The sequence below is a fragment of the Venturia canescens genome, chromosome 2, assembly GCF_019457755.1.
Source record: "Venturia canescens isolate UGA chromosome 2, ASM1945775v1, whole genome shotgun sequence".
In the NCBI taxonomy this organism is placed as follows: domain Eukaryota; kingdom Metazoa; phylum Arthropoda; class Insecta; order Hymenoptera; family Ichneumonidae; genus Venturia; species Venturia canescens.
Genome location: NC_057422.1, coordinates 11,524,844 through 11,739,070, shown reverse-complemented (window position 1 = coordinate 11,739,070; position 214,227 = coordinate 11,524,844). Strand labels below are relative to the sequence as shown.

The following is a 214,227-nucleotide window of genomic DNA, read 5'->3' as shown; positions in this document are numbered from 1 at the left end:
GCAAAAGAGAACTCGGCTGGGTATTTTTTTTCAAAATTATTAGTATTCTAACTTTTGTAATGGTTTTTTCTGACTGAAGGGAATATAAACTTTGCCTGAGCAAATGCACTAACGAAAAAAATTAAAGAGTCAAAAAAAATTTTCCTGATTTTTAGAGACGTTTCAGAATGCTGTATCGCAAGCAAATCGAAGCTGAAGAAACAAGCTATCCGATCCGTACCATGGCTTAGTTGAAAACAAAAATTCCAAGCCCGTGGACTTGAAAAAAAAGCATAAAAATTGTCCATTTTTTTTGTCACACTTCTTCTCGAAATTGCGCAGAACGAGTAGCTCCACGTCATTTATTACGACAAGATCTTTAAACTAGAAACATTAAGCTTTAAAATCCTTTTTTTTAAATCTCGATACGACCATTTTTCACTGCGATACAGCATTCTGAAAAATCACTAAAAATTATGAAAATTTTCTGACCCTTTTATTTTTTCGTTAATCTAAAATATCTAAATGAAGTCGAAGTTGCGGTAAATGATAAACAATGTAGCTTTCGATGCTTCAGCAAATTGTCATTCAACAACAAAAAACTGGCGGTGCTTCCATTTTTCCTCTTACAAAATCATATTTAATTACGAAGCAATTATTTATTCCGCGTGGCCCATCGAGGTTTCATGCAAATGTGGGTGTTTGCGAATGTTGCAATTGAAAGTAATAATATATTTAACATACAACATAAGTGCGTGTATATGTTTAAACGCACCCGTAAATGATATCTGACAGGTGAAACCGTTCTCGGCGGATCTCGGCTGCATTTCACCTCCTGGTGGGGAAATATAGCGAATGGTTGAAATCGCAGTTTGTCTTGTTGCTGCATGACCACTTCCAATCCAGAGACTGGAAAGATACAGTTGGACTCCCCTTATTTTTTATTTTTTCTGTCTCCATATTTCTCGAAAATTCTTTTGTGTCCCATCCATTTTCGAATCGTTTCGCGCGTTTATTTTTCAAACAATTAACTCAAAGTAGCTACGCTTTGCCGAGAAAGTGAGATTCGCAGGTGACGAACGACGCTCCTCTCGAGCCTGTAAATGCTCGGGGCTCAAACTGTATGGAAGGCGAGCCGGCAAGCCCCCTCTTTCAAATTTTTAAACGGAAGATTCCAAAACCTTCGGGAAAGAGTCCGCGGTAATTAATACGAGGGTGGGGGTCAGGGGATCAGGATTGAGTGGGGTTGGGTTGAGTGGAGTGCGACTGTAATGACCAAACGCACAAACGCTGAAAGTAGTGTCTTGATCGACATCGACGAGCGCCGAGTCTCGGGCACCAATTTGTGACAGTCTTCCGCGCGTCTATGTCTTCGCCCTGGATCATATTTGTTATTTTTTATTGTTTGAACCAGTGATTTTGGATTCGTGAAGTTTGGAACGACGAAGTTTCGGGATTTCCGAAGATACGTGAGTCGTGTCAGCCTTTTTCTTTTCGTTTCTCTCTCTCGATACTATTTTCGCCGTCCAAATATCGGGGGCGATTGCTCTTCCAAGGTAAATTTGTATACTTTATCTGGAGAAGTTGCATAACATTAAATGAACGATGAACCGTGGCACGATGAATGATCTTACTCCACTCACAACCAGTTTTTTCTCGAGACACGGAAATCAGGTAGCAAAATTGCTCAGCGAAAGGATCGTGTCGAGTACTATAATCTCGCTCCACGCGTAATACGTCGAACTCTGTGATACATTTTTCACGATATTTATCGGTAAAAGGCGCGCAAATCGTCGAAATAATCACACGTTTCAACGCAGCTCTTAAGCACTCTGGCTGTTCGAAGTCTTTCTCTCGCGATCAACTCGTAATTCGAACTTCCCAGAGGAAAATTGTTACGAATTTTCGTGGCCTCTTATGCGTTCGACATTCCATCGGATGAGAAAAGTTCAATGAATCGGCATCAAAAGTTTGATCGCGTATGCTCTCAAATTCCGGGTTTTCAGGCTTTCCTTATTGGACTATTTTCTTTTATGTGGCCATTGGGAAAAGCGAGGATCGATCGACTAAACGATCGATCGGTACTTTCCGTTCGAAAAAATCGCAATTGCCCATTATCACGAAATTGGGCGTTTCTCAATACGTGGGGACTGCTGGCTTTCTAATCGAAAGACAGAAACGTTGTGGAATTACGTTGAATTGCAGCGGTCCCGGCTCTCGAATTTTCATTCTGCGTGAAAGGGCTTCGGATTCTCGAACGAAAAGGGTGCTTTTGGAGCCTAGTCACGAACTCTCTTATCGCCGAGTTGTATGGATGAAACTCTTTCAACTTTAGAGAAACAATGGCAAAAAATTGCTCCCGCATAGTGAAACGGACAAAAATGTGAATGAAATTGTAAAATTTCGATAAATTTTGATTTCGTTGTTTAGAAAATTTTGAATGAAATTATAGAAAAAAAGGTGTGAAACGAAGCAAAATATTGTCTGGGCCGATGTTAGATCAAGTGAGAACCGAATGATTTTTTCAACCTTTGCAAATCGAGAAGAGAATCAGTATGTTGAATTTTCCACATTCACGCAGTTTTCGAAGTCGTTACATAAACTAAATGAACTATTTAAATGTGACTGAGAGGTCTGAAAAGATTATTCGGAGGATGTTTGCATAGCGCAAAACCATCGAATCATTAGCTCTAAAATGTTGCTAAATATCCGTCAGCGATAACGAGTCTCCATCGAAAAAAGCGATGCTCGCAAATAATGCAATGGGTCAATATTTGAGCCGTGAACGAGTGTTTGCGTGCGCTCGCAATTTTCAGGCTCTCGGATGAAGGCAAACTTGGCAGGGAAAGGGAAAAGAGTAAATTGAAAAAGTGGAGATAAGATTTGCGATTTCTTTAAGTTCAATAGTTGCTGGGAGAAAATTTGCTAAAAATTGCACTGCGGATGAAGAGCTCATGGCAAAATGGAGGTCCAGTTGCTCGTTTTTAGTGTAAAAGAGCAAGAAAATTTTGTTACTTTCATTGAACGAATTGCGTCTATTTCTGGATTTTTTTATTCGTTATATTTTTTCACACATCGCTCCGACCGCTTTTTCTTCTGTTTTTGTTCAAGTATAACAACATTTATCGAAGAAAATAAACGAAGAAATGACTCTGCTGCCACCGACGTTGAAGCAACAGATGAGAATCGACGAGGAGTTGCCACCGAATCCGGAAATGAGGAAACGAGACATTCAAGCACTACGCGAATGGATGGCGAAACAGCCTCATTTACCCAAGCACATGGGTGAGTAATGAAAATAATAAAATCAATAATTCAAATAAGAAAATTCAAAAAATAAAATAATAGTGACATAAAATTTTAAATAATTATGCGTAAAGCGCTTATTTGATCTGTAATAGCAAATAAACTCGTTAAAAAATGTTGTACGACATTTGAAAGTCCGAATTTATTGAGCACACAGAACCAGTGAAAAATGCTGTCGGTCGAAGTGCCGAGTGTTTAATGAACTTTAAATCTATTACGCACCCTTCAGAGATCGTTTAATGCGCAAAAATCTAGTGATGTACAACAGAGTACAGGCCGAGCACCGGCCAAACCTGAATCAAGACCATCCGAAGTATCTCCACAGACACGCCCTCTCACAAAATCTCATTCGATCGTTTTTTTCCACCTTGAGAGCTCAATTTTTGACGAAAAAAACGCTGAACATAATTGCACACCTTTTTCCGCATGAGCATACTTACGATTGATTGCTCAATCATTTACAGACGACGGAAGATTGGAGAAGTTTCTGTTCGGCTGTAAAAACAGCGTGGAAAGATGCAAACAAGTGTTGGAAAGATACTTCAGTGCGCGATCAGCTCTGCCCGAATTTTTTGCGAATCGAGATCCACTTTTACCGGACATACAAACCTGCTGCGAATCGATGTAAGCCTCAACAAATGAATATGCCCGTTTTTATTCCAAGATAAGTGTCCGATCGCGCGACAAAACTTTCACATTTTTATGATTTATGATCGAACCCGACATTAACGATCACGCAGCCAGCTCATAAACATCGAGGCTCTCTTTTTTCAACATTTTTTCAATGAGATTGAGGCATGCATTATTCTTGACACTAAAAAGTAGCGAGCTTTGTTCTCGGTTGCGAAACTTTATGAAAATTGGACTCTCATTACCATGGAGCCGCTCCAACGGACTGTTTTCCACGAATCTTTTTCATTCGATGAATATAATCATTGGATTTCAACCTTCAAAGAGGTTGAAAAGCTGCTTTATCAATTTATGATAATCTTAAAATTGGAAGATTCTGTTGAAAGAGTTGCTCAATGGTCGATATAAGTTCAGAGGAGAAACGCGTTAAGGGCCCCGCGTAGGCAGCCGCATTTCTTGAGATTTTTTCGCAATTTTTTTGCGACGAGGAAAAAAATATATAGATTTTTGAAATTTGAAGGGTTTATTGATTGGTATTTCCACTCCGGAAGATTGGTTTGGCTGAGATCAAAAAATCAAGGAGTGTTTTGATTTGGAAAGCAGTGGCTATGGCCTGAACTAAAATCACACAGAAATGTGAAAAATTAAAGGATTTTCGCCCTTCGGAACACAAAATTCCAATTTAAAAAAATGTTTCGAAGCCCGAAAATCCTTCAATTTTTAATATTTCTGTGTGATTCTGGTTCAGGCGATAGTCACTGTTTTCCAAATCAAAACGTTCTTCGGTTTTTTGATCCCAGATTAACCGATCCCTCAGAATCGTGCGGAAATCATGGAAAAACCTACGAGTTGCTGTGAAATAGTTTTACACCGAATCTACCAGTTAAAAATTCTATCATGGAGTTGAAATACCAATAAATAAACTCTCCAAATTAAAAAAGTTTATGTCTTGTTTTCTCACCGCAAAAAAACCGCGAGAAAAACCCAAAAAATCCGGCTGTCAGGCGGGATGACCCCCTTAATATCATCCGATTGAAGGCAAAGTTCGAAACGATTAATTACCGATGGAAGTAGGACTCGCTGGAATCCGCTTTTGCAAAATTTTGCCAAACCTGTTGTGACGCAGCGACGCTTTTCGTTAATGTTGGATCGTCTTATTTCGTGCAGCAAATTCTGGGCGATTCGCGGTCGTACCCACGTGTCGAATGATTTCTGCAAAGTTCCGCGCAATCGGTAGAAACGAATATTTGATTGGTGGGAATTCCAACGCTGTCAAAATCCACGAAATGAAATTCTGGAAAATCCCAGTTTTGGCAATCCCACGAAAGGGATAAATAACGAGGAACCAAAACATTTCTATGACCTCTCATGCTTTTTTAGACAGTACTTCGTGCTACCATCTCTGACTGAGGAAGGCAATCGGGTCACGGTATTCAGACTCGTTGACAAGACAGTTGACAAGTTTTCTGTTCAGGCCATAACCAGACGCATGTTGATGGTAATGGACACGAGACTTGTCGAGGAAGCAGGATTGTCGAACGTAATGATCATCGATCTCCAGGTGAACAAGATTTTTCATCCAGACATCCAACAACAATTATTATCGTTATCTGAGATCGCGATATGATTTTTTCCAATGATTCGAAAATCGTTCCAGCATCGCCTCGAAACGTGTACCATCGATCGGTTTATATTTCATCGAATTTTCTTCGAATAGCAGTAACAAGTCCGGGAATCGAGAACCCGAAAATAGACAGTTAAGGGGTCTACCCTAATCAGAATAACCAAAAAATCGATTTTTTTTGCATTTTTCGAAAGTATACAGACCGAGTGCGATACTGAGTTTTTTGGATCTGTCTTCTCATCCATTTTTCTTTACGAAAACTGAGTAAAATGAATATAAAAAAAAATTTTGTGTATTTTGAGAGTGCATTTTTCAGGCCTGACACTTTTTATGTCCATATTTATAATTTATACCGCTCAAAAAATTAATTAGGGCAGACTCCTCAACGAAATTTCGTGCAGGATAAAATGTGGAGAAAAAACATTGAAAATAATTTTCAAACTAATATTGATTAAAAAAGAGCAAACAATGACAATAATTTGGTGAAGTTTTCATTAACGAATGGATGGGCAAATGGGGAATGTTGAAATTGTATATAATTCAATCCGATATGGAATCAAATTTCATCATCTTTTCGTCTTGAATTTCAGGGTTTCACAGCAGCACATTTTGCTAAATGTAGCCCGACCCAATCCTTCGTACGACGGGCCATGCTGGCAACACAAGACAGCATGCCAATGCGTTTGTATCGCGTTCACTATATTCACGTGCCACCTTTCATCAACAACGTTCTCAATGTATTTTATCCTCTTTTGAAGGAGAAATTGATACAGAAGGTTCGTTGCATTCTCCAATAATAATTAATTGTTTCTTTTGAACACAAAGTCCGTTCCAATCCAAGGTGACCCACATTCAACTCTTACGCATGTTCGCATGCAAAAAAAAGTTTCGAATCATCCAAATATTGTTAACGGGGACTCGCCATAATTGCTTTCGCCTGGGGGAACCAAGCTCAAAATGCTTTCAGCAACCCAAAAGTCCTTTATTCAGTGACGCTTCGTAGCGGAAGGTCCCGACAATAATTTATTATTTTTCTCACCTCCGAGTTTCGTCGCGTTGGCCTACATTTCGTTTTATAGAGCCACAAGCCTAGTTTCTCGGAAATTGAATAATTAGTCAGCATTTTCGGGCATTTTTTACCAACGAATATCCTTTACGGGGAATATGCTCGTCTGGAAACGTGATAAGATTTCTTTCCGTCTAAAGCTAATGCAAAATTGTGAAAAAGCGTTTGGATAATCCTGTCGAGAGGATTAGGAATGAAAGAAATCAGAATTGATAAGAAAGTGCAAAAGTGAGCTGACTCGTGTGTCTCCGCATGCAGTAAGATTCGCATATGATTTAGGATAAATGGACTAAAAGAATGAAAAAATGTGTGACTTTCACTTCACAATGCAGTTTAGATTACACACTGGTGGAGGCGAGGAATTACATGCTTACATGGACAAGGACATTTTGCCGAAGGAGTGGGGCGGCAAGGCTGGCACGTTCGAAGAACTCAACGGTGAGTGTCCGCTTTGACATTTTTATTAAAAATGTTTTCCCCGTTGGAATAACCAAAACGAAGGTGGCTCAAGGAGTTGAGTAAAAGATCCTCGTCGTTGAATAACAGCGCTGCGATCATTAAATAGAACGGGACGGTTTTAAACGATTGCATAATTTCATCGAATTTATTTGTCGAATAATCGCAGACGCATGGAAGAAAAAAATCGAGAAGAATCGCGATTGGTATCTTCGCGAGGAGAAGCTGAGTCGGACCGACGAGAAAGTGCGACTGCCAACTTCGGCTTCGGCTCTGGCAAAAGAGCTCAGCGGGCTGCAAGGATCGTTTCGTAAGCTCAATATCGATTAGATGTATTGAGCGAAAAACGTACTGGCCGAAAAAAAAGTTATGTAATTATATTGTAAGAGCTGCAGAGCTCGAGTTGCACATGTGGTTGGGCTCAAATCTCATTAAGCACGTGGTTACGCAAGCCAATCGTAATCCTGTAAAAAATAGTACTCAAGTCCTTTTTTATCTTGTGTCTATAAGTATATTTCAAGCGTATATGCCGCCTCTGTGTATCCACGAGTCGTTTTTTATTAAAGCCAGAACTCGGGAGGTATCGAGATTTTTACCGAATGAGTTCTCCTCGAGACGGTCTACCATCTGACGAGGAAATCTCGAACCACGCAAACGTTCTCAACGAGAGCACGTGCTTCGATCGATTACTCCGATACCCATTTTTTAATTACACGAAACAGCGTTTATTAACGTTTATTCAGTAGCCAAAAACACGGGGGGGTCAGTGACCAAGAGTCGCATTGAAAATTCAAGCTACCATCGAGTGAATGAAGTTCTGGCAACGCTTTTGACATTAGACTAATTAATTTAAACTTCAATTAGGAATATATATAAACTGAAATTATTACCTGGGTTGCAGGACGAGAACAACAAAACGAACGTGTACGATTAGATTTCGATATTAAATAAAAATGAAATTTTTATTTCTTACGATAACTTACGATAACTCGAGATCAATAAAAGGACAAAACGATTGGGTGGTGAATCGAAAACTTGTGTACCAACATTAAGTGACGGGCAAAGGGGCTTATGAGGGAGGTTTGCCTGACGGTGGCTTCGTTTGGATCCAATAACTCGATGCATCGACAAAGAGGATGAGAAATAAAGCCAACGCAGAGAGAGAGGGGGGGGGGGGAAATAAGGGTTGCTCTGGTGCACACGCACGCACACAGTTGCCATTGCTGCTGCTGCCCTACCGCACTATACCTGGCAGGCTGGATTGATTTTTCGTTCGCCGACGTCACGCTGAACTTAGCATGCGCGAGCTGCGTCGAGGATGTGCAAGCATCAAACCGATGGCCCTAAATCTTCCTCAAAATAGATTTTATCATTTTTTTATTCGACGACCACAAGCAACGAGACAATGCCCACGAATCTTCAACGTCTCATCATTAGTCGGATTGTACAAAAACGTTTTCCAATCACGGTGCTTCTCATTTTTAATACTTATTAAATCAACGAGGAATTCGACCATGATATTCTGGAAAAAATAATGGGATTCGAAGGAGAAAAAACTATCGATTGTGATTCGAATGATGATAAAAAAAATGGATAAAAGTCTGCACATTTTGAACAGAAGGTTTTTGCAGCTTTGTCAAAAGTTTGTTACAATCGAATGGATTTAATTTTCTTTCAGCTCCTCATTCGTGGCACGACTATAATTTTTTTCTGTTCCATTTATATTGCAGTATAGAAAACTTCACATTTTTTCCGTCCGAAATGTTTCTTGGCTGAACCAGCAGGAACGGAGCGTCGTGGAAAAATGTAGCCGGAAATTGGAGTAAATATTGTTAGCTTGTATAAAAATCTCAACGGGGTCATAATGATAGATTCCGTTTGTCAAATCCGACTGACTTTGGCTCATCTCCATTCAGCCTTTCCCAACCCTGTCAGACTTCCGGTCAACACTTGAAGAACTTCCAATTCGCACGGAGAGTCCCTTTCCGCAGAAAATTCCGCAAGTGCATTGCGCATTCGGAGACTTCGGAGTGCACTGTAGGAAATGCTCTCGGGGACAATGGAGGTCAACAAACGGAAAAATTGAACATGCAGAGTTCGCTCCTGATGATCATTTTCCTTTCATTAAAACTTTTGCTAAAACTTTGTTTCACATTTCCGTCAACTAGATTCCGGGAAAAATGCTCGTTCGAACTCGGAATCATTTTCTGCTTGCCCAAACGTCAGTGCGGCCGTGAAATTCTCCGAGATAAGAAAAAGTGAAAATGCATCTCGTATTCATAGCGGTTCAAATTGTCCTCCCCCCCCCCCCCCCCCAATGATCAATTTTAGCTCTCCGAGTTGCTGTCCCGAAATAATTGGCCCTAAAAGCGACGATGGATATTCATGAACTCATGACCTACAAAAGCCCTCTCGTTGGAATTGCTAATGAAAAAAGTCGTGTTCGACGGTGAAAAAATGTTGAACGATTTAATAAATTTGTAATGAGAATTGTTCAATCAACTCGAGTATTTTAAATTGAAATTTTGTTCTCAGAGTAAACGCGACATGCCAGGCAGTACCTGCTTCAGGATTGCCTCTAATCTCCTTCCCCCCGCTCAAACGTTGAATGACTATTTTGATTTTTTCGAGCCCATTGGAAAAGTGAGATTTCGTTGAGGCGACAGATATGAGAATGAGTGGGAAAGAAAACGCGGAACGAGAAATCTCGTCGGATATTTCGGAGAGGCAAAAGCGAGGGTACTTTTGGCATGAAAATTTGTATTTTGGCGGTGGAGGAACGTCCGCTGGTGGTACGTGGTTGGGGGTGTTGGAACGGCTGGTTGCGGGGTCACAACGGGTTCATTCAGCGGGCTGTGTGCTTCGCCGGGAACCTGCTCGAGAGCTTTCGCTCTCTTTCTCTATCTCGTTCTCTCTCCGTTGAGCAAAACGTTTTCTACAAGCTCAACACCGCGGCGGCGGCAGTAGGAGGAAAACGGCAGAGCGAGCAACAGCAGCGGAGCAAACCAGTAGCGAGAAGACGCTAGTGGTATCTACGAGCACAGACAGGCAAGCGTAGAGGCAAGCACGGTAGCACCGCCAAGAAAATAAATGTTCGTGTACCTTTATACGCGTGCATGTACCCGGATCAAATAGAGGCTTCCATTGTAAATCATTTATCCGACCCTCAGTTTGCTCTACTTTGAATTTTTAATAGCCCTAAACGGCCCGTGGAAAAAATACCGGGAGCTGCCGCTTTAAGCTCTCATTCGAATTGCGAAGGGTCTCTCAATCTCAATACACTGCGCGTGAACTGTTGGGAAGATTATTTTTTCGACAGAAATAAAACGTGGCCGGAGCCACTTGCGTGCCCTTAACGAATATTTGCTGTGCAAAATGTTTATTATGCTGAAAATTGTAGTTCGGAAAACCGCATTTGTGAATTTTCGGGCGAGTACGATCGTCGCACGGTCGGATATTTTGGGATGAAATATTATTTATCCGAAGGGTTTGAATTTAAAAAATGTTTTGACTGGCAAAGAAAATTATTGCCAATCGGTTCAAGAGGAGCTCGGCAAGTGTGAGCAGTTAAAGTGCAGCTCCTGATTCTTTTTTCACGTTTCATCGAAAGCTTGATTCTCTGCCTGATCTAAAAACTTTGGTTTTGGATAAACGAGCATCGAAGAAGCACGCAATGGGTGTGCATGGAATAGGAGCGTATGAGAAAGAGAGGAGGCAACGAGAAGAGTGATGACGACAACGAGTGACGATGCGAACCCACAGAGACGAAAGCTAACCAGTCTGCGTTCGTCCGCGATCCCGTTGAAACCGCGACATCGCCGGTGTGTTCCGTCGAACGTTTTCCGTCTCTCTCTCCCCTCTCTCTTTCTCTTTTCCTCTAATTCTTCTTTCTTTTCTCTCGCTTTTTTGAATTCTCTTTTTTTCATTAAATGAGCATTTGACACGTACGTGCGTAGCGAGCCAATACACTGACACAGTAAATGAGCGAAGCCCGAACGTTTTTATCGGCGCACTATTTTCTGGCATTTTCAATAATTACAGAATCGGGAAAACTGCATTTGAGATCGAATCGCATAGTGTCGTGTGGATTTTCGAACATTTCTCACTGCAATTTCTACTCTGTCGCAATCGATCGATCGGGCTCGAATAAAACTCGGTGTTTTTTCCATTTCACTGCCGAGCCACACGCTCGTTTAATCGACCTCACAAACATGCTTGATCTCGGGCGTTGATTATTCGCTCGTTTGAATTTATGAAAAATTTCTTGCGACCTCGATGCCTGTCATTATCGACGCGAATTTACAGTATTTCTTGTCCCACACGACGCGAGGACACCACTCGCGACACAACAGAGTGCGCAGAGAGAGACTGCTTTTGTAAACGATGAGAGCTTTTCTATCGGCCTCGTGTCTTAGACGCAGAGATTTCGATGATCTTAGAGACAAGAGGACGCAACGAAACTTCGACATTTCGTTAAAGTTACGCCCCCTTTTTTCTCACGTCGCATCGATTCATTTGTGTAGCTGCAGTTCCTTCGCATGTGCCGATAAACAGTCACTCTGTGCGCGGTCCGCATTGGATATTATTAAGGGAAACCGTTCACGTGTGTGTTTTAACATGACAACGCGATCTGTCGCTCCGAAACCGTGACAGCGCGCTTCCCGGCTTCGTTTCGACAGCTGTAACAAGGTGGGTAGCAAATTTCCGCTTTCCCTTACCGAACTCGTCTCCCTATGGCCACGAAACATCCATGCTTTTGATAAAACACTTTCGCAACTTCCATTAACGGCAGCAAGCTCGAATTCGATCGGTACTCCGTTGTAGCCTGTCACGCGGATATTTTTCTTGAGAATTTTCCTAATCGCGGCATCCGATTTGACGAGTTTTCTCGTCTGTCGGAACGATACTTCGTCTTCAATTAATTGAAGATCTTCCAAGCAAAGTCACGCTCTCTCTCGCTCTCGCGTGGTTCGATAAACGATTGTCTCTCCAGCTGATTATCGGTTCCAGCATTTTGGTCCATTGTTGTTGAACGCATAGCTGTGAATAGTTAACGCGAGTTTAGCGAAAGCGTCAGGGGTGCGGTTTCGATGGAGGTGTCCCTGGTGCACGGCCACGTCACGGGACGTCACCCTCTGAAAACCTCACGCGCGCGCGCGCGCGCCTCCTCTGAGGCTGTAAAGAATCTTGGAAAATTCTTGAGAAAGCATAAGAGAGAAAGTCCTTGACAACGGACAGGCGAGGCTTCATGCTTCGCGCGTGAGATTTCTCATCCTTCCGGTAGCCAAAAAATCTTGGAATTTCGAAGCACGAAAACGTTTTTTTCAACTCGTGACGTTTCGACATTTGAGTTTATAATTTTAAGGTCCTTTCATTTTCGTTTATTCGCGAATTCCCTTGGCTCGCAGGGGAAAAAACTTTTCTTCAAAGCCCTCAGGGGATGATGGCGCGTGCATAATTTGTTTCGAGCTCATTTTATCTCCAGGAAGCACCGAGGAAATTTAAGCAAATAGAGAAAACGACGTTCATTCCGGTCTGCAGACTCGTTTTTTGTCCGGAGACAGCGGCAGGAGCGTTATGTTGTTAGATCCGACGAGAGATGATTCCCTCGGATGGTCCATTTTTTTCCTGATTACGAGGAATCTCCGGTCCCTTGGGGTAATGAATTTTTTATTTTTTATCCCCACCTCTCTTGACAGGGGTCGTTTGTAAAATAAATGAAAATGTGTTCTCCCCGAGCTCGGGGAAGGGCGAGGACACCGCGAGTCACCGACGAATCGTGCAGGAGGAATATGAAGTTTTTTTTCACTCCACTCCGTTTGCAAAACTGAGAAGAATTTTCTATCACGCGAGTTAAGAATTTTTTGCATCGTCCTAAGAAGATTGAACGAATATCATGAATCACTTTTACCTAAAGAATAAAAAGTATTAGCTATGAAGCAAGAGCCTTCGCGGGGCTTATCTGATTCATCGGTTTTTTGCCCCCAACTGAAGAATCCGCGGAAAAAGTAATGGCAAATACATAAAAAGCTCTTTCTCCCTTCACAAAATACTTCGCCGAACTGAAATATTCTTTGAGACAGAAAAGTTCGTGTTTCATAGCTGAAAATACTCCCCCGATGTTTCTTATATTCTCTCTTTTTTTACAATCAATTTGCAAGCTTTCTGCCCGATTCTACATGCAACTACGTCTATGTTAGATACAAGCATTACTTCAGCGACCCCAACATCGTCTTATTGGCGAATGGATCAAATAAATGTGTACCTCAAAGCCCTTCTGCTCGAGTCTCCAAATTTTTTTACCTCGATCTGGCAAATATTTGAGGAAAACAATCACCGGGAACTCGCATTTTCCGATGATTTATCCACGAAATTCAAAAACAGTGGAATAAAATAAAACCATCCATTCGCAACCCTCAATCAAACAAATGACAAACCGATTATCCTCATTCGACGAAAACATCTGCTCGTCAAGTCATCAATCATTCTTACCACACGAGCCTAAAAAGTCTACGGTTCTGAGCGAAATATCGTAAATATTTAAACCATTCGCCCAATCTCCAAATCACCATGAATCCATCGAGCGTTCTAACCATTCGAAACCGTGGTTCATCAATGTGTCCATTAGCTCTAGAGTTTAAGGTAGCTCATGCGCGAAACGATTTTGTTAAGAAAGTCTTTGAATTACACAGAGTTTAGATGGATACTCGACTCGCACGCATTTCAAATTTTAAAGGGCTCGTCTTATTGGTTATTGAGATAAACGTGCTTAAATATGAAGAAATATACACGGGGTTGCAGGGACTACGCGTTAAAAAGTCGTTTATCCTTCCACATAACGAATGAACGCTTCTTACGAAGTTTATGAAAAACGTACACAATAACAATGAAGTATGTAACGAAGGTCTGTTAAAAAATTCAAGACGATTGTCTTACCGCTAATAAAGCTATATTAAGTTGAAGATTTAACGAAATTGGTACAATCTCACATTTGCTTATTTCGGCATTTTGTTTCTTCTTGGCTTGGCCCATTTCCGTCACAGCCTTCTGTCTTTTTATTAATACTTTTTTCTCTCGATGCGTTTCCCGTTGTATTTTCCCTTCGCCTTCTCTAATGCGATTTCTCACAAAAAAATAATAATTTCAATCGCCAGAGGATAAGTTGAAAAAGTGCATTTACTATTTCGAATAAACAACTCTGACGTTAATTTATAGTGATTATATCTTCAATGAAGAAGTATAAATCGATCGAATTTGGACACCCATAAAATACGCTCCTATCTACCTTAAGGTCAATGAGAAAGGAGAATAAGTCGTTTTAATCGGCGGCAAGTGCGTCAGGTTTCTTTGGCAATGATGGCAAGCTTTGCTCGTTTTATTAGAACGAGCTAGTGAGTTTACAATAGTATACTCGACTCGAGTCACACGATATACTTTGAAGCAACACAATAGATATACACATAGAAAACGCGGATGGTGTCGTGTGGCCCGTGGACTCGGTATGCCAGTCGACGCCGAGATATTCGTTCGCTCGCATCATTCAACCGCGCGCTGACTATTATTATGTAAGAGTGAGGCGACCTACCGTGTGCCCATCTGCACTTACGTATTTAAGCTCGTAACGTAACGGTAATTACGCCCGCGCAAACTCAGGTGCAATGTAACATTATTGAGGGCTCAAGGGCCACGAACCATGAGAAAAAACGCGCTGAATTCGTCGCAAAATTATGTCGGAGGCATGAATTTATGTTGAGACAGAAAAAATATCATTGTCGAGTACAAAATACTCGAAAAGTTCGATGTAAAGTTCGAGATAAGAGGCCGTAGGACAAACGATATAAATTTACAAAATGAGTTATTGAGTCAATCGAATCGGATTCGTCTGTCGAGTAAAGTAACGAGAATTCAAAAACCCGCTAATTCGCGAGGACGATCCCAGTCGCCCTAATCATTTTTTAATCACCTCCATTCGCCGACTCACAATTCCCACTCGCGACGTCCTTCCTTCGATTAACGGTTTTACAATGACTCGGAACGGAACGAGTGGAACCGGAATTTTAAAGAGGAAAAAGCCTCGCCTCGTACGAACATGAAATGGAATGAATAATTTTAACCCCTCTGATATATCAGGGCTACGAGAAAATGCCACATTGAAATTGGCGATTCAATCTCTCCCTACGCGAGCGTTTAGAAGCTCGATCACGGGAATCGACGAACGCTGCTTTTTTGCTGAGCTTCCGAACCGCAGAGGCTAAGGGCATCGCCGGCTCAGGGGGAAATCGATGCTCCGAATGACGCGTCCTATACACCGAGACCCCAGGTCATTTGCACTAAAATTCATAAACCCATATCTGTACATACACGCACATATAAATATACGTACTCAGAGACACAACGAAACAAATGAATTTTAGACGAATCGTTCAATTGCAGTTTTTATAGAATTGAATTTATAGAATTATTGATTCGATTGAGACGCGACGGATTCAAAACTGACAAATTTACTGTTCCAGGTGCCTGGGGATTTGTAAAAATTCCAAAAACTTTTGCACTCGTGCTCAAAAATGCAATAAAACATTAACAATATTTATTTGCTCAATCGATAATGAGTAGAATCGAAATCGCTTGTATCTACCATCGTAAATATGTCGATCCTCAGTTTTTCGTTCAAGGGGATGTACCAAGATGCTCGACGATGTGTGCGAGCGCTATTCATGGGCCTCAATTTTAATGAAACTCTTCAAAATTGCCTCAAGGAGTTTCGGTACGGAAGTTTAAATATTAAGAAATTCATCAAATTTGGTGATAATGTTCTGCAACATCGAGTGCGAAGACACCAATTTTTTCAACATTTTCTTCTGCTCAGTTATCGAGCAATTACGCATTAAGGAGTTTCGGTACAGGCGATACAATGTTGCCATGCTAAACCATGCTAAAAACATAAAAAATTTCAAAAAGTTTAGAATTTTATAAAATTTGGTGAACATATTCTTTAGTGCCAAATTTGACTATACAAATTTTTTAAGATTTTTCTTCTACACAGTTATCGAGTAATTGATCACTAAAGTTCACGTGTATAAGCATAGCGTTTCCACATATATAAGTATACATTCCGGGCATAAGAAATCTGCTTTAATGCGTAATTACTCGATAACTAGGTAGAAGAAAATTTTGAAAAAATTTGTGTTTTCGCACTTGATGTTGAAGAACATTATCACCAAATTTGATCAATTTCTTAATATTTAGACTTCTGTACCGAAACTCCTTAAAGCACATTTCTTATGCCCGGAACGTATACCTATGGAAACGCTATGCTTATACACGTGAACTTTAGTGATAAATTACTCGATAACTGTGTAGGAGAGAAATCTTAAAAAATGTGTATTGTCAAATTTGGCACTAAAGAATATGTTGACCAAATTTCATAAAGTTCAGAACTTTTTGAAATTTTTTATGTCTTTAGCGTGGTTTAGCATGGCAAGATTGTATCGCCTGTACCGAAACTCCTTAATCTGGATGAATTTTCTGTTTTTTCGTATGCGAGAATTGAGGGAAGAGGTTTTTGATGACTTTTGGGTTTCGTACGGTTTCGTGATCGTTTTTCACAACGTAACGAATTCTGGACACTCTGCGTTATCTCTAGAGATTTAGAGGTGTTCAGAGATTTTGTTTCACTGCTTTGGATCACTTTGGAATCGCGCTCCCTTGGATGGTCCGTTGACTCTCGTTTCATTTTTGCGTCCTCGCAAAATGAACATTACCGCAAAAGCGGGTTGCGCATCAGCGGCAAATAATTAGACGAGAATTTTCGTCTCGCCTACACCGGAGACCCTTGAATTTTTGTCGGTTTTAACCATCAGCTTATTCATTATTTGCCTGACGCGTAACCCGAATCGAGAAGTTTCGAAAAAAGCTGCGCGTAGGCTGAGGAAAAATGGATAAAATGAAGTTCGTGAACGAAACTAAAATAGACTTGATTGGATCGTCGTCTGATTTGCCGACCCAAGTGAACATTGCTAACCGAGACGATGATTAAACGAACAAAAGTTTTATCGAACAAACAAACTTTATTTCGCTTTTCACTATTTCCTGATTCAACATTCATTTGGTCGAACGACTTTTCTTTAATTAAAAATTGCAAAAACTGTTAAATTCCCGTTCACCTATTCCTTGTATAGAAAAAAAGTATCGAAAATTCGCACGAATCGGAAACCGCGAAAGTTTCGGAATGTAAAAGTCACGTGAAATGCTCCATTCGATGGGTACGTAGACGGAAAGAATGTCATGCGCGGAACAGCGCTTTCGTCCCTTCCGGCCCCCGCATCCGACAAGCATCTCTCATAACACAAGAGCAAATCTCCGCTGAAAAATGCTTTAATTTCGCTCAGTTCATTACCGAAAGACGTACAGAGATTTTAAAACGATTTACGTGCGCGCGCGCAAGTCCCCACGTAACGCGGCACCGGTGCCGCCTTAGTCGGGACAATGATAAAGCTCGTTAATTAGCCTCGCAACTAATCCACATATATCTATAGGCTACGGAGAAATTAACAGGTGAGAATGCGCGTGCAGGTCTCATGGGGCCGTTCGTTTTTTCAAGTTCTGCTGAAATCCGTTGAAAATATTTCGGTTAATTACAGTTTTTAAATATCTCGATATTCTCACTTTTTTATAGAACTCCGCGCCCTTAATTCGTTTGGTGACGACTGAAAACGGAATTTCTGAGACAAAGACTCGAAAAGGACGTTCGGAAAAAAATGTTGATTGTCAAAAACAAGATTTTTCAAATTACAATCGTTTTTTAATAAATTCTGGAATTTTGGGATGGTTATGAATATTCAGGAGCTCGAACGATTTATCGTAATTTCTCTCGTTTTATCGTAATATTTGCAATGTGTGAAGTTACACGTTTCCTGGAAAATAATGATCGAGTGAGACAAAATTGATTAGTTATATAGAAACATTGTGGTAATTTGGTCGTATGACATCTAATGGAATATTATTCCTGATTTATTCAGTACCTGATAATGAACATTGCAATATTAATAATTTACAATGCTATTCACACGAATAAAGGCCAGAGACGAAAATGACGTATCTGGCTTGAGTGTGCTCAGGTAAATCGTGAAAGGTCGAACGTTTTATAACGGTGTGTTATAGTAATGCTATAAATTATGAAATCCTCGAACTTGTGGGATTATTTCCTGATTACTTTTTCTTCTTGACGAGTTCGCACGTTTAGTGACACTCGTACCAAAGTTCCATTCGACACGTGGACGCCGTTAATCCACCCAGAAGCTTCTCTTTTACTGGATGACAGTTTCACACGAGCATTCTCTGACTCGGTGCTATTGTATCCTCGCTTCTATACGAGATGAGTGGTGCTAATGCACGTCATTTCCTCAGAATTAGAACAAAAGCTCATCAATTTTATTTATCTTTGTGAATCGATGACGAAATAATATTCAATTTAAGGTAGATCGGGCCCGTATGATCGTACTTTATGGGTGTCTAAATTTGATCGGTTTTTACTTCCTAATTAAAGATATAATTACTTTAAATTAACGACAGAGTTATTAATTCGAAATAGTAAATACATTTTTCCAACTTATCTTTTAGCGAATGAAATTAGTTTTTGTGTGAAAAATCGCATTAGAGAGCGCAAAGGGAAAACACAACGGGAAACGCATCGAGAGAAAAAAGTATTAATAAAAAGGCTGTGACAGAAATGGGCCAAGCCAAGAAGAAACAAAACGCCGAAATAAGCAAATGTGTTGTGAATGAATTTTTTCACAGACCTTCGTTATATACGTTATTGTGTACGTTTTTCATAAACTTCGTAAGAAGCGTTCATTCGTTATACGGAAAGATAAACGATTTTTTACGCATAGTTCCTGTAACCCTGTGTATTTTTCGTCATATTTAAGCACGTTTATCTCAATAATCAATAAGACGAACCCTTTAAAATTTGATGTGCGTGTCAGTCGACTGCTCATTTAAACTCTGAGTAAATTTCAAGACTTTCTTAAGAAAATCCTTTTGCGCGTGAACTACCTTAAGTTGTGAGGGAATAAAATCCCGTAAGGGATCATTGCTTTTTTGAGATGGAGGGAATACTGACAAGTACTTTTGTCCATTTTATCAGTCATTAATTAAAGCCTCACGAACCAATGGGAAGCATTCACCTGAGCTTTTTTATTGTTAGAAGCATTATTTTGTGGCGAACATTTTGGATATCGATCCGCACACTTTTCAGGTTTCTCAGATAATCCCCTTTCAATTCGGACCTACTTTTCATATGAAAAGGATTTTGAAAAATGGCGACTAAGAAGGCGACGGAAAAAAATCCATTTCATGTATGTCCGTGTGCGGCCGTTTATAATATATGGAACATTCAACGATTCTGCTCAGTTTATTGCGCCACGAGAACCGCCGCGGAGAGGTCTGAATATTTTTCATCGTCGCTCCGCGCTCGGTTGATCGATATCTGCCTGGCGTGAGCATTTTTTTTCCACGTCGATCCATAATACCCAGCCAAAAGCCTCCCCGGGCTATCGAACTGAAAAGTCTGATCGTATATGGAAGCGTGTACATAGAAAAATCCAAGCTCGGATGGACCAGAGTATTGCTGTGGAGCGTGAGCTGCAGAGTTTTTGCTGTTCGGGCCTCGCCAACATACGATCGAGAAAAAGGGGCTCTTTCAACTCCCCGTAACGTTGACCCCAACGGCGTTCTGCAATGCGCCAGCGTCGAGGTACATCTCGTGGCTACACCATGCTACGAAATGTTGCATACGAGAAGAATCCCCGCGAGACCAATATTTCTAGCTTTTTTTCTATTCTCCTTAAATTTTAACAAAAATTTACATTCCCGAGGGCCACAGAAAAAATAAGCTCTTGAATTTATCTTTTTTCCCCGGTGGAACAACGAATTCAACTTAGGAAAATACTGCAGAAGAGGAAAGTTCGGTCGACTGCTCGAAGCTTGTGGAGACTTTTCTTGTAGATTTCGAAGCTCGCGTTGCTCTAAAGAAGTCATGGTGACTTCAGAGCCGGCGAAACATTCTATCAAGTCGATCGAACTTTTTAATTCTCCTTGATCGAAGGCAGTACTGATTTTCTGCGCAGAAAAATTCGAGAATTTGCCACATTTTTATCACGAAAATCGCCAATTTGATAGGGAAAAAAAAACTTTACTTTTCCGCATGCTCGTGATCGAGCAAATTATTCGGATCTCAAGTTCGACTCGGCTTCGCGCTGCAAAGCTTTCCCTCATGCAAAACGTACTTTTAGTGTCCACTCGGCGACAAAAATCACTCGCTCCATACTAAAATGCTTGTCGTCATTTCGCGACGATAAAAGCGGCAGAAAAACGTTTCCGTTTTATATTTAGGGCTTCTTTATAGCCCGTTGAGAATCTTCGGAACCGAGTTCGATCTAGTTTCAGTGCTAAAGCTATTCAGCCGCGGGTGCAAAAGTTTTTCTGTGCAAAAATAAAGTTTTATCATCGAGAAAACCTGCCTAAGTACATGTCATTTTTGTACTTAGCGGTATTGTTCGTAACAGAGCTTTTTTCTCGGTGAAAAAACTTCAATATTTGTATTTACCGTACTTATAATATGAGCACGGCGAAAGATTATTTTCATAATGTAAAGAATCCTTTTATACGTTACACCTCGAAGCGATATATATGTATTTTTGTCCAGGGTGGAGGCCGCGGTTGCACGAACCCAACGAAGCTTATCGACCCCTTTGACTCACCACCGCGATAACACGACTGTCCAGTCTTTGCGCGCACTCAAACACGGCGACTCATTTACTGCGGCAAAGTCTTTGTCGTTTACACCCATATCGCATGTCGTTTTCTTTACTTATCGACATTAATATTTATTTATACGCATGTATGTACTAATAATTCCGCTCCAGCTTGACTCACGTTCTGCTTCTACACTTTTTTCCCTTGAACGCAGCTTTTTTCAGGCTTCATTGAGAAAATAGGGGTTTTCTCAGACTCCAAAAATCCATAAATCATTGTCGAAACTAATCGAAAATCGGGACGATCCGATGCGAGTCCTGAAAATAGGAAAATTATGAAAATTACAGTGTTTGTCTTGAGGTATCGAAATTCGAAAATTGAAGAATGAGATAAATGGGGAGTAATAAATCGTGGACCGAGGGGCCCTTGCGTATTAGAGCAGTGGGGACGATCGGAACACGAAATTCGTTGGATTCGCGGCGGAGCAGCTAACTATTAAAAGAATTGTATGGATACAGAAAATAGTGCACTTATTACAACGTGTCGCGTGTCCGACGACCTTGAACCTCGCAATTTTCAACGAGTTGTTCCACGAGCATAATTTATTTCACACGCACGTGTACCCCGCAGCGCTTTCGTCAATGCGGTAAAACGAAGTGGAACTTTGTTTTTTCCAAGTTTCACCGTATTTTATCGGTGAATTATTCAGCACTCTTGCATCGACGGGGGCATTTTAGGCTAACATGGAAGCTCGTGAGGATAACTAAAACTCATCAATTACGACGCTTTTGACATCTCACTTTTAGAATAATTATTTCGCTTCAAATTGCAGTCGTTAGAATAAAAGTAGTCAATGTTGTTTCATGAATTTTGAAAAAACATCTTTCAAGAAATTTTCAGAGGAAAATGTCGACCTTTGAATGGCTGAGTTCAATGTCGAAATACTTTTGGACCCAAAAATGGCCTTTTTCGTGCCCAACTCACGCGCTGTAAAATCAAGTTGTAGTTATAGTCTGCCGAACCGAATTTTTGAAATTCGGAAAATTCAGCAATTTACGACAGTTTAAAAAAAAGTGTGCATTTCGTGTCATAAACGTCACACTTTAATTATGTTTATAAAATTTTTTAATCGCAATATCAAAAATCCGACTCGACCGACGATAGGGAAAACAATTTCGAATATTTAAAAAAAAGCATCAAAAAATGCTTTTGACCGTGCATTTTAAGTTTCAAGTGCGCATCAGACCCTCTCTCGTTGGGCAGTCACGTTTCCTATAACAACTTTCGATCTATCGGGAATTTTCACAATCGACTTTCACAGAAATACGCCTAAAACTATGGAGAATAATAATCTGTAAAAAAAGGAAAATTAATTTTTTGAAAATTCGGGACGTACCGTAAGGCCTTAATAACGTTCGTGAGCGATGTTCGATGCCTTATCAATTATCGTGAGCAATTATGCAAACACTACAGTCGAGAGAGAAAAAGGGCAAACAACCGAACTGTTTATTCTCCTGGAAACGCGTCGAGCTGCTCTGAAGCTTCGCGATGGTCAAAGGGTTATCGATCACTTCCATGGCACGGTGTTACTCGATGAAAGTGAGATATTAATCGGGCGTTACAACTCGAGAATTTTCCTCCGTGGTAAAACGATCTGAAAAAACGTTATTCTTTCTGTAATCTTCGGGAATTCATTGATTCGTTTGATTCATATAGTACATAGAAATATTGATTTCGTCCTGATTTATATGAGTTGTGTTCAGGGTTAAGATGAAATGGTTGAGGTTGCGAAAGTTCGATTCTAAATATAGAGAGGACGAGGAAAGCCCTGGGTCAAATCAATAGTCACGTTTTATATATGTATTTTATGTATATACTCTGTGATAAATCTGTACCATTATATCCCAAGTAAATTGTGTTTATATAATCGTGTATATACGTTTTGCATGTAGCTCCGAATAGTTGATAGCCTCAAACGCTACGAATCACGCCCACTTAACTTCTTTCCAAGTATCTCATGAGTCTGTCGATCACCAAAGTTTGATTAATGTTAGATTTTTACCGAATTCTTTTACCTCGTAGATTTTCTGCCTATTCAAATTCGATCAGGAACAGTATATTTGATCGAGCCTGAATAACCGAGTGCTCGGGAACTAACCGGGTATGGCCGACTCACACAATTGCATTGCGCACTCCGAGATGTGATGAAATTTATTTTCAGGGACCCCCAACTTCTTTTTTCACGATATTTTCTCGTCTCGATGGTTTTGATGCTCATCTCGACACTCGGGACAGTTTGGAATCCGTTAAGATTATTTTGCTCGTTACCTAGCAACAGCTGGGGAATTCGCCCAGAGCTCCTCTGTTTGTCGAAATCCAAGTGGAAAAAATAGTCCTCGTAATTGAATTTCCGAGTCCACCTTAATTTCGTCGGGATGGGAAGATTCGTATCACCCACGTCCGCAACTTTTGTTACATTTTCGGATGCTATCGATTTCTCATAATTCACAATTCGAAATTACCGCAAGTTCCATTTGCTGTAAAAGTTATATTTGAAAGCTTGATTTTGAGATGATCCTCGTGCAATTATATTTATTAATGTTCGAATTTCTTGATGGGACGAAATTTTGGAGCGTGCGATACTCTTTTTGTTGATAGATCGAATGTGGTGGTCGAGTATACCGATAGACCGAGAAGCTGAAGAAGAAGAAGAAGAAGAAGAAGAAGAAGAGAAGACGGAGAAGGAGAAAAGAGAGAGAGGAAAAAGGTCAGCATCGAAAGTTCACACTGAGGCGAGAGTGCACAACAAAGATTTGTTTAAATCGTCCAGACTGGCACGAGAAAGAAAATATTTGACAAAAAGGGGTGATTGTCGGTGATGGACAATGAGCAACCCCATCAGGAGCTGGTCAAGTGCGTCGTTGTGGGGGACACCGCAGTCGGCAAGACCAGGCTGATTTGCGCAAGAGCCTGCAACAAACACGTGTCACTGTCTCAATTGCTCACCACCCACGTGCCCACCGTCTGGGCCATCGACCAGTACCGAATTTACAAGGACGTAAGGCGCCAACACGATTCCTTCAACGGCCTCTATACATAACATTTCGTTTCATTGATAAAATTTCTACTCCTTGCATTCGTACCTTCGAACGTCTCGATCATTTAACGATTCACCACCAACATTCATTCCAATTCTTACTTCCAACCTTAAAGAATTATAGATTTTCGGTGGTGAGAAACTACGATGTTGGAACTTCAACTTTTCTGGATGAATTATGAGGACAGAATAGTATATTACACACCTAGGGAGGGAAAATAGACTACTTCAAACCGCGGGCAGAATTGTCACCCGAGCCGAAGGCGAGGGTGATAAGCACGCGGTTTGAGGTGGTCTAATTTCACTCCCGTGGAGTGTATACGATTTTTCTGTCCGACGCAGGCGGAATGCGGCAACTTCGGCACGCGCAGCGGGCCGAAAGTTGCCACTTTCCGCCCGGAGGGCTGAAAAAGAATTTTTTCAGTTTATGAAAACACGAAACTCTTATATTTTGGACAACTCATTGATCAGTTATTCTTTTCATATCAAATTCTTCGATCCTGAAAGATTTTAGCAACACTTTCACTACTTTACATATCAAATTCATTGATCCCTGAAGGGTTCATGACGAATTAATTTCAACCCAGGAACTGTTTTCAGGTGTTGGAAAGATCGTGGGAAGTGGTCGACAATGTAAACGTCTCGCTACGTCTGTGGGACACTTTTGGCGATCATGAAAAAGATCGGAGATTTGCTTACGGCAGGTAATTCGTAGATGAAGAAAATAAATCCAAGGAGTTACTGATAATACGATAGGGTATTTTACACCATGTAAAAAAATATATAAAAATGCATGATTATGATAGATTTCGTAAAAAGTAAACGAGAAACGTCAATATTTATTCATAAAAATGCAATCTAAATTTTATAATTCAATTTTAAAAATCGTCTTTTTTCAACTGTTTTTCAAATGTCGAAAACGCCATCCGCCATATTGGATTCCAACGTGACGTCACTCCGATAGTAAACGATCTAGATTCTTATTGTGCGCTCTGTGTTATTTTGAAATTTTACAAGTTATTATGCACGTTTGGGGACTTTTATCATTCGTTTGATTAAAATCGCATTATGGAAAACAGTTTTGTGAAAGCAGATAGTACAAATCTACCAATGATAAATATCGATGAATCCACAATTTTTGTGGCATTTTTACGCTTGTATTATTGCATTCAGGCACGAGACACCAATGATATACCACTATAACTCATTATTTTTACAAATCTTATTACTTGGTCTTTCGCAATTGTATTGTTTACTAACGGAGTGACGTCACAAACCGAAAAAAACATGGCGGCTAGCGTTTCCGCGCGAAAATTGAAAATCATAAATAAAAAATAGTTTTCAAGACAGTTTTCGGTCTTATAAAATTGAAATAAAAATTCTACTGGTTTATTACGATCACAGGATTATTTTAAAACAGTTTTCAAAAAAGGTGTAATACCCTATTCCTAGTCGGTTTTGTTCATCGGTGGGTTATGAAAAGAGGAAAAAATAAATCAATAAAGTCTGTGGACCTTTTGTAGTCCTTGGAGGATTCTTCGACTTGCCATTAAGGCTTGAACTTTTCGTGTCCCCATCTTTTCAACGTTTAACTGCTTTCACTGTTCCATATGATAATTTTGCACTTTTGACGCAAGCTATATTACCATTGTAATGTGTGTAGATCGGACGTGGTGCTCTTGTGCTTCTCAATAACGAATCCAGTGTCTCTGAGGAATTGCAAGGCCATGTGGTATCCGGAAATCCGACGGTTTTGTCCACAAACTCCGATTCTTCTCGTCGGATGTAAAAACGATCTTCGTTACATGTACAGAGACGAGACGTATCTCAGCTACTTTCGAGATCGCAGCCCTTTCGTGAGGCAAGTATTTTCAGCGATTCACCAATTTGTTGGACTTTTTCAACAAGCCTACGACAAAAAAACGTTTAAAAATCGTCGAATGGGAAAAAAATTCGGTAAAATTTTCATCTTTCACAAATCATTCGAACATTCCGTTAAAAATTTATAACGTTCGAATATAATTTTCACTTCGTAATCACTCGTACAAGCACGACTATTCCATCGATTTCAAATAGTAAAAACGATTGAATGAGTTTGTAAGGATGTTAAAAATATTGCAGGGCGACTCGTAAAAGTGATCTCGTGATGCCGGATCAGGCGAGAGCAGTTGCTCGAGAACTCGGTGTTTCTTACTACGAGGCAAGTGTATTTACTTATTACGGTGTCAATGAGGTATTCGAAAACTCGATTCGTGCAGCGCTCATCGCACGACGACAGCAAAGGTTTTGGATGACGAACCTCAAGAGAGTGCAAAGGCCTCTTCTTCAGGTATGATATTCTCTGAATCAAAATATTACGGAATGAAGCATTCGTCGAACTTGGTAATGGCTCGACTTCGACAATTGACCATTTGCACAAATCTCAAACAAAAGTTCAAAGGCATTGAATGGAAAATAAAAATGTTGCTGCTGTTTCGTAAAAACGTTTGTTCGATTCTTTCTGCCTACTTGTTGTTCAAGGCGCCATTCTGTCCGCCAAAACCAATACCACCGGAAGTGTGTCTCGCCCCGAGCTCCTACGAGGAAAACATGAAAACTCTTTGGATGCGACCGGTCCACACGGACGTGAATCTCATCGCTGGTAACTGTTCTTTCTCGGCCCATCGCTGTCTTCTCGCTGCAGCATCTCCCGCGTTTCATCGTCTCTTTTCAATGGAACTCGTGCAGGAATTAACACCTCGAAGTTCTAGCGAATCGAGCATGGTAAACATTCTTTTCCTCCGCATCCTAATTTTTATGTGCTCGTTGTATCTGTTGCGTGACTTTATCGAGGATTTATCCATTTTTCCAGGTCAGCACTTTCGGAGAAGCCACGGTCGGCGATTTTAATGACGACACCGAGTGCCTCATACGAAATGATCAATCCAAACCTGCAAAGTAAGTTTATCCACATTTAAAAAACTTGCAAAAATAAAATCCGATCGAGAACTCGTTTGGTGGATTTACTGAAAGACGAAAAGTTTTAGTTACGAATTATTCCATCAGAAAAAAATATCGAAAGTTATGAAGCCTCATCCCCGAGGACGGATTCATTGTGACGACGTGTCATTGAAAATTTCTGTTTGATCTTTCAATATCCAGAGTCTGGGAACAGCTGAAACGAAGATCGAGCTTTCAAGTATTGCCAACATTGGACAACCAGAGAAAATCAGCTGGTGCAACGCGAGAACTCAGTCATCCGGCGTTTCAAAATATCCGTGTAACTCTTGTGAGTATGTGCTTGATTTGAATATTCATACAGAATATTTCAAATCGCAGATGGAAGATTATAAACTTGAATAAATATTGGACATTCGATCGGAACTTTACGGTCGATATTGTTCAATAAAATTTACAATTCGATGGAGGAATAGTGAGAGTTACAAAAAGTGAGAGAACATTTTCAGAAACTGTTAATATCGACGAGATCGTGGTCAAGCTTCGTTAGAATGAAAAATGAACTTCATTTATTCAGAATGTCTAGATTTTTTTTATACGCTATTGCATACTGATTCGCGTAACTTTAGCACTGGTACTTCTGGATTTAAGAGCTTTTGACTAAATTCTAAAAGATTGCAGTTTACAAATTACTTGGCTTTGAGCGTCTTCGATCTATTCAATAAATCCTCGTACACGCAACGAGTATTTTGTACAAGGTAACGTACTACATAGATTACGTTTTCAATTGAACGAGGCCAATTGGAAGCTCGTAGGTTCAATAACAGATTGATTATAGCTTAATAAAACATCTACTGGCGTGCCTAGCTTCTCTTTCGTTTGAACTTGTGCTGCACTTTGTAATTCTTCCATTTAGCTGCAGACTTGAGTCTCTGTAAGAGAAACACGTTTGTCGCGTGCTACTTCGTTTCAACGCTGCACACTGTACTCTAATTTCTTGCATTTCTGTCATAAGCTCTTTCTCTCTTGCCTTTTCTCTCTCTCTCTCTCTCTTTCGGTTTTACTTTTCAACAGAATCATTCAATGCGTGTTGAACCGAACTAAGGTGCCACTTAACTAAATTAGTTTTAACCATGAACGCATCAAGTGCTTCTTGACCGTGTGGCACTCTCGCAAATAGCCACTTCGAACACGAGATCATTTATTTCACTTCTCATCCAACGCCTTGGATCTACGCGACGTAAATATTGGCTTGATGCGTCTATGAATTCTTTGACAAAACAAAAGTTTCAACAAAAACGAATTGCCTTTACTTCGGTCAGCCATGGACGAATATTTGGCCACACGTGCTTGAAGTTTTCATTTCGCAGCATGAATTATTTGGCGTTTAATCTAATTCACTTATGTTGGCCGGATTATTTGGATACTTTTCGAGACATAAATTGCGATTCAACTTCACTCCAAAATTCGAAATACTTTGAATTTATAAAAAAAACGCTCAAAACAATTATTGTGTCTTCGATTTGACTATCCCGAACCGTGGCGAAGTGAGAAACGAATTTGGGTGGTAAAAGATTTTGATGTTGTATCCAAAGACTGATTATTTCTCGAAATCGAGACGAATAAACCCAAATGAAGAATGCAAAATCCATTGACAATTCCAGGCCGAAAATTCGAACGGAGTTCAGCAGCCAACGACGCTGGTGACGCTGTCGAAATTGATAACGCCACAAGCTCTCCAACAATGTCTGCAATTCATATACACCGGAAGTTTAGATAAAAGATACCACGATTTGCAGGTACGTTTGATAAGTCGGTTGGGAATGATCGAGCAGGAAAATGAAACGGGACAAAATGAGACGAGTGGACGTGGATAGAGTTCCAGTAGATTGTTTTTTCTAACGGGAAATTATGAAATTGCGAGACTACGAATTGTTGCTGTTTTTTTTGTAGCTATTCTGACGTGGGATAAATTGACTAACGCGGTTCTATTCTTTCAGACAGCTCATATCGGTCTTCTGCTGGTTAGTATTACATTTCATTTCGTGATAAACGATGCGTCCTGGTACGTAAAGAAAAAAAATAGTTTCGGTGTCACCATAACGAAAAATGTCTTCATCGAATGAATAGTAATGACGATAATAGTTACCAGAGACCGTAATTAAACGAATCGCAAACTTCGGGGCCTTCATATATTGGATCAATTAGTATCGCAGTCTCGCATCTCGCGTTCATCATCGAGCATGATCTCCCCGACATCAAATATCGCTGAATGGTTTATCAATTTGTATCAAACTCTTCCATGTCGTCGTTTCGCATCGTACGTCATTATTGGATCACGTTGTTTTTCGTCTCTCCTTCCAAATAATTGATACGTCGAGTTATGATCTGAGCACAATTCATGCCTGGGCACACGAATAGATCGACGTTGCGATTAAATCCCACTATCAGAATAATGCATCATTGGTAACGACCATTTTACAGCTTGCAATCATTCCAGGAGTTGACGTCCATCGTTTTTTTTTCATTTTTACTCTTAATCGATTCATTCTAGGTGTTTCTTCCGCTCGTTAATTAACCAGTTGACTTTCCCGTAGCCTGACATTCAGCATACGATCGAAATGTACATTTTTCCATTGTTCATTCGTGCAAGCTTTGGAAATAATTGAAATCTCTGAAAAATCAGTATCTCATTTTTAACGACTGAAAATATTCGTACGTCATTGCACCAACCCGTTTCGTCATTATGCGGAAGAATATAATGGCGAGAAATAACTCACAAACGGTTGTTTACACTCACAGGAAATTAGACAGGCTGCGGAATTCCTTGAACTGCCACAACTGATGATGGTTCTTGAGAGTATACCGACGAGAGCACAGTTCATGAATAGCGATCTCAATAATCAATATAAACAGGTGGTGAGGCAAAGACTCGAAGACATTTGTCTGGAGCAAGGTATACAGAAAAATCAATTTTCTTCGTTTCCAAATTGCTCAATCGCCGTGTTCTTTGTGATGGTTTTTATTCGTTTGACAAACGAATGAACTATCGAGATTAATCGCTGATTGATCGTGCTGATCCAGAAGAATTTCTCGCCTTGGAAAAAAAATGTTCTTCATCGACCAAAATCCTATTGAGTTAAGCACCAGAGTGGAATCAACTAAATTTTTTTTTGAAATTGCAAATTGAACAGCAAAGCTGTTCGTTCGACAACAATATAAACCGATGATTTTGTTCGATGAACGTTTTTCTTTTCAGGGCGTTTTTCCTTCATGAATAGGCGAGAAAATCAATCCTGTAACCAAACACCCGTGATTTTCCAGGTCTATTTGCTGACGTTATGTTCGAGCTCGATGATGGGAATATGCCAGCTCACAGAGCTATACTGACTGCCAGATGCGACATGATGAAGGCAATGTTCTCCGGAGATTTTCGTGAAAGCAGTGCCAAAGTTGTAAGTTTTCAAAGGCCTGAAAAAAACAGAAATTTACAGTTTCTGTTTCTATTATTTATTTTCTATTTTCTGTAAATATTATTCATCATTATTAAAAGAATAAGAGGAAAGATGTCAAATCATGAAAAAGACAAAGTTGTTGTAAGGAGACAAATTTTCATGTTTTATGGACAAAAATATATTTTCAATGAATAACGAATGTACTTGTTCGCTATCATTGCAGATAGTTTTTCCTGGTGTACGAGAGTACACGTTTCACAAGTTACTATGTTACTTGTACACCGACGAGGTTCCAGCGATATCTTCAGCCAGATGTCTGAATCTGCTGGAACTTGCAAACAGGCTGTGTCTTCCTCGTCTCGTTAATCTTGTTGAGAATCGAGTCATTGAGGATCTCGACAGGTTGTCACAAAGCGACGGTAACGAGGCTGTGGAAAATTGTTTAAGGCTGTTGGAACCGTGCAAGGTAAACGAATGATTTGTCATTAATGTTTGTTTGTTTTTCAAATCCCACCAAGTCAATACCCAATTGATTATTTGCGAAATGTGCTCACTGTTTTCAATATTAGTGAATTTTGTTTCAATCCGTTTGAATGATTTTAAAATGCAAGTGAATTTCTTACCTTTCTCTTTCAGCTGCACAACGCTGATCAATTAGCCGACTGGTGCATGAATCATCTATCCGTTAATTATAACAAGCTTTGCAAAATGTCACCGCGAAGCGTTAGGCTACTTCATCCAGAGAATCAAGAATATCTCAGTGAACATCGGTGGCCACCGGTTTGGTAATTAACACACAAATATACTCGTATCTTGAGTTTTTCCATTTTCCTTCTAAAAACAACAATGGAGAGACAACTATGACCTCAATTCGACTGGAAAGAATTTGATGTTGCACTTGAGTCTCGATAATGCTTTGCATTAATTATTTTTGAGTTGTGAAAAAGTTCAGGAATGCTTTCCGGAGTATTACATATCAAGCTTTTGCTCTTCGGGTATAATGAGATTCTAGTTGAAAGGAAAATGTCACTGACTGAGAATAACGTTGCTTAAAAAAAGGCTGCAGAATAACGAAGATTAAAAGAAAATTGAGCAATGCGAGTCTCTGAATTTTTCACATTTTAAAATTATCTTTGAAATTTGTCCATCCGAATATATAAAAATTCTAAAGTAAAAATTCGAATGTTTGTCAGGTACCTCAAGGATTACGATTATTATCAAAAATGTCTGGCAGAGCAAGACAAAGAAAACAAACCAACGTTGAAGAGGAACCGCAATCAATCGGGATGTTTGTGTTTTTCGGGTTCGACGAAAACTCGTCGAGAAACAGTTGGTACGAGCTCGTCGAGCGAAACGCCAGCCGATCGTCCGCTCTTCGACCCGACGAACGAAAGCATCGAGGCTGTATGACAAGAGCCAAGCGGCATAAGCCGCTCTTTCAGATTCATTCTGATCTTACCCGTGCTAATAATATTCATCTGCACTATTTTTACTATTTTGATACTGCTACAGATTTATACTTAAGAGTTCCGTGAAAAAGGAGAAGAAAAAGACCGGAAAATAATAGCCTACGACTTCGCAGTCGATAAGTCAATATACACATAATTAGCAGTGTATACGTGTGGAGAAAAAAAGAAAAGTCGCCGGAAAACGACGCGTCCAGTTAAAAGAAAAAAAGGAGAGAAAATCCCGAGTATTACGTTGTACAGAATTTTTTGTGAAATGAAACGATAAATAATATGAGAGGAAAGGAAAGTAGAACATTTTGAGATTGTGACAGGCGACGAAAATCGTCAAGGGTGATCATACCATGTGATTGCTGGGTATCGGGAACTCAAATAATCGTTGTTTCGACGACCCGAATTGGCGTCTTCGTGGAAAAACCAAGTTTAGCCTGGAACGTTCCGCTTCGTTCGATTCCGATCACCTCTTTCTCTGAGACACTCGCACCTTTTTGGGCGAATACGAACATTTGTTTTGAGTCCTTAACGTTCCGCAATCGACATATAATGACGGTATTCATCGAAATAATCGACAAGTGCAAAAAATAATCTGATTTCACTCTATACAAGCGTTCGCTGAGACGTGTACTTAATATTTCATTGTACGGTCATCTTTAAAAAAGACAATTTTTGGAAAAAAAAAACCAACAGACGGTTCCATATCGTTAAAATTTTATACTCGCAGTGATAGATGGTATTTTAATAACTTTATTCAAAGTGAATAAAAAACATTGTGAGAATGAATATGTGTTAAAGATAAAATCTCAAAATTTTCAACATTTGTGTAAATATTATGACCGATAGGTGGCCCCGCGTTGAGTTCCCGAAATCCTCCCGTTGCCTCTGTGACACAAAGGTTTTCACACGTATACAAGCGCGACCTTCTACGGTCAAGGACCGACAAAATAACCCAGTAACCAGTAACGTTCCACATTAATGGAGATTGGGTTTGTTTGAGGCGATGTATTAGGCGTATCAGCCGTCTTGTGAAACTTAAAACTGTGAGATTTCAGAAAAGTTTTCAGAAAAGATCTAAAAAGTTTCTTGTGTTTCTTTCAGGGCGTATAAACGGTTGTAACACGTCTAGAGATTATTTTCTAGACAGCCATTAAACCGACAGAAGTGTCTTTGGAGCCGTCATTGCGGTTTTTCTTTAGACACAGTGAATTCAAAATAACGTTTGCGTGTCATTTCAAATTCCAAATTGTACTTATGCATTCGTAAAGATGCACAGCTTCAAATAATCCAAAAGTTATTTACATTATTTGATAATTTTCTGGAAATTGCTTACTGGGTCAATTGTTTGAAACAAGGCAACTAATTTTGTTTAAAAACAAGACAAATAGTATATCGAATGGAATGACAGTTGTTTTGAAATGAGGTTAAATCAATAGTCTTTTTCGATAATGTGTTTAAATAAACATAATGTGGAAACGAGGTAAAATGAACAAACTCGGTTTCTTTGTGGTGTCATTTTTTATTCTCTTCGACAATATTGAAGTTTTCAATTAACTCTCGCGATCCTGACATGAAAATAGCAAAATTAAGCTGAGTTTCGATTCTCGTCGATTGAGTCGTTCCGAAATATTCAGGTTTTCGAATTCGTAAATATCCTTCACCTCTGGCGGCTCGATCGGAATAATACATTGCCTTAAAATCATCGAAAATACGGTCACGTGATACTGAACAATCTTAGCGCCCACAATTAGGTTAAAATGTACACGAATACGTGATAGAAAAATCGCTTGCGATCCTCGAATCGGGGAAGCCATTTTGAGCATAAAAATAAATAAAAAATAAAAAAAAGAAAAGAAACGTAAACAAAAAAGATAACGAAACATGTCCTAACGCCAACACTCATTTACATCAATTACGAACAATGACACGAGTAAGTTGCGTCTATGACGATATAAAGACGCAACGATTTTATTAAAATACAAAATTTTTTCAACTCTGATGAATATTCGCATCGCACAATTTCTCATTGAGAACGCTGTTTTTAAGATTTTCGCGATTGTTCCCCCGCGAGTCTTTTTGTTGAAGGATTTTATTGTTGAATTATGATGCATTTTTTGAGGTTGTCTCGTGCATATATTTCCTGACGAATGTCTCGGTTCGTGGAAATCAATAAAATATCCGGTGTACGGAGAAAAAAAAATTCTCGAATCTGTATCAGTAAGTATTCTGCAGTCATCGATTGTTTCGTTTTCAAAGTGTCACAAAGGTATTGACAGATTGAGGATTCCGTCAGAAATGCATACACGAAACATCCTTGAAAAACCAATATTCTGTGTTGTTATGACGCGTGATCGAAAAAAAGTTCAGGCCTTTTGCGAAAGTTTATAATACGAGAGAAAGCAGAAGCTTCGCTAAAATCATTTGTAGCCATTTTTGCAACAAAAGAAAGAACAAAAATACCCAAAATATTTCGTACGAAATCTAGTCAAAAGCAGTTGCAAATTTTATCCCGCAACTATGAATTTGTACTGATCCTCGAGACAGAGATTTACGAAAAAACGATAGCGATTCGCTTTCAGCAGCATTTTTTGGCTACATGCCAAAGAGACATACAAACCTAATGAGAAAATGAGAGAAAAAAAATAGCGACGACTAAAAGGCATATCATTCATTGATCAATTATATTATTAACGAGTCCAAATATTTCCCACCGAATGAACATTAGTGTTAACAGTGTTGCTGAACGAATCTCATATACTTCCCACGAAATAATAAAGGAAAAGTATTCCCGAACTTGTAAACGTACATTTGTCGACAGATTCACAATTACTATTGTTATTATTATTATGTACGACAAATCTGATTCTCTCCTATTTTCCTCATAACTCGTGTGTCAAGGTGATCTAGCAGTGGCGTGATAGACCATCTTAAAAACCGTGTACAAAATGTATTTTTGAACGACGCTTCGTGTCAAAGAACTCGGACGCCCAAGTTCTCTTTCGAGGTTATGGTAACGAGTGGGCGAAGTCTTTTCGTTCTCTATTTCTCTTTTTGCGCGATCCGTTCAAATACAGTGAAAAGTAAGTTACGGAAAATAATTTGAGATCAGATAAAAATGTTTAAATTTGATGAGCAGCATTTCGAAGGGGAAATGATGAATTTATCTTGAATTCTTTAACCTCAATTTATGACGATGAAAATTTCGATCTGGAATACGAAAACAAGAACTTTGTGGCCCGGAGTTTATTTTAATAAGATCGATAGTTTCAGGTGTTTATTCAACGAACGTCGAGTCAAAATTGCATTGTCCTCTGAAATTGGTTAATCTAACGATCTTGATTTCAATGATTATAAACCACTTTCTTACGAATTTTCGTTATACGAATGTGATTCCATCAAAGGCTTGCCCCACAGGCAATGTAGAGCCCTCAGGTATTGAAAAAGCATCGGTCTTCTAAGTGACAGTATTATATAATTCGATAGAAAACTAATGGGATTTGCATGGTGGACCAAGCAAAAGGAAAAAAAAAAAAAAATAGAAAATTTAGACACGAAATTTAATTATCTTCAAAGTTCGGGTCTCGGAAGAGTGTTTGTGGAAATGAGCAAATGAAGCGCCTCTGGCGTCGACTCATGAAGAATTCATCGCTGCATGCTTTTCAATTTTGTTATCTTTTCGTTTTTTACGTTAAAAATTCGTAAAGATTTGTCGAACATTTGGAAGCTTTAGAATCTTTTTCCCAATCGTCGTTGGCTTAAAATTGTATTCCGGCATTTCAGTCGTATACTTTGAATGCATATGTCATGAGTTTCGTTAGTTATAATTTTTCCCCAACGGCAATTTATCAGTTGTGAAAATAGGCGGTCAATACTGATAGATCACCTCAATCCTTCATCCCAAAATCGAAAGCAATAAACAATTCTAGGCATAATAAATTTGTACGAACAAAAACGTTTAAAATTAGGAGATGTTAGGGGAAAAATCAATTGTGTAAGATGGAAGTGAGAAGAGACTTGGAGTAACTCGAGTCCGGTGGGTGAAAGAAGAAAATTTTTGTTTTTTGCGCATCGAGATAATTTTCAACGACATAAACCAACGCATACATAGATGCGCGTGCGCACACACATACACATTTACGTTATCTTTCACCCAGAAAATATATTGCTGAAGGAAAAGGAGGTTTGCAGGAGAGTTATAAGATGATGAATTATATGATAATAAAAAATAATAGAATTAATAATAAATTATAATATTGATAAAATATGAATAAGCGCGAAGTGAATGAGAAACGATAACATGGCGTCTGTGTAACTAGTCCGAAGGGAAGGAAAGAAGGAAAAAATGTTGCATATATGCGACGAATGGTGCGCGATATAGATATAAATGAAAAAAAAAGTATATAAAAATCTGATTAGTTCGGCTACGTCAATTTCGATGTCAATGTAAACGTTTATAAATCAAACACGTGGACATTTTCTACTGATATATTGTTAGTGATGCGATGAATCGATATATCTTCCTTGCCTCACCACGCGTTCACACCACAAAAGTGAAAGAAAAACTTACAACATAATATAACGATAGGAACGGCAGCGGCGCAAACAAAAAAAAACATCGATGCATTTCAAAGAGTCATATCATCGGATTCGAAATGTGTATCCTAAAACTTCGTGCATTTTTTTGTGATAAAATTCCCTGAATCATATTTGCGCGTGAAAGAAAAAGCGAGTAAAATAAAAACGAAATCATTGAATTTGAATAAACTAGGGTTTGAAGCAATAATATAATTGAAGTGCTACACGATGAGCACATATTAGATCGTAAATTCCATAAGATCATTTTTCTCTTGTTTTTTAAAAGGAAGGAAAAACAATGTTTTTCCTGTCATTTCCATATATTATATAGATGTGTGTATGTGAAGATAATTCGACGCTGTAGAGGCTTTAGTGAGGTTAGAAATGTTTTACAAGTACGTTCCCATAAACACTAGAAACTTTGGTCGATCGGAATTTGGAATGGCTGCCTATTGAAAATCTGTACAAATAAAAAATTTTCTTGGGAATTTATGTGTAAAGCATTTTTATGAGAGAAAGAAAAGAAAAACTCAGAATTCGGATACATATAATTATTGGAATTCCAGAGCAGGAAACGAAGAGAGCTAGAGAACAAAGAAAAAGAGAAATTGAACTGCAGCCACATTTTTTGCCCCTTATCCACCAATCGACAATCTGAGAATTATCTTCTACGATCGTTTTTTCTACAGATGAAAAAGTAACTATCATAAAAATAATTAAAAATATTAATGAATTAAGAAAGTGATGGGTTGGTTGTTCCTGAGGTGAGCGTGACGACGCTCTTAGTAGTCACAGTGTCTCAGAAATGACGTCACACGTGCATCGAGCATGCTGTGAAAGATTTACTGAAATCATTAACAGTTGCGAATGAAAAATTTAGCAAAAATAAGAGAAGCGATGAACTTTTTACAAGCTACGGGTTTAGGGAAGGCCCTAACATATAAATGATATGTGAGAATCGTAACACTCAATGTCTGGTATTCAATTAAGTATGAGGAAAGAACGAGCGACAACAAAAAGGAACATCCGAAGCCAACACGATAAAAAAATGTTCTCAAATGTATATACGATTATTGCGACGTCCCATAAAACCATGGTAAAAACAGAGCGATACGTCCAATTTTTGTTTGCCTCTTCGATATTGTAACAACATGAAAATCACTACGAAAAATAAAAACAAAACAAAAGTAAACAGATAAATTTAACATAAACGAATCGTGTAAAACAAGCAGAATAATAATGCTCAAAAGAATTACTGACATCAATTTAAATTTAAGCGCAAGACCCCTCTATTAATGAGACACGAAGATCGATGATTCAGGAGAATCTAACAAATGTGACACCAGCGTATTATTCAAAAATAAAAAAATTGAAGAAAAAAATTACTAAAGAGAAGGACGATTAATGAATAAAGCATGACTTCATCGAATTATAAAGCAATCTCTTTTGTTTTTTTTTATAACTATAAAGGAAATTAAGTTTTATTCTTATATACCTTATTAAAAAATATCTTTATTTAGAATGTTACGAAGTACTTGTTAAATTAAAGGGGTGAAGCAAGGTGTGTCATTGCTTCGCTGATCTCGTCGTAAAGTTCTTTGTAGTCTGGATGCTCTTTTATCAGAACCATCAAACTGCCTCGTTTCACTCCCATTGCTGTGCCGATGTCTTGTCTCGAAGGTGTGTAACAGTATGGTAAATTTTTGTCCTCGCAAACTATTGGTAAATGACACATTATTTCCACAGGAAATACATCGCCAGCGAATACCACCAATCTAAGGGATTGAAACGATAATTGAAGTGATTCAATGAGTACTTGACGAAAACTCAAATCCATCCTCTATTACGATGTCTTCCAAACTACTCACCCTTTTTCACCTTTACGCAGATGTTTCTGTACATCCTTTAATCCGTTTCTGAGGTAAGTTTTCTGTTTTGATGCTAAAATTTAAAATTGAACTTCTTTAAAGAAAAATCGATTTTCAATTGAATTATAAATACTTTAATTCAGGATCTTCAATTTAATACAACTTTAAACGCTAATTCATCACAGATCAAAGGAGATTTGGGAAAAATTATTCATATTATTCCATAATAATATTCAATATTTCATGAAATTGTGATCACGTTCCAAAAAACCACTGCGAGGTTAGAGGCGGTTGGCGTAATAAGAAAAAACGTGATGTCGTGAGACCAGATTGTAAACGTCTCGTAGAAAAATTGGAAGATTGAACAAAATAATCAATGAGTTATGAAAACTCGTAACATTCTTAATTACTGCATTTTTCAAAGGTTAAAAAATTTCATCCTGCTTGGGCACTTGATTAGCTTCACATGGTACAAAACTGCAATATTTTTATGAAGTTACCCAAAATTTATAAGAGCATACCTTTTTTGATACATTTGTAAATTTTTTTGGTTAGTTTTTTCGGAGCCATGGGTTTCGCTATAGTATTGACATTCGTCAATTTCTCCTCGTAGCTCATTTCTTTACTGGCATCAGCCTCGGAGACGTCCTCATCCTCTTCCATCCTGGTTGGTTTAGTTTCACCCATTTCGATCACAATTTCAACAAAAAGTACAATTTAAAACCCGCGATTGAATACCGCACGGCGAGTAAGAACTGTAAGGACGCACACGTGTTTTGGACTGGGACTGGGACTGGACTCCTGCCGCTTGTCGCGTACCGGCGTACCGCGTGTGACCCACGACCCAGCGTAAAGTTTTGTCTACAGAGTGGTAGATCGCGCCACTAGGACGTTCTGTCAACAAAAGTGAGTTTTACCGTCCACCGGTAACTTTTTGGATACTTGCTTGTGTATATTTGAATAAAATAACAACTTCTCGCTGCTGGTTAAAACAATAATTATGAACGAGAGCAATAATATCACCGACAAGATCAAGCTATAATAACTGTGAATATAATTTTTTTATGTAACCATAAATGTTGTTACGACAATTATCTGTTCCGAAATTTTTAATCATTTTCGGTTCTAGAACTGCCGTTTGGTTAATTTAGATGCCCATATTAAAAGAATTTGCTGTGGTTTGTCCAATTTGATGATGTTATGAAAAAACCAGAAAGTAGGAACTATTTTTAAAAATTTATATAAAATATTGGCTCGAAAAAAAATATTTTCAACATTTTTGTGAAAGTACTTAGAACTATTAATTTAAAAAAAACCTGATCCAGAGCACAAAAAATTGAACACGAGGGTTTAAGACAGCGAATTTGAATTTTCCATATTTCTAAGATCAATATGATTTTCTAGAAAAGACAACAAATGTTCGGTAAAAAATTATTCTAAAGCCTCAAACATTATGGAGAAAAAAATCGTAAGAAGACGCATGCGCTTTACACCGGACGACTCTAATATCTCGTCTGCTTGGCGGACGGAAGGTCCATGGCGCTTGACAGCTTGGCCTGGGACAGTCGAGCGCAAAGGTTCCATGCGTCTCGTGCCGGTGTCGCGCTCAAACGTGCAGCGACCACCGTCAACGCACGTACGCATCGTACGTAAACGTATAAAAGCCGAAAGAGTATCTTTCGTCGTGTTTTCCATGACCAAGAAACAATAAGATTTATTGATACAAGAATGTGCGTTTATCGCGAGTTCATGCTTACGTTAGTAAGTGAAACGTGGAGGTTTCAAGTGAAGACTGTGAATTTAAGAATAAAAAGGGCTGAATTGTGATGCAGGAGAAGCATCGGGAAGGAACGCTAGGCTGCCCGGACGCTTGAAATATGACATATATACGCCGGGAGTTCGTACGCGTTGCAATTAGTTGTTACACAATTATATACAGATATACAAAGATATAAATAAATATACCTATATATATATATATATACACACATAAGCACGCAGAAATAGCTATATGTGTGTGTGTATATATATATGTGTGGATAAAAGAGGTGCATAAATTGGTGCTTCGTTAAAACAAAAGATCTGAAGAAAAACAAAACAAAGAAAACACTAGCGGATCGATGTATTTGTGATGGGAGTGCCTGCGCGAGGAGCTCTCGCGGCGATCGTGGCCACTTTCGCCTTCGCAGTTTATACCAACAGCCTCGGTTGTGGCTTCGTGTTTGACGATATTTCAGCGATCAAGGATAATCGCGATCTCAGACCCCATACACCCCTGAAAAATGTATTTTTCAATGATTTTTGGGGTACCCCAATGCACAAGGTGAGCCAAAAGTATGAAAAATCTTGAAAATAATATTCAAGGGACGAATGTGAGAATTTTTCGTCGGTTCGGTGGATCGCACCAAGAGACGGATCGTTCGAATGTGCGAGTGCGTGAGTGTGCTTCTCCTTCCGATCCTCGAGAGCCACGAGCGGGAAAGCGCACGAGAGAGAGAGAGAGAGAGAGAGTAAGAGAGACACTTCAGCCCTCCCGCTCTCTCCCCCCACCACCCGGCGCTCTCGACCCCCTCCCCCTTGCCACTCTCTTCGCACACGCCATAGCTCGCGCGTATTGATCCGAGGCTTCCTCTCTCCCCTCCCCTACAGCTTTCTCGCCTCCTGTGTTCGCTTCATTCCGAAGCAATCTCAAATCCTATCTATTCCGGTTCATTTCATTCCATCCGCGACGTAAACGCCGAGGACTCGTCGTCTTTCTCGCCACTTGTCGATTCAACCGTTCCGCTTATTATTTTTTTTCACTTCGCTGCCTTTTTTCCCATTTTCATTCCTTTCGACCAAGCTTTTTAAATTTCTTACTTTCTTTTCCATAAATATATGCCCCGCAACAAACCCCAAGCACGTCGTCATCCAATTATTCTCTTCGATCCCGGCACCCCCGCCCTTGGACTTTCCAATTTCCAATCTCCGCTTCATTTCGTCCCTTCCTTCCTTATTTTATGCCAAATTCAATTGTTCCGAGTTTTTCCACTTCACGAGAAATCTTCGTCGTTTGGGTAGCCGACTGAAAACACGAATTGTCATGAGCCTTGTTGTTTTTGTTGTTTTTTTAGCTCGGGCAACCTGAATACAGAAGCAGACCCTTGTCTACGAAAAATTGAGGGAAAAAACATTCGATTTTATTCAAATTTATGCTAATTCGATTTCGTGATTTACTTCGTAATTTCTCTTGGCTCTTACTCATAAATTTCCCGGATCCTCGCGCAAGCTTTATTATTCTAGGAGATCGATAACGAGCGAGAAAAACCAAATCTGAATTTACACCTTACACCCCATAACGACGACCCGCTTGAATTCATCGTTGAAATGGAATTTTTTACAATTGCTTTCGATCGAGGAATATGAATTTTCTTTTTAATAATGCCATTTAAATTATGCTTTCCATCGAATAATTGGGACACAAAAATTATCGGTTGTCTGGTCTCATAATTTCATCAACTGTGGATTGTGAGAAATAACGAGACGATCGTCCATTTTTTATTCTCGAATGAAAACTAAAACATTAACGTATTTCTTTCCCATGATCTTCTGATTCTGCCATTCTTCCAATTTCCATCGTCAATATCTCTTACATTTTTTTCTATCCCCGAGACAGTTTGTATCAGGAATTTAGAATTATTTCGTACATGAATTATATTGAATGGAAGTGTGATGATGTCGTATAAATTTACGACGCTGAAGTTGCGAGGTTGGAGTCCAACGCAATAAGGGAAAAAAACATTTGTAATTCACCGATTTATTGTTTCGCGAAGTATCGGTGAAGGTTGAAAAACTACGAATCGCAAATTCGGCTGGGAAGGAAATTCTAGAATTGCTGAAATCATTGGAGAGCTTTTTTGCACAATTTCGTTGGACTCCGACGCTGCAAACTTCAGCGTCATATAAATTTGACGATTTTTGAAGTTTTCATTCTTCTTTTAAATGTTCTGACCTGAAATTTAGCACGCACTTTTACTTCACTGTTGTTTAAAATCAGTTATTTGTAGAATATTCGGGTTCGCGGAAGGAATACCTTAAGGGAATGCCGCGACCCTGTAAACCGAGACTCTACAGAGTCTCCTGATCCGGGTGCACATAGTTTTGTATTCAGATTCGAAAAATTGTTCGATCTGCAGTTTTTTCATTTCATGCCTGTATCTGACGATGGTATAAAACTATTTTTCAGTCCGTTGTTCAATTTTTATTCCGCTTTAATCGCTGGTCCGATATCCCGTCCTTTACTGTCATTTTTTGTTCTCGGTTCAATATATTTTCGATCGTGGAGATTAAAATAGTACGTGGATTCGATGGAATATTTTTTTTTCCGAACAGACATTCCGCTGTTACAGTACGTAAAAACAGCATTAAAAATCTCGGAATCAATGTTTCAACGCGTTCGGATGGTACGAATCGGGGAAGGAGAAGCGAAAAAATAATTAATGAGCTTTGACAGGTTCCCTTTGATCTTTTGTCAATGTTTAACGAATTCGTTAAAAGGGATATTCTGCTTCGTGGACAATGATTTTTCCTCTCGCAGTCAACGAGTTTAGAGCTGATAAAACAATGGCGATGTTATTTTTAACAAAGATTCGTTATCCAGAGTCGAAATGTTCGATACTGATTTTGGACGAAGTTTGCAACGTTGGAGTCCAACGAAATGAAGGAAAAAAATATTTGTAGTTGACAAATTTTTGACTTAAGGAAGTGAGGCTGTACAGTCATTTTTTTATCCAAAAGTTATGACCTGTACCTTTCAAAAGTTAGGCCAGTTTACAGTTTGGCAATGTTGCATACACTTTAAAGAAAAGTTGGGGAAAAAAAAGAGGAAAAACTGGTGAAAGCTCAGTCGAAAACACGAACGGTGACGATCCTAGCCTCAAAAAACTGCACGGGAAACAGATTATTATTAATATCATCTCAGCAAATCTCCTAATAAATCTGAAAAAATTGACATTATTCAGCAAGCCTCGTTCATGTTGCCCAAAAAATTTCATATTTTTAGCATCATTTTTAACGGAGATATCACTGAATGTGTCTTGACTTCCATAAGATTAAATGTTATTTGGCTCAAATTGTTATTGATTTTTCTCAGCAACGACGCTCCTAAACTGTCTGAAAATTTAACTGATTTTTTTTTAACACTTCACTTTATAAGATGCACTCGGTTTAAAAGCGATGACATCATTTTCATTCTAATGCCTCAACTTCCTTAACGAAGTATCAGTGCAGATTGAAAAACTACGAATTGCGAATTCGACAGGAAATTAAATTGGAGAATTACTCGAATTATTGGAGGGATTTTTTAAATCCTTTGTAGTTCACCAATATTTGACTTAACGAAGTGTCAGTGCAGATTGAAAAACTACGAATTGCGAATTCGACAGGAAATTAAATTGGAGAATTACTCGAATTATTGGAGGGGTTTTTTAGATAATTTCGTTGGAGTCCAACGTTGCAAACTTCAGCGTCACGATTCTGGGCAGGTTAGCAGCACCGAATAATCCATTTTCGCTTGATTGATAATGAATTTTGGCTTTTTATGTTTTTCGCAACAGGAACAATCGCACAAATCCTACAGGCCATTATGTGTCCTCACTTTTCGCTGGAATTACGTGATTCATCAACTCGACCCAATGGGATACCACTTACTCAATGTAATTCTCCATGTGGGCGTGTGCATACTGTATTTCAGGTGAGTCTCATCACAAGTTTAATTAAATTCATCTCCCTCCTCGCTCTCCTCTCCCCCTCTCTTCTTCTTCTTCGTCATTTGTTGCTTTACCCATTGTACGATCACTGTTCACAGGACCTGTTTGATGTTTCTACCGGATCTAGCGAGTTTTGTGTCTGCCCTTTTGTTCGCAGTGCATCCCATACACACCGAGGCTGTGAGTAATTTATTGATCCTTCGCGCCACTTCGAATATTCATGTGACTTTAAATACGAGCATTTAACGATCGGTTTGAGCGACAAAGGGACGCTAGAAAATAGTGTTTACGTCGCTGTTTTCATTTGAACTTTTGTCGTCGAACTTGTGGCTCCTCTTCTGGCGTCACCCTCCGATTGACCTAAACTTTGCCAATGGCGAACGTGCCGATTTACCATGGAGATTGAACTCTCTTTACCTTTTTCCGGATCATTTTCATCCGCGGATGTTCACGTGGAAGGGAATGGAGCACCGAAGAAACTTTGCAAGAGCAATCCACGAGGCCGTTGGCCAAAAAGCGTTTTTCATCATCCCTCTCTGGAAACTTTGAATTTACAATGCTTACGAAATACTTTCGTGGACGTAAATCCTGCAGCGGGGTCGAGCCTTGCAAGAGGAACGATAAAGTTTAATTATGTGCGGAATTTTTCGTTCTTGGTAAAGAAAGAAACAACGCAGGATAAAGTCGTTTTCGATGGAAACCTTGAGATCGTGATTTCACGAAACACAAAAAAGCATCAAGCGGGAGTGAACGAGCCCTTTCTTAGCCATTGAAACTCGAGACTGTTTCCGACCCCGTGGCGGAGTCTGGAGTTCAAACTCTTGCAAAATTCGATACGTTGCGTCGAAACGTGCCCATCTTCCATTAACGAGGCGAAAAAATTGGTTACGAATCATTCGGAGCTCCTTATCGACGACATTGTCAGAGCCCAGTGAGGAGTTTCACAATTTTTCAACTGCTTGAAAAATCTTTCCATTCGTAGTTACTTCAAAGAGGGAACGACAAAAAATTCTCCTTCTGGGTTTTCGCTCCGCATTTATTGATTCGCCGAATTCGGGGTCTTTTCAAATTATTCAAGTCTCGGCTCGAACGGTCACGTTCCGCGTCTGAAACTTTCAAAATTAGAGCACTCCGGAATGTAATTTTTCATGATTCGGTGTCTCCTGGGACGTCAATCAGCGAGAGAAGAAATTAACGATTGCGCGTTTACCCGATTTGGAGAAGGGCTGTTCAACTATTCATCTCTATTTCAGTCACTGATACTCTTCGAAATCTCTTTTATTCATCAACCGCATAAATAAAAATATCAAACAATGTGTAATGAGAATATCCGTGAAAAACTCTTCTCCGAGCTGAATTTTCATCAACTTTTTTCATTACAGGTAACCGGCGTGGTTGGGAGAGCAGAAACTCTATCATCGCTGTTCTACTTGGCTGCTTTGATAACGTACACCAAAGCTTGTCGGAGCAAAAGATCTACAGGTAAAAATTAGCTGAATTTTAACGTGAAAAAAAATGTCGAGTCGTCAAAAATCTTGTCAGGAACTGTGAACTAAAAAAATGAATTCCTAACACTTTTAATACGTTTCGATTTTCAGCATGGCGTTCACTGACGTTGTCAATGATCTGTGTGCTCGTCGCCATGCTGTGCAAGGAACAGGGAATCACAGCGACTGCAGTTTGTGTCTTGTACGAAATTTTCGTCGTTCAAAGGGTGAGCTAAATTTTTACAAGAATACTGACAACATTGAAGTATCAACGACACCGTTACACTTCGGAAACATACAAAATAAATATTCAAATGATCGTGCTCCCTTCGTCATTGAACAGCGACGATAATATCAACGATGCTTTTCAGGTCAGAGCATTGGATATATTCCTGGCGATAAAATCAGCGTTCGGTGGTAATAAGATAACGCCAACGTGGTCGGGCGAAGGAACCAAAAGATTGGCCGCACTCACCCTCGTGACGTTTAGCCTCCTGATATTAAGATTACACGTGATGGGCTCCAAATTGCCCGTATTCACAAGGTTAAAGCGAGTTTGTTATTACACATTTGACGATAGGAAAGCCAGTTTTTTTTGTTATTTTTTAAATACGAAATAAGAAGCTCATTTTTGATTGAGTATAATTGGGAAAAATAAATTTTGGACACATTTCTCGAAGGATAAATGATAACAAGATTTTTGTCAAATTTAGTATTCAAATTTTTAAAAGAATATGGCTTCTGGCCATCGATGTAGGTGAAAAGCTTAATTTGTATAAAATTAATTTTATTGATTATTTTCTGATTCTTTTTATGTCAGAGTAAAAAAGGTAATTGGTTAAATTACAGATTTGACAATCCAGCGTCAGTAGCTTCGACACCAACGAGACAACTGACTTACAACTATTTAGCTGCCGTTAATTTACGACTACTATTCCTTCCGATCGATTTGTGCTGCGATTGGACAATGGGAACGATACCATTGATTGAGAGTTTTTTCGACCCGAGAAATCTCGCGACTCTTGCTGCGCACGTTACTATATTTGGGCTATTGGGAACAGCAATTTTTACACGTAGCCGACAAACTTCGGTTATTCTTATTATGAGTCTGGCACTCATGATTTTACCATTTCTTCCTGCGTCGAATCTCTTCTTCCCCGTTGGTTTTGTTATCGCTGAGCGAGTTTTGTACGCACCTTCCATGGGTTTTTGCATGCTGGTCGGTTACGGCTGGAGTATCCTCTCTGATAAAAGGTACATTTTTTTATATTTATACTTGGTACTTTATTATCATCATGTTTTTATGGCAATCGCAACGGAAATTTCTTCGTGCTTCTTTTTTTTATATGTACACCACTTTTATGGAAACAAATATTTCAGTCCGAATTGAAGTACCACGGATTACCAAGTAACAGAATTTTTCTGTTCGACAGAACGTATCTTTGCTGCTGCAAAAACATGTTTCAATATTTCAAACTCAATACAGTGACAAGAAAAATTGTTTGAATATACATTCGAGGGATAGATAAGAATTTGCGAAAAAACATTGTTCTTGCGTTCACGAGTAAAACCATGAAAATGGCCAAATCATGAAAATCCTGTGCCACACTCACGGGTCTCAAATAATTCACAGATACTCGAAGCTGACATCGATCTTACTGGTGACGCTAATAGCTGCGCACTCGGCAAAGACTTTCGTCAGAAATTATGATTGGCTGGATGAATATTCGATATTTATGTCGGGACTGCGAGTGAACGATCGTAACGCCAAGTTATTCAATAACGTCGGTCATGCTCTCGAGAGCCAAGGCCAATTTAAGGAAGCTTTGAACTTTTTTAACGAGGCTGTTCATGTCCAAGGCGATGATATCGGAGCTCACATAAACGTCGGTAGAACGTACAATCATCTCAAGATGTTCAAAGAGGCTGAGGATGCTTATTTGAAGGTGATGTTATCTCTCGGATTAATTCAGTTATCTTATTACTCTTGTAAGATCAATCAAGTTGAATAGTGTTTGAAAAATCAATCATTGTCAACATCGCATTCAGCTCGATCTACTCTATATCTGAAAAGTGTGTAAAAGAAACTCCATCATTTTTTAAACCCATCTTTTGTTCTCGAACGCCTTAGCAAAAAGCTATTTTTACAGATTTTCTTAACTGTAAAAACAGTTTGTCGGATGGAACTTTATTTTGTAAAGGTGATGCGGCATTTAAAAAAATGTCTCATCAATATTTGAAGAATTTGAAGAATTTTGTTGATATAGAATCGGAAGTAAAAACGAAATATTTTATTTTCAGGCAAAATCTTTATTGCCGAAGGCAAAGCCCGGGGAATCTTATCAAGCGCGAATAGCGCCGAATCATTTGAACGTATTTGTGAATTTGGCGAATCTCATAGCGAAGAACGCGACGAGACTGGAAGAAGCTGATCTGTTATATAGGCAGGCGATAAGTATGCGAGCCGATTATACTCAGGCGTACATAAACCGTGGGGATGTTCTGATTAAGCTAAATCGCACGAAGGAAGCGCAAGAAGTTTACGAGCGTGCTCTATTCTACGACAGTAATAATCCAGACATTTATTACAACGTGAGTATCACGGAGCTCCTTCTCTTATCCATCCCTTTGCTCTATCCAGTCTCTATCTCATATATGTAAAAAGAAAAACCATAATGCATCCTGATAACTCCACGAAGAACGAACAAACTCGTGAAAAATACGGGAACTATAAAAAACTAACAAAAAATAAGTAATTGCATTACTTATTTTCAGCTGGGCGTTGTATTTCTCGAACAAGGAAAAGCCTCTCAGGCTTTGGCCTATCTTGACAAAGCTCTTGAATTTGATCCCGAACACGAGCAAGCTCTCTTGAACTCGGCAATATTGTTGCAAGAACTTGGAAGGGCTGAATTACGAAAAGTTGCTCGAGAAAGACTTCTCAAATTGTTGAGAAAGGTGCATACCTTTTGCCATAAGCTTCCTTTATTTATTTCTCGAAAAAAGCTGTTTTCGAATTGTTGAGAAAAACGTTTTCGTCGCAGGATTCCAACAACGAAAGATTGCATTTCAATCTGGGTATGCTCGCGATGGACGATCATGATTCTGCGAGTGCTGAGCGATGGTTTCGCAACGCTGTTGCTTTGAAAGAAGATTTTCGTTCGGCTCTCTTCAATCTCGCACTTTTGCTCGCCGACGAGCAGAGACCGTTGGAAGCAGCACCGTTTTTGAATCAACTCGTCAGATTTCATCCGGATCACGTTAAAGGCCTAATACTTTTGGGAGACATTTACATTAATAATATCAAAGACTTTGATGCCGCTGAAAATGTGAGTACAGATACTCTCGTTTAATGAAAAATCGGTGGACCTTTATTTCGTGCAATCCTCAAAGATGAAAACTACTTCAATTATTTCCACTTTCATTTGATTTCCACCATCAGAAAGTTAGAAGAACATTTTTCTTGTGACTGCGTATTTTCAGAACGAACCGATGACTTTGCATTCAGTTTTTATTATCTTTTTAAATTTTCAAATATTTTGTTCTCGTGTACGAGCTTGGGACTTCACGAATTCTGAATTCTATTCCATTCGAAAAGATCATTTTTTGAAGAAAAACGAATTATTTTCATAGCTTTGAAATAATCAACTTGTATTCCCAGCTCATTTCCTGCGATGTCGTAAGTTTCCCAATTATTGATGATTTTTTTCAAGGCTCGATCGAACCTCTTCGTCGTTCGAGAAAAATTCTCAGTTTCTCAAGAAAGGAAAGCGACTTTTACAGTTTCAAATAGATGGATGAATATTTTTCGAATTATTCTTATTCCTGTCTCCAATTTTTGATTTTATTTAACAACTCATCGGTTTTTCCAATCGGCAGTGCTATAGGAGAATTCTTCAATTGGATCCGACAAATATCCAAGGTCTCCACAATCTCTGTGTAGTAATGGTAGAGCGAGGAAAATTGGGAATGGCAGCGCAGTGTTTGGAGAGGGCAGCGAAACTCGCGCCTCATCAGGATTACGTTCACCGTCATTTGGCGATAGTACGAGCGCGCATTAATCGTTTACCGCCTGAGGAGCGTGATACCGAAATCATCGATGATGTTACGTGGAACAATATAATCCGTGATCCTACGAGTTTCGACAATAACGATCCCACGAAGGGACAATTTTTGGGGAAAACCGATGGAGTTTTTCTCAATCATGCAGTTGTGCACAATCACATAAGCAACGCTAAAGCCAACACTGCGGATTCGTTAAACAATCATATTATACATTTAAAAGCACCGATTAAATCGGAAGAAAGCAGCAACAAAAATACGTTGTTGAATGACGATGAGACGCAAACTATTGCTGAGACTATTGGCGAACGTAATTTCGACAAAACCGTACACGGCGACGTTACCGAACTCGAGATAGATCATAATCGCGTCACCAAATTAGCCAATTCCGATTGATTGAATGAAGACAAAAAAACACAGTGTCGCGAGATTTCAATATGATGAAAGAAAGAGAGAGATTGAACAAATACGAGTAAATGAGGATGTTTGAAATCGGTTATAAATATGCCGGATGTCTCAGGTTGTATGGTCAATAATGGAAATTTAAGTCTGGCATCAAGTACCGGATCGAAAAGTCTCATGCAGTTTTGCACTCGGAAGCTTATCCCCCGTGAGTTATTGCAACGAAACTTTCAAATCCGAAAAAAATAAAAGCAATAGCGCCATGCCTATCCTAAACGGAAGGGGGAGAGCTAAAAATCAAATTTTCTTTTTCCAAAAATGAGATACCGATTTAAAAAATCGTAAACCTTTTTTTCCCGAAATATTATGTGGTTGAAGAACTTTGATTATTCACGAAAACTGGAACGTGTCGAATACACAGCAGAATTTTTACTGGCTCCTTTCCTCTGCCTCTCAGGGTACTCAAATTATTCTTTAAAAGAGCACGAGCAATAAAACAGTGTCAAACTTTTCGACTCGGAATTCGAACTCTTGCTCGAGTTTATATCGTCGATCATCGAACTCGAAACACCTTGTATAGTGGACAGTGTGAAAAAGAAAAGAGTGAAAGGGGCGAAAGAGAAAGAGAGCGAGAGAGCGGATAGGAATAGAGCAAAACACTCGGGGGCCTGTCCATAGAATAAATTTTAATAATCCGCCGAATATTGTAAAGTCATATACGTATGTGTCGGGGCTCGGGCGCATGAAAGCGATAGGAGGGCAAGGGGGCGAGAAAGAGGGCCCTTAACGAGGCGAGTTAACGTGGTATATAGTCGTATAGCGCTAACGTGTGAATATAAAATTGAAATACAGAGTATTGTTTTATATGCTGTATAAAATAGGACATTTTATAAAATATATATGAAAATATATGTGCCTTTGATTTGAATATATCCTTGAACAATTTCCATCGCCGTCAAGAGTCGTCCAATTTTTCCGGAGGCATTCTTTATTCCAGTTTTCTGTCTTTGGTCTCGTATAAATTTCCAACACTCCAATGCATAGATTTTTGTTTCAGCGAAATTTATGCTCGAGTTTTTAATTGTAGATTCCTAGAAATAATATTAAAAATTTGATATTTGACATGGCGGAGTTCTCGCCAATTAAAAAAAATAAAAATTAAAAACTAGCTGAAACGGTATTTTTTGAAAAATCTATAAAAAATCGGATTCTGCCAAATTTCGTAACGCATTTCTTTTTTACTTGTGAAAGCGGACTCCCGAACACTCGAGTTGTATCCGCATGACAGGCTTGAAATGGAGTCAAAACAATCTGCTCCCTCGACGTTCCATGACGTTCGTCGCTCAAGTTGTTTCTTTGCCTTCTATTTTTCTAAGTGCGAATGCACTCTCGGAACAACTCGGGGTAAATGAAGAAATCACAGCGTGTCTATAGCGGCTGGAGTTGAAGACGAGCGAAGAGCGAATTGCTCAATTCTCTACGAGTAAATTTAAACGAAGCGAAACACTTTAGAGCGCTTATCAGCACCGCACGTGTAGAACATTTTTCCACTTTTATTCGATCCTGGCGTGCTCCTCGAACTCGAAAATGTCAGCCAACGAGCTCCGAATGAGACGAGTACTCGGTTGGGTGACCGCTTCTGTTGCACCCGCTAATAAAATCATGGAAACTGCCTTCCGCTCGCAGCGATCGATGCACGAGCGGAAAGCAGTTTTTATGGTTACCTGACGCCAATAACCAAATGAAAGCTGCCGGTACTGTACGATTTTCTCAATAAATTTTCATCGATTCGAACTATTAAACGACTCTTCTCGAAATAGTAATTTTTCACGAGCATCGCACCGGAAAATATCGATTTTTTTCAAATCACTCAAAGGTCAATGTTCTCTAATTGTACACGCAAGTATATAAAACACCTCATAAAAAGTCGTTATCGTAACTAGCCACGTCTCACTGAGTTAGTGATCGCTCATTAGGTCCATTAACATACGCGAGTATATACAGAGGAATCGATGTGGCTTTTTTCCTTCGTAAATAAATAGTAAGAAATCACGAGGACTTTTTTGTCTCCTGCGAAAAGTATGAATCGAGTTGAGAGACGTTTACACACACGTTTGAGACACTGGAAATGTCCGAACGAACTAGAAACGCAAGAAAATCGATCACAGTTGTATGAATAATGTTTTCGCATAGGTAAAAAAGAATTTGATGACACGAGCAGTTGATCGCGTCTTTTGCGCGACCTTAACACACGGAATATGTAAATAAATAAATGTGCTTTCGAAAAATCTTCTCTTCGATATTATTCAGGCCTCGGATCCACCGACGGATTCCGCAGAAAACGATTTGTCTTCGGTGTTTGACAACGACTTATTATTACGGCTTGGGAATTATTCACACAGCTCAAAAAATCGTCCCGAAACGAGGATATCGACGGAGGCGGGGCGAGTGACTGGAGCGCCTCTATGACCGACGACAGATGATAATTTACCGGGTCTCTTGATATATGGAATACAAAATATTGACGATACTCAGTGCAGAAACTTTTGGAGAATATATTTCGTAGAACTGCCCGCGACCATACTGGCCTATGAAATCGTGTGCACATCGCGCACAAATAAACACAAACCTCAAACAAAGGGAGTCAGACACAGAATAATATTAACCCTTAGTGTGCACACCTTCACAGCGAGACATTTCGTGCACATGGGGTCACTTTGACCCCGGTCATTTTTGACATCGAATATCTCGGTAACTATGCGCTTTTCGGAATAAAAGGTTTAGTCACTTTTTGCAGCGAATTTATCCAACTTTAAGGCTGCAAAGTCGGATTTCCAAAAAAATCTTTTTTCATTGTTCAAAAACGTGCTCAAAGTTGATAATGCGCGTAAAAAGCACTTTTTCGGTTAAATATCTCGTAAAAAGTTAAATTTTGAGCTTTGAAAAAAATCCTTACAGAGTTTTACAGACGAGGGTCCATGCTTTAAGGGAAAAATAGTCCACTTTGCAACCCTTCCAAAAAGTCTATTTATTTTGGAGTATGAAGTGGCTACTTTTAGAGAGGGGATAACGGTTTCTTAATATTGGGGGTTTTACTTATGAGATGCTCATCTTTAAATGCTATTAATGTGAGAAAAAAATGTTGGGGTCGACCTGACCCCAGATGCACACTGAGGGTTAAATTAGATGGAAACCCGGGTATTTGTATTTCTTTGTTTTTCGTGAATCCATTATTTTTGTGAATTTAATAGGAGGCCTTTCACATTTTACAATCGAAACTGACAATAAGCTCGAATGTGTGTCGCTGAAAACTGTCGTAGCGCTAATTACGCGACTCGCCGGTAGAGTGCGTCACGATTCTCAAACACTAACGAATTCTTTTCAAAATACCATTATTTATTGAGGAATATTCTTATCGTTTTATCCCAATTGTAAAAATTTTTTTAATTCTTTGAAATCAAGTCTCGTCTGGTATCAAAGTGCAAGCCTTAATTCGTACAATGCAAGACTATTTTTCTCGATTTTTTTTTCGTTTCATCCACGAAATTGATGTCTCCGGGAGTCGTTTCGTGTGGGAAGACCTCTGCATCGTATATACAGGAGCGGTAACTGACAAGTTCAAACGTACATTGTTGAAAACTGTCGCGATGATTATTGTAACATTCAACTCTACAGCGTGAAGATTTTATAACTCTAGTTCTCCCAATTGGGAGCTCGTTCTCTCAATTTCGCGTAGCAGATAATTCGCGTGGGCTCTGCCCTCGGCTAAACTGCGTTCGCGCACTGTCTCACTCGCTCTCTCAAACTCAAATTTGTTTATCCTCCGCGAAGCCGAGAGAATTCTTCGAACTGTTATTTCAAATGGCGGAGAAATTGATTTATCGACGAGACACTTTTTTTCATAGTACACTTAGAGATGTTTCTTTTTTCTCATTCGAGGACAGAAACTTGTGAAGCTCGCTAGTGTCACCGACGAAATTCGTTTTTTTTCTCGCACTCCCAAGCCTCCTATTAACTTTCCGGAGACCATCAACAACCAAACATTGATTTTATCATCTAGAAAAATATTATTCCATTTTTTAGCGTATCCAATAGTTGCCTTGAAAGCCGGGAAGGGGAGGAGCATCCCCGCAGTAGATCGATTGCTCCGAGAAATTGTGAGGTTATATCTCAACCCCCTTAGCCTTTCATCTCGTCTGAAATGAGCGCGTAAATATTTATATTCAGACGCATAATGACGCCTTGTCGAAAATGTTGAAACCTCGGCCCATTCGGCTCCACAGAAACGTCTTTAAATGAGTTTTTTTCGGTAATCGAAACTTTTTTAATTTCCACGTCTAAACGCCTCCTCGTCGAAGCGCGAAGGAGAGAGACATCGCGAATTTCCAGGCTTGTGTCAAGGCGTCCGAAGCAGCACGAGACGAACTCCGGAAAAACAAGGCTCGTCAAAGCTCCGGTAAACCTGAGCACACATCCGAGCGATCGCTCCGAGGTCGAAGCTCGTTTACAAGCAGTAACTTATCTACATAAAGTATTTTTAGACCAGGACGAGAGGAAAGACTCTCAAAATAACGTCTTCCGCGTTTCCATGCTGCCGAGTCCCCTCGCGATAAAAATTCGTGTTCGGTGATCGGGCTCCCGCGACCCACGACGCGGACCTTCCAGCTTCGCCCGAATGACCCGATTTCCAAAACAATGCTCGGGTGAAAGGCGCGTGGGCGGGGGCGGTACAGCCCAGGAAAACCGGTAGTGCCGGGCGCTGCGCGGGCTTTATTCGAGCTGGCGAAGGGGGCTTTTCGTGACGTCGTCATACACACTTATCAGTATTAACATACATCAGAAGCTTCGCGGTGAGAGTTTCTTCGCATGGTTGCTTTGCAACCCTCTTATATACCAATGGCTACGGACATATTAGCCCAAGCTATTAACGCTCCTGACATGCACCCGTGTAACATGTTTAATGAGCACGTCTTAGCTTCTTAGCATAACTCGCCTCTCGAGCCTCTTTATAAGGCAACGCGAGCCTTTTTCGAAGAGCACAAGTCCTTCGCACACCCTGCGGTAACCAACCCTCTGAGAAAATATCCACGGTAAGTAAGCCAAGGAGCAGCGCTCCTGCGGATAATTTTTTATCGAATCCTTCAATCGCGTTTTCGCGACGAAGTTTTAAGCTTTCAACGGCAATCTTTCCGGCTCCGTTGGTCGTTCGTTTCCTTTGTGGGCCGAAGATACAATTTTGTGAAGTGTCGAGACCTTGTATTTCGCTCCGATGGGACATTTGTCGCGACCGGTTGCCGTTCATTGTCAATCGAATCTCCCAACGGCATTGAGCGCTGTTGAATCAACGATTTTCGTCCCTCGGAGCATCCGAGCTTGCGTCACGTTTGCCGACGAACCGCGTCCCATCTTTTTCTCTCAAACCCCGTTCGAGGGAATTTTTTTCGAATTTTCAAACAATGGAGATTACGGAATCTCGTGTCAGAATGAAAATTCATTTAATCGCTCTGTGAGAATCGAAAGTTGGAATAATCTTTTGGGAACTGCTGGATCAACGGAAGCGAGACTCTTAAGGAGTTTCGGTACAGGCGATACAATGTTGCCATGCTAATACATGCTAAAAAAATTTTTAAATTCAAAAAGTTCAGAATTTTATAAAATTTGGTGAACATATTCTTTAGTGCCAAATTTGACGACACAAATTTTTTAAGATTTTTCTTCTACACAGTTATCGAGTAATCGATCACTAAAGTTTACGTGTATAAGCATAGCGTTTCCATATATATAGGCATACATTCCGGGCATGAGAAATCTGCTTTAATGCGTAATTACTCGATAACTAAGTAGAAGAAAATTTTGAAAAAATTTGAGTTTTCGCACTTGATGTTGAAGAACATTATCACCAAATTTGATCAATTTCTTAATATTTTGACTTCTGTACCGAAACTCCTTAAGGTAGGAGTCGCGCGACAATCGATATTAGACGAACTCCTCATTTTTAAATTATATCAAGAAATTTACGATCAAAATAAGAAATATATGACACGGCATCTTATGAGAAACCCATCCCCCCAACACTAGATTGCAGAATTCATTTCCTTATCGATTAGATATAGTTTATGTTAAAATTCCTCCTCATAAATAATATTATAAAGATTCCAATGTGACCATAAAAATATACGGCCATCGACTCATTCGAAAAAAGAATTTTTTAAATAATCTCGATGAAAACTCAGAAAATGGCAGGAGATCGACTGCCATGAAGTGGCTCGATATACTTGGCAACGTTAAGAATGTATACATATATGGTGAGAAGAGAGAACGTATATGGTCAGGTGAGAAGAGAACCAATATATATATGTATATATTGAAAAACCGAGTCAAATAAGCAATCGTAAGATATTTCTAATAATAAATTATTAAATATGATGTTGTATAAATTAATACGAATACAGTTTAAATTGTCCTAAGATTTATTCAATACAGAAAACCTTTTTTATAACCTATTTTATTTCGACGATTAATAAATAGTCATTTGAGCATAGAGTCGCGAGACTCTTACCTTAAGATGATGGATCAGTCGGTAATCACACCTCGAATTTTTGAAATTGAAACTCTTTGACATCGTTTGTCCGATTAAAATAATAAAAATGTCATCGTACGCAGCACGATCGCAAAAATCCGATGACATTTTTATTTTTTCGATGAGACGAACGATGTGGAAAAATTTCCTTTTCAAAATTTGCAGCTATCTCTCTCGCACTCACGGTTGTGATTACCGACTGATCCATCATCTTAAGAGGATGCATCAGTCGACTAACGTCACTTGGAATTTTCGAAATCGAAATGCTTTGACACAGTTTGACAGATTAAAAAAAGGCTCTGTCAGTATACGCAGAACGATGGCAAAAATCGACTGACAGAGCCTTTTTTTAATCGGTCAAACTGTGCCAGAGAATTTCGAAATCGAAATTCCAAGTGAGGTTATAGTCGACTGATCCATACTCTTAAAAGAGATATTAACGATAGAAGTTGGAAAAATGCAGAAGCAGAAGCCTTTCCTGTACAACCGTGACTTCTCAGAGGCTAGAAATCAGTCCAAATTTCAAGTGGCCCAATTTGGGCCAGCAAGAAATACGGGCATGCGAAAGGAACACCTTAAAGGGCGGGGTAACGCAAATTCGTCATTAAACAAAATTTTAAGAATTTTTTAAGACGCTTAAGATAATGAAAATCTATTTTATTGATTGCGACGTCATAATACATTATGTGATCGAAATTTCCTGAATTTTTAAAACTCGAATATCAATAATTAACTCGACGGCAGCAGAGGCACATTGGAAAAAAGTTGTCCGCCAGTGAACAGTGTAAATAGAAATTTATCTCGACCGATGGTCCCTTTGAAATTCGATTAATTCCTTACACGATTGGACAGACGTCAGCGAGAGCTTTTTTCAATTTTTCATAATTATTAATTTTACAATAAAAATAGGCCCATTTTTAAGAGGAAAATCAGTGTTCTCATTTCCAAGTGTCACAAAAAATGCAAAAATTTCGAAAGAATCGGTCGAGTAGATTTTCATTTATACGGTTCACCGATGGACAACTTTTGTCTGAAGTGTCTCTGAAGATTTGCTACCATCGAGTTGATTATTAATGTTCAGGTTTTAAAAATTCCGAAAATATTGTGCATATATTAAAAATCAATGAAATTGGTTTTCACCTGCCCGGGCTTCAGATCTTGCACGACGCATGCAGAAAAAGACAAAATTCATTCGCTGTAAGATTGCAACGTTAATTCTACGAACCACTCGCGTGCACGTTAACATTGGTGGAAGGCTCAACGTAAAGCGAATTTCGTGCTTTTCGAAGTTTTGAGCGCATCGGCGTGAAAGTCATCGTGCCTCATAACGCAGTGTTTCAAAACCATTTAACTGTAAAACGAAAAGCGATTTCGAGTCGAAGAGATCCCTAAATTTTCATAAAAAAAAATCGACCCCCCTTAAAAGAGCTCATAAAATTTCGATCGATTCGTGGATAGCCAACCCATTCGACTGCTTACGTCATATCAATGATGGCGTACGGGGAAAAGCTACAATTCCAATCCGGGATTGTTGCCCTTAAAGCCTTTCAAGTTTTATCTCTGATCGTCTGCGTTCTTCGCCAGGCGGCAAGATCCCCGACGATTAGACCATCTTTTGTATTTATACGCTGCATTTAGTGTGTGTGTTTCACTCTTTTACGCTACAGATGTCATAAGTACATAGGAGCATTTTATCGGCCACAAATGGCAACGGTTTTTCTCAGATTTTCGTCTTCATAGTTTACTCACGAACCTGATGACGGTGTCATTCGTCACGTTGCGAATCAGAAACGTTTAGCGAATAAGTACAACGTATGTAGATTCAACGTGTGGATGTGGATGATCTTATAAATCGCACTATTATAATAAAAATAATCGCGGTTGATAGTTTCCGTGGAAAAGCTTCGGTCGCTTCGGTGTTACTGTACGCGTCGGGAGAAAAGTGTTCGGGTTTCCTTTTTATTTGATGCGGTAATACGGAGGAATAACTCTGATTATTTTGATTCTCGAAGAATTTGCTGATTGATATTCGCGACCGTAAACGATCAGTAACCGCCCGATATTAGTGCAAGGTAAAACTGTCGGACAGGTGATATTTACGATTCCGAGTGCTGCCACCTTTAGAATTCACAGACCCGTCGCAACACTAAACAAATTAGTCGCCGTCTGGCGGTGCGAGTTGAAACTCTCGGAAAGGTGTCGGAGTGCTGCCATCTCTAGGATTTAACAAACACGAATTTCGACTGTCGAAGAGCTTTTTAGTCAAAGGAAAAAATTGAGATTCGTGATCTTCAAAGTCTTCAAACTAGCGGCCACTGCAGAAAAAAAGGGTGTTCGAGAACCGTCGAAAAGCTCGGGGCTTTTACGTCGAGGGGATTCTTTTTCCGTGGCTCAATCGTTAATTAAACTTGGAGCATAAATTGCGTGACGGGAGAGTGACACTGTTAACGGGCTATTTTGCATTAACTCATAAACTGCTGTTTACGTGCGTGAAATGAAAAAATTCGCGTGTTTCGTGCGCCGGCTACCGTCGACAATTTCGCACTATCACGTGAGTTCGCAGTTTCGTTTTTACGACACGGAACCACCGTTCCGAGGCTCTTTCGTCCTCCTTCATACGCTTGAAAAGGGAATGAAATTTTTACACCTCGGCGCGATTGTCTCTCGGGACGACGGGAGCGGAGAGGCTTCGGGCGACTAGAGAGCGAAATATGCGTTAAGATATACGCGAGAAAAAACAACCAAGAAACACTTTACTGGTTTTGCTAAGGCGAAGAGATTGAATCGGTTGCGATGAAGCAAACGCCACGGCGCGCGTCCTTAACGAGGCGTAATAAACGAGTTAACGACGCGAGAAGACGACTCGGAGTCATCGCAGAGAAAAAGAGAGACGGAAAAATGAAGAGAGAGAATAAAAAGGAGGAGGCGAGATCTTTAAAGAGAAGATTCGGTGAGAATCGTTCTCACAATCAGCCTCTCGGTGCATCGGACCGACGATAATATCGTAGCGCCCCCTAGCAACGATTCGCCCTTTTCGAGCAAGCGTTTTCTCCCCGTACACGTTCATGCTGCGGGCCCAAATCTGCCAAGTTACGTTCCCGTATGCGTGTACAGAAAACATGAATATGTAAGTTTCACATGTATATTTTGGTGCGCGCAAAAGCTTAAGATCCGATGAGTTATTACCATAATTTCGAAACACGTACGCTAAAATTGGCATTCGAACCGTCCAGAACAATTGCTCGTCTCGAAAGCGCCTCTGTAAAGAAATACGCTGAATTCCCACGAGTTTTCATCGATCGATAATCATCGGGACGAACAAACCCAAACTGTTCGAATCACTCGAAAATTTACTTCCAACAGCCAAACATTTTTTCAGTCTTTCATCAAAAGAATTCACAATCCCGTCGTTGGTTAGCAATTCCTCGTAATCGTTTTTCGATAAAAAACGACGGAGCAACGCGATTCCCGGTGATGCCTGATCCGATAAAGCCCATTAACTCTTCCTAACAAAACGGTTCTCAGATCCCGAGGGAATCGCCTCACGGAAGACGTTTTTGCAGGAGCGTTGACGCCTGCTAGAAGTTCTCGTATACTCGGCTGCTGAAAACACTCGTTCGTTAAGTACAAATCCCATGTGGGCCACGTGACATAAGCGGAAAACTTGTACTGTATTAGCACGGTACATGATACGCGTATGGACATATACGTATATCGATATGTGTCAAGCTCTCATGAGAGTAGCGTGACCACCGTTATATCACATACATCAACGCGAGCACGCGTATACAACATATTTTATGCGCTACATACGTGTAATTTGTGTGATAAAATATGCCGCACGTACAGAAAAATTACACTTGCCTGGATCTCGAATAATTAATGAATCATTGCTTAAAATCCTCAATTTAACGAGATTCACTCTCGTAGTTTAAGGAAGTTGAGGCATTAGAATGAAAATGATGTCACCGCTTTTAAACCGATTGCATCTTATAAAGTGAAGTGTAAAAAAAAATCAGTTAAATTTTCAGACAGTTTAGGAGCATCGTTGCTGAGAAAAATCAATAACAATTTGGGCCAAATAACATGTAATCTTAGGGAAGTCAAGACACATTCAGTGATATCTCCGTTAAAAATGATGCTAAAAATATGAAATTTTTTGGGCAACATGAGCAAGGCTTGCCGAATAATGTCAATTTTTTTCAGATTTATTAGGAGATTTGCTGAGATTATATTAATAATAATCTGTTTTCCGTGCAGTTTTTTGAGGCTAGGATCGTCACTGTTCGTGTTTTTGACTGAGCTTTCACCAGTTTTTCGTCTTTTTTTCCCCAACTTTTCTTTAAAGTGTATGCAACATTGCCAAACTGTAAACTGGCCTAACTTTTGAATGGTACAGGTCATCACTTTTGGGTAAAAAAAAATGACTGTACAGCCTCAACTTCCTTAAGGTATTCCTATCACGAACCCGAATATTCTACAAATAACTCATTTTAAGTGGCAGTAAAGTGAAAGTGCGTGAGAACAGATTGGCGAAATTTCGGGTCAGGTTACCGAACATTTAATAAAGAATTAAAACTTGAAAAATCGTTTCTATTTAATAATTCTAAATTCCTGACGCAAAATGTCTCGGATAGAAAAAATTTAAGGAATCCATAGCGACGATAAAAATAAATAGGAGTTGGAAAAATGACAGAGGCAGAAACTTTTTCCATACAACCGCGACTCCTCAGAGGTTAGGAATCAATCGAAATTTCGAGTGCCCCAGTTTGCGCCACCACAAAATACGGTCATGCGAGGGGGGTACCTTAAAGAAGGGCAAGATTATTTAAATAAGAGTGATTCAAAGTTTCAAAAAGTGGAAATATCATCGGAACTTATTTTGTTTTCACCGATGAGTTTTTGTACGAGTGGACAATGCAAAAGTGATCGATTTTGGGTGTGTTTCCGTAACGGAATTTCCTTGGAGGGAGTTGAATAATTGAGGAGTTTTCAAAATATTTTGAATATATCGAATGAAAATATCCGAGTTTCGAGTTGACTTGGTGTCGGTGAGAATATTTCATTGTGAATTTCGACGTACAATTTCGTCGATGGGATAAAAAGTAGATCGTGAACGATTGAAAATGTGGGGACAAGCAGTGGGTGAACATGGGTGACGAGGAGCTGGAATACCCCTGTAAAGTTCGAACGTCGTGTTCCGGGGGGCTTTGAAACAAGATCGAGAGAGCAAAGAGCACGAACGAGGCGTGGTGGACACCTCGATGTCTCGGGCCGGGAGAGAGAGGGAGCGAAGAGAAAAATGGATGGAGATGAGCGCGAGTGTGTGCGAGAACAAGAGTGCGAGAAAGAGAGAGGCGGCGGAGAGAGAGAAAGAGAGACTCTCGGTGCGTTCAGGGGCTTATAATCGTTGCATTCTGTCGTGGCCTCCCTCTCGAGCGGTCCGGTGTCGTTTAACGCGGCTTCTCCGGCTCCTCTCTATTCCAACAGTGCGGAGTCCAGCCACCTCGGTCCGTCCTCCTTAGCTCCATTCGTGCGTGTCTGTGATTGTTCTCGTTTGCGTTTGTTTTGAAATTCTCTTCTCAATCGTCAAGCTTGTTTTTTCTTTTTCGTCGTAACATCGCTGCATCGGATCGAAAACAAGAAGCCGAAAAGAATTGTTGTTCGAATAAGCGAGAAATATTCGGTTGAAAATCGAAGAAATTTCGCACCGTGCGTCGACGCCTACTGAAACACACGCGCGATCTCTCCAATCGATTATTCTCTTCTTAATTAACGCGTAGACGGGAAAGATAGCCAAGCGAGGAAGGAGGAAAAGACGAGGAAATAGATATATTGGCGCAGAAAGTAAAACGAGGCTAGCGAGTATAAATGTATCCGAGGCAGCAGGAAGGGCTGATAGTGCCGAAAAGTGACGTTGCGAAGTACACTAAAATCGTGTTCGTACGGTTTCTACGAAGTATCTCATGATCCCGCGACTCAACGCGTCGATCCAATTAATACGTTTATACTATTATTAAATAATTTTTATTTCAAAACGGCTGCGGTTGTAACCACGATAAAACGGAAGCTATACAAAAATAAACATCCCAAGAAAAAGAAGAAGAAGAAACCGAAGAAATATACAGCAAAATTAAACCGAACGAGGCGTGCAACTGTGATATTTTCTCAAAGTGATACATACCATTTCACGTCATTTTCACTTTTCTCTTGTGAATGCGTCTCATCTCTGGATACTAAGTAAGTCGTTTTTTCATTATTTTCCGCATCTTTCTATTTTTCCAATACCTCAAATTGTCTGACAGTTTTAAAAAAGGACCGGAGATATCAGAGCGGAATAAAAATTGAACAATGGACTTAAAAACAGTTTGATAAGGTCGTTAGAGACAGGCATAAAATGAAAAAACAAATGAATTGCGAATGTTTTTTTCCCTCATTTCGTTGGACTTCAACCTTGCAAACTTCAGGGTCGTCAAATAGTTATATTTCGTTACCACAGTTATGAAAATATTCTAATATTTCAATTCCTTTTTGCTGTGCTTTTTCGGTAAAATCTTTTACGAGCATCATTACCGATATTTTAAAAATATCCTTGAATGTCGATCTTTCGAATCTCGATTTCGAGTCGATTGAGTTTAAACTCTAGTTTTATCACGAACCCAAATATTGAACACTGTTTTATACGTTAATAAGTAGTTTAACCCATCAGTTCTGTTCTCTCTTTCGGACTAACTCGCGGGCACGATGCTCGAGCAGATGCGAGGCTACTGCAAGGCCCCAGACAATTATTTCCCGTTCTAAATCGTCGTCCTGCTTACCATTACGATTGCATCTCAGTCTCTGCGATCTGACGAAAAAAAAGATCGAAAAAGGAATGGAAATATCGCTTGGAATAGTAGGAAAAGTATCGAAGAGTTTGAGTGTCAAGTTTCCCGCCCTTTTCGGGTGGATTACTCGTCGCAGAATAAATGAAAATATGTGAGAAGTATTTTTCGGCTCGCTGGGAAGGGAATCCCTCCCATTTCGAATTCCTGAAATCGCATTTCCAGGCCTTTATTTTTACTGCATAGATTCTCAAACTTTCTAATCTATAAATGGACCGGACGACTGGAGCTCGGTCACAGGACTATTTCGGTTTCGATCCGATACTATTGTTGGCTGAAAAGTGAAAAATCCGTGACGAAAAGAGTTTTTGAGCCAGCGAGGAGCTCGAGTGGGATGTTTTGAAATTTTTTATGCTGTACTCGTTATCCGAGCTTCTCGTCCCAAGATCCCTCATCTCGGATTCAGACATTCTCAAATCACTGTTTTGTGAAAAAGACATTCCTGTTGGACTCGTGATATAGATTTCATCTCGCACTGCGTTTCTTCCCACCGTTAAAACTCCCTCCAACACCGCTCCGTGGAAAGTCAATTCCTGATTGTTGTATCGAAAAAATCCTGATGACGAGAAGATCGAAGTACGAATCGCCACAACTGCCTTACTTCGAGACAAAATCTTTCTGTGCAGCCACCAAAAAGGTTTGGTCAATCTCAATTCTTGGATTCGCCCACTATGAAAACTGAAGTAGGAACTTTCACCGGAGTATTTGGTCAGTCTTCGTTATTAATTATAATATTTCGTAAAATCTTTCAAATTTTACAGTCCCTTACAGGAATTAACGCTTTTCGTTAACTCGCCCCTCCAGTCAAATACGTCACGGTAAATTTAAGGAGTTTCGGTACAGAAGTCAAAATATTAAGAAATTGATCAAATTTGGTGATAATGTTCTTCAACATCAAGTGCGAAAACTCAAATTTTTTCAAAATTTTCTTCTACTTAGTTATCGAGTAATTACGCATTAAAGCAGATTTCTCATGCCCGGAATGTATGCCTATATATATGGAAACGCTATGCTTATACACGTAAACTTTAGTGATCGATTACTCGATAACTGTGTAGAAGAAAAATCTTAAAAAATTTGTGTCGTCAAATTTGGCACTAAAGAATATGTTCACCAAATTTTATAAAATTCTGAACTTTTTGAATTTTTTAATTTTTTTAGCATGGATTAGCATGGCAACATTGTATCGCCTGTACCGAAACTCCTTAACAGTGAATTTCACTCTAAATATTACCGCTTAATTCTCTCCGCGTAGGATATTGCGAAGGACCGACCACGGAGGATGAGAAGGAACGCGAAACTTCTCGATATCCTGGTCTAATGAATAATCGCACATATGGACATAAACACGACATACGACATAGAAGACCACGTGATCTTTTCATGCGCAATTCCAGTGTCATTAAAGTGCAGTCCAACAACGTACACACACACATAGATCCTTGACAATTCTTTCTCTCTCGACTATTTGTGGTCTCTCGATTCACGATTTCATAGTGACATATATCTGTGTATGACATATATGTCCGATGTACACGGTAGCTAGACAATCATGATGATGATGATGATGATGATCATCATCATCCTCTTCTAAGGCTGTCACGGAGCTCGTACGTGTTTCAGTAATTCGATGAGTATCTCGTTGCACCGAGTCTGGTTATTTGTGTTTAGAAATTGATAAGAAACAGTGAGAAAGTGAGAAAGGCCACCTGGAACGAGAGCTCGAACGATCATTGCTCTTTACCTGGGAATGCTTGTGAGTAGTGATCGTTGGGAAGCTGTGTAAGTAGTGAAAGAACAAATATTGATGAAATGTGATAGTGAATATTATAGTTTTGTTCGTCAGTGGTAAAAACTATGATTCAATGATAAAAAGTTGGTGGAAGGATAAGAGCCAACGTCACAGCAGGAAAAAAGATGGTTCTTGTTGTTGAATTTTTTGTTTGTAGCAGAAATACGTAGGAGGAGTGTTAACCGGAAATTTAATCGATTTAAATATCGCGCGATACTCGGAATCCCGCTTTCGCTTGTGCTTTCCCAACGTTCTCGAAACGTGTTTGAAAATATTCAAAGTCTCGATTGAATCGACGGAGAGAAGATCGCCTCAAAAACTCCATCGCAATTGGAATCTTAAGGTAGATCAAGCCCCCGTAGACTCGTATTTTAAGGGCGTCTAAATTCGGTCGATTTTTACTTCCTAATTAAAGAAATTATCACTCTAAATTAATGTCAGAGTTATTAATTCGAAATTGTAAATACATTTTTTCAACTTATTTTTTGGCCAATGAAATTACAAGCCATTAATTAATCGGGAGCCCATCACTAACTGAACCCAACATTTAATTCGTCCCTGGCTAAAATACCATAGTTTTTATGTAAAAAATCTCATTAGAAAATCTCAAAACACAACGGGAAATGGATCAAGAAAAAAATATTAATAAGAAGACAGGAATGGGCCAAGCGAAGAAGAAACAAAATGCCGAAATAAGCAAATGTTATGCTCATTGCCAATTTCGTTTAATCTTCAAGGTGATAATATGTCTTTATTATTAGTAAGACAATCGTCTCGAATTTTTTCTCAGACCTTCATTATATACTTCATTGTTATCGTGTACGTTTTTCATAAACTTGGTAAGAAGCGTTCATTCGTTATATGGAAAGATGACCAATTTTTTTCACATAGTCCCTATAACTCTGCGTATTTTTCCTCATATTTAAACATGTTTATCTAAATAACCAATAAGACGGGCCCTTTAAAATTTGATATGCGTGTTTAAACTCTGTGTAAATTTCAAGACTTAAGAAAACCGTTTCCTGCACATGAACTACCTTAAGGAGGAACATCAGCTTCACGTAAAATAAGGTTATGTAAATTCGAAATTGACTGTTTTTATCCAAGTTATCCAGATTAGTCATTTTTGTATGTCAAAATGATGTGAAATATAAAAAAAAATGGCAGAATGAAACGTTTCGCACGCATGTTCTTTAGAGCTGTTCAAACCGTAGAATACTACTTATTTTATCTAACCAATCACTATTTTTTATGTGTTTATGAGTATTGAAAGATGTGGCCTGTGGAGTTATTTCCTATGCGTTAAATATTCCAAGTTTATATAAATTATTTAGTAAAAAATTATTCAGTGAAATGGATGAAAAATTGGAGAGGCTAAAGAAAATATATCCAAAAATGTATTCTAAAAGTTTCATTAAGCTATTACCATTTTTCTCAAGCCGATGTTCCTCCTTAATCGTAAATATATTGCAGTGACTTGATTGGATAAAAGAAATATCGGTGGACGTTAATTCGCATTACGATCAATAAACTTGAGACAGTAAAATGTATAGCAGAAAGCACGTAACCTCGTGTACGAAGTAGTCGTGTTAGGTCAAGTGTCAGGCGAACTTTTGTAAATATCGTTTGAGTTGATCACCCTGCAACTAAATAACGGGCGTTAATTGTGCATCGAAAATACTTTGCACTCCCGGCAATAAGGAATAATAATTGTGCTACAAATACGTATCGAAAATGGGAAAAAAAGATTGCGCAGCGTGGAAGATCGCTCGATGAGAAGATGACGTCAAAGGGTCAGTGATCTGGACCATTGTTGATCTTCTGCGTGGTATTCGAGTAGGTGCTGATCGACACCGATTCATGGATATTTGGCCAAGCGCTGCGCACTCAATTTTTTATCGTTTTTATCGTGATGCACATTGTTGCAATCGCCGGGACGTTGAACTATTCGTTTTGTTCAGACAATTTGTTCCAGTCCCTCCCTCAACGTCATGAGAAAATCCCGCGTTCGCGAAGCTGAGCCTTGTGTTTACACGAGGACATCGACCAGACCCCTCGCACCGTCGTTTATTCTTTTATTACGTTTTCTTTTTTCCTTGCTTTTTATTCAAATAATTTATTAATATAGACACGTCATGCTCGTTTTATTCTGTACCGGGTATTTCTGGACATTTTATCTGCAAATGTTACCGAGAATCCAACGATAGCGCTTAAATTAGTCATACTCTCATACAAGTCGCTCGATAACGCTCCGTTAAACTCGTTCGCATGGTTTGGCGCACATTAAGGTGCTTCCGCCTCCACCGGCATGCGTTTTTTTAAAATTCTCCAAATCTTGAGCTTGCGGCTATCGAGCTGAGAGTTTCGTGGCTTCGATTAATACTTTTTCGTCGGGACAACCGCGTTCGTAAAAGCCTCCTCCTGTGCGCATGCAGTTGATCGGCAATTGTAGCGAAATTTCGAGTTCTCTTGCAAATATCTCGAGCCCCTTGAAGACCGATCTTGGTGGGTTTAGAATTCGTAGGAAATTGAGAAATCGCCAAAAGCTTGATCTATTTTCGAGTCAAGTTTTTCAACGATTTGCGTGTCGCAGCGGAAGTCCAGTCAAAGTCAAATTCATCAGGGAATTTTTAACGTGCTGTGGCTGCACGTCGAGAATGCCTGCGTTGCTACGAAAAAGGCACGCGGGAGGGGTCGAGAAAAATGACGTTAAATTTGACGGGCCTCGAGACGACACTCTACAAGCCTCAAACGAATGCTTCCACATAAACACTCGTGTGTGCACTGTTTGTTGATTACGAGACGAGTAAATTTGTTAGATCAAAACATACATACGTGACTGAATCTTCGAAGCATCAATTTTCCTTGGCGTCGTTACGTAACTTGTTTTCAAGACTTTGCCTTGGAACACGTGTTTTGCATTGGACATTGAAGATAGTCGGGGAGCCAGTCGGAGGGAGGAGAAAAGAACACGTGCAGCGGGTAAATAATGCTCGAAATTCGGGGCGAGCCTTCGAGCTCTCGTGCTGGCCGCGCGGGGTATATTGAAAAACGAAAATCGAGGATGAAAGACGAGCGGAAACGGAATGGTGATCGATCAGCTTGCTTGAATTCTATTTTGCGAGTTCTATTTTTATTCCTTAAATGAATTGGACGTTTCTCGTTAAAGTTGCTGAGCTAATCGAAGACAAGGACGAGGTTGTCGAATATCGGGATTTTCATGCCCCCTTTTTTCCATGCGGCTACGGCAAGCCTTCGGGGGATTTCTTCATCGCGTCAAGTTGATTAACCAAGAGATTTCCAGGCCGGTTGCAGTGACTGCAGGAACGCGGGGCTCTCCGCGGGGCACGGGCACGTTAACAAATCGGAAGAAGTATAGCGTTAGCTCATGATTTATATTTAAGCGGTAGATATCTAAAAATAGAGACGAGAACAAGTCCGAAGCCCTCCCTCAAGAGGAGATCTCGACGGGACGCGGGATCGCGCGACGAAGGGGCGAGCAGAGAGGAAAAAAAAGGTTGAGAGGGGTGTGGAGTGAACATACGAACGTTCAGAGAGGCGCCAAATGCTTTTCAACCGGACCCCGGGCGTTCTCAATCTATTCAATAAAGCTATGATAATGGAAATAAAGCGTTTTAAAGTTTTCCATTAACTTTATATCCCGGGAAAGAAAAGAGTGAATACGAGATGGAGAGAGGGACCGAGATTCGACGAGCTTTCTCAGACGCTCACTCGCCTTCTTCTTCTTCTTCTTCTTCTTCTTACTTTTACTTTTTTGTTTATTCTCGTTTCGATTACCCCTCGCACACACACACATATATATACCTGTTTTCCCGAGAAAAGCACGGAAAGACGGAGACCGCGGTGCGAGAATTGGATTTCTTGCGCCAACTGATAGCCCCTTGTATTTTTATATACGCAGTTATTCACACGCTCTTCTTATGTGTGAGGAAGATAATGTTTGTGCTGATCGGAGGCCAATTAATCCGGCGAATTTCGGGCACTGGACTCATTCATCTTTCCCTTCCTTTAAGGTAGTTCATCCACGAAAGGATTTCCTTAAGGAAGTCTTTAAATTTACACAGAGTTCAAATGGCTAGTCGACTCACACGCATATCAAATTTTTAAGTGTTCGTTTTATTGGTTATTGAGATAAACGTGCTTAAATATGAAGAAAAATACACAGGTTTATAGGGACCATGTGGAAAAAATTATTTACCTTTCCATGTAACGAATGAACGCTTCTTACCAAGCTTATGAAAAACGTACACAATAACAATGAAGTATATGAAAGAAGGTTTGGGAAAAAATTCGAGACGATTGTCTTACCTTAAAGATTAAACGATATCGGTAATGAGCATAACCATTTGCTTATTTCGGCATTTTGTTCCTTCTTGGCTTGGCCCATTCCTGTCTTCTTATTAATATTTTTTTCTTGATCCATTTCCCGTTGTGTTTTGAGATTTTCTAATGAGATTTTTTACATAAAAACTATGGTATTTTAGCCAGGGACGAATTAAATGTTGGGTTCAATTAGTGGTGGATTCCCGATTAATTAATGGCTTGTAATTTCATTCTACAAAAAATAAGTTGAAAGAATTTATTTACAATTTCGAATTAATAATTCTGACATTGATTTAGAGTGATAATATTTTAAATTAAGAAATAAAAATCGATCCAATTTAGTAGACACACCTATAAAATTGGGTTTTTCGGGCATGATCTACCTTAATTTACTTCTCGTTGGATCCCTCGGTAAAATAGAATTTTTACGATCCTATCGCGCCTCATAGCATTTGAGGAATTGGATTTAAATAATGGATCGTGCGGGTAAGGGATCAAAGGTGTGAAAAATCGCGTGTTCTCTCGTAGGAATCGTGACTATTGATATTTCCAGTCCCATATTGTTACGAGTCCTATTATTAGCGATGACAGAAATGGGAAGTAAATTGCTCATTGATTTTATAGACCGGGGTATTAATCGACGAACGATTATTTTTCGTCGGAAGGATAATCGTCGCAGAGTGCGAGAAAGAGAAATTCGAGGACGCACACAGAGACCACGTTATCGAAGCTCTTTCATATTGAGAATTTGCGTGTCTGGTTTCTCTCCACAATGCCAGAGACAATAATAATCGTATTGCTTCGTACACGGCCCCATCGACAAAGAAAAAAGTAGCACGATCATCATAATTATATCGATAAATAAACTGAGAAAATTGCAACCGTCAATGTACACGATCGTATTCACGAGGCAAATGCAATACGAATATTTAGTGTGAGAGCGATATTTACTTTATGAAAATGAGCGATGTCGTGGTTTTTCCGGCGCACATTTGCCAGTTCAAATTTTAAATAAAACTATTCCGGATTCCCTGTCAGCTCCAATATTTCGAAATCAACTTTCCGCAAATAGTATTTTACTGAAAGTGGTAGGCGGTCATGAAAAATGAGAGAACGGTAAAGGCGATGTTTGAGGGCGTCTCTTTCAAGGGGTCACGAGACTGTTTTTATGTTTGTCCCGGTTTGACGTTCCCAAACTCTCGTGCACAACACCCCACCAAAATTTCAATACTTTTCTCAAGTCCTGAAATAATATTTTCCTTCGTTTTTTCTCTTTATCATTGCAGATGTCCACGTATCGGTCGGTCGTTGTCGTGATTCTGGTGCTCGCCGTAGCATTCGCGGTTATCCAAGTTTCGCAAGCTCAGTCCGATGTATATGGTCAGAAAAGCGACTCGAAGTACAAATATTGTGGCAAGCATCTCTCCAATGCCTTACAGCTTCTGTGCAACGGTGTTTACAACTCGATGTTCAAGAAGAGTGGCCAAGGTGAGTTTTCAAACCGCGCGTTTACAGCTCATTCCTATTCCCCAAATTAGTTCGTGCAACTTTGAAGATTCGTCGCCCTTCCGGTCGGAGTTACAAGCTCAAAGTGCTTTGGCAACGGGGCTTTGCTTTTCATCTGGAAAATTGCGAGAGCCCTTTGGGCGGGTGATGATTTAAAATTAAATGGCGGAACGAAATTCTTAAACGAAATTCAACATTGGCGAGCCCCTTTTATCGCTTTTCTTCTCAAATGATATTTATTCTTTGGCAGAAATGGAGATGGATGAGTACCCCTACGTGTACGACTATCCCTTGAGATCGAGGGCGAGCGCAAATGCGATGATGGGACGTTTCGGTGGTGCGAGATTTCGACGCGAAACACGCGGAGTTCACGACGAGTGTTGCGCAAAGCCATGCTCCATCGACGAGCTTACCAGCTACTGCGGACGTTAAGACCACTCGAATCAACAACAACAATAACGAAACACTCACATAAACGTACGAAAAATAGCGCAAAACAAGAAGCAACACAACGGGAGCGAAAGAAAAATAACAATAACGACCAACATGCACGATGTAAACATTTCTCTATTCATTCGGATACATATATATAAATATATATATATGTATATATATATATTTATAATTTATGTAATATATAAATATTAATATAGATGCATATATACCAATACATATATATATATATATTTATCTATAAGCTGATGTGAGATTTTACTCGTTTTTATTATTTTTTTCCTTCTCATTTTCGTTCTTTTCATCCTTCAATATAAAGAGCGTTAGAATTTAATGGCGAATATATAAAAAAAAACGTATCACTCACTATATCTTGCCCGATCTCATTCGGCCTCGAACTGGAATAATGGGAAAAATTATATTCAGGTTTACGCGATTTCTATAAATATAAATGATTATTATATTATGTAATGTATGGATAATTGATTGTGATCTCGCTGGTTTGCTATTTGGCGTTCCGTTGGTGCGAATTTATTATTATTATTATTATTATTATTATTATTATTATTATTATTATTATTATTATATTATCACATAAATATTATGATTACGATTTTATTATTATAGCGACATGAATTGCCGCTATTATAGCGAATCATTTTATTAGAAATATATCCAATGAGTGTTCGTCCGATTGTTTTGAAACTCGAACATTCTTTATTTTATATTTTGTCGTATTATGAAGCGGAAAATTCCATTTGCTCTGCTCTAAAATTGAGGCATTCATACGACACGAATGTGATCAGAATTACCTATACGGACCGCACATGTACATGCAATTTTTGTACGTTTAACATATATGTGGATGCTTGTATGCATAAGTTTTGTTTTACATTAAAATATACGAGATTTGACGAACGAGTTATCGCAAATCCAGAGTATAAATGTGTGTAAATTATTAGGATTATTATTATTATTGTTGTTGTTGTTGTTGTTATTTAGCTTTTGTATACGCGATACCTGATTCCTCTCTCGAGTCACACATGCTTTGTATACACCTTTGATAATATATTGATACGTTGATGGCATAAGAACGAGCCTAGCTCTGTGTAACGATCGATCGTATTTTTCTTGTTTCTTCAATTTAGTTCGTCAAACTTAATTCTTTTCCATTAATCGTCGAGTTAATCACTACCTTTGAAATGTTTGAGAAACTCATTCGAGTTATCGATTTGTGTAGATTTTTTTTGACACTGTCATAATACTCTCCACGATTTAATTTGTTTGTAATTTATATTTTTGATGAGAAAATTCACGAAAATCTCTCAGCGCGTTGGCCAATGTCTCACGGCTCGAAACCTTTTTTGCCATTCGTAAATAATAAAGCTTTCAGGCTTGCTTATTTTTCCGATCCTCGAGTCCTGGAGTTGGACTTTTTTAGCTGCGCACGAAATATAATATTGATGTGGGACCTTTCACGTCCCTTTCACACTGTCGACCATCGAGACGCTCCCTTTCCGGGGAACTTCCCATGGCTTTTCCCACCAGGAATAAGCCGACGTGAATTTTGGATTTTTCCATATTTTTCGAGCACAATCATTGTTGAATTTTTAATCCCTCGCACCGACTCCCTCTCGGTGCGGAGGATCCAACAACTCGGAAACTTTGAGTACACGCTTATGGGCTGTAGGAAATTTAAGTGCACGAGAAAATCGAAAAATTCGGGCCTGCTTATTCCTTCCGAGGAAAAACGCATGAGACGTTTCTACCTAGCGAAAGCAATCGAGCTCTCGATACGCAAAAGCGACGACAAATGCCTCACGTCCGTATGTATGCTTCACACTTCGTCGTACATAATTCATTATGCTTAGATAAATAATAAATTTCCATCGTCCATCACCCACGGTCAAAGGGTTTCGATCGTTGCTCCATCTTTTTCTTCCACTCCCTTCTCTCTCCCTTTCTTCTTGCTCTTTATCGTATTTGATTTTTTTCCATACAATTGTCATATCGCCATCGATTCCTGGACAATATAGAGAAAAAACAATCATTTTTCCACACGCACGAGTACACACATGCAAGCATATACTTGGAAGAATCATCTCTTCGGTACGACGCGAGCGGCGTACGCCGCTCGTTGGCGGGCCGGAATTCGGTGAAAATGAGCTCGCTCGCTCCGCTTTTCCGAAAAAAAGCTCTACTTTATACGACATATAGGGCCATGTGATTTGTATGAAAATGTACTTCAATTGAGAAATTAAAAAAATTTTTTTAAATAATATTTGCAAATGACCTGAGGCTGCTTTTTAATATGAAATCTCATTTTTCTCGACTTGGGCTTGCGTCGAGCAAGCCGAATCAGGAAACGTCTGAGAAGGATGAAAACCTGCGCATTATTTTTCTTCAACTCGAAAAATCGAGATTATAAAATTGAGCGCTGTGAATTCGCCTGTTTCAAAATCCTTCGCTCGGTCGCTTTTTTTTTTTTATTTATGTTTCTAATGTTCCCACCGAATTCGTGGCAAGTTTCACCCTCCGGTAACTTCACTTTCGGACCGTCCACTGATTCGTTGCTTTTCCACATCGAGAGCGCTTGGAAAACTTTGAAAAATAATGGCCTTCCAGGAGCTCGGAGATTCAGGGGGATCGATGGATACGCTACCAACTTGGGAAGAGCTCGACGCACCCGAACAACAGGACCTTGACTTTGATCGTTTACCTCTCGGCCTTGATCTGCGAAAGTTATTGGTAACATGATAAAGCACCATAAAAATATGTGTGTCAGTGACTATAACCATATCGTGTCTGTACTTCGCTCGCGATACTCGAGTGCAAAGGGATTTTCTCGAAAGCTTGCGATCCACGTGTGACGTACGTGCAGGACATAAGTCGTGTCATAAAAATGTCATGTCGACCACTCGTGCAACAATATCGTTGGTTCTTCGTAACGCCTGAACTCTCAATCGATTTTCCAGCGGCCACGTCAATTCTTTTTTTCGTATTCAACTCCTTTTCTTTCAGAATATGAGTGAGCGGGTGCAGTGTGCGTAACGATTTCGATTTCCTCGTTGCTGATTCCATTCGCTGATTATTCAGGACTGACTCGAGGCGCTACGACGACGTTGAAGTTTGCAACGTTGGAGTTCAACGAAATGAATGAAAAAAAGATTTATAATTAATTATTTTTTTATTTCACGAATTATTGATGTGACTTGAAAAATTACGAATTGGAAATTCGACGGGGAAGAAAATTGGAGATTTACTGGAATTATTTGAGAGTTCTTTTAGATCATTTCGTTGGACTCCAACGTTACAAACTTCAGCGTCGGGGCGCTACGGAGCAGACAACATCGAGTAGGAAAAGTGTCCTAGAATCCAGCTGCTGGTAGCTCAACCCTCGAATCCTTGGATTCTCTGTCATTAATCAATTAAGGTAGTCCGGCTGTTCTGTGACTAGTCAAGTTGGCAACTACTTTATTTTCATTAAATTTAAGTCTAAATTATTAATCAAATTAATAAATAGTTAAATTGAGAATATTTTTATCACAAGAATGTAATAAAATGCTAAAAAATATGATGAAAGATGAAATTTATAATACAACTTGACTAGTTAATGATCAGTCTCAAAAATAAGTTTTATGAAATTCCCTCGATTTACAACTTTGCCCGAAGTTCGACTGCGTCCAACGTAACGACTGACATCCGCTCTCGACGCGTCGAGAACTCAAGTTTCCCCACGTTTTCTTTCTTAAAAGCCTAAGGTAATGTTTTTTTAAAGAAGCGGAATCTGTGATGAATTGTTTCACGATATAAACTTTTCCGAAGCTCGATCACCGTACAACTTTTTCCCAATAAATATTATTGTGACTCCTCCCACAAGGTACCGCGTGTCAAAGACTCAAAATTGTAAATGATTCCCAATTTTGTCCCGTGATAGGCCCCGGTGGACCGTCGCCGTACTTTATCGAACTGCCGAGCTTTGAGGCACATTTTTCGACCCCTCATGGTCGATGGACCGGAAATTTTCTTCGAATCATTGGCAGGCGATGTTAGCACCAATTTTCATTGGCGAAAAGAATGAACGAGAGGGAAGAACCGTCCTCCGGGAATTCACGTTCCAACCATCCTCACTTTTCGTCTCAACTTTTAAGGGATTCGATGCCATTCGTGCACACACTCCGTGCACGATGCACAAAAGTTCTTCCGCGATCCATATTAAGTCGCGAGTGGGCGGACAGTCAGAAGAAGGTACAAGAATAACAGCACTCGTAGTCCTTGACCCGAACAATTTGCCAATTTAATGGATTAATCTTACAATCAGTGCAATTTTCAGCTTACATGCCGTTCACTCAAAGGTCTACACATTCATAGGTGCAAACCCGCATGGAACATTCCATGCAAAATCAGCCTTTTGTCGACCCCCATCCTGGACTCCCATTCAATGTCTCTTCGTAAAGAAATCTCTGTTACAACAAAAGAACCTCGAATCACGATCAGAACAGACACTCGGGTTTCTCAATAGGGAAATTAGAATGAGATTATAGAAAAAACCATTGGAGAACAGCCCGAAGAGGGCTGTTCCTCAACCTGCTTCCAAAGGTCGTCGGAGCAGTCAAACTTTCGTTTTATTTCTTCGATCTCGTGCCTCCAATCTGAAAAAAAGATTTTGTCACTTGTGACAGTTGGACGAAAAAATTTAACCAGTAGACTGGGTGCGAATTTGCACCCACGGAAATTTCAAGTGTCCGAAACTTCAAAATTCCTTTCCTCCGTTTCGCCATTTTTCTATAATAAAACTTGATTCTACCATTTTTTCAATGACTCCAATCGATTTCTCAGCAACTGTTACCCCTAAAAAGTCTCGCTGTAAGAATCGTTCCGTACATTCATCGTTGAAATAAAAGTTTTGAAAAGCCCAAGTGCAAATTCGCACCAGTCCGGCGAGTGTGCGACCTCAACGGGAGTGTCGCCTCTACGAGTTGCTTCCAAAGCGTCACTGTTTCGTGTGCGATGTCCCATGTTCCTAGTGCAAGTCCACAGTTGCACTCCCGCTGCCCCTCACCAAAGTTCCCCTTCAGAGTTTCCACGTGTGATTCTATACTTCTCCTTGATGGCTCGCGCACTGCAACATACTTCGCGTACTCTGGTCCTCCGTGTGCGTTTGACATTGACCTTCGCGAAGACTCCATTCGAGTTCTCTCGTTCTTCTCACTGAGACGAAGATCAGCGGTGGAGCACATTTTCAAGCACTCTTTTATAGCAACAACGTGATTTGATTTTATTTAAGATAAGAGAATACGATCGCTGATCTTCCGGTTCATCTCGAACGTGTACTGCGACAGTTGCGGAATGAGCGAAATTCAAAGCACTTCATTTCAGAGAGGCTGGAGTGGTTTGTTCACTTCGGGATCGATTCTTTTGTAGGAGTTTTTTCGTTCCTTTCGAACGAAAAGAGAATCTTTTTTAAAAAATCGTCATTTTTTCAGTATTTTACTACTTTCAAGTCGCTAGCGAGCATCGAGAGTTGAAAAAAGTTCTCCAAACAGGTGCAAGTTACCGGACAGTCGGACGTTGGGAACATAACAGCGGTGAAGTTGAAGGTTTTTACGATTCAAGCTGGTCTGCACCGACTTGCAGAATTGACACCGAAACTGAGAGCTCTCACCTTGGACGAGAGCCGCGTCCACTCTCTCCGCGATCTGGGCTCGTCCTTGAAGTCTTTGGAGAATTTGAGCGTTTGCAGGTATTTATTAAGTTGCTTGAGCATCGGCGGTTTTCTCTTGGCGTAGTAAAATCGATTTTTCTTTCGTTTCCGGTTAGCTGTGGCTTGAAATCTCTGGATGGAATTTGGGGCTTCCAGAACCTCAAAGTGTTTTTAGCCCGTGACAATATGATTACGGATATTTCTCAATGCTCGAGCGTCGACAAACTCGTTACGTTAGACGTCGCCAAAAACGAGATCGAGGACGCGTCGTCTTTTGCTTTTTTGAGAACTTGCAAGCGTTTGCGAAGCCTCAACGTGGCTGGGAATCGATTTTATGATTACAGAGACCTCATGACAGTAGGTTGATTAATTTGAACGTTAAAAATCACCGGATTTCCGGCCAACTTTCCGCGAAACTTCACGAGATAAATGATGTTTCTTAGCGACTTTTACCCCAACTTAAAATTCTCGATGGAGAAGATATAGCAGCGGCGAGCAAATCCGTCGATCGATTGAAACGAGCCGATTCCGAGCTGCCCAAAAATTTAAGTCCCAACGCTAACGAGCCCAGTCACCAGGTTCCTTCAATACCAAAAAATCAAAACGACGATGATTTTTCTCCCGAGGAAAACAAGGCTCCGCGGTCACAACGAAGGTCTCTCAAACTGGCAAGGAAATGCACGACAAAACGAAACAAAAAAAAAAGAGACAAAACAAAACGTAAATTGATTGAAACTTTAATCTCAACAAAATATTATTGTCACGCAGGACGCCGGAGACGGAAAGTGTTTCGTCCCACGAGTAACCGCGATGACCCCGAGATAAACGTACTGGAAGATGAGCAGATAATTCGAGATATTAAGGATAATGTAATCGCGTTTCATCGATTTTCTCAATGACACACAAATTTAATGCGACGTCAATGTCAGATTTTCCTCCGAATGTGGGTCAGTCAATGTGGAGATACGACGAGAGCAACTCGGTATCGGAATTCTTTGTATAAAAATGCCATAAACGATATATTGTTGACAAAAAGCAGGCGAATATCGATACAGGCTGGAAACAAGTCGAGCAAACTGTCAAGGGGGCCTGCGATAAGCCGAAATTCAGCCGCGTCTCTTCGTTCACGTAATTCATCAAAAAATCCATTCGCTCTTCCGGCAGCGAGTGCAATTCGTAATTTTGATGGGCACCATTTATTTGAAGCATGCTCATCAGCCACTTGAGGCGTTACGAAGCATCGATCTAAACAGTGAAATTGATTTTTATGAAATCTCATGTCCGATACTACACGTAACGTCTATGTTTCTATGACTGAAACGGTACAGAAAAATGTTGGGCGCGAAGTCCAAGAGGGTGAATACGTACTCCGAATTGTACACATCGACTATAGACGAGCACGTTTGCGTAGTTATTCAGAGCAGTATTCTGGATTTGTAGGTCGAATTTGTTGCTGAGAACGACGATGATTCACGTAAGAATCAGATATACGCGATTGTTTTCAATCACTGAAAACGGAATTTTGTTCATTCAAATAAGTTCATTTGGTTAAAATTTATTTTTCCGATTAAATCATTGATTATTTTCAATCAAGAAAATGGCTGAAAGAACATTTTGTTGCTACAACTATCGATATTTGGTTGATTTCTCAGGATATTTAAGGGGCTACCCTAATTAGAATTTACGAAAAGTCATTTTTTTTACTGCGTTTTTCAAAAGTATACATATTTAAAAGGATCGTACTAAAATTTTATGAAGATCTGAGCAATCCGAGTGTACTTTTGAGCGACCTTTGCTTGGCTGTCCGAGCGCGCTAATACGCACCGTTACGGTTTTCTCAAAATTACGTTTTGGACGGATCGTTGATAAAATGTCGTACGAATTTTGAAATTTTAAGTGGAGCTATTTGTTCTTGATAAAAACGATGAAAAAAAACGTGCTTTTTCATAGTTTTTGGAAAAATGGCGGCCAGTTGGTTATTTTTGAAAAAATCAAAAAATCGTATGACGTGCGCTGTGGATTTACCGAATAGATTTTTTTCTTTACGAAAACTGAGTAAAATAAATGTTAAAGAAAAGTTTTGTGTATTTTAAGAGTGTATTTTTTAGACCTAACACTTTTTATATTCATATTTATGATTAATACCGGTCAAAAAAATTCATGAAAGTCTTTTTTTGCCCGTCTAATTAGGGTAGAGCCCTTAATCAACTGCTTAAAATTTTGTATCACCAAATATTCCGATTCATAGTATTCGTGCTATTGAAACAACGTAAAAGGTTGTTTATTACGAAAGCACATTTTTGTTACGTCCACAGTGAATTGCTTAAAAAGTAAAAAAATCTTTAGTCATCCGCATCATGAGAGATGAACAGAATATTTCGTAATTGAACAATGCTTCGTAAAAACATGCAAACCTTTTGTCTGAGCGGAACGAAACTGTTAAAAAGTTCAGTACGGTTAGTTAACTGACTTATTTTTCTTCGGTAATTATTCAGGAGAACAGAAAAATGAATTTCAAACCGCACTTAATTCAATGAAATATTTCATCGTAAGGTCATATGCAACAATGAATTTTTACATTTTATGATAAAATGTGTTGCAGCGCAAACGAAACTTAGTCGCACGATCGACATCTTGCAATAATTTTGACTGTTAAATACCAAACGTTGTATCGACAGAACTCTGCGTCGCCGAAGCAACGATGAGAGCTCACATTATGAAAAATATTTAATCGCACATTTTCCGGTAACGATATCGAGGCTGTTACAACGGGAGACTAAAGTCGATGATCAATTTTACTGACCGGCGATTCTTGGGGGTGAAGAGTACGACCGTCTTTTCTACATGACTAATGCGGCTGAATAATAGCAAGCTCAATTTGCTTTTAATCGAGATTGTTATCGTAGTAGAACGCGCGCGAGAGCTCGAAAGCTTCGATGCGTTTACGAATTTAGGTCGATTATAGTCCCTTGCAGCTTATTATCTCGTCTTTTGCCAAATCAACGAGACGCCGCGGTCGAGACGTCACTGCTCGGCAGACTAGCTGAGAATCGGAGTACACGTTTTGAATTGCATCATAATAAGAGAGAGAGCGAGAGAGAGAGAGAGAGAGAGAGAGAGAGAGAGAGAGAGAGAGATAAATAAAAGAGAGGCAGGAGAATGAGGAGAGAGTTCGCGAAGCGCTATGTCAGTTATCATTTAAAGAAGCGTCTTCCGACCCAGTTTCGCTCCCAATGTTTGCTCAAACAACAACTCCAACTAATTTATTAGAGGCTTCAGACTTCTCTCTCTCTCTCTTCCTCTCTCGATTTCAATCGTTCTCTCACTGCGTCTTTACAGACACTTTAGTAACACTTGTTCACTATTGCTTATTTTGACTGAGCGTTGACAGACGAAATACAGCGACGAATACATCAGTACGAATTTCATGAGTCATACGTCACTTTGGTATACTTCTTGTTTAGATTTTCTCTCCTTTTTCCTTGTTTACTCTTCGTACACACGCCTCATGCTTATGGACTCATTGATTATGTGCTTGTCAATACGTTTTCTATTAATAGATTATCAGTCTTGCCCGATGCGTTTTACCCTTAAAATAATAAATCTTTCCACGAGTTTATGCCTTTTATCGCGTTACGTAACGGCGTCTAAAGCCAACGAGCTGCTTTTTTTCTTTGAAATTCCACCAAGTTATTTCTTTTTGCAGATTTACGAGCATTTTCAAACGACAGAAAAATGTGTCGATATATTTCATTTTAAGATGTTCCCTTCGCGAATCCGAACATTCTACGAATAACTGATTTTAAATAACATGCAGTTAAGTAAAAGTGCAGGCGAATAGAATAAAGACTTGAAACTTGAAAAGTCGTGAAATTTCTATTTCGTTTCTATTAAATAATTAATGTACTTAATAATTCTAAATTCCTGATATAAACCGTAACAAAAGAGATATTAACGACCGAAGTTGGAAAAATGGCAGAAGCAGAAGCGACTCCTCAGAGGCCAGGAATCACTCCGATTTTCGAGTGCCCCAATTTGCGCAACCAAAAAATACGGTAATGCGAGAGGAATACCTTAAATACTCGCTGAATCGGTGGTTTCATTACTTTTCATTTATTTTGAAGTTGGCGAAGCTACTTCGTTTATATAGTCATAACCGATTGACCTCGTCGGCTAATAGTTCTCAATCCGTTTAGTCCCAAAGACCTGCAGAGCGAGCGGTGAAAGAGCAAGTGACTTCGATCGAGTGTGCATTGTCAAGTAAATTATCACGGTGCAAATTACCTCCGACGAGATTGTAATTGAACCCTCGTCACAGTATTGTAGAAAAGGAAAGGAAAAAAGGGGAAAAAAATATATTTATTAACCGTACTGCTGACGCTACACTCATCAAGTACCATTATATACTGCAATTTTAAAAGTCATTAGTCAACATGTTTCGGAGCGCCACGTGCTTACTTTGAATCGATATGCATCCGCGTCTCGTAGGTAAATTGCTCCAATGAAATTAGCCTCATCACATATCACTTCACTTTTTCACCACCGGTTTGAACTGAAACATTAAAAAAATTCTCGCGATCTACCTGCGCGATAGTAATTTCTTTTGTTTCATTATTTTTTATTCTTTTGCAAATATCGAACATAAACATTGTATTTTTTCTGTTACGATGAGCCGAGCCGATAGGGGGGATCGATATGAGTGACCGGTACTTCAACGATGTAACTTTTTCCGGGCGCGAAGGTACAATTTTACTGAAAAAATTTAACGATTTCTCCAACATCGATCCCGGTAATTGGCTTTAATCTCTCGTGCTTTTTAATAATAAATAAACACTATTTATTTTCCTAGAGAGCACATGAAAAAATGGCTTTCGATTGAATTTTTATCTACGATCAGTGTGTAACCTGACGCCCGTATCGTGGCTCATGTTTCCCGTGTGTTGAAACGAAGTTGTAGAAAAAACGAGCCGCAAGGACGAACGTAATCGACTGCTATATCTATCGACCCGCTTAACCTCGACCACCAGGATTTTCGTCCACTACTTCCTTCTCGTCACCTGCCCTCTTCTTTGGCTCCCTGAAATTTGTCTTCTGCAGGGACTAGCTTCCGGAGCTCCACCAATAATCGAGCTCGTTTAAGATTAATTCTGTCTATTTTTGGCACTTATGAAACTCAGTAAAAACTCGCGATTCGAACAGTATTTTCGTTACGAAGCTTCGTTTGGAAGGTCCAAATATAATTTTTAGAATCGATTACCATTATCGGGAAGCAAATAATTTTCTTGTAATCTGTTTTGATGCTTTATTTGTTTGATTAAGTGATGGTTTTTCATTTTTGTACAGTGAGACAAAAAATTGTTGATTTACTAGCAATTTATTATGATTATGATTATGATTATTATGATTATTTCTTCCATTGTAAGGCTTACGTTCGAAAAAGTATTTTGTGGAATTCGAGAAAATCTTGTCTCTGAAAAACGAAGAAAATGTTCTAACGAAGCAAAAACTTGGATGAGATAATCACAAGTTCACCGCGGATAGTCACAAGTTCATCAGCTCGTGGTGACCTTATCGCACAAGCTTCATGTCACAGGAAAATAATCTACAGCCAAAAGCTAAACTGGGCCTCATGCGAAGCCGATCGATCTATAGTGCTTGCTGTTTCAACTCCTATCAATGTTTTCGTTCAACATCATAAATGTCTCGCTGGCTCCACTTTTCTCGTTTGCACGAATTTAATTTAAGGCAAATCATGTCCATAGGATCGTATTTTATGGGTGTCTAAATTGGGTCGATTTTTACTTCCTCATTAAAGATATAATCACTTTGAATTAATTACAGAGTTATTCATTCAAAATAGTAAATACATTTTTTCAACTTATTTTTTGGCGAATGAAACTACGAGTCATTAAGGAAGTTGAGGCATTAGAATGAAAATGATGTCATCGCTTTTAAACCGAGTGCATCTTATAAAGTGAAGTGTAAAAAAAATCAGTTAAATTTTCAGACAGTTTAGGAGAATCGTTGCTGAGAAAAATCAATAACAATTTGAGCCAAATAACATGTAATCTTATGGAAGTCAAGACACATTCAGTGATATCTCAGTTAAAAATGATGCTAAAAATATGAAATTTTTTGGGCAACATGAACGAGGCTTGCTGAATAATGTCAATTTTTTTCAGATTTATTAGGAGATTTGCTGAGATTATATTAATAATAATCTGTTTCCCGTGCAGTTTTTTGAGGCTAGGATCGTCACCGTTCGTGTTTTCGACTGAGCTTTCACCAGTTTTTCGTCTTTTTTCCCCCAAATTTTCTTTAAAGTGTATGCAACATTGCCAAACTGTAAACTGGCCTAACTTTTGAAAGGTACAGGTCATAACTTTTGGATAAAAAAAATGACTGTACAGCCTCAACTTCCTTAATTAATCGGGGGTTCATCACTGACTGAACTCCAAATTTCATTCGTCCCTGGTTAAAATGCTACGGTTTTTATGTAAAAAAATCGTAGAGAGATTACGTAAAAAAATCGCATTAGAGAATCGCAAATGTATCAAGAGAAAAGTGTTAACAGAAGGCTATGACAGGAATGGGCCAAGCCAAGAAGAAAGAAAATGCCGAAATAAGGAAACGTGAGGTTACGAGTGCTCATTACCAATTTCATTCAATCTTTAACTTAATATAATTTTATTACTAGTAAGACAATCGTCTTGAATTTTTTCTCAGACCTTCATTGTATTCTTCATTGTTATTGTGTACGTTTTTCATAAACTTGGTAAGAAGCGTTCATTCGTTGTATGGAAGTTGAGCGATTTTAACGCATAGTCCCTATATTTTTCTTCATATTTAAATACCCATTTAAACTCTGTGTAAATTTCAAGACTTTCTTCAAAAAATCGTTTCGTCGATGAACTGCCTTAAAAATAAACAAAAACGCTCCATTTCCATCGATTTGAGTGTCCGAGGATTCTCACGTGAGATTCGTTTTCATCTGCGACACCATGAAAAAAAATTGTAGTTGAAATACGAAGAGTATAGCGATCTCTCGAATAATCCGATACCGCGTACAATACACACTTGCTCGAAGCAGCGATCAGTAAATAATTCAAATGTTTTCGATCAAACAGACCGTCAAAAGAATCAAACTACGGATTGAAAGTCTCCTTCCGCCTTTGCACAGTGTCTCACCCCAAATGGATTGCGAAGCGAATTTTCTCCTCACTTTATTCCCAAACGATTCGGTAGCCAAACACTATAAACTCTTTTTCGCGAAGAGCGAATAATCTCCAGTAAAATCGTCCTTAATACACGCCTTTGCATTTGGGTTTCAATCAGTGATGATAAAAATTCGTCACCCCTTCCATCTCTATCAGCTCCCCCACGCTCTTCGCCCCTCTCTCTCTCTCTCTCTCTCTGGCTCTCCCTCACTCTTTAACTTTTCGCGTGACTTGTGTCACTACTTTTCGATCGTATCACTAATGAGGGGAAGGTAGACGGTACGGCGTTGCGAACGACTACGTGAACACGTCGTTGCTGATAGGTGACATATCCGATGGGTACGACGCGGATCCACCTTCCTCGCGAGCCTCCACCTCTCTTTCATAACCGATAAGTTTTGTCACACGTCCCCAGTAGTTGTTTTACAGCAACGTTGTACGTACAACGTCCGAAAGTTCCGTACACGTTGAGCGTCGCATCGATTCAAAGTTTTTGTTTTTAACGTCGAAACGTGCATTGTTTTTTCTGTAATGATCTTCGCGTCGAATGAAGACCGCAGTGATGACGATGAGGAAGAAGATGACGACGGGGACGAGCGTTATCCGCAGCTGGACCATCTGCAGTGCTGATAAATCTCTCTCCTGTGGGCTCAATCAAATATTCGTCGATGTTATGTAAACCGTGGAAAAATCCGTATCTTTTGGAAGCTTTGCAACAATTATGAAAGGCTTTGAGCTAATGGTAATGAGCCTCGTCACGGCGGGATCGAATGAAACTAATCTCAGCAGTAACCAACAGTTTATTAACGATGATGGTGATTGACGTTTTATGCTCTAATTATCTGCGTTTTTGACTTGTGCGAATGAAGACTTTCATGGGTTCATAGCGTTTCGTAACGATTCGAGTGATCCCTCTAAAAGTGTCTTCGTGTTGCTTGTGTTGTTTCCAAAAAGTTTAGGTTTCATTGATTATATTTTTGAAAGCTCGAAAAAATGGTTTCATGGAAAATGGTAATACTTTCAACGACATAGATTCGAAGGAATTGGAAGCGTTTTCGTGAAGATGAGGCTCGCTGTAATGACGAATGCTCTTGAGGAAAACAACGTGTTTTCGATGTGCACAGAATAGTGGTTTAGCGGTCAGCATAACCGATAACATAATCTCTGATTCTCTATGGACCTGCTAATTCGCCAAAAGTGTGGTGAAAACTCATTTTTCTGCCTAACAAAAAATCTGTAGTAGAAACACGTACACAGTTACGAAATAATGAGAATTTTCTTTCACTTTATCCCGTTCATCGAGAACGAGTGAATGTTGGAAAAGCGAATAAACCAAAAGTTGGTTCCCGAAATCAATGCACTTCGCGATCGTGTGAAACGTGGTGAAGAATGACCGTACTTTTTCAACTTTTATCCCAGTTTTGTTAATCGCGTTTCCTAATTTCTTTAAAGCCACACGAAACCGTTCGTTTCCTGAAGACACTCGGCGTCAAAGTACGTTTTTTTATCAGTCTCGTAACGCTGAATTTTCTCTCGCAGTCAGCTTTTTTTCATTTATTTCCGTCAACCGAGAAGCATTTTTTTATCACGATGAGCCGAGAGATCGGACCAACGTCCACGGCTCTTTGTCCCGTTTCACAATTCGTTTACGAATTTCAGATGAAATTGAAATGATAAACACCGTCAATACAACCCTCGGAAATGAGTTTACGAAGTACACGGACGATGAAAAGCCGCTGGAAATTAAAGTGACGACATGGCAGGTAAAAACTAATAAAGTTCCTCGCTGTATCGACGTATCGATTACTATCGATTCTTTTACTGCTTCGTGACACTTTCCGCACGAAATTTTCGTGTACGAAATAAGTTGAGCTGTTTATCGGCTCTGTGACGATTCGATCGGGGCTCTCGTAATGCACTTTGCAGTTTAATATAATCGCAGATATAAATACGTTAGCGAGTATCTGCGTTCACGAGTTGAAAAAAAAGACAGCGAACGACTGCAGTAGGGTGCATCCTCGATGCACGTTATTCCACGAGTACACACGCGAGGGTGATATCCTGAGTCACCGGTTTGAAGTTTCGTAAAACTTGAGCTAAAGCAGCCTCGAGCATAGTGACGATCTGTGCCAAGTGAGGGCAGATCTTCGTCGAGAGTTTTCCGTGGTTACCGTCGATTCATTTTACAGGACATGCCGTATTCGGGAACCGTGAATGAAAGTGGAAAACTAGTCGGGGTCGGTTACGCATTCGAAGTTTTGCATTTGGCTCAGAGAAAATTAAATTTTACGTACACCATAGTACTTCCTGAGACCAATTCAATCGGTGATAATACGACCGGGATGATGCTGCTGCTGTACCAAAAGGTAGGCGATATTTCCATTCGTGCATTTTTTGAAGGCTCATGAAAAAATCCATTTTCCTGCATCTCTTTCCAATCCAATTTTTCTCAACTGCTCGTATCATCAATCATTTTGTATGAATTTTTTTATCAATTTGCCATTGATAACCACGCGGGCGAGCATCGTTGGATGCTCTCCGCGTCCCTGCCACTATACACGCCAGAACAATTGCTGAATATTAGCCTAAATAATAAAATACTAATAAACTAACTAATGGAAAAAAATAAACTAAAAAAAAACCCTAAATAATCCTAACTAATAAACTAACTAATATTATAAATGCAAAAGTGTGTTTGTTTGTTGGTTTGTTTGTCCTTTTTTCACGGCCTAACTAAGCAACCAATCTACTTGATTTTTGGCATAGAGTTAGTTGAAAGGACGGAGAGTAACGTAGGCTACTTTTGGTCCTGGGGGAAAAAAAAAAAAACAAATTCTCAAGGAAGGTTTACAAGAATATTCGTAAAATTGTCCTTTCTCCACGTCCTATCAAACCAACCAAACGACCTGATTTTTGGCAAAGGTATAGTTGAAAAGACGGAGTGACATTGGCTGCATTTGGTCATTGAAAAACATTAATTAAGTTCTCGAGGGAGATTTACGGGAATATACGGGAATACACAGACATAGAAAGTTCTTCAAATTACTGCGCGATCGAAGCCCCGGGTAAAAGCTAGTTCCATTATAGATTGCAATGAAACAAAGCGTTGAAAAAATAATAAATAAATAAATTTGGCATTAGAACTGCGCGACAAATCATCGAAATATATCTTTCCTATTTCGTGGGCTGGGACGAAACCAAGAACGATTGTTTTTTCAGATATTTTGCTAAGCAAACTTTATATCGGATGTTTATGATTGTGAAACAGTGCACGAATTTCTCAAAGTGCTTCAACCTTCCATGAAAATATGCACGTGAATAACGGAGTTGTAATAGTTTTTAAAAGTTTCATAAAAGTTTTTGAAAAAGCGGAATTTATAAAGACCACAATGAACAGTGATTGATTGGAGAATCCAAACAAAATGTTTGTTCTAATACGCCAAATGGAATTCTCGAAAAAGTGTCGTTCGATAAAGGAATTAGGAAAAAAATGAGTTGTAAACGGAATGGAGACTGAAAGCGTTAATCGATATTGTAATTTTCGAAAAAATAGATCAACGCCTTGAAAATCCAGTTTCAGGGCAAATGCTCACTATTATTTTTAGAATCCGAGGGGCTACAAATTCGTTATTTTCCTGTATGCTTTAAATCAGTCACGAATTTTCTACGTGTCGCAAATGAATGTTTACCAATTGACAGAATTGTTTCAATTTTTCCGATTAAGCACGTCCCCTTGACAGTATTTTTGTAGAAAATTCGAAAATAATATTTTAGCAAATTGGGACGGTTTGCTTGAGCGAATAAATTTGATGTTTCGATTTTTCAGAAGGTCGATATGGCAGTGGCTTTCATTCCTGTATTGGAAAATTTTTTTCATCTCTGCGAGTTCAGTAGTATCCAGGAAACTATTCCGATTACTTTCATGATGGTGAGGCCTCTGGAATCGGCAACGGGTCAAGGAATTTTGGCTCCGTTCAGTGACATCGTATGGTACTATATTCTCGGCTCTTGGATCATCTTTGGTCCCATCATGTACATTCTTATTTGGTGTCGGTAGGACGTTCACCGGTTTCATCATTTGCCCATTCTTCCCTGCGCGGTCGATCATTCGTTTTGTGAAAAAAACTTCAAATTTTCCTTGCTTTTTCGATCTCTTGACGACGATAATACGAAGTTTGAAAAATTTGTGATTTCGTTGAACGAAAAACTTTGTTATATAATTCCCATTGAATCTTGTTAATTTTTGAAACTGGCTCAAAGATATTGGAAACTAAAATTGGTGATATTTTTGCAGATCGAAGGTGCCGGACGGGGAAAAACACGAAGCATATTCTTTTCCGACCTGCGTGTGGTTCACGTACGGAGCTTTACTCAAACAGGGAACAACGACCGAGCCGGATACAAGTGCTTACAATTATTTTTCCTCTGAATGAAATTTCGTGATGTGAAGCTTGAGTTTCACGGTTCAAATGAATTATTCAATTAAATTAATTCAAATGAAAATTGATGAAAAAAAATAGTATTATTTTTAAAAATAATTTGATCATACGAGGCATAAAATATTCAATGAATTTATATTTTTCAAGATTCTACGCGATTAATCTTCGCAACTTGGTGGATCTTCATAACAATCTTGACGTCTTTTTACACCGCTAATCTCACTGCGTTTCTTACGCTTTCGGAGTTCACGCTCCCGTTTAATAGCGCATGCGACATCCGAGAATCGGGCAAGCATTGGGTTACCGTCAAAGACCAAGTTATGGATGTGGCGTTAAAACAGGTGAGACGAACACGAAACCATAATCGAAATGCTGATCACACAGTTCCACCAGGTTAACGTAGTTCATGCAGGAAACAATTTTCTTAAGAAAATCTTGAAATTTACAGAGTTTAAATGGCTAGTCGACTGACACGCGTATCAAATTTTAAGGGTGAATGATACAAAAGTCGAAATAATTAGAAATTGATCAAATTTGGTGATAATGTTCTTCAACATCAAGTCCGAAAACACAATTTTTTTCAAAATTTTCTTCTGTTTAGTTATCGAGTAATTACGCATTAAAGCAGATTTCTTATGCCCGGAATGTATACCTATATATATGGAAACGCTATGCTTATACACGTGAACTTTAGTGATCAATTACTCGATAACTGTACAGAAGAAAAATCTTAAAAAATTTGTATTGTCAAATTTGGCACTAAAGAATATGTTCACCAAATTTTATAAAATTCTGATCATTTTGAATTTTTTTATGTTTTTAGCATGGTTTAGCATGGCAACATTGTATCGCCTGTGCAATATATCCTTAAAGGGTTCGTCTTATTGGTTATTTAGATAAACGTGTTTAAATATGAAGAAAAATGCACAGGGTTATCGGGACTATGCAGTAAAAAATCGTTTATCTTTCCATATAACGAGTGAACGCTTCTTACCAAGTTTATGAAAAACGTACACAATAACAATGAAGCATACAATGAAGGTCTGGAAAAAAATTCGAGACGATAATAAAGATATATTACGTTAAAGATTGAACGAAATTGGTAATGAGCACTCGTATAACATCACATTTGCTTATTTCAGCATTTTCTTTCTTCCTGGCTTGGCCCATTGCTTTCATAGCCTTCTGCCTTTTTATTAACACTTTTTTCTTGATGTCCCTTTGTGCTCTCTAATCAGATTTTTTACATAAAAACTATAGTATTTTAGCCAGGGACGAATGAAATTTTGGGTTCAGTTAGTGATGGGCTCCCGATTAATTAATGGCTTGTAATTTCATTGGTCAAAAAATAAGTTGAAATAATTGATTTACTATTTCGAATGAATAACTCTGACATTAATTTAGAGTGATAATATCTTTAATTAGGAAGTAAAAATCGACCCAATTTAGACACGCATAAACTGCGGGCATGATCTACCTTAACAGACTGCCGAAACGAAGTAGATCGAACATTTTTTCAAGATAAATCAATAATAAAAGGTTCTGTTTTATGACTCGTAGTCACAATTTCGAAGAGTGTTTTTAAACAACTGATTTCCAGATATTTTGCACTTGGAAATGAAGCATTGCAGTTTCTGGTTAACAAAAGCTTCATCTTCATTCATTTTTCGTCTCCGTCTTCGTCAAACTTAGTCGACTATCGTCGAATTTAGTTTTATGAAATTATCAACCAAACGATTTACCATTCGTTGTTCAAAAACTTTTCAGGACCAATCCGATCTTTTGAAACCCCTCAGAGATTCTAAGGATTTAGGGCGAGTTAGTTTCATAGACAACACAAATTTCGTCAAGATTGTCGAATGGATGAAAAATGGTTTGTCACAGCTCCTCAAATTTCTTACTCATCCGAAAAATCATTAGTAGCTACTTTCCTCTACGATTATGGAAAATATTTTAACCCCTTCAGGCTACCTATTTGTGGGTGATCGATACTTCATAGTCAAGGAAATCGCCAAAGATTATCAGGAAAGAGTGGACCAAGATCAAGAGGAGAAAAAACGCTGCCCTTATGTAATGCAACCAAAGAATATTTACGAGCTTACTCGTGCATTTGCTTTCCCCTTGAAGTCCGCGTTCAAAGATATAATCAACAAACAGTAAGTACATTCGTTATCGTCACCGGCTCAAAATCCTCGGTCGACGATTCAAAGTTTGCCGAGTTCCATGACGATTAAATTATCTACTAATTTCTGTCGGATATTTAGAGAAATCATTTTCACTCAATTTTCAAAACATTTTAATGCCCGACGCCAAGAAATCTTGCCGAAATGAATTTTGAGATAAGCCAGTATCGAGTGGCAGTTGTTTCAGCCAAAAATCGTTTTTCAATTGGCAATATTTAACGTAAATATTTTTTCGTTACCAGCTTGATGTACATATCGGAATTGGGAATCGTGAAACACTTGCAAACGGATGGAACTCCCGGCGTGCCTATTTGCCCGTTGAATCTCAAGTCGAAGGAGAGACAATTGCGGAACCGAGATCTCCTCATGACGTACAAAGCCATGGCAATAGGCTTCGGCTCGGCGGGAATATTTTTTATTTTTGAAGTCTTAATCAAATGGCTGAGTGGGAAAAACAATTGTAATTGTTGCTCCGATTTAATATGCTATCGCTCGAAAATAGAGACGCCGGTAGTGTCGATGAGCAAAACGAACAAGAGCAACGAAGCTTTCGAATTCTCGAAGCCAAACCCAAACCTCTTCAGTCATTTCGAGAATGTTTATCCTGATCAAAGAGTTAAAAGAAGTGTGGTCAACGGACGGGAATATTGGGTAGTTACAGAAAAAGACGGTGAACAACGTTTGGTGCCGATCAGAACACCATCGGCTCTCCTGTTCCACCATTCGCGTGAATAATCGTCCGAGTTAAACGACTCACAATTCGACCACAAGTCAAAATCACAAAATGACTCTTTGACACTACCGAAAACACTTGGAGTGAACATTTTGTGAGATTATAAAGGGAATTTTTTATTATTTATTGAGCAGTTTGGGGTCAGATCAATTTGTGCATTTTGGTCGGCCATATTGAATCCGCCATTTTGAATTTATGCATTTTGAGTGCAGATTCGTAATCAGCGACCTCAAAAACCTCCGACTACCAATTTTCGTGGAAATCTGATAAACTTTTTTCAGCGTTTTGGACACTTGGGGTGGAAAATGTTTTGCCACCGGAGGGGTTAAGGGAGTATTAAGATCCAGATAAATGATTTTGCGGTTTTTATTAAATTCCGACGAAACAAGTAATTTTCAAGATTTTGAAATTCTTTTGCTCATTTCAACATCACAGAACGAATTGTTTTATCGAAAAATGTTGATCTTTATACAATATTCTGAAATATTTGAAAGGCCTTTCGCCCCCACCAGAAAAAAAAACGAAAAATTGCTAAATTTTCAGATAATTGTTCTTTCAAAATATCAAATTCAATAAACTGTGCAATTTTTTCTAAGTAAACGTTGCAGTATTCACAATAATAATTCAATTACAATGGCTCATAGAAATTGTGACTCAATTATTTCCATAAAATACTAAAACTGAGATATGAGCGTTTCAGAATAACGCGTGTAAAAATGTTTTATTAACCCCTTCACTGTGAGGGACACGCATAGGTACAAAAAAGTGCCATTTTGTGTCATGATACGTAAATGAAAAACAATATATTTCTACTGCATCGATTCGATTGTAATTTGGTACATGATGGTTCAAATTTCCAAATTGAACCATCATTTTTGAACCATCAAATTGGCAACACAAACATTTCATTTTCACCTCACTGCGAAGGGGTTAAAAACAGTTGTTTCGTATTTTCGAACAAGAACCCAATAATTAAAAAGATCCGGCTGAATTTGACAAACAAAAAATCTAGACAATTTTTCTGGCCCTTTCAATCGAATAGACACAGTAAGGTCCCATATGGCAACGACTATTTTTTGGTAATAAATAAACTCCTCGATGACGTGTATCGGGGGAAAAAAGGAAAAGGATTATTCAGATTTTCATGATGTTCTCATCACAGAAACGTTGGACATGACTTCAGGCACTTTTTAGTACTTGAATTCTTATATATAGATATATATTTCTGTATTTGATAGAATCATCGCGAGATGAAACGTTACAAAGACCTTCATAACTAAAACAAAACAAAAACAAATAATAAATCAATTATTCATTGGCCCTTCGGTAATATTTCCATGTACCATACTTGTACGCGAAAAAAAGTGTGATACCTTACTCCCACTCTCAAGAAACACGTATACGGTTTTAATTATACGGCAGTGATAGTGTGCATTAATTATTACGATTCCATTGACGCGAGTAATGAACGAAAAACGACAGTTTCACGAAAGAAATTTGCCTCTATGGGAAGTTAGTATAATTTCGATCAAGAGTTGCGATGGAAGCTCGACGAAAAGTGTATTAAAAAGAGAAAAACAAGATATTCACGAAAACGTGTAGAGCAGTCGTCGAGCACTGTCGCCCTCGAATTAGATTAAACCTCGTACGTTTTTTAAATATTTTTCAAATAGACGTGAGCGGAAAATATGTACGTTTTATATTATTCATGAATCGTAATGGAATTTAAAAGAATATAACTTTCTTTAAGATTTGAATTCACTTTAATTCTTGGTAATTATTCCTTCTTTTGGAGCTAAGCAACGAATCCTGGGAGACGAGAATAGAGGAAAAATAGAGTCGACGAAACAGGAGCAACGAGTTTCTATTCGGGCTATGGTTTCTGCCTTCTATAAAATAGAATAGAATTCTCAACAAAATATATCGAAATTTCGACACAGTCAAAAATTAGTAGTTTTAGAATAATCACAAAATCTCCCGAACCGTTTTAGATCAATTTACAGAATTACGGTACGAATAACGTGCACGAAATACCAAATCATCCATTTGGCTTTTTTCTCATTCTTTTCGTCACTTTTTTCCTCCAATATTTGCCTCACTACGATTGGAACAGATTCGATCGAGACGTTTTATATGAATCAATATTTTTGACAGATGTAAGACTCCACCTGATGCAAAATATTCTCGGAACAAAACTGGAGAAAACGTAAAAAAAACTCGTCGATTGGTTATTTTTCCCACGGAAAATAATTCGCATGTAGAAAAAATCTTCGCGTACAAATTTTATCTCTCGGAGTTTCAATTCATAAAATTGAAACAAACAGATAATAAATCACAAGCCGTAGCGAAAATTTTAATAATGCAACATAAAATATGATAATTCACCTTCCATTGCAAATTTCAACAAGCCTCGTATGATTGCTTTCACACATTTTTAGAAGAAAATTTAACTCTCATCTTTTACTCTTTATTCAGAGTCGAACGTTTTTTATCTGAATGTTTCAAACATATTATCATAATAATTTCAATCCCACTAACCCCACGTGATTCAATTTCGGAAATAAATTCGAGGGCAGTCAGACCCGTGTGCACCTGTGTGAGGGCAAAAACACTAGAAAAGCTACGTAAATGCTATTTCGTATGGTAATCTTATAGTTCGAAATACGAATTGCGTAGCTAATATATATTTTTTATACAACTAAAGAACATAGTACGCCATAAGGCACTCACACGCGCACGGTACGTCGACCATCTACGGGAGAATATGATTCATGTTTCTCAAGAGCAACGATACGGTCACGCCAATGACGTTTGTCGAAGGAGCTGAACAGAAACCTGTTAATCTTTTTTTCCTAATTATATTTATGCAGAGTTACCGAACTCTTTTATAATTTTGTCGAGGAGACAGTACAAGCCAATAGTCGCTTTGGATCCTGCGTTTCCAAAGTCAATTCTCGTTGTTGATTGTGTCCTGTGATAATCGTTGATGCATTTCGAGTTTCAGTTTTCGGTTTTAATGTTTGGCACTCATTTTTTCTTACGCTGCATTCGAAAGTCCATTGTCACGTGTCTGGATTGCCTTCCGATGAAAAAAATCTTTTTTGCTTGGATGGACATTGGTACACGCAGTTTATGCCATCGAAATAAATCGATTTGTATAAATCATTGCGATTCCGATCCCATCAAAAAAAACGAACGATTTTTACAACCGATAGAATCGATGAGAGTTCCTCGAGAAATTATGTCGAATATGAGCGTGTACTATTTTTTAGCCTTTTTCTTCATCAATGCTTTTCGTTTGTTCTCCATCGCCTCCATTCTCATATCTTCCAAATCTTCCATTATCCCTGAAATTGTTACAAAATTATGAGAATATTGATTATTCGTGGTTTTGAAAACTGCAATTTCTAAATTACGTCGCTACCGACCTATTTTCGTTGACACGAATTCTTCCTTCAACTGCTGGGCGAAAGTACTCTCCATGTTTCCATCATCGTCATCCATATTTCTGTATTTGCTCTTGTCGTAACCGAATATCTCACTAATATATTTGCTATAATCTTCCGATTCCTCCTCCGGACCGTCGTCGATGAAATCATCGAGCTCCGAATCGTACTCGTCCTCATCGTCGTCGTAGATGCGGCCTAAAAAAATGTTCATCATTTTCATATTTATGCTTGAATTTCCGTTTTTCATTTATAACTTCCAGTTCGATAAATTTTTGACAATGTGCTGGGTAAAGTTTTCATAATGGTTGAATGATGATCAAGAAATGCGAATTCATTAAATGTGGTGTAAATGTGTAATCTTTGAAAATATAGCAGTTGGATTTAAAATGTGTACTGAACACTAGCATCGAAATAGTTTGTTGATTCGAGAAATGATAGTGAGGAAAAATAACAATGAAATAATTACGTCTATTGACGGGTCTTTTGGCCCCAAGTTTAGGGTTGCGTCCTCGTACGTCCTGAGGCGGGAACGGTCTTGCTTTGCCGTTGGACATCGGTCCTTGTCTTGACTTGACGTCAGGAGGTGGAAATTGTTTAGGTTTTACATCGGTAGGTGGAAATTGTCGAGGTTTAATATCTTTTGAGTCCACAGGAGGTCCTCTGTCAGGACGGGAGTCAAACTTGGATTTAGTGGAATTTAATGCACTGGATTTTCCGTCATCCGCTCTCTTGCTGCTCATTTTAGATAGAGCTAATTTTCTTTTCTCTTCTTCGATCATACGCCGCATCGATTCTAATTGTTTCTTTTCAGCTTCGAGCTTTTTACGTTCCTCGAGTAATTCGTCCTTCACCGAAATTTTAGACGTGAAACTTTTTTCTGTGGGTCTTTCCGGTGCTTTTCTCTCGATCGGTCGAGTATACGTCGAATTTGTCGGTTTTGTAAGAGTCTTTTCTAAAATCGAGGGTGGCGCCGATTTGCCGTTGTTGCTCAATTTTGGAATTTTGTTTGGCGAAGGCTTAGACACTTCCGATTTGGAGGATTTGCTTGTTTCCGTTGAAGATCCGGTCGCCGGTTTAGTAGCCTCACCATTTTTTTCACGATCCCTTTTCTCCCGCCACTCTCTTTCCTTCATATATTCTTTCATCTGTTTCTTCGTCATCAGACGCTCACGATCTTCTACTTTTGGCTTTGGCTTTGCTTCTATCACAACTGGTTCGTGCTGTTTTTTTTCCGCTAATTTTAGCAACGACACAAAATCAAGCGGCGGTGGTCCCGGAGGTTTCTTTTTCGGTTTTGGTTTTTCCTCTCTTTCAGGTTCTTTTTCCCTTTCCGTCATGCGGTCCCTCTCTGCTTTAGTCGTCTCTTGTTCCGTTTCTTTGCTGCTTGTCGAAGTAGATTTGCGTTTACGTCGGTGCGGTAAACTCTCTTCCAACTCCTGTTGCTTCAGAGCCTGACGAACCCGATCCTAAATTTTTTAAATGTTCAAAAAATCATTTTTAGCATAGAAAACAGAAAATTTCTGTGCTGTAGAATGGCACCGGAATAAGAAGCTCGATTAGGAATAACGTGACCACGGTATAGTGAATTGATACTAAACACTATCTATTTTTTGTGATAGTATTTTAAAATCACTTGTACCTTCGTTGACGCTATATCCTTAACAGTTTTTTTACCAGTTTCACTGAACAACGGCTTTTCAGGAGGTAAATTACTGTATTTGTTCATCAACTGATTATAAAATGCAGAAGCCTCTTGCGAAACATAGCCATAATCATCCTCATCCGGTTGGGAAGGACCTGTAAAAAAGTAATAAATATTTTGGTTCGTTCGGTATAGCAGATGCCAGAAGGGATGAAAAATTTCTAAGATAACTCTTGCCCACTCTAAACAATATTAAAATCTTTTTTGGCGCAAACATAAATGCACAGTTAAGGCCAGGGAGACAGATTTCAAACGAATTCTACAAACCACACAAGAATTACGTGAATACTTTGATAACCGCTGAATCTACAATTAATTTTTCAAAAATCTACTTTATCTTGGTGCGGCTGACCTTAATAATCCCATGGAAATGACGATCATGCCAGAATCCACCGTAAAAACCTGTGGGCAAAAATATTGCCCATGTTACGGACAATTATAGGATCGATGGCTCAAAAAAAAGATACAAAGATTGTTCCACTTATAATCTTGATAATCAAATATTTTCAACCTGGCAAGAGTTATCGTCAAAATTTGTACTAAAACATTATTTACTTATACACAAACATAGGCTAGTCCTTCTAAGATTTTTATTTGTTATCTGTTAGGCCACAAGTTTCTACACCTGAAGCTTCAAAGTTTCAAGATATTTTTAGTTACATTTCCAATACGTCAGTAATCTATAAATAGTCTGCAACATTTATGGGATCATTGTGAGTGAATAATGACCATTGAAACTAGTTAAATTCAATCTGACATTCTATTATTCTTAACGTGCATAATAAAACAATGTAGAATATCAGTTTAAGTTTTTTTCCAAAAATTCTAAAAAGTGTCACCCAATTATTCTGTGCGCAGTAAGTTTGTATATTGTACTTTCATATAACTTTGGTAGTATTGTGAACTTAAGATGCATTATTGAAGCTAATGGCCTATGGATAAAGTAATGATAAACCCCATTGATAATCTTACCTGCCATTGTGACAGCGGTGTCATCATTATTGACAGCATCTGCTAACACTGATTTATTTGCAGCTTTGCAAACTTTCAAGTGTTTATTTATTCTGCTTTGAGCTTTATGATCTCGTAGCGATAACAAGTTCTGTATAAATAAATGACAACGAACATTATTATAATTTTACCATCGATAAATTGAAATTAAGTATAAAAAATTCCATTAGAATTCGTTTTCCATTACCTCACGTTTCTTTTTTTCCTCAAGAGCTTTTTGTCGTTCCTCTTCCTCTTTTTTAGCCAAAAATTTTTTGATATTGTTAGAAAGATTCCTTGATTGTTTACATTCTTTTTTGGGAGGAGTAAATTTTGTAGGATAATAAGAACTAGCCTGTGAACAAATTGTTTTCAAAAAATTATGTTGCATTTCAATTTTCCAAGTGTTTTTAACGTTATTCTGATGTAAATTGAAAAAAAATATGTTACGCGTAAAAATTGATAGAACATTGTCCACTGACCTGCTTGTTGGCACTGTTTTTCTGAGCCACGCTCAGCAAAGTACCGAAATCCATTGCGAACGTAAGCTAAATATGAAACACAATATTTATTTTTATTACGTCGTATCTGTAACAAAGACGTTCCCTTCTAAAGGCATAATACTCCTTGAGTATTTGGAATCAGCTCTCTATTATTCTTTCCATTGTCGTTAATTAAATCGAAATTGATTCGTCTCGATTTTTCTTAATTGTATTTTTTTCAAACGTTTATCGTGTTTGTAATATTGATTTCACGATTTAAACGAAAGAAAATAATCTTCCATACGATGAACGATAGTGGTAAAATGTATTTATGCATACGTAGAGATGATTCGGAAATAAAGGTGTGTTTGTATAGAAATATTTTGTAGTGGGATTTTATGATGAGAGAACGTTCATTTTGGTCATCCCAAAACGACGATGACGTCATCAACCTCAAGTTTTCTATTCTAAAGTTTCGAGGTTATAGTATTTTACGTGTAGCGACATCTATGATACCATTTGACGATAAAGTAGTTACGGCCCCTCATGATATATTCATATATTGGGATCTGACAAAATTCGTGAGACATCTGGTGTCAAATTTTGAACTACAACCGGGGTGCAACATGACGACTACGCACGCACAAGTCACTTGAAGATGGGACACAATGTGACACAATGTGACACAATGTGACTATAGAGAAGGAGTCCAATCAATGTGACCAAGGAGACTATAGGTAAGGAGTGCAATCTCCGTATTGGGCGCCTGTTAGAAAAACGTCCGTAAAAATGTCGGCCAACCCGGGTTCGAGGAACGGCCACTCGCGTCGCATTGTCGTTTGGTACGGCTATATATATAGTAATAAATCAAATGTCGTTGGTGAAACTGACCGTCATGGCGGCGAATCGTGGATTTAAAGAGCTTGCGCCTATAAAAAATTGTTGAATCAACAATTATGAGCGCTCGTGATCGAAAGTACTAATATGTATTGTAATAATATTCTCCAGCGACGTGAAACCCTGTGCTTCGCACATTCAAAGTATCAGCTGATCCCCCCTCGTATGTCGCGCTGTTAAGAAAACTATAGCATCCGGAAGATTGCCGGTTCATATACTCATGTCGAAAAAAATTTTTTCTGTTACAAATTTTTTTTTGAATGATATTTATGAATGTTTGAAAATTAGATTGATAACTATAGCTCTTGTGACCACAGTTATTGTTTCATAAAACCTTAACATATCAAGCGGCCCGGATAAGCCAGTAGCATTTTCTGCCGTTAGAATATCAAGAGTTTACGTGGTGTGATGGTTCTATGTTGGGCTTGTACTCGTGGAGTTGACGGTTCGAATCCTCGTTCGTTTTATTTTTTTTTTTTCCATCATAGATGTTATTATTCGTTGACTATAGCAGAAATTAAAAAAAAACAATTGATGTTGTTGAATTATATTTTTTTTTTATTCATTTATATAAAAAAATGACTGCAATTTGTTAATGTATTTTAATAGTAATGGCCCCTGTGTCAGTGTAATTATCACAGTGTCAGCTGGCAGCAACGCATGCGCGTATATAACGCGTACATTGTGCGCATGCGCTACCGTACGAAACTACAACAGCGCCGCTCGAGAGGAACCCTCTTTCCCGACACTTTTACGGACGTGCCCGATCGCCGAGATTGCACTCCTTACCTATAGTCTCCTTGAATGTGACACATACATGTACCAAGCATGTACGTTGCACCCCGGTATGCGCCATTTTTAGCTTGGCCACGCCTCCATGTCAGATCCCAATATATGCGCATATGGTCGTGCTGGTAGTTCTGCGGTGACTAGTGATGTGAGTGGATGCCTCTGTGGCGCTGTCCTCGCTGACTTTCGTAAACATAGCCGACTACTTTTGAATTTTTGACATTTTCTCTCAGAAATCGTTTGTCGGGCTCTTGTTGGTGATTGTCGGATCCAAACCGATGCTTGTCAAAAATTGGAACTACTCCGGGAATATATGAGATTGTAATGTGAATAAAAAAAAAATTGTTTCATTTGTTTATTTGGGTACTGTAAGTACTTTTTTAAATTATTGATGTTCCGTCGATTCCAAATGTCTGTTCATTATACGGCAGTATTTGTTTTTAATAATAATATGATAATAAAATATAGTGCAAGTTTAAAATCAAATTTTGTTATATACTACTCGGTTGATCGCTCTCCATAAAGAGGGCGAAGATGAAGCGAACAATTGCACAGGGTGGCACTGCTGGACTAGGCTACAAGATGAACTTGCTATAGTCAAAGCTGGAGCATTTTATGGTATTGAGATATAGGGCTGGAACAGGAGGGAATAAGCTATGGAGAAGTTACGAGGGATATATGTGAAAATGGCGATGGGTTTAGCAATAAAGACGCCGAACTATATGGAAAGTAAAAGCTGGAATAAACAGTGTGGAGTTGGAAGCGAGAAGGGCTGGGAACTATCGAATTAAAATCCAAAAAATAGAAAAAGAAACATGGCAAAAAATTTGCCTAAGAGAAGAATTTAGGGAGCATCGAAAAATGGGAACTCTTCGCACTGGGGCAAGGAGCTGGAAAATGCAATGAAAGGGTCAGGCGAGGGAAGAGTAATTGACAGGATATGGAAAAAATAGGAGTGTAGAAAAATCGAAAAAGCTCTGGAGGGAGGGGTGGAGATAATAAGAAGGCTCTCAGAAAAACTGGGAGTGTCGTCATATAATGAAATTTACAAAGAAATAAAAATAGGAGTGAATAGGAAAGAGTACTAGGACCGGGCAGAAATTACAGGGGAACTAAAAGAGGAATGGCCAAGACTCAGATATGGAAATTATGATGAAATAGGAAAAAAGGTTACCAGGAATGGGATGGGAAGTGGAAGAAAGTTTGGAGCATAACAGGGCAAGAAGAGAAATTCACGATAAATATAGATAGAAGCCATAGTTAGATGAAGGGAAAACTGTCAGGGGGGCGAGTTAAGGGAATCGATAATAGAAACCTTGAAAGGAGAAAATGATGTGGAAATATATAGTCTCGTATAATGCCATAAAAATATTTAAAAATGAAATTTCTTTCTAATCTATTATATTTAAAAAAATCAGATCATTTTTTAAAGTAGCCAAGTACAGTTAATGAATTACGGTTCCTGTAGGAATTCATTCGTGTACACTTTTAGCCTTAATCACTCACACTTCTTCAGGAAAATTTTCCAGCAAGCGTCATAGAGCAACAAGAGTTTCTAGAATGATTCTACAATTATTACAAGTTTTTATACTTACTAATTTCACTTCTTTTGAAGAGGTGTGACAATAACAATTCAGGAAAAAAAATTCATTCCTCGTCTTTAACGAAAATTTTTCAAACGATTCGTTTCCAGTTAAGTGCTGTTCTATACGTGACAAAAGCAATTGACACTACTGTACAGCCAATTTTTATACATTGCACCATCTACCTAAATAACGGGAAATATAAAATTGTCGAATATACATTAAAAAATATGAAGCCGTCCACCTAAACGTGGAAAAACCTATAATCGCCAACTTAGACATCGAAAACTATAGAGCCGTCGACCTAGATATCGAAGACGGTGCAGTCGACAACCTAGACAACGAAAACCAAAGAGTCGTTAACCTAGACATCGGAAACTGTGGAGCCGTCGACCTAGACCATAAAAACCATGAAGAAACATGCCTAGACCACGAAAACCATGGAGGAATATACCTGGACATCGAATACTATGGAGCTACCGACCTAGACTACGAAAACTATGGAAAAACATACCTAGACATAGAAAACTATGGAGCTGTCGATCCAGACCTCGAAAACCATGAAAAAACATGCCTAGACGACAGAAGCCATGGAGAAATATACCTAACCATCGAAAAGTATGGAGCTGTCCACGTTGACATCAAAAACCATGGTAGAATGTCCCTAAACCTAGGACGATAACCCCATAAGTTATCGCCCTAGACATCCTCGAAAAATCCAGGACCTGGTTTGCCCGCTGTGCGCACATTCTCTGTCTCTCTCGGTAGCCGCGTTCAGCGTACTGTGCGACAGGAGAGCCGAGAAATGTATACCAGGCCTGCAAAGGACGTAAGTCCGAACGTAAACATGCTCAACTTACGCCTCTCTGTCTCCAAGAAATGAAATTTATTGTAAAGCGTTCGGTTTTAATTCTCTAAAGAGACATATCTCGAGAATGGCTGAATGGATTTACTTCTAACAAAGACTAATGGAAAGGGAAAAATCGAAATAAAATTCTCTCCAATTTTCAGATTTTTTAATAATATGGTTTGTCCGCAAGCGCCGTTTGAAAACTCTGTGACGTCATAAATCGGCATATTCGCGTATATAAGAGTGCGGCAGGGCTCGTGCTGGCTTTTTCTTTGCGCGCTGCTGTTTTTCCTTTTAATACTTGGCGTCGAGCCGCTGCCGCGTCTCTTGAAAACATGTATGAAATGATTATGAAAATTAAATATTTGTTGAAATAGAATCTACATTGAATCTACGTTGAATAGAAACGACATATAACTTTTATTGATATGATACAGATTCATGCAGTCCTGTATAACGATATATATTTGAATAAAGTAATATTTTTATATATTTTTAATCGTATAGGCATAATTCCCAAAATCCCTTCATATTGTTGTATATTTATGAAATCCTACAGAAACGTATAGACTCATACAGTGCTTGCCGGGCGATATATATCATAATGCATTATCAGATATAGTTGTACTATAGTTGTATTTATTTAATTGAACATGGTATATTTATTGTAGCTCAATGTTTAGTGGCATAAAATCTTATTGAATCATATAAAACAATATAGAGCTGAATATGAATGGCAGATGTGATCAGATCTAATTCATATCCCTATAACCAAGTAAGGTCAGATGAACGCCAGAAATGCGTTAGCCTGTGGCGTATCGTGTTACGCAATAACGCCACTAGCACGCCACCTACTTCGCCATTTTCGTATTCGTTTGGCGCTAGAATTTTCTGAACGCCACGTTTGGTTATCGGGGTATGAGGCACGTTATATTCTTAGTCCAGACGAATAAGCTATAAAATCGACTGACTTCTATTCTGGAATGACGTAGGTTAGCCAATTTTTTTCTAGGTTCATTAGATATGGACGAACATATCTTCACTTATGCCCCAAAAAGTTAGGTCCGGATTTGTCCGTAACCGTTGTTTAAACTTTTGGAACCCCACGTTTTGTTAAATAACGTCTTTGTTATGGGTTGTACACGGAAACTGTTCAAACAAAAGTTGCTCGTCTCATCATTCTTGAAAAAATGAGCCGTCATGAGATCGATTATCATTATTTGTTTAGTTGCAGAACCCAAAGTCCCGTGAAAAAAAAAAAAATACATTTTTCGTTATAAATTGATAAATAAACAACGTGTGGCTTTGAAACTCATGATACAAGTAATATAAGGTATCTTCAAAATTATCGTACAAATTTTTTTTGCTTATGTTGTATAGTTTAGCAACAATCCGCAACAAGCCAAAATCCGTAAATCGTCTGCCCAGTCTGATCGCATTGGCCTACAGGTAGCCAAAAAATCATGGAGTCAGATCGTTACTAGTACTTTCCATAAATGGAAAAAAAAAATTTTTATACACCAAAATCACAATTTTTGGGCGACTTGAAATTTTATGCTTTTAAACAATTAGAGATATCTCGGAGAATTTTCATATTATTGTAAATATTATGATAGATTGTACTTGCCCTTCATTTGACGAGTAATTTGAAAAAAAAAAAATATGAATATCTTGGTTAGAACCGGAGATAATGATGTTTAAGTGTTATTTTGTTTATTGTTGTTGTTATCAACATTGGGGGGTGGAAAAAAATATCATCTACCTCTCAACACCCCAGGGAATCACCGTGAATTTTTTCAGATCCTTAGGTGCGTTTTATCTAATTAAAAAAAATTGATTAAAGTTCGTCGAGCGTCGTCAGTCGGAGAAATGAGACCGAGCGGCGTGGTGGGGGGTCCGAGGCCTCGCGCGCCCGGCCGTTTCTACCGCTTACTTAACAAATCGATTACTCCGTTAATAATTACCGTACAATAGTTTATTTTTTTTTTAACTATGCTATTTTTTTCTCAACAATTCGAATCTGAAATTAGATTTTCAATATTCATGAATTTTTTTTTTTTTTTTTATTTGAGTAATATTCTTAGGAAATATTGCTCGAAATAATTTCAAGGACATAATGTGAGTTTGAAGATAGAATAAAAGAAAACAAAATTTAATTGGGATGGTGTGAGTATATATATATATATATATACGCATATAATGGAAGAGCGAGAGAGAGATTCAAAGCATTATAACGGGTTTTTTTCTGTGAATTACCCTCTCCCCTCGAACTGAGGCAGATGTTTTCGGCTGAAGGTTCTTCAGGTATAGAAAAAGTCTCCACAGACGGTCATTTCTGTCTGAGTCTTCCTTTCGAACAGTCAGTATACGAACGAAATTTTACATTCTGTGGTGAAATATGTTTGGTGAAACACGTCGCTAAATATTACGTTTGCTGAAATACGTCGCTCTGTGGTAAGTTATAATTTGTAATAATGTCTGATCTGTTTACTGTAATGCATTAAAACATATTTCAACTTATATTATTTAAACACATTCACTAATTTGTAATATCTATAGAATTTTATTCCAAAAAGTCAACTCTACTAATCATCATTCAAAACAAAAAATTGTTTTTTTTAGTATTTGTCATACTATTGTAATGGAAATAAAATAAAGACTAGCATATTATGTTATCGTAGGTTATCTGATCATGGAGGAAAATCGATGTTTCCTGTGCAAGGAATCGTTAGACGAGGGCAAAACGATTCACCTTAAAGAAAAAGCGCTGGGAACATTAATCAAGGCAAGTGTTCAGAGAAGAGACGACAAACATCGAGAACTCCGTGGCAAGGATAATATCGTACTTCATAGTAAGTGTCATAAAAGTTACACTCATGCGAATAGTATCCAAGCCTGCATCAACGCCGCAACATCAAATACGTGCGCTGCATCCACACGCTCCGGTACAGCAACAGATTTCGATTTCGAGACGAATTGTTTATTTTGTGAAAAAGATGCATCTGAAACATTTTTGAAAAATCAAGCAAAAAAAAAAAATGTTTCGAAACGGGAAACTGTGAGTCTCATCAAAGATTCGAGAGATAATCTTGAGGTAGAAATAGATCTGATCGAAAGTAACGAAGACGTAACGTATGCGTTGGATACTAATGAAAATGAAGAATTCGATGATGATTCAATGGTACATTATTCGCCTACTTGTAAAAAACAGAAAACAACGATGTAATGTATGTATACGATCCTAGGCTCCACTCGTGTATTTTATAATATAGCTAATAATGTAATAAATAAGTTTAATATAATATGTATACACAATTTCGAGCGAAAAAAATGTTTGTATATTTATGGTCACATGTTCACAATTATTTTACGTATTGTAATATTAAATGTCATTGACGCTTGAATCAGTTTTATTTTTTGTACTATTATCCTACGTATTTTAAATGATTTTACGCTTTGAATCTCTCTCTCGCTCTTCCATTATATGTGTATATATATATATATATATACTCACACCATCCCAATTAAATTTTGTTTTCTTTTATTCTATCTTCAAACTCACATTATGTCCTTGAAATTATTTCGAGCAATATTTCCTAAGAATATTACTCAAATAAAAAAAAAAAAAAAAATTCATGAATATTGAAAATCTAATTTCAGATTCGAATTGTTGAGAAAAAAATAGCATAGTTAAAAAAAAAATAAACTATTGTACGGTAATTATTAACGGAGTAATCGATTTGTTAAGTAAGCGGTAGAAACGGCCGGGCGCGCGAGGCCTCGGACCCCCCACCACGCCGCTCGGTCTCATTTCTCCGACTGACGACGCTCGACGAACTTTAATCAATTTTTTTTAATTAGATAAAACGCACCTAAGGATCTGAAAAAATTCACGGTGATTCCCTGGGGTGTTGAGAGGTAGATGATATTTTTTTCCACCCCCCAATGTTGATAACAACAACAATAAACAAAATAACACTTAAACATCATTATCTCCGGTTCTAACCAAGATATTCATATTTTTTTTTTTTCAAATTACTCGTCAAATGAAGGGCAAGTACAATCTATCATAATATTTACAATAATATGAAAATTCTCCGAGATATCTCTAATTGTTTAAAAGCATAAAATTTCAAGTCGCCCAAAAATTGTGATTTTGGTGTATAAAAATTTTTTTTTTCCATTTATGGAAAGTACTAGTAACGATCTGACTCCATGATTTTTTGGCTACCTGTAGGCCAATGCGATCAGACTGGGCAGACGATTTACGGATTTTGGCTTGTTGCGGATTGTTGCTAAACTATACAACATAAGCAAAAAAAATTTGTACGATAATTTTGAAGATACCTTATATTACTTGTATCATGAGTTTCAAAGCCACACGTTGTTTATTTATCAATTTATAACGAAAAATGTATTTTTTTTTTTTTCACGGGACTTTGGGTTCTGCAACTAAACAAATAATGATAATCGATCTCATGACGGCTCATTTTTTCAAGAATGATGAGACGAGCAACTTTTGTTTGAACAGTTTCCGTGTACAACCCATAACAAAGACGTTATTTAACAAAACGTGGGGTTCCAAAAGTTTAAACAACGGTTACGGACAAATCCGGACCTAACTTTTTGGGGCATAAGTGAAGATATGTTCGTCCATATCTAATGAACCTAGAAAAAAATTGGCTAACCTACGTCATTCCAGAATAGAACTTAATTTTATTCTTCTGGACTATCTCATTTCCGTGGCAAATCTCAATGATTCCCTTCGTCAGGCTGCGTAGTCCCTCCTGGTCCTCCTGGCTCTCCTGCTGGTCCTCTGGCTGGTGCTGCACCACGCAATGGAGTCGATATGAACTTTTTACTTACATGAATTTAATGTTTAGGTAACATATGGAAACAATTGGAAATGCTATCGCTCCGGTAAAGTCTCTGCTGGCAGCAACTCGTCATAACATAAATGTACTTGTTACCGAATCGCTGCCGCGACTCTAGATAATTGTTACGTATTCTCGTGTGCTATTCCTCAAACTAAAAGAATAGTCGTTTGTATTGAATTCGCTACCCAGTCTCGAGCAATTTATCCAGTACATGTAATTGAACCCAACACACCTAGGAATATTCAGTCTATTCACAAAATCACACAGGCAAAAAGTAATATAAGTAAAATGCCGCATATTTACCTTTCCCAGAACTCCCGTTGTGACATCGAATCCCCCCTGCGGCTTCTGTAAATTCAAAATCACACCTTTAATTTTCTACGAACAGTTTATTTTCTAATTCAGTTATCTCCCAGCTGTGCCTGAATGCATATGTACGTATAGTTTTCGCCAGATTTACCTTGAATCGTTCAAGAATGCGCGCTATAACGTCATCGTTATACTCACGGGAACTGACGGATTCGGATCCCTAGATATTTGAAAAACAATGATTTAGAATTTCTAAGTCTAATTTCGGTTATTGTTCCGAAAGGGACACATCGATTTAAATATTCAGCTTTTGCATACGTAGGAAAGGGATTTGCAGGGTTCAAACCCTCCAAACCATACTTCTTGGATTATGACTTAAAAGTACGTCTGATTACCAAACCGTCTAGAATTTGCGAGAAATTCGAAGAATGTGCAATGTGATAGTTTCGAAGGCGGTCCTCGAAGCAACCACTCTCCGTATCCATTATAGTGTCTTAATCTTTGCTGCATGCACGTCTTCGCTAGTTGGTTACCGCCACAAAAAAATAATTACTAAAGTCGAAAAAATCATTTCCGCCGTTGAAATTTTGGGATTGATTTTTTTAAAACAAACTAAAACAAGCAAAGCGAGCTAAAGCTCGCTCTGCAGGTATGCAAAAGATGGGTATTTTGATCGAATTGTTCCTTTCATAACAATACCCCTAATTTCATAGATAAATATACACTTTTGCTTTTACTGTTTTTCCTGAACAATTACCTGAACTAACGCACAGCCCACAAGAGCACAAAACACAATTTTTAAAAGCATTATGCCTTCAAATGAACTTGTACGTTCACAACTGAAAAATTAGAACAAACAATTTAGAAGTTTCTTTATAATAAATATGCCATGAATATAACTACTTACTACTTTTCTCAGGACAAATGTTTTAAAATAGAAATATTTGTAATAAAAAATGTAAACGAATAAAGATGATTAAACTCATAGATATTTATGAACATTAATATTTTTTCAATACAATTCATGAAAATCAAGATTGAGACAATGTTTTTACCTACACAGTTATTTGAACGCTGAGATATTTATTATTACAGATGTTTTTGACGGAAGATATAGATCATGCACTTTCTTAAAAAATGATTACAAGTGAAAAAAAAGAAAATATCAAGAGAAGTGACAGTTTTGTTCGTGAACATCGAAGAAAGAAGAACGAAGAAAGTATTATAATTCATTTAAAATTTAATTTGAAAATAAAGAATATCGAATTTATTATATCTGATCCGATAGAATGTACTTGATTGAAGTCAATAAAACTCTTCCGATACTCATAAAAGCGATTTTTCGCAGTTTTTACCAATTTTTAGCGGGGTTTTGCTCAAACTTTCGGGAGTTTCAGTAAATCTGACCCTAGATTCAGATTCAGCGTATCACAAAACATAAAGTACATACTTATAATTATCAGGTCGATTAAATTTTTCTCGTATTCATAACTACGATTTTTTACTATTTATGGAATTTTTTGAATTTACTCAAAATTTTCGAGGTACATTGGCCCTAGATTCAGGTTCGGTGCGTCGAAATACTTAGAGATACATAGATGGGTCTGATCCAAGGTACAGACCACTTTTTTTTGTTCGTCGTTATATAATTATAAATGAAACTTACCTCTTAGTTCACGACGAAATCGGTCTGTACGAGATTCGTTGTGTTTTTCAACTTATTTCACAAGAAATGATATCTGGTATCAAATCGCAGGCTATTTTATACTAACGATGTTGTATTGATGACGCAAATGAATTAGAAGGGGTGATACATCTGTATAGACGTACGTCAACTTATTGTTCTCATTTCATTATTGACACAAGTGGCTGAATTTCAAAAGTAATTCTTAATCAGTTATTGCACAACATAAGGTAAGCCATTTCAACGCTTTTAGAGCAACAGTAAAAATTTCAAATTTTCTTTCTGAATTTCTCAAGAATAATAAAAAATTTAACTCTTGACGTTATTTTTTCGACTTTCAAAGAGTTTTTTCTGGGGATAAATAATTTGTTGGAATGGAGTATATGCGAAACATGATATTGCGATGATAAGGAGTTAATTAATTATAGTCCAGTCTCTTTAGGAAAAGTTTTATTCAAATGGTGCAGAGTTTAGCCAATTTTTTTTAAATGAAGTGGATTGCGCATCATATCCCTGGAGTTCATATATTGTTGACACTGCTTCGCTCTCAGTAATGCGATTTTTGTGCCATCAAGATGCCACGCGGTGACGCCACGCTGTAATGCAAATACCATAGACATATGGTCCAGCAACATTCGCAATTTTTAATACAACAGATTGCAAAATATGACGCTATTTTAGCGCGTTCGGCTGTGGCTCGGTATCTGAGCTAAAACTGGAGAATTCGCATAAATATCTGCCGTTCAACGGCAGAAATTACAGGCCTATGCAAATTTAGATCGAATTATGCAATGTTTAACGAGTTTTCTTTTTTTTCCAGTGGCTGCGTGCTTAACGTAATTGACAAGCAAGTGTTTACGGTTTACTTGTAAGATTTTGCTCGAGGACGTATCGCAACAATTTCGTTTGAGGTTTGAGGAGCTCCATATTGTAGAGCAAATTATTTGTTTTGTGGGAATACTTTAAAGTCGTTGGATGGAGGAGCCACGCATTGATGTGATGATCGTCGTTGCCCAAATTGTGAGCTAAAGTGCGACTGAAGGCCTCTTCCAAAGCTATTTATATACACATACATAAATGTGTTGTTTGTTGTTATTCGTTGTTGTTAACTGTAATAAAAAATACAAAACATTATTTCTGCAGTAGTTCGTGGTTTGTCTTAAATTAATTTTCTTTCTCAGTGTCTCTTTCTCCCTCTCTTCCCTACTCATTTTTTTGAGTAAAATCTTCACGGACTTTGAATTTGTCCCCACGCTTGGTCAAGGAGATCCTCTCCGCACTTCGTCGTGCGATTCCTTTTACGGTGAGGACGTACACACCCTATACCACCGTCAAATATTCAAGGTGAGCCGATTGCACGAGATTCTTCATGACTTCTGAAATCGTTCAGCTCGATTAATGACTGATAATATGGTTGAAGTTTAATGGACTTAATTTGTTATTTTACTTTCATAGTAGTATATTATTTAAAGAATTTCGAATAAATTTTTATATACTCATAAATTTGTCAAACTGAGGCTGGGCTGCTGCTGCGTCCTCGAACTTCCTACGAACAGAGATTGAATCGTCTAATCTGAATTGTAAAACGGAGACAAAAAACATAATATATATGAAAAGGAATATAAATATAATAAAATGGAGCGATAATAAAATTCAAATAAGAAGATAAAGCTGAAGTTCCTACTGGGCTGTTAATAAAAACGGCAATTTAATAGCTTGGCCTCATGTAATATAGTGATTACTGCGTTCTCTAATGAGGTTTCGAAGTCCGTTATCACCGTTTTCGGTTTAAATAATAAAATAAGAAACTGTGTTATACATCAGAACACTGTAACATAAGCCTCCTCCGTCTTCCTGTTCATCAACGCGAATGCGATGGGGAAGTGCTGAAAGAAAAGTAGCAACTTTCATATATCAGCTTATATTTATGACGGTGCCAAATAGCCACAATAACGATATTATGCACCTGACCACGGTGTTCTACCATTACATTCAGTAATTGGATGACCCCAGAAACATTCGGCACAACATTAAAAGTGGCATCGATGAAGGCCACGTTGGTCTCTTTCAACGTCGAGGCAAATGTTGGCCACCCAAATACAACTCTGTAGTGATTCCACTACAGAAATCTCCGTGCGAACTCTTTTTACCGCGTATGGCTGGAAGTTATGCTGGGTTTGAATTGAAGCACTAGATTCGGGATCTGCCTCAGTCATTTTGTATAACATTTTCAGGTTGCGTACATCGTTTTCCAAAATTTCAGCGATTTGTGAAATATTTTTCGGCAAACTAAGTTCTGTACTCGATTGTCAATAAAGTTGAGAACTTCTGTCGTCAAGATTCTCAACTTTATCTCAAAAAGGAACAAATAGTGAGAACCTTTGTTCCGTCTGTGTCTAATATTAGTTTTCACTGAGCAATTCAATTCTAAGAAAACGGGTAGGTGGTCCTTCCCTCTGGGTTTCCTCCCACTGTCCAAATGTATTCTAGTGCAGACTTCTCATTAACAAAAGCTATGTCTATTGCGGAGGCTGTTTTATACATTGCGCAATGAAAAGTCTCCGATCTATCATTTTAAATAAAAATATCGTTCAAGGCCATTTTTTCCACCAACAGGCGGATTCAACTTGACATTTTCTGTTACCACATAAAGAGTGGTGTGCATAAAAACTCCCAGCCACTGAAAATTTGTCTTCAAATCGAGAGAAGAAATCGGCTCATTCACGTTTACTTATAAGTGGATTATTAGGTGAACGATAACATGATACTATTTATAGTTTTTCATCTCTGAGACTCAGTTGTATCGCACATCATTCTACCTTACCGTTGCAATCTTGTAGGCCTCGAATTACCTTATACCTTATGGTATTTTTTATTAATATCGCTACACCTCTACCTCTTTCATCAATACGATCTTTTCGTAACAGCATCGAACCCTCTCAAATACATAATGTTCTTTGGTTTAAGCCAGGTTCCCGATAAAATAAAAATATCTACATTAGATAAATTGTGTTGAAGTTTTAAAATTTCATGCCGTACACTCTTGCAGTTCCATTGAACTATTCTGAGTTTGTTGGCCATTCTATCCATTGTTCCTCGACAGGTGAAGTTTTATTGTTTTCAAAATCCTCTCGATTAGCAGCCTGACATCCGGAACTGTTTTGAGAAATCATTTTCAGTGAGTTGGTGACGTTTGAGGAGCCATTAGATTCAGGTTCTCCGAAGGTATATCATCAAGTTGATTATTGTCCTTTTGGCGAGTCTCTTTATTGTACCCAACAGTACTGTTGGCATGTCCGCTCGGAGTTTTTGAAACTGAGTTCTGTCCTCTTCCATTATATTTTGTTGGTCCGGAGCAAAGGGAAGTTTGTTGTTGGTCCTTTATTTGAGCTCTTTTTGGTCTATGAAAGTTTTCATAAACTTTTCTTGCACTGACAAATAGGATATCATCGTATGCCATAATTTTATTAATTTCTTCCGCTTTTTTAAAAAGAAGGCAATTTCGTCCTTTAAATTCAATGCCAACTAATTCTCCATCGGTCCAAGATATTTATCCATGTATATTAGTACGTTTTTTTAATCGAAAAGCGTTGAGAGCGTACACATTTTTGTTTTCCTGATTGATTTCAGAGATAGCTTCTTCTAACGGTATATCCTCTGGAATCTCTATTAACTTCCCTTTCCTGGACCTGGCATAAGTTATCGTCTTGTGAATTTTAGAATCCATTCATTATTTCAATGAGGTTCAATTTCTCCATACCTGGCATTGGCTTTTTCCAGATTTCTCGAAATTTTCAGAATTGCCATACGTTATTGATTTTTTTCCTTTTCCACTCCTATTACTTGGACATAAGTAATAAAAGATCCCTTATCGTTGGCTTGAAATGTTTTAAGTGTGCGACTTAGAGTTGAAGCTCTGGTTCTTCTGTGATTGCGACCTCATATAGCAAGGGTGATCTGATGATGCTTGGTCTCCTGATTCGATGTCTGTTTTGGGGTCATTATTCTCGTCGTTCTCATCACCGCCACCACAGTTTTTCCTTTTCTTACTTTTGTTTTCGGGATTAATTTTATTATCTTTTTTTATTTTGTTTCCCCATTTCTGCCGAATCAATCTTGTCGTTCGAGGGCTCGATTTTTGTTTGGTTGGTTACTTGACCACTCATTTTTCCGCACGATGCTGTTGGATTTAGTCGTCGTTTTTGTATTCATTTTTGTCTTCACGAAAATTCTTGAAGGAATTTTCCTAATTTCTCACCTCGTTTAAATGTTGCATGTATTTATTGTCTAAATATATTACTTTTCACTTGTCTATTTCTATTTCTTGTCTATTTTTTCACTTGTCGGTTGATGATTACTAAGTCAAGATGTAGTAACAATAAATTTGATTTTGTACTTTTTTACTTTGATTTTGCCAATTAGTTGATCGAAAATGCAGCGCACATGCTACCCGCTCAAACTCTTGAATTTTTTTACCGACGCAAACGACCGTGGCTACATCTGTGCTGAACATTTAGAACCAGATCCTGACGTTAAGCCACATAACGGTTGAAACCGTTGAAACGGTTGAAGCTTATCAACATATATATATATATATATATATATCAATCGCGTTATATCATTATGCGAGTCACGGAAAGGTTTGGGGAGATTGTACGTTGATTCATTCAATTAATTGTAATAGCAATCATGTATTTTCAATCGAACAATACTATCCATTAATAGAAATAAAATTCGTTTAGTGTGTATTTTTAATATTTAGTAAAAAGAGAAATAAATGAACACAGTATAATGGATGGCGATTATTATTCAGCTCTCTATACTTGGTGAGTAAACAAACATTTCGTACGGTCCAATCAAAATTTTTCCGGTGTATTTGTAAAATAAAAAAAAATAAATAAAACATTCGATGAAAAAAAGATCTAATAAAAAATGATGCTCCAAGTTGAAAATTTCGAATCTTCGAACGAGTACGATATTGAAATGATTTATTTACTTTATGTTGTCGTGATATTGAAAATGAGAATTGCTGGCAATGGATTTTTTGTTTTTGTATTGATTGAATAGTTGAATAATTTTTTTGTTGTCGGACCACTTCACAATTAATTGTAAATAGCGACTCCATCCGTGACAACAGATTCTGGTTTGTATTTTTGTCTTTCAAATTTAAAGGTTTGAAAAATGTGGAATAATATCAAACGTTCGGACCCATCTCCGTCAAAACCTTGTAAATGCTCTGAAGAGCAAGGATACTACTCTGAGCAAGGACAATACCTCGCCAAAATCAGCAAAACAATATGTTTATGATTTGCTCATCGCTGAATATTTATGGAATCATAGTTACACATATACATTGTCAGTATTTGCCAGCGAAGCTCCCCTGCTCGTCAATTTTTCCAAAAACTTGCCCAACTCTGACAGTCCTGACCGAAAAGAGAAGCTGCAGAATGACTATGTGCAACATACACTTGAAACCTTAGGAATTCAGCCCCAGGACTTGGTCGGCCAGCACGTCATAAAAGAATACACGGATGTTGATACTCCACTTTTGCTTGCAATTCTCAAATGCTTGAGTCAGTCACTGTTTAATGCCAAAGATCAAAACAACCTTGACCGTTCAGGGCAGAGTAGCAAACACAACTGCGAAACACAGACGGATGGAAATTACAAAAGTTCATTAGAATATTCCAAATTGGCAATGGCTAAAAAAAAATTAATTCAACAGAAAGAAATATTTGCAGCTGAATTGACTCAGAAAGAAGATGAATTGAGAAGACAAGCTTCTGTTATGGAACTACAAATGACAACGCTCAATGACAAACTAGCCAGAGCTCAGGTAAATTGAATTTTTTCTCATTCATGAATAAAGAAGAAGGATGCTGTATTAGCAAAGTGGAAACGTTCCAAAATTGCAATAGATATTGAGATATTTTGTGAAAATTTAAATTCTGGTTTTACCAGAAATTTTCATTCAATTAAAATTGGGTGATAAATTCATTTGGTCCAAACGAATGTTATCTCATGATTAATGAGTTAACTAGTAAAAAACTGTTATTTGTTTAGAATTTGATGCATTTGGTGAATCTCAAGGAGAAAAAGTTGTCCGAGGACAAAAAAGAAGATGATCGCCGGATTTATCGTCGAGAGATTGAATTGTCAACGAAAGAAGATTTACTCGTTCGAGAAGCAGAGAGGTGAGAACTCGATAAACCCGTAAAATCTCAGATCCTCGATCTCTGAGTCGTTCTAATCAATTCAATTTTCAATTACAGATTACAGAAGGAACGGGACAGTTACAGAAAATTTGAGAGTGATTTGAAGAAGCTTCAAGACGAATTGACAAAAGTAAAGAAAGAACTTCCAACTCGTGAATCCGATCGGAATTTGAGTTATAAAGACATGCAAGTGCAGACCGATACGAGTCCTGTAGACTCAGAAAAGGCGACATTAAATCGTGAACGAGACGAGCTGATGAGTCTAATAAGGGTACAGCAATCACGAATAGAGGAATTAACAAAACGGACTGTTTCACTATCGCGACAACTCGAAGAGGCACAAATAACTAAGAGACCATCTATTGAGATTCCAACAACGGTAGTAAGATTTTCAAAAACAAGCACTTTTTTGAGTGAATCGAGTTCGACTGAGGATATCTTACATGATGCGAAAATGCGGCTCCGTCGTTTGGAGGAAGAAAGTCTCAAAGCGGATCAGTGTTATTTTAACTGTATAACAACGTCTCCGTTATGACGTATAATCATATGAATATCACAATTTTCATGTCATTAGAAGCATTACGAAACAAAAAAATACGAAAACCGTCCAAATATTTGTCGTGTGTACCTGATTTTTATTTTTATTTTCTCTATTTTTTGGAACAATACTCATGGAAATGTAATCAACGCCTTTTTTTGTACGTTTTATTGTATAAAATTGGATGTAATACTTGATATAAAATGTATTCACTATTGATCTTTATTATTTTGAATTCTATTTTAATTACATACAACATTCAATCAAACGTATCATATAAAATGTAAGTCAAATTCCATTCGTCGTTTTGTAACATCATCTTCGTTTTGGATCCGAACTTCTCCTAGTACACCATAGTTAAGGAAATCATGTGAACAACTATTTATCCGACGGATTAAAAGCAAAGATCGATAGTTTAGATAAATAATAAATTGTTAGTCAAAATCATTTTATATGTTATATTAAAGGATATTGTTTGTCCCGTCCTTCGCGACCTTCCCGTTCGTGAGCGCGTTCCTTCGTGTACGGTGATTTTTCCTGCAATTAAAAAAATGCAGAATTGAATGTTCAGTTTATTAAGAATATGATTTCGTGACAATTGCTTTATTCTTTGTGTTATTTTTTCAGTACTTGTTAGAGTCGCTTAATTCTCTCGACATTGTTTCTGTCTTCCGTTTCGTCTTTTCGTCACACCCGAGACCGATGCCTTTATCAACTGAAGAGCCAAGTAATAATGTTAAATGAGTTAAAAAGTCCGTTCGCTACTACCATGTGTTTTTATGACGTGGATCGCGACCATCACCAATTTTGACTCAATTCTAAATTGGAATTTCATATTGACAACCCGCAATTTGTTACGAACCTTGTAGGAATAATGCATTGTGAGAGGAATGACAAAAAGAAAATAAAAATTAAATTACAATTAGTTAATGGGATATGTGCATGAAGTAATTCAAAATAATTCACGAGAAGGAAAAATTTTTTAAATCACAATTCCAAAAAATGCTTGTTCAATCGGAAACTCCTCGACAAGCTTCATAATTGAAATAAAAATCAATGAAAAATATCAATTTGAATAAACGGGAGATTAAAAAAAATGAATAAATAAATAAAGATTGATACGAACCTTGCTATAGTGATGTTTTTCTCTGTGCTCCGGAAGATCACCATTTTGATGGGTTCCTTTCGCTGAAAAACGAAGCCCTCATGAGAACATTCCTCCACAGTCGCCAGGAAGCGAAAATCAATTGGCTATTTGCGACAAGAGTGTTCACGAGTGGGTCACGGATTGTCGATTGTCAAAAAAAAAACAGGGAATTTAAAAAAAAATGAAAAAAGTGTACAGATCTGAAAGAATCTCAGAAAATAAAAATCCTTTTTATTTATCAAACGAGTTCGTTTGATCCGTGTTTGGTTCCAGAAATTGTAGGAAAATAAAAAAACGAATGCAAAGCTCGGACGCGCTTTTGTGTGAGGAGAATTAAAATCTGTCACCAACCCCTGTCGTCGTCCTTCCTTCGTTTTTGTTCGGCAGCCACTGCCGTTTCTTCGGTACGATCCTGCATATTCATTCAAAAAACCATTTTTTTAATTTTACAAAGGAAAAATCTCATGGAATAATCAAAACTTCTCAGTCCAATTGTTCAAATCAAACTAACCCTCTTTCGGCTGAGTTTTTTTTCTCTTCTCAATTCTTTTTGTTCGTCTCGGACCTTCGCTTTGGCCGAACGCTCCTTTTTATCGACGACGACTTCGGCTCGACGTCCTTCCTGCTAAAGGAGAACGAAAACTGCATATTTATCTGATTCATTGACATGTCAATGGCAAACTAATAAATCAGCGAAAAAAGTCACCCACCTTCGGAATGCTCTCAACTTTTCTTCTCTTCGTTTCGGAAACTAAGAATTGAAATAATATACAAATTAATTTTGTGTACATTCTTGAATGTAAGAAGCGAGGGTCCATTTTGGAAAGTCGATACGAAGAACAAATAGTTTTCTAGATTCCAGGAATGCTCAATATCGAATAAATTTTTTTTAATGGAACATATGATTGGAACTTCTTTTACCTCTTTCGGGCCCGTCCTGAGGAGGTCCGGAACTTGCGCTACTGTTTGATACACTGGATAAATCTCGATCCAAATTATCGACTCCTCCACTATAATAATGTTCCTCCTAAATTGACAATTGTTGTTATTAACTTTTACAACACAAAATACTTTATTCCAATAGTTCATTTGAAAAGATTTCAATTTCAACCCACTTTATAATATTTGCGATCTTTTTTCTCAATGTTTTCTTCTTCCTTAATTTCTTCCTTTTTCACGTGTTTTTCTTTTGCTTCCAGTGTTTCCTTGGGCTCTTCCTTTTTCCGTACTTTCTCGGTGATTTCGCTATGCCATTCAAAAAATTATTGTTTCATTACTTTACGTTTTTATTACATAGTTCATTAATTTTCATTGACATTTAAAATTCTATTCCGCTATTTTCTGGAACGGTTTACTGTCGAATCAGAAAGCTGATTCAAGTATTTTCATTTGATGAAAAGAGTTGATGTTCGATCAACAAATTGATCAAACATATATTTGAGTAAAAGTAACGACTTACTGATGAACTTGATTAGCGACGTTGCGTTTTTCACGTTGTTCTTTGCTATCCTTTTCGGCTTTTGCTTCACCGTTCGAAACCTCTTTTGGTACTACCCCATTGCTGACTTTATCGTTGCTATCATTGTTCGTATTCTCTTGTATTTTTCCAGTCTTTTCGCCGACGTGATGAAAATCTGATTCACGAATCATATTCGGTGCTCTCGCTTTCAATTGTCCGCTGTAAGAGGTCGCGAGAACGTGCAAATCTTGCCGTTGTCCACGTTCTTCCTCCCGTACTTTCTCGACTTTACGCTCGAGAATGGATGAAAGTTTAGAAAGCACCGGAAAGTGTGGCAATATTTTGATAAGTATTATCAAAGAATTCCTAATTTGAACGTAATCTTTAGAGTCCAAACATACTACGATTGCCTGAAGAAGAAAAATAATTTACCCGTGATTAAATTACTGGTGCTATACCAACTAAGAAAAACAGTTTAAAAATAGTTTCGTGTAACGAGTGAAATACAAAAATTCTATCGAGATTGAGATTCAACACGTATGCTGGTCAAATTTTTATATAGAGAATTTTTTAATTGCGAAAAAAATTGAAATCCTACGAAAAATACACAAATCTATTCACAAATGAGGAAATTATTAACACAATTCGAAAACAGTGTAAATTATGGATTTCATTTGAATTTGTTTACATTGAAAAATGAGTAGAATAGCGCTACAAACGAAACTCATGGTCCAACATAAATATCGATTTCACCATTCTGGTTTGTAATTTGTAACATCAGTAACTTACCTTCGTAATTTTATAATGCCACTTGTGGCAGACGTGTCGGTAATTTTCGAACCCGACCATATCATTGGCTTCGGAAAATTGATTACTGACGCGAAATTTCGTCACGAAGCCAGGGTAATTACTACATTCCTTATCGAATATCGCTTTCTCAGAGTGCCATCTCATTACTGTTTCGAGCATTGCACACAGGAACCGTCCATAACGATTCGCCTCGTTTTCGGTGCAAGAAGTTACAGAGTAAGTTATATCACAAAAGAGCTGTAAGAATAGAAAAAAACAAATTAAGCATGTAGAGTCCCCGGTAGGACTAGCAATAAAATTTTAGAGAACACGTTTCTGAGTTATCAGGTCTGAAGACAATTCAACACGCACGAAATTCAGTTTAAAGTAAAAACTAATTGATCATTTCTACGTATAACTTGGTAAAAAAAAAATCAGTGAAATGTGACTTTTTTTTAAATATTTCCAACAATGAGAATCTCATTTGTAGTCATAAGTTTACGATGCCTTATGAAGAATTCAAAGCAATATTAAACTTAATGAATCGTTGAGCTTACAAGTGTAGCTAAATAATATTTCGCATGAAAAATCTTATTTTAGTAACACTCAAAGAATTTGACTCACTCTGTCGTAGCAAAGTAACGTTGAAAAATTCGCAGTCTTGAGTGAATGAATGGTGTGTACGAATTTAGCGCAATACATTGCATCGACGGTAGTAAAAGTACATCGTGGGAATAAGCAGAGTTGTAGAAACTGTGTGATTGTTTCGTTTTTTGCAGATTTTGCACTTCTCGACAGAAACCAAGAATCTTTCTCTTGTCGTAGATAGGCAAATACTTTTTCCACGTGTTCTTCTTGTTTTCTCTTCTCGTCCTGAAGCTTTTCGATTAACGTCCCACAACGCTCTTGTTCTTTTTTCACTTTACTGACGTTCTGCAGTTTAAAGTTGACACAATTTGATAAAAAAGAACGATTCGTTTCATAAAAATCAAGGAATGGTAAAAACAAAAGTTTACCATTTCTTTCGAGTCCGAAGCTTGAGCAGCTTGTTGCTTCAGCTTGTTAATCTCTCGCTGATAACTCTCCACAGGAACGAATAAATCGTACATCGATAAGGACCAGAATGTAACGAGAAATTGCGGAGATATGTCTTCCCAAACTTTGAGAGGGTGCAAAGGACGAACCGATTGCGCAACCGGTGCCATTACGAATTGAGCGGCTTCCGCATATTTAGCTTGTTTCATTGACGTCGACATTTTCTTGTAATTCGGGTCAGCTTTCCGGAGAGCATCATATTTGATCTGACAGAAAAACGTTCCATGGATTATAGAGAAAAATTGATTTTAACACTAGTAAAGGAGCTCCTATTGTGAAGATGTTACCAAAGTTAAAGATATTTTATACGTATGCCAGACAAACGGAAATGAATTTTCGAAGCTCGGGTAAATTATTTTCAAATTAGGTAGTTGCATTCGCAAATAGCAATTCTACAGTTAGTTTGAAAATGCAAAAAATGAAAATCTAACGAAGTGAATTTATCGATATATCGGCAGCGTAAACAGTTTTATCTTTTGCCAACTAAAATTTGGTTTTTAGAAATAGAAAGAATATATACTTACGTTTATAGCATGTGCAAACATTGGACGTGCGAGGAAAAAGGCAACGTCCGAATGTATATGATTGTCTTGGAGCATTGAGTGTATGGACGGGAGTCTTTCGACATACTCGTCGACTGTCATCGTAGAGCCCAAAAAAGTTCCGAATTGGACGAGGGTGTCTTGGCACTGGTCGTATAATTTACCTGTTCGTAAAATAAAAAAAAAATTTGACGTAGAATTCAAAGGCAAGGAAAATTTTTGAATTTTTGAAAATTTTTCAAAATAGTGGAAGCGAAGGCGAAATTTTTGTAAAGATACCAACAGACTATTGATTTTGGAGTAATTACTAACCAACAAGTTTGAGATGGGACTGATCAGTTTCACGATAAACTACACAGTGCTTCTGCTGTGCCATCAATAAACAAAGTGCTACGGCCAAATCGTGTTCTGCCAAAGTCTCCTTCAATCGTTGCGATGATTTTTTTGTATTTCGTACTTGACCGAAGTAACCAGCCTGGAAAACACATAAAATATAGGATGGAATATTATCCGTCCTCGATTAGATATCGTGCTTTATAATCTACTGGAATGACACTGGGTCTTGAAATTATTTTTCAAAGTTGAATAGTAACTCATGACCAAACCCCAAAAGTTATGTAATCAGTCTGTAGTGGAAAATACTTAAGGAGAAACATTAAATTGAAATAACAGTGAGTCGAAAATCTGAAAAGGAAATTTGGAATTCTAAAGCTCTAGTAAATTGAGAGAATAATTAAATAAAATTGTTCCCTGTCGGGGATGATACTTTGGAAACGTGGTATTTTAAGGTAATTCGGTAACGAGTGAATAAATCCATTCGAACATTCGAAACGAGTCGTGAACGAAACCCCTTGTCCTTTAATTATTTCGAATTTTACCTCGTTTTTCAAAAGGTCTCCACCGCCCATCGCGTCGAGTTGATCGGCAGTCATTTCCTCAGCTGCTTCAATACCCGCCATTTTTTGTACTATTTCTTTGAGAATAAGAAGATCCAAGCTGCAATTTATAAAATAATAATCAAAACGAGTTGAAAAATGAAAAATTGTGAAGTTCAGTGTTACTCGATTCGTAATATCGTCACGAGTCTAAGATCGCACTGTTTCAACTTGTGAATTTTGCAGATGAAAATTCGTGGCGAAACCGAAGGGTCAAGAAAACTTGGAATCTAAGAGTAAAAGCGGAAGCAGGGATAACGTGATCCTCGTAACTCAACGTCCACTGTTTTATGTTACGAAAAATCGGATCGAAGTTTGTTTATGCTGATTTTAGTATTTTTTTTCGTTTGCTTCAATTACACGTTCCTTTCTCACTTGTCCTAAACCGTCTTGAATTTACCAATATTTTTCTCTCGTGATAAACCGGCGGTTATTAGCCATTGTTCTCTAATACTTCCGTAAGTAAAACGTCTCAGGCCAAATACGATTGAGCCTGAAATGAGAATTGTTAAGCTGAGTCAAGATTCGAATGGAGGTATTCATTCGAATGTCTGATGATTGATGAACAAACCTTTCAAGTATTCATTGTGTCTTTGAGATATTTGGACGGAGTCATCAGTAGATCGATTACAATTCAAAGTCTGTACAATTTTCACACTATTATTAACGATTGGCCCAAGATCCGATATATTGTTTGTACGGTATGTTGATCAGTTGCTGTCAAAATTTTCGACCTGTGTCTACGAGATGTTTCGTCTTGGTTCACTTCATCGAGAGCACATTTTCATAAATTTGATATTAATCATCATTTAATCTAAGCACAGCAATATTCTCAATCCGTTTCGTCTCAAATTTTCCAAGCCCTTGACCGCACGGGTGCCAAATTCAACTCCGAGTTTCCCAGGTCGAATGATTGGACTCGCTATTTATTTATATATTTTAAATGTAACTGGCACACGATTGAATCTGGTAGGAAATAAATATCTGAAGCTGGTCTCTTCCGCAGGTAGTTCAATCGAACGAATCTTCGAGTTGTTACGATTTGGAAAAGTGTTAATTCTTTCCAAGAGCCTTTTTCCTTCTCTTTTGTTTCTTCATCTTCGCCTCCACTACCGACGTGACAATTTTTCGAAACATTTTTCACGCGCATCCAAAAAAGGCGACCTACCTTTTTTGTGCTTTTAGTTGATCCGCAACGTACTGAAGGAGACCAGTCAATTCGATGTTATATTTTTTGAAAATAGCACCGCAAAACGAGGCTAATGACTGTAACCACAATGATATGCTTGTACCATCATGTTTAAATCTGTCTCGATCAGCACCGGCGAGAGCCTCGACCAAACAGTAACCAAGCACATCGTACGAGATATTTGTTAAATATTTTAGAGAATCGACGACGGGACCTGGGGAAATAGAAAAGATGAAATACATTTTCATTATTATCCTCTGCTGTAAAAATTGTATAATTTCATGATAATGAAAGATGTCCAAATCTCAACGAATTAAATCGCCACGCTACAATTGCAGATTTGCTGTTTGCATAAGATTTCCATTAAAGTTTTGATTTACACTAAGATCACACTTAGGTGCAGTATTTACAAAGTAATATCTTACCTATAAGGTTGTCGTAAAGTTGAATTTGAATGAGTACATAATCGAATAAAACTCCTGGCGAAGAATGAGTTAACTTTCCAATGGATCTTCCGACCGGTTTAATCGTTTCTTTGCTAACACGTTTCATGATTGATTTGATTTTCTTTTCAGCGTCCGCGCGTTTCCTTAAGAGGGCCGCATGTTGTTGCGGCGTGTCGTTTTTCCAACGCGCATAAAGTGCGTAACGATTTTGATACGGATAATGTTTGAGGATGTTCCACATTTCTTCAGCGACACAACAATTGCAGTCCATGAATGAAAGCGATGGCAACAGTGCCCCATCGAGAATCGTTAGAACATCGTAGTAAAGAGTATTCGTTTTGTCAACAAGTTGCTTGCTCGCGTCAATCGGACACTGTTTTATCGCTGCGTGACACAACCTCATGATTTTGTACATAAGAATTGGATCATGATGCAAATTCGGACCGAGTATCATCAACATTGGTAATAATTGTTCGTGAATACTCTGCAAGTTTTCCATTGGTTTCGGAGCTAATGTACTTTCAAGAGGTGGAACCTTGCGACCTGGCAATTTTGGCGAAATTATACAGTGCCTGAAAAATACGATGCATCAAAAATTTTATAAGTCAGCAATACGAATTTACAACTGTATTTTTGCCTGGGAAAACGTATAATTTTGAACATCGACTCATTTGCCATTTAGTAAATGATTATCATTAATTTTGGAAAAATTTAAAGAATATTGCAAACTGCATTTTACGTCAACAGGTGACGCACGATCGATTCAACATATTTTAAAATACTTTTCCTATCCGAATCGGTCCCTGACGATTGTTCGGAAGATTGAAGTACGATTCAATCCATCAACAAAATGAAAAACAAAGATTTACATTTTTTCTTCTGTAAGCTCTAGACTGTAATTTTATTTCTAGACTACACAATGTTTCGCACGTATGCTGTACAAAATATAATGAAAAAGTCATAATTATTTAGTTGAGTATAAAAAATTACAAAAATGCATGAAAATTTCAATATCGTAAAGTTCACCGTCCTCATTTTTATCTGCAATTTATTAATAAAAGATGTATTTAACTCACTTGCGATAGACTGGTTCGATGAGTGACTGAATCATTTTGCACAAAGCCAGTGCAATGGGTCGTTGATCAGTGAAACAATGATCGGGCAATCGGTTGAATAAATTTTGAGCTACTTGCCAAGCACCGATCTCTAACAAAGCCTCGCACAGTCCGAATTTTTGATTACTCCCGTATTTGTCCTAGTTATGTAATAATTTTCGAATTAAAAATGTTCAATGGAGAATTGAAATGAAAAAGTTACGATTTGCGTATTCGAACACTCCAACTCGATAGAAATTAAAAATAAAAATGTCGATTTGAATCGTTTTCTTCCATTCCCTTTTTCGCGCTCACCTGAACATTTTCCTTTTCTTCTGGGACTTCTTCTTTGTCCTTGGTCGAAATGACACTCATTTTACGTACGTATTCTTTAGCCTGTTTCATTGCCTGAGCATGATCTTTAATAATACTCTTGTCATCTGGGACGAGCCAAGGCAAAATATCATCTAATTCAATAACACCGTGTTGTAACATCAGTGCTGTAACTTTTTGCAATGAGAATGGCGTAGAATCCGCGGTCGAACGATATTTAAAGCCAAGAACTTCGCAAAGTACTTGTTGATCGCTCATATATGAACGAATAAGTGGTATGAAAAGAGCGTCGTCCTGTGGCCGATTTTCGAATGTTTCCAACAATATGTCGAGGACTCTGTTGGGATCTAAATTAAAATATCCTGAAATGCAAAAAATATCGCTTGTAATACGAACAATGCTTATTATTATTGATAACTGAATAGATGATGAGCTGAGCACTCAAAATTGTAGACTCTAAATGTGGAACCTCGAACAACTGAAATATGCCTTAAAAATGCAAGAGTTTCCTCCTCAAAGAAAAAACATCTTATAATAACGATTTTTCTAAGAGGAAATCATTCCCTCAATAGTTTTCAAGGAAATCGCCGGAGAAACTTTACCGATTAGTGATTTTACGATTTCCAAGATTCCGGTAACTCCTTCGGCTGGTCGATCTTGATTTAATTCTACAATAAGCTTAGAGTATCCTTCGCTCTCCTCTCTAAAGAGGTTGAACTTTCTCTGTTTGTAACTGCAATGAAATGGAAGATTAATAATCATCAGTTCTTTGGGAACATCCAATTTCACCATTAATTTCTGAGACATTGGTTTGAGCGCAACATTATACATACTAGAGTTTTGTTTTCACTTTGATAAACTTTGTTTGAAAATTTCGATTCTTGAGCGTCCCTACGTCCTGAAGAGTCTCGATTTCCAGACGTTCCGTCAAAATCCTATCTGTCAAAAACTGCAAAGGGAGAACAGCTTTTATGAAGTCTCTTGTATGATAAAACACGTATAGAAAAATCAAAAGGATATAACTTTTTTCAGACAATCACCTTTTATAAATACTAACTAATTACCTTTTCGCATTCTTTTACGATGTAATAGAAATTATTTCTTTCGTCATTCTGGGCTTCGGCATCTATGAGAGTGAAAATATCTACAATGGCTGATGGGATGGCAGCATCGATGCTCTAAAAAAGCATACCACAGTTTTGTGATCAAAATCTTGGTTCTAAATACAAATATTATTCAAAGTTCAACGTCAACATAATTTCTTTTTAGTGCAATGACTAGTAATCATCACTATACCAAAGCTTTACTACATTTGTTCACGTTTGTTATCATAAAAGGAAAGAATATTTACAACGAGTTCTCCAAGAGTAGTAACTACGCTGTCCTTCTTTATGCTTCCACGAACTCCGTTGGATATTAATTCGTATAAACCTCGTTTCCATTCTGAAATTCAAGTACAAATCAACATTAATAACTGTACTCTCAATCTACAGACAAGTTATTTGGAATTTTCTATGAAGTGGAAAAAAAATTCTTAAAATAAATAAACTATATTCGTTTGACTTGGATCATTTTGAAATGGAAAAAGAGATTTTTTAATATAAAATGGATCTGAAAATTTATGAATGTTTTTGTTTGTAATAGACATTTCACGATTATTGGATACTGACGAAATACACGACTTTAGAGAGACTTTGTTCTGGAAATGAAATGAGGACAAAAACGTGGATACGACATGGTTATAAAACAACAAAGAAAAGCGAGTTTCTGCAACAGTGTTATGAGCATGTTTATCGAATCGTGTTTATAGAACCAGCTCAAACGAAAGAAGAAAAAATGGAAAGGACAAAGGGAACCAGATACGTAACGTAAAAATCGTGTGTAAAATTCACCTGGAGCGTCACCTTCCTTATATTTGTGCTTGATTATCTTGAGGCTGCAAACAGTTGTTAATCGTGAATTAACTCTTCAGTAGAGCGCAAATAAACGGAGTAGAAAGAGATATTTTAATGTTGCGACGATCGTTACTTCACAGAACAGTACGACGAAGAGATATGAATTTCAATATCGAAAATAACTCTTTATCGAGCCCTTCAACTCCGAACTTTCGATAGATGCAAACTCTCGTTTATTTATTTGCATTTTACTTCTTGTTTTATTTTTTTATTTTTTTCATATACCACTTACAAATCATTTTTCCCATGTTTATCCCACGTTTTCCACATATCTGAATTCCACGATTTACCGGCCATTATAACAAATTATAATACAGATTTTTTTTCTTATGTTAAAAACCACCGTATCAACATCGCAGGTTAACAAGACTCCATTAGACCGCTCTGCTTTTATGCGTGTTCTCAAAAACAAGGAGCAGTCATTTTTGCGACGCGGTTTCTTTGTGAAAACGTGAAAACAACGCGCGCGCCTACCCCCCTCTATATCCACTTTCCACTGCACGAGGTGGATTGATACATAGATACGTTACGCAAAATAGAAAACATATGACCCTCGTATCATTAAATCCAACTAAATCATGACATTTTTATTTTTTCATTTGTTCTTTATGTTTGTTGAAGAATTGACGATGTTTATTATACGTTCTAGCGTGGGTTATTTATCACGTGGATCCGTTCTAATGGAACGAACAGAACGAGAGTTTTGATTGGTTGCCAGATTTCTCAAAGTCAACAGCGATTGGTCCAAAACATCTGGACAAAATAAAATTCAATTTCACATAATATTTGAATGATAAGAAAAATAATCATCTGACCATAAAAATTGTTTGTACATTTCTATGAAGTCATTTCTTGGTGCAATGGGCCAGATTTTGTCAGCATAAAAAGTAGAAAAATGAAAAAACACGAAATTTCTGAAAAGGTAAAAAATGAATGAGAATCTAGAAAATAAGAGTTCATTTGAACGGATTTATTGTTCCCGTAGGACGTAGAAACTTCTATTTTTATTTTCTTTTATTTTACATTTCTTTGCATACAATAGCATTTACGTTGAGCCGATACTCCGCCGTCGCTCGATTATATAAAGACATGGCTGGAATATTTTTCTTGGTAATAAATATTAAATAATGCGTTGATTTGTATTTTCGTTCGTCGAACGTTTTCAATTACAAAAATATGAAATTTTTAAACAATAACTCCTCGTATTTGCAGTAAGGAAATGATCATTTCCAATCGACTTTGCGAAGATGAGTTAGATTTTCTTAATTAACTATATAAACACTAGAAATACCCCAATAAAAATTTACAACAATCGAGCATCTTTAGAGAATATAATGAATAAAGCGTCTTCCATTCTATTAATTTTCTTAAATCTAAATTGCACATGGTCGTATTAAATAAAAATTCTTCAATATTTGTCTAGATTAATAATTTCACGTTAATTTAACATTCGGAGACGATGCATATTTTTTTTTTAGCGGTTTTCCTGTTTTTATGTATTCCGCAACCGGTGATTTTACGTGGCCAAATTTATTGGATGGAGATGCGCGTTGAGTTTTAGGTGCGATCTCACACTTAGTCACGAAAATTTTAGGCACATATTTTTGTGGCAGAGGAATTCTGGTCTTACCACTTTCTGAAACAAAGAATGATAAATAAATCAATTAAATCAAGCAAATTGAACGGTGAATTTGGTTGATTACATTAGTTGCAAGTCACATGTGAATGTTAATAGAAAATTATTGCATCGGGATTTAGAAATTTTGCAAGAGAACGAAAATCTGAAAAATGTTGATTTCAATGGTAATATTGACTAGTTTTTCAACCGAATATTATTCGACAAATAACTTTTTTCATCGCATGACATGAGTTTGGAAATTCTGTTTTTTGATACAAAGAAAAGAATAAAAATTTGCTATGAAAAAAAAATAATTGATAAGCAAGTTCCTCAAGTCGGAAATAAAAACGAATACCGAAAAACGATGTATGGAATATAATACCTGGTCTTTTATTAATCTCGGGTGAGAAGATCTTGCGAAGTTGTGCAACCGGGCGAATTGATGATCGATCAATTTCTGATTGGATTTTCATTCTTCTTCTTGAAATGGGCGGCCTTATATTTGGTTCATGGAGACTAGAGGTAAAGGAGCCCGAACGCAATGTTGGAGGAATGGTCCATAAAAGTGATGAAAGATCCGATAATTCTACCGCCTGGCGGCGCTGCTGTTGTAGGATCCGTCAGCGCGAATTTTGGAGTGTCAATCCAATTCGTCGTATATTTCTCTCCTATATTAGCAACGCTTATGATTTTGAAGAGACACACCTTAATATATTTTCGTTTCTATTATGAGGCGATAATATTTCAGGAATTTATGTACTTGGAGATGATCTGTACTGCAAATGTTTTATTTTTACGCTATGCCATTTACGATTAAACAATCGTAATGTGAATATTGCAAATTCAATTTGCAAGGAAAAACGTTTGTGTAGACACTATGAACAAAAAGTAAACTGTATTGAATTTACATCAAACCTCAAACTAATCAATAAGTCGAACTAAACCTAAACCCCAAGCGAGGCAACAAATTTAAGTATTAGAAAACTCAAAATCATTATAATAGACGTTATAGCCTAATGATTAACGGGTCGTGGATTAATTCCGTGCAGCTCGGGTTCGATACCTCTACAGAAGTTTTTTTTTTCCTTAAATATTTTTTCTAAACATTAAAAGATTAGAAAGATTAAAAGATCAATTTTATTTCTGTTCCTAGATTTTTTAATTTAGATTGTAATTTTTAATTATAAAATGTAAATAATGAGAACGCCATTTTTTCACAAGAACGAAAATATATATTGAGCACGGCATTCTTTACTAAATATTACGTTCAGCTATTTGGTGGAGTGGAAAAACTTTATCCATTCGATCTCTCATGAGCCGGCCAGATTGAAGGGACACTTTATCCATTTACGAATACGAACTTTATCGTGAGGTCTTCGACTTGCTCGGTCATGGTGGCGTAGTTTCGTTATCCTCGTCCGGGCTCCCAATCGCGCTTCGTGAGGCACACACGCGACCGCCCAAGTTCCGGGAAAGTGCATTTCCATGCAGTCTTTAGGGAACGCATAAATATACGAACCCTCGTTCGATAAAATGTCAATTTTTTTCGCATCAATTTTTTTCAATATTATTTATTTTGATTATTAACAATTCGACATCGTTTTACAACATACAAATTCTCACTTACTCAAAACGATCATGTATTTCGTAGATATTTTTTTTATTTTTAGTGCGATTCACTAACTTGAACAGCAACATCTATAATTTTTCAATCATTTCATAACGAAGTTCTCAACACGGATAAATATTCCTGAGCTAATTGCAAAAAAGTATTTGAAGAACGGAGTGCACTGAGCTTACTGTTTTTACCAAGGTCCAGATGTTCAAGATTAATTAACGAAGCTATAGCGGGTAGTAGATTAGTAATTTCCTTGCCACTGAGCGATAGAACTCGTAGCTTGTGGCATTGAAATAATAGCCTCAGCAAATCTTTTATCTACAAAAACAAAACATCATTAAGTTAGTCAATCCTTGTATCGATAACTGTAAAGTAATTTTATAGAACTGTGTCCAGTAAAGTTTTAAATTGAAATGTCAATAATGCTTACCTTGTACGATGAGATTACAGCTTGGCGTTTTTACGCAACGCTTTACTCCTGACTTTTTTTGCATCGCAATTCCTGTTCAATGAAGCCGCCAGAAAATTTGCTCTCATCAAAAGGTAGAAATTGATGACGTATTTTGTCATGTCTTCTTTATGTTCCGAACATCCAACCAAGTTCAGGTTGCGCGTCTCTTGAACTCTTCGAATGATTTGGAACAGAGTGTCCTCTTTGATCGCCAATGTGCCCACGACGTTGAGAATAGCCTCTTCCAAACATTTCGTAAGTTTGAAGAGCTCTTCACTCGGACACACAAGTCCACCATAGCGATCCATAAGATCCACAATTTTATCGCGACCACACCTGTCGTCATTCTTCAAACAATCAATACAAGCGTGACATTTGGTCAACCGAATACATTTTCGAGCAACGTAACCCGCAATATACGCTTGAACTTCGTCGCTTGTTTTGACTACATCGTAGTCGTGTGTCGAGAGATGATTAAGACTGGATTGAGACCCGATGTCCAAATACCGGCTATCCTGCTGAGATAATTCCGTGAGAGAGGTATCGGTGGATTCGTTTACTTGTCCGATTTCAATGAGAGCATCGAGCTTCTCCAGAAATTTCCTCTTATGGTTAGCTTTCTCTGCCATGGACTCTTTAGTTCCCATTAGAGTCTCCAGTAGCTCAGTACCACATACGTTACCACCCTTCGGCGGCTTGATGAGGGAGTACGTGCTGAGAAGACGGTATACTTGAGCAAACAAGGTTGGATCCGGATGGTCGTTACTGCCGCAAGCGTTTCGCATCATACCGAAAAAGCGCTGCATGCAATCGAAAAATTTCACTACTAAATATTCTTCATTTTTATATTTTGTTAAATTGAATAATACAAAGTGTGTTACCGCACACTTTGTTATGTGATCGCGATAAACAAACCCAAACAAGCACGAACGTAGGTTTGAATGTGAAGCCACATACTAAAAATGGAGTATTTTATCAGGTTCCGATTAGTTTTTACCTCGAGTGCATCCTGATTGAGTCGAGCAGTCATAAGGTATTCGTAGTTGGCACTTTTCAGATGCTCTAGAAGTTCCAACGTGGCACCCAGAGTGACCTTCAATCCCGTTACCGTGCTATTTGAAATTGGGAAAGGCGACTTCTCTTTCTTTGCGATTCTTTGCCATTCATCCAGGTAGCGAAGGAAATCTTCAATGGCCTACATTAATAACAAATTTAGTATTACAAGAAGTCTGTGAAAAATAATTACAAATAGTGGAATTTGTTAAAAATTACAATTGAACCCGTTGTTGTCAAACGTAACACCAGAGATTGGAGTTACTTGTTTTCCTTATCAATATCTGAGTAATTATGACAACAGATATATCATGCCACGAAAATGTGCATTAATTGTAAGCTTTGTCAGGCCAACACCATATTAAACACTGTTTGTACTGAATGAAAATATACGAATACTTTAATGCAGTACAAGTAATTTTCAATAGTTAAACATATATAGCAATGGAAAATAAGAATCGTGTTAAAGCAAATAGGATAGACACCAAGAATAGATTGGGATTTTAGTGTACATTTGTGTGTACACAGGAATATAGAGCATGCTGAAATAGTTGCGTTCTTGTGCAGATGAAAGTACTGCGTGCGAATAAAAACGCCATACACGTACTTCACTTACGTCATTTATGAAATTGTATTAAATTTGTTGTCATTTCAACATGATATCATAATGGCACGCCATACGATCGCAATATTTTATTGTGCATTGCGATAATTATGTTTATTGTAGGAAGTATTGATGCACTTCTCTCGCTGCAGTCTTACTGCAAGCATAGCATTCGACTTTGTTGATTCCGCATGTACATTTCGTTTCCTGTTACGTTATTCCCGTAACATAATATGGTTCCAGGTATATGTTGTGTTGCACAATGATTGCCGTGCAAGCTGTGCTATGGGTCATATGGCATAATTTATATTTTTTAAACAAGATATATATTTTAACAAGGGTATCAAATAAGGAAGACATATAAAGTGGACCGGTTGCACACTCTCATATTTAATCGAGTCACGTGCCCACATCATAGTACTGTCTGTTCCATTTGTGTCGAAAACAGACAACAATCGTGATACCAATAATGTCAATGGAACACTTGTCTTCTAGCCAGATCCGTACTTTCAGATATCGTTCCAATAATTAGGATATCCTGAATGTACAGTTCGACTGCACAATTGCCAAATTCACTATGAGTACTTGAATTCTCTAAATGAAAGGAGGTGTGCGCAAGAGCTGCTTAAAACATTTGTTTGGCAGACCCTTTTTTCTCCTTCAGCATAGCAATTATTTTTTATCTTTTAGGTTTTGGTCGTATGCAAATGAATCGTACAGACAAATTTAAAGGAAATCAAAGAATCGTTTTGTAGCAAATACAGTACTAATAGTTTTTCAACGAACCTTTTTCTGTGGACACGTATCCGAAGGACGCATAGCGGTGATCGGTGTACGCGACATCATTGCATGAATAAGCCTGTCAACCACTTCAACGAGCTTGACCGTTGGTTGGCAGTCGTGCAAATCTGGACACGTCGGATCATTCTTATACAATTCCATTGCAACTCGGACTCGGTCAGAGAACAGCTAAAACACAAAAGTATTTATAACGATATGGTCACACAATAATTGTAATACATATGCATTTTTTCATACCTGGAATGCAAGAGGAACGTTCATCTTCTGATATCCCTTCGGTTGCAAATGCGCCGATGTCAAAAAATATGCAACACTAAGATTTGGCTTGGTGTGCGCCTCATGCTGAAGAAGAGCCTCGAAGTGACGAAGAAGGACAATACCTTCGGGTGTCTGTATACCAAAACAAAAAATTTTAATTCGTAGTCATTATCCTTACGACAACTCCGATAGATAATAAGATTTCGCCGCCAATCAAGTATATTATTTTTAGTAATTTTATTTTACCGAGAATGACGGACACTGCACAACCCCATTTCGGAAGCACTTTATGAGGTGAGGAAAATCTGACATCATCCAAAGTCGTCGCTTGGGATCGAAAGGATGTTCGCAAGATAACTGGTTTTCGCTGATTCCGAACAAATTCCATACTCCTCGGTTCCACTGTGCTCCATCCATAGTCACAGCGTCCACATGAAATCCAGAGCCACCAAGCAACAAGATGCACTCCAAGATGAGCTTGTGAAGAACTTGGCTTGTGACGGAGTTCTTGCTCAGAAAACAGCCGAGAACTTGAACCCACGCTCCTCGAAACGGCTGGAACATGAACACAAGCGCATGATCTGCTCGAGTGTTCTGTTGTTCGATGGGGGTATGATGGCCGAGATCGACAAAACCATTAAAGTTCATTGTTTTGCGATCGAAGTTAATAGCTTCGCTGAGCGACATTTCGTCAACAAGGAGTACACCTGTGAAAGAGATTTTATATGAATAAGTTGACAACCTGTTATTATGAAAATATAATTACCCAAGCAACAAATTAATAAATCTACGCTTTCTACATTCGGTAACACTGTACGCGCATCTGATAAATGCTGACAATGCACCGTACTACAGCAACATCTAACGAATACATTTGTGGATGGATAATAAAAAATGGGGTGCATTGGAGTAATGTTGTAACAGGTAGAACTAACTACTAACGAAGCAACGGACAGGTTACATTTGCGACAAGTTGGGATCATGAAACAGACGTAGGAAAGGGTTGTTACGCCATGAGTCGATGCGTTGCCATGATATCGAAGCGTTATGAACCTAGTATCATTACAATATAATACGCGCTCGTATAATCAAACAAACTTTATTCTTGACATTTTTCTTATGAAGTTTTTTTATAAATTATCAAATTCTACACTATTATACCATGACATTCTACGTACTACATTGGAGACATTGAAAGCGGTTCCAAAATATTTTCACTCTTAAAAATACCCCTCTTGTCAACGATTTCCATCCGCGAAGCTTTCTTCTTTAAACATTGAAAAACTGCTTTCTGAAATCCATAGCCTATGTCCATTTTGCTTATGTATTTCGACAGAGTGTCTTGACAGGGGAGCGGAAGAATATTGCGCGTACGAAGATGCTCGTACAATTTTGAATTTTTAATGCGCATTAAAAGGCACTCATACACCCAGTCTAACGTGTACCGTCGCTGGTTAGTGCATTTTACTTTAGACGCACTCAAACAAGCCTGGACGACAACTTGTTGAGACGGTGGCAAATCAGAAATCGCCTCAATTAAAGCTTGCTCGTTGACTGCAGCACATTCTTCGTGGGCTCTTCTAACTTGCTGCTTTAAGTTTTCAGTCTACGATGACAGTATGAAAATATTGACATTTAAATGAGGCACCACATTTAAGAATCTCGCATGAAGAACACGAAATAACTGTGGCTTAAGCCTCAAAAGTCGAAGATTTTTGTAAAGTCGAAGATTTATTATAAAGTCTTTAGTATGACCGGACAAACTTAAAATCAATGAAATCGTATTCAGCATTTTTCTTCCTTAAGGTGATCTATCACTTGAGTGAATGCGAGAGATATAGCTGCAAAATGGTTGCACGGTTTACATCGTTGATTTTATGAAAAAATAAAGGTTACACCTTGTTCTCTGATAAAATGAGAATATCGTGTAACTCATATTTTCTTTCAAATATCAACCCACTCGAAATAAAACGTGTAGCAGGATTTTTATCGACTGAACTACTGAAAGATCACGTTAAACCACAAGATGAAGAAAGCCTGAGAACAAGAGGTAGTCCATTTTTAGTTTTTAGAGACTCACAACTAATTATCAAGGCCTAGCTAATATCATAACAAGAATGGCTGTAAATAATATATAGGCTCCTTAATAGTGCAGGTGCAACTCCAACAAATTAGGTAAGTATGTCAAATTTTTCAGTGAAATATAATGACATGTTACCTTTTGCTTTAAACGGCGACATTGGCGTTGCCGCTGCTCTGATGTCTGTTTACTCCGGGCGTATCGAGCACGAACATCCGTCTTGCGACGATTTTTTCGATTTTGTAGGATTTTGCGCCTTTGTTTGCAAGCAGTGCACCGGGGTGTTGGCACGAACTTGCTGTATAATGCCGCTCCTACAAAGCCGGAACAATTTTCTGCGCGCCTACAACACGAAATATTGAAACTACTATTGAAAGGTGAATATTGGTCAGTAATAGCGTCTCAAGGCCTAGTTATTAAAGAGAGGAATTATGAGAAATCTCTCCATACGCCAGGTATAGTATTACATTCATCTACGATACCACTAATAATTGTGTACATACTTTTCGCTCTCTAGCCCAACTCCACAGCACACGATGCCATTTTCCGCGTGACGCAGAAACTGAATTATTTCTTCAATGGACGTCATAATTCTCCCGCATTCGATCGTGACCTCGCTGTCGAAAGCTTGAATCTGCAATCAAACGTGAGCAATGTCATGTATGCTTATAAAAATTATCTTTAACCCATTTAATGTACTTACCGTGACAGAAAGATCGTTATGCAGAAAAAGTTTCATACGCGATTGAAATGTGTGTCTGTCGATTTGTACGAAGACGATGCCAGATTCCTCGCGAGGATTCATTGTCCAACACCAACTCTCGGGCAACAATGCCTGTTTGAGTCGATCGATCACACTTTCAACGCTGCATACTCCGCCTTCATCATTAGCTTCTTCCTACAAATGTTTTAATAAATAAATAAATATATGCACACATACATATATAGCCCAAATAAATGCTTACCCGAACATCGTCGCTAACAGGCTCTTCCGAAGTGATGTCCATTGCATCACTGTTGTACCCAAACGGTACATCACGCACGTCATCATACGCCTATTAAACAATATATGTCATTCTTTTAATCAGGCAGAGAATAGCGTTTTTCGAATACGCACCGAAATAATAATACTCACGAAACTACTGGCAAGCGAACTTTCCGACGTCGTCTTCAAAAGGTGGTCACCAAAAGTGGTAAATCCGATTTGATCATGATCGTCTCCATCATCGTCACCATCACCATCACTGCACGTCATCCGTCGATCCCGTCGATCAGTGTCGTCCAGGATATTGTTCTCAATCTGTCCAGTTGAAGGCGCGTTCGATAGTCCCGGCAAGCTGGCGTCATTAGCGTTCTCCTATTTCAAAGTTGACAATTATTGTATTAGTACTGTTTAACCTTGATTTATTTTGAGTTGTCTGTATAAAAAATGTATTAATGTAATGACTGACAATTTCGGAAATTTTCAATCGGTGATATCTACATCACTTATAATAATAAGATCAGTGTTCTTTCTTCAATCTCGATGGAGAGAAGGGATAGAAATTATGAAAAGATAGAATGATGAACAAAAAGAGGGAGAGAAAGAAAAATTGGAGAAAATTGGAGAAAGAAAAAAGAGCGAGATAATATGGTAACTGAGATGAGTAATTTAAGATTTATCTAGGTTCAAAAATTTTGTTACCTCTTTTAAACAAATTGATAATTATTCATCTACTGTTTTTCTATATAATATTATTGGCATTCATCAAGTTTTTGTTAGCACTATTACTTACAACTACAATATGCATTGCGCAATCCATCATTGTAAAATTGATAATCGAAGTATAAATAAATGTTTTATCAAAAATAAAATAATCTCATTATATAATCAGTGCTTTCCAATTATAGCTGAGACGGACATACAGTTCAACAGTGTTGAATACAAATAGGTATTCATTAAAATAGGCATGTCGTGCGCTGTGATAAACTGTTCATAGTGTTTTCTGCATTGTTTCAGTATATCGCTCTGTCAGACTTATCTCCAATTGAAAAGCACTGAATTTTACCTTATTCTGAACTGCAATCGGCACTGCATCATCGACAAGCAAATATTTGCTACGAGGGACCATTTCGATGACACCATCAGTCCTGACAACACGGTCTTCTCGAACAACACTCTTGTCCGCAAAGTGGAGTTCACATATGAACTGCTCCGTCGTGAGGTCCTGTTGGACTGCTTCACTCCAGCGATGAACCATATGCTGTAAAAAGAAGCAAAATTTATTAGTTAATACTAAATGATTAAAGATTGTAAGTTAAAAAATTTTGATTTGACAATTTACCTTTGGCACCTTGAATACTGAAGCCTGCCTTTTCCCCAACCGCTTTCGCTGTGACCGCTCTGCACAGCGACCGGTCCGACACCCAGGGTAAGCACAATATTTTCCCATGGCGAGACTGAAAACACAAAATATCTAATTGAAAATTACAGGTACGATTTAACCCTTTGTGCCATGGTGGAACTCCGAGAGTGCCACCTGAGTATTGAATTCTGAGCTCAGTGTGACACAAAGGGTGAAGCAGGCTTTATCAACGAACGTCATTTAACCTTAAAAACATTTTTTTCTTCATGCACTGTATACTTGCTACATCAAAAGTCTAATAGGATTACAATTCATGCGAATCTTAGCATTTATTCAATGAAACTCAGCAATAATAGCATGGAATACAAAAAAAAATAATGATTTGACAAGATGAATCAGTATAAGTGGTTGCACATGCCAATATCAACGCTTGTCAACAATATTTCCGTTGATTCGCGAATTGATGTTACAAAAATAATATAAAAGTTGGGTTTTCTTACCTTTATTTGTTGATTATTTATTAATCCGATCTCTAGTACACGTTTTTACTCTGAAACGTTTTTACTCTGAAATAATTTTTACTCTGAAATTCACAATGTCACGATTATCACGTTTTTACATAAGAATGCGTAACTGTGTAACTGGTAAGTATGTAAACGTCACTGTACCAACACAACTGCCAAGCCTCACAGACGTATCCTATTCGTAACCAGGCGCTGATATCGCTTGCGGATACATCTCGAACTACGAGATCTTTCATCACTTTCACCGACCATTTTCCTACCATTCCGCCATATGCGTTCGGGCTCCTTTACCTCTAGTCTCCATGATTTGGTTTTACGATGGTGCGACGAGGAGTTCTGGATTTTCCAGGTGATATTTTTCCGATCGATTTTCGTGATTCTTTTGTTGAGCCGTGACCAGCTGGAAAATTCGAAGATTTATTTGATGTTTTAAGTGATCGCTCACCAGATTGACGATTATTTTTAGGACTTTTTCCTGAGGAACTGCTGATATTCCCAACAGCATTTGCGTAATTCAAATAGTCCCAGCAGCTCATTAACGTATTGCAAAAATCCACTACTGAAACGCAGTGTTCACAACTGCACTGATGTTTATCATTCTCTAGAGATTTTTCTGCTCCTTTATTTTCTATCAAACGTCTAATTGTTGAGAAACACTTTTCTCGTTTTTTCAACAATTGGCGCAGCCAACGTTGTTCTAATTTATTGGTATGAGCTGCAATTTTTCCTCTTCTTTTTTCAAACGTTTCAACCCACTCCTTATGACGAGATAGTACTTTACTCAAGTTTACTTCTTTTTCTTCTTTTGTTGTATCGCTTTCTGTAAGTGTGCAGTTTTCAGATTCTTCGGTTACCGATTCAGCAGTCACGTAATCATCAGTGTCATTCGGATGGGTTAAATATTCATCGAAGAAATCATCTTTCACTGGTGTAACAGGAGTTATCACTATTTTTGGTGGCTTGGGTGTTTTTCGATAAGTTACATTGCGGTTCTCCCATAGAGAAGGAACACCTTCCAAAATTCCTTCGTTCGTTGAATTCTCTGCTGCATTTAATGTTCTTGACATTGAAAATAATATGGTTGTTTCTTCAATTATTGTGACTAAATGTTGTGTAAAGTTCAGTGGATCTTCGTTGTACTTCTCGGATAAGCAGTGCATGATATCATCGCTACTTTCATCATGGCTACTGCTGGACTCATTGATATCATTTTGTAGAACCATTAAGTGGGGCCACAAACTACTTTTTTCTAAACTTTGTCTCACTGTTGGTTCTACCCTTCCACAAGGCCTCCCATCCGATATGTGCAAATCTTGACACAATGACTCATTCTCAGTAAAATTGTAGGAATGTACTGTAGATTGTTCCATTTGTGAAGTAGAATTAGTTGTGTTTTCAGAAGATTTTGAACACATTGAATGGTCAAGAGTTATCTGTAACTCGGACCGTAGAGGCTCTTCCTCCATACTCGTCACTGTGTCGAAAAAAGTGTCGGCTGATGACATTAAGAACCCTTCGTTCAAGTTAGAATCGATAGATTCTCCTATCCTAATCAAGATTTTTTTTTTAATTAACGGAATCAGTCTTAAAAGTTTTCTTTTAAAATAAAGCATACAATTACAAAATTATGGAATAAAAATATTGTAAATGACTAAAAAAATCGGTAAAATAATTGAAAATATATATTTTATTAGAGATGATCAAAATATAAGTGTGGCAGAATAAATCAGCAAAATATAAATATTTCAAATTTCCTTACGAAATGACGTTGAGTCCCAGCAGTTAATCTTGGCCATATTAACACAATAACTCTGTATCGCGGGTTTGTGAGATATGAAAGCAAAACGAATATTATAATTTTTGTGCTAATATAAAATTTTAATATGTATAAGCAAGATTTTAGTTTGCGAATGATCGTGGAGACTATGCTCAATTCCTTTGAGTTCGTAATATTGAAACTTGGATTAGAACGTTAGAACGAACGAAAAAAATTATCTTCAATAACACGAAAACATCGAAAAAGAGACAACAATAAACACTTTTGAACTTGAATCTAGCAGAGACGAAGGTCAAATGTGTGATTGGCGATTGGCTATTCAGATGTTCCTTATACCACGGAAGCTGCGCCTCTAGCAGCCAATGTAATAAAAAATTCTCTTCAAGAGGCCTCTTGATTCGTTGAAAATCAACAACAATCCACCCAACCACAGGACTGCGTTGTAAAGCAACGCATGCGCAATGAGCAGTATTGTTCATGAAAATCTGCCCATGGGCGCGATTTCGATAGATTTCCGAATTCCACCGGTGTCGAGCTCTTTTCAGTGGATCGATTTGTCGGAGAGGTAATGACAGTTTTTCTTTTCCATAAAAATCGCCAAACATCCACGCGAGTTTGAAAAAGTTTTGTTAATAAAGCCAAAAGACACATTCTCGAGGTTTCGGTCTGTCTGGACGTTGAAATATTTATGTGATATGTAATTGAGTTTGTGAAATACAGAAGGCCTCATGTGACCGACGTTTGTTTACAATAACCGTGATATATCGCGTGAACAGATCGATTCAAAGAAGGATTGCAAATCGCATTTTATCCTTATTAGTTGTTTATACATATTTTCATTCTGAAAATATCGCATTAGTATGTTTTAACACAAAATACGCTATTTCGAACATAACCTCAATTTTAGAAATTCCGAGTGTCCGTCATCGAATTCTTCGATAGCTCATTTAACCGTTCTTGTTTCATCTTTGTGCCTCGTTAATAACCAGGAGAAGATTAAAATCGTGAATTATCTTTTTTCAGCTCAAGATGCCAAAAACTAATGAGAAGAAGGGCAAGAGTGCCATTAACGAGGTTGTGACTCGTGAATACACCGTAAATCTACACAAAAGACTCCACGGAGTAGGCTTTAAAAAACGTGCGCCACGCGCTATTAAGGAAATCCGCAAGTTTGCTGAGAAGCAAATGGGTACTCCTGATGTCAGAATTGACACAAGGTTGAACAAACAGCTCTGGTCCAAGGGAATCAGGTAACTTTCATTAACCTCTCAAGTCTATATGCGATCAACCTTTGTTGGAATCTTTCTCACCTGTTGTATCCATTGATTGCGTACAGGAAGTAGTTTTATGCTAAAGTTCAAAGCAAAAAAGAAATGGGATTTGCTTGTTTCTTTAAAATATTGCAGACAATCTGACGTGGTTATGGAAATTCAGTTTTATGTTTGATGAATACTTGAGGAAATTGACAGATCCTATCAAAATTTGAATGAGGGCTAAATTGAGTTCCATTATGCGCTAGAAATCGTATTCATTTGTCAATTTTGAGCAGAGCAACATTGAGACAAAATTTTGATACAATTCTGACAGTTTGTTTAGCTGCTGTTTTCAAATCTGTAATTCTGAGATTCTTGTTTAGGTTCACATTAACCAAATTTATGTGAGAATCCACTTCATAATAAAACACTATGAAATGTATATGAAAACATTGGATACTTAATTAATTTAAAAACAACGAGGAACATTGATTGAATGCATATAAAACAAATTGAACATGTAGCAATCCCATTATCAAAAATTATCAAAATCAATTCTTTGACATATATTATTTATATTATTGTAAGATAGTTGTCGGGATTAACGCTCCAAATTGTTTAACAAAGTCCAATTTGATTAACTGTTTTTATTTACAAAATATTGAAAGTGTACAACCAAGTTCGATGTTTGGGTACTTCTGCAACATTTTCAAAAAATTGAAGAGAAAAGTTGTGAAAGGCGATGGAAATGTAAAAACGATCTTGAATGAATAGTACAATTTTATAAAATGAAATTGAGTTGTGAACTAATGATTTCATTGCTAATTCATTTACTGTACATTTTTCATTCGATTTCTTTTCGATGAAAATTTTTCTAATGACTTGCTTTTAATGAAAAATGAATTATTTAATTGTACCAAGGACTGATTCGAGGTTTCCTTTGTTATAGGAATGTACCTTTCCGTGTTCGTGTTCGTTTGAGCCGAAGGAGAAACGATGATGAAGATTCGGTGAATAAATTGTACACCCTTGTAACATACATACCTGTGGCTACGTTCAAGGGACTGCAAACAGAAAACGTTGACGCAAGTCAAGACTAATTGTTTGTAAAATAAATAATTACGTCTTAAAGTTTTACTATTTTTCGTTATTTTGTTATTAATACCTTTTACCTCATTAAAAGTTGATTAATTTTTCTAAAGAATCTTGAAGAATGTCAATACTAAACAAGTTCATTCGTTCGCTGCGTTTTCCATATCTGAGCAATTCAATTTTTCAGATACCTATTTTTTTTATTGAATTTTGATAAATGCTAGTAACTACTTTACATATTGAGAAAATAATATAAAGATATAAAATAATTTATGACCCGTTCACCCCTTCGATTCTTCAATTTTTCTCATATTCCTGTTGCCCAAATGAACTTGCAGAGGGGATAAATCTACCCTTTTAATGCCACCTGCTGCTAAACTGATTATTTCCAATGTTCCCTTCCGCTCATCCCTTGTACTTTCTGGTGACGGACTCCCTTAATGAAATTGCAAACTTCCAATCATCTGACGTTTAGTGTATATTTTGTTGCACTCCGTCTCCTTGAAACTCGATGTCTTATTCGATCTAACTTTGGATATTAATCATATTTCTACCAACCGCGATTAACTTTCTTTCACTTATAACGCTCAGATCTTTCCTGACGAGAATATGTCGCTCCTTTTCAAAAGTCAAAGAAAATACAAAATGAAAAAAGAACTTTCTTTTTTGCTCGAGTTATCGACGATGTCTACACCCTCATTTTCCTTTGCAGAGTAGAAGGCGTTACCTGCAAGCTTGATAGGTAACACGTTCCGTGTAATTTCCGTTTGTTACGATTTATAGAATCGACAACACTGATATCTAATGCAAGATTTCAATCCACCAGTAGACTAATCCTCAAAAAATTCGAGAAAATTTGTGTAGAATTAAAAAATATATAAAATGACAGAAAAGCAATCACTGGGCGATTGAAAGACTGCGCGGATCATCGAAGTGTGTACTGAATTTCGAGAATCGAGAAATATGTATTATCCCTATGGGCTACGTAGCGCGCAGTATGTTCGGACGATTATACGAGTGAGACGGATCAGATGAGATGATATATTGTATTTTGCTGCTGCGAAGGGGTCGAAAAGAAAGAAAGATTGAAGGGAGGGAGGGCGCAACACACGAACTGATATTTAATCAACTTCTGTAGGGAGAATATTATTCTTGGGACAAATCAAGGACATATGCACGTCGAGAATCGCACGGGGCAAGTGGTTTTCGAGGGTTTGGGGCGGGGGTAGCCACAAGGGGCTAGAGAGCGTATATTACATGTGAGAAGCACGAATGAATCGTGTCGTATTGCTTTTCGATGCGGCGGTTATGTCCGCCGTCATAGGAACAGGGTTTTCCCGCCTCTGGGCTTTCCGACACTGCCCTACGTACACTGAAATTGTCCGGTCTGAAAAACCTGTGGAGATGGAAAGATTCTGTGTGATGTTTATGTACATCTATATGCGCATCTCGCGCGACGGAAATCTCTAGGGAAAGACGCGAGGCCGATTTGATCGGGAAGAGGGTTGAAAAGCCACCACATGCATTGTCCTTCTCGCGCATACGTTCGAGAACATTTATTCTTGGTCTCTCTCTGTCGTTCCGTGAGAACAAGTGTTGCTTGAGTGTCACACACCCGAATCGTTCGACGCGTTCACGTCACACGGTCTTGCATCCCTTGAGACTTGAAGAATTACGTACGTAAGTATATATATATATATGTGCGCGGTTGACAAGCCGACTGCAACTGCCCTGAACCACATATTGGAGCTTCCAATTTCATCCACCGGAGGCTCCACTGTCGGCGCCGCTCGTTTATTCGCTTTTCGCTTTGTTCGGTTTGGTTCGCAAAATTATTGTCACAGAAAATATCGGTAAGGGACTACTACAACGATAAGGACTGAAAACCGTAGCCTGTCAACCTCTTGAACGTGATACTAGACGACGTTCTGTAATCGATTATTAAAATTCGAAGTTGAAAAATGCGCATACGTTTATGGGTATGACGATGAAACGTTGAGTCTAGAACAAGGAGCTCGTTGACCAATCATAGAGGGATGAAATGTCCAGTACAAGAATCTGAACAGCACTCGAATTCGTTCGAAACAGTTGCGATCAAGTAGTTGACAAAAAATTTTTATAAGTCACCAAAAGTATTGCCTAGAGATTAAACAGGATTTTGTAATGGTCAAGTGAAAGAGATCGAACACTAATAATAGTAGTAAAAGTCTACAGCGGTCGTCGTGATTTGAAACACGTAATGATGACTATTCGAGTTTGTCGTTAATTTTATAAATCTCCTTATACCAAAGCTCCCTGAATGTTGCGAGAATATGATTAAAACGCTAAAATCCGCAAATGATCAAAGGCTACACTTTTCGGAACGAACTTCATTTCTTAACAGTAAAGTCGAAAGGTGATTTTCCATTCAAATACTTAGCGGAAGGTCAGCACCACCATCGGTGATGTTTATGCCCCGAACAAAGGAAGAAAACATTGTACGAAGGCGCGTGACGAGCCAATGACAGACGCAGGTGTGTGACTCGCGCGATGCGGTTGAGATGGTAGGGGCAAGTAAAGCGGCAGTAGTGCCTGAAACGGCAACACGGAGACATCGAGAAAGAGTCCAATCATTTGCATTGCGCGAGTCTCTGTTCGAACCGTAGTATATGTTGAGAGGAATATGAAGGACGAGAGGCAAAATTGTGTTCGTGTGTGCTTAGTTTGTAGAGAAAAGGGAGGTAAGTGGGCGATGGGTTTTCTCTGTAGGTACATCGGAATGAATCGTAGACGAGAGGGGATGATCGAGGCTAGTGAAAGTGTTGGTAGTAACGGTGTGATTATATCGATGCAAAAGTGAGTTGAAGAAAGAGCGCGGATGGGCGGGAACCAACACTGGTGGAAATAGTCGGCTATGGTTCTCGGGGTAGAGCGTGGGTGGTGTCGCAGTGATCCAATCATCAACGTGGAAACTCACCACCCTCAGGATATCCTCCGCGCGATTCTCCGAACAACGATAGCCACGCCTACAATTCTCTCCTTCCCCCTCGCCCTCCTCCTTCTCCCTCTCCACCCCCGACTGCTGTATGTTCACCCTTCAACCCTTATTGAATTAAGGTTATCATTTGATTTTGAGGAGAGCCACCAGTCGGTCGTCGTCTCGTGCTTTGGGCTCTTAAGCGGGGGACTATATACGGGCAAAAAACTTTTCGTATCACACGGATCTGGGGGATAATCGCAATAATTTGATATCGGCCTTTGCTCTCTCGCTTGATACGATTATAATCAAACCTGTGTATAAGCATAGCCTGGGCGGTCTTGTGCAACCGATATAAACTCTCTGCAACGTGTACCCAGTGGAACAGAGAGGGAGTTTATCGCTTATGTCTATGTGCCCGTGTCGGAGAGAGAAAGAGTCCGAGAGATCGCGGTCTCGATGTTAAGTGGTTAGGTGAAGATACACCTTTGAGGGTGGAGAGAAAACAGAGAAAGTCTTGGAGAAGGAGGAGAACGAAAGATACGAGGAAAAGGAGAGGATAGAGAAGATAAGACGCGAAGAACGTTAATATAGAGAAGAGATAACTTGTGGGAGAGAGTCGCGTGAACAAGGGACGAGGGAATTCCTGAGTCAAGTCGAGGACGTGATTTTCCAACTTATAGCCAATTTCTCGACCTTCTTTTTTCGCTCTCCGCGACATTATTATGTTTTGTTGAACTAATACGGGTTTGTGTTCGCGATGTTCATCGATACTAGTCGAACGTAATATCGTTGGAAAGAGGGAAATTTTCCTCTTCAATTCGTCGCCCTTAACGAATTGGAAATCCGTTGGATAAAGGACCCGTGGAAAGAGGAAGAAAAATCGTCGAGTCTCAAATTTCTCTCTTCGATTCAGTGCAACTCGAGCGACGTTAGAGGGCGTCTGTACGAAAATTTCGTGGAACACGTTGCCAGTGACGGAAGAGTTTTTCGATCTTTTTTTTGCAATTTAATATTATAACGGTGATTATAATAATACAATTCGAAGACAGTGTTTGCGGTGTGATTTTTTTTTAATCCCGTGAATTCCCGATCTTAAAAACATCTTGTTTTCGAATCCGCATCCAAAAAAATGAGTCTGGAAATGATACGTTAAATAATATTGTGTGAACGTCCGGTAAAAAATTGACACTCTTGACCGGATTTCGAGTTGCCGTCGCTCGCCGTAAATTCTCTACTCTCGAGTCGATTTCTAATCGATAGTCACTTCGGTGACGTGAAAAATCGAAGAGAGCCATGCTTCGAATAATCCACGAAAATGTACGCGTCAAAGTTGCAATTGCAAGTGAATTTTCAATCGAATTGTGAGTGAATCGTCATTCGTTTTTGACTCGAAGACCAGTCGATTCGAACCGGATGTACAGTGAAATCTAGCGAAATTGGTCAAAAATAAGTGAAATTGATGAAGCGAATTGAGACAAGCTGCTAAAATTTATCACAGTGAAATTGTTGAATGCGAAAAATTCTACTAACTACGGAGGAATAATCGCGGTTGAATTCGGGCAGGAATAACAGTGAAATATTAAGATCGGAAATAATTACAGTGGAATCAGAGTCGATAGAAATTTTGTAGTGAAAAAAATGAGTAATTAAATGACATTTAACGCCGTCCATGCGAATGAGCTGCCGGGATAATCGGTCGTAAATTCAATATTAAAGAGGAAAAATAAAACGGATAATGGACTATTCGTACTTGAATCAAGCTGCGGCCGCGGCAGCCGCCGGTTTCGAAGCATCGAGTTGTGCTCTCGCTGCGAGCGAGATGCAATGTGGTTATGGTGATCTTAGCTCGTGTTCGCAAATGAGCCAAGCGGCATATCGTTACACGGCAGCGAGAGCGGCCGGCTATCCCGGCAATGCTGGAACAACCGGCGGGACAAACGGTCCGTCGCTCGGTTCCCATCATCCGGCACACAGTCATGCCCACGCGCATCACGCGGCACACGCATCCCCGTGTTCTGTAATGGCCGCCAGAACTCAGGACGTTCATCGACACGCGGCATCCATCTTCCCGTCGGCCATCAATCTTCAAGGTAATGGCTGAATCGTAAAATCGTTATAATTCGCTATTTCAATTAAAATTATATCTTGTTCGAGGGCTAAGATTTTTAAATTGTTTTATCGAAATTATACAACTTAAAAATAATTAGACTCGGAAAATCTGCAAATTTTCTTGAACCCTACTGCCGAAGCGCGTTTGACTCTTCGCCAGGAAATCTTGCAGACTTATTAAGTGATTGAAAAACAGTATGAACAAAAGTTTTCTCAAAAATGTGCTTCTTAGTCTGGAGACGAAAATATATCGATGAACATCTTTGAAAAATCGTTTTTCACTAATCGATACCGGAAACTAACCGAAATAATTGTCGACTTTATTCTCCCCGAGCAGGGAAGGGAACAAAAAATGATGGACAATCGAAGTCCGATTTTCAGCAGGTTGACAGCGCAGCTTTTGATCCTCGATCGGAACGTTTTCTTCGCACAGTTTCATCTCCTCGTCAGATAAAATTTTTCAATTTTATCACTGAAATTAAGAGCGCCCTCAAACCATGAAAATATGCCTTAGCAACATTTCTGAGAAACAATAAAATCCTCTCGAGGTATCACCTTGAGAATAACCTTCAAAGGCAGCGCTCCAAACAACAATGCAGGGCCTCAGACGTCACTTGTTTTCATACATCATTAGAATCTGCTGGGAAAACCAACGATTTTTAAGTTTTTAACCAAAAACCTAACAATTTTTACCTTTTTTCACGGAAAACTAGTAATTTTTCTCTAATTTCCTGTAGGACCAAAAATTTCCACCTTTTCATTCGCGAACTCGAGTTTCATTAGAACGAACAAACGATCTGTCGACCCGAACCCTCGAATCGTTGCTATTCGGTACGCGGGACGACGCCGAAGTTTGCGAAGTTCGAGTACAACGAAATGAAGGAAAAGTTGAATGCAGGTTGAAAAACCACGAATTGTAAATTCGGCAGGGATCGAAAGTGGAGAATAAAGAATTATTAGAGAGCTTTTTATACCATTTCGTAATAACGCTGAAGTTTGCAACGTTGGAGTCCAACGAAATGATGTGAAAAAACTCCTCAACAATTCCAGTAATTCTCCAATTTCGTTCCCTGTCAAATTTGCAATTTGCAGTTTTTTTCAACCTGCACCGATACTTCGTGAAATAAACAAATTGGTGAATTACAAATATTTTTTTTCCTTCATTTCGTTGGACTCCAACGTTGCAAACTTCAGCGTCGTCATTTCGTGGGACTCCAGCCTTGCAAACTTCAGCGTCGTGTACGTTAGTCGCGGGTTTGTTTATAAAAAAATGTTGACTCCTGCGAAAGCACTGAGCACCGTCCTCGCGAGCTTGGGTTCAAATCTGTCGAAAATACACATTGCATTCCCAAGAAAAAGTTTGCCAAAACGTACGGATCAGTATCGTGTTTAATAAATGTTATTCGGTGAATTGATTTCGATTCGATGAGTCATTACTCGTAATTTATTCGAATGGAAAATTTGTCGGAGTTTGAGCGGAGACTAAACAACCATTTGACGTTCATCAAAAGTCGTTTGTTTCGGTACTTTTACGCCAAAATCTATAAGCGAAAAGAATTTCCTGCAGGCTCCGTTTGTATTCGAACTTCGATTCTTTACAACGAAAAAACCCCTGAAGAGGTTTCGATGCATGAAAAGCATGCAAAGTTCGTGGCTGGAGTAGTTTGGAAGACACCGTTGAGCTGAAAGATCGAATGAAAACGCGATTGCACATAAAATATCTCGTAAAATAACTCGACGCTCGAAACAAGAATTTCGCTGTTTGCTACTCGTCAAAAATTAGTTTGATCTTGTCATGGATATTTTGAAGGACGAGCTGTCAAAAAAGAAAGATGAAAATGAACATCCGAAACGCTCATCTCAGCTCTATTTCATAGAAAATCATGTTTTTTCACATTTTCCAAAAAAATCATGGGCAATTTTGCACGTCGGAAGAAATCAATATTTTGAGTGCAGGGATCGACGAGGATTGTCAAAAAAATTGGAAAATCCGTGCATTTGAAATGGCGGGACGAAAAATACGAAAAAAACACGCATTTATGAAAAAAAAAACACGTTTTTTTATCACCACCATTTTTGTATGGGAGTATTTTCGGAACGAGACAACTAAAAATTGAATAATTGAAAATTTGGAAAATAATTTGAAAAATTTCCATCTTCCATGCTCGAGAGAAAAATCGGAAGCAACAGTAGAATATTCGAAATTTCGAGCGATGAATTTTCCCATAAAAACGAAGTCGTCCCGATGTTTTTACGAGCTTTCTTTCCATTAAAAACAAGAGTTCGAAGGTTTGGAGGATTCGCTGCAGGAAATGGTGCGATGGTAGATACCGACGACAAGATGGCACTGAAAATCAATGGATGGTCCTCTCTCGCCCTCTCATTCATCGCTATGGTTACGTCCCTCGTTCGCGTTTACTGCGGTCAAATTCTCCGTCCTCTCTTCCCCATCACGATCTCTATCCTCTTGATTCCAAGCACCTCGAAATTTTCGCATCAATTCCACACGAATTAAGGCTTTAATTCAATATTGTCGTTGACAGAAATCAAACCACGAGACTGGAAAAATTAACCCTCGTACGAGACGGAAAAAAACAAATCGTCCAACACTCAGCAGAAAAGTCCTTACAACAAGACATTTTTTTTCTCCGCACCATACAAAATTAAACATTTTTGCCAAAATGAAATCGAATTTTCTAATGATTTAAAACGATTTGAGCTTTTCACACGGAGAGACTTTTATAGCAAAAATTACTATGTTTTTATAGTAACGTCGGACCACATCGATATTGTGATAATAATCGCTACAGAGTGTGTCAAATAATGCAAAAGTTTGGGGAACCATTGCCACAGTTGGGTGGGGTTCGAAATTTCGAATAACCGAATTGTAGAATGGTCGATATTTCGAAATTAATAAATTCGTCATGTAAGATTGGAGAAAAATAAGTAATCCGAAATTCTTATTCCCGATCGACTATTTAGCAGATTACGTCTTTAATCGAATATTTTTTCTTTGAATTCGCATTTATTCGAAAATATATATTTCGATAGTTTGCATTTCGAATGCAATTTTTACAGACCGTACGAATGTCAAAAGTTCATATTTTCGAATTCAAAATGGAGAGTAATTGTTTTACAGACAGACCAGAATATAGAGTAGCAAAAAATCGAAAGTGAATTTTTCGAGCCTATAAAACTTGGATATACGGAATAGCGATAGCTCGAAAAGGCGAAAGTCAAAATGGCGATGTTTAAAATTGGAGATCACCGGTCTGAGTAAGTGAGTGAGTGAGACACGTGTATTTGACGACGCTGAAGTTTGCAACGTTGTAGTCCAACGAAATGAACGAAAAAAACATTTGTAGTTCACCAATTTTTGACTTAACGAAGTGTCAGTGCAGATCGAAAAACTACGAATTGCGAATTCGACAGGAAATTAAATTGGAGAATTACTCGAATTATTGGAGGGATTTTTAAAATCATTTCGTTGGACTCCAACGTTGCAAACTTCAGCGTCATTGTATTTGGAGCTCCGCTGCATTTCTTTATTTTGATCGATCGACTTTCTAACGTTTCGCTATTTTGACCATTCGACTTTTTGGTGTTTCAGTATTTCAACCTCAGTAATATTTGATCTTTCGTTATTATATTTTCAAAATTGTGAATTTTCACAGTATCGCTGACTATAGTAATTTATGAATCGAAAGAGTGATAGTCGAATTTTCGAAAAATCGATATTTTAGTCATCGTCCTATGGGCGATTGTTACATTCTATTTTCGATGTAAAGGTGCTTCGAACCTTGCAGTTTCTGCTTTATTTATTTTCGGCATTCAAAGCTCTAGTCGAATCTATCCGTCTCCATATTATCATTCGAAGTTTATAAATTCGAGATTTTAGCTGTTCGAAATTTTAGTCATTCCAACATTTGATCCCCACCCCCACAGTTCATAGTAAATAACGCGCTGTACTATATCAAAAATCAACACCGAGCGAATTTTCATCAAAAACATAGTGACCAATGAAATGATTTGATGAAAATTTAGGAGATAACATAGCAGTCGTTTCTCTGTGCTATACGAAAAATTGCATAGTTTCGTATTTTCACTTTTACCGTACTCAATTTAGCTCAACAACATAGCAAAATTCATGCGCCCACCGATTATACGAGGCGTTGCGAGTATAAACATGAAAATTAACCAGTGACACATAGTAAAATTTCAAGCAATTTGTCCAGTCGAATTCACCAATTTTTAACATTTTGCCAAAGACACGAGTGACATTCGGATATCGATATGCATCGTTCGATGTAAGAATGTCGTAGACTTAAATTTTGCCTGTCGTACATAGTAAAATTTGAGAGAACTGCTTTCGGCATCAAAATTACTATGCGCATTGGTGAAATGTGATAGAACGGCGATATAGAACAGCGCTGCTTCAAAACAGCAAATTTTTCTAGCAAATTCATCCGAAATATTCGTATAAAAGTCTCTCCGTGCATACACAATTATTCATCATCGTGCGAATGATCGATTCACTCTGATCGTAAAAGCCAGACAAACGGTCATAAATATAAAAAAAAAAATGATTGACGGGAAACAAAATTTAAAGGCAAAATATCAAATTTCAGATTCGCTATGTCACTGACCCGATTGAGCAGTTTTTTCTCCTCCAGAGAACGCTCGTTTGAAACTTTGTCTCTGAACCAATGAGTAAACGATGCTGCAACACGTGTGTCAAAAGGTCATTTGTAATTTCGATTTTTACCATGTTTAAGGTGGTCTCGGATACAAAGCGTACTCGGGTCACGACGGTCTGGCGGAAAAGCGGAAACAGCGTCGAATACGAACGACTTTCACATCAGCTCAGCTGAAGGAGCTCGAACGGGCGTTTCAGGAGACTCATTATCCGGATATTTACACGAGAGAAGAAATCGCGAGAAACATTGACCTGACGGAAGCGAGGGTACAGGTAAGTCAATGACGCGAATTCGTCATTATTATTTTCGAAGATGTCAAGAGATTCGGGAGGGCGATAAACTTTCAACAAAATCGTGTGACGAAACCCGAGAAAAAAGTTCGACTCGTGAGTCGAGCTTACTCGATAAAGAGAGAAACAACGCCGAAACAAAATCTGTAAATCCCAACGACGCTGAAGTTTGCAACGTTGGAGTCCAACGAAATGAAGGAAAAAAACATTTGTAGTTGACAAATTTTTGACTTAACGAAGTATCAGTGCAGATTGAAAAACTACGAATTGCGAATTCGACAGGAAATTAAATTGGAGAATTACTTGAATTATTGGAGGGATTTTTAAAATCATTTCGTTGGACTCCAACGTTGCAAACTTCAGCGTCATTAAATCCCAGGACTTTACGTTCGCACGCTCAGTAAGTGAAACGACCAGTTCATAGTTTCCTCCTAACGTGTATTTTCTTTCAGTTTTTTCGTCGTCCTTCCTGACCAATTATTTCTGCAGATAATTCTCCTGCGTCTGGATTTAACGTTGAGACTGAGAATGTCAAAACTACGCGCTGCCGCACTCTCCCCTTTATTTATTTACACATTTCAATTGAATATTTCGCTCTGCAAGCCCACCATCGGCTAATACTTTGTTTTATTTTAGCAATGGGTTTTCCGGCGGTATAAGTACACCATCGATCAATCACTCTCATTGCATCTCTCTTTCTCCAGCCCTCTTTCTTCCTGTTTCATTGTGAGGATCCAGCAAGCTGGATTATTGCCGGATGTTGAATAAACCTCTTGGAGCATCCGCCTCTGTGGCTGCGAGTAGTGCTCTCGGAGGGCTGGAATGGAGGAAAAGATTGCGCGAAAGGAAAAGCTAGACGAGGACAGGAAAAGAGAGAACGAGGACGGGGACGTATCAGGGAAAATTCTCGATAGTCTTTACGGGCTTACGTCCAACGGTATGTTGGAACCGGGAAGGAAGTCCGAGATAATTTAATTAGCCTGAGCTCGTCGTTGCTATATCTCTCGTTCTCGCACGGACACCTGCACTCCTGATCTCTGATGGATTGTGTTGCCCAACGCTCTTGACGGATTATCGTTGGCTTCTTCCTCCCTGCTCTCTTTCTGCCTCCCTCTTAGAAACACACTGTGTTCAAAGCCAATCCAAAGAAACGTGGTATCGCTCATACTCTGCTGCCAAACGTCAAAATGACCAGACGTCAATGATCGGGAGTACGAAGGAGTGCGTTTCGTCTCTGCCTCCTTTTTCACGATCGTCTCTTCCCTCAAGAGCGCTCTCCGCAACTGTGGCATCCAAGTTCCCCTCGAATCAACTCCCATTTTGTTATAAAACACTTTTTTATCGCTCATGCTTTCGAATAACTCGTGGAGTTGAAAGTTCGTTGGTGAATCCAGGCCCTGGATAGTCGGTTTTCAACGACAATCGCTCAGAACGTGGACCTCCAATTTAATCGGCAGCCTCGTGTTCGTCGAGTAACGTACTCGCAAAACAATCAGTAAAATGGGCGAAAGGATGACCCCAAAAGTCGAAAGATTCAGCCATTTTGACGGAATCGTTTGTCGACCTCACGTCATTCCAGTCGCAGCATCGATATCCTCTTGTCAATGATTTTTTTCATAAAATTTCGGAGTTGAAGGGACTCGTATGTGCTCTTTGGTGCAAGGTGGAATATTACGAGGATATTGGGCATAAATGTCTCGTTATGCCTCGCCGGATCGAGACATCGTCGGCTGATGCTTTTTCGATCGTTCGTAACATTCTAATTCTAACAGTTTGAATGGAGAAATCCCTTCCCTCCTTACGATTAATCTTTCAAGATGTTCTCTCTCTCTCCTTTTCTTTCTCACATTGTTTCTCGATGGGAAGAGAAAAAGAGAGAGAGAGAGGGAAAGGAAGAGCTAATTTTAGCTCGATTTTATGCAAATGTCTGTCTGGACTCGAGGAGATAACTTCTCTGTTGTAATGAGATTATGCGATAGACGAGACCCGATGTCAATCTCATCTACGCACATATATAATCACATAGAATCCAGATGCGCTTCGTCTAACTGAGATTTATCAATGTGGCACCAGCGGAATAAGACCCTTCGGCAATCGAGCTGTCATCTAAAATATATAACGCACGTACGACCAATTTTCGTGTCGCGTCTGCCATTTCAATAATTAATAGTCCTCTGTGCAAAAGATTCGAGGAAAAGAAAGGATGATTCCTCATGAAAATTCCCTTGAATTACTGGAAGAACGCTCGCATAAAAAGCAGCTAGTTTTTTCTCGAGATCGAGCCGCTACAAAAATAAATAGCGAAACGAAAACTCGAATTCCAGAATGAAAATGGAGATTTTTTCGGATCGAGCGAGGGAAAGCTCTCAAGAATTTGTTGCTCGTTCACGAGGGCAATTTGAGAGGTGGAATCTTGCGTTACGTTTGAAAATCCACTAAATCAATCTCGCTTGTAACGTCTCCATACTCCTCCCTTTCGTTCTTCTCTTCGTCTCTTTTCATAGTGTTTTGTTTTATTCCAATTGCATTTTCGCAATGAACGAGACTTTTTACCATGCCGTACATTTTCGTTAGGCGCATTCGTCTCCTGGGTGACGTACGATGCACCGGAAGAATTATGGACAGGTACTTCGACCGCGGTGAGAATATGCGAATGTATATAAGTATAATGAACGAAGCGCGTTGCCCCACGCGCACATAGCGACTGACATGAAATGCAATTTTGCTACCTTATGGCTCCCCATCCCTCGGTGTATTTACCCTGCGTCTGTGTGTCCTCGTGTTTTAACACGTAACGTCGATACATCATTTCCGACGGGATCGTCGTGACGTGTGTCGAGCGAAAGTGCAACGGAGACGACTATAAATGGTTAAGAGAGAGAACGAGAGGAAACGGGAAAACATGCACAGCGACGAGAGGTTTTCATAGCAAAATACAATTAAATTCGAGAAATATGGATATCGAGTGTTCACCATTTCGTTCGCGCTTGGAAAATCATTCCGTATGCACTCCCCACGATAATTCGTTTAACGCTCATATTTATATCCTCCTACGTTTGCATCTCCATTCCTACTACCGAGAGATATAATGAACTGATATAATGCGCTCCCGATCCGGAGGATCAACCGGCTATACATTGAGTATGCACAATAATATCGTCGTTATTTTGTATCGTTGGTACGTGCTGCTTGATTCAATCTGTACCTCGATCAGTTTTTATCACGAAATAAGCAGTTTTGTTGTCAGTGTGATGGGGATGGTTGAGCTTTTTTAACCCGTATATACACGACGCTGAAGTTTGCAACGTTGGAGTCCAACGAAATGAAGGAAAAAAACATTTGTAGTTGACAAATTTTTGACTTAACGAAGTATCAGTGCAGATTGAAAAACTACGAATTGCGAATTCGACAGGAAATTAAATTGGAGAATTACTCGAATTACTGGAGGGGTTTTTTAGATAATTTCGTTGGACTCCAACGTTGCAAACTTCAGCTCATGTAGATACCACATTCGCTTTGAGGTCACTGGTGCGATTTGCACTTGGACTTTTCAAAGCTTTTTATTCCATCCATCAATGTATGGAATGAATGTTACAACGAAACTTTTTAGGGGCAACTATTGCTTGGTAATCGATTGGAAGCATTGGAAAAATTGAAAAATCAAGCTTCATTGTAGAAAAATGGCCAAACTGAAGAAAGGAATTTTGAAGTTCTAGACACTTGGCATTTTCGTGGGTGCAAATTTGCACCAGTGTGGTATCCACGGTTTAAGAGTTTCGCAGGAATACGAATAGTTGGGGGGGAAAAATTGAATTGGTACGTTACTTAGAAATGTTGATTTGAAGGCTCGGATCTCTTGATTTTGTTGGTGATTGTGAAGGTATTGGAATCTGCTATAAATATCAGGAGGTCGCGTGGTGAGCAGAAGAGAAAATTGCTTTCTTGTCGTGGAGCGAATTGATCGGTTACGCAGACTCTTGATTCCTGGCAACGAGATTTTTAATTGAGAATTATTCCGATTTCCGAATCGTCGAATTGACGAGCTGATCCTTATGCGAAAATAAATAATATTTTGAGTCACTATTCTCTTAGAGGAGAAACGAGATACTTGGATCATGAATGGCCCGCGCGAAAACGAGGATCTAAATAAAGAAATCCTGAATATTGAATTCTGAAACGATGCTCGGGCCGGAAATCGCTCAAGAGGTTTCCGGTTTTTCCATTCTTATACACACACACACGCTCGTTTCCGGGTTAATGAACTTTGGGAAACTCTCGTATGATATTCGAGATTGATTCGACTACGAATCTAAATTAAACTCGCGTTCCTACCCGCAATTTAAATGCTTCATTCAAGAATTATTCTTCTCTCGTCGTAGCGTCGATTGTACGAGCTTTTGAACCTGAAATATTTCATCGATCGTGTGTAATCACATTTTGACGTCGTTTGTTAAACGACGTTTTTGCGTTGACCATTCATCGAGTTTATTCTCATTTGGGTCCATTCAACGGTATTAGAAATAAAGTTTTGACATTTTTCAATGCTGATCTCGGCCACGATCAACGTCGTTTGATAAAAATCAGCATTTTTTGCCTATTCGAGATTTGCTCCACGCTCCTATGTCTCGTATCTTCGTATATTTACTTCCGGCCCATAATAATTATTCAGCGAGACGTTTCTATGCATTTTCTAGTAGTTTGCGGTCATATAAACCGACCATAATATCCTTTCTGTTAAGGAGTTGAAACGACCCCCTTGAATACGAAAGGAGCTCCACTGGTAAACCTCTGTCACTTTGATTTTACTACAAAAACGCCTGTTATTATTGTACCGATGCGAAGAGAAAATGATGAGATCGAATAATACTGTCGCGCTCTGCTGATTTTTTTTTCTCTGAAAACAGGAATTTCTTATTGGAAATTTTATTCAAGTTGACGAACCATTCCATTTTATTGGCCTCCATCTTCGAAAAAATCCTGTGTCCAGTGAAATTTTCTCACCGTATAAAAATGCAATGTTGCATTAACTGAAAAAAAATAAGTTTAATGAGAAATGCTTCGTCGAGACGATCGATTAATCAGAGAGTTCCTTGTAAGTATCCGAACACTTTGCATTGCGTGAAACTTGCAAGAAAGATTATTTTCACGTCTTCGATAAATTGTTTTTTAAAGAACAGCACCGGATTTGAACGAGGAATCAAAAATGCGCCAAGATTCGGCCACAAACTAGCGCAGAGCCTGGAATAAAAATGAAACAAATCTTAGTTCCAAATTGCAAAGAGAAAAATGCTTCAACGACGTATGTAGCGCAAAATTTCTATGGCCCAAGTGGACGAAAAGAAACAGAAAGAGATTACGCCAAAATTTCATAAAATCAAACGAAAAACGTTTCGTTCGAATTCTCCACATTTTTGTAGAATAAATGAGAAAAGAAAACAAATAAGTACGACGAAAGTTAAATAATACTAAAGACATTAACGAGAGGCAACGAAAAACTGTACAAAATCTGGCACAAAATGTAGACGAAAATATCCACCTCACATTCGTTCCGATAGAATCGGAGAAAAAACGTTCCGGATGCTGGTACGATCGATGTAAAAAGAGCCTCGACGCGTTCCAAGTGGAATCCCAGAGTCAGGTGAATCAATAATAAAAAAAGGAGAGCAAAGCCCCCTATATTTCTACCTCACATTCGTGAAAATCGTATGAAATTCGTACAGATAATATCAAAGAGCCTGCTCGTGAGTAGGGGACCTGAGAGAAGAGAGAGATAAAGGAATAAAAAGAAGGAGAAAGATCGCCGGAGCGTGCGGCGAGGGGGTTCGAGGACCGTCACTTCTGCAGAACCCACGAGCCAAGATAGCTCTGTACATATGGAAGAAAGAGCTGAAGAGGATGAGGAGGTTGGAGAGCGTAGATTGGCGGAGAGGAGGGCGGGATTCGAAGGGCGGAAGAGGTGCGAGGGGCGACTAAGCAAAAGAGGGACGGAGATCGAGAGAACCGAGAGAAAGCGAGTGGGAGACGAAAGTAGAGACGCCGGTAGGAAGAGACAAAAAGAAAAAGGGACGGGGGAGGAGAGAAAGGGAGAGGGGCACAGGAGGATGAGTTTTATCGAGCAGACGCCATTCCAGTAGTCCACGGAGGGAGTTGGAAACGAACGAATCACGAATGAAGATGCGAAGGAGAGCTGTTATGTGGGCGCGAGGGCGAGGAGAAAACCCCGGGAATTCTCGCGAGAGCATCTCTCTGCCGACAAAGGACCCACCCCTGTATATATCACAAGTCAATGTTGACTTCATCAATGTACATCTATAAGTAGAAAAACTTGGTTATTTTCTTGAGTTATTCCAATGAATCTTGTATTTGTCACTTTTCGACGAGACATTATTTTTAATGTTAATTATAAAAGAATTAAAATGAGACTATTCAAAGAACGGTTATTAATGTTGTTTATTCAACGAGAACAGCTTGATTTCTTTTTATGAATTCAATTTTACCTCACTTTCACCTAACGAATATATCCGTAAATGCCAAAAACAAGTATGCTCAGTTTGGATGGCCACATTGCAAAGAATTTTGTAGAAATTGTTCTCCGAGCAGCAGGAGATATCGATCGATTTTCCTTGATCTCAAAATTTCAGCACTTCGATACAACGAGCCCTTCCTGTCGATTTTGTACCGATGCATTTTTTATCTTCGTTCGTTTTATTCTTCTATTTTATCAATGTAATTTCATTGAAATATTTTATTAACAACTGTGATGATATAATATTATTTTTGGTTATTCTTTATGAAATATAACGATACAATGGAATTGGAGAAATTCTCGTTTCGGTACGAGGCTCCGAGGAGAATTTGCACTTGTTCAGTTGTCCGTGTATTTGTTCGCTCTCAATGAGAATCAATAAACCAACAGGAACACAGCTCAGGTGCTCCGGGACAAACGGCAAGATGTTGGCATTCCCTTCAAATATACTCGGTACGTTTTTCCACTTTTTGTGGAACCAAATATTTGAGGAGGAACATCAGCTTGAGAAAAATGGTGATAGCTTAATGAAACTTTTAGAATACATTTTTGGATATATTTTCTATAGCCTCTCCAATTTTTCATCCATTTCATTCAGCCATTTTTTAGTAAATCATTTACAAACTTCGAATATTTAAGGAGTTTCGGTACAGAAGTCTAAATATTAAGAAATTGATCAAATTTGGTGATAATGTTCTTCAACATCAAGTGCGAAAACACAAATTTTTTCAAAATCTTCTTCTACCTAGTTATCGAGTAATTACGCATTAAAGCTGATTTCTTATGCCCGGAATGTATACCTTTATATATGGAAACGCTATGCTTATACACGTGAACTTTAGTGATCAATTACTCGATAACTGTGTAGAAGAAAAATCTTAAAAAATTTGTATAGTCAAATTTGGCATTAAAGGATTTGTTCACTAAATTTTATAAAATTCTGAACTTTTTGAAATTTTTTATGTTTTTAGCACGGTTTAGCATGGCAACGTTGTATCGCTTGTACCGAAACTCCTTAACACCTACGCATAGGAAATAACTCCACATACCCCATCTTTTCACACTCAAAAACAAATAAAAAATGGTGATAGTTTAGAAAAAAAGTATTATTCCACAGTTTGAACTCTAAAGAAAATGTGTGCAAAATTTGAGGTCGTTTGATTCTGCCATTTTTAAATTATATATCACACAAATTCCATCCAAAAATGACGTATTTTTGGGGGTTAATCCCGTATAAATAAAGCAAACGGGGTTTACATAACCTAGATAATTTAGATAAAAACAATGAAATTCGTATTTACATAACCTCACTTTACGTGAAGCTGATGTTCCTCCTTAAAAAAAAACTCTTGAACGAGGCGGGATGCTTACGATCATCGGTAGGGTTTTACGGTTGGGGAAAAAAATGTGAAAAAATTGTTGAAAAACTGTCTAACCACGGTGCACAGTATCGGAATTGCGATGCCAAAAAATTCAGTAATTCGTTGACATCGTATTTTCGTTCGTTTTCGAACGTTGTACGAAGAATTCTCGGAATTCAATGAATCTGCGAAGTTACATTTTCGCACCGTGCGAATAGTGGATGAAAATATAAATTTTGTCCTCGTAAGAGGTGCGGTGATGGGGAGAAAATAATTGGTACGTAAAAAACGAAAATTTGAAGCAACGACCATTGTTAAAACGAGGATTTGCATATTCAATGGAAATCCAGATTCCGCAGCGTCGTCGCAGACATTACTTCGATTATGCAGACTGAACTCATCGCTGTGTGGGTCGTTGGATTGGAACGCGTTAATGGAATTGTAATTCAGGAAGGAAAATGACGAGATTATATGCGTTCGTGTAGGCACATACAGGGTGTCCCGGCGGGACGGTTATCCTTGGAAACTGAAGTTGAGCCAGCAATTCTTAGTTCGAAACTCCCGGCGCATCATTTATTAAAGTTAACGAAAGCCCGCACTTCGAGCGCGCAAGCCGTCACGACGGCCAGAGACTCTTTTGCGGAGCACCAAATTTCCTGAACAAAGTTGTGACTCGTAATTTTTCAATCTTACGTAAATCTCTTGAATTTTTGTTCATCTCCCTCTCCCCGATCTCGTGACCCGGTTTCCGGAAGAGATTGAGAAAAATATAAATTTACACGTGGCTCTCCAAAACGACAAGTTTTCCGAGCTCTTCTCTGGGTCGAATTACTAATTGCAGAAAATTCCAGTACGCACGATCCTGCTTCGATCTTTCCGGCTTTTTCAAATGCGATAACCAGTTAGTTATTGGGATTCGAGATAATAATCGAGTGTCAGACGATGGCGCAGACCGAACGGGTTCGAATTTCGTCTCGAGCGTCGGTTTAGCGGAAAAATGTCAACGTTTGGACACCCGGTACGTTATCGCACATTTAATCTCTCACGACGCGGACGAACACGCTCAAGTTTCTACACGGATACAGCGAGTCAGAAAATTCGATTGGTTGTCCATGTGCCACCGGGGACGTGTGCCTCTTGCCACGCGTCAATGGGAATTTGATGGCAACTGCAAAATGCACCAGCGTCTCTCTCTCTCTCTCTCTCTCTCTCTCTCTCTCTCTCTCTCTTTCCGACATACACGTAATGACGGTATTGGACGTCTGGTAGGGCAGAACCCTGCCAACAGCAGGGCGCAGGGGGTCAAGGGTTCGTGACCACTGATCGGATGCTTTATTACATTCGTATTGGATAAGTTACAGACCTGAGTGGTGTTCCACTGCACGTGAACAGCCCTTACATGCATTGTATCCAATTAAGGAAGAGCGTGCTCCTCGGCTCTCTCGAACCCTCCAGTATACGCACTTGACGCCAAAAATCTCCATGAAATATTAATCACGATGCAAACAAAACGATTAACGGGTGACAGGATTGTAATGTATGAAAAATGGAAATAGGGGAGGCTTCGGTAGAATAAAAACCAAATTCGATGTCGGAAGAAACGCTTGAATCAGTCGAGAAAAGGGAAATAATGGAATTCTTTCAATATTACTTTCTATGTTTTTTTAAATTTTCATTTTTTTTTCTTTTCTCGAATAACGTTTTCGAGAATTTTGGAAAAAAATCCTTTTTTTAACTTTTCTGGAATGAGCCATGCGTATTCGAGGGAGGACTCTTGAAGAAAGGAATGATCAGAGGCAAGCGGTAAAATAAGGAAATGTTAGAAATTAGATACAAGGAAAGAAAAACGGTTGTTGAATACTGGTGTGCAACACAGACTTTATGAAATAATATGTAAATAAGGGGGAGATAATTATGCGAAAGTCGGAAAAGGCATACAGGGAAGAAATACTACCACTATAAGAATAATGAAAAAAGATTTCCGCAATTCTTAAGGAGGGTGGCTACCGAGGATACAATGTTGCCATGCTAAACCATGTTAAATACATTAAAAATTTCAAAATGATAAGAATTTAATAAAATTTGGTGAACATATTCTTTAGGGCCAAATTTGGCAATACAAATTTTTTAAGATTTTTCTTCTGTACAGTTAACGAGTAATTGATCACTAAAGTTCAAGTGTATAAGCATAGCGTTTCCATATATATAGGTATACATTTCGGACATAAGAAATCTGCTTTAATGCGTAATTACTCGATAACTAAGCAGAAGAAAATTTTGAAAAAAATGGTGTCTTCGCACTTGACGTTGAAGAACATTATCACCAAATTTGATCAATTTCTTATCATTTTGACGAGTGTAGCCACCCTCCTTAAGGAAGTTGAGGCCGTGCAGTCATTTTTTTTACGCAAAAGTTATAACCTGTAACTTTCAAAAGTTAGGCCAGTTTACAGTTTGGCAATGTTGCGTACACTTTGAAGAAGAGTTGGGAAAGGAAAGACGAAAAACTGGTGAAAGCTCAGTCGTAAACACGGACGGTGACGATCCGAGCCTTAAAAAACTGCACGGGAAACAGATTATTATTAATATAATCTCAGCAAATCTTCTAATAAATCTGGAAAAAAATTGACATTATTCAGCAAGCCTTGCTCATGTTGCGCCCAAAAAATTACATATTTTTAGCATCATTTTTAACGGAGATGTCACTGAATGTGTCTTGACTTCCATAAGATTACATGTTATTTGGCCCAAATTGGATTTTCTCAGCGACGACGCTCCTAAACTGTCTGAAAATTTAACTGTTTTTTTTTTTACATTTCACTTTATAAGATGCAATCGGTTTAAAAGCGATGACATCATTTTCATTCTTAACTTCCTTAAAGTGCCTCGTTTTGTCGCGGTCTCCCCGCGTGAGGCCCAGCGCTGCTCTCGAAAAATGGATTCTACGTTGTAACAGCGATCGATTCTCATGGGCGTTTTGACGTAAAGTACGAAGTTGAAAAGCCATCATGTTTTGATCCCCTCCATCGAGTACCGTAGTTGCCTTTTTTTCTTTAAGCTGTTGCAGTTTGTAAGATGAGGAAAAAAAGCAACTCGGTCAATTTGCTATTCGTGTTAGCGAGTGGATGTGCCGCGGCGAGTGAAAAGAGATACAGGCATTAAACTGCAGCAGCATCGGTTATCCGGAGCAGCCTGTACGAGCGAAAATCAACGGTGAATTCCCGTTGTTTTTCTCCACGTTTTTTTCATTCCCTGGAGGGCTGAATTCCCTCGGATAGGGCGAAGGCTCGGGGGCGGGATGCTTCGCGCGACGTTCGCAACGCAAAAGAGCGGAAAAAACTAAAATGAAGTGGGGTACGGTGCTGGCAGGATGCGTACGCCGTGAGGAAGAGCGAATTCCGAGGGATGAAAAAAGGAGAATTGCGGGAGGGACGATGAGAAAAGTACACGGGAGAAGAATCCAGAGATGTGTGAATGAGGGAAGCAAAAGAAAGAGAGAAAAATGAGATTCAGAGAGTGAGAGAGAGAGAGAAAAAGAAGGAGAAAAAAAGGGCACGAGAAACGAGCGAAGAGGCAAAAACAAAAAGCTCGAAAGAAAGAACGAACGGAGGGTGAGAAAGGTAGAGAAAAAAGGGGCTGAAGAAAAAGGAAAAACAACGAGAGAGCATAAAATCAGCCCTTTCCAGCGACCATTGCCAAGTCGGAGTGCGTGAGAGCAAGAGAGAGATCGCGACAAAAAGCGACGCCAGCGCGCGTAGCGAACGTTCCGGTAATATCCGGTGCGCTTCATACAAGAACTAGAGAACAAGGGCGCGGCTTCGCCGTGTGTTTCTCGCGGAGGGATACAAAATACGAAATGGGAAAAACATTCGGTTGCTCTTCTGACTGCTCTGCTTTTGGCGTGCCGCTTTAGTCGGGCCTGCCAAGAGAAAGAGACGGCGGAAGAGAGAACGAGGGTGAAAAAGGGAGAGGCGAAAAAAGAGAGGAAAAAGACAAGCAGGCAGGACGGCCTGATACACAAGGGTCCCATGCGAGTCAGCCAGTCTTCCCTGGTAATTGCGCCAGCTCCATGTACATCCACTTACAGTGATTAAAAACTGTCCCACCAAACACCAGCTCGTCTCCGTCCCTCCCCACTCCTCGACTTTACTATTTCCTGGCTCCTCGATATCCTGTTTTGCCTTCTAACGACACTTTCTTATCTTGCCATTAGATGACAACATCCGCAGACCCTATTTGTGGCTGATGAGTTTATTCATAGGAATCATTCTGAAGCCTCGGTCGTTGGAATGCGAAATGATTTTTGTTTTTTAATATCGATTAGAAAATCGCTTTTCCCGATACTCGATGCAGCGACAGTTTTGTATAAAATTCATTCTGAAATTGATTCTGCTTCAATTTTAAGATATCTGAATGTGGACTTGTCAATGATATTATGACACTTCGAAATACGACGAAAAAATCAAAGCTGACGGAGGAAAAATTATATTCGGGCGAACATTCCACAACGAAAAATGCTCACGCATTTTTTCGGGTTTCAGAAAACATCGGGACGTGTGTTCCAATCGTATTATTTTTTTAGTATTTTTAAACTCAATGTTGGAGCGAGTTTTTAAACGTTAATCACGACTTTTTATTAGCGGAGTATAAATCGGGTGTTTAAAAGTTTTAAAAAAAGATCCTGTCGAACGACACACTAAATATTATCTTCGTTTTAGGAATTTTTATTCGAGTTCACGAATCTAGAGAAAAAAAGTCGCGAAATGTTGAAAAGTAATCCGAGTTTTTTCCAACCGCGTACTAATTCACACGAATGGGGGCTGTCTCGTCGAAAACTCTCGTAGCCTTGAGATTTTTTAGGTTTTCCGTTCAGCATGAAATGGCGAGAAGATGAAATTAAAATGAGCTCGCAAGATCACGAAGATTCAAGGATTTCGGTAGACGAAGATAGTTTTGATGGGTGGAAAATGATAGAATCGTGATTTCTTGGAGCGCAGATCTTTTATTAGCAGTGGATAAAATATTGCAGTCGGTGTGTCCTCCTAGTTGGACAAACAAGAAAGTGTAACGACGGGACACCCCGAAAATTTATCTTCCTAATTGAATTGTGCTGCTCGAGAGTCCGATTGTCGTTGCAAACTCACCCTTGGATAAACCTATCTCCGTCCTTGGTCGTCTCCATCCTTTTAATTAGCTCTCTCTCGGAACAACTTAGCCAGATCAACTTCCCTCCGCTGGTCCAGTACCAATGCAGCAGGCACCCTCAACAAAAGTTTCACTGCTCTCTTTCATGCACGACACTTGGCATCCACTTATCGTTATCGAAATTTCCTCTTGGGCAATCTTCCCAAGCATTACTTTAACCGTCATTCGTAAGACAAGTTTTCAAACTTTCAACCTAAACTTGTTTACGAAATAACGAAATTATCCTTGTTTGTTGGCCCGATTAATTTCCACAATTTTTCATTCACCATTTTTGAGTTCCTGCAGATGATTTTTCCGAACGTTATCGTTCTGCACACTTTTCATGCATGCTGATTTGCCATTGCCACTGTAATTCGAATTCCGGCTGTCAACGCTCCGAGCACCAAGCAAAAATTTGGTTTTCGAATCTCCCGCTAACTATGACGAACTGTTAAAATCTTGGTAAAATCTTCCAACAGAAATAATGATTTCTGGTTGAATCGTTCGAATCTCGAGAGTGATTGAACGCACGTACACGAGAGACGATAGTTTGGAGAAAAAATCACGGATTCAGGATTGCAGTGTGTACACGGCGGGTCGCCCGAGGCTCCAAAACATCGTCAGTTGTGGAGGAAAGAATCCCTTTCTCGTACAAAACGAGTCGGGCGAAGTGCTCCCCGTGCATACCAATGGAGGAAAGTGAGCAAAAACGAATGTCCATGAAAAGCTTTTCCACGATACACACCAGTTTTGTATAGGTGGAGGAAAAAGAGAAGGAAATAGTGGGAAGGAGGAAAGTGCGTCGAACTAGAAGTGTGGTATTCACTCGGCACAATGCACGGGGTCACAGATGTTGTGGCGTTTGCTTTGTTTGTCTCTTCTTTCGATGTTCATGCCTCTGGATCTGTATGCCCTTATTTCTTAATGCCACAGTACTTCCAAACGTCCCTAAACTATGTGGGCATGTGTTTTCCACTGTTGCGACTGCGAGGGAGTTTTTGCGGTGCAATAAAGTTGGTTACATCGTCCCTACCACATGTGAATGAAATAGACATGCACGTCTACGAAGAGCCGCGTATGTGCAGAGTGAAAATGTCGCGGGAATTAAGCTCATGGGTAGTTAAAGTAAAACGAATCTCTTTTGTTATTTTTTAATAATATTCTCTTTTGTTATGATATTCTTGAGTTCTATGGAAGCTTTGAGCAACCTTCTACTCTGCTACGAGGCTACAGTTTCTCGTCAACGCTTCGACGACTCTCATTCCAATTAATAACGCGTCCATTTCCAGAACGCTTAATCTACAAGCTTCTGGTACAGTTGGCTCACTGACGAGTTATTCACAGCAATCCAAAAATCATAAACGACGACGAAGTGGACGAGACAACCGAGCGGAAGCAAACGTGGGCAACGAGGAGAAAAAACCTAAAAGAATCTAACAATCTAAAAAAAATAGTTTGGAACGTTGCACGTGCATCGGTTGATGCTTTTTTGTCTGCAAGGTTTTTACATCTCTAATAATCGTAATTCCAATTCGAATTCGTGTCTATCGTACAGCATTTTTGATGGACGATTTCTTATTTTGGTCCTCACTTTTCATAGTTCGAGAAAGAAACGTAAATCTTGATGCACTGAGATATTCAGCTCTCTGCGTTTTTGTCTCGAACTTGTCTCGAATTGGTTTTAGCTCGATTTTTTGTCTGCTACGAAACGTGCTGTTGCAACTCGGTTTCAGGGAGACGAACGAATAGACGTGACAAAATAATGAGCGTGTCTAATGTGGATACGAGTGTCCAAAAATAAAGGAGATTAGGGGCAAAGGAGGAAGTTATTTTGAGGTAGAAACACGCTTTGGCAAGTGGTTTGGGATGATTTTCGCGGATGGTGAATAAATGAAGGGAAACTAGGTAATTTGTGCTTGTTTTTCCGTGATTACTCGCAGAGTCACTCGCAGCATAAAAAGGACGCGAGAGCATCGCGGAACAATCGTACGCTCAAATTGATTGACGTTTGGCAAGTTTTTTTTACACTCTGCCAGTTATCCCGGGTCCGTTTACGGAATAGAGTCAGCTTTGTCGTGTGTCAGGTCAAAGAGTAAGAAGGGAAAGAGAGGGAGCTTATATAGAGCGTCGATTAAATATTTATCCGGCGGCGAAGGGGACATCTGTCACGGAGGACAGGCAATGCGGTGGTGCTGCACAAAACACGCAAAATCCCCTTCTTTCTTTATCTTCAACCTCCTTGTTACATTTTACTTCATCCGAGTGTATTTGTTCAACATTAACGCCTGGAATTGGCGCACCCCATCAAATTCCTGGCTTTAGAAGATCAACTTTTTTCAAGCTGTAAGCAAGTCTCCTCCTCCCTTGTCCTCGTTCATTCTTTCGTGCTACTGTTCCATTTCTCTCTCTCCCTCTTCCGTCCGGATAATTCACGAACGCGTGTCCTGCGTTCCCCCTGCTTGGTGTGCAAACACCAGCACATGTTCCACCCCAAAAATGTCGTGGAGGTTTGGTAGCGAGCCAAGTGTGATGGTGAATATTAGGCTCGTTATTGGACCAGTGTATAACCGTGAATAACAAGTGTGCACGAATCGTTAAAAGGATCTACCGAGACACGAATTAAAACTTCCAATGGTCCGATTGGATGGCACATGTTTCTTGCTCGCGCGAGGGGATTTCATTTTTTAGGATTATCGACGTCTGTGCTGTCACTGGCTCTATCTGACGTCCATTTCTATAGAAATTCTCGCATATTTCGCAATTTTCTATAGAATTTTTTTTAAGAGTGACACTTGAAAGCTCTCTGATTCATTTTATTGGAACTTGAGAACAATTTTTAAAAAATCGGACACAACGAGCAAGAGTTTATCCATTTTCAAATAGAGAATTGAGGACGATGTTCGTTGTAAAATAGAACAAATCCAAGGGCGAAGAGTACTCGGCTTGGAAATAAATTTTGACCTGTCTGGGGTCAGGTTGAAGGAAAATTCATCGACCGAGTTTGCTTGGATTTGAAAAATTATCTATGACAAACGCGGGAAACCCTGGTTGAGCAACCATGAAAAAAGTAACCAGAATTCGTGCCGGTTGTCACCCCGCAGTGGATTTAGTGAGCTTATATAAAAATCCAATAGCCGTGTGTTTGCTGTCCGGAAAGGGCAATCAAGTTCGTCATGGTGTTCCGCGTCACCTCTTCCGTTGGGGCATCATCCCTATTCTCTGTTTTTTTGTGTACGTACTAGTTTTACACTCGCCTATGTACGCAAACACGTTTTATGTACTAGTTGCCTCTAACTCTCTGCGAATATCTGTATTCATGTATGCACGTAGCAACGGTCAAAAGAAATAAACTCTTCGCACATGCAACGGGTGAATCTACGGTTTTAAAGCATTCTATGCACAGATCTCTCTGCGACAGATGGCCAACTGTGTGAAATTTAATCTGAAAATGAATTCGAAATGAATTATTAAGCTTTTTCGTCATTTCGAATTTATTCGTCATTCGAATTGATGGATGGTAGATTTCTGTCGAGCGAACCGACGAAACGGTCGTAGATGGAGCAAAAGTGCTCAGGACCATTCTTCCAGAGGACACAATTTTGTCTACAAAAAAGTTCCTGGCCGTTTTTCTACGTCGTTAGTAATTTAGTCCTGAAAGTGGATCGAAGACAGGAAGTTTTTTACAAATTTGTAATAAAAATTTGTTGTATAGTTCGTACTGAAAAAAAAACGTTTGTTGGACCAAAGAATCGTGGCGAACGAATTGAAATTTGTTGATTTAACAAACATCTCGTTGAATCAATCACGCTTTTGTCGCGGTGGGCTACGTTCATTGGAGCCAGCAAATTCAGCGACTGAATAAACCAAATTTCAGTGGGGCTATCGAGGCTCATTTCGTTCACGACGAATCGCCGATACAACTAAAATTTCAACGAATCCATACATTTGTCTTTACAGTGCATGATGGAAAAACGGTATTGAATTTTTTTAAGTAGAAGCCTGACCCGGCTGAAGTTTTCTGCTTCTATTTCCACTCGACTTTCCAACACGATGCAGCAGAAAAGTAAAAGGCCACACGAAGAGACCGATTCTCTCGCAAGTTGAAATGAAACTATTTCAGGCGAAGAGGCGGATCCGACGAAATTTTATTCGCAATTCATTTGATTCAGCTCCCTCAGTTTCTCAGGGCTGAGCATACACATAAAGTTATATAGAATCGTGGAAATTGAAAACCGTTGAAAAGTCAGCTTTCGAACGACCCAAATGCAGCGCCCGCCCAAAGCACACAACGCCCTCTGACGTTGAAAACTCTGCACTCTATCAACATCCCGCTTTCTTTTTATCCTTCCATTTATCCCTGTTCCTCTCGCCATGCATCGTGCGGACAAACGCGCCCGAGCAAATAAATCCGCTACTTTAACATGCAGGTCACCGTCGCTCTCGTTTGTTTTATTCGTTAAATATTTCATTTGCCCCAAACTAGAGCCAATTACGTTGCAATGCTTGGGCGTTCGGCACGGTTCGTTCGTTCCTCATTCCTCCCATCGCGTTCGTACACACACTGAGGAGGGGGCGGGCCGGGGCGAAGCGAGGAGAGAAACATCCCACATTTTCCGTGCACGCTTTTGCAACGACGAGAGAAAACGGTTTTAGCTCCGGTTAAACACGCGTATGTGCAGCCTTCTCGTGCGGCCACTGCCGAGATTACTCCCGGAATGAACGATGGACCGATATAAATCGACTGATTGACGAGGGACGAGGGATGATAAAACAAAAATTGGTACACGTAACGAATAAACTTGATTCGAATCGTCGATGAAGCTGCCCAACGCACGCGTGCACGTGCTACCGAAGCGGGTTTATGTGTACTTTTATGTAGTTGCTTCACAGATTGAAAGATTGCATTGATGAAAGCTCAGAATTGATGCTTCTCTCTATTATCCCGGATAATTACCGAGTGCATTTGGCAACTTTGGGCTACTCCGAGCAGCTACGAGAGTAGGCAAAGTGAAAGAAAATTTGTTGACGCTGTACTTTTTGGAATTTTGATATTCGATCAAGTTTTATTGGTGCTGAGAATCCACCTTGAGGACGTTGCCACAACTGGCATGCAACGTGGCAAAAGAGCTCTTTGAAACCAACCCTGTGAACGGCTCCGGGCCGATTTGTTGCAGGATTCTTGCAACTCGGAATTTCTAGATTTTTCGAGACTTTGCAATGTTGCCTCGAAGAGTCCCGCGGCGCAAAAATCTTTACTTCGCGAAAGCTCGTTCTCCAGGAAGCCAAGTGTCACTCTTTTGATCCCAGATTAAGAGTTCCTAAAAAATAGCAGCAAAAACTAAGCAAACTGAGCTTTTGACGGATGCTTGCCCTCGTTTTGGATGGATTTGAAAAATTTATTTGAATCTTCGTTTGAATGAGGACTCCACCAAAAAGGGATGAATTTGTGAGCCAACTGAATTGAAAACCTAACTAAAGGAAACAGTGCTGCTGTTCGAGATTGTCGATGCTGCCAACACCGAAATAACCTCTTCAGGTGGCAGTGTCGTCCTCCGTAGTAGAAATCGTAGTAGAAAAAAATGCCGATTTTCCTCGGCACTTTGTCGGAATGAGCGGCGTGCAAGCTCGCGTTTTTACCGACTAATTAAACTGCTTATCCGCTGGCATTTGGGAGGTTAAAATGAAGTGAAAGGTTTCTCAAACTCTCTTCTGTTTAATCTCATTTTAGGTATGGTTCCAAAACAGAAGGGCAAAGTTTCGTAAGCAGGAACGTCTTGCCCAGCAAAAATCGAGTGGTCAACAGAGCGCCGGCAGCGCTGGGATGGGGGTGGAAAGCGGCGCTTCGAGTCCGGTCTCCGCGAACGTAAAGGCCGAGGGTCGATCACCGAGAAGTCCTGCGACACCGAACGGCGCCTCGAGCAATCATCCCTCCAACTCCGAGGTCAAACCAATGACGAATCCTAATCTTTTGAACGTGAAGCTCAGCGGGGACGGGCACAACGATGCAAACTCCCCAAACGGGAGGGGAAGCGTCGGCGGTTGGGGCTCCTGTAGCCCCCGACCATTCGCGACAACTTTGCCACCTTATCTGCTCGATCCGTTGCCCTTGAAGACCGCAAATTTGTACTAATCTACGAGAGTGAGAAAAAACTGTTGGTTCTATTCTTTTTTTTCGAGATTGTATAGAAAAACGCTCTCTTTTTTTCTCGCCCTCAATCGATGAAAGCGTTTTAGGAATTTCGGGATAAAAAACATGCACTCGATTCCACGATCGATTGATTGCGAAACTCCAAAGTTTAACAGCTCGTCGATCCTGTACATAAAAAAAAAACAAATACTCGAGCAGAATTGTCTGGCTCGTTTGAGAAATTGGGCAACTGATTGAGGAACATTGGAAACTGAAATGTCAAAATTCCAACAAAAAATAGCTTGCAACCAATTGAGTAATTAATTTTCTTCAATCCTTGAACAAACTTTGTCACTCGGTCAGTCGAATTTCATCGTTCAAAAATCTTCATTTCAATCGCATCTGAATTCTTTTTTCTTTCTCTGATTGAACGACGAATATTGTTTGAGTTCTCAATCACGAGCGCAACCTCCGTCCGTCGCAAGTTTTTCCGGTGAAAAGACTCGAAGAAAAGAGAAATTAACGAAAGGACGTAAGCGTCCAGTGCTCCGAAGCAGTTCCGCATGTTTTCGAAACAAAACATTTTTCCTCCTCGTTTCTCGCCATTCATAAATTCCAACATTGAGCGAACTCGGAGGCTGACGAGACGAATGAAGGACACGAGCAGGAACTGTCGAATTATAGGATAAAATGTATAGTGAAACCGTATTTTAGTGGTTCGAGAAAGTGAAACAGCGTCAACGAAGACGCGGAATTCCCGCCCTCTCCCCTTCTCCCTCACATTTCCCTCGCACTAATTCGTACATGTGTCATATTAAAATGACGGAAAAAAAAGAATTCAATTCTTCTACCAATTAATATATCATTATGTGTGACTGGAAAAAGAAAAAACTTGTACAGTTGTTGCTATGAAATATATGAAATCAGTGTTTTACACAATAATAGTAATTACCTCGACGCCATGCACAACCAAAACGGATTTATTCCTTTCCGAATGATTTCTCTTTCTGAAGTTCGCGCGACGAAATTTCCCTCTCTGTTTCGACAGTTCGATTTTGATCGAATGTTGAAGCCGTGAAATTGAGGGTCGGAGAAACTGGGAATAAATAAGAAGCACGCGGATGATGGACTTTTTAAAACGTATATTTATTGAAAATAATTCCATCTCAGTTATTTCTGGTCGTCCCTAAATATTTGCTTGTGACAGAACGTCACAATGCGTCGAAAGTTTCATTTATTTGTTTATTTATTCGTGTATGTGTATCGGTGTTTATTTATTCATTTATTTATTTGTGCGTTAATGAGGATTTCGCAGTTTCTCGTTCCTGGGAAAGATCGAAAAAGCAAAATCCTCAAATATTCGTTACAGCGGATGGGTCGATGGTTTTGGCTGATTTATACTTTTTTCTATTATCGTAACCCTAAATCTTAATAAATCATTTCGATATTATTCAAAATAATATTCATCTTCTCTCGAGGCTGGATAATCGTCGGTCGTTTTGGCTGTAGAGGTCCCCATTTTCATTTGTTTTTTTTTTTTTATGTTTTTGTGTTTTTTTTTAATTTTCGTTATTCGTAGGAAAATCTCTCCAAGACTGGAATTCCTCGTGCTTATCGATTATTCGTATTCCATTTGAGTCCTTTCAAAAAGCTCCGTTTCCTCGCGCGATGGCCCCTCGGATGACAATCTCTTGGCGAATAATTCCTCTGAAGTTTCGAGTCCCTCGATTTCCACCGAATTTTTTATCGATTTTTTTCCACCATCGAAATATTTCATAACGATAAATCGTGAAAAACGATCGGACTGCGAAACGTCACGAGGACAAAAAGCGAATTTGCACCAAGAAGCCGTAACCTCGAGGTCGCCGCATGAAAATTCGATCATCGTAATATTAGTGAAAAAAAAAAAAGAAAAAATAAAGGAAGAAACTTCGTCACCATCGCGGTGGACGGTTCGTTCGTAATATATTTTTGTTTTTTGCTTTTTTTTGCATTCCGTTTGTAATCAGTTAAAGCGTGGTGTTGTTTGCAAATATTATTGTTTTTTCGTCAAATCTACTGTAGCGCTCTAGAAAAAAAAAAAAAAAAAAGAAGAAGAAGAAAATAACGCATTTAATCTGCAAATTAACACGGATTAATCGTGCGAGGTTTATCGTTATCGAAATTGGCGATGTTTCATTGGAAGCGATTAAACTTAAATCTTTAAATCGTCACAGTTTCTGTTATTCCGTTTGATTTTTCATTTGATTTCTCGCATCGAAACAATGGCCGTTCGTCTCGCTCGAAATATCGTCGCGGTGCAGCGAGTGTTTTTCTTCGTTTGTTACGTTTTTAGCTCGCCATTCATCCTTTATAATATTTTTTCATTATTTATATTCATTCGTTATTATTGTGGCGCGAATATTTCAGGCTTCGTTGCGTTCTTTTAATCATTCTTCGAGATGCCTCGTCCCTTTGAACTCCTGAGACTATTTTATTCCTGATCTCATCATCATCATTATTATTATTAATTTATTATTATTAATTATTATTATTATTAATTTATTATTAATATTATTATTAATTTAACATAATTGCGTTGTGTTTAATGCAAAGGATGGAGAGATGTGGGATTTGTGGCAGGATTCAGAGGAGCTCAATCATTTGTCTAAGCCATCGTCAGGGTTCCCGCACCCATACCGAACCCAACACCTCGTGGCCCAAAGTTTCGTCCGTAACAACCGCGACAGTAGATCTCGCCGTCTGGCGCGTCGTTCAAATTCGTCGAGTCGAGCGAACGGTGGCAAGATCCGCAGCTGAAACAACGCTTGTGCCATACTCGGTTCTTCGAGATCATTTGCTCTGCAGCGTATACCGGATAGCCGCAACGAGAACAACCGTTTCCGTCGTTTCGCTTCGTTCCGAGCTCGGGCGAAACGTCGATGCTGGAAAAGAGAGATGCGGGGAATTAATTTAGTTCGAATTCGCCCAAGGTTCATAAATCTTGCGCCGATTATTTGGAAAAGTTTGAAAATCGAAGGGGTTCAAGCAGTTTTAAATCTTTACGTAAAGCTTGAAATTTTTGCTGTCGAATCTACCAAAAGCTCAACCGAAATCGACAACTAATGTGATCTTTGAGAGGACGAAGCTACGGAAGTAAAAGCCGTCGGTTGACTACATCGAATTTTACAATCTACACAAACCCAAAGTGACAAACAGCGTTTACAAATTCGGAGGCTACTATTTATATTAAAAACGGGATAATAATCGATTGAAAAATTCATCGGATGTTAGCGAATCGTATAATTTGCATGGATTCTGTTGATTTAAATGAAACTGGATGTTTTGAGTTTACGAGAATGTAAATAATTTCGACGATACACAAGCTGACGAGACAAGACTTGAAAGTGTGTTTAAGGAGGGTGGCTACATTCGTCAAAATGATAAGAAATTTACGAAATTTGGTGATAATGTTCTTCAACATCAAGTGCGAAGACACAAATTTTTTCAAAATTTTCTTCTGCTTAGTTATCGAGTAATTACGCATTAAATTAAGTGCTTGTACGCGTGAACTTTAGTGACCAATTACTCGATAACTGTACAGAAGAAAAATCTAAAAAAAAATTTGTATTGTCAAATTTGGCACCAAAGAATATGTTCACCAAATTTTATTAAATTCTTATAATTTTGAAATTTTTAACGTATTTAACATGGTTTAGCATGGCAACATCGTATCGTCGCTAGCCACCCTCCTTAATTTTTTAAGGAATCGAATAATTCAGTATTTTTCATCCAACAAGGATCGATGGTGAGATCGATTTCAATGAATTGTTCGCTTTCGTTACGAGGACTTTGTGATAGGATCGAAAAACACTCACTACGAGGGTGCTTGATCTCCGTTCGTCGAGACCAAGGTCGGGGTATGACCAAAACCAAAGCCCTTTGGCCCAAAAAGCTTTCCGTAACAGGCGCGACAGTGTATTTCCTTGTCGGGACCATCGCAAGCCAACATCGAGTCCAATGGTCTATGGCACTCGGCACAGTTGAAGCATTTCTTGTGCCACATCGTGCCCTTAGCGAGCTGTTGCTCCGCAGCGAATACCATGCCACCGCAACGTGGGCAACCCTGGCCCTGGGGGGCCTTGATTGACGTAGTGTCGGGATTGTAGAACGGCCTTGACGCCGCGATCTCTTCCTCGCTGGACGCATCGTGAATAAACCGTACAATCAAAATTCTAATTCTTGTTTCTCAAAAAATACGGGATTCGCCCTCAATTTTCAGAGTTACGTGGAGGGATCGAAAGTGCAAAATGATATGAAAAAATTCATTGGCGGATGAAGCACGAAACGAATTGTCTTCGAAATTTTATCGAGTTCGTTTTTTCTGGATGTTTTTGTTACAGAAAATATGTGGAGCAAACGATCTTTTGGGGTTGAAAAAACGGAGAAAAATCGCGAGAATATATTCAGAGGTGAGAAAAAAGTTAAAGGAGACTCCGATAAAACTGAACGCGACGTTTCGTCACTAAAAAAGCTCATTCAACGCCCGATAAGCTTTCGAGGCGAACGCGGGAAAACAAACAGAAGCCTCCAAAGTTCGTCCGTGGGATGAAAAAATCACTCGGCAAAAATCGGATTCCATGAAATATTGAAAAAGTAAAGTGAACAGAAAAATAATGGGCGCTTGATGCACGGGGACAGAAATCTCTTGTAAATGAAAAAGAGTGAAAAACCGAATGAAGAAAAAGCGATGGGGAAAAAGCATCGCTATTGCTTTCGTAAAAGGTTGATGTTAATTCAGTACGGAACTTACGTTAGACCATCGGTCTGCAGGAATCCAGATCCACAGGCAAATCCGTAGCCATGAGGACCCCACTTTTTGCCGTAACAAGTTTTGCAGTAAACGTCCTTGTCAGGGCCGTCGCAGGCGATTATCGAGTCTAAAGTTTTGGTGCAGTCCTTGCACTTGAAGCATTTCCTGTGCCATTCTCGTCCCTTGGCAAGAACTTGTTCGGCAGCGAAAACGACGCCTCCGCAACGGGGGCAGCCCTTGCCAGGAGGTGCTTGTATTTTGGCGGTGTCGATAACGGTGGTTCGCGGGGCAGCATCACTTTTATTTTAACAAATCAAATGTATGAGTGACTCGTGCCTCTTTCTTTGCCCAATTTTTATTGAAAACAGTGAGAAATTTACGAGAACAGAAAAGGCAACGTTTTGTTAAAACGCAACGAACGAAAAGAGGAGAAGAAAACAGTGGTCGAGAGAACGAGCTGAAAGCAGAAAGAGATCGGGTCGGAATTCGCGTTCTCAAATCTCATTTTTATTATTTTTCATGATAGACATTGAGACTTTTGTAAATCATGAAGATCAGACGTTTCTTTGAGCAAAGCAAACTTAACCGATGAGTCACAGCTGCGTTTCCCGTTAGATCTCTCCCTCTCTCGTTTCTTCCAGAGTCTTACAAAACCAGGCGTCGTCAGCAACATCGGGCAAATTGCCAAACAAAAAAATCATATACGTGCGTTACTTTTTAGTTTCGAGTCCCATTTATCTTTCGATGCCCATTTCTGGAGACACGCGAGTTATTTAGAACGCAAACAATATCTGGATGGAAAAGTCTCGATTTTATGGCAATGAAGAGGATTTTTATGACTGCACTTTGGTATTAACTATTGAAAAAAAAATTACGATTAATTGTATATTTTCTACTGGACATTAGTCATGGAAGATCGATGGATTTGCAACTATTTAAAAAACTTAAAAATTGTCAACTTTAGCAGGAAATAAACCAACGAAGCTTATGAGAATCCAAAAAAAATGCTTCCCGATCGGGGAGGACCATGTTGGAATTCGATTTTTTAGTTTTACTGAAAAATTCCTCTTACGAGATATTTTAATTTTTTAATTTTGGATAAAATCGAATAATTAACTTGCTTCTTGGTGAAAGTCAATGTTGAAATTGGCTGTGACATTCCTGTTATCAAGTGTGTACAAACATTGTTTGAGTGACGAGAAAAAGGTTGGGAATTTCGTGATATTTTAGAAGAAAAATTCATCAGATCGTTACGACACGAGTGAAGGGAGGGAGATTTTTTGTTTGGGCGCGTACCCCTCGTCCTCAATATCGCACTGGAGACCGATGAACATTACGCCGGCGTGGCCAATGCCTCGCGGACCAAATTTCTTCGGATAGCAAGCTGTTAAGGCAGATAAGCAATTGGCATAGCGTTGATAATAATGCGATTGAGCGTAAAAAAGCTGGAGCCAGGCTAAGAATCTTAATCTCGTAAGCCCTTGAGTTTTTTTTTTGTTTCTTTTTTATACAAATTCTTCGAGTGGATTATATGACTAATAGAGTGTGAGACGAGAGGGCGAGATTGGGAGTGAGAGTGCAGAAATCGTTGGCATTATTTAGCTACGGAAGTTTCACATTTGGAAAAAAGATTTATTTGAACGAGAAATTATTGTTTTTCCTCTCGATCGTACTCGGAATTAGATTTTCTTAGTCTCATTTGTTTATCCAAGTTTTTTGTTTTCATATTTCTCTGGAATTCGTTCCTCGAGCAAAAGCTCTTTTGGTCGAACGAACCAGTCGCTCGTTCATTCGAATTTCTCCAATAATTCTTTTTCCTTCTGGATTAAAAGCGATCCTTTTTTAGTACAGGATTATTGGAGGAAAAACCCACCCGTTGGCGTAGCAGTCGCTCTGCAAGGCACCACCACCCTGGCCGTAGCCATAGCCCTTTGGACCGAACTTCTTTCCGTAGCATACTGAAGAGAATACCGATTAGCGTGTTGTCACGAAAACACGATTTTCTCGATAACGTCAATCAGCCAAGAGATACGATACGATTTCTCCTTCGTTGCTAATCATTTTCAGCGGATTTGAGAACGAACACGGACACGTGAAAAAAAAATGAAGAAAATCGTTTCTGAAAGACTTTCCATTCAGACTCGACACGTTTTCAATCGAAAAATTGGAGCCCGATAATAATGAAGCGGAATAAATCGTATCGTCACTCTCATTTTTAACTTGATCAACGGATCAGAGAGAACGCGAGACTTTGGCTCACCTTTGCAGTAAATATCCTTGTCCGGGCCCTCGCAGCAGTTGACAGAGTCTAATCGTTTGGAGCACTTGCCACATTTAAAGCATTCCTTGTGGAATGTCTGTATCGAGATCACACACGATGAGGATCGACACACGACGACGATGGGATGGAAAGAGAGACACAGCGAGAGAGAGAGAGAGAGAGAGAGGCAAGTGTTAGTTACCGTTGGAAAGAAAAGTCGAAAATACGGTACGTGAGATAAAATTGCTTAAAGATAACAAGGTAAAATGGATTGTCGAGGAATGAGCAAAATCCGAATGATTTTTTAAGCCGTTTTCAAGGATCGCGAGTCACGGAAAATCTGCGTTCGCAGTGGTTCGAATCGTTTATTTAAATTACGAAATAAGTGGAACAAAATTTGAAGATCGAGACGTAAAAAAATCGATTTTACCCATTTCGAAAAATCTCAAAGGTTTGGAGGACCGCGTTCATCGGTGATGAGGTCAACGGTATTAAAAGTTACGATCGTTCTAGGGACACGCGTGCATGGAGTAAATCGACGTCGGAAAAGTGGCAGAAACATTGGGCTTCTCACGCAGTAACGAGAAAATTAGGAACGAAAATAAAATATTGAGTAATGTCAACATCGAGTAACAGTAGAATTGTAAGAAAAAAAAACTCAACGGGCAATTTTTTGATGGCGAAAGATACCTCGACAGTAAATATCGCAATCCGGACCATCGCAATGAAGCGTGGAGTCGAGTGTCCGATGACAAACTTTGCACTTGAAGCATGTCTTATGGTAGCCCTAATCACAAGAACGAGGGATGACGTCAAGGGCCTCCGATAACGAAAACTCGTATATTGTGTTTCATTTTCGTCTGCGACCGATATTCTGCACGCTTATTTTTATTCATTTTCTTCACAAATGAATCTCCGATTGATTGACTAGCGGGATTTCGCCAGAATCGCGGTAAATTCAATTTTTATATATGACTGAGGTTGATGAAACGATCGGTTCGTCTCATTGAGGATAATAATAACAACGAAATCGTGGAACGTAACAAAAAGCAAAGCGTTGTTACGATGATTGTCACTGCGAAAATTACATTCGAGATTTTCATTCTTCACTCTCTCATCCCAATTGGCCAATTATTTTCGAATAATCCTTTCGCTAATTACTTCGCTAATAATTAATCATCGATTTCGACTATCCTGCTAATTAAAATCGCTCGAGTTCTCCTAATAATTCTCAAAATATTCAAATTAAAGTTTTTATTCAGATTTTTCTTATTTATTCTTGGCGACAATGAAAATTCTAGAGGAAAGTGCTAGAAATACGAGGACAGTATATTCGTACTGGATTGCAGCCTTAATTCGAAGAGCAGTAATAAAAATCGTTTTATCCACCGTAGTAAAAATACCAGTACTCACACCTTTTATTCAAAAGACTCGAGAGTAAAAAATGTTTTCAGTCATTTGAAATGTTCGATTGTAAAGTATACTCGAGCAACTCTGAAAAAAACTATATGTATGGTAAAATGTCACATGTATTCGGTGTATATTCGTGTAGTATTTATCATAGAATTTACTATGCTGACAGTGAAAATTTGTGATTTACGATACATTTCCACTTATCAGTGAGTGCTAGTCTGACACGATGAATAAGACTCGAAAACAAAACGGAATATAGTTCAAAAAGCATAACTTTTTGCTATCCACACAAAGCTGTTGAGAATTTAAGGGAGGAAAAATTGGAAAATTCAAAAAATACTATGCTGTTTGTAATCGGTGGCTAAATACTTTGAGAATTCTTGAAAAATAATATGTTCCTCATTGTACAAAACGAATCGGTTTTCTCTGGGTGGATTTAGCAAAGAATAGCAATGATTGAGTTCACTGAGGGAATTTGGTTTTCTTGGATGATGAAAAGACTTTTCCGAAGCCTCATTCATTATTTTCTGCGTCATAAACTATTTCGATAGTATAATTAACTTTTTTTTCGGCATGTGTTACTGTAGTGCACCGCGATGAGCTTTTCACGATAAGGGTTTCAACGGAGAATCTTTGACTGGTCTCCGAATTCGAGGAAAATCAGATTTTTCCAATTTTAGATAGTAATTTAAGGCTTTTGGATCGAGAGACGAACGAGAGTGATTGAATTATTGGGATCGAAGCATGTGCATACAGATTTTTCGATTAATCCTTTGCTCCTCTCGCTCGCCAGTATGATTCGATTGGCAGCTGACGTGGAAAGCAGTAATTAAACTCACTCGATTAAATTCGCGTTTTTGGCTCGGCTCTGTTTCCCCCTGATCCTCGCACCGTCGGCTCTTCTTGCATATCGCGAACGAATGAGTCGCGATCTTCTCACTCCTCTCTCAATCTTTATTTTAGATGCTGCGCTACAACGAGTCTTTGCTCTTTCTCGGGTCGCGATCCTCTCGCACTTGGCAACGATCCCAAAAATAAATTTAAACAAAAAATCGGGAAAAACGAAATTTCGAATATTCAAGTGGCACTACCAACGTATTCGAGAATATTTGGGTGACCACCAAAACCAACATAAACTTCCCCCTGTTTTACGACTTCGTAATCATCTCGAAAATGTTTCATCCTCATCCTTGTCCTCTTTAAATGATCTTGTAACCGAAATTTTCCATTCCGTCATCCAAAAAATTATTAATGCCCCTCTCGGAACCTGACAATCTCAACAAATTCAGTTTCGCTTTTCAATCTCGACAGAATAACAACCATCCTCTTTACCCCTCTACTCGAAAACAACTCTGATTCTAAAATCTTTACTCCGAAATCCATAACAACTCTACGTCTACTCATGTATAATCCATGATCTTTCAATTAAAATTTTAAGTTAAAAAACCTCGTGATTAGAGAAATCGAAGATTTCTTCGATTTCTCTAATCTTCGATTTCTCTAATCACGATGAGATATGTTCTGAAATCATCATGAGTAGAGATATCGGGGATTAAATATCGCACCGGAGTAGATGTGTTCAGAAGGACAGACGTCCTCTGCGTAGATCCGCAGTTATTAAGGAGGGGGGAGTTGTTATCGAGAATGGCTGCCCATAAAGTTGTTAACTAGCAGTTATGTATAACTATACTCATCACAGCTTTACGCGATAACAACTCTGCTCTTTAAACATGTATTTAGAGGAGAGCTATTATTGAATACATTTACTGAGAGTAGAATTTCTGACTCTTTGCAACGTGACTCGACTCTTATAAATCGACTCGATAACATTTCCACTCCAAAGATATTTATTTTATGCACGAATAACGTCTCTACTCTTCAACATGTTTCGGCGGATGACACAGATTTTATTATTGACGAAAAAGGAGACATGTTGCGTTCCATTGATTTTGCAAATTTGAGAGTAGATCCGTAAAGAGGACGGTTGTTATTCTGCCCAATTTCGGTTCCCGATATGCCATCATCATTTGAAATGACGTGAAGAATAATTCAGGAATTATCCAATGCGAAATTGTGCGGTTTTTTAAAATGAGATTGCGGCGTAATATAAATTGCCGAAAATTTCGTTCCAACGTGACAATCATCGTACGTGCTTTTTATTATTTCCTGTGGGTAAATCAAGTCGTCAACTCACCCTTCCTCTGGCCAGCATCTGCTCCGCGGCGTAAACGAAACCGCCGCAACGGGGGCAACCCTGACCCTCTGGAGCCTTGGCGATAGCTCGGCTTTCGAGAGCGGCGTTCGATCCTCTTGGTTCGCTAGAAAACGGCAAGTGTTAGAGACCGATATATGACCAAGTGCAAAGATCATTCACACTACTTTATGATAAGACTTAAAAAATAGCGTCTACTGCAAAAGTATTGGAACAAAAAGGAAGCTCGTTAGTAATAAATAATCGGCAAAATTTCATAGAATTATGTAAATTTCATAACTTAAAACGATGTCAGTTTGTTAGGGCGAGCTGCGAAATGCGGGAGAGCGCAATACTGAAATAAATGTTGTAAGTAAATTCAGCGTTGATTAATCCTTCATTTATGGAATGAGACAAACAGACGAAGGCAGATACAGAAAGAGGAGAGTTTCTCAGTGAATTGAAGATATTGGGTCGAATGATTTTTTCCCCTTGAAACTTCATTCGGGAACAGTGCATCGTTCGCCAGACTCATTCACGCCTCGAATAACGAGAATCGAGCTCCTTCGTGCGAATCGCGTAGTTTCTCGTGTACCTAAATTTGTAGAATAAATGATTCTCGTTTAGAATCGACGACAGGTATAACTTTGTTGGCAATGACGAGGAGAACAACGCTTTCGAACAATTATTTTTCGTGCTTCTCGCACTCGTCCCGAAAACCCAATATCAACAATGTGTCGTGTTAAGCCAAGTGTGTTAGACATTTGTTAGTGATAATTCCCCGATCGCACGCGAGTCGCTTCCGCCGAGCCCCGAGAGAAACCCCCATGGAAAAAATGTGTTCCCAAAACATTTGAATTACATTTTAGTTCACATTTTGCTCATATGTGAACATTCATACATTTTTTCAATGCCTTAAAAACATGTTCGATGCTAATCAATGTTTCAGATCTATTAGAGCTGTTTTTAAAATCTTTCAAATCGTATTTGAAAAGTGCATACGTATTATTCGTTTGACAAAATTTCTTCAAAAATAATGAAACATGTCGAAGATTATATTTCTTTGGGTTTTAACGCTTTTCCATGGGGGGAGAGCCGAGAAGCACACAATCACATATGTATATCGAGGTATATAGACAACAATAAGAATAACGAGAACAATGAGAATAAAGTACGATTAAATCAACGATATTTACTGAGGACATACACAAAAGAGAGAGAGAGAGAGAAAATAGATGGGAACGATATCGAGACTCGAAAAGTATAAAGACTAAAAAAGTTAAATGCCACTGAAAATAAGGTTTGAAATTAAGTGAAAAGGAAGATTTTCAAATAAGATAAATTGCTCCGAATCGTGAAGAAGAATAGAAAGAAAGAGAGAGAGAGAGAGAGGGAAAAGACGAGAACGAAAGAGAGCACACTGAGGAAACTTTAATTTCTTATATTCCGTAAAAGCGATAATTCCAGAGATTTACAAAACAATTTTCCGAAGTACGTTTAACTTTTTCATTTGACAATGTCAACATAATCCTTAAAATTGTTTTCGATAAATCATGGAGTACCCGAAAAGAAAGTATTTGGAAATCGTTTTGAGATATGAGAGAAAATTCATGAGAGAGAAAGAAGATGTTCTCGGTGCGGATGCTGTGGCTGAGGACCGACCGGGGTTAGAGATAATGAATGAAGGCTTTGTCGAAATGAACGTCACGAATTTTGGCACTTCTGAATTAGTAGGTTTTTAATTGATTAGTCGGATTAAACAATATAGTTTTCAAGACGACGATATACTGTATAGACTGTATATAATCGGTATACATGTCAAGTATAAACAGAGAAAAAGACAGCGAGAGATGGAAACAAATGAAAATGACGAAGAATAAACAAAGGAATGTTGAAAAACGATTTAAAAAAAAGTATGAATAAATCATTAATAAGATAAATTAAAAGACAGACAGACCAAGAGATGGAGAGAGAGAGAGAGAGAGAGAGAGAGAGAGAGAGAGAGAGAAACGGAAAGAAAAAATGAGAGAATGACAGATAGTGAGAAAAGACAGAATAAAGGCCGTGCAGGATACGCGGGAAGCACTTAATCACGCGGAATTCGGAATTCATTTATGTTTTTCTCGGTGCTCACCATCGTAGTACACGGAATGTGTGTCAGATCTTATTTTTTTTCAGTGATTCGATTATTCATATTACAAATCGATCAATGTGGGCGTCCGTGTGGCTCGAACTCGGCGGGGCTGGCGGGGACTGGTCGGGAATTTGTTCGTGGTAGTTTTTCTTTTTTCTATTTTTTTTTTTTTCTTTTCTTTTCTTTTTTTTTCTCGCCCATGCCATTTGCAGGTGGCGGTTCTTAAACATTTTGCTTGGTAACTTTGAAGTTGTTGGTTTTTGTTGTTGTTGTTGTTGTGTACGGATGATAATTGCGTGAGAAAAGACAAAAAAGATGCAGCCAAATATCCCATTCGCATTCAACAGTGTTATTTATTAATTTGAGAATATACGATTCATATAAAATATAGATATATATATTCTCCGACGTTCTTTCCTTCTCACACTTTCTCCTTCCTTCTTTTTTTCACACGAGGCTTCTGTTTTTTTTTCTTTTTTTTTCCGTAGCTTCACATATATATATATATATACGTGTATATATATATTAATCTCAAATCAATTAATCTAAGCCCTTAATACAGATGGTACAAATGATCCTAAAAACTAATAAATGTGTTGGTTTTACGTGTTCAAAAAAAAAAATGTATTTTTCTACGTTTGTTCTTTATTTTTGTAAATGTGAATATTACGTGAAAGTTGCGGTGTTATTTGTCGATTAATTCGGTGCCATGAGAGATGTTTATGCATATATAAATATATATATATATATATGAGTGTATGTAAACGTGAGTTTTGGACGAATCTCATTGACCCTGCAGAATCGATGCTTCGTTCTGTATATTTCACTCGCGATATTATATCTATACCATATAAAAAATTTAAAAAAAAAAAAACGTGGCAAAACGTCAACTTTTATGAATGGGGAGTGTTAGAAAAATTGGGCTGAAAAAATGGGGAAAAATGAGGGCGAAGAAGAAAAAGTCAGTGAGATGTTACACCCGGGAACACAAAAGAGCGATGTCAAGTTGCAAGGACTGGATTCATGAGAAATTAACGATTATTATGAATGAGAGGTAGCAGAGAAGGGGGAGAACGGTCGACAATGCGGGCAAGGGTAGGTCGTTGCGACTCAGGCATTTTGAAGAGAGACGAGGAAAGAAGAACGTATGGTATGCATTTGGTGGTGTTTGTTTTTTTCAGATCGATCCGTGTGACAACTCATACAAACTATGTATAAATGACAGAGATAATAAATAACATATAATTATCGAATATTACAGGGAGAACAAATAAATTAATAGCTAAAACGCTTATTTTTTTCTCGTAATTGTTTTTTTTATCCAACGACTCGTATACACAAAGATTTGGGGTTTGCAGTAAAAACGACGACGTGGGAGGGGGCGAATTTTTGATGGGTTTCTTACTGTTGAAGCCTGCGGGCACGTTCATACATATTTATCAATAAATATTATCGGGCATGCAGGCTGAATAAATAAAAAGAATAAAATGTGGAAATAATAATGCTCAAATAAAACCAGAAAAGTCTCGGACAGCTTGTATCTTTGTGCTGATCGCGTGTTCTCTCGAATCTCTACGATCGATCGGGGAGACGTGGAAAGATTCAATCACATCATTTCCATCAGGTTGATATTACAAAAGGAGAAAACATCGTTGGACTTGTGAGGGTGTATAAAACGTAGGAGAAAGTGCGCGAAACGAGAGGACATACTTCGTCGATGGACTTTGGTGGCTTTTTTTGGGTTTTTTTTTTTTCATTGATTTTTGTTTTTTTTTTTGTGAAAAATCACCGGATGATAAAAACGAAAGGGGCCTGTGAATTTTTGGTTCTTGAAATTTCGAGCTTTCGCGAAGCGCTTGATCTCTAGGTGACTGGGGAGGTTTTCGGGGAGGGTGGGGGCGCAAAGGGGACGAACCACCCTCGGCACTCACTCGGTTCTCTGGAGGTGTTCACCCTGGTCCATTGACAAGCAACCTGCACCACCACCGAATCCGTAACCCTTCGGTCCGAATTTACGGGCGTGGCAAACTTTGCAGAACAGCTGACCCTCGTGCTCGGAACAGTTCGTCGAGTCGAGAAGCTTGCTGCACAATCCTGGAAAAAACCGATCGAACGGTTTTTTTTTCGTACTTCTCTCGATACTCAATTTCGTCGAGTATTTCCATATTTTTTTTCAAAATCTTTTTTTTCTTCTCCTAATGAATAAAACGCGCGTGACTCGAATTTCTCTCGGATTCAATGCTCTTCGGGTTCACCGAATATCAATAGTGCACGATGCAGCGTACACGGGTCGCGAGAAACTAACAATTTTGTACGAAATCACGAGCTTTCTGGCTTCCTCATTAATTTGCGCAGAAAATCTCTTCTTAAATTTTAATTCTTTTAGAATTTAATATCAAGATTAACTTAAGAAAAATCTTCTCAAAATAGAGTCAATTTAATCGATCGTTTTCGTAAAGGGCACAGCGATATAAGCAATGAAAAATCGATTCGTTTATCTCATAATTCATTGGAAACTCTGGATGAATAACGAATTACGAATTACGAATGGGGAATGATCCTACCTCTTTCGATTAAGGGAATTAGGAAGCTTAATAATTTTTCAAATAAAATGGATTTTCGATTGGAATTCCATAAATTTGTGGATTCGAAAACTTGCGGTTTTCCACCGAAGGGAAATAACGATTTTCCGAAATATCGCAAAATACTTGTGACACTGTAAAACCGAAAATACGAAAAGTAAAAAATTTTGGAAAGCTTCAACTCACCGCACTTGAAGCACATTTTGTGCCACTTGAGTCCACCGGCAACGCGTTCCTCCGCGGCGTACACGGATTTGCCGCATTTCGGGCACTTGGGGTGTTCAACGGGCTTGAAAGGCATTTTGTTTATTCTGTAAAAAGATTATTGAAAAAGCTGTATTTGAGAGAGAGAGAGAGAGAGAGAGAGAGAAAAAGATGAAGAAATATTGAGGAGGAAACGAAACGAATTTCGCTTAATGCAAATTTGATTTTTCGCGAGATTGTCGCATCGGAGTAGCGACACCGAAGCTCGTGGCGGTTCGGTAAGAAGCAAGTACGCTTTTGCTGCTCTCCCTTAGCTTCGTCGGCGCGTTGCACGCGAACGCGATCGCAATAATCTATTTCCGTAATCGGGATACGCTTGCACCTCGCCGAGCTTCCAATGGGGTTGTGCGCGCGCGTCTCTCTAACTATAGCACCGAAAAAGTTAACACTTGCACGTAACAGGTCAAAAAATTCCACTATTAAGTGCACTGGATAAAAAAGGGTCGTCGCGTCTCGTGAAACGAGTGCGCAAGCGACTGGAGAACCAGAATTTTTTCCGCATTCGTAACAACTCCCAACCAAATTTCTTTGCTCAGGAAATAATGAAAATTTTGAAAATTTTCAGTGATGAGAACTTCAAATTTCAGAAAGAGCCATAAAGAACCCCAATTTATTAATCGCACGTTTATTCAGACACGATTCACGACATTTACAGCGAATAAGGATTTGCTCAAAAATGCCGGCCCGAAGAAGCCTTAATTCGGGAAACTTAAAATTTCCATAACCCGTATTTTTATGCACTGATTATTTCGTCCAGCAGAGGAAATGTTTGTAGGACCAAGTCGAAGGTTTTTCGGTCTAAAAAGATATTGATAATGAATTTTCTCGCGAGTCCTGTATATCAAAGGATGGGGCAACGAAAAAATGTGGCCTGTTGTAGCAGCGACCTAATTAACCACGACGAGTGGGCGTCGGCACGAGCAGAAACTTACAAATGAGCGAATATAAAAGTGACGAAAAAAAACTGTCTCATTAATTTAACAAGAGTCGCAGCTCTGGAGTTTTGAAAAATGAAAAAATCGGTTGGAGCCTGCAAAAAAATTCGAAATTGTCGTCTTTCTCGCTCGAAGAAAAAACTTTCTTTCTCGGCTGTCGCTCGTTTGAAAACAAAAATATCGTCTGGCCGAGTCGCGTTCTATTCCTGGTAACGAGATCGCGGAAGACCTCGTCAGTGTGGGTCGACCAGAGTCTCGCGGGCGAACGGAATCTCCGATGCTTTTTTCCCTACTCTAAAGTGGATTGCTCTCGCGTGTGTTGAATTCAGATTACACAACTCGCGTAATAGGAGCGAGGAATGAATAACTGGAATGAGGATAAATCGGTCGATGCAATCGTTTCGCTCTCCTGAATCCTTAATAAATTATGCATTTCTATATACGTTACGTTTCATTTATTCATTCGAAAATCCAACCATTTTTTCGTCACCGTTGTTCAAAAGTTTAAAAGTTCAAAGACATAAGACTGAAATTTATTCTTCGACGTCGTTTTAATTCGATTCGAAAACTCTCGGTATTTGCTTACGATTCGATCTTAAGAAATTTACCTGACAAGTGATGAAGACTTTTTCAAGCCGGATTCGCGACTCCTTAGAAATATTTATCGTCAAAATATGATCAAGTATGAAAAAAACAAAATCGAAATCCTCCGAGTAGAAGCGACGAAAAAGGACAAATATTCTTTTTCCCTCCACGAAACAAGTGATGAAAAAACGCTCTAGGCTGCCAGTTCTACGAATAGAATCCCGAAGCGTAAGGTACTTGTTGGCTGCGACTCGAAAATGTTAAATAAATTGAAAAATCAGTAAAATTCGTTTGAATTTATCGGTGTCGGGGCGTCGAATCGATCGAGTATGCATGCGGAAAGCGTCCCGAGTCAATGAGAGGGTTATTCAATACGGCGACATTTGAATGGGAGGGTTGTAGAGCCGGATGGCGAATGAAAGGTAAACAAGACTAGAGACGGTCGTCGCAGCAACGGTTGTCTATTTCGGTCAAATCAGGATGAAAAGTCCGCGAGGTTTTTTCGCTTGCATCCGAAGACTGGAATGAGGAGAAGTGTGCTCGAGACTAGTCCATCTTGCGTCGTATCTCGATTTGAGAATTTTGCGAGCACCCTGAAGTTGGCCTGGAACGCGGGGGAGAGCGGAGAGTTCTATATTCGTGCGCGGGCCAGGCAAGGCAGGCAGGCGGCAAAGTGAGAGGCGTAGGCCGGTTTATCCGCGAGGCACCGACGCCGTATTAGGGAAGGCGCGTCCGCGACGACACGCGCGGGCGCCGCAATCATCTCTTTCTCTCCTTCCCTTCCCCAGTTCCCCCTCTCATTTTCTCTCATTATTCCGCATCCTCTCTTTCCCCCGTTCTCTCCCTGGCGGTATATTCGCTCTGTTGCTCGTTTCCTTCCACCTGCCTCCGCCCGCCGTCCTGCCGCTGGTTCTCCTTTCCGTCCAGTTATATCATTCCCTCTCCCACATCTCTGTTCCGTATTTTCTGTCGTTTTTACGCCGTTTCTTTTCTCGCACACCTTCGCCCTCTTTCTCTCCTCCGCGGCCCCCTTTTGCTCGTCCCTTTTTATCTTTTCTTCTCTCACTTTTCGAGTTTAACTATCATTTTTCTCTCTATCCGCGACCCATTCAATCGCGAGTGTTTTTCCCTCTGCAATTTCTTCTTCTCTGCAGGAGCCCTCCGACTTTTTCCACTCGTTCTCAACCTTTCCATTCCCCGATCTCTGCTTCCTCCCGCAGTGTCGCGTTCACCGGCACACGTTTCACGAGCCGTGTATCGCTTCGCGAATTCCGCAAAGGTACCGAGCTCCCCCCGCTCTTTACGTCTCGCGTCCAATCGCGACTTCTCGTCCCCTATCTTCATTCCGATTTCTTCATTCTCATTTTCTCTATGACGGAAAGAATGTAGCGCGTGGGTTCGATAGTGCAGGGAGCCGGAGATCGCTCCCCCGGGCGGAGACTCGACACGCGCAGCTCGAATGCAACGATCGAAATGCAATTCCTCGCGTCTATTTCTGCACGATTTTTTCTTTCCCCTCTAATCCGGAAACGTCGAAAACACTGATTCGCGATGAACGAATGTTGTTTGTTTTCCTTCATTTTCGCTGCTTCGTTTCTACTCGGGAATAGCGGTTCCGATAACGTAAAAGAAGCCGAGCGAAAGGACCAGCCGGCACTTTGGGAACGGCGAGTTTTCGCGAAATTTCGGATGCAACCGATTGCATCTTACGCGTATCGTACCCGCGGGATTATTTCCTCCGGGGAATTAGAGTGACGACGATTTTCGCACGCTCTGAAATCTCAGCTCGGACCGCGCCACTAAACGAGCTTTCTCGATCGCATGAACGTTCGGATCTACCAACAATTCGAATGCTTCTCTTCGGACTTTTGATTTTGGATTAGTGTGCGTGTGTCGGTACTCACCACTATGGGATATTATCGATCGGAGTCGCGAAACCCAGCGAGCGTCTCAGTTTCGTTCTTGAATATTGAACAAAACAGAAGAAATAAATTAGAATGCGAAATGTTGCGTTAATGAGAGGATTCGAGGCGGTTTTATACAGGCGAGGAAATGAAGTTTCTTATAATTCTTTGAAATACTTTTATATATGATATCTCGTTAAAAACGCACCAGTATATTATTGCCACACTTCTGCACCGCACTAATACTGGATTCGAATGGCTCTTCCCGCGGCGAGTCAGTCCTAGTCATACCGAAGTTTGCACACGGCACGTGCATCGGAACGTCAGTGCCGGTGCGAGAGGGCGAGACAGCGTCTTCGATCTCTCTCCTCACATCCGATCGTCTCCGTCGAAGGCACGCTCACCCGCATCGCATTCGCTTCTTCGCTTTTCCACTCGAACGTACGAAACGCACGGCGAGGAACGCGAGGCGGAAAGAGACGGGCGCACTGCACGGGAAGGAGGGAAAAAGAGAGACGCTGACGAGGAAGAGCGGAGGTCGCGGGGTGGAAGGTGAGAGCGAAGGGCACCCGGTGTCTTCGATGGGAGCTCGGGTCGGGTGGGTGTCGAGGGACGAGGAAAAATGTGTGTGAGGGAAAAAGAGCGAGACCCACGAGCGGCGCTCCCGATAGGACGAGAAGCTCGCGAGCTGCCGGAGGGCGCAGCGGCGAAGGGCCGCCACCGAAGAGCGATAGAAGGGCGGGCTGGGACGAAGAGAGGGAACGAGGCACATGAGTGCGACACGGAACGAGCAAAGTTCAGGGGATTCCCCCTTGAGAGGAAATTTATTACACTATCAAAGGTATTTTTGTCAGATGAATTTTTTTCTTCCAATCTAACTTTTTTTTTAAGCGCGCTCGATCTCGAGTCCATGGCTCCGACCCGGAACACTGGGCAGCGGATTCTTCTTCACGGAAATGCGGGACCGTTGGAGTCGAGGGTAGTCGAAGCAGCGGGAGAAGGAAACTGAATTTTCTGGGGAAGAGAATAAAAATTCTTGTTCGAAGGGGATGAGCAAATTTTTATCATTTTACATTTGTTTTCGCGGAGACGAATTTTCTGATGTTGTTCTCCGGACTTCCGGGGAGCGGACTGATTAGTACGAATTTCGATGATTTGTTGCAGCAGCACCCGCTGGAAAATCGAGGAATCGGAAAAAGTCTGAAAAGCTCGATAAAACGAATGCGAAAGTTTTTCGTTTTTTCCAACTCGAGCTACGGGAATGATACAATCGCGGTGGCGAGCGCGAAGAGAAAAAGTGCAACGATGCGTCGGGGCGTTGAGATTCTCGAAGCCTCGCTTTCCCCTGCCAAAGAAGAGTCACGAGAGCGAGAAAACTTGAGCAGGTAGATACAAAGAACTTGAAAATGTGCAGGGGGTCGAATACGCGGCACTCGAACGAGAAATACGATTGGAAAAATAGCGGGACGAGGAGAGATGGAAGTCGTTACTATTACGTGGTGTCTAATAAGCAGGAAAGAACGACGGAGAGAGAAGACGGCGGCACGCACTCATCCGCTATTAATAGAAACTTGCTCAAAATTCTATTTCGAGTCTCCGGTTTTCTCGCGCGTCTTGGTGGATCTTTTACACGTACGCTAGTCCTCCCTCTCTAATATCGAGGCGTGTACTATACGTCGGAGTACATAAAAAGCGGGTAGTTTGCAGAGAAAAAGTGCTTAAATCCGCAGGGCTATGGAAGTGGAGGCTCACACGGAAACTTTGCTGCTAACTCGCTCCGAGCAATGATTCGATGAGAGTCAAACCGTCAGAGTCATGAGGCTGATCATTTTTTCTCGAATCTTGAGATTCGAGAACATGCATTTATCGATTAAATATTTCGACTCGAAGCGTATTTCTTTGGAGACGATAACCAGACTGAGAAATCAAACTTCGGCGTTGCACACGCGACGCGATAGACATAACACGAGAAATTGAGCGAGGTTCGAAGAGCTCCTCCACAGCACGAAGGAGCAAGAACTTTTGCTGATTCGACAAACTTTGATGACACAGAAATTCATGATTCTGTGCCTCATCAGCAAATTAACGAACGAGCATAAAAATCGGAGCAAAATTGCAAAGTTACTAATACACTGGGAAAAACAAAATCATTGCAACAACTGAATGTCCTTAGTTGATATTTTCGTTGCTTGATTTAACTAACATCCGCTTGCGGTAAATAAAGTTCATCTGTTCGAATCACTGAATTTTTGTTCATGCGAATTACCTAAGCGAGTGAAACCAATTATCTTGTTCGAAAAACTCGAAACATTTGTTTATTTCTACTTAATTTACATACACCTTTATCTATTTATTTGAATATCAAGAACTGAAGTGTCCAAACGGTTTTGTTGAGATGATCAATATTTTGTAAATCGAATCGTACGGATCGGTTCAATACGACTCAAAATTTGTTGAAATTTATTATTGCTAATCCAACAGGATTTTTGCAAAATAACAAATCGTTTCACGCAGCTTAACAAAATCTTATCGATGACGAACCAAACCAGTTGTCCATGCAAATGTCTACCTTAAAATAAAGTTCAGTATATTGTATTCGGTAAATCAACCAAATTTCTGCCCGATCGAATACTTGATTTTCTTTATTTCACTTAGTGTTACGAAAAACTTTTTTGCATGTATTCCTAGTTTTCGGACGCATTAAGCGTGTTTGATAATCAAATAAATGAATTTTCTATTACCTGGGTATAATATAATTATACGCCCAGCATTCTGAAGCGTCTTCCAACCTGGGGAACTCGTAAGAATATATGTGAATGGTACTAAAATCATTGAAAAACGGAGCGACGAGCGGGCCTCGGAAATTTGGGTGAAAGTTGCGACGCGTTGAGATTTTCAGAGGCCGGAAATGTTGCGCGTAACTCATCGGAATTCCCCGGTATCGCTGACCCTTCGCGCGAATACGCTGCTCGGGACCGTTGCACCGTCTCTGTAGTTGCATTTATTTCGTAGAGCACGTTGTCCCTCGACACACGGCCAAAGATCGTTCGTACACGAGCAATGTGTTATTGAGAAGCGGCTCGCGAGCTTTTCGATACACGCGCTCTCGTATTCACGCGCGTAAAAACGTACAGAGTCGATCAAACATTTTCATTCCTCGAGGATCTTGGTAGCGGAGTTTGTTATCGAATCCTTAATTTTGCTCGAAAAAATAAGTGAAACACTGGCGAATAAAAAGCTTTGACAATTTTATTCGTTGCATTGATTCGATCGATTATCGATTGAAAATTTTGTTTAAAAAAATTTAATCTACCAGGGGAAAAATTGATCATTTTTGGGGTGCCTTTTATCGTCGCCATTAAAACTCATAACGTGTTTGAATTGTGTGCTTAGGCAGCAGACATAAGTTTGTATCGTGTGGGCAGAGCGCGCGGAGATGGTAAGCGACGGATCATTGCACTTTTACCGGTGCGGGCGTCTCCGATTTCCACGGTATGCACGCACAGAAGATGGTAAAGACGGAAGAAGAGGCACTTTATATTTAGATTAATTCTCGTGATCTCGGCTACAGGCTGGCTGGAAGTGGCGGCAGCACTCGCTATCATAATCCTTTCTTCGCGCCCTCCCCTTAAAAATCGTCTGCTTCTCTTCGTCTCTTTTCACACGAGGCCATTATTATTCGAGGATCTACTCAAGATTTCTGGCCACGAACACACGGTGCCCGCGTGTTACGCACCGTCGATAAATGTTGCGCCGCGGAGAAAATACGTAACGAAGCAGAATTAAGGGGAGAGAGGTAGTTTATTCAGTCGTGAAATAATCGGGTCTCACGACGCTCGTAATCGTCTTCGTATCGCGTGGAAAATCTTCAGTGTGCCCAAAATAATCGATCATTTTGAGAATCGAAGCACTGCTTTTACTGCATCTGTGTACGTATGACTCGTGTATACACGGAGGAGAAGAGGCAAACTACCGAGGGAAAATAGCATCGGAGCTTTGGAACATGAAGCGCTTCAATAATGCAACTTCCCGTGGATGCAGGGTAGGTGTAGGTGAGAGGAAAGGGGAAACGGGCTCTTCGGATAAATCCAAAATTAGAACGAACCAAGGGAGAATGCTGATAGAGAGACCGGAGTTGTTAGATTGCATTAAAATGCAAAATTTACACCGATACCGCTGAATGAATAAAAGCGGTTCGACAAACCGAGCCACTTGCCGTTGTGTCTTCGCGATGTTGATGAAAAAACACAAAATTATTGTGACCCGAACTCTTGTAACGATATTTGCCATTTTCTTATATTTTGATCTGTGTTCGGCGACGACTTTTTTAACGTCTGTACGTCGATGAGGGGAGAAACGAGTGCAGGGGAATTGGGAAAATTTTATGTGGCATTGTGGGAATCTTATTGATTGTTCAGAGGGGAAAAAGTTATGGAAATTTAGGAAATTTCGGTGGCTGATTGGATCGTTAGGAATCATTTTGTTTTGGGTTCAAAAGCATGAGAGGTAAAGTGAAAAATTTTGTTTTTACAGCTCGTACTGATTCGAGTGCACGAACATTTTTATCTTATGTCATGCAAGTGCTCCTCAAATATTTGACGAAATCTCCAAATAGTGTCGAAAGTATTTGAAAATTAGCAGGAAATATTTACGAATCGCTTGAACTCTTGTTAAGGTAGATCATGCCCGAAGGATTGTATTTTATGCGTGTCTAAATTGGATCGATTTTTACTCCCCGATTAAAGATTTAAATATCTTGCTTGAAATAAGCAAATGTGACGTTGTACGAGTGCTCATTATCAATTTCGTTCAATCTTTAATTATTATCTTTTTTCAATTATCTTTTTTTTATTACTAGTAAGACAATCGTCTCGAATTTTTTCGCAAACCTTCATGAACTTCGTAAGAAGCGTTCATTCGTTTTATAAAAAGATAAACGATTTTTCACGCATAGTCCCCGCACCCCTGTGTATTTTTCTTCATATTTAAGCACGTTTATCTCAATAACCAATAAGACGAGCCCTTTAAAATTTGACACGCGTGCCAGTCGACCAGCCATTTAAACTCTGTGTAAATTTAAAGACTTTCTCAACGAAATCGTTTCGTGCATGAACTACGTTAATTGGTGTTTCTTGGTTTTTCAATTTCAGCCAATTTATTTTTAGACATTTTTTCTCTAACAGAGAAAATTATCCTTTTTCAGCGCAAATTTCAGGATTTCGTAGTTACCATAAAAGAGAGATATTTTTGGAGAAACCGGATATTAATAGTAGATTTTTGCGCTCGATTTCGTTCCCGCGTTCCTGCTCTGCGGCGTATACTTTAAAAATTTTCTCGCGGTCATAACCGGTCCTCGATGATGAGGGTACGACTATACTTCGCAATTCTATTTTACATGTGCGATTCTTATTCGTGTGGCTCATACTTCAGCTGTCTATAGAGTGTGATATACATTACGAAGAAACGACAGCTGGGGGTCAGCTATTTTATACGATAGCTCGTCCAGCGAACACGAATTATGCTCATCTCGCTCGCGGCTTGCTCCTCGATATGCGAGCTTTTATCTCTTTTTATTTTCTCCCTGCTGCGCTGGCGATCGCTGCGCTTGCCAAATTCGCTTCTGATCGCGAGAATAACTCGCAAATTTTTCTCTCGCGTCAGGTGCAAGAGCCAGTCATTGACTCATTAAATAATTAGAGTGTATTGTGACTCCGTTTATAACTTCAATGAATCATCCATGAAGCACTTACGTTCTCACAGAAATATCGCTTGAGAATTTTTTTCGTAATGCTTCTGATGGAAAACTGATTTAATGTCACTTATGTACGGTGACACTGAGTTTCGGCGGAACCTGCATTCGTTCTTGCACCAAAGCAGGACAAACGTCAACGTTTACTTCTCAGTTTCATGCTTTTTTTGGACAATTTTGTACGCTTGGGACGCTCGTAATTAGTGCTAATTATTTATTATTATTTAATTATAAATTATATGATTACAAATATAAAAAAAATAATAAATAAATTAAATTTATAAAATTTAAATGAATAATTGATCATTAGAAAAAGGTCTTTAGAGAACAATTATTTTTTCACTCGATTGGATTCTCAGTTGATTCGATTCATCGTCAATTTTCAATCCCCCTTAATAATTACAACGTTATATTATTACCGTTACTTCGACTTTCAAATCAAATCGAACATGCTTAAAGTTTGATTCTCCCATATTTATGTAAAACTGATTCTCTGACGAATTCACCAAAAGTGGATTAATCTCAGTAATAATTTCATTCCATCACGAATTTAAGTTGTACAACGATTCTATAAGCGCACACATAAATTTACAAATTTTCTATAATCTTTGATCGAAACGAGATTCGAGATCGAAATAAGCTTAGTCATTACTCGGTTTGAGATTTTATAATTCTGGGAGCCAGAAGCCTTGGGACAACTCAGATCGAGGATCGCGAAATCCTTCGGGTTTTCGTCCCGAGTCTTTTCCTCCCATGAAATACTCGCTTGGTATGTTCCTACCACGACAGGACTAACAATAAGTACACATAGAATTCCTGAGGGACTCGACGACACGCGGGAGTACGAACGTTGGGCCAATATTGCCACCCCTGCGAAACAGGCTTTTGGTCTTCTCTCGCTCTCTCTCTCTCTCGTGTACACAAAAACACACCACTTGTAACGAACGTACACTTTGCTCCCTTATTTCTATTCCTCATCCCCGAGGAATTCCCCGTGTGAAGATTAATTCTCGAGGCCTCGTGACAATATGGAACTTCTCGGCTCGACCTTATGGCTATATCGATAACAATGTTTTTACCATTTTACGAGACCCGCTACCAAACATTCGATGTTGATTTTAAATTTTATCGAGAAAATGTTTTTCTATTTCGATCAACGTCTGATGAGAGCCCTTGAGGTGATCGATCGGTTGTTCGGTCGGTAAAAATCCTGCTGTACGGTTTATTCCGAGTAGCTTGATATCTGAAGGAAAATGTGAGTTCTCATTAAAGTTCATTTACTCATTTTATTTTTCCAAAAAATTAAGAACGTCCGAGTTAATCGTGCAACCATTTTGCAGCTGTCTCGCTCGCACTCGCGAAACTGATGGATCACCTTAAATGAGAGCATGCTACATATTTTCGGGTGAATCGCAGGGGAGATAAGCAGCTCGAGTGAAGCCAGCACTCGGATGGGTGACTTCTGAAGCATGCAGCCGTTTGAGAAGTTGCAGTGAAATTTTTTGGAGAAACATTAAGTGGACGAAATTTTGTAGTTTTGGGACTTTGTTATTCATATGAGCGGTAGTAGAAAATGAAAAATATGTGGAAGAGTAGTGAGATTATTGTGGAATTTGTTATTTCATTTGAAGAGAATTTTTAATCGAAAATGAAAGAACGCCCTGCCGAGAGCACTAGCTTAAAAACAGCCTTTGCAAATTCGAGTAAATTTTGAAGTTGCTTCGCAATCGTATCATTTATATCGGCAGGAAGTACGAAATTTTGGTTTAACTCGATATTCGAATATAACGAGAGATAGCGATGAGAATTTATGTATACGAATACACAAACACACGCGTAAACAGATAGAAAACTAGATGCGTCGAAAAGGGTGAGAATATAACGTTCGATGGTTGCGGAAACGTTATGCAGATGTACCAGAGTCGAGGGCTCGAGTTTTATTGCTGTTCCCGACGTGGGGTAAACAGCAAACTGCATGGAAAGCTCTCTTGTGGAAAGAGCTCAACACAACACGGTGGGCCTCCCTCCCCTCTTCTCAATTCAATCGCAATAACTCGGTCCGAGCGTTATATCTGGCGTAAAAGTCTGCACGTTTGTGGTAGAAAATCGAAAGGATAAGTTTTTCTTTATTACGTGTATGCGGATCCGATTTTTTTTTTTTCAAATAAAAGGCAATTTCGAAATAATAAATCACGAGATTCGATGCGCGAAATAGAGTAATTTAAGTAGTTCATGCACGAAACGATTTTCTTGAGAAAGTCTTTAAATTTACACAGAGTTTAAATGGCTGGTCGACTGACACGCGTGTCAAATTTTAAAGGGCTCGTCTTATTGGTTATTGAGATAAACGTGCTTAAATACAAAGAAAAATACACAGGGGTGCGGGGACTATGCGTAAAAAATCGTTTATCTTTTTATAAAACGAATGAACGCTGCTTACAAAATTCATGAAAAAAGTACACAATAACAATGAAGGTTTGCAAAAAATTCGAGACGATTGTCTTACTAGTACTAAAAATATATTACGTTAAAGATTGAACGAGATTGGTAATGAGCACTCGTACAACGTCGCATTTGCTTATTTCGGCATTTTGTTTCTTCTTCGCTTGGCCCATTCCTGCCACAGCTTTCTGTCTCTTTCTAAATACTTTATTCTTGATCCATTTCCCTTTGTGTTTTTATTCGCCAAAAGATAAGTTGAAAAAATTTGTTTACAATTTCGAATTAAGGAGGGTGGCTAGCGACGATACAATGTTGCCATGCTAAATCATGTTAAATAGATTAAAAATTTCAAAATGATAAGAATTTTATAAAATTTAGTGAACATATTCTTTAGTGCCAAATTTGACAATACAAATTTTTTAAGATTTTTCTTCTGTACAGTTATCGAGTAATTAATCACTAAAGTTCACGCGTGTATAAGCATTGCATTTCCATATATATAGGTATACATTCCGGGCATAAGAAATCTGCTTTAATGCGTAATTACTCGATAACTAAGCAGAAGAAAATTTTGAAAAAAATGGTGTCTTCGCACTTGATGTTGAAGAACATTGTCACCAAATTTGATCAATTTCTTATCATTTTGACGAACGTAGCCACCCTCCTTAATAACACTGACGTCAATTTAAAGTGATTATATCTTTAATTAGGGAGTAAAAATCGATGCAATTTAGACACCCATAAAATACGATCCTTCGGGCATGATCTACCTTGACCCGTGCGAGCGATGGTCGCCAAATTAATTCATATTCGATTAGCGATGGGATGAAAGTGCTTTTTTTTTATTCCAAAAACAGAGTCGCGTGTAAAAGAGTGACGACAAACGTACGAATGAATGAAATAAATTTCATTCTCTATTACTTCGCACCAATTGTCTTTTTGGTTTCTCATCTGCGGCTCTCGCGAAGATATTTTTGCCTTGATTCTCCTTCTCTCTCTTCCTTTTCTTTCTTGATGCGCGTACAGATATATGTCATCCGGGTCATGGCACTCTCTGACACTGCCAGGGTGAATGACTCCGAGATATCCATCAACCAGCCCGAAGCACATTCACCAACACATGCGCCCCCTTGTGTTACCAAAAAAGTTTCATCCCTCAACCGGAAGCTCAACCGAATCGCTCGATCTGCTTTGAACGATTCGTGCAAAAACAATGTTTGAGGCGAATGTAAGACGCACGCGGACACATCTGCCTCTGCAATGGAATAAAGCCACCTTCGATTTATTTAGTTTCAATCAAAATTATCCACAAGCTCCTTCCACTGGAATCGTGCAGGAAGTAAGACTCTTGCATCCGCTACATACACGTAATATTATTAGATTTGCTGAGCATAGCTTCCGGTCCTGACAAAATCCGATAACCTGCTCATGCTTCGCGAGGAGAAAATATGGAAATTTAACAATTCGGTAAGGTTACATGATTGAAAGCAGCTTGCGCTTCCTTTTCCCGTTTTTCCACGGTAGCCTTTTGATAATTTCATAGCTATCTGAAATATTCGTAAATGAAAATCATACGTCGATAATCGTGGAGCCGCACAAGCTGCAAAATTACGCGAGAGGGTTCAATTATAAATTAAGCTTTCTATGAAGAATGTGAATTCGTTTGAATAATGAGGAAAGTAGGAGTCGAACTGAGGATGCATTACTGATTAAAATGGATTTGAGGAATCGATGAACTCTTCAATAGCCCACGAATTGAATTAGACAAAAGCAAATTCGAGTTGAAATGAAGATATTTTGGGGGTAAGTATCGAATGAAAATTCTGCCAGCGAATCAAATCTAAACTAGATTCCAGAAACAGGATAAAATTTAATTTTATTAACAACGTGATTGATTTCTTCACTCCGTTAATATTTTACAGGAATTCGAGCATCAGAAAAAATGCCTATTTTCATATTCTACCCTCCATCAGACGTCAAAACATTTTTTTAATTTTTAGAATCAATTTATGTTTTTGTTACTTCGCGAATTGAATCACTGCGTAGATTCTGCACTGACAAAACAATTTGGTTGAAACACTTGAAAAATGTTCAATTTAACTAAAATATTTATTCCCTTACGCACGATAAAATATTAATTAAATTTCACAGCATTTTCAGATAATGATTTAAATAGATAGCTATTTGAATTAACAAAATTGAGAATTGTGTGACGATACGTGGATTACTCTAACGTCATATTTCGTTGCTACGAAAATAATTGTATTTTGAATCTTCTCAGATTGTGTTGTGGTAAAAAAACCTTCAGCTGAATTAACAAAATGATATAAAATATACTGAACTTTTTTTTCGAGGTAGACATTTGTATGGACTATTGATTTGGTTCGTCATCGATAAGCTTTGGTTAAGCTACACGAAAAAAAATTCGACTATCAAAACTATTTGTTATTTTGCACAAATCGTATTGGCTAATACAATAATACATTTAAACAAATTTTGGGTGATATTGAACCGACCAGTATACGAGTCGATTCACAAAATGTCTAGCATTCTCAAAAAAACCGTTTGGATACCTCAGTACTTGATATTCAAATAAACATATGATAAAAGTGTACGCAAATAAAGTTGAAATAAACAAACGTTTCGGGTTCTTCGAACAAAAGATTTGGTTTCACTCGTTTGTTTAATTCACATAAACAAAAATTTGGAGATTCGAATAAATGAACTATTCCTAACTTATCCCAAGCGAATGTTAATTAGATTAAGCAGTAAAAATATCAACTAAAGACATTTACTCGTTGCAACGATTTTTATTCTCAGCGTGGGAAACACCGAGGGAACTTTCATCAAAATTTCAGTGCCAACAACCATTTTCTTGGTGTTGAAAAAAAAATCAAAGTTTCTCCAGCCTTTGAAAAGCCAAAACATAAAAAGCTCACGCGGAAAGACTTTCTACGCGTTTGGAAGTTTCCTAGATAAAGCTGATCGTCAACGCCAGGAAAAGCCTCATGATTCTGGATAACTGTGAAAGCTCGTTTAAGGTAACTCCTGTACTGCATGCTAGTCAAATGAGCGCTAAATTTTCAAAACGCTTTCAGACCAAGTTCAACGTACCGATTAAACTTATTATTGGTAGATATGTATTCAAGCATATTTTATTAACGTGAAAAAATATTGAAAATGATAGTTTTGCAAAACTATCAACTGATAGATGCGAATTTCCATGATGACACATTTTCACAGCTATTTTTCAAATAATCGTCTGTATTTTTTAACCGATTTTATTGCACCAAGTCTCATTTTGTTCCTCAACCGATCCTCTACGAATTCGCCACGTAGATTTTCCTTCAAACTCATTCCTTCAGAAATTATGAATAAAAAAGCTTTTTCACTCAATCAACAGTTAAATGCAACAGTGAAACGATCAAGTTAAAAAAAAACAACTACACGGTCGATTCATAGAGGACCGGTTGACGAACAAAATGAGACTGGTTGCAATGAAATCGATGAAAAAACGCAGATAATTCTTTGAAAAATACCAGTGAAAATGTGTCAGCGTGGAAATTTGCATTTATCGGTTGATGCTTTTGCAAAACTAGCGTTTTTTATATCTTTACATCTTAATAAGATATGCTGTAACACAAATCCACTAACAATACATTTAATCGGTACGTTAAACTTGGTCTAAAAGCGTTTTGAAAATTTAGCACTCGTTTGACTAGCATGCAGTACAGGAGTTACCTTAAAGCTCTGGTTGTTGGTCCTCGTTGAGAATGAGTATGTAGGATATTATAGAAATGAGAAGAGCTTGCGCTCAAGCCCGGAGTCTTAACACGGAGATGATGGCCTAGTTCTTGCTCGCGTTACCGGAGAGAAGAGCCCTCGCGTTTCCTTCTTTTCTCTCCGTCCCGCTCAACTCCTTCCTCGTTCTCACTCGCTCCGTCTCTCGAATATTCCGCTTTCGTCTCTCCGATTCTACATCCCCCGACGAAGCGACGATGTAAAGCTCCTCTTCTCTCCTTCTCGTCCTCCCTTTTTCTCCTTCCCGCAAGCTCTCTCTCTCTCTCTCTCTCTCTCTCTTCCCCTTAAACTCCACGAAATATTAGAATATCCCACGCGCGTAATACAATCCCGTTCGTAAGGTAACCAAATTTAGGATGTGACTGGCAGACGCCCTCGAGACACTTTGCGACGGTATAAAGAGCAGCGAGCCCGATGACTCAGTCGTAATGACCAAGCCAAATAAGACTTAGACCAAGTCAACATTTTTCCAAACGGATTGTTTCGCGCCCTGGCATTTTTCAACGTGAAGCCAAACGTGACGACGATCGAGTCGCCGGATCTCCTCATTCTCTTTACAAAATCGAGTATTTTACGATCCGAGGAGCAACGGCGAGAAAAAATCATTCAGAACGAAATTGGCTGACGGGACTCGATCAAATTCTGCTCCACGGACGATCGAGTTTCACGATTTAACGCCCGAGTTGTTGGAAGAAAAAAAGAGCGAAATGTCACAACGAGAAGATCGGAAGACCGCAAATATTTACTGACCCTCGTTGAATCATTGCGCTTTGACGTTTTATCTCGCTCAAATCATGCGCATTGTAACGACGAATGTTGAGGAGGAAACGGATGAAGAAATGCATTCCAAAAATGCCCATCTTCTTCCAAGCGGAGTTAAATCATCGAGCTACTCTCGTCTCTTACGAATATTTGGCCATCCTCGATTTTCCTCGAGATGCTGAGCCGCTTAAACGCGTTGGAGAAATATATCGGATCGAGGAAGGGAGCAGAGGGCGGATTATATTATTTTTAGCAATGCGATTCGCGCAACGTGTCCTTGGTGAGACGCAAACACACGTGAGAAATTGCGATAACTCTTCCCTCGATGCACTCTCGCCCGATGATCCATCGGATCGTGAAACCACTCACTCTTAAACTAGATTTCAGATAGTTCCTTGAGATCCCTCGTTTTCTCAATCTCTCGATGCAGATCAAAAGGACTTTTGAAAAATCGGCCACGACGACGATCCCGATTTGCTTATTTCCACGAAAACTCTTCTGCAACAAAACAAGATCGATACGAAAATGTTCCCTTGCCAGGTGTTTGTCAGGCAGCAAACTCGAGTGAACCGACGCGCCGAAGTCTTCCGAGTGCAAACGTCTCTGAGCTTTCACCTTCCCGATCGGCTTTGCTCTCGTCGAAAAGCAACCAACGATGAGCGATCGAGCTGGATATTTTCGATCTACGAAAATAAATGACAGCCCGATCCCCATATTTATTCTCCTTTTTCATTGTTTCAGCAGCAGCTTTCGAATGGATGAGATAATACGACGAAGGAAGAATTCGAGTTTTGTTAAAACGGCAGTGCTCTATAAATAAGAACGCGAGAGCGTTTTGACGAGCGGGGTTGACTGTATTTTTAAAGCTGTGATTAACCGAAGAACACACGTTTATATTCGTCATGAATGTATGAAAATATTCGTCATTTCGTACGTGCATGTGTTTGTAACGACGATAAAATGGCTCTTTCGAAGATTATTCGTACGTTCATACCGTCCAAAAGTGTTTCTTGTTCCCTGTCAGCAAACCTTTATAAATGATCATCACGTTTTCTCAACTAACTTGAACGACTCTCAACGTAAAATATTATTTATTATATATTGCACCGATATTCCCGTGGATGATACGATTGTTGATATATTTGTACGCGTAACGATATTTGAGTTCTCAAAATCCGATTAAATGAAACTGCATCGATGCGATAAAGCTTTCGTTTCGCGTCGTCAAAATGTCCTCGGGCGGGTAAAACGCGGATGCACGTTCGACCAAACATAGACGAAAGGACTTTGGTAATTTGTCGAATTGGAAGTTCAAGAATATTTAAATTGGGAAACTGCGGTGTTACCCTTGCGCCCGAATCATCTCGCTGCTTCTGCTTCGCCCACCCATCTATGACATAATAAATTTGCACTCACGTGAAACCGCACAGCCGCTCATTGAAAACGGGTTCGAATGCGTGTGCGTTATGTGAGACTCTTGCTTCTCGGACAACGTCGCTGAAAAAGTTATTTTCTACTCGCACACACAAAAAAGAGCCTCGCGCAAGCTCTCGGACTTAATTAGAGCCCCGCAGATTTTTTATTCTCCGTCATGGCCGGTGTTTTTTTAAATTCCGCTGGAAATAAGCTTCCCCCAATTTATTGCCATCCGCGGCACTCCATTTGGCGCGTTTTTCTATTGTCAAAATCGAGTTCAACGGCGCGTGTCTAATTCTTGCTTCGCGTTACTATCTCAAACGATATTCTGCGGTTTGAAAGAAGAAAATATGATTTCTGTCGGTCTTTCAATCAATAGCTATTTGTCAACATTGACTTTGGCTATTTCTGCTTCAACGCGCACAGCTACTATTTTTAATGAAGCTGGAACTTCGCCGCGTCCGTCCCCGAAGGTTCGGCGTCATCAATTTTTTAAATTAGAAAATTAGGGAAAAATTCCTGAGCACTAAATCCGACGTTGAAATTATTTTTCCAACACATTTTAATTTGCCTGGCCAACGAGTGAACAAAACGATTTTTGACGAATCGTTTTTTATTGACAATCGACGATACATTTTCCTCGAAGAATAAAAAATTCCTCGCCGAATAATGTTGACGCCAATCAATGGAATCGAAGGCATTCATGTTTCAGCTACATTGTTCCTTATACCAGAGCGAAAAAGGTGGCCGCGGTAAGGCGTCGTGTGCCAGGAATTTTTTCTCTTTCTTATGTAATGCAAGTAAAAATTGGGACGGACAAGTAAATTTGAAAGAGTTTAAATAATATTTAGCATCCACCTCTACGGAAAGAGAATCGCGTTTTGTGTGCGTGGGCGATACCGATGGCATAAGTACGAAAATAAAGTGAGTAAGCCACTTGGCAAGGGAAACGGCAGAGCCGCCGCGCTGCTGAGTCTCCACACAGCGATGAAAATGGGGTGACTCATTCGCGTAAAAACTCACATCGGCACACCGTCCTCTGTCTCCCGATGCGTACTACAATAAACAAATTCAACATTCGCGTTCTCGCTTCTGTCCTCGCACTCGCCTCGCCTACATTGTACGTAAACAAATTTATTCCCGTGTTATTTGTGCGCCAATAAACGCGAAATAATGAAACGAGTGCTCGGGGATTTTGATTTTTAGGGATCTCGTGTTTCGATCGCACGCTTCAATTTCTCCGGATTTTCATATATTTCGAGATCTATTTAAAGTCGAACGAACACGATTCGCAGGGTGACGAGGGATTTAAAATTCCTCGCCGTCCCACAGATCGATGACGAGCTCGCATTTCGTTTTTATTGACGAGTCAAAAACCGCGTGGAACAGTCACACATTTTCGTGTACAAATCCTCCCGCAGTTTTTCAAAGTCTCACGCTAATGACGATCGCCTCATATTTCTGTAGTTTTCCACGAACCTGCTGCTGCCTCAATCTTCTGCTTCATTCTGCCGAATTATCCTTCGTTGGCAAGGTAAAACGCTCGGAGGTAAATTTACTTTTCTCGATTTTGTATCAACCGTTGATCCGTTATCGACGCTGATTTTATCGACGAGCGGTTCAAAGGGTTTTTCTCTATGCGACTGCTATCGAGTTGAAATTCAATGCTTGGTAGAAACTAATTGTCGCACGCGGCGCTAGATTGTCTGAAGGAATGTTCAGAAGCAACGAACTCACTGAATCACGTAATTTTGGCTGTCGGCGTGTGGATCGTGAACAGCAAAATTGAAATGATTTTTTTGGTACGTACAGCCCAGAAGACTGAAGGAAAATACATGAACGATGCAGGTTTTGTATCGTGGACGATTGTTGCCAAAGTAACTATAAATAGCTGTCACAACATTTGTGGTAACCGAGTGAAAACGGGTTAGCCACGCGGTCGAGGCTCACCGAAGCGCATCGAAAATTGGTAGGAATACAAAATCGAGTTCGGAGCGTGCAGACGTCATTTTTAAAAACTCGTAAAACTCGCATGAAATATTCTCAAAGTTTCAATAATTCGAATGGTCTTTGAGCAGCCGAATTTAGTGTCTTCACCGATGATCGAACATTCGATCAAGTTTCCCTGGTTTTTTAACCGTCGATCTATTCCCACGCGTCATGAAAGGTGCTCGCAAGAGGAATTCGAATGGAAATTTGTTTCTCCAAGATCAGCAAGTTGCAGCATTTCTGTTTTCGAGTCCGATGGGGAACAAAGTGCGAGCAATCGGCTGTGTTTTTCTCGACTGTCAAAACGACGTTATTGGAGAGTCTGAGCTGCGCTTTTTTTTATTGTATTTGGAAGCAGCCGCGTGTCGCAAGGATGATTATTATGTACTGGGAAAAATGACGAGAAACGGCGATTTTGCTGCTCGGATTTCGTGGCAAAAATTCTGGTCTGTTGCCATTCGCTCCAAGTTTACAAGAGTGAATCATACGACGGGCGATTCGGGTAGCGTGAGCGCAGTTTCCACGACCGAATGTTTCAATCTCGTATTAATTTCGGTTTTATGATGTAGCGGCGTGCGCATTTTGACAAAAGTTTCTTCTCGCTCCAAAGTCGAACAAAAAACACGCGGGAAAAACTGCCACGAGAAATCCTGGAGAGCTTACGGTTTCAAATGGAGCGATAATGAATCGCGTGAAATAAAATTTGAAAAAAATGATTGGAGAAATCTCGCTGCGAACGGGGGGCTTCGTGGAACGCTGGACTCCGCGTGTGCTCGTTTAAGGGGCGGCGGATAACAACCCCGCATTATGACGTCACCGCCACGAGCCAAGTAACAAAACACGAGAGCGCAGCCAAGAAGATTTTTCCACAAAACTATATATACGTTTGGGTCCATCACAAACATCATTGCCATTACGAAAACGAATGCCGCGCAGCGGAGAAACTTCTATTTTGGTTGTTGAAGAATCTTTCGTCTTGTTGGAAACTCCAACATTTTTCTCTACTCATTTTCTCACTCGGCTCTAGGGAAATCGTCGAAAAAACTTGGATAATTGGGCCAGAAATACAATTTCGATTGACTTTTATAAAAACTCGTTGCACTCATTATGGAATTTGACGATTGCCTTCAACCTTCCTGTCGAAATGATTTTAAATTCCATCCACGAAATACGATTGAAATTCTCGTTTTTTCTTCTTTCGTGAAAAAAATATGTTTTCGAAGTCAAGACAGTTGCTGGCACAGAAATCGAGTCCTAATTAGATATCCTCGATCGTTTTGTTTACTCCCAGATATTCCTGAGTCCGAACCAGACCGATTCAACGTGCGGTAAATACACCGAGAAAACATTTCGGAAGCATTTAAACTTGTTCAAATGTGTGGAATGTCCTGGAACAGATGATTCTATAAATACAAATCCAAGGTCGTATGGTCAGCGAAAAGTCTGTGAATTCCCGCGGCCGTCGCTGCGGAAGATTCTCCTCGTAAATCGACGTGCGGTGGGAATAAAAAAACTGTAATTCCCCCGATTGGTGGATCTCGTTATTTTTTGTTTATCCAATCCCCGCGGCTGCTTCCCCTCGGCTTATGTAAGACGACGCGATATTGGCTCGATTTCCTCCGTAACGCTTGGGCGATCGTCCCACTTTCCTTCCAAATGCATCAATGATGATGAAATTGCGGGGTTTCCGAATGAGATGAAATCGCTTGAGGAAACTGACCGTTTAAAAATAAGAAATTTGTACGAACTCGCATCGCTCGGATCAGATTAAGGGGTAAAATCGAACGAATTTTTATGCATCGATGTCGACCACGAATGGAAAAAAATGAGCAACGTGAAAAAATAATGCTGAAAAGAAACTCGAATTCTCTCCGTGAATGGAATTATATTTTGTTCGCACGAAACGTGAAAACGTCGAGGGCTTTCGGGCGAGCATTTTCATCAGAGGTCAAATAAATGAGAGCAGTCGTTTAAACAATAACGTAAAATTATATTATCCAGTTACAAAAAGAGGTAAAATAAATACACATACGTACAGTGAGAGAAAGGGCGGTGGGGAAGGGGAGGGAAATTCGACAGACAATCGAGGAGTACTTTTTCGAAGATTTATCTTCGCTCGACGAGCGGTTCGCTAGTTTACTTTCCGAGGAGGATTTTGCGGGTAGCGCCGATGCTCTGTCCAGCTTGGGTGGCACCTTTGTTCGAGCCGGCCTGGAGGCCGATCATTCCTTGTCCAGCACGAAGTTGTTCCTCGGTGAAGTCGCGTTTGCACTCCTCCGCTGGTTTCGGTCCGAGGTAAGGTCCGTTCCACTCGGGGTGTTTGTACGTCTGTGAAGGAGACACAAAACCGAATGAGTTGGACATTTAAGGGGGGCTCCGGGTCCCGAGGAGCCGGCGGAGGGATTTTTGGAAATTGATCGAATTCGCTCGTTTTTCAAAGGCCCGTGTTTTCTTATTTTTTCACGTCTTACCGTGCGTCCGAGGGAGAAAAGTGTCGTGATGACTTGCGCTATGTCCTTCTTCTCCCAAAGATCCACCGTTTGGAAGACGTCAGTGTCGTTGACGCCGTACTCCTTCAGGGCTTTCTGGAAGCTACGAATTTGTTTGAATTTTCAATGAGGAATGTGCCTCCGAGCAAGTGAAATAAAACTTTGCGAAGGACGATAAAAATGTGTTTGACGTTAACTCTCGCATTCGAACTCACACGTTGATGTTTTCCATCATCTTGAACTGTCCACCGCTCGTGTTGATTTTAGGGATCGATCCTGGGGCAATTTTGTTCATCAGGTGGCAGAGCACTTGTCCGTCGCGGATAACGTCCTCGAAGGCTTCACCGGCGGGGAATTTCTTTCCCAGAACGGTCTCGATCCATTCCTGAGCTTCCTTCTCCTGCTGGGGATCGCGCTTAGCGGCGATCTGTTTGGTGCAAGAAAATTCATGGTTTTTCAAGCCTCTCCACCCTCCAAGAACGAATCTTACACTACGAATGTTGCAAAAGCTATCGAATTCTAATAAATTTCACTGCGAGCTGGCTCTTATTCGAGAAACCTTGACCGACGACTACGGCACTATTGCTTTTCGTATTGTTAAGTTGCAAACGGATTTTTTCTTTCTTTCCAATGACGATTATTCGGCACAAGCGGACAATACCTTGGCGCGGACTTGACGTTCTAGAGCCATTTCTCGTTATTTCGTAGTGTATCTTGTCGTCAAACGAATTTTGACTGAAGTGCCCAATTTCTCGACTCGGAGCTCTCTTATATGCCTCCCCGAGAAAGCTCAAAGCACAAGATCGCTGTCCAGCCCACGCTTCTCTCAGGAGTTTACTCGCTCTCTCCCTCCTTTTCGACGTTTCTTCCAACCAAGCAAAATATGTGCTTCCCCTATTTTCCAACGATTTTCAACGTCTAATATTAGCTATGCTTATTCGTATTTGAGCTGTGCAGCGTGGGCTGTTACAGCGATGGTGTTAAATCAAGAAAAATTCGTGCCCGATGAGCGAAGCCTTCGGGACTCCTCGAGATTGCGAGACCAGACAAATCGCCCGCGCATCTTTTTTCCCTTCTCCGAGTCAGACGAGAGCTTCGAGAGCTTTTCCAGTGCCATTCGAGACTCTTGATAAAAGGAGCTCTCGTCAAAACTGACGGACTCTTAGAAGTGCACATTTGCCACACATTTGGACTGAGATTATTCGACAACGTCGCTGCGCGACTGTGAGCTCGTTTAAAAATCGCTGCGTCACGCGTTAAGGTTGTTTGCCACCGGCAAGACCCGATTTCTTAAAGAAATTTTGAAAAAAATATATGTCGCGCAGATAAATCAACGAATCGATTAAAAAATGTATTTCTGCCGTATGGTTTTTCAGATATTGCTAGTTAAAGTTCTATGGTTTCTCCATCTGGACATTTCGTAACTGTCAAACAAAAAATCTCTATCGATATAACTCGAGAACGGTTTTAACGATTTTGATTTTAAAAAACACGCTGTTGGAGTATCTTCAGAAGGAAAATATTTTTAAAAAACATCATCTACCGTCTAATTTTTGAGAAAAATATTATTTTAATATAAATCGCGGGAGAATTTCAAGGTTCGCGACCTGGCAACGCTGTCGCGTGAGACAAGCCACGATTCTCACTGTACTTTAGGACGCTGCGCTCGTCTCGGACAGCTGCCTGTGCACAGTGTTGTCACGCTTCACGCGCTTCTGAGCGTTCGTTTGTGTGCTACGGCACGAAGATTTATTCTAGTGAAATTTTAGTAAAGTATCGTAACTCGAGAATTTTTTAACTGATAGTCAAGGATAATTTGAATGATTTTTGGAACTTATTTCACAACGAATAATGTTCACACGGGAAGGGGGCTGCACAATATTTTTTATACGGCACCCAGCTATCGAGCTACCTTAAAGACGCCGATTCAAGTTGTACGAAAAACGGAGTAAAATCAGTGTGAACACATTTTTCCAAATTGTTTTCTCGAGCTGTCAAATAAGTCTGAGATTCTCTTATCCAAAGTACTCCATAAAATAAAATATTTCGTAAAAATGAGCGAGGAAATAATTGTTTACGAGAAATGCCAATTCCGCCCACAAGTTTGTAATCCTCTCCGAAGCAACGTTTCAGGTTTGTTACCCTGTAAGCCAAGAATATTAAGGTTCTTAGAATCTGTCCAAAACTCGTTCGATGTGTCACTTTTCGGCAGCCGCCAAAGATTCCGGAGTCTTCATCATCTCGCGTTTTGGCTTCGGGCTCTAAGCTCCATCGAAGAATAAGACATGAAACGACGTTTTGGCATTTGATCAGAAGTTGTAGAGATGCACTTTGTTTTATGCTATGCGCGAGAGCGCGAATATACAAAGTAATCGGATTCGAGTACGATTTGTTCGGCGAGTCTTGAAAACATTTATTCCCGTCGTCTCAAGTTCGGAATTAAAACGGCTCGAAGGTTTAGGTCAAGCCTTCGAGAAGACTTTCATCTTTCCAACATTGTCGAATATTACTCGAAACACTCGTCACGAGCACGAGTGGAGTGAAAGATTAGAAAAATGCACATTTCTTCTCGGATGCTCTTCGGAGTTTTCCTTATTTGCATGATCCTAAAAAATCATCACGTTCAAGCAGCTGGCAATAGCGAGAACGAGAAAGTACGAGCTAAAGCACATTTGCATGGATTTCAAGGGCGTTGAAAAACTGAACGATTTCCCGATCCCTGCGCAACGACGAGGGGCCGATTCTCAACCCTTCGAACTTCTGATCGAAGCCTCGATCCCTCGCTAGCACGCTCCGAGGACCTGAAATATGTGAAATAATAAAATCGCGAATGAGTCATCGGCATTGACGATTAGAGGGGACGTTATAACGCGAAACGAGCGCATCAGCACTCGCGCATTTAACGGTGAAAGAAAAGCGTCGGGGGATTTTATAGCTCTCAAGGTGAGACGCGCGCATTCTTTAAATAATACGCAGAGAAGATGTTTGGGTGAATATGGGTCGAGTTATAATTGTGTGATCCAGTTTCGATGGTGGGCGTTCACTGAAATTTTCAATTTAAATGATTACACGCACCTACGACAGGATTAACGTCGTCGCGGTTCTTTGGCACTATAAAATACACACACGCGCATGTACGAGATCTTAGGAACGGCGAAAGCGTGTCGCATTCCAATCACCGCATCCTCGCGTTCATTTGATCCAGCAACTCGCCACCCTCCGCCCTTCATTTGCTCGGTTGAAACCCGCGGCCCGTTCAATTTTCAAGGACGCGAGAAGCGCTTGCTCCTTCGGTTCTTTCAGAGATTTCGCTTTTTGTCGAACAATTTTATCACGCAAAGACGCAAGACCGATAAGAATGTGGATCGGGGACTAAAAACCTGCGCAATCTCCGTAACGATGCTCAATTTTTCGAGTATTTTTTTTCTACGGTGTGCCAATATTCACAGGGGGAGAATTTAAAGAAAAATATTTATTCCGCAGTAACGAACTAAAATTTTCAACATTTCACGAAATTTTCAGTTTTGTAATGGTGAATATTGCAGATAGTGAAAGTTACGGTACGTGCACTAAAATTCACAAAACTTTTAGTTAATTTTACGGTGCATCACGGTCGTTTCCAAATTTCGTCCCAGCATAAACATTCGTACGAAAATTTTGATAGTGCAACAAACTAAAATTCACTGTGACGTCAAAATTTACTAAATACTCCGGTAAAAGTTCCTACTGTGAACAATGGATATTATTTTTTTGTAGGAAAATTCAATTTCCTTCCTACAATAATACGAATTGCGACTCGCCACTGCACTGTCGTTACTATGGACGGTAATTTTCCAAAATGAATTATCTTCGTGCACTTGTGGAAATAACTGCATGCTTCTACCACGTAAATTACTGTATTTTTCTATTTTTTTTTAATTATTTTTCTAAGGGGTGCAAAATGCTGAAATGACCGACGATTTCACTTCGAGTGATGGTTTCACTCTCGTGGTTCGTAATCACAAAAACAAAAAATCGGATTCGAAATAATTGTGAAGAATTGTAAAGAGCTTCAAATGTTTTATAAAAAGAGAGAAAGCGAGGAAAAGAAGGGAAGACAGTCGTGACAGAAACGTGAATGTCAGAACATCACTTTTCTGTATCGTAATTCAAAAATAATGTTCTTGTTCTAATATATTTGATTGATATTTTTTACTCCAATTTATTATCTTACATTATTACAAATTGAAAATAATTACGAGGGTTGGAGAAGAGTGTTCAAAGAACCACGAAAAACACGTTTTCGTTTACTTTTGGAAGCACAGAAGACACGAACAAACCTCATTCTCGACGAGGACCTACGGAAGAATATTTCAATCGCTGCCAACAATTTTTAAGTGTTGTCATCAAGACGCATTTATCATTTTTTGAGTCAGAAAAAACGGATAGAGTTACAGCTCATTAAGGCAATTATTATGGGAACGTAGCCACATTGAAGAAGAGAAAAAAATCGACTTTGGTAAAGTTGCTCAATCCATTTTTGTCTAGGCCAATAAAGAAAATATTTTACTTTCTCTTTTCTTGAACAACAGTTGCCCTTTTCTTGTAAAAATCAAAACTCTAACAAAAAATGGTCGAACTGATAAATTGAAAATCATTTCCCCCGAATTTTATTTCAGAAACTATAAAAACAGCCGAAATTCGACAGATTTTTTCATTCAGC

General features: G+C 39.0%; 16 protein-coding genes and 4 long non-coding RNA genes across 36 annotated transcripts; 11 read left to right on the top strand and 9 right to left on the bottom strand.

Annotated features, from left to right (window-relative positions):
- The first annotated feature begins 1,253 nt into the window (after positions 1–1,253).
- Positions 1,254–8,095, top strand: LOC122406484 (alpha-tocopherol transfer protein-like). Of its 2 annotated transcripts, none has more exons than XM_043411955.1 (7): positions 1,254–1,535; positions 3,091–3,264; positions 3,750–3,909; positions 5,296–5,476; positions 6,130–6,315; positions 6,938–7,043; positions 7,231–8,095. In XM_043411955.1, exons 2-7 carry the CDS (start codon positions 3,126–3,128, stop codon positions 7,389–7,391), a joined length of 933 nt encoding a protein of 310 aa, XP_043267890.1. In that variant the 5' UTR covers positions 1,254–1,535; positions 3,091–3,125; the 3' UTR covers positions 7,392–8,095. The 2 variants fall into 2 exon arrangements, with proteins under 2 accessions (XP_043267890.1, XP_043267889.1); XM_043411954.1 differs by having other exon boundaries at positions 1,255–1,448.
- A 1,920-nt stretch (positions 8,096–10,015) lies between these two features.
- On the top strand, positions 10,016–37,780 carry RhoBTB (Rho-related BTB domain containing). Of its 3 annotated transcripts, XM_043413191.1 has the most exons (16): positions 10,852–10,882; positions 11,585–11,750; positions 23,475–23,874; positions 24,514–24,617; positions 25,577–25,774; positions 26,035–26,242; positions 26,434–26,676; positions 26,765–26,850; positions 27,055–27,181; positions 28,515–28,649; positions 28,851–28,874; positions 29,653–29,806; positions 30,175–30,305; positions 30,529–30,771; positions 30,942–31,090; positions 31,499–37,780. In XM_043413191.1, the coding sequence occupies exons 3-16, from the start codon at positions 23,695–23,697 to the stop codon at positions 31,713–31,715; spliced, it is 2,199 nt and encodes a 732-aa protein (XP_043269126.1). In that variant the 5' UTR covers positions 10,852–10,882; positions 11,585–11,750; positions 23,475–23,694; the 3' UTR covers positions 31,716–37,780. The 3 variants fall into 3 exon arrangements, with proteins under 3 accessions (XP_043269125.1, XP_043269126.1, XP_043269127.1); XM_043413190.1 differs by lacking the exons at positions 10,852–10,882; positions 11,585–11,750 and adding an exon at positions 10,016–10,153; XM_043413192.1 differs by lacking the exons at positions 10,852–10,882; positions 28,851–28,874 and having other exon boundaries at positions 10,902–11,750.
- On the bottom strand, positions 19,237–26,554 carry LOC122407166 (uncharacterized). 2 transcript variants are annotated; one of them, XR_006260164.1, is made up of 5 exons: positions 26,422–26,496; positions 26,128–26,254; positions 25,560–25,822; positions 22,213–22,470; positions 19,237–21,133 (listed from the first exon to the last, which is right to left on the bottom strand). It is a non-coding gene; the product is annotated as an uncharacterized lncRNA (long non-coding RNA). The 2 variants fall into 2 exon arrangements; XR_006260163.1 differs by lacking the exon at positions 26,128–26,254 and having other exon boundaries at positions 26,422–26,554.
- A 52-nt stretch (positions 37,781–37,832) lies between the features above and the next one.
- Positions 37,833–38,920, bottom strand: NHP2 (NHP2 ribonucleoprotein). The gene is made up of 3 exons (XM_043413193.1): positions 38,730–38,920; positions 38,209–38,281; positions 37,833–38,115 (listed from the first exon to the last, which is right to left on the bottom strand). Exons 1-3 carry the CDS (start codon positions 38,893–38,895, stop codon positions 37,884–37,886), a joined length of 471 nt encoding a protein of 156 aa, XP_043269128.1. The 5' UTR covers positions 38,896–38,920; the 3' UTR covers positions 37,833–37,883.
- A 58-nt stretch (positions 38,921–38,978) lies between these two features.
- On the top strand, positions 38,979–50,817 carry LOC122407161 (protein O-mannosyl-transferase Tmtc3-like). Of its 2 annotated transcripts, none has more exons than XM_043413189.1 (12): positions 38,979–39,114; positions 43,803–43,939; positions 44,054–44,135; positions 45,338–45,437; positions 45,554–45,669; positions 45,814–45,986; positions 46,292–46,696; positions 47,076–47,388; positions 47,744–48,034; positions 48,218–48,400; positions 48,487–48,771; positions 49,322–50,817. In XM_043413189.1, exons 2-12 carry the CDS (start codon positions 43,881–43,883, stop codon positions 49,898–49,900), a joined length of 2,586 nt encoding a protein of 861 aa, XP_043269124.1. In that variant the 5' UTR covers positions 38,979–39,114; positions 43,803–43,880; the 3' UTR covers positions 49,901–50,817. The 2 variants fall into 2 exon arrangements, with proteins under 2 accessions (XP_043269124.1, XP_043269123.1); XM_043413188.1 differs by lacking the exon at positions 38,979–39,114 and adding an exon at positions 39,762–40,531.
- On the bottom strand, positions 50,574–52,326 carry LOC122407167 (uncharacterized). The gene is made up of 2 exons (XR_006260165.1): positions 51,149–52,326; positions 50,574–50,997 (listed from the first exon to the last, which is right to left on the bottom strand). It is a non-coding gene; the product is annotated as an uncharacterized lncRNA (long non-coding RNA).
- A 2,610-nt stretch (positions 52,327–54,936) lies between these two features.
- Positions 54,937–72,406, top strand: LOC122406396 (LIRP-like). 3 transcript variants are annotated; one of them, XM_043411816.1, is made up of 3 exons: positions 54,937–54,996; positions 70,793–70,994; positions 71,263–72,406. In XM_043411816.1, exons 2-3 carry the CDS (start codon positions 70,793–70,795, stop codon positions 71,442–71,444), a joined length of 384 nt encoding a protein of 127 aa, XP_043267751.1. In that variant the 5' UTR covers positions 54,937–54,996; the 3' UTR covers positions 71,445–72,406. The 3 variants fall into 3 exon arrangements, with proteins under 3 accessions (XP_043267751.1, XP_043267750.1, XP_043267753.1); XM_043411815.1 differs by lacking the exon at positions 54,937–54,996 and adding an exon at positions 61,900–62,726; XM_043411818.1 differs by lacking the exon at positions 54,937–54,996 and adding an exon at positions 65,135–65,152.
- A 4,451-nt stretch (positions 72,407–76,857) lies between these two features.
- LOC122406148 (uncharacterized) lies at positions 76,858–79,204 on the top strand. Its single transcript, XM_043411409.1, has 4 exons — positions 76,858–77,208; positions 77,286–77,526; positions 77,613–77,824; positions 77,938–79,204. Exons 2-4 carry the CDS (start codon positions 77,356–77,358, stop codon positions 77,972–77,974), a joined length of 420 nt encoding a protein of 139 aa, XP_043267344.1. The 5' UTR covers positions 76,858–77,208; positions 77,286–77,355; the 3' UTR covers positions 77,975–79,204.
- A 5,459-nt stretch (positions 79,205–84,663) lies between these two features.
- On the top strand, positions 84,664–93,498 carry Ir76b (Ionotropic receptor 76b). Of its 2 annotated transcripts, none has more exons than XM_043411025.1 (9): positions 84,664–85,201; positions 86,046–86,149; positions 86,576–86,752; positions 88,213–88,439; positions 88,681–88,790; positions 88,973–89,166; positions 90,593–90,698; positions 90,792–90,981; positions 91,251–93,498. In XM_043411025.1, the coding sequence occupies exons 1-9, from the start codon at positions 85,108–85,110 to the stop codon at positions 91,741–91,743; spliced, it is 1,695 nt and encodes a 564-aa protein (XP_043266960.1). In that variant the 5' UTR covers positions 84,664–85,107; the 3' UTR covers positions 91,744–93,498. The 2 variants fall into 2 exon arrangements, with proteins under 2 accessions (XP_043266960.1, XP_043266961.1); XM_043411026.1 differs by having other exon boundaries at positions 84,665–85,128.
- LOC122405940 (protein SPT2 homolog) lies at positions 92,094–98,807 on the bottom strand. The gene is made up of 7 exons (XM_043411024.1): positions 98,365–98,807; positions 98,091–98,237; positions 97,865–97,994; positions 96,830–96,987; positions 95,657–96,656; positions 95,170–95,385; positions 92,094–95,088 (listed from the first exon to the last, which is right to left on the bottom strand). The coding sequence occupies exons 1-7, from the start codon at positions 98,416–98,418 to the stop codon at positions 95,003–95,005; spliced, it is 1,791 nt and encodes a 596-aa protein (XP_043266959.1). The 5' UTR covers positions 98,419–98,807; the 3' UTR covers positions 92,094–95,002.
- Positions 98,808–104,546: 5,739 nt separating this feature from the next.
- On the top strand, positions 104,547–105,887 carry LOC122405943 (uncharacterized). Its single transcript, XR_006259853.1, has 2 exons — positions 104,547–104,937; positions 105,165–105,887. It is a non-coding gene; the product is annotated as an uncharacterized lncRNA (long non-coding RNA).
- A 217-nt stretch (positions 105,888–106,104) lies between these two features.
- On the bottom strand, positions 106,105–109,392 carry LOC122405942 (uncharacterized). Of its 3 annotated transcripts, XR_006259852.1 has the most exons (6): positions 109,336–109,392; positions 108,427–108,508; positions 107,821–107,889; positions 107,664–107,708; positions 107,172–107,309; positions 106,105–106,783 (listed from the first exon to the last, which is right to left on the bottom strand). XR_006259852.1 is itself a non-coding variant. In XM_043411027.1 (5 exons), the coding sequence occupies exons 2-5, from the start codon at positions 108,475–108,477 to the stop codon at positions 107,172–107,174; spliced, it is 303 nt and encodes a 100-aa protein (XP_043266962.1). In that variant the 5' UTR covers positions 108,478–108,508; positions 109,336–109,392; the 3' UTR covers positions 106,105–107,171. The 3 variants fall into 3 exon arrangements, 2 of the variants coding, with proteins under 2 accessions (XP_043266962.1, XP_043266963.1); XM_043411027.1 differs by having other exon boundaries at positions 106,105–107,309; XM_043411028.1 differs by lacking the exon at positions 109,336–109,392 and having other exon boundaries at positions 106,105–107,309; positions 108,427–109,067.
- Positions 109,393–113,953: 4,561 nt separating this feature from the next.
- Positions 113,954–116,553, top strand: LOC122405821 (centrosomal protein of 63 kDa-like). Its single transcript, XM_043410827.1, has 4 exons — positions 113,954–114,179; positions 114,526–115,189; positions 115,417–115,547; positions 115,626–116,553. Exons 1-4 carry the CDS (start codon positions 114,145–114,147, stop codon positions 116,101–116,103), a joined length of 1,308 nt encoding a protein of 435 aa, XP_043266762.1. The 5' UTR covers positions 113,954–114,144; the 3' UTR covers positions 116,104–116,553.
- tho2 (THO complex subunit 2-like protein) lies at positions 116,306–127,555 on the bottom strand. Of its 5 annotated transcripts, XR_006259827.1 has the most exons (26): positions 127,323–127,555; positions 127,028–127,071; positions 126,487–126,578; positions 126,200–126,313; positions 125,969–126,084; positions 125,738–125,868; positions 125,118–125,497; positions 124,785–124,963; positions 123,688–124,280; positions 123,242–123,476; positions 122,017–122,134; positions 121,451–121,613; positions 121,121–121,302; positions 120,518–120,802; positions 120,126–120,434; positions 119,502–119,759; positions 118,713–119,122; positions 118,369–118,498; positions 118,175–118,280; positions 117,964–118,004; positions 117,765–117,878; positions 117,605–117,665; positions 117,233–117,294; positions 116,737–116,821; positions 116,579–116,643; positions 116,306–116,452 (listed from the first exon to the last, which is right to left on the bottom strand). XR_006259827.1 is itself a non-coding variant. In XM_043410825.1 (25 exons), exons 1-25 carry the CDS (start codon positions 127,385–127,387, stop codon positions 116,422–116,424), a joined length of 4,281 nt encoding a protein of 1,426 aa, XP_043266760.1. In that variant the 5' UTR covers positions 127,388–127,555; the 3' UTR covers positions 116,306–116,421. The 5 variants fall into 5 exon arrangements, 3 of the variants coding, with proteins under 3 accessions (XP_043266760.1, XP_043266758.1, XP_043266761.1); XM_043410825.1 differs by lacking the exon at positions 116,737–116,821 and having other exon boundaries at positions 117,765–117,875; XM_043410823.1 differs by lacking the exon at positions 116,737–116,821 and having other exon boundaries at positions 127,323–127,554.
- A 2,704-nt stretch (positions 127,556–130,259) lies between these two features.
- On the bottom strand, positions 130,260–139,608 carry LOC122405822 (uncharacterized). Of its 2 annotated transcripts, XM_043410828.1 has the most exons (16): positions 138,587–139,608; positions 138,419–138,501; positions 137,898–138,012; positions 137,622–137,816; positions 136,709–136,930; positions 136,539–136,628; positions 136,277–136,471; positions 136,077–136,207; positions 135,712–135,916; positions 133,740–134,200; positions 133,473–133,625; positions 133,221–133,403; positions 132,447–132,717; positions 131,775–131,972; positions 130,757–131,577; positions 130,260–130,644 (listed from the first exon to the last, which is right to left on the bottom strand). In XM_043410828.1, exons 3-10 carry the CDS (start codon positions 138,003–138,005, stop codon positions 134,138–134,140), a joined length of 1,209 nt encoding a protein of 402 aa, XP_043266763.1. In that variant the 5' UTR covers positions 138,006–138,012; positions 138,419–138,501; positions 138,587–139,608; the 3' UTR covers positions 130,260–130,644; positions 130,757–131,577; positions 131,775–131,972; positions 132,447–132,717; positions 133,221–133,403; positions 133,473–133,625; positions 133,740–134,137. The 2 variants fall into 2 exon arrangements, with proteins under 2 accessions (XP_043266763.1, XP_043266764.1); XM_043410829.1 differs by lacking the exon at positions 138,587–139,608 and having other exon boundaries at positions 132,447–132,712; positions 138,419–138,565.
- Positions 139,609–140,631: 1,023 nt separating this feature from the next.
- Positions 140,632–142,609, top strand: RpL31 (ribosomal protein L31). Its single transcript, XM_043410830.1, has 3 exons — positions 140,632–140,784; positions 141,243–141,469; positions 142,422–142,609. The coding sequence occupies exons 2-3, from the start codon at positions 141,249–141,251 to the stop codon at positions 142,570–142,572; spliced, it is 372 nt and encodes a 123-aa protein (XP_043266765.1). The 5' UTR covers positions 140,632–140,784; positions 141,243–141,248; the 3' UTR covers positions 142,573–142,609.
- Positions 142,610–145,147: 2,538 nt separating this feature from the next.
- On the top strand, positions 145,148–172,778 carry LOC122405982 (paired mesoderm homeobox protein 2B-like). 2 transcript variants are annotated; one of them, XM_043411102.1, is made up of 4 exons: positions 145,148–145,284; positions 145,680–147,613; positions 152,408–152,601; positions 171,419–172,778. In XM_043411102.1, exons 2-4 carry the CDS (start codon positions 147,259–147,261, stop codon positions 171,818–171,820), a joined length of 951 nt encoding a protein of 316 aa, XP_043267037.1. In that variant the 5' UTR covers positions 145,148–145,284; positions 145,680–147,258; the 3' UTR covers positions 171,821–172,778. The 2 variants fall into 2 exon arrangements, with proteins under 2 accessions (XP_043267037.1, XP_043267036.1); XM_043411101.1 differs by lacking the exon at positions 145,148–145,284 and having other exon boundaries at positions 145,504–147,613.
- A 166-nt stretch (positions 172,779–172,944) lies between these two features.
- Mlp84B (Muscle LIM protein at 84B) lies at positions 172,945–191,227 on the bottom strand. Its single transcript, XM_043411100.1, has 10 exons — positions 191,086–191,227; positions 190,878–190,934; positions 187,376–187,500; positions 186,539–186,701; positions 182,477–182,600; positions 178,870–178,966; positions 178,483–178,567; positions 176,610–176,906; positions 175,675–175,995; positions 172,945–174,741 (listed from the first exon to the last, which is right to left on the bottom strand). The coding sequence occupies exons 3-10, from the start codon at positions 187,488–187,490 to the stop codon at positions 174,465–174,467; spliced, it is 1,479 nt and encodes a 492-aa protein (XP_043267035.1). The 5' UTR covers positions 187,491–187,500; positions 190,878–190,934; positions 191,086–191,227; the 3' UTR covers positions 172,945–174,464.
- A 201-nt stretch (positions 191,228–191,428) lies between these two features.
- On the top strand, positions 191,429–193,617 carry LOC122405983 (uncharacterized). Its single transcript, XR_006259858.1, has 2 exons — positions 191,429–191,718; positions 192,045–193,617. It is a non-coding gene; the product is annotated as an uncharacterized lncRNA (long non-coding RNA).
- Positions 193,618–209,005: 15,388 nt separating this feature from the next.
- On the bottom strand, positions 209,006–210,344 carry Mp20 (Muscle protein 20). The gene is made up of 4 exons (XM_043411318.1): positions 210,187–210,344; positions 209,741–209,952; positions 209,508–209,628; positions 209,006–209,364 (listed from the first exon to the last, which is right to left on the bottom strand). Exons 1-4 carry the CDS (start codon positions 210,214–210,216, stop codon positions 209,173–209,175), a joined length of 555 nt encoding a protein of 184 aa, XP_043267253.1. The 5' UTR covers positions 210,217–210,344; the 3' UTR covers positions 209,006–209,172.
- Between the last annotated feature and the right edge of the window lie 3,883 nt (positions 210,345–214,227).

What these genes read in the sequence shown, in the direction of transcription:
- tho2 (XM_043410823.1), bottom strand. Translation starts at nt 127,387, where the DNA reads ATGGCCGGTAAATCGTGGAATTCAGATATGTGGAAAACGTGGGATAAA. An exon ending in AAGAAAAGGAAAATGTTCAG is followed by an intron (nt 124,964 to 125,117) that starts GTGAGCGCGAAA and finishes TTACATAACTAG; the next exon opens with GACAAATACGGGAGTAATCA. An exon ending in AAGGAAGGACGACGACAGGG is followed by an intron (nt 117,295 to 117,604) that starts GTTGGTGACAGA and finishes TTCGTTTTTCAG; the next exon opens with CGAAAGGAACCCATCAAAAT.
- LOC122406148 (XM_043411409.1), top strand. Translation starts at nt 77,356, where the DNA reads ATGATTACGGATATTTCTCAATGCTCGAGCGTCGACAAACTCGTTACG. An exon ending in ATTACAGAGACCTCATGACA is followed by an intron (nt 77,527 to 77,612) that starts GTAGGTTGATTA and finishes GATGTTTCTTAG; the next exon opens with CGACTTTTACCCCAACTTAA. An exon ending in GCTCCGCGGTCACAACGAAG is followed by an intron (nt 77,825 to 77,937) that starts GTCTCTCAAACT and finishes ATTGTCACGCAG; the next exon opens with GACGCCGGAGACGGAAAGTG.
- Ir76b (XM_043411025.1), top strand. Translation starts at nt 85,108, where the DNA reads ATGAAAGGCTTTGAGCTAATGGTAATGAGCCTCGTCACGGCGGGATCG. An exon ending in AACGACCGAGCCGGATACAA is followed by an intron (nt 88,791 to 88,972) that starts GTGCTTACAATT and finishes ATATTTTTCAAG; the next exon opens with ATTCTACGCGATTAATCTTC. An exon ending in AAAGATATAATCAACAAACA is followed by an intron (nt 90,982 to 91,250) that starts GTAAGTACATTC and finishes TTTCGTTACCAG; the next exon opens with CTTGATGTACATATCGGAAT.
- Mp20 (XM_043411318.1), bottom strand. Translation starts at nt 210,216, where the DNA reads ATGGCTCTAGAACGTCAAGTCCGCGCCAAG. An exon ending in AACGTCAAGTCCGCGCCAAG is followed by an intron (nt 209,953 to 210,186) that starts GTATTGTCCGCT and finishes TGCACCAAACAG; the next exon opens with ATCGCCGCTAAGCGCGATCC. An exon ending in TTTTCTCCCTCGGACGCACG is followed by an intron (nt 209,365 to 209,507) that starts GTAAGACGTGAA and finishes TCTCCTTCACAG; the next exon opens with ACGTACAAACACCCCGAGTG.
- RpL31 (XM_043410830.1), top strand. Translation starts at nt 141,249, where the DNA reads ATGCCAAAAACTAATGAGAAGAAGGGCAAGAGTGCCATTAACGAGGTT. An exon ending in CTCTGGTCCAAGGGAATCAG is followed by an intron (nt 141,470 to 142,421) that starts GTAACTTTCATT and finishes CCTTTGTTATAG; the next exon opens with GAATGTACCTTTCCGTGTTC.
- Mlp84B (XM_043411100.1), bottom strand. Translation starts at nt 187,490, where the DNA reads ATGCCTTTCAAGCCCGTTGAACACCCCAAGTGCCCGAAATGCGGCAAA. An exon ending in GAACACCTCCAGAGAACCGA is followed by an intron (nt 182,601 to 186,538) that starts GTGAGTGCCGAG and finishes GCCGTTTTCTAG; the next exon opens with CGAACCAAGAGGATCGAACG. An exon ending in GGAGATCAAGCACCCTCGTA is followed by an intron (nt 174,742 to 175,674) that starts GTGAGTGTTTTT and finishes TCTCTTTTCCAG; the next exon opens with CATCGACGTTTCGCCCGAGC.
- LOC122405982 (XM_043411102.1), top strand. Translation starts at nt 147,259, where the DNA reads ATGGACTATTCGTACTTGAATCAAGCTGCGGCCGCGGCAGCCGCCGGT. An exon ending in GTCGGCCATCAATCTTCAAG is followed by an intron (nt 147,614 to 152,407) that starts GTAATGGCTGAA and finishes ACCATGTTTAAG; the next exon opens with GTGGTCTCGGATACAAAGCG. An exon ending in TGACGGAAGCGAGGGTACAG is followed by an intron (nt 152,602 to 171,418) that starts GTAAGTCAATGA and finishes ATCTCATTTTAG; the next exon opens with GTATGGTTCCAAAACAGAAG.
- LOC122405942 (XM_043411027.1), bottom strand. Translation starts at nt 108,477, where the DNA reads ATGCTTTTAAAAATTGTGTTTTGTGCTCTTGTGGGCTGTGCGTTAGTT. An exon ending in GCATTCTTGAACGATTCAAG is followed by an intron (nt 107,709 to 107,820) that starts GTAAATCTGGCG and finishes TTGAATTTACAG; the next exon opens with AAGCCGCAGGGGGGATTCGA. An exon ending in CAACGGGAGTTCTGGGAAAG is followed by an intron (nt 107,310 to 107,663) that starts GTAAATATGCGG and finishes TGCGTGGTGCAG; the next exon opens with CACCAGCCAGAGGACCAGCA.
- LOC122405821 (XM_043410827.1), top strand. Translation starts at nt 114,145, where the DNA reads ATGGATGGCGATTATTATTCAGCTCTCTATACTTG. An exon ending in ACAAACTAGCCAGAGCTCAG is followed by an intron (nt 115,190 to 115,416) that starts GTAAATTGAATT and finishes TTATTTGTTTAG; the next exon opens with AATTTGATGCATTTGGTGAA. An exon ending in CTCGTTCGAGAAGCAGAGAG is followed by an intron (nt 115,548 to 115,625) that starts GTGAGAACTCGA and finishes TTTCAATTACAG; the next exon opens with ATTACAGAAGGAACGGGACA.
- LOC122405940 (XM_043411024.1), bottom strand. Translation starts at nt 98,418, where the DNA reads ATGGATTTCGGTACTTTGCTGAGCGTGGCTCAGAAAAACAGTGCCAAC. An exon ending in AAAACAGTGCCAACAAGCAG is followed by an intron (nt 98,238 to 98,364) that starts GTCAGTGGACAA and finishes ATTTGTTCACAG; the next exon opens with GCTAGTTCTTATTATCCTAC. An exon ending in CACCGCTGTCACAATGGCAG is followed by an intron (nt 96,988 to 97,864) that starts GTAAGATTATCA and finishes ACTTTTTTACAG; the next exon opens with GTCCTTCCCAACCGGATGAG.
- LOC122405822 (XM_043410828.1), bottom strand. Translation starts at nt 138,005, where the DNA reads ATGGGAAAATATTGTGCTTACCCTGGGTGTCGGACCGGTCGCTGTGCA. An exon ending in CGATTGCAGTTCAGAATAAG is followed by an intron (nt 136,931 to 137,621) that starts GTAAAATTCAGT and finishes ACTTTGAAATAG; the next exon opens with GAGAACGCTAATGACGCCAG. An exon ending in CTGTTAGCGACGATGTTCGG is followed by an intron (nt 136,472 to 136,538) that starts GTAAGCATTTAT and finishes AAACATTTGTAG; the next exon opens with GAAGAAGCTAATGATGAAGG.
- RhoBTB (XM_043413190.1), top strand. Translation starts at nt 23,695, where the DNA reads ATGGACAATGAGCAACCCCATCAGGAGCTGGTCAAGTGCGTCGTTGTG. An exon ending in AAAGATACCACGATTTGCAG is followed by an intron (nt 28,650 to 28,850) that starts GTACGTTTGATA and finishes CTATTCTTTCAG; the next exon opens with ACAGCTCATATCGGTCTTCT. An exon ending in GGCTGTTGGAACCGTGCAAG is followed by an intron (nt 30,772 to 30,941) that starts GTAAACGAATGA and finishes TTTCTCTTTCAG; the next exon opens with CTGCACAACGCTGATCAATT.
- LOC122406484 (XM_043411955.1), top strand. Translation starts at nt 3,126, where the DNA reads ATGACTCTGCTGCCACCGACGTTGAAGCAACAGATGAGAATCGACGAG. An exon ending in TAATGATCATCGATCTCCAG is followed by an intron (nt 5,477 to 6,129) that starts GTGAACAAGATT and finishes CTTGAATTTCAG; the next exon opens with GGTTTCACAGCAGCACATTT. An exon ending in CACGTTCGAAGAACTCAACG is followed by an intron (nt 7,044 to 7,230) that starts GTGAGTGTCCGC and finishes GAATAATCGCAG; the next exon opens with ACGCATGGAAGAAAAAAATC.
- NHP2 (XM_043413193.1), bottom strand. Translation starts at nt 38,895, where the DNA reads ATGGGTGAAACTAAACCAACCAGGATGGAAGAGGATGAGGACGTCTCC. An exon ending in TTACAAATGTATCAAAAAAG is followed by an intron (nt 38,282 to 38,729) that starts GTATGCTCTTAT and finishes TTTAAATTTTAG; the next exon opens with CATCAAAACAGAAAACTTAC. An exon ending in CTGCGTAAAGGTGAAAAAGG is followed by an intron (nt 38,116 to 38,208) that starts GTGAGTAGTTTG and finishes TCAATCCCTTAG; the next exon opens with ATTGGTGGTATTCGCTGGCG.
- LOC122407161 (XM_043413188.1), top strand. Translation starts at nt 40,340, where the DNA reads ATGGGAGTGCCTGCGCGAGGAGCTCTCGCGGCGATCGTGGCCACTTTC. An exon ending in GTGTGCATACTGTATTTCAG is followed by an intron (nt 43,940 to 44,053) that starts GTGAGTCTCATC and finishes CACTGTTCACAG; the next exon opens with GACCTGTTTGATGTTTCTAC. An exon ending in ATCCCATACACACCGAGGCT is followed by an intron (nt 44,136 to 45,337) that starts GTGAGTAATTTA and finishes TTTTCATTACAG; the next exon opens with GTAACCGGCGTGGTTGGGAG.
- LOC122406396 (XM_043411816.1), top strand. Translation starts at nt 70,793, where the DNA reads ATGTCCACGTATCGGTCGGTCGTTGTCGTGATTCTGGTGCTCGCCGTA. An exon ending in GTTCAAGAAGAGTGGCCAAG is followed by an intron (nt 70,995 to 71,262) that starts GTGAGTTTTCAA and finishes ATTCTTTGGCAG; the next exon opens with AAATGGAGATGGATGAGTAC.